This window comes from Cyanistes caeruleus, chromosome 9 (assembly GCF_971803275.1).
Source record: "Cyanistes caeruleus chromosome 9, bCyaCae1.hap1.1, whole genome shotgun sequence".
NCBI classification, from domain to species: Eukaryota; Metazoa; Chordata; class Aves; order Passeriformes; family Paridae; genus Cyanistes; species Cyanistes caeruleus.
This window is the reverse complement of record NC_141709.1, coordinates 15,011,751-15,300,108: the sequence shown is the minus strand read 5'-3', so window position 1 is coordinate 15,300,108 and position 288,358 is coordinate 15,011,751. Positions and strand designations below refer to the sequence as shown.

The 288,358-nt window shown below is 36.7% G+C and overlaps 1 protein-coding gene and 2 long non-coding RNA genes across 4 annotated transcripts; 2 read left to right on the top strand and 1 right to left on the bottom strand.

Moving 5' to 3' along the window:
* The first annotated feature begins 87,864 nt into the window (after nucleotides 1-87,864).
* Nucleotides 87,865-94,323, top strand: LOC111932463 (uncharacterized). The gene is made up of 4 exons (XR_015273678.1): nucleotides 87,865-88,092; nucleotides 89,353-89,543; nucleotides 91,787-91,870; nucleotides 92,638-94,323. It is a non-coding gene; the product is annotated as an uncharacterized LOC111932463 (long non-coding RNA).
* An 11,140-nt stretch (nucleotides 94,324-105,463) lies between these two features.
* LOC111932464 (uncharacterized) lies at nucleotides 105,464-111,049 on the top strand. Its single transcript, XR_002866169.2, has 3 exons — nucleotides 105,464-105,538; nucleotides 109,810-109,864; nucleotides 110,898-111,049. It is a non-coding gene; the product is annotated as an uncharacterized LOC111932464 (long non-coding RNA).
* Nucleotides 111,050-117,668: 6,619 nt separating this feature from the next.
* COL11A1 (collagen type XI alpha 1 chain) lies at nucleotides 117,669-251,153 on the bottom strand. 2 transcript variants are annotated; one of them, XM_086901516.1, is made up of 68 exons: nucleotides 250,486-251,021; nucleotides 234,898-235,065; nucleotides 230,715-230,928; nucleotides 228,117-228,279; nucleotides 215,579-215,707; nucleotides 204,866-204,982; nucleotides 204,450-204,596; nucleotides 204,158-204,253; nucleotides 201,746-201,991; nucleotides 199,107-199,169; nucleotides 198,520-198,561; nucleotides 198,110-198,172; nucleotides 196,478-196,552; nucleotides 195,099-195,182; nucleotides 194,876-194,932; nucleotides 192,398-192,451; nucleotides 190,986-191,039; nucleotides 190,817-190,870; nucleotides 190,175-190,228; nucleotides 186,803-186,856; nucleotides 186,643-186,687; nucleotides 185,258-185,311; nucleotides 185,125-185,169; nucleotides 184,639-184,692; nucleotides 184,130-184,174; nucleotides 182,940-182,993; nucleotides 180,829-180,873; nucleotides 179,246-179,299; nucleotides 179,098-179,142; nucleotides 174,894-174,947; nucleotides 173,907-174,014; nucleotides 171,264-171,317; nucleotides 168,586-168,639; nucleotides 166,448-166,492; nucleotides 166,273-166,326; nucleotides 166,141-166,185; nucleotides 162,974-163,027; nucleotides 162,076-162,129; nucleotides 157,901-157,954; nucleotides 156,839-156,946; nucleotides 155,983-156,072; nucleotides 155,645-155,698; nucleotides 150,202-150,309; nucleotides 149,610-149,717; nucleotides 148,489-148,542; nucleotides 144,926-144,979; nucleotides 144,252-144,359; nucleotides 143,696-143,749; nucleotides 142,731-142,784; nucleotides 142,578-142,631; nucleotides 136,189-136,242; nucleotides 135,609-135,716; nucleotides 135,373-135,426; nucleotides 135,027-135,080; nucleotides 134,470-134,523; nucleotides 129,371-129,424; nucleotides 128,894-129,001; nucleotides 128,759-128,812; nucleotides 127,685-127,738; nucleotides 126,530-126,637; nucleotides 125,870-125,923; nucleotides 125,746-125,781; nucleotides 125,588-125,641; nucleotides 124,531-124,780; nucleotides 122,813-122,925; nucleotides 121,964-122,032; nucleotides 121,070-121,303; nucleotides 117,669-119,413 (listed from the first exon to the last, which is right to left on the bottom strand). In XM_086901516.1, exons 1-68 carry the CDS (start codon nucleotides 250,598-250,600, stop codon nucleotides 119,267-119,269), a joined length of 5,571 nt encoding a protein of 1,856 aa, XP_086757642.1. In that variant the 5' UTR covers nucleotides 250,601-251,021; the 3' UTR covers nucleotides 117,669-119,266. The 2 variants fall into 2 exon arrangements, with proteins under 2 accessions (XP_086757642.1, XP_086757643.1); XM_086901517.1 differs by lacking the exon at nucleotides 204,450-204,596 and having other exon boundaries at nucleotides 250,486-251,153.
* Between the last annotated feature and the right edge of the window lie 37,205 nt (nucleotides 251,154-288,358).

Sequence of the window (288,358 nt, the reverse complement as noted above, 5' to 3'; positions counted from 1 at the left end):
GCAATGTATATCCATTAGAGACATGAAACTTTGGCATAAGGTTCAGGGAGTTAACTGCAGGTTGCTGTGACTGCCTCCTGCTGCAGAAAGTGACTGTGCAATTCAGATTGACCCAAAATTATTGTCAGGGGAGAATAGTGACCATTACTGATTGATACCCAGATTCCTGAGTTTGACTGATGTTCTAAGCAGGACAGAGAACCTTTTTGGAGCTGAAAGTCTGGGTTCTTGTGGCAAGCCATGCTGTGTCTCTGAAAGGCATCGTATATATTACATAGTTGTGTTCTTCTTCAGGAATCAAGCCAATTAACTTGGTCAGAACTGTCAGGGAATGAGAGAAAGAGCTGCCATAAGTTATGGGGAAAATATTAAATTCTTACAGATTACATAACATTTATCTGAGGGAAGGAGTTAAAGGCACTTGTGGTGCAGGAGAAACTGCTTGCATAAATAAAGCTCCAAAAGAGTTAAAGAGACATTCAGCTCTCTCCTAGCTGGTCCTAGTTCCAGGAACTGTATGGACAATTTATTTGCTTGAGACCATGACTACAAAGATTTTGTTTATATGTTTTTGCCCAGCTGTGGTCTGTGACTTGCGCAGTAGTCACTACTACTACTAGTAGTAGTAGTTGTACATGAAAAATGGATAAACAGTGTCCAAATTAAAAATAAGTCTAAATATCTCTACATTATTTACATCCAGTGCAAACTGACACTGAAATCAAATATACTTGTTAAATTTCGATACTCTCAAATTGACCAAAGCCACTCAGATTTCAAAATCATTTGAAAAAAGATCAGACAGAATTGTGTGTAGTGTCATTACATGTCTTTTAAATGTATGAAGGTAAACTTTTTTTCTCCTAGATTTAGGAGTTATGTGTAATCAGTGTGTTAGCAAACATAACTGGACTTTACCTTGAGCTCAAATTGACTCATTTATGAATGGCTGCATTCCTTCCTTCTGTATATCAGATCACAGTGCAGTGTTTTAGGAAATGGAGTCAGGAGCTGTCAGCAGCATTACCCTTGCTTGGTTTACTGCAGTGTGATGCTGAACTAGGAATAATATTTCCAGTTTTTATATACTCCTAAGACTTCCACTTTCTTCAGTCATGGAACTGTAGCCATGACAGTCTGTGTATCAGGTAGAAGTTTTATGAAGGGAAATACAAAAAGAAAAATTAATTTTTGGCCCTAGTAGTAATGCTGCAAAAACAGAACAATCTTTGCAGTGTTTAAGATTTTTTTCATGTCACTGGAAATTGGGAGTTAGGTTGATTAGAAATTAATAGGCTACAGTTGAACTTAGAATAAAATAGTATGAGGCTTTTAGGTACCTTGCTCTTGAATTATTTTGATTAAGGGAATCTCTTAGCCATCAGTACTAAATTATCTTTGATCTGAGTGTCTAATGTGGTTAATGATTGCTTACAGAGGCCAATTAATTAATATGGACCTTTCAGTTCTTTCTAGGAGGTAGACAGTTCTCCTCTTGCTCTCTGTTGTAGCACAGGTTGATTGCCCACACATGGTTCAGTCATCAGATAGAGTTTTATAATGACTTTTTAGTTAATATCTGTATAGCAGGACAAGTGTTAGGTCTGTGGTGTCTTGTGAATAGCATCATATACCTGTTTTTTAGCTGGGTCAGTCACTGCAGCACATAAACAAAAATAGCCACCACAGTTGAATTATTCTGTTTGTTTTTCTCTAAGACAGGAACTGTGGTGGATGATTGCATTGTCATACTTCACTCACTTGGCTATGGAATGTGATGGATAGATTCATAGGTACACTGCAGCTATAAACTGAGGAAGGAAAGTCTTGCCAGCTCTGAAGATGTCTGTAAAGTAGTAGCGCCCCTGGTAATAGTCATGGATGTTTGCAAGGCTCTAGAGCAGCCACTGGCCAGTACTAGCTTCATACACAGGAATCTTTCCAGGGACTTGAAAGTGGCAGGTTCTCTGAATTAATTTTAAAATAGGAATCTGAACTTTATTTTGTTTCCCATAAAACTCATGATTTATTTCATAATTTATATTAAAGCATGTACTTAGGTGCTTTTCTCTCTGATTGTGTGCATGAGAGCAGAATTCTAAATTTCAGGAATTACAAGAACCTCAGGCATCTCACTTCTTGAGTATGTCATAGAATTGTGGGGTAGTTTGGGTTTAAAGGGACCTTAAAGATCACCTAGTTCCAACCCCCTGCCATGGGCAGTGACATGTTCCACTAGACCAGGCCACTCAAATCCTTGGCCTTGAACACTGCCACAGATGGGGCATCCACAACTTCTCTGGATGACCTATTACAGTGCCTCACCATCCCCACTGTGAGGGATTTCTTCCTAATATGTAATGGAAATCTGCCTTTTTTCAGGTTGAAGCAATTCCAGGTCATGTGATCTGGTTTCTAAGCCATTTAATTTCTTAATCACTTGGCTGATTAGGATGACAAGGACACTGTCAAAGTAACCCTGGTTTTGTCATTTCTGTTTCTTTAAAAAAATAAAGAATTAAAAAAAAGGGGAATTTCTAAATATTGCTCTTTTTACTAGGTATATTCCATATGGATATAAAAATATGGTTTTCTAGCTGACCAAACCATAATAATAATTTAAAAAAAGCCCTTACTGGAAGAAGAGCAGAGGAGAAAATGCAGTATCCAAAATGGTGTACACTCAGGTTAATTGCTTGTTGTGACACTTGTCAAGATTTTATATTTCAATCTCAAAGTTTTATTAGGGATAAATGTAGCAAGTTAGTAGAAAAATACTAGATCCATAAATCATTTACATTCTTATTTTAGTGAATCCATCTGGGAGAAACAGATACATGCTAATATATTTAGAAAGCAAGCTGGATAAAAAATACCATCTTCAGGGTACAACTGAAAATACTGTGCTAAATACAGATTATTATTACAGAACAGAATGGTTGCATAAACAGTAAATTGTGGGTTTATGTAGGTGAGATATTATGTATTAAACTCCCCACTTTTCTAACTATAGTTTTAATCTTATGCCACATTGATTTTTCACCAGCAGAGCTGAAGTCAAGCTTGGTGGTTTTGGTGATGTCTGGTTATGCCAGCAGAAGTTTTACTTTGACTGGAAAGTTGGGCACTGTTTATGTACTGAAGTTACCTTGAGGTGATTTACTGTGTGCCTGTTAATGTGATGATGAAAGCCAACATGCAAATTTGCAAGCAGTCATTGAATGATAAAGAAATAAAGCCAGGAATAAGTACTGATTGCTTTTGTTCAAAGTTGTGTTTTTCTAATTTATTTTTTTTTTTAATATAACACTTGTAATCTCTGTTTAGGGAAGATTATAAGTACACCATCTGTGTGTTAGCTTTTCCAAATAGTTTTTTTTAACAGGTATGTAAAAAGTCACATCTTGAAGAAATATTTGAAGAATAGAAGAAGAATTTGAAGAATGGAATTTGAAGAAGAATGGTAAATCCAAGCAGTGCATTTGATACAGCAAATGCAAATATACTTGGCTGTGAGGGGGAAGCAGAACTCTTGATTTAGAAAAAGAATCCAAATTTGGACTCTTAAGATGGGAAAGGGCCATAAAGTTGTAGTGTAGAAGAGAAATTTTAATTTAAAAAAGAATTTTTCAGGTAAATGAAAGAGTTATTATAATTTGATATTTTTCTATGTAAATAGTGACTTTAATACAAATGGTATGCATTTAATTAAATGTGCTTTTGAATAAAACTGTACACAGTTTATTAATAAAAAATCATATTATGCTAATTTGTATCTGCTAGGTATTCACTATTTCTCATGCATATATTAACTATTAATTTAGAACTTTAAGAATACTGAATTTCAGTGTTTAAACAATGACAACCTATTACAGGAATTAAAGGTTACACCTAGCAATTTTAATCTTGTTCCAGCAAGATGTATGGAAGTATTTTGTGGTACTGATATTGAATTGCTAATGATTTCCAGAGCTCCTTTATTCTTTTAAACAATTAAGTATACAAAAGGTAGTTTTGATGATGGGGTATGATTCATTATAATTTAAGAAGTTACTGTTTCTCTGCTCTCTGAATTTCTTTGCTTTGTGGAACTTGTGTTGAGGGTTTTCCCCCCAGCTTCTCAGCTCCTGTGGGATGCCAGTGTTGTAACTTAAGGAAAGTTCTTGCACTTCCTCACAATTGGCTTCAATAGCTCTGGTATGGAACATTTTCACTGCAGGGTTTCTCTGAATTATTATCAAAGTAGAAAAGAGACACTGTGTCGTTAAGTTGAAAGTCTGAAAAATATTAGATTCCTTAAGATTACCTTTTAAGAGCAGAATTCATGCTAGTCAAACAGTTAATTTAAAGCAGATGAACAATGATGAATAATTACATTTTCTGTGAAGCTCTTGGTTGGTGTAAGGTGTATCCAGCAAGGCAAAAAACCAAAAAACCCTCAGTAAGACTGGAAGAAGCAATTATGAAGCTAACAAGACTGGTTAGTTGAAACAGTGCTTGCAGGTACTTGAAGTCTTTCAGGATTTGGCTGCACATAGCCAAAATTAAAGAAATGTCTGAACCTAAATAATATCTTAGGCCCAACTGTGTCATGACCATAAGGGAAGTGATCAGTTATACTTAAGGTTTGTTAGACCCCAGTAGAACTACAGTGAAGAGTGAGCTGCAATTGATTGTAGACCAGAAGGCTGTAGTGACAAAGATGCATTCAAAATGGATTTTTTTAAAATTGCAGTGTAAATTCTTCCTAAAAAAAGGAAAACTCTGACCATAATTCCTAAATCACTTCTAAAATTCTTAAAATTCAAGCTTTCCTGTTCTAATACACTGGACATATTATAGAAAGTTGTGTTTTTTGAGAGTCATTACATCTCCAGTTGTTTTATTTAATTGGTGGAAAAAAGTGATATTAACTGACCACTCATTCAGCTTTTAAACACAACATAAAGTTGCCATAACAGCTTTTAAAGCCATTAGAATTGTTTAAGTTTAGTCAGGAATATAAAGGATTTTGAAACTTTTGATGCACTTCCTATGAATTGTACATGCAGTAGTTTATAAGTTCCATGGATGCTTCAGACTTGCCTGTGAAATTTTTAATTTTCTAATTATTGCTGTTTACACTTGTCTGGCTGTTTACAAAATTTTGGATTCTCATTTATTTATTCCTTCTGCTGCAACTTCGTGTAGGTATTAAATGGTGTGTTTCAGTAGGAATAGATAGAAGCACACCACAACCTCTACTATAAATTGAAAACTTTAGCATGTGTGCAGCATTCACACAATGACATCCCAGAAGGGGAGAAATAACCTTTCCCTTAATTCCCTAAATTTAGGAAGAATTGAATGGATCTGGTAGTCTTAAGAGTACAGCCTGTACATATGTGTATGTATTTTGTACAAATCAAATAATCTTTGATTACAATACATGTAAGGAGGCTAAATGCAACTTTAGGACATTGATTATTTTACCTTTGTAAAATAATATTTTGTATTGACTATTTGCTACCTTAGTGGTAATCCTTATATGAGAGATTTTTTTCTCTTGATGTCTGAGCAGTGCTTGAAATTTAGAAGTTGAATATACTAAATGAAAACTTAAGATGATGCCTTAATATGCTAATGGTAGAGAAGCATCAGCACCAGCACAAAATACAGATCATAGCTGGAAAAAAACTTGAGGCTTTGTGGGTATTTTCCATGTTTCATCATGCTAAAAGAAGAAACTTTTTTAGTCTAAGCCTAGTCTCATGTATGTGACATGCCTCAGAGTTGTTGCCTGAGACCTTTGTAAGATTAATTACTATAAGATGAAGTCTGGTGATGCTTCCAATAAACTGGACTATGACAGAGGCCATATGGAGACAGCATCTTTACAAATGTACCATAAATCTTAGTTTGTCACATGCTGCATGAAGGAAAAAAAGCTTATTATAAGAAGTAATTTTAACAGAATGGTTAACCTTTATTAGGAGCATATAAGAGTAAATCGATTTACTAAGAGTTCATAGAAAATGTTTTCTTGTCTCTGTGGATACTAGCTTTAAGATTTGTCTGGGAGAGTTAAACTAATAAATAATATAAAAGTAAATGTAAGTGCATCCTCTTCATGGTTTTCAGAGTGTTTGGAATTGATCAGCGTTCTGTTCAAATAAGGACAGTGAATTGTTCAATTTAGGGTTATTTTGTGCATTGCACATCTGTGACTTGAATTTCACTTGAAATTACTTGACAGTATCGCTCAGTGAAGATACTGAAGATGTCCTTGTTATCTACTTCTAGAAAGGTCTGGGGGCATTTTGAGACACCAGTAATCCTAAATTCTTGCATTAAGATTAATTCTGTTGCCTACACTTTTAAGACCATCAGAAAGTACAGTAGTTGAAAGTGGTGTGTAGAACTGGACTCTTTTCAGAGCTACAAATAAAGTTAAGGCCTTGATACTTGTTACTTTTTATTTCTGGTAGAAAACATGATAGTTTCTCTACATTGATCTAAATCATCTGAAGTTATATGAATAAATGGTTGTGTGTCAACTTTTGACTAAAACATAATGGACAGACATGTTCACACCAGAGCTTAAAGATCCTCTATTGTTCCAGATGAACATAGTCCATAACAGAAAAAAAACCCCCACAATTGCTAATTAGAAATAGATGTGTATATTTCTGGAATCTGACACAAAACACCATCAGCTGAACTTCTCTTTGTAAATCCTTTCCAATAGAAATAATTTACAGTTTTTATTTAGAAGGAAATGGGCCATGGCTCTGTTTGTATCTGCAGTCTGCATTACTTTTGTTCCCTTGTAAATGAATGCTGACAGAACTTAGCCAAAATGGTAAATGCTGGCCAATACTGTTTAGACTAACAGTATAAATTAGAGCTCAAAAGCTCTCAGCATCCACAAGACATGTAATTAACTACTCAGCAGCCTCCTACCACCACTTACTCAGTTTTTACATACCACTAGTGACAAAGGTAATTGCCATGGCTCTTTTATTGGAACATGTGCACAGGAGCCCTTCCCAGTGTGGTTGCCCAGGGTGTTGCAGGTACTCTTACTGGGGTAGATGCTGGTAGCTCCTGATGACTAAAGAGAGGAGGCACTGCCACACCATGGGATGAGCAAACACTGAAGTGTGCAGGGTTTTTCTCAGCTTTCAGCCCAAACTGCTGGGACAGACACAATGTGGGTGAGGCATTTTTCCAACGAGCAAAGTGACTGCTGGGATGAAGGAAACGCTTTGATGACAAAGTGAAAGGAGAATGGAGAGGTAGAGTGGCAGTGAATTGAATATATTGCAGAGAAAGAGAGAAAAGGAGCTCTGAACAACCACTTACAAAACATGGGGAGACAGAACCAAGGCATAATCCTAGAGACTCTCGGAGTGTCTGCTGCTGTTGTTGGGCTGTTTCTGCACCTGCTGTTTTCAAATTACCTTTACTTCTCCAATAGGATGAGCTTCTAGTGTCCCTGAAGCAAAGGAAGGATTTTCCTTCCTCTTTTGGCTTTTTATTCCACTCAGAATTTTTCATATTAAAACCAAATTAATGATAAATTACTGGATGAAATTTTACTCTGCATTTTATCAGTATCAATCAGATGTTACTGACTTCAACTTGCCTTTCCGTTTTTTTGGGGTGTTTTTTCCTGTGTGAATGTATCCAGACTAAATTTTCTAAACAAAGTTTAGCCCAGTTGGTTCTTAAGAGTAGAGCTTTGAATTGTTTTCTGGGGATACAATAAATTCCTGTGTTTGTGCTACCAGTTACATTATGGATAAAATTACCACAGATGGGCCTCCAAATGAGATGTCAAAAAGTGGTGTGATGTGATTTTAATGACAGAAAATAGCAGAATGTGAAAAACCATGTACAATCTTTAATCAGTTTATCTCTTATTTTAACTGCCACAGTCTGGAATTCAGTAAAACAAAACTGAATAATTTCGTGGGCACCAGACACAATGGTAAGTTTATTTTTACTTTCTATAATGTAGTGAACATATTAAGTACCTCACATAGCAATAGAAAATATTAAAAGAGGACAATTATCATAATACTCAGGTAACGATCAGAATACATGCCATTATCTGAACTATTCACATTTTGTATAAATTCATGATCAGCTTCAGAGGAAAAGTTGCAGTTCACAAGGAGGAACTGTGAAATGGTTCATCAGAGAGATGGGGAAAGTACACTGACCCCTCCCATTGTTAAAGTTCAGTAAAAGATGTGTTTATAGTTTAACAGGAAAGGGGAAACACATGGACAGAACACTCTGAGCATTCAGCCAGTGTAGTCTGGCTGACAAACACAGAACTACTACCAGACAGGCACCAGACCAAACTTGGAGGAAAGGCATTTTATCATCTTTATATTATTATTTACCCACTTCTTCTTTCCTACTTCTGAAAGGCAGAGGAGTAGCAAAGATGATATATTGTCCTGTGCAGGAATTAGAGGTGGCAGATGTGCGGTATTTTGTGAACCATTGTCTAGACTGGCTAGAAAGTCAAGGGAAATAATCTAATTTTTGTCCTGCATAAACCCCTTTTTTTGCTTGTTTCATATTAATCACTGGATATTTCAAAAGGTAACAGGAATGCCAGATGAGTTAACCTTCATTGCTCAGATGATGTATCAAGTTTCAGGAGCAAAGAATTGGCCTCTTTTCTGCTCCATTAGCTCCACTGGTATCACAAGGACAGTGTAATTATTTACTCGGCTCAGTGGGAAAGATCGGCTGTATTCCATTTAGCGCTTCCTCTGCTTCATATCTGTAAGCAACGGGAACCTATCATTAGGAATACTTTAACATTGTAAATATACTAGACAGGCATGAGACTGCCCAGAGACTAACAATGCAGTATCTAGTAATTTTTCATGGATTCAAATTTTTTTTTTTCCATACTGAGACTGCTCCTTGGTAAGCCCCTACTATTGTATGTTGCAGAGCATTTCATTGCAGAGCTATAAGTACTAACTGTTGGATCCAATCTTTAAGTTTAATGATGAAAGATTTGTACAGCTTGTTTGCATCTTCCTTGTCACCCCTCAGTTGTGCAGCACCCCCTATCTAGTCAATCATTAAAAATACATTTGGGATCTTCATGGTACCTTCAAGGTGATGAAATGGAAGATGCTGTAAAATATTTTTACTTGTATGCAAAATAGGTATTTCATTCAATATGTGAAAAACAGCCTGGTGGGAGAGAGGAAGCAGTTGGAGTTTTTTTACCTTTTTCTTTTTTAAGAAGGAAGCTTTAAAACTTTTTCTGGTTTGTACTCCATGCATTCAGCATTGTGATGGGACTTTACAATCTGAGCAGTCTTTTCTGTTTGGAGCAATGAAAAATGGTGCTTTTCTGTCACTGCTAGGTCATCCATGGTTCCATGCCTCTTTTTACTGAGTGTGTAGTGTTTCCCTTTGTGAGATGTAAGAGAAGCAGGTATAGTCTTATGATTTCAAAATGTGTAATCCATTATGCTGATTTCACATGAAGAAGCTATTTTTGAAACTCTGAATTAGTTTGCTTAAAAGACTTTGCAATGAGCATCGTTGGAATAGCAGAATTTTCAAGTATTTCCTTCCCTTGTTTCTCATATTCCCACAGGCTACACCCTTTTGAGGCCATTTACATCCCTGTAATATTTTGAATATTCCTCTTTTGCATATTTTCTCTGAAACTGGAATGTGGTAGCACTCTATTTTTGCCTTTTAAATTTTGTACTATTGTTTGTTATTGTTTAGGTAATGAGAAGATGTAGTCCATCCTTCTTAGCTCAATGGTATTTACATATTTTATAGAAAATGCATCTTCTCTATAAGAAATTTTTCTACAGTTGCATAAAAAATTACTGGGATATGATGTTTCTACTCCAAGAAAATGGAAGTGGTACCAGGTGATACTGGGAAGAATAAATGGAGGGAGCATGGATATGTAAGAGGATACTGAAATAACTTAAAACTGTGAAACTGTACTTTACATTGTAAGAGAAAACAAATGTTCATCATGAAAAGTTTGGTAGTAGGTTCCTAAATAGCATTGCATAGAGATGTTAACAGATGCACATGACAGAATTGTATTCAAACCCCATCTCAGTTTCTTCAGACTGTACTGTGTTTGAAAGAAGAACAAGCTCTGTTTGCTTGGAGAGAGAGAGGAGAGAGAGAGAGAGAGAGAGAAGGGTGGGTCAGCCTTCTCATATTAAAGGAGGACGAGAATTTTGGCAGTGGAAAGGCAGTGTGTAGCACTAGAGCTAGGAGGAAGATCAGGAACATGAGTTGGCTTTAGATAATTGACAGCCCAGGATTGTATTTTCCAAGGAATGTCTGCATTTTAAAGACCCCAAATGGTCAACCCTGGAAACGAATGATTTCAAGTCAAGCTACTTAGTATGCAAACCAGGCTTCTTCTTACCTCTCTCTTACACATTTGGTACCATACTAACTGTCCATCTGTTTCTTTCACAAGTCCCTGATAATTATTGTGCTTTTCTTGCTTTCCTTGGATGACATTTTAAGGTTTGGGATTTTCTTCCACTACAGGCTATCAGCTAGAAAAGAGTAAACTGTCCGGAAGACTGGGTGGGGCCACTAGCTCTCACCTGCTGAACACTTGAAGCCAATGTTATTTTTTACCACTTTGAAGCAGCGTGAATATCTTATTTCTTCCATTGTGCTCTTTCCTATTGATTTTCACCATAGCAGCCTCGCTAGATTTAACTCCTGGCAGCCAGATGAATTTATATCAGACTGATAGCCTGTGTAGCATCAGCCATCTATAGAAGCAATGCATAACTGCTTCATTCTCCACAGGAGATACCTGTGATACTCTTATATGAAAGAAATGTGAGAAATATGTAAACATACTGGTTTTATACAAATGGTGTTCAGTAATGTAAAACACTTGTAATTTTGCACCATACTGTTTTTGCATTAAATGAGTTTTTATTAAATTCTGTTATTAAACTAAGCACATCCTTGACAGTATTTCATTACTGTAGCTTAATTAATACTTGTAGAAGGTGCTTTTATAAAGAAGAAGCATTTAAATGCAAATGCAGTTCTTCAGACAAATGTCCTTTCTTGTGTTTGGACAGTGAAACAAAGCACTGATTCACTGCAAGGCTGTCATTTTGCACAGTTAAGTCTGCGCAACATAAATCTAAAGAACAAAAGCAAATAAGTAATTTCCTCATTATGGATGGGACCAAGCTTAGCACTATAACCTGCAGGGTCTGTAATGTATAATGGGGTATGGCTGTGTCACATGCTGATTTAACTCAGTAACTAAATACTGATTTAACTCAGCAGAAAACAAGCGCTATGATAAACCTTGTGATGTGAATACATTGACCTGTTTTCACTTCTGTTGCTGTTCACTGCACATTGATTTTTGCTAACTGATCCTGTTTATATTACTTCATCTTTGTATATATTCGTATATAGCCTTCATTGCTGGGATATGGGAGTGATTAAAACATGAATTCCTGGGTATTTCAGTAAACTGTAATGCAAATTTTGTGACTGTTACACAGTGCTTCTCTTCTGCTTTTAGAGAGTCACTCTGATAATTTAGGTTTCATGCTTAGCCCTCCATTAAATATAAATTGTTAATGGAACCTTTTAGGGTTTATAAAATGTATCTGAAGCTTATTCATGCATTACTTTTTCAGTATTTGCACTGAGCTTGAGTGGATTTAGGGAAATCATTTTCACCATGAGGACAGTTAAACAATGAAGCGGTTTGCTCAGAGAAGCTCTACTGTCTCCATGCTTGGGGATTTTCAAGACCAGACAGGATAAAGCCCCAGTCAACCTGGTTTGGTCTAATAACTGGTCATATTTGGTTTCTAGCATTAATGTGTGCAAATTAAAATTCCAAATGTCTTAGAGAAATCCTGGTCTATTAAATATCTGTCTGTGCTGTGTTGATACCCATTGACTATAATTTCTTGAGACTGGGATAACATTTTAAAGTGGTTGGATAGCCTATGATTACAAAGTGACTTAAGTCATCTGTGTGCACAGAGATGAGCAGCAAGTGAGAAATCAACATGAAGTGATTGCAAAATGCCATTGCTACTTTATTATGTAATAGTTGTGTTCTCACAGTAAAGTAGCTCATGCCCAATGGTGGTAGTTTGACTACAGACTATGACAACGTCACATGTCAAGACAGAAGAGCCACTGTTCAGCTGAATTACAAGCATATAAATGAAATGCATGGATATCTGTGAGGTATGATTATGGGTCATTTGCTGGAGAACCACAACATATGTTTGTATCATGGTACTCATGATCACGCTGTATAATTACTGCATACTCTATCTGGTGTCCCACAGCCAGTGGGCTTCATCTCTGCCAGTGTGTATTCCAGCTGCTGTGACATCCCTCAGCCTAGATCTCTCTGTAATAATTTTTATTTGCCATAGGCCAGGAGGATCTTCCTCCTTTGCAATTTTTTGTATCTGTCAAGATATATCATTGGTTGCTCTTCCTGAAATAAAACCAGAAAATCAAGCAAAAGATGACGAGAGCCTGCAATTTTAAAAAAAGAGCAGAATGTGACAGATTTATTCTTAAATCTCCAGAATTTTTGTTTTGTGAGAAGATGTGTTTCCTAAGTTCTATGAAACACAGGTAATAAAGATTAAAGACCGTGAGCCACTGTCATGTCAGTACTTTTGACTTGGTTCTTTTTCTGTCCCAGGGCATTCATGTCAGACTGTGTTGAGAGGAAGAATTCTTGTTTTCAGAAAACCAATGCCCGTTCTCCTGCCAAATACTGCCTTTGATATGAAAAACACTTTCTTTGTGCTTTCCCTTCTTCCAAGTAACAATGCTTTTCTCCTGACACAGGGTTTTTAAGCATGTTTTTTGTGCATGAAATTTTTTTTATTTTTTTTTTTTTCCCTTGGTGTGTCTACCTGGGCAGAAAACTTGTTGCTTCTGAGAATACCCTTATGTCAAATTTAAATAGAATATTGTAATGTAAATTACATTAATTATTATTAATATATTTCTATTTCATTTGTATGCAATCTTATCAACTGGATTTCTACCCAATTAGGAAAGGAAACCTGTTAAAAAGGGATTCTATTTATTGTTCTTTCTGTTATTACCCATTTTTTATGTTTCTATCTTCCTGAGGAAATGTAATATTACATTATTACCATTCTGTGTTTGCTTTGTCCTTTGTTAATCATATGCTCCTCAGTTTCAATAGCATGAGCGCACAAGTATGATCCATAAAAGAGGGGAAGCTTCATCCAAATCTGAGTGAAAAATAATAGGTCTGAATATGGTTTCAGTTTTGGAAATCTATTTTCCTACGGTCAGATTTCAGAAAATTCAGCAGTTTATAGGAGCAGATTGCTTATTTCTTCATTCTTTTGGTAGTTTGGCTGAGGTCAGAAATCGTGTGTACAATCTGAGCATGATTACAGATCAGACTAAGTGCTGCTGTACTGAAATAGTAACAACTTGTGATATACATGGTGTGAAAATTCTTTCTCTTGTATCCTTTTACAACTGCAGTTGATTTTTCTCCAGTGTAGTATGCAGGCTTAAATTTCAGGAGTATGCAGTCTATTTCCATATTTATTGGAAAAAAAGCTAGTAAACTGAATCCTTGAAAATCTTTCTGCAAGCATACATGAGAACTGCAACACTAACCTTTCCTTAGACCAGCAGCTCCACTTGCATGAATGAAAAGCTTGTATTGGTCTCTGAATTGTGAAAATTTTCACCTTGAAAATCTGTCTTTTATAATGAAACAAAATAAAAACTGAATTCTGTTACTAAGTTACAGATGTGGGACCATATGGCAATGCACTGAAAGGTCTATGAGAGATTAATTGTAATATAGTTTTCCAAGTCCAGTTTGACCTATCTTCTAGTACTAAGTCACTCAAGATGTAGGTATTGTCCTGGTGTTGTAATTAGGATGGCTTAGACTACATTAACCTCACCAGTTGTGACAATTCCTTTTTCTTCCCCCTCCTGTTCTTGCTTTCTTTTAGAAGCATCAGTTTAAAAGAATCAGTTTGATTCTTCAGTAGAATCTTTTCATTGGCTAAGCTGGATTGGAAGAAAAATCAAAAGGACAATTTTCATTTTGTCACCTGTCATGTAATAGAGTTGTTTATAATAGTTGTATATAAATGTTTATACACACACATGCCTGCACACACAGATTTACCAAATTCAAGAAACTGTAGCTATTAAATATTGAGTTGATTTCAAAGCCTTCAAGTGACAAAACAGAAGGCTAATTCTTCTACTGAATACTACTGCTTGACTCTTATCAGTGAACAGAGTGCGGCTGTTTTTCATCAAAACTATTTCTAAAAAATCTCTTTTATATTATTCTCAATAGTCAGAATGAATAATAACACATTCAGAAATCTGGAATTCCAAATTATACCTGCTTTGCATACACATAACCATGTAGTCCTTATGAAACAGGTAAGTCATTTGAACCCACAGATGGATAAGCCCCTTAGTTTATTTATAATAATATATATTATTATTATTTTATATATTTATAATTGTTTATAAATGGTAAAACCCAATCTGTGTCCACGTGTTTACTTAATAAATTAATTAATATATACTTAATCACTTAAGCAATTAAGTAATTCCTTAATTATTTAATGTAATTTACTTAATTTCTGATAAAAGGGAATCTTTAAGGTTTGATCAAGTGCTTGCCAGAGAACCAGAGAGAAATTAACAAATATTTCTTGTCTTGTAATTGACAGACCCCTCTGTCTGTCAGTCTGTCATTTGTAGTTTTCTATTCATGCACCTAAACTCATATTCACTTTATTCAGGTACTTATGTTTGGGAACAAAAATATTGAAAGATATCTTGAAATAGAAAATTTTTAGGAGAATCAGCAAAGTTGAAAAGCATTCCTATGTTTGAGAGGAATGTCCATAGAATTTATTGTTTGGGCTCACCATCCAAGTAATTTTATTCAGTTCCAGCACTTGTTTTACAAATGTTCTGAAAACCAGTGTTTGAGACTCTCAGGCAAAAGACAAGCTATTTATTTAATTTGTCAGGTCTGGCATAAATCATAACCCTGTTGCACTTGATGTTGTACAAACAGAGTTAATAAATGATCCTTGCCCCAGGTGCTTAGGAATTAAGTCTAAGACATAAGATGGTGTGTAGGTATGACAAATAGAAGAGGAAAGAAACCAAATAAATAGTGCCAGTTTGGAAGATAGGTTACCTCCTGGCATGTCAGCATCAAGGGTTTTGTAGACTTCCCAGAAAGGCCAGGTTTACATAAAGGATTTAAAGGATAGGGGGAGGAGACTATCTTTACAGTATTTATAGAGAAATCCTTGCAATCATGAGAGGGAATATGGAAGAAAAGCTGGAAGTGGCTTGTATGGAAGATAAATAGACAAATAAGCTTTTTATACAATTTTAGGACATAACATTTCTCTTCTGATTGAGGGTAAGGTGCAGCTTGCTTTATTGGCATTTTCCTCTAGATTTAGGACATAACTAGGAAAAAAGTAGGTGGAGGTGTTAAGATACTCTGGAATTGCTAAGGGAGATTCCAAAGACTGTTACTCTTCTTCCTTCCTTATTTGACTGACAGCCCTGAAGGCTCAGTGTTAGAGCACTCTGGACTTCCCTTCAAATATTTCACTTCAAATTGCATGAGCAAAGAGTGGTCTATTGAGAGTTTCCTAGTCCTGATATCAAGATGAGTTTGGGTAATTACTTTAATGAGTAAACAGATAGATATATGTGTATATATATATATATCTTGAGAGGAACGTACATAAAGAGAGGATGCTGAGTATCCCATAACAATGTAATAAATGACTTCCTCATACCAATAATAAAAAGCAAACTGGCAGAGCATCTAAAAATGCAGAAGTAAAAATAATTTTAGTTCATCATTTAGAGGAAATTATCCATTGAGAAGACTGGTAGACTGCCAGTGCCTCAGCCTTCATACCCAAGTGCATGGGAAGAATAGAGAGGCAATTAATGAAAGGATTTTTTTTTTGGTAAGATAAAAAGTTTTTTTAACGGTTCTACAGAAATCGTAGTAATTGAAGAACAGCACTTATTCCAAGCAGAAATCTGAATATATGGGTAGTTTGTGCAAGCCCTCGCATTTGTACTGTAGAATGAACAAAAAAATAATTAACCACATTTATTTACCGAGTAACTGAAAGCAGCAAAAGCTTTTAGCTCTGAGAAAGTACTATTATGAAAGCTATATAAGGCAACAGGATTAAAAGAACTAACTGAAATCATCCTGATTCAGCAAAGCTGGCTGAAGTACTTATATGTTCCATGTCAAGCAATCTTTCTATCAGAATGTGATCAGACTGAGCTAAATGTGCATAATCCTTCAGCAGCTTGCAGCCACCATAACCTATAAGGAAGAACAAAAATGCTGAGGAGTGTCTGTGGAAAAGAGAAGTTACAGTGTACTTTTGAGTCAGTATACAGCTATTGGTGACAGTTCAACAGGCTGGAAAAGGTAGATTATCTCAAGGAAGAGCATGGCAAAAAACTTCTTGATTAAAATTGCAAACATCACATAACACTGCTCTAAAGATGTAGCATGGTTATATCTGAATACTGTTGGTTTCTGTTATTTAACATAGGTCTGGTGTAACTGTTATTTTCAGTGGCTGTACCAATGTCATTCTTTATAAACATGGACAAATACATGATGGAAACTACAGTTTGTCTCATCCTCTGGAAGAGGATAATTTTCTTCTGATAATTGTGTAAGGCTTCCTTGAAAGTCCAGTGTGGATGGGCTTTTTGTGTGTGTGCTGGTCTTTCTGGTTTTATTTCTTTGGGGTTTTTTTGGTTTTGGTTTTTTTTGGTTTCTTTTTGGTTTTTTTTTTAAATTTTTCTTTTTCTTTCTATTGAAACAAACCACACAAGCTGTAGTAATTGTTTGTTCAATACTGTGGTTCTGGGATAAAACATACAGTATAATAATCAGACCAATTTTTTTGTGTAATTGTAACTGACAGATGTCTGAGGCTCACAGTCATTTTAGCTTGACATTTGCAATTATTGCAGCAGTATTGATGGAAGAGGATTAAGGAGCTCTCAGATGCCAAACCTCATTATTTCAACTTTATGTAGAGCTGTCAAGTCCTAATAATTCTGCAGGGATTTAGCCTTTACAGCGTTAAAAGGCATCCAAAAGGTTTTCATAACAATCTTAAAACTATTATGGACCATCAAAATGTAAATGATCATAGTTTAATGAATATCTAATGACTGTATTTTTTAACTTTCACTTAGTAATTTTAAAATTATGTCCTATTTTCTAAGTGGCATAGTGGTCAACAGTAATATCCCTTAAATAAGTCCTAAAAATGTATTTTTCCTGGCATCTTAGAATTGTGATTCATGAGAGTGCATAGTCTAGTCCAATGAAAATATATCCAATGTGCAATAAAATGGATTGGATAGTTTTTCTTTTCATCTGACATCTTCATGTCAACAATCTGCAGTCTGGTCTTTCAAGTCTTTTCAAAGGGAGATAATTCATAAAGAGCTTCTGTGCTTTATTTTTAAGACACTTCCATGAAAAATGAGTCATACTCAGTACATTGCTGAACTCTTTTGTAGTATTGTAGGATACTGTAAAATGAAATGATTCCATGGAGAATTGATTTTAGTCTATACCCTCTTCTTTTGGAGATTCTGAATATTGTAAAATGCTATTTTTTAAATCTTAGTGTGCTCAGGAAGCTAACTCAGGCTTAAAATCTCAGATGAAAGAAACATGTTCTTTGTATTAGACATAGCTATTTCTCTTTAATGACTTTTTTTCCTGACACCCTCTGCTAAGGCAGATACTGGATTGTCCCTTGAAGATGACCCTTTATATCTTCTGGCAGACCTTTTACCACAAAGACTTTTTCATGCTGAAGATTCTATTCCTTTAGTAGTTTGAAATTTCACAAGAAGTTTACATGAAACTTTGCACTTTCACCAGCACAGTTATTTCATCTTTATGGATGAAAGAAGCTGATGTTTTTGGAGATAATGAACGGGAACTGAAAATGTATCCAGAGACAAAGTAGGCTCTTACGGAATTCCGGTGTGTTCCACTCAGCTATATTTATCTGTTGAAGCCTAGATTAACTGTATTCCATTTTTCTAATTGGATTCAGCAATGTTGCTTTAATTCCACATTTGTAACAATGAATTATATCATTCCAACAGAGGTGAAAAATATGGCAGTGAGAGGCCACTGTATATCTGTCTGACTGAAATGGACCAAGGTTTAACTGCTGTGATAATGTGTTTGTTCAAGAATAGCGACAGTTCTATAGGCTTTCCAGTCTTCCTAGAGCTCTTCTGGAGGAAAAAATACCCATAAAATGTAAGCAGACTTCTGTTCACTTTCTCAAAGTTGTTTTTGGTTTCCAGCCACAGCTGGTAATAATTTCATAGTCTGATAAAGATGCTGAAATAAAATTTATGTTTATCCATTGGTTTACATATGTTGAATAAACATATTCATACTTCTGACAGTCTTTGGCTCTCTCAGGATGGAAGCTGTTGCTTTATCGTGACCAGGTTTTCATTGCCCTTTCCTCGTTGCAATTAGGCATGGATTAGAGGCCACTGTAAGAGCCCTTTTGAACTCCAGCTTTCTGCACTGATCCTTTCCAAGGATTACCCAAACCTTTCAAGGTAAGTGCTGGAATATATCCAGTGAATTTTAACACTAGTTTACTTTTGAATGAAACCGTCGGTCTCAGTGATAAAGTAGCTGCTCACTTTGTGAGCAACAGACCTCCACAGGAGACAATAAAGTCATGGAATATCTTGAGTTGGAAGAGATTCCTAAGGATCATCAAATCCAACTTCCTACTACATTAAAATCAACCATATGACTCAGAGTATCACTGAGATGCTCTTTGGTTTCTGACAGGCTTAGGACTGTGACCACTTCCTGAGGGAGCCTGTTCCATTGACTGATCACCCTCTTGGTGGTAATTTTTATTAGAATATATAAAAATTACATTATTAAAGAAAATGCTTGTTTTTTTTCAGTATAGTGAAAAGCCTGAGATTGGTGGGTAATAACACTTCCAAATCCTACCTATCACTTTTGGATTTTGAGAAAAATGTAGAAACATAGGTCTGTTTCTTCTTCAGAATGCCATAGGACTGTGAGAGTAAACCATGATATCAGTAAACCTAAAGAATCCTTTGTGAGACACAAGACTCAAAAAGAGAAATAAGAATAGCTGAAACAAACAGAAATGAATTTATAAGTAAGGCAAAATGAAAAAAAAACCCTATAAAATCCTTTGCCCAAATCCTAAGCCCTATTCATTTTTTTATTCTGATTTACATTGTTACAATTCCAGTGAAAATTGATCTACAACAAATAAAAAACCACAAGGTATATTGAGGTGCAGACAGCAAAATGGTAAGAGGAAAATTTTGTGCAATTGAAAATGATGAATAAATCTCTCTTTCTATCTAACTGTGATAGCACTCTAGGAAATTATGTGGCCTTAGGGAAACTGTTATTTGGCCAGAAGGGTTAGAACTCTGCTAAAGTCATAGAAGTGCAGTGGGCATGCTTGATGGAGGGAGCTACATAGCATCACTGACATGGAAATCATGCTACATATCACTGACATATGAAATTTTGACCTGGCAAAAGTGTTAATCAGATCCCGGGCTGCAGTACTTGCTTATTGCATGTTGTTTGTCTAATTTTTCGTAATGATCAGTTTTTATCTGTTAGTCATAAAGACATGATAGCTTTTTGTGTATTCTTCCTTGACAGCTCAAAAACCATCAAGAATTTGGCTCTTGGTTTGACTTTGTGTTTGCTGTGAATGATTACTGTGTATCTTACGCTCACTCTTTTATCCCACTTCAATTTGTAGTTAGCTAGTTTGCCTGGAGCCCAGTAATTTGTTGCTATGACTGTTGGATGCTATCCCATGCTCGTGTCTTTAATGAGCTCAATGGTTTGTTTTGAGCTTCTGCATCTGGTAAAGATAATAAGGATGACATCTCTGTTAGTCACAACCCTGCCTGCAGTGAAGGGCACACTGAGTTTTGGGCTTAAAATAGATTTTTCTTCTATAGTGTGTGTGCTCAAGCCTACAATAATTACTGAACAAAATGTTCTTAGACATTTGCCTGAATAGCATCAATCAATGGCACTGTTTATGAAGGAGAAAGCTATTTCTGAGACATAAAGAGGCTATGCATATAAGCTGGCATTTACTTTTCTGTAGTTCCAAAATCTAGACCTGACATTTTGTTTCCATTGTCATTTAATCAATAGCTACACTTTGATCAGACAGCTAAAACTCTGTGTGTGTTCCTTACCTACAAAACAACAGATGGGGAGGGCAAATCCCTTTTGTCCTGAAACAATAGACCATTAGCTCTTCATCACAGCAATAGCCATATTGGGGTGGTTTTAATGGAAGCTCACATAGTTCATCTGTGCAACAGGAAACTGCCAGAAACAGGAATAAAATCCAAGGAGAATCTTCACATAGTGAGTGACCTGAAGAGGTGGGGATTTTTTTATGCAGAGAATAGGGATTGTCTTGGTTTATTAAAATGGGCTTTGTCTCTCTTTTGTAGAAATTCTCCAAGACTAATTTAGCCTCTTGTTCTGCAAGTTGTTCTTTTCAGGAATCCTCCTTGTAACAGGCAGAGCCTTATACCAGGTAGCTTCTATCAAGATTCATGTCTGAACCTCTTCCTTTGAAAGATGCACATTAAGAATATATCTTTTGGGGCCAGCTGTTTCAGCTATTAGTAGTCACAGTGGGGAATTATCAGATATCAATATTTCTTTAGAAATACTGTAAATTGGTCTTAAATGCTATAGATGATGTAATATCTGGTGTCTGGCAGTTCTCCATAGATTAGCAAGTCATGAAGTCCTATGGTCATGTGAACAGGGTGGATGAGTAATTAGAGCACAGTCACACAAATGTTGCTTTGGAGTGACAGGTTGGGGCTGGCTGCTGATCTGAAAGAAGTGCCACGGGGCACACTCTCAGTCAGCTGCAAATGCAATTAGCATTAGCTGAGTACTGCGACTTGTCCAGGCGTGTAAGCCATTACTTAACAAAATATTGTTTCTGATATGCAAGTTATTAAAGAAAGACAAGGGAGTAGCTATGTTTTAGCCATAGGGTACAATTAGCTTTTTGGGAAATGGCAAAGTTTGGAGAAAACATCAGATAAAACACAATCAGGACAGCATAAAAAGTATTTTTAAGTTGGGGAAGAATGAAAAAAGAAGAAACATAACATTTCCAGACCTTTCCTCCTCATGTGATGACCACTGAGGCACATGTGGGTTTGAAGAAAGGAAGAGAGTTTCATGATTTCTTCTATCAGGTGAAGGAAGTCACCAAAAGTCACCAAAGCCTCATGGCTGTGTTGAATAAATTACTGCCAGTGGCTCACAAAGGCATCGTAGTTGATTGCCCTAGACCTTACACATCTGATTTTTTTCTTTCCACTTGAAAACCAAAGCAAAAATGGACATATGTAAATGTAGATATATGTAAATATAGATATAATGATATATCTATATATAGATGATATATAATGATATATCATATAAACATATGTAAATATAGATATAATGTAATATGTAAAAACTGTAGAAGCTGGGTCTCTAAGTGAATTTTTAGTGGGTCTTCTTTAAAAAACACAGTGGTTTTTAAAGGAGCAGTAGTCTTTTATATACCAGCAATTTCTGAAGAATCTTGCACCACAGACATAAACTGTGAAAAATTATACAAATAAGTATACCAAGAAATCCAGTAATAGCATTTAAAATCAAATATGTAGCTTTAGAGTGCTTAGAAGATACTGATCTAGATCTGAAAATGTGTATTCATATTTGTTTTGGTTTACTACTGCTGAAGTAAGATATGTAGCCTGTAAACAGTTATTGTTATAGAAAGACAAATCAATGTCCTATTGACAGGAATTGACAAGGAATAGTTTCATTGCCTCATTTTAAAGAATGAAATCTTGTCTAGTAACTTGAAAAGGTAATTATTTGAAAGCAGTATCTTTCTGAATTGGGGTATAATGAAGGAAAAATGATTTCTCAGTTCGAGGTGCAATTTGAATTTCAGATACTGTTGACTTCTAAACGTAAAACTACCTCTATGTGCAGTGACATTGCTGTTGCCACACCTAAGATGTGCACAGGGTCTAGGCCATGCGTGTCCACTAGGTTTTTATATCTGGATCACATTCAGAGAGAGAGACAGACACATCTATGAATCTGGCCATGTTTTGCTGCTGAATGCTTTGTGGAAATGGTGATGGTATTAGAGTTCTGAGCTAGTGGAGAAGGGGATGAATGAAAACCATGGTATTTCATGGTGCAGAGTTACAACACAAAGGGAATAAGTACAACTTCATCCTTTCTAAAATCAAATAGAATTTAAAAAAAAAAAAATCAAGAGAAATAGTGTGTATTCTTCTGTTATGTTTTGGGTGAAAAATCTAAGCTGTTATGAGAAGTGGGAATAAAAAAGTAGCTTCTTGTCTCATATTGCTATTTTTTATTACATTTGTATTGACTTAAGATTTGAAAATTATCAAAATAAGCCCCACTTCTCTTTTGACATTTAGTTTAGAATACTAAATTCTTACAGATTTTTTTGTGGCAGGTATTTTGCTGGGTGATGGGCTGCTGAATAAGATCTTTCTTTCCAAGAATTTTAAAGATTTATGGGCAGTCTTCATGAACACTCTCCTTTCTCCATTGTTCTCTTAACTTCTGCACCAAAATTGATACCTGTAATTTCAATCTGTATATGTAATTGCTACAATACCAGTTAGGGATGCATCCAAGAGGGAAAGCATCTGTACAGTTTTCAGATCTGAGCAGCTTGTGCTTATTTTCCTTTCCTAACCCAAAATCTTGTAGGGCTTGAAGGGAAAATTAAGTTTGGTAAGCACTGAAGTGAATCTGCAGTTGGACAGGACCTGTTAAGTCTCTGCACAGACTATATTAATTTAATTCTAAAAAACAGTGACACCATAGAATGTTGGAATTTCTCAGTGTTTCCTTATTTATTTGGGCAAGAAGACACAGAGAATATATAAGAAATACCTTTTCCTTATCCCATAATTTTTCCTTAGAGCAGTTTCAAGGATATTTCCCTTAAAAAAGGTAGAGGTAAATATCTACAAATATTAGTGCTTTGAAAGACATATCTTTCCAGATGAATAAATTACATTAAACAATATAATTAATATGTCACTATATGAAGCTCTTGTAATTCTATAAAAATATTAATGTCTCAAAGTGAAAATTGGCAGCTTCTCTAGTGTTCCCATAGAAACCAATGGGATGTCATAGAAGGAAACAATTGTAGTTTTGCATTGGTATGTATTTCCAAGTTATATATACATATATATATATATAATTTTTTTAAAAAAAATTTTTTTAAAGTGGGTGCAAACTTTAAAGTTCTGGCTGAAGTCCTGCTATCAGCCATGGCTGAATTTACAGCAGGTCTAAGGCCAGCATGTCAGGATACCTGGAGAGACAGTGCATGGATTTAATATCGTTTGCCAGTGGGAATTCCTGGGGCTCAAAGTAATAATGTCTTCTACATTAATGTGCAGTGAAGTGAGTGTAGCATTAATCTTCATAGAAAGTTCAGTTCTCTTGAGAATGTGGAAGGATAATATAAACCATGGTAATAGGAGATAGGAGCCAGGTAACGTGGGGTTACTTTTATGTAATTTCAATCTGATTAAAGAAAGTTAGAATTTTCTCTCTGCCATTTGCCAGAAGCATGGCAAGATAGCAGATAGGAACTGTCTCAATAATGAGAATATGTGTATGTGACCATACATCTTACTTGAAATTTAAAGATACAATTAATAGAAATAATTATTTCTATGTTACTGTAGCATCATCATTTATGCCATTGTTCCTTAGAAACTGGATATTATAAATACCCTCTTTTTCAGAGGCTGTATTTCTGCTATGAGAAATGTGCCTTAGTCTGAATCATAATTCATGATTTACCAGCCAAGAATAAATTCTTTTCTATATTATCAGTATTTACTAATGTAGCTAGAATTTGTTTGATTGTGTAAGGGGAAAGGGATAGAAAGCTGGGTGACTGCAAATGGGCTGACTTGGTAGTACAGAAGTGTACAAATGAAAATGTACCACTGTGGTTTGTTTTTTGCCTTTATAAACAGAAAAATCTTTGTATTTGCAAAAGTAGTTAATTGTTGCTCCTTTAAAGAAATGAAGTGTGGCTTCGTAACTTTCTCTTTTCTTGCTGTCAGTGAATCTCATCAATTGATTTTAAGCAAGACTTCAGGATCAGAGAGATGTAGGGTAAGAAGAAGCAGAGCCCATGACAGTCATTGAACTTGATGTTGCAATGGAGGGGGTGTGTGGGAGAGAAAATGTGCCAAAATATAAGAGGAGATTTGATAAAGAGGTCAGAGTTAGCAGGAAGATAGACTGGTGATCTGATAGGAGAGCTGTGCCCTGCATTCTTTATGAAATGTTGTGCAGGAACAGCAAGGGCTTTTTTTCACATGTGTCAGAAAAAGATTTCTGTCCCTATGGCTAATCCACGTGACAGCCTCAGCTCACACTTTCTGTCAAGGTCAGCTCCCCAAATACTTGGACAAAGCAATACTCCCGGGATGTAGGAGGAGTAAGATGACAGGGGGATGCTAAAGTTCATGTGTATTCACTGAATTGTACCTAAACCAGCATGACCTTACCATGCCCTGCCACTCAGCTGCTGTCTCTGTGCACATCAGGCATTTCAATTTACTTGCTCTGCTGAAGCCAAAGCACAATTTTCCACACCCAAGTTTTCTTATATGTCCTTTGTTGTTTTAGAACTAATCGCTGGATCAAATCCATTCATTTTTGTAGCTGAGAAGACTGGACTAGAGTTGTGGTTTTCTTAGTGCAGCAGAAATCTCAATGACATTGGGGGAATAGGCCTAGAAAATACCTCAGTTTACAAATGAGAAAGGACACAGAATTTCTGAGGTTTAATTTATGGATGTTCATACAACACTTCAAAATTTCTGGATATATGTATCACTCTGCAAGAAGTACAGTGCAGCCTCCTCTTACTGTACACAGGGGCAACCCAGACTCTTGCCAAAGGTCCTTGAAATCAGTAAAGCCAGTCAGCTGAATGCAGTTTTGGTGGGAGAGTATTTTAATTATCCCAGATGACAATGAACAAATTTTAGATAGGTACATGTTGTAATACAGTATCTAGATAGAGACATACCTATTTTAGTGTTACTACGTTCCTTTAGTGTTCACCTCTTGGTTTTTTCCCAGGCATGTAAGATTTTATGAGTAATTTCTTTTATTATCTGCCTGATCAGTGGTATCTGCTCCAAAAAATTATTAGGCTTCCTTATCTTCTCATGCATGGAACACAAATGCCTTTTATACATAGTAAGATACATTGAATGGTGTGACAATTAAAGCCCTTGTACTTTTTTTATGCTTGAAGTTTGTAGTCCAAAGACACTCATAGATCAAGGAAACTTAAACTCAGGTTGGGACAAAATTACAATAGCCTCTATAACCAATAGGTTGTAGGAACTTCTGCCTTCCAGATGCCTTCGGAAGGTGAGGGAGGCTTTGCTTAGCATTAGAGAGTTTTTTCACATACACAACTAATGGACATAAATATTAGAAATCTTAGGCTACTGCAGTTTCAAATATCTGCACTGAAGTGAAATGGTCAACACAAATTCCCTGAATTCTCTAAGCTGGCCATTGCTCTTTCCATCTGGACCTCAGACAAATGGGACAGTATCCACTGCTGAGTTCCTCTCAGGGCTTTCCTACTGTTCTGTGCTGATGTAGTGAGGGAGCAAGAGGGCAGCTTTGATGTGCTGATGAGAATTGTGGCCAGGTTTCTCCTTTATGTGGGGTGTGGGCTCTGATATTCAAAGACAGAACACCATCTTTGCATCCATTACTCATGACAAAGTCAAGCAGGAATGTTGTGGGTGTGAATGTTTCCGCTGGCAGTGCCAGCAATGGAAAGCTAAAACAAAAACATCAGTACCTGGGTCAGATATCTACTTTTCAGAATATATAGTCATCACCTCTTCCTAAAAAATAGTAGTACCTTAAGAAATGCAAGTCACCTGAATGAGACCTTAAGAAAAAAACCCCACAAATCATGCTGCTTTAGTGATATATATATATATGTATTGTATTCCACATATGTGTACATATGTATAAGCATGTCTTAACTGTCACAATAATTTCAGATGTATATTCAAAACTAAAATAGTACTTCCTGTGCCTTTTCTCTGTTCTTTGGAGAATACTGTGTTACACAAAAGGACTGCAAGGATTGATTTTTAAATACCTGGAATGTAGACAGCAGAGATTTAATAATTACAGCTAATTAGTTCAACAGATACCCAAGGGCCATGCTTCATGCATGTATGCTGTGAGGTTGTGGGTGTTTAAAGAGAAAGGAAACAGGTAGACTGACCTGCAAATTAATTATGAAAGGAATTAAAATAGAGCTGTATTTAGGACATCAGAATTATATAAGGCTGAGTTTTTCATTAAAGTCTGAACCTTCTATAGCTTCTGTCTTCAGTTGCTTAGAATTTCATTTTAATGTACAATATTAATTAATATAAATTGCTTTTTAAATTATTTTTTCAAAGAACTTCTCATTAAAATAAATTCTGACAATTCAAGTGTTCTACAAGGAGTCCACCATAAATTCAAAAGGGCCTTTCCTGTATTACACATGATGGGCTTCACTTCGTTTAGTTATTTATAGCTGATACAGTAGTGATACATTGACTTTAATCTTGAAGTGATTAATATGTGATAAGGTATAGAAACCAAGTTAATAAAAAAGTATAATGAAATATGAATTCTGCCTTTCTGAGATAAGTTAAGTACAGAATTCAGACCTGCATTTTCTCTTGAGCCAGTCAAGTAAATGATACTTGTAGAGCAAGAGTGTTCTCTTACAGTATGAGTGTTCTTTGTGGGTTTCTGTCTTGCTCTACACAGCAGTGAGTTTCTAGAGTGCAGTTTGTAGAATACAGTGTTGGGATTTTTTTCCCTGATACAATTTTTTCTAAATGGTGAAGTGCTAAGCATCCCCCTTTTTTACTGCTTTTCTTCACAGTTACTTGTTTCTCTACTGAAACATTTTATTTAATTTTTAGATTGATTCTCTCTGCCCCACCCCCCCCGCCCCCAATTTATCTTGGTCATTACATCTTTCTGTATAGTGCTGAAATTCAATCTTATATTCAATGAATCAAATAAAAATCATTGCTAGAAGCAAATGATCATGCAGACATATTAATTGTTTGAGCTAATAACATTTCTTTCCACAAAGCCATGATTTAATGGTACAGTAACAGAAAAACTATTCAATGCTCTTGAAAAACACTCAAGGAAATTTTATATGTCAGCTTGAGAATACTCTTGCCTAGAGATTATAATGCACAGACATTAGAAATAGGGTTTGTGGTTTTTGTCCCTTTTTTTTTTCTGAAAGGTGTGAAAGAGGAACAATTACCTGACTAAATGCAGGCTGGAGCTGGGAATTGTAGTTATGGGGAGAAAAAAATCCTAAATTAAAATACAGATAAAATGGAAAGTAAGATGATTGATGATAATTCAATTAAATATAAGCTATAGAATATGCTGTTGTACTACTAAAAGTTAATGTACATATGAATAGAATTGAATACATTTTTGTCTGGTTCTAGGGTTCCACTGAATTTTCTTCCAAAGGTCTGAGATACATCCTGAAATAGGAAAACACTTTAGGGAAACACCAATTAAGTGTATTCAAATGCTTCCAGAAATTTAGAAAGCATTTGCAGTTTATGTGCTCACATAAGACAACAGCTACAGGAGAAAACAAAGATGTTTTATTATTTTATTTTTACTGAGCATGCAGTATTTTTGTCTGTCTTTGGAGCAGAATTTAGTACTGGTAATACTAGTAATTTAGTATATGGTGAGCAAAACTTCAGTTACCATTCAGAATCCCTTTGATGTGTGGAGACTGAAAAGGGAGAGCCTGAGAAGATGCTGGAAGAATAAGAAAAAGCTTAGTCATGCTTTCAGAAAGTTAATTGTAAGCAAAACTGGTAAAATTCTGGTGTGAGTCACTCTGAAGTCAGGGTGATTTGGCATGGTATAAAGCATTGACTGAAAAATGCATTTAACACATGCTTTAGTAGTATGAGAAATTATGGCCTAAATTGTGCAGCATTACTGGGAGAATATAACTAGAGAAGATTAAAAGAGGTCCGGGAACACAACCCAGCACTAAAGTTTCCCAAAGTTTGAAAATCAATTTCATTGCTTTATCATGAATCATTAGTTTCCATCAAGTCAGACTTGCATGCAAGGTAATAGAAAAGCTGAAAATCATTTTGGGACAAAGAGAATTTTTTTTTTTTTTAATGTATTTTATGATCTTTCTTTTGTATTTCAACCTCTTGTCTTTCTGTAGCTATAATGAAGGGAAATCCATACTGCAGACTTGTGATTCTAACTGCTTTTTGTTTTCTATTGAATTTTGTTTTAGGCACAACAAAGCTGCTGGATGAAAGTGTCATAGTCATAAAACAGAAGAGTGGGTTAGCAAATGGAGAGGTTATTTTTCAAAATAAAAGTAGAAATGGAGAAAAACTATGTTGATTACTCTTATCCTTCCTTGCAACAAGGTCTCACAGTACTTCATACTGTTTAATTAACATTATTCATACATTAGCAATTCCCTTCTTTGTTATTGGTTAGAAATTTTTTCTACTTCACTGGGGGCATGTATAAATAAAAATAAAATTAAAATAAAATAAAAACATTTTGGCATCTTCAGATGAAGATTCTTGCCCTTTTACTGTAAAAATAGTAATATATTTTTTTAAAGGCAATGTTAATTCATTGTTTCAAATTTTTATGGAGCCTCCTAGGAAATGCATGTTCATGTAGAGGACCTTAGTGTTTCTATCTATAAGGGAGTTGGGCACTGCTTGTACTTAAATAGTTGTTTAGAAAACTAGATTGATTTGCTATTTAAAAGGGAAAGATCTTCTGGTTTTTATTTCAGTCTCACAGGACATATGAGATTATTCTGGAAAAAAGTTGTTTTCGTTATCTGTGCAGTGGAGGTGGGTCAATATTCCTTTACAGCTCTTGTGGGATGTAACATGGTTAAATTCAGGAGTGAGTTTATCAGTAAGGACAAGGGCTGTGATGAGGAAGTGGCTGTGTGCCTGTTCAGCCCTGAAGCCAGATGACAGCTGGTTCCCCTTCTCAAGTACAAGTTGGTTTCTCCACTCCTTATATTTGCTTCAGTGAAATCTAGACCAGCTTGTGATTTATGGAGACATTCTGATCCATTTCTGATTCCATCACTGAGGTTTCCCTGCAGACCCATTGTGAGTTAAGCATTCAAAGTCTGAGTGCTGCTGAATCCTGATGAGATGAATCTTCACACTGTAAATATTTCTTTGCCCCACTGTGTAACAATAACAAATCTTGATCTCTTTAATGGTAGCAATTTTTTGTTTATGGAAAGTTATTTACTACTTACTGTTTTTATATTCAGTGTAATTGACGTGAAGGAACTTTGTGTATGTACCCTGAGATTATTCAGGCTAATGGTTTATAGATAATTTAAGCATTAGCTTTGTAGCTTAAACAACAAATTATTCCATGTGATCTGTGTAGTGCAGTTTTAGGCAAATACAGTATTTCAAATTCTTTGCATGAATTATTTTTCTTACGTTTTCTTTTGTCACTTTAATGCCAATCCTATTTATGTATGTTATTCTACAATAGCTGCTAGTGTATTTAAATATTTTATTCATTTCATGCTATTATTATCCTGGCATGGAATGATTAGTATTTTATATGTCTTTGAAAAAGAATACGCAGCATCTTCCAGTCTTTGGTGTTTCTTTGTATAAATAATAAAAAAGAAAATAGCTATATATATATATATATATATATATATATATTGTTTGTAAGAGAATGCAGATTGTGTTTGTACTCTGTTATCACTTTATTTTTCTCTTGTTAATCATGCTGAGCTTAAACTTCCTATTTATTGACCTAAGCAGATGAAATAAGTGCATTTAGAATTAGGTTGTACTTGAAATACAATTGCAATATATAAAGTTTATTAACTTTTAGCAGCTGTATACCTCTCTGAGCTTCAGCCATCCCTCAATAGTCAAAGCAAGTTTATCTTCAGTTGTTCCTTTTTGGACAGTTGTTGTTTTCTGAGGTGAAATAGATTGCTCTTGGTATCACAAGTGTCATTTTATGTGTCTGTGATGTTGTCAAAAAGAAAAATCTGTAATCTATAATGTTGACATGATAAAATTGCAACAAAGCCTGCTTTAATAGCATAGTTACCTAACATTTGTTGTTACAAGTGCAACAATGCACCACGACAGGGTGTGATTAAAAACATTGATCAATCCCAGTTCTCACTTCCTGCTGTGGACAGTCATGGGAATTTACTGGAACACCTCATGTTTCTTATTTCTGATTTTTCTAGAGGGAAACTGTGCCATGAAAAAATTGGTCAGTGTAACTGTATTTACAAAAATTACCGTGAAATCTATTAGAATTGATGGCTAAAGACAAAAAAAGATAATTTTCTATATAATTTTTGCTCTTCTTACATCACTTCCAATACACAAGTGCTTAGAAAAACAATCTATTTGATTAACACAATTTTCACAATCCAGGGCCATTTTCTTCCATATTAGGAAAAAGAACATATACATTAAAAAATTACATAAAATTTACTGAAGGTACTGTGTTTGTAACAGAAATGTTCCTCTTTTTTTATTTATTCCACTTTTTCCTTGTTCTGTCCACTCCCTATTGCCTGCCAAAAGGGATTAATTCTATTGCCCATGTCTGCACATGAATCAGACTGGGCTCTGCTTTACTCTGAAGTCTATTGTGCTGTGCAGAGTGACGTTCAGATAACTCTAAGTAATTGCATGAAATATTTTAACAATACACACTGTAGTAATTCATTTTTACAAAGCAGTGCATTAATTATGGTTGGATAGTTGCTGACACTGCAATACTTTGAGAGAAAATTGATTTGTTTATTGATGTCCCTTTCATCTGTACATTGCTCTTACTTTATATGCCTTCCTCCTTTGCTAGTGAATGTGTAAACAGTCCCAGTTTAAGCTGATGCATTCATTCTGAGGCCAAAAAAGAGGCTGAGAGAAATTCAGTGGCAGGAGAGAGATTGAACTGGAAGCTTTTGAGCCCTATCCATGACCTACCATGCATTCTTTTTAATTTCCTAAAATGCTTCAAATAGGATAGGGAAACTTATAATTTTAAATGTTTGGATCTTACAATCTATTTTCTGTGATAGCTTTTTTTCAAGATTGCTCTCTGTATTTCTTTATCTCCTGTCCCAGGATAGGTGCAGAGTGATTTTGCCTTGAGATGGAAGGTTGGTAACAAGTCTTTACGTGTCCTGGATGTAGGGGGCAAGAATCACTGTGGCTTGATGAAGAAGACTGCTTTAATATGAAGGAAAAAAAAAAGTAGTGCCAACAGAGATGTGTGGGAGCACCATATGAGCCCTGCAAAGTGATGCTGTGACTCTGGCATTGATCTCAGTGACTAAAGCAGTTCTGTTGTCCTGGATTTTAAGGGGGAATTCAGATATCCTGCCTCTGCCTGTGTTATCTCTGTAGAGCAGTGTTTTGGTCTATGACAATAGTGGATTTCACTCTTAGATATCGAGATGCTTTCGTGTACTCTGAGGTTTAAACTGGTGCAGGGCATTGTAGCTTGAGAAATTATGCATTATTATTTCTATTAGGTTCAGCAAAATACTTGATAAGAGATTTGCTCCAGAGAATATCTCCATGGCTGCTGCTTCTTTCTTTTAAGCTGAAGAAGCCATGCCATGGAGAAAAAAAGAACCTTTTGTCAAAAGATAAAAAAGCTGGTGATGTCTGTGCTTGGTCAAACATCACTAGGTTAAATTTGTAATTATCAATTAATTGGTTCTCTATATAGGCCAGCTGTCAAACAAGTGACTACCAAGTTCTAGGAGTGAAAGTGTGCTTATATTAATTGATTAGAAACAAAGACATTAATCCATTTGTTACTCTTGATCATTACTCTTATTATTACTCTGACCTCTAAATATTCCTGTGGATGAATACTTTTTCTTTTTGCCTCACTGTTCATAGAACAACATCAGCTTACCCACTTCCTCATTAAATATGTTTTGATCATACACAGTGATGACAAGAAAAAAATTGTTGTCTTTAGGAGGAATAGGAAAAATGATACCACTATTTAATCATCCAGCTGAAATACCATCATCCAAGGACTCCGAAATTTAGTCTCTGGACTCCCCAGATATGTACTCCCCAGATCCATTTGGTATTAGATTTGTGAAGAAATACACTGTTTTGCTGAAGTTCTTGCTTCCCTGGAGCAGAAGCTGACACCTAGGTTTACAGATTACACTGAGTGTAGCGAGTTAATGATTTTTTATTTTTGTCTAAGTGCCGTTTCTGAAAACAAAGCTGTATTGCAGGGCTCTTGAATAGTCATTTTCTCCCATACTGTGCTGTTCTGCATTACACTTTCCACCTTCTTCTGCCACTTTCCAGGGCAAACTTTACAGATGCTGCATGGTTTGTTGCTTCTATTTTTTTAGAGGAATACCTGGTGGGATGCTGCTGAGAGCACTATAAGATGTAGCAAGGGATCTGATATGTCATGAATCATGTTATTACTAGGAGCTGGTAGCTTCTGAGCTTTTCTTTCCTCTGCCTTTTCTTAGAGAGAAAAGTGAATAAACTTCATGAAAGATGTGCTTAATTTCCTCCTGGTATTTTCCATGAGGGATCTTGGAGATTGTTTCATTCCTTTTGGAATTCTGGTTGAGCATATGGAAGCCCTTCATAAAACTTGTGGTATGCTTCCTTTAATTTATTTAGGATTATGAACTTTTCTTTCTGCCTTAATGAGGTTTAACAAGGAAAATCAAAATCAGCTGACTTACAAAAGGGAGGACTTTCCACCCATATGAATATTAAAAGTGATAGTCACCATTTAAAAAGATCCACTTTTCTTGAAAAAGCTTTTTTTCTCTCTCTCATATTAAAATGACACTTATGAATGCTAACACCAGAAACGTCTAGAAGATTAAAAAAGTAGCTCACCTGAAACAAAAGCAAGCATAGATGTGATCTGCAGAGCTTTTAGTACCGGATGACCCCTGGCTATGGACTGTATCTCTAAAAGGAAGGGTTTCTGTGGGGCAGCAAAGCGTTTGTGTTTAGATTAGAGTAAGAGCCCACTGTGTTGTACAAGAGATCTCATTTTTCTTGCTCTTATTTCTACTGCTGTTTCTCCTGTCTGACAGCATGTCACTTGCATTCATTCTGTGATTGAGCTGGTTGTGATTGACCATGTATAAGTGGTTTGGTTTTTGTGTTTTGTTTGGGCTTTTTTCCCTGCACAGCTTTATTTTACTTTTTTTTGCTTTCATATAGTTACCAGTGCTACAAGTAGGGTGGGGAAAAGGAAGCATGTTTCTGACAAGGCCATTGGCCTTGTTTTTATTTGATGGCACTCATAGCTAAAATCAGATCTGTCACTGATGTCAGCACTTAAAGCTGCCTGGGTTTCTTCACCACTGTTTTCATCCTCAGAATTGTAAATCAATACCCTTTGATCTAAACATAAAAGCCTGGGAGGCTTATGTTGAGGATATCTTCCCTTGTGTCTTGCTTCATTCAGTTCAGCTGCTAAATCTGGTCTAAGGAAATCAAAAGCGATACTGAATTGACATTTAATAGCTCTCCTCAAGACTGCCAGAAAGTAATTTCTCAGAAAGTTTGAAGTTTGAAACAAACTTTGCATTTTACTGGTTTATTATTAGCACTCTACTTAGCATATGCAAGTAGGTTTTTCAAAGCAGCAGATAACATCTGAACTAGGAACTATAAATGCTTCTGCTTTAATTAAATTGAATTTTCTGAGGAATATTCAAAGGAATATGGAAGAGGAAGAATTCCTGTTGGGGAATTCTGAGGAACAGATGTGCTTTGTCAACTGGACCAGTTTGACCATATGGAGTAAACTGCAACTAAACTAAAACACAGTTGCCTCCAATTTCTGCAAAAATGAATTTTTAATTTTTTCAGTGTCTTGTTAGTTCACTTCTACAGACGAGTACTCAATGGTGTCTCTTTTAGTTCATATAGCACAGTAGGAATTAGTGGTTTTTTCCAAGGTGCCAGGAATCCTAATGTCTATTTATCAGCTGCTACAAATCTGTGCTTTCTTTTAATTGATTCTGTAAGGCAGTAATGAAGTTTTTATTCTGAAGTTTGCAACACATTGGGAAACTAAAATGCTGGGGAACATTAGATGGCTGTTTTTGTAGAGTATAAAGTAAAAAGCAGTGTCTCTGCCAGTTGGACTAACCTGAGAAGACTTCCTGTAAAAGCCAAGCTTTTTCCTGTGTAACTTCTGTAATAAGGGTGGGGACTTACATCATTATCTAACTCATGCCTTCAGCATTGGAGCAGTACGCGCTGTTATGTCTGGGAACTCAGCCCCCTGGACTGAAGAAAACCTTATTTCTGTTTGTTTACTGTTTAGGGGCAGCTCACCCATCACAAATGGTTTATTTGTGATGCTTTCCAAATATTTTCAGCTGGGAAAGCTTTGATATGGCTTGCAGTAGAAATATTTTATCCTGAGGTATGTGGATATATGGGAAAAATGTTACTCCCACAAAAACCTTCACACAAAAAGAAACCTGGCATGACTAATGAAGCCTGTTGTTTACTCAGGAATTATCTCAGTATAGCTGAAAGCTGATTTTGACCTACTATTTTATGCTTTTAGATTTTTATTTATTAAAAAAACCTTATACCTCTTAGATGTGACATAGCTTCCTTTTTGCTTGTTCAGGTAGAATTTAAGTACAACTAGAGTTATCATTGATGGGCAAAACTTTTCATGGAGAAAAGTCAATGAAATTATGCTGGGAAAAACAAGATTGAAATTTAATGAACAACTGTTACAAACACATGTCTTATTCAAGTTCTACAGCACTTAATATCTGACATCTGCTGCAAACCAGTAATTAATGAATCTTCATAGAAATGTGATTTTAAAGCACTGAACTACCTGGGGTGGGGGGTGGGGGGGAAATGTTTTGGTTAATTGCACCTTTGCAATTGGATTTACTAAAAAGCATGACAATTTAACATACATATAGAAATGGTGAGGTTTTCTGCTCTAAAAAATGGTGTTGAAGTGATTTCCCATTTAAATGCAAAAATTATCATATATTTCTGAGATAACCTAAGTTTTGTAAACTCAATAGCATCAGGAACTAAAAACACTCCAAATCATTACGCCCGAAATTGTCAGTCCAGTTTTCAGCTATCACTCACAACTAGTGTTCTAAAAGGTCCTAATAAAGATTTTCCTGATTTTTATTTTATTAACTTCTAAATATATGTAAAATAAGCAAAAAGTGTATTTTAGATATTCTCTGTATTTTATTTTGCAATGGGTATTTGGAACTGAAGCACCCAAATTGAGAAAATCTTGGCCTAAAACTCAACAGGTGTTCCTTGGCCTTCAAGGAAAGGTGTGTTGCCCTAGTAAGAAATGTGTAATGAGCCGTCACCACTCTTTTATTTTTAGTGTTTTTAAAAATATTTTTTGTAGGAAAAATGCTTTGAGAACTACAGGGAGAAGGAAAAAATGCAGAAATAAATACATTCTCTTTCCAAATTGTATGTGTGTTTCACAGGATTTTGTTGCAATAAAAAATTTCTTCCTTGCTTCTTCCTGTTTCCAAAGGAATGGTGACATTCTCTTTGATTTTAATCTTAGCAGTGATGTGAGCACTGAGTGTTTCTAGCAGTTGAGTTCTCTCTGTGACAGGTCTGTGGATTAAACCAGTCAATAAAGCAGGGAGGTGAGTTAGTTGACTTTTCATGAATGCAATTTAAAAATACAATGGTTTTCAAAATGTCATTTCCTGATTAGTGCCGAGCTTTATTAACATTACTGTGGTGTGGCCTCAGTGTTTCTGCTGAATGGAAATATATCTGGACTTGTTAAAATGACAACTGTTTTATTGCAACTTAGTAAGTATGTGTATTGCAAAAAATGCCATGTGTTGCATGGCAGAAGTGAAAATGTAAATATAGGTGGTACTAAATACAATAAGAATGAGAACAGGAAGGATACCTGTGTAATAGTTCCTATCACAGAACTAAGATATTGGAGGTAAACATGATAACCTGTGTTCAGCTTAGCAGATCAATAACAATATCCTTAGCTGACGCTTTCATAAAGCTCAGGTGTCAGTGATTGTCACAGCTTTCATATCAACTTGACTAAATTACCATAACTTTTATATTTTATTTTTATATTGTTTATCAGTGTTCATAACTCAGCTGAAGCTACAATAGTATTTCCTTTGGTAATGTATTTCTGGTAATTACATTTCTATGTTTATATCAAAATGCCTAAAATGAATTTTAGTAATTTTCAATTTATTTCTACTCTTCTGGAACCTAATAATGAAAATTAAAGTTTTGTCCTGCATGTTAAATATATGAGGCATAGATACAGGACAGGAGCTGCTATTTCTTTCAGGTATTTTTAACTGGAGTTGCTGTGGCATCATTCTGCTGGAGTTGTACAGAAGTCAGTATCTTCAGCCATTTTCAATGTCAGGGATGCTGAATTCTTTAAATTGATGGCAGTGAACACCTGAAGTATTGCCACAGAAGTTGATTGCTATTCGCTGTTGGATCAGGAGTCTAGAGAACATTTTGAACAGTTTTGATTTATAGTGAAATTTGCAATCTATTTTCTGAATTGTCATCATTCCAGAATGAAAGTGATACTTTGATGTCTCATGTTATTCATCATCACACAATGTGGGAAAACTAACTATATATACTGATAAGAGTGAGATACATGGGGGAACCTGTGCAGGGCCTAAATATTCTACATTGAAATGTCTCATTGTTTCTTTGCTTAATAACACACACTTTTCCCTTGCTACTACCTTCACATGGATTTCCTATATCACTTCCATGACAGAGGAGAATATGATGGAATCTTGTTTTATCTGTGAGATCAATATTTTTGTCCTCTTTTATCAGTCTGAAGTAACAAACAATACAAGAACAGGGAGTTTAAAGGCTTTGTTGTCTCCTTTCAGTACATTAACACAGGACTTCACATTACTTTATGAGTTTGTCAGCTAGTTTACTCTTCTTATCAGCAGGGCATCTAGTCAGAACTAAGTTCTTGGGACAATCTCTGAGATTTTAAGTTGCTCTAGGTGCTACTCCAGCCCTCTGAGGTGGAGGGGTCACAACCAGAATGTGTCATTGCCCAGAGGGAGCTCTCAGCACTGCTTGTGATGGGAACATTCAGAGCTGCCTGATTGCTTGATGCCTGATATTGGATGAGATTAAATTTACCTGAGGAGGTCAAGTGAAGTCTTCAGTAACTTGTTGTTTATAAGTGCTTTTTATACCTGAAAATTATTTTCAGCCATGAAATATACTTAAGTAGACACTTCAGGTGTGTGTCTGTCTGTCTATCTATCTATCTATCTATCTATCTATCTATCTATCTATCTATCTATTATCTATCTATCTATCTATCTATCTATCTATCTATCTATTATCTATCTATCTATCTATCTATCTATCTATCTATCTATCTATCTATCTATCTTTATTTTACTGGTGTACTTTGAAATTCCAGAAATTCATCAGAGATTTATTTGTTGGGACCAATTATATATCCTGACATGTTAATCAGTATTGCTGTTGTATTTGTAAGACCATATTTTCTTCAATATCAGTGCCTAACTGTCCCTTCCCACCAACATAATTCTCATGGTTTTCCACTTCTTTGTGTAATTTAGTGGAGTTAGTGCAGTTTGTGAAGCCTTTTTATGGCTATAGGGATGTTCAAATAACAGGAAAAGTTTATAAGTCTTATGATCCCAACTCTAAAGCAAGGCCTGTTTGTCAGTGGAAATAAATAATAAGAGTTTTCCAGCTTTCCTAAGGGAGGAATAGTTTTTCAAAAATTTGAAAAAGAAGATTTTATTGGGAATTTTTTTTTGAGAGGTTAATAGTTAAATATGTTTGGATGCTTGAGGGATAGCTTTTATCCATATTGGATACTGTGTTATGTGGAAGGTGGTACATTGTGTGCTTTAGTGGGTGGGAGATTAATTTTAAACTCTTTTCTAATTGATCTGTCATTTTTCCTGTTTGAATTTTAAATGTTATTGAAAGGAAAATAAATAAATAAATAGCTATATATTTTCTCCTGAGGAATTAAAAAGGTGGTTTTTGGACTTTTTAGCTCACCTAAAACTGCAGTAGCTATGCATCTATGGATGGTTGAATAATAGCAATGACAACTAACCTGAAGTTTTCTGAAGAATATATTTTACATGGTAGCTTTTCAAGCTGCAAGATGAGATCTAATATATAATCTTTATGCATATCACCACACAAACACATGATGCATGTGTTTGTATAAGCTCAGAGACATTAAACTATTCAGAAATACTTTAATAAGACTGATTTTTTTCAGGTTTTATGTGAGCAAAGCCACACTGTCTGAAACAGCAAAATCTGAAAGTCTCACAGACTTTTAGAGAGAAGCCCTTTCCTCTTCCCCCCATCAGTTTCTTTCCTGGGGATATACAGTAGTCTGTCCATGACATGGAGAAGCTGCATCTTCCCAGTAATGACAGCATCCCTGATGGCTTCTTACCTCAGAATCTGATACTTGTAAACACAGTTCTGTCTTTTCCTGAATGAAATTTTCAAATCTTTGTTCAGGCACAGTCTTCTTATATCTGATGACATTTCCATTTTCCCATAAGTGAAGTGGAAGTTTTAATATGATTTTTCCTATTGTCAGAGATATTTTATTATTATTTTTAATATTTATGCTTTTTGCTGAAACAGATTTGGTTCTGTGTGAAGAAATAACTGCATAAGTTCAAAAAAGAGCCCTAGTCCTGCTTACAACACAGAAATCCAGTGCTGCCAGCGATGGTCTGACAGTGGATATGAGAGTGGGAATTACTAGTGCTGAAATGTTCAATGGGGTAAATAGAGCATTGCAAATCTCAAGGGCTTCTGAAATAGAGAATATGCAAGGATGATTTTGAGAATATGTATTACATTGCTGCTTCCTCTCACACCATCTACCAAACATCTCTTTCCTCTCTTCAGTTTCTAAAAATCAATTTTATGTGACTGCCTCCAGTTTGAAATTAGTATGACATAATCTTGTACAGGAAAAATCTCTCTTCATGGAAAAGGCCCAAATGGGAAATCTAATGATAGCATATTCCCCAAGGAAAGCTGCCACCTTAGACAGTGTCCCTGTAGGAGGGAAAGTGAACAGCTGCAATATATCCTGTATAAAATGTGTGTGTGCATGTGTATGGTGACATGACACAATACTTTGTGACAGCTCATTTTATTCTGGGTTCTTCACATGACAGATGAAATGATTTCTGTAATTATTCTTAGGTATAAAACCCAAAGTCAGTTCTGTTAATACTTGGACTGTTTGGCATAAAATACATTTAGGTATCTCATTGGAGCATCCCTCTGGAAAAAAAGCTCTGGAAATCAGAAGTGATTGAGTGGATGAGCTGCAACTGTATTGCTTCTAGGCCCAGTAAAAAGGCAAGTATAAGGGTCTGATTTTCATTTCAAGTGTTTCATTTGAGGTGAAGTTTCATCCCAAGGCTTACATAACTAGACTAGCTTTTCTTGTAGTTGAATTAGCTCTTGTTTTACTTCTAAGTGAAATTAAGATCATTACATTTTTATTCCAAGGAGTAGGAAAAGTTTAAATATATTCTTGCTTTAGAATAAAAATGTACATTAGCCATAACTACTTGCCACTGCAAGCTTTTACCACTACTTAGGATTAGAAATAGATCAGTTATATAATTTGACATACTTCTGGGGAAATTATTGTACATGTATCTCTGCCTTATTTTAAAATAATTGATAGGTTTGTAATTTAAAGTGAATGTAGAATATTTTAAAAATACATACTACAATCAATAAACTAAGTAAGAAAAATCTATGTAGTCTCCTAAAGATTGAAGAGGATTTGTTGTGTCTGTATTTGTTGTATAGCAATAATACAATTCTTATCATTCATTTAGAGAAAATACTCTTGAACTTTGGTGAAAATTCTTTTCTCTTTCTGAACAGTCAGTGTGACAGTCATACGTTTTGAGGTTTCCAGCTGGCTGGTTTGCTTTCATTCAGGATTGAAGTCAGTTGCTGTGTTTCCAGTATTACTGAGAGACTGAGCCTTTTCAATGATATATAGGGTCTACAGAATAACAGTTTTGTAACTTATATTCTTAAGATAGAGGGAATATATTCAGAAAAAATTCACTTAAATCATCTCTCAAAGGTGCCAGCACAGCTAGTGGCTTTATTTCTCAGGAAAGCACAGAGAGATGGAAAGGCATGAGGGGAGCTTTTATCGATTGCTTTCTGGGAAAATTATTCTATGAGTTACTTTTGCAAAAAATGTGATTTGCCTGGGGTATAGCAGGAATAGTATGAAAAGCTCTGGGAGAAACAGTTCCCTGATTGATTTTTTTCAGTATGAAATGATGGTGTTCTCTCAGAACCAGAACTATATCAGCTCCACAAATATCACTAGAGGTGGGTATGACTTCATGTGCTTGATAATGCTACAGGTAACTTTTGAAAGATCTGCTGGAAGGAAAAAATGGAAATTGGGAAGAACAGAGAATTTTACTTCTCAATGAACTGTTCATGTAACAACAAAGAAGGCAAATAATTAATTGTGGGATGTACTGACTTACAAGGCTACTTTCTTTCCCATATCTGTGCTGAAAGCCTTGAAAATATACTAGTGCAGGTTATGATACTTTTAACCTGTACTGTAATGTTTACTGTTTTAAGACCTGACACCAAAAACATCATCCTTAAAATTGAAACTGGGGCTTTTACAACCCTGTCAGTTTTTTCACATCAAATTCTATGTATATGGCTGCCAAACTGTGATTCAGATATAGGCCCATCTCCCACAGGTGAAACCAGCTTAAAAATTAAAAAAAAATCTCAATTTAGACATTATATTATTTTATGAATTTGTGTAATATTTACCATTTTGCAGTATTATAGAAATCTGATAAGTGAATTGAAGTTGAAATTGAAATTTATATAAATATTTGTGGAAAACTAGTCTTTTATAATTAGGGAAGAAAAGCAATATTCAAGAATAAAAAGCACAAAAAGAAAAAAAGAACTTGGTGTCCCTGCATGTGAAGGTCTAAAGTCTGAGGAAATTGGATGTCACTCAGTTGCTATCAGTCCTCATTGATCACTGTCACCCTGCAGAAGAAGAGTTAATTTTTTCTGAGTTGCAGAGCCTTACTGTACAGCCACACACTGACATCATTTCACATTGGCATTAATGTACAATATTTGTAAAACAATCTTGTTGCTGGAAAACATTGCTTGGGTAGTCAAAGTGATGGAGTCACGTTCTGAATTTAATTTTGATACACAGTATTGTTTCTTAGAGCAATTGCAGGCTGTGTATGTATTTTTGTGCTCAAAAATCAAGAGTGTATTGTAACTCACCTCACAAGAGGTGACTTGCTTTGTCCTCCTCCAGACTAAGAAGAGACCCATAAAATCTGAAGTTCACAAAGACAGCAACCAACAAACGAGCAGAATTATAGATGAAGAATTGTTCTGTGGTGAGTAAACTGAAGCTTTCATACTTTGGGCTTCTTGAGTGAAGATTCTGTGGCACATGCCTCATAAAAGTAGAAATGACAAAGTATCAGTAATAGATTGAAACCTCAAGGAATTGTTCTTGCAAACAATAAATATAAAATAAAAAATAAAATGTTTATTACTGCTTCACTACTTTAGCTAAAGTATTCCATTCTACTGCAGACCTTTATTTTTCTTCTAGTTTGATGAATATTCTCACATTTTACTGTTATTTTTTGACATCTGATACTATATATTGTAGTTTCCTCCAACAATTTCTGTAGCTGTTACCAATTAAGCACTTTTGATTGGTAAAAAATCTAATCCTTAACAAGCTTGTATGTGAACATCCCATCGGTGCTTTAGTTGCAGTTAAGTGCTGTGGAGTGGCACTTCAGGCAGTGACTGTGTAAGGACCTCTCTGTTTTCATCTGGTCACAGTCAGCAGACAGATAAAGCCCATTTTGGCCAAGTTGCATCAGTTCTCACTGGAGACTGCAATGTTGCTCCGTGAGGATGCTCCTTGGTGCAGCCCCTGGCCAAACAGCCGAGAGAGAATGGCAGCAGGCAGACCAGGATTCTTCCCACAGGGCTGAGCCCTTGAATGCAAAACACCTCCTGAGCTGGGTGCAGGGGTTCCAACACTGCTCCTTTCTCTCCTGATATGCACAGCCTTCACTTTTCTGGAAAGCAAAGCCCAAGTATCTGTAAGTGATTGTGAAAATACTGAGCTTCTTTCCTGTGAATTTACTCTTTTCGGGGCACTGGCTGCACAGAGGAATAAATAAAAAAGGAACTAAAATTTAGGAACTTTTTTTCCCAAATTATCTCTTACATGGTTTTACTGAGGCCTTGAGTTTGTTTAGTGGAATAAATGGTGGAATAAATTAATATTCTGAAAGTGATTTGGCATGCAGATACCACATTTTATAGCTGAGAAATTATTTTAAGGATCTCTTGATAGTTACAGAGAGAAAACCCCACAAATTCTAGTGAGATTTCCACGTTTAAATCCTTCTGAGCCAATACACTGGTCAGTAGCAAGAAGAAGATGGCTGGAAAAACTGTTGCCCAAGTGAAGAAATTTTCCTAATTCTCCTTCAAAATGAGGCAAGGCTGGATCTGCAGTGGTTTTCTAGAACATACAGAACTTGTCTTAATGGATTAGCCACACTCTTTTGTGTGGCTTTTCTCCCTTGTAATTGTGCAGGAAAATGTGTTTGCTATGCAGAAGCATTGAGTGACTGCCTCATCCTCTAGGGAAAAACAAAAAGACTTTACAGCAAAGTAGATTTTGCTCCTTAGTAGTTGTAATGAACCACAGAGAGCTTGTCAGTAAAAATGATGTATGTGTATATACATATATATATGTATATATGACATGCACGTCTTTGTTGTTGTGTATGTATAATATTTATATTTGCAATATGTATGTATATGTTTAGTAAATGCATGCGTATTTAAATGTATTTATAGCTATATATGCACATATGTGAAAAAGGAATCAGGAAGTGGTCTTTAAGCTCTGTGGAAGAAATAGAAGATAGTGCTATAACTTCCAATATATGTCTCATGGGAAGTATCACTTAGCATGATACTTTTTGGCTGGTAATGATTCTTTTCACTGTTTGCTCACTTCTTAAAGCAAATGTAAGACTGCTGTTAGAGCTATTACATCCTTTAGATCTATAACTTTCTTTCCTCTGTTCTTTATTTTCTGCCCAAAGTTTATTGCCCCATCCAAAAAGCCTTTAGCTGGTACTTCCTGAATGCATTTGCACTCAGTTCAAAGGATTTTGTATTTCTCTGGCAATGGTGCCTAAAATGAAGAGCTCCAACACACCTTGTGATTGAGCACACTGCCAGCATAACAGATGGATGTGATTGCTGGCAGCCAAGAAGCCTTATGAAATATCGGTGTCAAATGGTTAGAGACAGAATTTTTAAATCAAAAATACATGTTAGATGCTCTGGGTTTATGCACATGGTGGAGCATAGTCTAATTGGGTTGACTGAGTTATTTTAAATTTTAAACTATAATTTTTTAGTGTATCATTTGAGTGTTAGTTGCATAACTTTCAGCTGTTATATTTCTGTGACTTCAAGAGTTATATTTACTTTGCCCTAAAAAGAATTGTGTTAGGAATAAGTTCAAAGATTAATACCTGTGCTGACTTCTTAGACCACGTTGTGTGTGATGTGATATGGTATCAGTATCATGTAATATATCCTGATCCCTTGCACAAATCTAGATCATGTGGAATTTATTGCAGACATTAATTTTCTTTTCTCTTTTAATATCACATACTGCTGCATTTTCATGTTGTATTCTTTTATTTTAGCTAACTTAATTATGCTGAGGTAGGGTGACATTTTTGAGATAAAACTGACCTACTACTTTTTTCTCTCCTTTTCTGTTCCACATGGAGAGAAAATATTTACAGGTAGAAAGCAGGGTAGGTATTTAGGAGATCCCACTGGATGCTTGTTTGTATTCCTTAGTTCATAATTACCTTGGAAATGAACCAATTAAATAATGTTAAACCATACTGATTTTTATTAGGGTTTTGTGACCAAAAATCAAGTAAGTGCTTTAAGACAATTACCCTAAATAAAAAACAGTAGGCTTCCTTTTTGGAAAATTATTTGGTTATCCTGTTGAGTATGAAAGGCATATTCAAAATAATTGAGATCCTCTAGTTTGTTACACTGCTCAGCATAATCCCATAAAACCAAGTTCCTGCCTTATTTGTTAACATGTTATCATGTATTTCTGTTAATTTAATTGCAAGAGAGCTTTCTGTATCAGAAGGTGACAGGTGTGATGGTATGTGGAAGCTTTAATTTATCGTAACATAGTGTTGACATCCAGATAAGTGAAATAGGGAATATTTTCATGAAGAAATAGAAACAAGGTGTTCTGAAAAGAAGATTCACAGCTTATAAAATCACTGTAATGTGATAAATTAGTGCATTAAATCTACTCCCATAAATCAATTTTAAGCTAAACACAGTTCTATTTCATATTTAAAATTAATGTCTGAGGATATTTTTTTAAAAATGAGATAGTTTCATTTCAGCAACTATCAGTATTATCCTCTGAAATCCAAAGCACTATTAAAGAGATAGGCAAGCCAGTAGATAGCAGGTTGGAGAGTAATTTAAAAACACCAAGTTCCATATTCTTATCAAAAATGTGCTGAAATGACAATAGAGAATGTCATGAGGAATTTAATGGAATTTCCTTCATCTTAAGGTTAAGAAGGTTTCTGAGTTTGCATTTATTCTGGTTCTCAAGTATACTTAGGATGCCTGGAAATGAGACATCACAAGCGCTTAAGACTACATGAATATAAAGTACAAAGAGAGGTAGAATAATTTATAATGCAGGGTTGATGTTTCTGATTTTAAAACACCATCATGTCAACCCCATTTTTTTCTCCATCACATTAAAAAGAAAAGACATATATTACTCCACAAGAGAGCTTTACTTTAATTCAGGTTTCATATTATGCTTTGCTTATTCTGCAGCTACCTAGATATTTTCATACCAGATATGATAATGAAATTATATACTGGATGAAAGTGTATAGTCAGCATTTTAAAAAATAATTAATTTTATAGTCATCCAAAGTGGCAGATTCTAAGATGACAGTAGAAAAACTTCACCAATGTCCATGTGGTCATGTATATTTGTAAGATTCTTGCCTATTCTGTAAAGTAAGTCCAAATTTAGGATGTTTTTATATTAGACTTGAACCATAAAACCCCCACATAATTTTTAGTCATGTGTTTGTTACTAGAGGCTCAGCCTGTTCCTCTTCTTCAAATATATAGAGAACTAGAGTTTGGTGTGGGAACAGGAGAGATCACCCTCATACTGAGAAAGTGGTGACAATATGTATCAGTGTACACATCTATACCCTAAGGATGTGGGGAGGGCCATTACTAGGAGGAAAATTCACCCTCTGTGTTTCCAGGGCTGACTCCCACTTATAAGCTTAGGCACTTGCACTGAGAGCTATGATAAGGTATTGAATAGTTCCAAAAGCCAGGCCAGCCTGTGACTGCAAATCTCAGCAACAGTATGCCTGCTGATGGAATTGTAAGCATCTTCCAGGAAGTCAAGGAAAGGCTCTCAGGCTTGTTCCTTGGAAAATGCCTTCAAAGGAGTTTTTGCAGTGAAACACCTCTACTGCATTTCAGCTCTCACTCTTTTCAGAGCAAGACAGGCCAATGTACACACTATTTTCAGATCTACTGTGCCAGCATATGCTCCCTCTCTTACTGAAATAGTTTTATTTGACTTCTAGAAAAGCAGCAGAACACAGCAGGTTGAAATGGTGCTCTTTTTGGAAGTGGTGGAACAGTATGTCAGTGTTCTGTGTGATGCTGTCTCTCAAATGAAAGTAAAGAGAGAGGTTAATTTTTCCCATCTCCCATAATAAAACACTCTTTGCTTAAGTTAGAAAATAATTTAGATTAGTTTATGAATTTTCTACACTGCTTTTAGGGGCAGGGTCAAAATGTTTTAATTCTAGTTGATATGTTGAAGCTGCATCAGCAGAGATTGAAATGCTGAGATGCATCTTTAATTCATGGTACTGACTGATGAAATGAAGTAAGGAAGTGGTGGTGTAAAGCAGTGCAGGGCAGTGCATGGGACTTGGATATAATTCAGAGTGAGCTACAGAATCCAAAGGTGCTGCCAGGCTCAGCAAAGGACTGATGCTGACAGGTAGCCCCAGCACTTAGGTCAGTGACTTCAGTGGCTGAGTGAGACACAGTAATGGGAAGAAGAGATTCAGGGTATTGCTACAGTTCCAAAAGTGCTGGTAATGGCTAATTTTTTATTTCTAGAAAGAGTGTCTGGTGTAGATTTAATGTATAAACATTATATATATAATGTATGTATGTATGTATGTATATGTATATGTATATGTATAAATAATAACACATGAACTGCAAATACAAATGAGATAGAATAAGGTGTAAATTCAGAAAGAGGCTGTTAACACTAATCTAAGACCTGAATCTGGCTAGCAGCACTTGAAACAGCCTTTTAGGTTGAGGTGGGGAAGTATCACTAAACTGGGGATAAGTGATTAGAGTTGGATTTTTGTCAAGGTTCAGGGAGCAGGTTCATTGAGTTGGAGAAAAGTTTACCTAAAAAAGGCTTGGTATTGATAGTGAGGGGCCATTGTCTGGGGCTGGGGACTTGTGCAGGGGGAGGATGACATGTCCAACTTGCCCAGGTTGATCACTGGTGACAGCACTGGCTACAGACTGCTGATGAGGCTGCTTATGGGTGTTGGACACAAGATACTGCACTTCCTTTGGCAGTCATTTGTCAAGGTGATGAATAGCTATCTTGCACGGGGCTGTGTATTCTTTGTGCAATGAAGATATGACTGCTCAGACATACACACCACGAATAGCTGCTGTTTTGGTAGTTACAGAAATTAAACACATTCAGTTGTGATTCCCTACATGTAATATTTAAGTCAACTCTTTTTTTAATCTGTAGGTTTGTAAAAAGAAAATAAGGCAAAAGGCTGTTGAGCTGGGTGCTGCTACAAAAAGGAGATTGTGAAAGTAAAGAAAATTTCAAGAAACCAGAGGAAATAGAAATCAGAGATGGCTGGGTTTACTCCTTCCTATTTGAAACCATTTGCTTTTTAGGGCTCAGATTTTATAAATCATATTAGCATCTGCATAACCTTTATCACCATAACAGTCCCTTTGATTTCAGTGTATTTACATGGGGAAAGTTAGAGATGTGAAAGAATCTGCAAAAAATAAAATGAAGGTAGGCATGGTGGTAATATATTTATACTCTTACATCCAGCTGTACTCCAATGCTGCGTGTCAAAATCCTAATGAAATAACACACAGAACACCATGGTAGTGATAAGCATTCTAATTCTTAAGTTTCCCACTGGGATTTAAATTAGAATCTGATTTGCAGACATCAAGGCTACATTCTGAAGGCAAGTCAAGTCTTGTTGTAATTGCACAGGCTCTGATTTGTTTTCTAAACCACCTGTTTCTATGGTTGTGCTTATTTTAGGAAATAAAGCTTATGTTGGATGGGAAGTGATCTGAAATCTTATAAAATATCCTCTGTATTTGTAAGCATTTAAGACAAAGACAAATTAACCATTTTGAAAAACACAAGTACAGCAGGAATAGAAATGTAATGTATAGATTGGACAGGGCTTTGTCATTGGAAATCTATCACATATTTAGGTGAGTTTTCCTGTAACCAGCTACTTTTATACACCAGTATTTCAATGATTACTGCATGCTTTTTTTTCAGCAAAGGCTGTATCTTCCCATCTGGCCATTGCTTCACTTCCACCTTCCATCAGTGGAAGCTCTGCCCTATGTTCCAAATCTACTCTGCTTTAGCATTTACCAAAAGCTTGGCAGTGGTGGTGGTTCAGCAAGAGAGATCACTGCTTGGCTCTCTAGTATAATCATAGCACTTTTGTGTTTTTCTGTGGTCCCTTTCTCTCAGCCTTTCTCATTTCCATTGAGACTTATTCCTAAAATAGAAAGTCACTGTGATGTGGGGTGTTATAAACATCCACTTTTAGATGTAGTGAGAGGCACATCAGCTGCTTGGGTGGACAAAGGTGAGTTCATGCCTTGCAGGGAGGTACCAGATCACCAGAAGCCTTCTGTCTGAGAGCTGGTTGGAGACACTGTTCACACTGGGGAGCTTCACAGTGCTTGGCTTCTGAAGCCCTGAACTCTCTATGGCACTCCAAGAGCTAATGCAATCCAGAACACTTGATCCCTACCTGTTCAAGGTCTCCATCTCCTTCCCTCTTAAACCTATGTTCTGATTGCCAGGGAGAATAAGTCTGTACATCAAGGTCAGACTGAAGTCATGTCCTTCGCATTGGGAGCAGCCCCCAGTGGGAATCTGCAGGTCAATTTCTAAATGTTCCTGTCTTTGTTGGTAAGGGTTAAATATCACTCTTCACCCTCTTGGGATTGATAGAAGAACTGACTTTGTCCCAAGGGAACCAAGTTTTCCTGTCTTTATGTGGTGATGATGATAGTTCAATAACTAACTATGATATGAGAAGTCCAGGGTAATTTTTCAGTTTTGACCAAAGCTGTTCATCTTCCTGGCATGTGTTTCTTGAGGATGCCTTAACCATTATGATGGGATAGAGAAAAAGAAGCAAGGGAGAGGGTGAGGGAATTGTTTAAATCTGTTGAAATTTTTCCCCAAATAGTGATACATACCTCTAGTGGTACAGTGAAAAATTAGAGGAACCAAACCCAGGAAATTAACATTTTAGAAATGTTTCTAAGCATGTCTAATCCTTTCAGATCCCTTGAAACAGCTTTATGAAAATGAATTCAAAGTAGGAACAGCTTATGAAAATTAATTTAAGCTAGGCATATACGTGAAAAGCTGCTGAGCAGTGCTACTGAAACTGAGTTACATTCAGGTATTCAGGTCTTTGGAGACCTGTACAGTGAGCAGCTGATGTTTCTTTCTGGTATGAGCAACTTCAGTGTTAAGTAAAACTCCAATAGAGAGTTTAGGGTAATTTGGGAACTGGGCTCTGGGTTTTCATGCAAACATTTCCTTGATTGCTTTTCTTAAACCTTACCCCATTTTTTTTCACATATTATCTTCTAATGAAGTGTGTCCTATGACTCAAATTTGAAGACTACTCCAAATAAAATAATAATTGAAAAAATATTATAGCAATATCACTGCCAGTAAGGTCAGTGGGATACACACTCTTCTAGATAGTATTGTAATTTTCACTATAGTTTTATTCATAATACTGTGAAATCTATGAGAGCTCTGTTTTTTAGCTTCATTGGGTAGTAAACCTCAGCCTAGATCCTCTACCTCAGCTGTAGTAAAGATATCTGAATCCAAATAATTCCTGCAGTTGCAGTTATGTATTGAGCATTTTTGTGTTGTTACTTCTGAGTTATTGCATCTTTATTTGAAAGAGAACAGAGACTTTTAAAACATACAGTTAAGCTAATTAAAAATAATGCAGAGTTGTCCTACCACATTGATTTTGAGTATGAAAACAAAGTATGCTGATTTGCACTGAATAACTGATAAGAAAGTGTCAATAACACACACATCCCCACTCATTTTTAATGCTTAAAGCTAAGACTTAAACTGTAGCTTTTCTCTTGAAGATCTCCTGGAGAATGTTTGCTGAGGAAATTAAATTCTTGCCTTCTCCTAAGGGCCCCTCTCTTTTATCAGTATGGGGAAGAGTTTTGGGGGCTAATTTATGCCTCCACTCTTCACTTGTGAAATATTTTATCTCAACTGGATTGGTCAGAACTGATGCCCAGGTTAAGTTAGACCAATTAAACACCAAAACATGAGTCTGTCAGATTATACTTTCCTCTAATTTGTGTAATTTCATTGTGTGGGATTAACACTGATAATTCTGTTTTATAGTGTTTCATTATGGTAAAATGTGATCTTTCTAAACACATCTAAAAGACATGCATGTGCATTCTAGTCTAATTAAAAACAACAGTTCTTCTCAGTAGGAAGTATTCCTATTGAAGATCAAACTATTTTGCTACTTTTTATGAGTGCTTCTATGAAACATTGAGTTCAGCAGGGTGTATATACTTGGAACCTTTGAATTTTCAATGTGATTCATGATATATTGTATATGTCATAGGTTGGTAATATGGTAATATTTCTCAGGGTTCTGTTTAGATGCTTCCATTGAGTGATGTGAATTGATATCTAATTCCAGCTCTTGATAACATTGTTCAGTCATTATTCAGTGCTGTGAGATGTGGAGAAGCTGATTTATTCAAAGGAGAAGCCTGTGGGATTAAGCATGTGTTAAGCAGAGTTTAAGTCTTATGCTGGGCTGCAGCATGTGAGTGGATGTCATATTGAATGAATGTAATAATTAAAAAATAAACCTTTTTCATGCTCATAAGTCTTTAGTCAAATCTCACTAACTTGGAATTTATTAAGACTGGCTTTGAGGGAACTTTTTCAGAAGATTGAGAGTTGGTGAACAGACAAATATTTCATAACGTATTGAAAAAACTCTTAGTTTGGAGAGCTGCAATAATTATAGCAGGAATTTGGTTTTATATAGTTCAGGAAAGTCAGTCTTTGGAATCATATTAGTATATACCAATTTTTTTGATAATTCCATCTGTATTTTGTAAGTTTAATGCTGTTAGAAAACAAATTCTATTCTTATTGGAAGTGTGGCACCATGTGTGAGACTTTAAAGTGAATTCATATCCATGTGATCATGTGGGACAGAGCAGGAGGGGATCAGAGAATGGCACCAGCTCTGAGAGAGCCAGAGGGAGGCTGTGAGCCTGTTTGCAGCAGCCAGGTGAACAGAACACAGCTGCAATGTGCTACATGCATCACCCTCCTTCTTATCGCTTCCTTTGGGCTTTCTTATCTTCTGGAGCACCTGTGCTTTAAACACAGGCTCCTGCCAGTCTGTTTGCCTCTCGCTCTACTGATTCAAGGCACCTCCTAGCAGTACTTTGCTAGTCATTAGGATGAATCCCCATGGATGTAACTGGGAGTCAGATAAAGAGTGTGAGCCTGGAAGGTGAAGCTGACATTGGCTTAAGTTTCCTCCAATTTTGCATAGCAAACTGCGGCAAATAAAGGAAGTGTTTTAAGCACCCCTCCAGCCATTTTCATCTCTGTGCCCATATTACCACAGTACCTGTGCCCCAGCCAGGGACCAGTCCTCACATCTGGGGATGCACTCAGTGCTCCTCACTGAGAGACTTCAGTGTGGCCTCGAGGGAATGAACTGAGAAAGTCACAGCTTCAGTTCTCACTAGTTTAATGAGGTTAGTGATAGACTTTGAAAGAGATCACTTGATTTCTTGGAATTACAGAATTCCTCATAAGGAATTATTATTATAAGGAATTATCCTCCTTCTGTCTCTCCTAAATTATGGTGATCAAACAGCCCAGAGCTGACCAGGAAATCAACTTACAAAAGCTTTTGTTTAGGGCAAAATAAAGTGAGCAATTTAGAGTATACACTTGATTTATATCTAGGTAATGTTACTTCTTATTCCTACATTACTTAGGTTCATGATTTTTGTTGCTGCATGTCCAGTACAGCAAATGTAAAGTTTCTAAATTTTTTTTTTTTTAAAAAAGCTGATGAGGTGATGAAATTTGGTAAAGTTATAAAGTATGGGATAAAACAAGACCCAAACAAGTTCTTAAATTAGGTTTTTCTCTCTTTCTCCCCATTTTACATTAAAATAAATATATATTAGAAGAAATAAAGCACACCTGGGTGGTTTAAGTTATTTGCATTCCCCTGAATACTTCGTATTCAACTATTCCACCATATTCATATAGCACTGCAACCTACGAGTTGAAAATGCTTTCCGTGTGTAGGAAGTCATACACTAGCCTATTAAAAACATAAACCTGTGAAAACTGGGACATCTCAGCTATTTGGAAGTTTGAAACATGTGCAAATATTACTCTAGGTCTCCCTGCTTGCCTGTGGGCAATTTGTTGAAGTTGCACATAGTTGATTGTCTAGTTTGTTCAAGTGAGTTGTCTCTCTGTGGAGATGAAAAACTGCTAGCACCAGATTTATAATTTGAATGCTCACAAAAATATTGTAAACATGTATTTTCCACTGCATTTACCCACCACTTAGGGGGAAGAAGTGAAATCCTGAGTTAAAGTAATTCTAAAAATCTTACTCAAATAATTTCTAATACTAATTTAAACTTTATTGAACTGCTATTCCTGTCCACAGGGTGAATGGCTACCAAAGTGTATAGAGGTCGTGCAAGAAGAATTCAATTATCAGTGCATCTCTGTCTTACACTCTTACCTAAGGATACATTCCTTCATCATTTGCCCATTGTTAAAACAAAATGCCAGGCTGAATGCATCTGTGGTTTTCACTGGTACTGCCTTCTAGCAGTAAATGGCAAATGCCTGTTGGCTACATTACAACTGCAGTCCCACACACTTCATGAATATTCATTAAAAGAACAAGATTATTCATTGCAAGTAAACATAGAAAAGAGGTAAACAATATAAAAATCAAAACACACAAGTGAAATTTCAGTGCTGTTGCCAACACAACCACCATGGAAACTTTGTTACTGTATTTTTAAAATATTCATCATTGTTTCCTTTTCTGTTAAAATAGTCTTGTTTTCTAAAGGCACAATTTTTAGGAGATATAAAGCACTTGGCTGGGAGACCATTTGGGGATGAGGGAGAACAGTTGAAGGTTATTTATAGTGAACTTTTAGAATACTTTTCCACTAGAAACAATTCCCAGTGAAGTAAAGACATTTAAGTGGAGTATGGTTTGTATGGTTTGTGTTCTTTTTTTGTTTGGTTGGGTTTTTTGTTTGTTTTTTTCTTTTTATTATATTCTCTTGGTAGTTCTCTCTTAGAAGGTACCATCCAACTGATCTGTTTGATTTCATGTAAAGAGTAGCAAAAATACCAGAATGCCACTATGTGTATTTCCAGAAAGGACAGAGTAGAAACACAAAGAGGTATTGTGTATTTGAAGAATTAGATTGCATGCTGTTTTTCTGGTGTATCTTTCTAAACTGGTTACATTTCTAGCTTTGGATTTCCCCAAGGGACAAATTACTTAACTACAGAATTTCCCTTTTGCTCTGTCATCCCTCACAAGGCAGTAGATGTGTGGGTCAGACATAATTGTTTTCTGATTTATGATTTATGGCTCACATTAACTGGCTCTTCAAATGCCTTTTTTTAAATACTCTGTAGAAGAGCAAGAGTCCTTATTAGGTAAACATTTTTTACAAAAAGGTGAAACAATTTGGTTATATTTTTGAGCTTCTTGTTATTCTCTTCTTTGAGTCCCCTGCTGTTCTTTTATGCCTGCCTAAAATCATGATAAAATATAGCAGTTAATATTAGTATTTCGGCAGGTACTGTGGCTGCTACCTCAACAGCTACAAATGTACCAATCTCTGAAGGGTTTAAAAGCTGTGCTGAAATGCAATTAATCCTGCAGTGTTTTGTTGTATTTTTATCATCACAGATTAAAGTCAAGGGGGAAAAAATCTATTAGGAAAAGGAACCTGAGCTATTTCAGAGGAGGAGGGCCCAGCTCTCCTGTGGCATTGACCCCATTTTGATTACACCTGGCCAGCACACACCAGGAAAGCTGAGACAGTCCATCAACTCTGTTCTGTAGAATTGAGGCTGACTTTAATACTTTATAGCATTTAATTCCCCTAACTGCTAAAGAGAGGAAATTCACTGAATTGAAGTTATGGTTGAAGCCTTAGCTGTATGTTCAATTTGTTCAGGACAAGAAAGTTGGCTGAATGGGATTCTATATTAATTGTTTAGGTTTTGGGCATGTGGGGCATTTCAGTAGCAACTCGGTTTAGTGGAAATCCAGCTCTTTCTTCCTTCCCATTTATAAGCTTTGAGAACATAAGCCACGCTTTTATTCTGTTTTATGAACAAAAAGGGTGTTAATCCATGGCTTATGCTGCTCATCTCTACCCTAGTACACCTCAGCAGTGAAGTGGCAAGTGGTTGCTTGATAATAAACAGATTATTGGACAAGGTTTGGGGGACTTGGGTGCAGTGGGGTGTTTTTTTTTCCCTTAATCAACTTTTAAGAAACATACAGGATCAAAGGCAAGCTTTTTCTAACTAATCAATCCCATGATCCATTTGAAATTTAACTGTTGGGAGTGTTTGTGTATTTTATAAAAAATTAGGGTGGGCATGTTTTGAAGCCTACTTTTTTTTTTCTTATCTGTATTAATCTTTGTACATTCACCAGCTCCTAATATGTGATATGCTAATTTGTAGCTAATTCTAAGTGGATCTTCATATCTCTTCCTAGTAGTGTAAACAAGATGATTCAATTTTGGTTTTGTCTGTCTCTTACCTAACCTCTACCATTTGTTCTACTGTTTTGAAGTACTTATTTTTCTCTGTGACATTCAAGAAGAAAAGATAGATCTTCCCATGCTTCACTGCACAGCTCTTAGGTTTATCTTCATATTTTTGATGGACTGTTACTATATTTTATTGATCCATACTTCATGGTTGCCATTAAGCATACCTGGAACTGGAATACTCTGTCCTCTAAAATAGAAAGTTTAGTTTTAAAAGTATTTTTCCAGTCCATTTACAGAAGTGGAGTTTCTTAATATAAGTATGTTCTTTTTTATTTTTAGTGAAAATTAAATTTTTAGTGTAGCAGTGGATGCTATAGGTTTTGTTTTTTTCAGCAGAGTCTGTCATTAGAGAATAGTTAAATAGTATTTTTCTGGCTGACAGTGATTGCAAGAAAAATTGAGATATTCACAAAATCTTGCAGCGGTGTTAACTTAAATTTTGATTCTGATCAAAACATCTAAATACTGGTATCATTACAGATTTTCACACTCCGAAGAGCTAATCATGCTACCCTCTGTAACTGAGCATATACTGGGCACTGACTGTGAATGACTGTGCCAAAGTGTAATTAGAACACCAGCTGAGCTGCAGAACTGCAGGAATTTCTCTTTCAAGTGGGAAAGGGATTCCATTTCTTCAGTAATTTTCCTGCAAGCCACAGCACTTGAAAGGTTTTCTTAATTTGCTGCTATGTCACCACTGCTATGTTTTAGAAGAGCTTAGGAACAATTTTTTAAACAACTTGAGTGCAGAATCCATCTCTCACTTTTCTATATATCCACCTCTGCATATTGCTGGGGTTTTTAGTTTGTTCAGAGTATTTGCAAGACATCATATAAGCATTTCTTGCTTCCTTTTCAAAATCTGAGCCTTAATGATTGTAATTTATTTGCAATTGCAGTCCTAAGCCATTGCCATGGTTTAAGCTGAAGGCTTGGCATTGTAGATTGTTTCCTCTTCAGAAATCTCTTTCCTTTGCACTGATCTTCTGGAACAAGATAAAGTAAAGCAATATATCTTATTTTGTGTCAATCACCACAATTCCATTCTTGAAATAAATTGCTCTCGTTGACCTTAGGTTCATGTCTTTCTCTTCATGGCTTGTCTTTTTTAATGTTCATTCTCAAGCATAACTAAAAAAATAACTGGAAGAAATGGAAGTAAACATGGAGTGAGATACTATAGCTATGTGATGATTTCTGATGCAGTTTTCATCATGCTAATAGCAATTATTCATGTCAAATCATGTGATGCATAGTTAGCTTCATTCTCACTATTAATAAAGGGCTCTGTTTTGCAAATTATTCTGAGCAATTAACAATAGGGTTTTTTTTTTTAATTGAAATGAAGAAAAATCATTACTCTAATGTTCTCTGCAGATAATTAATTTATGTGAAACAATGTCACTAGTTTCAAGTTTTTTTGTAAGTGGAGTTAAAGGCAAAATTAATATTCATCTCTATTAAAACACTCAGATGGACAAATTGCTGTAGAACTGCTATTCTTCTAAAATGGAAATAAGTATGTCTACTTTTGTAAGTGGTTAGTAGTCATTTTAATACTGAAAGACTTTAATTTAGTATGGAAATTCACTCTAATGTTGTTAAAACAGCACTATGAGTTCGTCATATGTAACAAACATTTCCTCACACAGTTCTCAATAGCGTGGGTATTTCTACTCTGTATCATGACAGTGGTTTAAAGGAGCACATCAGGATTGATGCTTCACATCCCTCTGAAATGACAAGCCAAAGAATTAATACAAAGTCTGGCAAGCTGTCTCTATGGTTGGTACAGATGCTAAAGAGAATTCCACCAATTTTTTTTTGTAGATACATAGAAATAGTAGCAAGAGTTTTGTCTGAGGTTTATCTGGATGTCTTTATTATCAATTATAGAAATAAATGCACAATAAAAATCTTCTCATTATGAAATAATTTTCTCTATATATGTGCTTTTTACAAAATATGTCTACCATGACAATGGTGTAAAGTACATATGCTTTGGTGAACACTGTGGAAGAGTACAGAGTATTGGTTTGGTATGGGGAGGTTTGTAAAGAGTTGTATCATCACCCTTAACTGGCCAAGAATATTCCAAGAGAGGAGTTTATTCCTCACCACTAGTGTTTAGTAGCTATTCATCTGTTTTGAGGAATGGCAGCTGAAAGTAGAAATATCAGGGGATGTAATAGAAGGGTCTGCCTTTCTAAGCTGCTAGGGAAATATCCTTCCATTTTCTTTGGGAGTAGTACTTATATGGTTTTAAAAGTTTGGAGTGAAGGCATCAAAATAGTGTGTGTTTTTGAGGGCAATGGCTGTGCTAGAGCAGTTAGGAGAGCTCTACCTCCTGTGCACTCTGTCTGACAGGGAGAGCCCAACACTGGAGATGCTGCAGGGGTAGTGGAGGCTGCAGCTGCATGGCGACTAAAATGTGACTTAATTCCAGATAAGTCCGGTGTAAGGCCTTGGTCTAACCCTGTATGTGTGCAGGATTAAAAAATCCAAAGTGCTCTTCATGAAAGCGTTCTGATTTGTCTGCCTGTCTTTAAATTTTCTCTGTATCTCCTCTGTTTCCCCTGCCCCCACCAAGCTTTATTGCTTACATTGTTCATTCTGTACATCAAATATTAAAGGTATAGCCTGAGATAAATAAGATCATTCATGCTCTTTGTGTTGGCTTGGGATCCATAGCCAGATAAAGAATACTATTCTGAGAACTTTGTTGCCGTCAGTTGAAGCTGCTGTGTTCAGCAGGGCCTTGATTGCTATGTGTAAGGTGGAGCCTTTTTGATTTGGGAGCCAGAAAATACCACCCCAATTTCAGCTCCAGCTAAAACAAGAAAAATCCCTGTTTTGAAGAAATAGAAAAGGAGAAGAGCAGAAAGGAAAACTGAATAGCTGGTGCCTGTACATTGCAAGCATTTTAAAAAGCAAGTGAATACTATGGAAATTGTGCTAACTCTCACATCATCTGATGAGATGATTTAGGTTTATTCTAACCACAGTGAAGAAATTGAAAAATTAAGATGACAAATTAAAACAGGTTGGTTGTTCTTTAATGAAAGAAGTATGCTTAGATCAAAGTGAAAACTGAAAAGGGAAGCTAAAAGGTTAGCCATACATTAATAATTCAACATTCCTTGAGATTACTTTCATCATAGTAATTTTAAAAAGTGCTTTAGTCTGTGTCTTCATGTTCATCACTGAATCGGTGTGGAGTCTTTAAGTTGTGATATAGATCGTCAAATAGGCAAAATATAGCATTTTGGTTAGCTTGGACCTTCTGCTGCCTGTGGGAGGCAGTTTATGAAAAATTCCAGGGCTTCAGAAAGATCTCCAGGACTTCCAGGAGACACTGCTTGTCAGAGGGTTAGCTAAGGAAGATACAAGTATTCTGCCTAGAAGTGATCCTTGGAAAGGGGAGTGAGGTGAAGGGAGCAGCAGAAGAACTTAAGAACAGAGAGCAACCTCAGGACTAACTGCAATTCATTTTTTTTCCTCATTTATTTCTGGTATCCTACTGGTGGTATGATGCATACAACAAAATAAATTAACAGTGTTTGTATGATAACAAAGGTGTCTGTATTTTGAAAATCTACCTTACATTCTTGGATTATTGAGGAATGCTGCATGTTTTCATAGGACAGTGGCTGTGTGTGTGTACACAGTGCATGATATAATGTATAGACCTTTAATATGCAAATGTCAGGTGTCACTTTAAATTATGTTCATATGCTAAAATGTATCCATAACAAAAAAATTGTACCTTTTTCTTGCTATAATTAGTTATTGGATATTTAGTGTTGATTTTTACTATGCACTTTCACTTTGGTTTTGTGCATAAACCAAAAATAATTAGAATATGTATCTGTGCTTGCATGCCCAAATGTCAATTTTGGTTCAATGAAGAGTTGTCCATATGTTAGGTAGCTGGCCATAGCAGTCCCTGCAGTTTAAAATATTTAATGAATCTGTTTTCCCATCATTAAACTTACTGTGAACACATAGGCAAGACTGAAGTTGGGGGTTTTTTTGAATTTGCTGGTTTGGTTTGGTGTGGTTTGCTGATTTTTTTGGCCCAAGTTAGTAAGGGTTTTTTAAGTTGTTACATTGAAAATCACATGACCATTTCCAACTCTAAAATTTAAATGGGAATAGCAAAGAGCCAGGCAAACGAGATTTACAAACATCTAACCAGGGGAAAAACTTTCACATCCAGCCTTGGGAGAATTCAACACAAGTCTTTGGTTTTTTACAAGCATGGTTTTAATTTTGGCCTGGATTATTCGTGTGCTTGCATTTTATGTTCCAGTAAGAATGGCTTTCATTAAGTTTAGGATGCTTTTAAGTGTTTCCTCAGGGTTTGTTTGAATTATCATGTTTTAAGACTTTTTTTGTGACAAGGTAATTTATTTGACCACTATGTTTTCAGCAGGTATGTTGTACTTCTACAAATACACTCACTGCAAACATGGAAGGCTGCAGGCTTGGAAGTAAAATTCTGAGAGAGAATAAAAATGCAAAAGGCAGAAATACTTCACTCTGAAGTATTATTAAATGGGATGTCAGTCATATTTGTGGAGTGCTAGCAGAGAGACCTTGACAATGATTTATGAACTTTCACATAATTGTCATTGCTGGGGACTCCTTTTTCCCTCTGCTCAATGCAGCTCTTTAGTTTTTTTCATCCCAGCTAGGATTCCTCCTCTGAATCTGGTTTGGTGAGTCATTGCATATTGTGTTTCAATAAGAGAAATGGTGTGCTAAAGAAGAAAGAAAGATAATTCTAAGAAAGACACCCAAAGAATTTGAAAACAAAATTTTTTTAATCAAAATTCATTCCAGTTTTGCAATAAGAAGAAACAAGAGTAGCTCGGAAATAAATGCTCTGCTTATATTTGTGTTTGAAGATGAAAATAATAAATATTAATTTTGGACCATATAGTTGATGATCAACAAGATGACTGACTTCTTAATTGTCTACCTTTAGAATAAGGTATTGCAGATCCCAAGGCTTTTATTAGTTTATTTTCTCCTTTTTCACTAGGACAGATATTTTTATGTTGGTTTATGTAGATATTTTGCTTTGAATTATGAGATAATTTAATCTTAAGAGTAGGTCAAAGGATAGTCCATAAGCTACTCAATTTGCCAGTAGAAATACAGCCTTCATGTTCTCTCCTTCCAGTGGCACAACACAAGGTCTCAGTTACCCTTGCTGGTTATTTAACATTCTTTTTCCACTATCCCAGCCCTCCCAACAGGGATAACTTGCGTGGAAACACTTAATTCTTATAATCTTGGCAGTGTACAGCATTTCAGTGTGCAGGCTCCTCCTTCAGCACCTCTGCATTTGAAACAGCAGGCGTGCAGCACATGCTCCAGAGAGCTCCTGCTTTGCAATTATCTGGGCAATCCTCGGCTCTGCCTCACTAGTCACTGCTGTGACACAGAACTGACACTGGACAGGTTTTCCCAGTTCTCCCTTGCTTTTATGCTGTGGTCAATTTCTAGTGGCTTTTAACCTTTTTCTTAGCTCCTGTAAATTTATTTTGTCCTAAATATACTAAAATAGGTAATACATAATCTATTTGAGTCAATGTATTAAATCCTAGAAAGAAATCTTTTAAGGACTCTATAAACAACTCAGATGTTTTTTTTTTTTTAATGTATACTAATGTAATCTACCTTTCCATTTAATGCCTAGCCCACTTCAAATCATTAATACTTCCCAGTTACTCTGTGTTTGAGGTCTCTAACGTGTATTTCTTTTTCAGCTTTGGCAGAAATTTTGCAAAAGGGTTGCAATCGTTTGCAGTGGGTACTATGCTGAATCATCACAGAAGCATTCCAATGTGCTTGAATATGCAACATATACAAGGTCCTGGTGGGATTTGTAAATTATTGCTGTAGAGCAACTGTGAGATGCAGGACAAGTGGTAGAAAAAGTAAGGCAAAGACCAGGATAATTGGGAGAAAATGGGTGCTATGGATATCTCAATACTACTTTCTGCCATGTCCCCTGTATTTATAAGCTCTCCAAATGCTTTGCAGATCACATGAGGGAATGTGTGTGCAAATATCTACCTTGCCACTACTGCCCATTACTGCTGGCATCCCTGTGAGGCAGATAAAATGTGTTTAATTAAGGTAGTGATCCTCAGCCATTGCAGCCCAGGTATGCCAGGTGGTATGTGCCAGATGGCATAGCTCTGGTGAGGGCTTCCAAATACCCAGCTCTGAAAGATGAGGGAAACATCAGTGACAGAATGATACAGTGTCACTGAGCACATACTCCCAATACTGTTTGTATTGCTTTGGTATGGATCTTATCAGAGAATTTGTAAAAGCCAATTTGTTTTCCTCGTATTTCATACAGAAGTGGAATCTCCTGTATGGTGTAAATAAGAGGCCATGCAGCTTCAAGCATAGAACTAGCCTTACTGCCTTCACTACATTAAAATTACACACAGGTTCAATTACCTCAGTCATTTAGGGCTTTTGATTAACCACCAGTGAAACATTTCCAACACTTATGTACTTTGCTAGGCTACGTAGAGTGTTAGCACAGATGAAGACAAGACACCAAGGTTCACAAAAAGGACTAATAGATCATTAGACTCTTTAGAAAGTAATAATTGCTTTAAGTGGTAAGCCTAAAAGCTTAATTGTCCTTGGATGTTCTGATCAATATTGCCAAAACCAACTGTTTCTTCAGGTTGATTAACTGTAATGCCACAGCCAAGGTTGTTAGTGCAAAATTGAAACAAATATTATTCTACACACAAAAGAAGAGAAAGATAGAAAAATAGAGAATTCCTGAAAACAATTTTTTTCCTTAAGTTTAGGGAAAAATACTGTTAATTCTCATCACAATCAAATTCTTACCAGCTTTAAAAATGGGTAACTAACAGTAAAGATGATAGATGGAGTGGATAGATATTTAAAAAAAACAATTGAAGGGAGGAGAGAAAGTGAATTGAGGAGGCGTGTGTTTGTATCCAAACAGACTGTGCCTAGGGGTTTTCATGCCATATCTTTTTCTTTTATGGCATTGAGTAGCTTTTCTGCAGAAGTGAGATCTTCGTCTGAGCAGTCTGGTACTTGAGCTGAGCTTTCAATATCTGCCATTCTTAGCATGGAGACCTTAGCTAAATGTGTAAATTCCTCCAGTATTTGTTAGTGGGACCTATTTAGCCATCATTTTCTTTCTACCATTTGACATGCAAGTCACAGTCCCTTGTTGTTCTTAAGTTCCAATTTAATTATTTTATAATGTCTGCACCAAATGCATGCCCAGTCAACCCTAAAAGCATAACATAATACTAACCATTAAAATTAAACTGCTTTTCTCTTTTGGCTTCTCGAATTCCTGCAGACACTTGAAGTTTCAAACTACATTAATTATGCTTTGGGTATTTATTTGGGTATTTTGCTACATTAATTGCAGCAGAGTTGCCCATTTTTATGATGTTACTTGAGGTCTCTCAATATTGAAGGTCCCTCACTTAAGCTTTCCCAGATAATTTAACTGATGTTGGATTAGAATATCAGTGTCTCTTTTGTTTTCTTTTTTCTTCTTCAGAATTGGTCAGAAATAATTTGGTTATGCTAGAGAGTGATTTTGGTCATTATTAATGACCCCAAAACATTTTCCCCACAAAGAGATTGACAGTCTTTTTGCAATGTGAATCAGGTGATATTATCTTCATTAATTCATCTTCCATTTTTATTCTTGTGGAGTTCACTGTACACCTTTAGAGACATCTCTAGTGCAATTGTTAGTATAGTGGACTAGATTGCAATGAGAAGAGGTCAGTTCAACATCTGTCTTTTCCTATTTTACCTACACAGTAATGCACACCGTTCTGCTACTTTATAAATCTCTGGAGCACAATATAAACCAGTATTTAATGACTTGGAACCTGCTGTTTCAACTGATACTCTGACAAGCTCCTAGCCTCCTGTAGCTTATGCAAGATTGGTTGTTGTTTATTTCAGAGTGCATGATTTAACCAAAACATTTTTAATCACAAACTCCAGGGTGTAACTAGTGGATACAGCAATTTCTTGAATGGGAGACTCACCAGAGTTTAACCTGTCCCACTAAAGTGTTCCTCAGTGTTTTATTAATTTCTGCTTTCAGCTTCTCTTAGGCTTCACTAGTTTTCTGGGAGGCATATCTCTTTCTGTGACATTTATCAATGTTTTACAATAACAAATGTGTGACATGCATCAGAAAAAGTGATTGATTTTTTAACTGAAGTCATTATGCATGTCCTATACTCCAACAGGTTACAAGTAGCAGGCAGTGCGAGGTTGCCATGAACATCAATATATCAGAGTTGGGTCTTGGTTGCCTAAGTCTAATCACAGCTATCTCATGTCAACTATAGGAAATTACTCTGCTTTTACTGAGATCTGAATGTTGTGGCTCTTTCTTTCAGTGCAGGGTGTCCTTGAGTAAGTGTGTGCTTTTTTGTTATTGCAGGGTTAGCAAGAGGGAAAACTACTTTTGGTTAATGTGATTAAAAAAAAAAATCAGTCTCACTTTTCAGTAAAGCAGGGCATGGGCTATATGTAAGATTCTTAAATATTCTGAGCTTACTTTGTTCCATACATTCTGGAACATATTTAAATCAGTGAAAAGTTCTGCTTAAGAAGAGATTTTGCAGTCGTTTTAGTAGAGAAGATTCTGGGTTTGGGGCTTTTTACAGTCATTGAAAGTTAAAGTAACAGTTAAAATTAATACATTAAATAAACATGGTTAAAGCATTGTGTCTGGATTTATACATTAAACTAATTAGTATATCAATTAAAAATTGATTGATTTATTTTTTAATTGTGGGGTACTTAAAGAAAATGCCCTGCAATTCAAAAAAATAAGACACATTTGTCTTTTCCTAGTAATTTACCAGTTAGGTACCTTCTCTTTGAATATTGTTTCTTCAATAAATTTCAATACAAGTGGATTGCTTTAGAAATACAAATCCATGTTCCCCCTCAGAGCACTTTTCTGTGGAAATGAAATGTTTGCTTCTATTCTAGTAAGCCTGTGACTGCTAAAACCATTCATGGATTTGGATTTCTCACCTGACCAAACTAAGACTGCCTGGAAAATGGGACAGCATCTGTAGGTGCCTTGCAAAGCCTGTCTTTGGAAACTTGAGTTAAAATTAGTCTCTCCATGCCTGATGTTCTAAAACCAGGAGGGCAGGAATAACAAGCATATGAGTTATAGTATGTTTTCTTTTTAAATTATAAAACTCAAGGCCAGAGTAATTCTGCTTTCCTTGTCCTTTTTTTGAGGGAATTTTTTGGTCATTCATACTCTAACAAAGAAGACCAGACATTCTGATTTGCAATACTGTGGGTTGCAATTCTATAATCAAGGTAAAAAAGATAACCTTGTTTTGTAGACTCAGGATATATGGGATTATAATACAATTATTTATGTTTGTTTTTCTGATCAAATCTTTCTTCTAATCTACTTTTTGAACCTGATAAGAAGCTGATGTGAGATTTTTAATGTTATTTATTATAACAACTAGTTGAAAATTGAAATATAATTTGAGTTTGTTGCCACTTGTAATCTGTTCAGGAACCTGTAACAAGAGTTTTAACACTTGGTGATGGCTCTGGTCTAGCTGAGCTCTCACAGAATACTACTAATATTAGAATGAACAATGACATTAGCAGAAAATATATTACTCTTTAATTGCAGTATATTGGAACTTACCACAAGTGCCCAAATGTACAGTACCACAGCTTTATTTTTTTCTTAAGTTTTATGAAAAATCCAGTAATATTAATAATGTATTATTCCAATATACTTGGAATCTTAGGAAAATAAATTTATTTTCCTTATGTCCTACAATGCTACATTAAAAAACCCCTCCAACTTTCAAGAACTGTTCAAAGACTTGAAAAAAAAAATTGTTCCAATAAGAAGTGATGTAACTGTTACATTGATCGTGTGAACAAGTGATGTCAGAAAAATATCCTCTCATAAGTCACTGTTAAATATATAAATATATAGTTCTGTTCTCTCCATTAACCTGTAAGCTCAAGGTAAATAGTATCTGTTTCAGTAAATATGCCCCTCTTTATTGTATTTTACATTCCAGATGGGTTTCAGCCAGGTCGATGTTGAGGAAATAGTTCTACCAGGTAGTGAGGCAGATTAAACCTTTTTTCTGGATTCCAAAAATAGGAGTTTTGGTTGCCATTCTGGTCAAACTAAATTACCCTAGATCCAGAGAGTCTATTGATTTTTTTCATTATTCACACTTGAGAGTTTCAGCACTTATTGCAGTGAATTTTGAAGTGCAATCCCAAAGGACTGAAAATTTGCAGGTTTTGCCTCTAATTTTACTGTAACCATAAAAAAATGCAAGACAGTGCAAAACCTAGGCATTGAAAAATCCTAAATAATTTCTGTTTCTTATGTACTATGGCTGTAATTGTGTCTTGGCAGCTCTTGTATGACCAGCCATTTTTGTTTTGGAACAGCCATGGTGAGTCTCCAGACACGGTGATTTTCCAAACCAGCTGAGCTCTCCTCTGAAAATACCTGTCACTGCTCCCCAGTGCAAGGATCTACAATACTGCACAACCTCCACCACCAAATCCTGTCCCAAGACTTGCTTTGAATTGCAGTCTCACTTTCTGGAGCTGTTCTCTGATAACCCAGCTTCCAAATAACAAGGTCTGTGGGAGACTTATTATTCCATTTTGCTCCTCTGGTAATCCAAACAATAAAATTACCTTCCAAATTGGACAGTTATAAAAATCATCTTAGAAATCTCCTTGGGCTACATATTACACCAAAACATGCTGATGAATTTTAAAATGTACTTTGGTGTTTTTCCAGTTTTTGGTTTTTCACATAGAATTTTGGAAATTCTATGTGCATGTTCCTATTTCTTGTAGTTTTTCTTTGACACAAAAAACATTGACATTTTCAGACTGTTTATCATGAAAATGCATTATGAATATTGTCCTTGATGTCCTTTCTGGCTGATCCAAGTTTGTTTTTTCTGCAGATTATCTGATTTTCTTGCAGCTGTGAAACATACACTAAACCTGCTCATTCAGTGAAAAAGCCAGAGAATTGCATTTCCTTGTCAGGTTGCATTGCTTCAATCTGTGCAGCGCATTTTCTTTCATTCCTTTAACCCTTGCTGAGTCAAGTTCATCATGGTTTTTTTTTTTATGCAGCTCATCTTCAGGAATTAATTCACTTCCTTTTCCATTGGCAAGGGAGAAGACTTATGCAAACCCCACTGAGATTGTGGTCAGGTGATGGCATTTAATTTCAGCAGTGGCAGCAGGTATGTTCTTCAGTCTTTGTAGGATCTCTAAGATTGCACAGTAGGTTTCTATTTGCCATGCCTTTATTAATTTCTATTCTGTTACAGAAAGCTCCCTCGTTTTCCTCACAGAATGTATGATGGTGGTGTTGGACTGGGGAGCCTGGCATTGGAGGAAAGGTTTTTCAAGGGGAATGATTAGATATTTTCTTTACAATCTGAGCTACTTATGGATGGGCTGGAGTCATAGTATCACTTTTTATGGATTTTTATGGATAGGATCATGGAATCATTTTGTTTGGAAAAGTCCCTTAAGATCATGGATTCCAACCATTAACTTATGCTACCAAGTCCACCAAGACTTTGCAACACTTGTGCAATATCTCTGCTAGGACTGTGATCTGATCTTTACAGATAGCTCAGAGTATCTGGCTTATGCACACTGTGAATGTGGGAGACACTCTTAATAGCTGAGTTCATATTAAGCAGAAGAAGGTTTTCATTGGTTTGAGATAAATATTTTGTGTTGAAGCTACACTCACTGGTGGAGGCCTAGAATGTCAAATTTATGCACCAGATGTATTACTGAATCTGTACCACTAGCATCTGAAAAGCTGCAGTTTCAAGGGGAATAGGGAAAGTGTAAATAAGCAAGTAAACAAAATACTCAAAATACCTTTTCTTTAAAAAATAAATTGCCCAAAACACCATTATTTTCCTTTTATTTTCCAACTCCCTACAGGGCCCTTCTGAATGCCACCAGTCAAGTTCTGTTTTCTCTATATGTTAAAAGTGAGAAAAGCTTATGTTCTGCAAACAAACCATATAACTAAAAATAGCATGTTTTGCTTTTGTTTGCTTGCTTTTTTCACCTTCTAGTGCAAAATGCCTGAGATTTCCTTAAATCAGCAAGTAGAGGGCTGTGTCTCAAAGACTCTAGGGCTTGCAAATTAACAGATGCATCTCTGCAAGAAATCCTTATGCATACAGGGCTGTATTTAACATGATCTTGTCATTTAAATCAAGATTACACAAGGAAATTCAGAGAATTGTTTAAGCATCTCTTAAACTTTTTCTAAGTCCTTTGGTCTTTGTGGTATTTTATGTTCAGATGTTCTGATAAATGTCAAATTAGGAAAACATTCGCTTAGAGAGAAGAAAGAGATTCTCATGATTGAGCACATTAACAAAAGTGTGATAAAGTTGTTGATATATAGAGTGAAAATTCAATGACATTCTCTTGAGGCACTAATTCTGATTAGCCATCATTTGCAACTACTGGGTCTCCACTATATTGATTATTTTAGTCATGTGCTTATGATAACCAGGAGTGCTCAGAGTGGGACTGAAATTCCAGTTCTCTCTGGAAAAATAATAGAGCTGAGGATTGAAAATTACAAATGGGATGATTGGAAAATTTCAGGAGAACTAAAGAAAACATTTTAACTTAAGTATGTATTATTAAAATATTCCTCTGATTATGCTCAGATTTAAGTGTAGGATTATGTGTGTTGAAAATCCAGGGCCTGGAAATCACATATTTAAAACTCAACTCTTAGCCAAAATGATGTTATTTACTATTCATTCTGGAGTATTGAAATAAACACAGGCAAAGGAACAGGGGAAAGCAGCTATATCACCTTCTTATCTGAAATATATACATTACTGTGTAACTAAATTAATCATTATAAATGCTATGGGGTTTGCTTATCATCAGCATTTTTAGTATCCCTCTTCATTGGTACCCATTAAGTTTTTTGGGGCTTTTTTGAGATCAAGTGTCTAATGATGATTAATGATAATCACACTGCCATATTTTAGATGCCTAGCTGAATCTGAAGTGTTGGTTCCCCTGAAATCAGAGGACAATGCTGAATACACAAAGAAAAATTCAAGTTCAGTTGTCCTAGGAGAGACAGCAATTATTTCTTTAATGGCATATATAGATGTATCCCCCACATTACTCTTTACTCAATTCTTTTTCATTTTTGGGTTCTAGCCACAGATTTTCCAAGGGACTCAAGGCATGAAGCCCAGATAACTATCTGGGGTGTCTTATAATGCTGTAGGTTTTTGTGAGGAAGATAATAAATAATTGTATTTTTAACACATATTTGTTGCAAGCATTACTTAATCTTCTTTAAAAAGGTAATTTTCTTTTTGCTTACATTCTTTTACTTACATTTTTGCTATATGTTCCTGAGCAAATTTTACTGGAGGCTGCTTTTACACCATAGAGCATATTTACTAACATTCTGATTAAGGACATTTAAATTAAATGCTCTCTTCTTTATTACATTATTTTAATTGAATGTTATTACAATTTATACAAATTTGTATAAATTAGTTGTATAAATTATTATAAATTAAGGGATTTACATGTCTTTGAATTATGGAAATCCCTTAATTTCACCTTAAAGTTGTCACATATCCTATTTTTGCCACTGTCTTAATAAAAATATTCTGGAGTTTTTAATTTGCTCATTTAATATACATTAATCATCCCAGCTAATGAGCATAATTTCTTTCACACAGAAGATTCATTAAAACTTAAAAATTAATTGCTCATGACCTGGAATGATACTGTGTCTCAGCTGTCAAAATGAACACTATGGTTTTCAAACCATAATTTCTTTTTTGTAACCTGTATAAGATCAGCTGCTATTGATTGAAACAGGCTGGTGCTGCCAACTATCTTACACTGAGTGCAACAGCAGAGGAGTAGCAGGAAAATCATTAGGCCCCAGCAATCAAACACACAAGGGTACAAATTTACACCACTGTCTCTTAAAACACAGTTAATTTGTTCATGTTTTCCTAAGAGCAATTAGCAGCAGGCAGGAGTTGTAATGAAATAAGCTGGTGTTTCCCACAGGGACTATTTATAATGAGCATTACTGAGTAGCAACAACTTCGAAGTGTTTACGTTAAAACATGATTAATAACAAAGCTGTTAAGCTACACGTTAGGTAAAATGAAGACCCAAATCAAGGGATATTTCTAATGAAGTAATCAGATCCATTGGCATTTTCCCTGCCTAAGTATATTTTTGCAGAGAAGAGAGGTGGAATTTACCTCTCTTAAATTTTTTTTTGTGCAAAAGCAACAGAATTCAAGTCACTTCTTGCACAACGACGTAGTTGTTTTCAACAATCTAATAGTTAGTAAAGTGGGTGTTGAAATGTTTAGAAATTTCCATTAGTGTCTATGAGTTGCTTGGAGCTGTACAAATGAGCTTTTAAAGGAATTAATTAACTTTCTGTTAGGGTTAAACAGGACATTAAACATGCTAGTGGAAATCAATTTTGGGAGTTTAAAAACTGCCAAAAGTTTAATAACCAGATTCTTAATTTCCTTATGACTATCAAATCAAACATTTCTTTCTTTTTTTTTTTAAAAAAAGAAGGAGCTCTTTAGGTGAAATAATTATCCAAAACATGAGACATGTTTTTGAGAAATTTCTGCTAGAAAGTAAGATTTTTAAAGAACCTAAGTCGTTTAGAACCAAAACCACCACTTGAAATCAAGGAGATTCATGCTTCTAAGGAATGTAAGTACTTACAGAAATCTATGGAATGATGAAATAGATCCCTGGATTTTTCAAAATGTCATATCATTGTTCTACAAGACACTTGCATGTTCTGTGAATTGTAGTGTGATGTAATTTCGTACTTATTGGTGTCATTGAACTCAACTGGTATTTGACTCAGCTTGCTTTAAAATACTGCTGCAATTAAAATTCTGGGTAGTGTTTCAGTAACCTCGATGAGTGTCAGCCTTTTGACTGAGGGGCCTTGATGCTTTGGCACAGCCCTTGCCTTGCTGTTCACAGCACGGGGCCTTTAATCTGATTCACTGTGGCAAGTTTGGAAATCAGAAGCAGTTGTGCTTATAGTTCCTGACTGAGTAAACTAAATCTGCTCTTTTGATTGCACTTGTCTTACTGCAGTCCCTTAAAAGTGGGACATATTAAATAAAAAAATGTACTGCCTTCATTACAAACCCCCCTCCCAAATCAACATAATCAAAGAGTAATCAACACTTAAATATGGCGTCTTTCCAAATCAGAATTACCTCCCTTATTTTGGATTCACAATTTTTTGTTTATGGAGTGCTTAAGCATTTATGTGAGAAAAATCAGTTTAATGTAATTTGGAGTTGTTTCTGTTGAATTTGTTAGGCATTCACTTGTGTTTAGGACAGGAGTTCTACCAGGGGCTCTTATTCCTTGAGGAGACCAAGAAAGGCAGCAGAAATGGGAAGTGCAAGTGAAGGAGCACCTCTGCTCTGCACTGCCTTACACCACCATGGAAAGAATTTGGCCAGGATGCAAAACTACACTGCAGTAATGTAGACACACTAATGTGAGTGCTAATGCATGAATGGTCCCGTGGACAAACTGCCACTGATTTCTATTGAGCTTAAAATTTACTACAGTAAATTCTGGTGGTGCTTTTATTTTTTGCTGAAGTTGCTGTGGTTTCTATGCTACTTCAGATAATTAGGACAAAGAAAAGCTAAATGTATAAAAAGCCATGAGATCATTTATATTTATAAAGTTTATTGATTCTAATACTGGGCCAAAGATTTTGTGAGCTGATCTTTTCATAGAAAAAAAGAACATAATATTTGTGTTGGCGGACAAGACCCTAAGTTTTGGCTTTCTTTGGGGAAGATGGATGGTTCCCTCTACTAGGACAGGTTAGGTGAAGAAGAGGCCTGAAGTCATTAGGGGATTTAGTCTATTAATTAACCCTTCAGATTTAGAAAGGTTACAAGTATCTATTGAAATGACTCATATGAAGCTCTGCTTCATTAAATATCCTGCATTTTCCTCTGATGATGATAATTACCCACAGTAGTCAAATTCCTTCTCAAGCCTTTGGTAAGATAAATATACCAATTTCTTTGTAAGGTGCTTTAAAAACAATATTCTTGTTGAGGCTACCTTCTTTCTAATCTTCTCTCTTTTCTAGTAATTGTTTTGCTAAAGCAATTGTAAGGGAGATTTTGCTCTTTCCAAATAAATCCAGCTTAATAATTGCTGTTCTCTAGCCTTGAGTTAATCATTAATTCCAAAGCTATTACAATGCTGCTATAAAAGCACCATTATGCATTTTTATCATACAAGCCAATTATTGATGTAAACATTTGTACCTACAGGATAAGCTTATAAATTGGGAAAATATAGAATGATTTTGTGAATAGAAGAAAATATCCTAAATATGAAGGGAAGCTTCATGGAGGGATTTTTAAATCTTTTTTTTTAAACACAGTGAATCCAAAAATGCATTCCATTTTGGTTTATGCCCTGGTGAATATAGCACCAAAGAATTCACACTGCTTCTTTCTGGGTCTAGTCCATAGGTTTTGTTTGAAAGGACATAAGGAAAAGCTGGTTTCCTATACAAACAAGTACAGCAGTAGATTTAGTAGAGGACTGAGTGTTGTGAGATAAACACGTACCTGATGTGATGGACTCAGTAATACAGTACTCTTTCTACATTCCCAAAGTGTTGGCATGCCACACTCTGCAAAACTTTCTTTCCAGCATGGAAGGATAACACCATGCCAGGGAGTTTCAGAAAGCACAAGTCTCTGTGAGCTTAAGGACTGTTCCAGCTGCAGGAATGCAGTGAGATACTTGCCATAAAATTAGAACAAACAAAAAAATAATTCCACAACACTTCCATGGAGTATATTCTATATTAGAAATAAAGAACAATCCTGGAGAGCTTGGATGAAAGGGTGGACATTAAGATTTCTAAATCTAGTAAATCTTTTAAATCAGCCATTATAATCAACCAATGCCAATGTAATTAAGTATAAAGACTGCAAATCATACATTAATTCTTCTTTTTAATTTTCAGCATCACTTCATAAAAAAAATCCCAACTACCTCTCAGCACATCTGTTGATATATTATAAATTTGCTATTTATAAAATTTTGGAAAAGTACTTGCCTCTGATTACCCCATTTTCATTATATACATATTCAGATGTATAATTATAGCTATTCAAATGCAGTGTGTATAGCACAATGTTAAACACAAGACAGGTTTCAATTAGAAATACAGACACTGTGGGGTTTCTACTTCTTATTTCTATTGCCTATTTTTAGGTATTTATACTTTATATTTAAGTATTTATTTCTAGGTATCTTTTACTGAATTGTTGTATATTCAGTATTATTTCCCCCCAATTCTGTATATACATAGTCTTCTATGTCTGACTAGAGGAAATCTATGTTTCTTCTGCCACCTTAAATTATTTTTTTCCTGTTACTCTATCTATTTGTAAAGATTTATCTTTTTTCTTTTCCTTTTTTTCTGAAACCATATGATTTTCTGCAATATTTATTATCTTAAGAAGCAATCTTTATCCTCTGTTCATTTTTGTTAAGGTAGCTTTCATTTTGATATTGATGCTGTGACCAGTAATGTTCTGCAGTGTATTTGGCATAAATGAGCAAGCTTCTTCTTAATAGTTCACAAATACCTTATTCCTTAAATACCCCAGTGAATTATGGTTAAAGACATGGATTAAACCACAAAATATTTCAACAGCCCATATTGCATTCTGGTTAGTTTGGTTTGTTGTCATCCAAGTGGAAATGAAGGACTGCAGTTGTGCTGTGTACACTCAAAAATTATAGCAGAACAAAACTCTTCTAATGGACTATATCTGCATTTGAAATACGGAGTTCATATTTGAAATATGGAAATGTGGAGTTCCAGCTTTCTTATTCCCTCGATAAACATCGTGTGCAGAGAGCTTTTCCCACTGAACTTGAGTGAGTTAAGCTTTGTTGCCAATCTCTCTGTAGAGGACTGGCACTCAGGTTGCTGACAGAGGAACCCTGCAGATTTCTCGGGGGCATTTCTGCATCACTTCAGCTTCAGCTATTATCAGCTTTTTAAAGTTCTCCTTGAAGATGGGCTGTAGCAGTTTGAAAGGCAAACAATTCTGGTAACAACACCTAGAAGACAGAAGGAGAAGTATTACAGTCAAGTTCTTGGTGATACAATTGAAATATCTTGGTGATATAACTGAAATAATTACTTGCAGGTCAGTGAAAAATCCTGTGAGTTTGTGTGTTGTTAATTGAGTGTGTCTTCAGGGATAGTCCTGCCACAGCATAATGAAGAGCACAGCCTCAGCTATTCTTTCTGATGAGAAACTTTGATAACAACACAGAAAAGTGATGGAATTTGGAAAAAAATATCTTTTAAATATGTTGGTATCTGTGGTCAAGCTATGGGCAAATGACAGGGTCTGATTGTAAGTGGGACTCCTTTGTGCACAAAATATAGTTCACTGGTCATCTCTTAGGAAATTTGAAATTCTTTTGAAATGGCTGCTTAAAATGCCAATTTAACTTTCTCTATTTACAATTTTTTTAAAAAATTTTTACATTTCTATAATCCTGTCAAATCCATTTAAAATTCTCATTTTATGATATTACCTCAATTTCATCAAAATACGTGTTTATGAATAACATAGTAATGTCCTGGTATGGATAATTTAAATTCTCTGACAGTCTTTACTGTATTATTATACAGATTTTCCATAGTTCCAGATTACCAATCACAGTAGAGACGATTATACATGAGAAAAGTTATTTCTAGCTAAACAAATGAGCTTTATCTTACAAATTACTAAATTACTAGGGAGCCATTATGCATGATTAACCCTGAGTTTTGGTTACAAACTTCAGTGTTGGTTAGAATCATGTCAAACTGAAGTTAACAACAACTGAAGTAAACCTAGTAAAGTGTAATCAAAACTAGTAAAGTGTAATATTAGTCTAGGTGTGGCTAATACAGTTGCATATCTTAGATAATGCAGTTTAATAATTGCTCTTTCTTACAGTCAGTTCTACTGTAGGAAATCCATGTTGTGATCTGAAAACCAGATACAACTCCGAGCATTCCTGCTCTTTTCAGGCCAGAATTATTCACAAACATACACCTTCCATGAAAAGGAAAGAGTTCTTTTGTTTTCTCTCTTTGAAATCCAGTTCCCTTACAATCTAGTTGAAAATCAGGACTTCCCCTCTTACTCCTGTCCAACCCACCCTAAATTTGACTATCATTTGTTAGCTGCCTGCAGTTTTGATGACACAGAGGTGGTAGCTCTATTCTGCCTTCCCTTGAACCATGCAAAAGATCTTCCCTCACTACACAGAATGAGGATGAGCAGAACCTGCTGAAGCTGCAGAGAATTTGGACAGGAAAATTTGGAGGAAAGAGGTTGGAGAGGAAAGCCCAGTTGCAAGTAATAGGTGAGAAGGGGTTTAACTGAGTGGGTAAGGAAGATTGAAACTGGGTGGAAGCATGAAGAGCAGCAACAGAAAAGCAGTTTTTAATGGTGAAATAGAACTGGAGCTATGGCTACCATAGCTGTTTATTTTCCTGAAGCTAGAATAGAGCTGAAGATTGTGAGATTTTTAACATGTCTGTTGTTAGCAAATTGCTGGGAAGCTCAGTGATTGTCCTGTGGAACTGGTTTGCATCTAAGTTATGGAAAATATGAGATACCATAGCTGTAGAAAACTGCAGGAGAAAACCATGAGGGACTCAAAGATTTCAGCACTTATTGTCTGGCTATATATTGTGCTGTCATCCCAGGCATTTTATAATCCTATAAACACTTCAGTTCCCAAGAAAGTACTATTCTCCTTTAAAAAAATGTGTCAGTTGCACATAAAGCCCCTGAACTTGTTATTCTGTGTAGTATGTTTTTTGTCACAATGTTACCAAGTTTCCCTTTTGAGAGGAGGAAAACAGAATAAAACTTATTCAGGGAGATGGGAACCATCTGTGCCTGTTCCGAAGAACACCAAGGGGATTTCATCACTTTTTAGTTTTTTAATCAATGACAGATTGTGCTAAGTCAGGCACCCAATAATTTAAGAATTGCCAGTTTTTGATTCATAGAGCTTTCTGAAAATTGACTGAGTGAATATCTGGTGTCCCACATTATTTTTGAAAACAAGTTCAATGTATCTTTCCAAAGCAAACCATATGGATGTTTTAGCTGATCAGATACAAATGAAAAATAAACATTTGAGCAGCACATTTTAAAGGCAGTCTGCACCAATTAAGATGGAAATAATTATTGCTAATTACTAGACCTGAACAGGAATGGAATTTTATTTTGGAGAAGAAAATGTTTTCTGCAGCTTTCCAAAACAGAATAAAACAATGCATTTTACAGAATGAAATAAACCCTACAAATACTCAAAGTCTTTCAGCTTGATATGCTAAAAGAATTCCACTTTGTTTTTAACTTTTAAAAAAAATGTCCACTATGCTATTCATATTTACAAATGTATTTATTTTCAGGATATTATTATTTTTCTTATTTGCTATACTTATATTGAAAGTAACTTTTTTTTTTTACATTTTCAAGAAGTTAGCTTAGGTGACTAGCACAAGGATTTTTCCTTTCTTCTTCCCCAGTTCCTTTTTTGGAATGAAACATTGCCGACACACCCTACCAAATGTTTTCTGTTTGTCAAAACTCCCACAAACTCTTGGAATTTGCTGATAAGTTTGACTTCTTTCATATGCATAAGCAGTTCAGAGTTTTAGTAATGCAGATAAAATACCCAGTAAGTTTGCTTTGCTGTATGTTCTACTTTAGTGAACAACAGTGTAAAACAGGCTTTCTTTAATGTATGCAACAAAATTTAGGAACACTTAGCTTAGTGGATTTCTGTTATTCCAGCTTTTAAATTTTTATTCTACTAAAGCAAATTTAAATTTGACTAATGAGAAGAAAGTTTAAAATTAAATTAATATTTTCAAAATACAAGGTCTGCTTTCAAGCAGCACAGTGCTGCTTTTAAAAATAAATAAGAAAAAGAAGCAGAAGCAAAATTGTGTACAGTAAAAATTCTATGTAAGAATAAAGAAGAATGGCAGACAAGAATGAATAATGTAAGTCTTAACCAACTGGCTCCTCAAAAGAATTATCTTACTAGAAAAACATTGTCTAGCAACACATGGAGGGCAGAGCTTCCCTTCTGGGTCATGGATACCATGGGAACATTTGAGTCATCACTTGGAAGTTTGCTCCAGTAGAGGTATTGCAGCTCTAGGTCTCTGTGCTAAAAGTGTTTACTCTGGGAAGTGTCCTGCTGCTCATAGTCTTTCTAGTGTCCTTTACCCTGTAGTAACTGGGCTGCTGCACGTTTTTCCTCTGTGGAGATGCATTCTCAGTATTTCGGAATGTGTTATTAAGTTATCATCTTCCCAAGATATAATGTTACTCATTAGTGTATTCTAACAGCAAAGGCTGTCTCATTGGCTCTGAAGTACTATGGAAGATCCAAATGCAAGAGAAAATCTCCATGAACATAAGCAGTAAAAATACTTTACTCTTAGGAAGTGCTTTTATCACTTGGTCCCACAGTTTGTATCTAAATGTTTGCATGTCTGTCTTGTGGTTGGGTATTTTGGAGAATAAAAGGACAAAGCAATTGCTCAGCATCAAACAGCACAGCTCAGAGGAACCTCCTGAATTTGTGACTTAAAGCTGAGATAAAGTATGCTATTTTGTGTCTGATGCAACCCACCATAATTAGGTTCATAAAAGGAATGAATAGTGAATCCAGCTGATGAGAGAGGAAGCCAAATTTTTGTAGCAAATATGATGCAAATTGTGATGTTTTCATACCTTTTTTTCCCCCATCTGTTCATGTTGGTTATATCTGTCCTTCCCATATGTGGCTGTAATAAGAAAAGGAATAACTTTGGCCCTCCTCTTAGAAAGATTATTGTTTCAGTAATATACATAATGATTTGGTGTGAAAAGATGTGCTGGAATTACCACAAGAAGGTATTTTTCTCCTAAGTTCTTATGTTCTACATCATAGAGAGGCCAAGTCATTATACATTTAGATTAGATTATTTTCTGGAGTTAAAGCACCTTTCAGTTTTCCAGGTTAAATTTCTCCTAGGTAATAAACATTAGTTGTTATTGCCACATTGTTCTAGCTTCCGTAGCTGTCTTTTTCCTTCTTCCTGGTTGAGCCTTCCAGCAGAAACCCAGAGCTCCTTTGATCTTCCTTTGCTAGGCTCCCTTTGAGCAAGCTCTCTGTCCTCTCCACCTGTAATAAACACATTAATTCTGGTAATGCTAGCAGCCTTCCAATTCACTTGTTTCAGTCTGAGTTCAAATTGAGCATGGATTACCATAATTGTGGTAGTACACTTAATCACTGCACTTATTCAAGATGCTGCAGCTGTGTTTGCTTTCCCTGAAGATTCCAATTGTTCCGTACAATTCTAGCAAGAAAACATCTTTTCAGACTCCACTAGTTTTAATATTAGTCAGGGAACTTCTTATGGGAATTTTAGTCTACAGAAGTGTATAGTATTTGGAGTTGCTTAAGGCGGTTCTGAGATTCTTGCTTACAGATATATTTGAAGACAATTGAAAGCCACGGCTGCGTCTCAAACACTGCAGGGTTTGGTTTCCAGTACTGAAGCTTATTTTTTCAATAGAAGATACCTAAAAATTCTGCTACCAGAGTACAAATGAGAAAACAAGCATTCATATTCTAAGTGAATGTTGAGATGGAAGTGAAAGCCAAGTGAAATCCTCTCCTTTTCATGCATCATGACCTTTCATAAATATTCTGTAAGCTCAGACCCTAAGCTCCACTGTAGAAATTCATTTTGCAGTGAGGTGGCATAACTATAATTAAGGACAGAAATGACTCTGCAATTTGTAATCCAGTTCTGGTCTTCAGTGGGTATGAATTACCAGAAGTCATGAACTTCATTGGAGCTGTTCTTATTTATTCTTGGTACCTGACACACAGTTCATAAGCCTGCCAATACTTGTTGAGGGAAAAGAAAACTTGGATCACTTTCTTCCTGGCTCTTAAGGCTAATGCAATTTAAAAATGTATTGTTTTCTATTCAAGTAAGGAAATGAGACTGGGAATACAAAGCAGAGAATGAAACAGCTGAGTTGGAAGGTGACATTTAAACAAGATCATTTGTTGTAGTGTTTTGTATTTGTAAATTATCACATACTGTGATCTAAGGTAGATGGCTAAAGTTCTGATTGTAGGATAAACTCTGTACTGCTATTGTCAGGGTAATTATCTGCCAACAAGGTGCTGCAACATACAATATCCCCACTGTTACTGTCTGAAATAGGTGCCATTTGTGTTCTTCCATTTTTGGTTTTTTTTTTTCTTTTTTTTGTAACCACTGATTTCACTGTCTTTCAGTTGAATTTTTGTCTTACTGTTTTAGCACAGCTGCATTTCACAAGGTTCAAGCAATCTCATAACATCTTAGTTATGCTGTATATTTGAAAGACTATATGCTGTGAAGAGATTATCCCCTAAAAACAGATTTATGACTCTATAGAAAAAATTCAAAGATGACAGTTGTTGGATGATAGCAGCTTGTACAACCTGTGTTATAAAACCAGAGCCACTGTGTGATAAATTGATACCAGGTCATCCTTTTTCCCTGTGAACAGGTCTCACTCCTTAGGTTTCCATTCAGTTGACATGGGGTCAATACCCATGCTACCTCCTTTTTCCCAAGTCCCTGTGAGCCTGAATCCTTTGTTCCTGGGTGGCAGCAGCAACCATCTGTAAAAGCCAGAATTTGGGGTGTTTTCTGTGACCTGTGTTACCTACATAGAAACTCACTCTAAATGCCTTGCTTGCCCTGGTCCTTGCATGCATCTGCTGAATCCTTTACATAAGTTTATTATGCTCAAAACATTTTAGGCTGTGCTATTTTTTCTAAGATTATAACAGCTCTTTCCAAACAATGAAAACAAGGCTTAATGAAATTTTGATTTTTCTCTTAGGATACTTAGTAATATTATGAGTAAAAATATCTATTATAGAGAAATATTTCAGCGATCTGTGTGAAAGAGCTAAAATAGAGTGTGACCTAAAGTGCAATTTTAGCTAAAGAACAGGCTATAAAGGTAGAGCAAATCCATCTTGGAATGACTGCAGTCTCTGATACTTGATCGTGCATGAAAAGATGATTGATCTTCTGCTGTTAAAAGAGAGTATGCTGGGAAGGCCTGTATAAAAAAAGTCAATGGCAGCAAAAAGCAGGGACATAAGGGAAGCTGGAATAGCTGCTCGATCCATAATAATGTCATGTATTTGATGTAACTGCCTGACTTGGAAGAGCAGGATTATAATGAAGAGGTTATACATAAAAGAGGTAGATAATATTCCATTAGCTTTAAAAGAAAATTGAAAAATTAGATTGGAGGCCGTGTTTCCAAATTATTACCTACAAGCAAAAAGTCACAGACAAATGCTCATGCAAGTCCACCTCAACCCCTTAGCTGTGGCATGCTTACAGCTCTCAGGAAATGGGGATGCAAACACACCTCTACTTAAAAAGATTATGAGGGGAAAAAAAAAGAAAAGAGGAAGGTGTAAAATTATAAACTTCGGAGGAATAATTAGCCACAAAGATATCTATGATAAAAGCAAGTGTGATGTAAGAATAGATGAAGTTAGGCATTTCTAGGAATGTGGGTGCTTTGTTATAAAGACTCAACATTAAAAAAGAAAAACTTGAGAATAACATTGGCAAAAAAAAAAAAAAAAAGAAAAAGGACACTTCCTGGTAACAATTTCAGCCTGCAGATGAAAAATCTTAATGTGTGACAACTTATGGCAGAAGAATATCCTTGGACCTTGCTGGAAAAGTAATCAAGATGTTTCTAGGGATTTTGACTTTTATTCCTTACATGCTGGGTGTTAAACCTAGAGAGCAGAAACAGTGCTTTCTTAGGGAAGTTTTGTATCCTGAAGAAGCTCATATGTGTGGCTCTCTTGGCTTTTGACAGATGTTGAATGAACTGAATGGGTTACACTGCTTGTCTCAAGGAATATAGCTCAGTCACACCACAATAAAGCAAAGTGACACCATACTGAAAAAAACCAAAAAGCAAACCTATCTTTTTTTTTCAAAATACCTGTGTGCCCTGAAATTGCCCCATGATCAGTGCCTCTCCAGAGCCTGAGTCAGAAGGCTGGAGCATTAGCCTTCATTTTTCATACAAAGGCAAGTGCTGATCTGTGCATGGACCCAGTGCAAGGCCAGCTGCCACCAGACTCTTCTGACCTGCAGACCTGGTCTGGGAACTACAGGAGCCAGTTCCAGAAAAAAAGTGCATGATTTTTCTGAGCTTGACTTCCCTTTTTGACTTGATTGGAGCTGAAAACCTCAGCTTAAAAACATTCTGCAAAAGGATCCGATTCTTCCTTTTTGTTTCTACCAACTCTTTAAAATATGAGAAGTCACTAATTCTCTTGCAGCACATTACATAACTGAAGTTGTGGAATATCCTCTAGAGAAATTCAAACCCATCTGGGCAGAACCCAGAGGAACATGCTCATTAAAATTCACTATTGGGTAGTTTTATTAAATGACCAAGATTTTTAAGGTAACGATCAACTGGTGTGAGATATGTTTTCTCATAATTTTCATATTTAAGATAGTAAATATAAAATGTGTGGGATCTCACAAATGTAAATTTCAGACTTTACATACACGAATATATGGGAGACTTAAAATAAATAATATTAAATCTAATATTTTCCTTGCTCACTTACTGTGGTTAGCTGTGAATTGAAGACCTGTGTATCTATTTATGGATTAACAGATTAGTGTTGTGTATTCAAGACCCAGCAGCATCTCTTAGACCCCAGCTCCACAGTGTTATAAAAAACACATTCTCAGGAAATGATGAACTTTTGCATTACAGAAGCATTCTTCTTAGGGATTTTCACAAGGTTTTATTTCAAGGGACTGAAGGCAATATTAGAGAAAATGGATTTCCACTGAGTCATGATGACACAATTACAACTTTGCTCCTGAAAAAGAGAGACCCGAGTGATATCAGGAATTTGCACAAGGCCCATTTCTCTGCTCACCATAAGTATGTTTTTGGACATTTAGCAATGCTTATGAAAGCTGTAATTTGCTGGGCATTTCTCTTTGCTGTATTACATTTCCACTTCTGATACTTGGTTTTAATAGAAGGGTTTCTGCAATACTATACATTTGTTTTGATATTTATTTGATTATGTCAGATCAGGAGAAATGATTCATTACATTAATAATACAAAACTTTCCAGAACTTGTGTTTAAAGGGAAAGGTACATTGAAATGAAATCCAGTTAATATCAATGTTTGAGACTGAAAAATCCACTAAAATTGCAAGTGCCATGTCAAAAGTGCAAAACCAAACTATATTTATTTCTCTGTTTTACAGAGTTCTCATGTCAGCATGTACAGGGTTAATGTGAACATTAATCTCCTAAGATTTTTGTTCCTTAGGCTCCCCCTTGTTGAATGAAAACCCTAGATGGATATGTCTGCAAGAAGAGAGGTGATGCTGTAGAGTAGTGGAATAATTTCAGGACTGAGAAGACAAAACCTGCACTTTGCACAGTTGTGGTGGAAGTCACCAGGCAGTGAAGGAGAACAAAGAATCTTCCTTTTGTGAGAACATTGGAATGTTAACAAGAGCTGTGGCTTCTACAGTGGCAAGAAAATAGATTATAGAATTTTTTTTTCGGGGGGAGGTGAAACCCCAAACAAACACTCAAAACAAAAGAAAACCTTTTGTGATTCCCTAGAATTTTATACTTTTCTCATGCTACTTACCACAAATTACGTACAGTGGGGCAAGCCTGTAAAAACAGCATTTGGTTCACAAGCTGGAGGCAAAGTGCTTAAGATCTAAGGGCAATGAAGTACAAAATAATTGGGTGTTATAAAGAAATTTGAGAAGCAGGAGGAGAATGGAAACTAAGAAAATCAACATTTTCCTTATAATGACAGAAGTCTGATGAGTAATAGTTTTTCTGTGGCAGAATTTATCATCTTAGTTTGATTCAAGACACCCTTCAGTCTTACAAGGGTTATCTGACCTAGATTCTTGCCTTCTTAGGAAACCTTTGTCTCTTTATTGCGAAGTCTTGTAGCTGAGAGCAAAGTCTTGCCTTCTGGGTTGAGTATTCTGTCCACATTTACTTGATGTTTTAAAGAATTATTCTACATTTCGGGAAATAATGGGAGATTTTTTGAAAATTAATTACAATATTGGGGATTCAGTGTAAATAACTTGATGCAGGATGTAGAGTTTTATGGACGTATTACTGTTGAGACAGAGAGGAGGAAAAAATGGAGTTAAGAAAATGTGGGGACTGTTGGCAACAGAAATGCAGGCTCAATTTCTTTGCTAATAAGGTAAGAAGAAAGGTAAAGACTAGGCGTTCCTTTCATTAAGTACAAAAGTGTCAAGGCTACTGGTCATTTAGTGACCCTTCACCATCTCCTTGTAAGGCTAAATTATTCTAATATAAGTGTTATACTGGTAGGCATGTCAGGAAGGGAAAGTGGACAATCTGTGGTAAGGTAACTGAAAGGAGAGCTCTCCAGTTTATCCATTGTTATCCAAGCCTTACTGTACCTTCCACTCTGCTCTCTGAGGTGGCTCATCACCACATAGACCTTCCAGCTGGTAAGGGAAGTGAAAAAGGCAGATCTATCTTCTCTGATATATAATTTTTTGGGCAAGGTTTGTAAGGAGTCACAATGTCATTTCATAGGTGAAGCTTCTGAAGGGTTTGTTTTAAATAATAAACCTTCAGCAGACGAGCATTCCTTTGTGTGTTGCAGTGGCAGGTCTGAAAACTCCTGTGACATTTCCAGCTAGGTGAATTGCTAGTCAAGTGTTCCTCTCTCCCTGTAGGTTTTGGCTTTTATTTACCCTTAGGCCATTAAGCTACAACAGCTCTATAATCCAAATTTCAGGAGAAGCATTTTATATAACCATACAATCATCTGATCAACCCCACGCTGAAGGACAACTTCTAAAAAATTTTAAAATATTAATAATGCAAATAATTTTGATAAATTACTGCAAGTTTCCTATTTGCATTAGGTTCAGATAGAAAAGGAAAATAAAAAAAGTCAAAGACAAGGTTGCAAACAGATCATAAGAGACTGAAATTAATTAAATATATTAATTCATTGCCTATAACTTAGAACAGAAGTGATCATAGGGAGAGCAGCATGTGACAGCATCATGAGAGTACTGCAGAAAGAAACAGTGTGGATATGCATGTGTGTGTGTGTACTTAATGTCTAGAACTCCTCAGCCAGTTCTGCAAGTAATTCCAATAATGAAATACACATTCTGACACATAAACATGGCTTTAAACTCTTGACAGGCTTTGCTGATGTTGCACAAGAAATGTGTTTGCTGAATGCATGACCATCATCTGAGAACATTACAATGTCTGGGCACAAGGATGTGTCACCATTGATCATGTTCTAGCTGCACTGGTTTTGAAAAGTAAAAAATGCTTTCTGATTATTTTGCCTTAACTGTCTTGAAGAATGTTGGGTAAGTTGCACAATCATTTTCATTTATTCTTCAGGCACTGTTGTAGATCCATCCTTAAATTAGGCTGTTCTAGGATAGGCCAACAATAAATCTTGTAGCCTTGCTGATGTTGCAATTAACAGGTCAGCCATTGGCAAGGAAATGCATGTAGATTAGACCCCTGAAATAGTAAATGAGGATGGTGGATACTTCAAGTGACATATTAATGAATTACTTACTTAACATGAATACAATAACCCATACATTTCTCAGTGTTGGAAAAAGTACATTATATTCAGCAATTAATCATTATTCTTCAAAATCTAATGAGCCCTTAGGAAAAAGACACTGGAGTAAACATCATAAGATGGCTAAAAATGCTTAGAGTGAGTGTTCATTATTACTTTTTGAGCAAACTGAAATATAACTTGTCCTTAACATCTTTCTGCAGTGGGAGAGAAATGAGCTTGCCTGACAATTTACCATTGTAAAAAAAGGAAAATGGAAAAAAATGAACTTATATTAAAGAAATATAAATGAATGTAGGGAGGAACTGGAATTTTAAGACTTGGTTCTGTACTCCTCTGCATTCCAAGCCCATAGTGTAGTTATGTAATATTAAGCAATGTATTTTCAGTATAATCACAAGAACAACAAAAGCAAATATTTAAATACAAATAGAGTTGTAAGTGTTCTCAATAACACTATCTGCAGGTGTACCTAGGAGCTATATTATTTCTGCTCAGATCTGAGCAAAGCAGATAAAACTACTCCAAAGAGTAGTGATAAGCACAAGACATAGGAAGAATGATTAAAAAAAGAAGTGAAAATCCATATAACAAAGAATGTAAGAATGGTTATGTTGTTCCTGTTAATGGATTGAACCATATGAAGTGGCAATTGTTAACTGATACCTATGCAATTCATTTATGATTCTATGTTTAGCTCATGTTACTGCTTTTGGAAACATATCAACCTATCTGCCTTAGTTGTTTTGTTTGGATTTTAAAAAAAACATTTGTGAGAACTATTACTCAATAGCAATGGAAGAAATACAGAATTTAATTTGATTTTCCTGATTGTAAAGCAATACATTTCTTTAAAATGGTTCAGCTTTGAAGATGCTCCCAGAGTTTCAGCCTGTTTGCTCTCTGAACTGAAATAATGATACCAAGCAAATGAAATGGGGCAGTTTTCCTGTTTCCTACAGTGGTAGAATTTTACAGTGCCTGAATTCTACCCTCAGAGGGAAAGGCAGAGACAATTTGAGTGAAGTTTATTAAAATCCATGAGGATATTTCTGTATCTGCGCTTTAATGTCATTTTCAGTGCCTTTATTTCAGCTTTTATGCAGAATCTTGGTTTTGCCCTTAAGCCATCACAGACAGGGAATTGAGGAGTCAACTTTCATTATTTTTCTCCAGTGCTTCAAAACCACAGTGTTCAAAATACACAGAAATATTCACCAATAATCTTTTTTTTCTTTTTTTTTTTTTTTTTTTTTTTTTTTTTTTTGTTGTCTAAAACATGAATGAGAAGGGTGACCTAGTAGTGATGAACATCTTTATTACTTTCAACACTTGCTTTGGGAGTCTTCCATGTGGCGTTTCCTCTTTTTTCCATGTCCCAGCAGACATTACAATTTTTTTTACAATTCATGTGTGGTAGCCCTTGCCCCCACATACTATTCCAGAAGTCTGATACAGAATTCTTAGATCAAAAATATAAATTTTACAATTTTTCAAATGCAACAGTAACCAGTTCTAAACTAACACCAGGCCACCCATTAAAATGACATAAAAATACAGTCAGGATACAAAGTAACATTGCCTGAAGGAGCAATAGCATGTGATTGATTGTGCAGATGCAGAGTTGGATAGACAGAATAGAATGGACGATTTCAGTTGCAAGGGACATACAATGATCAGCTGCTCCAGCTGCCTTAAATAATTTTGTTTTCCAAGTATTGCAGTGATGCTGGGAAAAAAGAGAAATTACTATAAAACAAAGAAAAAAAAATCACAGAATGCTGTTGCTGGGCTTGCTCATGAAGGTCAGAAAATTAAATGCCCTCTTTCAAAGCAAAAAATGCACACTGTACTTTCCATATGTGCAATCTGTTTAAGGGTGACTGTGCTACTCCCTTTGGAATTAGAAGGCAGTGTTATTTACATGATTATTAAATTATTTGGCTTTTCATTCTACCTGTTTTATATCATAATTAGGGCCATATCTAATGGCAGCAGGATGAGTCTGCAAGCCCAGTTGTGCCAGATATGCAGAACTGAGCGCTGCATGGGAAGTGTAATTGCTGAGCCCTTTATAGAGCATTCACTGCTTGACTCCAAACTGGGAAGGGCTGCTGCAAGCAAATTTGAAACCAAGAGTAGAATTGAAAACAGTGTAGACAAGTAGGAAATATAAAAAAAACCCACCAAAAACCCAAAACCTAAAAAACGGAAGGCAGTTCTGTGAAGCCAAGTACAAAGTATCGTGCTTTTTACAATACTGGTAATCAACTGCAGAGTAGAAGGTGGGGTATGGCTGGCTTAGGAGCACTTTAATTGAATCTGCTATTCTGCTGTTAAGAAGAGGAAGGAAAGCAAAGTGTAAAGGGTATAGAATAGTTTGTACTGTTTTTAACATAAGCTTAACTGAAGTTCCAATATTATCTTCAGGTGCATGTACTAGACTGCAATTTAAAGATGAGAAGTTTACTTTGGAGAAGGGAAATAGGAAGGAGCAGGTTACAAGACAAGTGATTTGAGAAACAGTTGCAAGCCTCAGGTTGTTTTGTTTAGGCAAGCTAGTATATAGCTGCTGCACTGAAACCATCAGAATTATTTCCTGTCAGCTGACCCGTGAAACCCACGGGTCATGAGATGGCTCATATCTTGCCTCTCTTGTAAGAGCCCTTGTTTTTAACTTCAACTGGTTTTATGCACTTCCCTTCACAGCTGAGCCAGGAAAGAACAGCTGAGTTATCCAAGGTGGCTTGGTGGGTGGCATAAACACATGAGCTGAGATAAATTTAGTTTTTGGGTTTTTTTAATAGATCATCACTGAGAACAGTCTTCAAATGTTAAAGATTACTGCAAAGAGGAGGAGACTACATGGATTCCCATATTCATTGTGTGTAAGAGAAAAGTATGGCAACTACAGCATGAACATTTTAGATATTAGTTTCCCAGCTATAACAATTGTTAACACTGCAGGGCATTTCCTAGGGAGGCAGTGTAGTCCCCATCAGTTGAGATGGTGAAGAATGCACTAGGCAAATATCTATCAAGAACTGCTTAGGTGTAGTTGAGCTTGTCACGAGGACTTTTTCTGAAGTCTTCAATGAAAAGAGCTCAATTTTTCTTGCTTGCCTGTTCTCACACACATAAAAACCTCAGAAAGTAATAACAACACCCTCTCCTCCCCCCAAAAAAGCCCCAAACCTAAATCAGGTTTAGATTTTTACTATTACTTCTGATTACTTCTAATTGTTTTGTATCAGTGAAACTGAAAACTTAAGCGATAAAATTTCTACAATAAAAATTAATATGTATGTCCCAAGCCAGAAAATGGCTACTGGCATATGATTACATATGGATTTTTTAAAATTAAATGCTCTGACAATAAAGGCCAGATGCATGTTATCCCAACTTTTATTGCTTCAAGCTGGCTTTATTAAAAGCTCCAAAGAGTTTCTGAAGTAACAGAATTGCTCTGCTTTGCTTGTAAAAACTAAGTTTAACTCTCTGATACATACAGAGTAGTGTCAAAGAGCCTCCTGAAAATTTAGCTTCTGACAATTTTTCTGTTGATTGTTTTTTGCAATGACTTTTTGAAAAAAAAAACCCCACACTTAATTTCCTTCCTATTTTTTTTTACCAGAATAACTTTAAAAAAGATGTTCAGTCAGTCAGTGGTGTATTCTGGCAAAAGACAGCTGGGTAAAATTATAGCAGATAATGAGAAACTTACATTTATCATACTGACTGATTTTTCAAAACATTCAACTACATCAAAATGTAAATACTATCAATCTTTGCCTGATATATAAATCTTCCTGAGAACACACCCTACCAGAGCAGTTTCAGCTGGAATCTGCAAATTTCTCTCTCCTACCACCTGAATGCTTCTATTGCCATGACAACTAACATGTTCTAACTCTGGTCAAGGTTGCAGGGGAAAAAACAATGTTTTGTAACCAGCTGATGTGCTTCAAAAATTACGCAAAGGGATTTTTTTTCCAGCTGGTTAATGGTGCATATTCAGTACATAATTTTTAGCAATGCTGCTAATTATTTAAAGAATGGATTAAAGATATGTCAGAATGAGTAATTATGTATGTAATTTTGTAGGGTTTTTTATGAGACAGATTTCCTTTGGAATAACCTGTGTCTGGTTAGGAAGACTAAGGTGGAAAGAAATGGCTCCATCCCACTCAAGATGACACATGCAGCTCAAAAAAGTGAGAACTTTGAGCTGGTTGGAAGTCAAGGTAGGCAACAGGCAACTAATTTAGCATATCAAAACTTTCAGCCCCAGAAGCATCAAGGCCTGGAACATACAGTTGTTCAAGTGATTTGCATGCAGAAAAAATGGTGTTTTCATGCAACTGGGTGAAAAACCTACCACTTAACCTGTTTTTAAAAGAAGGATGTTTAGATATCCTTTCTAAGAAATGAAATTCCTACTGACTAGGCTGAAGAGCCTATTTTGAGTTAAATATTAAAACTGAACATGAAGGCCCGCCTGATGGTCAGGCTGTTAATCTATTGATCACGGTAAGGTATGTTTCTAATTTAGGAATGCTGCTCCTTTCTCAGAAAAGAGCCCTGACAGCTTAGGCCCTATCTTGTATTTCAGTGTGGATTCCACTAGATGACTGAAGTCATAACGATTGTTGTGGGCTGGGTCTCAGACCTTGATCTGCCATTGGCACTGAGAGGAATCTAGGGTTCCTTTCAAGTATGTAGAAAATTAAGTCCTTGGTTTCTTCTGTATAACAAGTTGTGAAGAAGATTAGCAATTAAAACTAGAACTATAGAGTTGTTTGCCTTTGAGGATACAAAGATTCAGTGAAAAAAAATACTAGGTTCTTCATAAGTCTTGACCTTTTGAGAGGCGAGAGAGAAAATCCTGCAAAATGTTAGATGGAAAGGCTTACCATTTCCTAAAAAAAGCCTTGGTATGTTCTCATCTCTCTCAAAACCCCTACTCTCTGTGAAGCAGAATGCTTAGGAATAATTTTCATTTTTATTTGCAGTTAAGAAGCTAAAGGACTGAGGAGGATGGGATGGCAAATGAATTGTCTGTCTCATTAACAGAAATTCTTGGGGTTGGCAGAGCTTTCAGGGTCCACAGGAGAAGAGCAGTGAAACATAAATTGTAACAAGCCTGAAATCTCATGTGACCTACTATTGAACCAGAACGAGGGAGACTGCAGACAAGATGTATAGAATCTGAAATCTGCACCATCTGAATTTGTCACCCAAATTAACTGCCTGTGTGTCTTTGGACTCTCAGAAAAAGAAATTATTACAGCTTTTAGATTTAAATCACAGCTGCTTAAAACACCATGACCTTGCAAGGGAAAGGAAGGTAATGTTTGTAACCCAAGCAATAGAAATACAAGTTAGTGGTGACTTGTGTCTTGCAAAGGCACACAGACCTTTCCTGGCGGGGGCTTGTGTACACTGTGGTGCCCCTGACCAGTGTCAGGCCACGTCCTGAAGTTCTCTGTCAATTCTCTCTACAGCTGAACCACAACCTCCCTTGAGGTGGGGAGAATGGATGAGAAATAGAAGACTGTGTCTTTAAATGGAATTCAAGACAAGGGGAAGAAACAGAGGGAATCCACTGTGTTGGAAATATACTTTCTTCAATTACCTGCTTTCAAATGAAAGGAAAATGTAGATTGCTTAACCTGAAAAGGTGGCTGAACAACAGGTCAGTAGGTTCAAACCAAAGATATAACAATGAGATAGTTGCCAAAGGAAGTGATTATATACAGAAGTATGACAAACTCCAAAATCAGTGACAAATGTTTTCAGAGGGTAAAAGAATAGAGAATGTTTCTAATAAGAAATGCAAAGATTATTGTATGTCTAAACTAAATATTACAGTCTAGCTATTTAACAACTTTCTAGAATTAATTGGTGATGGATGAAGGGTCCAAATCATCTTGCCTGCTTTTCTGAGCCAAATAAGGTTTAGTTGGAGTCAAAAAGATTCACACAGCCACTCTTTTCTAGAAACTGAGAAGCATACTCTAACATGAAAATGAAGAAATCAGAATCATTAAGTTTAGCATGTAGTCTAAAAATTAGTATTTGTCACAAAATGTATATTTAAATCCAGAAGAAGGAAATTAGTCATTTTATAACATGAATAAAAGGAAAACTTGTTCTAATGAAGCTGTGGGAGTTGAACTCATGCTATGGCAGGAGATGGATTGAGCAGAACCCCACTGCTCTGGAAGTGGCAGAATACAATACTTGAAGCAAAGGAGCATTGTCTTGAGAAGAGATGCTGAGGGCTGACTCAGAAGCATATTTTTGCCAAGAAAGCCAATTTCCAGTCCTTTTGTGCTTTGAGTACTAGCAACTCTATTATTGATTTGCAAGGAGAGGACACTGACTAACAAGTTGTATCTGACAAAATTTCTTTGAGAGGTATTAAAGTACACTCAAAGTGGTTTTGCTCTAGTCCTACTTCAGATTTTAGTTGTTATATATAGAAACTGGAGAAATGGGAGGAATGAAAGTCTTCCAGGAACATGTGTGCTCGAATCTTTTTTGCATATTGAACTGTATTTTTACTAATTTGAATTTAATTTTTGCAAGTATTAGTTAACTTTTAGTTTCAATGAATTATTAGTTATAAGGGGAAACTTCTTATTTTGCTGGTGAGAACCAGTCGCAATAATCAAAACAAACATGTTCTGGGGAGGGATGGGGAAGGAACTTTCATCAGACTTTGGTCTTGGTAGCAAAAATTTAACAGGTAACAAAATCCCACAGAAGCCAGACAGTATTACACCAAGTCCACCAATTATTAATTTTGTAAAAATTGGTGTAATCTTACTCTGGTATATTAATGTAGTAGCTGGTTTTTACAGTAAAGTAATTACAATATTTCAGTAAAAGGTAAAGCAGAAGAAGGAATTTATAACAATAGCAGTAGTTGCAAGTTGTCTATATAAACCTTAATAAAGCCAATCCTGGTAGCTGAGAATGTTCTGAATTAGCTTTATCTCAGTTTCCCAAACTGCAAAAGAAAAGGAGAAAAAGCTGATGTAATGCCTAGTGAAGTACCATGTGAAATGAAGCAAAATGTGAGACAAGATACTGAAAAATAGTGCATCTGTCTTGTAATACATCCTACAAACCAAATGTCCTGGAATATTCATCATCTGGTGTTGCATTTCAGGCTTTTCAATTTCTGTGGACAACATGGGAACTCAAATTATGGCTCTACTTTTTCAAAGCCCTGTGAAATTCAAAAAACTGGGAGAGGAAACAAATATCTTTGAAACAAAACGATGGATTTGAGACTTCCTCTTTTTGATGGATGTGACTTACTGGCAATGGTGAAAGATGCAAAAGATCTTGTCTTTGCACAGTCCAAGTCTTGTTTTTTGCTTTCCTGGGTACACAAATTTCTATGGCTGTTTAAAACCAGGAATGCAAATGTGGGCTTTTCTTGCAGGAGTGATGGAGGATTGGACAGTTGCAGGACCAAATTTGTTAGGGAATTGGAATAAGCTACAGAATGAGAAAATTTCTGCTCTATATTGGTGGTGCTTGTGCAAACATTCACTTCCACACTTTTCCTGGAAGGACTTTTGTGAGGTGGTTGGGAATATAGTACTCAGTGTAGCCTGTCTTTCACTTATTCCCCTGAAGGATGAGCCAAGCTGCAAAGTGCCTCTGAGCCTCTCATCATTCTCTTATGACTTCTCACTCTGCAGGCCAAGCCAGACAAGGATGCAGCTCCTTTGTTTTTTCATTTGGGGAAATCTTAGTGCCAGGTCTGTAAGTGGCAAGGGGCTATGGAACTGTGACTGCTGTTGTCCAGAATGCCTTGCAGCATCTATGACTGAACTTTTGTATCAAATTAGAGCATATTTTATCCTTAACAAAGGTTTATTGCTAGAAAAAGTAATTGGTTCATTTTTTAATGACTTGAAGGTCACCTGGAGAAATCTTTACACACTTCCAATGTTCTCTGAAGGGACATTTTGGATCAGAAGAAAATGGAGATCTAATCTGATGGTAACTTGTTTGTTCCTTGGGTTCATTATTTGGTGTTTTCTGATATTAACTGTAACCTACTCTAGTAAGAGAAATCACCATCACTTATTCCAGTGGCAATGGTTTGATGGAAAATGTGACTGCAATATCGTTCTGTATGAAAGACAAACTGTGAGTGTTTGATCAGTGTACAAAGAAGAAGAAAATATATATGAGGCAATAAAAACATAGGAGCTAGAGCTAAAAGTTAAACATGGAGAATGAGGCATAATTGTGTCAGGTAAACACTTCTTCCTCATCATCTTTTTTTGCTCACTGGTGAGGCTTGTTCACTATCTAGTCCTGCATGTTGGAATTGAGCATCAATTTTGCAAACTAAGTAATGAATCCATCAGTAGTATTTCTCTTTACAATAGGTAATTTACTGTGTGATTGAAACAAAAAAATACAAGAAAGTGTAGGAAATAAAAACATAGAAACCTGAATAAAAGCTTGATCTGAATTATATTGGATATTCCTACCAAATGCAGAAAATTAGGGACTAGACCCAGATGCTAACCTGAATAGATTTTGAATTCACTGATTTGAACAACAGAGCTCTGATGTGAAAGAAGTGACTCTGTCAACATGATATATATCAGGCTGCAGAGCCTATACATTGAGGTGAAATTCAATGCTATTCTTCAAAGAGTTGCAGCTCATAACTCACACCCATGGAATGGCCCATGGCACAATTTTGAAAGCCCCAAGGAGCTATCTAAATGAGTTCAATCTGTCTTTGCCTACAGGCCAGCAGCACTGCAAGTTCTCTGCAGCTCTACCTGCAACAGTCCTGTTTTTGAAGTCCTGCCAGACTTAGCTCTCAGCTATCTGCAGTAGAGTTAAGAAATATATAAATCAGGGTGGAACTTGGTGTGTAGATTCTAAAATGCAGATGATATTTTTTTCCCTTTTGAATAATTTGGGATCCAGTTTTGAAGAACTGTCATGAAATTAGAACTATTAAAATGGCTGAAAGATATTGAATTCTGAGAGACCCTGTATATATGGAAAATAATGGTTCAGAACAATATCAGAGCTATAAAATTGTATTAAGTCACTTGGGTAATGAAGGGTTAAAACTCCAGCGTGTAGACTTGCAAATTGTACTGGTTTTGGTGATGCCATGTCAATTCACACCACCTGAAAAATTTGCTTTAGAGTGTTGAATAAAAGATAATCATAATCCATTTGAATAGGTGATTTTTTTCTTTCTAAGAAAAAATATTTAAAAATTGTTTTATATGCTAGCTATTCTAAAACTTTTACTTCTGGATAATCTTTCACTATTCATCTGAATTCTTGCAAATAAACTCATTTCTGACTTTTGATTGGGAACTTCAGAACTATAATTTAAGTACCTTGTTAGAAAAGTTGCATCAAAAATATAATCACAAAAGCAAAGCCTAGGGTATGTCCCTATGTTAGAATCAACTGACTTTATAGCTGGCATAATTTCTGCAGAAAACAAATGTGTGTTTTATTTGCAGTAGGTCAAATGTGAAGTCAAGCAATGAAATATGTATTATTTTTACCAAAAAAATATTTTAAAAGGTTTCTTAGGAGCTTCCACTGTGAGCACTCCTGTATTAGTGCCATTCAAAACAATAAGGAAAAGTAAGACAAAACCTAAGGACTAGTGAAGCACAGCTAAGGTTAGAGAGAACTTGGCAAGGAAAGGAAGTCAGGCTTCCAAACTGCCGGGTTCAGCCTCAGTTTGCAATGTAAACCTGCCTGTTCATCCTTTCAGCACTCATGGAACTGAGCTGATTGGCACACAGTGTTTTCTGGATGGTTTTGATGAAGCAGCGCAGTCTCCCGAGACAGACATTCCCTCTCCCACTGAAGATAAGCTCTCTACTTTTCCTCAGAAGTTGAGGCAGAGTTTTATGCTTACTTGGCAATGTAAAAATAGCACTGCTGAATACGCTTTTAACTCTTAAATCTGCTTCAAACTATTTTTTTTCTTTTTTATCCATAACATTAACACTGCTGTGGAGTGCTAGTCTGAAAATTCTGCAACTCTAGGAAGAGAAAGGGATCACCATGAGAGACTTTGGTCCTAATGACCTGTGAGCTGTACAACCCAGCAGGGACTTGCTGAGCATCTCTTTCCCAGGTGGTCAAGACAGACAAAACCTTCTGATAAGAGGCTTTCTGTGGTGTGATACAGGCAGCATGGGCTTAGCAAATTGGACTGTAAGCAACATGCTAGCTAAAATATCCATTAATTTGAGAAACACTTACTGGATGAAAAATTAAATTTAAAATTTTTGAAAAAATTCTTAATTCTAATTTTTTAAGCCTTTTTTTTTTGACAGCAGAGAGGTTATCTGTCTCTGGAATGTTAGTTCTAAAATGTTGTAATTTCTGGTAAGAGCTGTGAGGATCTAGGAAAGAAGAATCAATATTTAAAATAAAGTATCATTCAGGACTAAGCAATATATTTTCTTGTACATATATTTTTTCCTACAAAAACTTGTCGCTCATTTAAAAAGGTAGTTCTTAAACACCTAGCACTTGAGTAGCCCTATGGACAACAGGAGGTTGAGGAATGTATGGGTAAAGCAGCTTTTGCAGACTTCTTTTTGCTGCTCAAACAATCAAATCGCTTTTTGTATGAGCAATTACTAAATACTGTGTGAATGTGTCTTGAGGTAATGTAGTATTGTGTCCTCCCAATGTTTGTAGAAAATAATCAGATCAAAGATTATCTCAAAGATTATCTCAGTTAGTTCTGTGGTGTAAGCCCTAAGTATGGCAATTAGGAAGTAGTGCACATCTGGTATCTTATGATAATAGATCATCTGAAATGAAAATTACGTGACAGTTTTATACAATGCATAGTTCCAAACCCACAGAACTCTTAAAAGACAACATTCATGGGAATAAGTGGTGGGTGGAAAGAGATTGATTAGAACCACCTGCTGTTTACTGTGAGCTGTTACAGGTGATTATTATATAAGAAAAAAAAACCCCAAAACACTTATTTCAATAAAATTAAGGATAAAAAATTACATCTGATGTCACTAGAAAGGAATATAAGAGCTGTTAAAAATTATAAGATCAAGCCTCTGAAAGCTGCAAAGTATTTAGTACATAGCAAGGTAGGGCAGAATATTAAATAGCTGCAAATATGGAAAAATAAAATATGAGCAAACAGTACTACTTTTTATCATCACTAAGTAGCTTTAGGCATAAATAGTTCCCTTGAAATCATCGAGAATTTTTTTTTCTGTGCAAAAGGAATAAAGTTTTTTAAATAAGAAGAAAAACCACTAAAAATTTAATAAGCACCCTGTGAGAATTGTGGTAATTATTGAAGCCCTGCAAGGTCATTATTGGTAATTGAAACCTGATCACTTTTAAAACCCAACATGCCCAAGCGATTGCAAGATGTTATACACTCTTTAAAACATTCCTTGAGGGAGCATGAAACAAAAAGAGGAATTCAATAATTTTAAAACAGCAATATATTTTTTAAACTTGTTTAGTAGAAGTTTAATTGGAAGTCATAGATTGAAAATAAATTATATGAGAAGGTGGAGATTTCTTTGGAACTGAGCAACGGAGAGGTGATCTCAGGTTACATTTTCAAAGCTGTGTAAATGAGTTACAGGCATGGGCACATCAACTTCCATCATTAGGAAACAGCCATGGAGAAAACATGGGGCAACAATGTTATGTCAGTCCCAGAAGTGATTTAAGCCTTTTAGACTGTACTTTCAGAGGTATTTTCCATGAAATAAATGTGGGAGTTTCTTTGGAGAGTCTGTTGACATTCAGCAGAACTTACACACTTGAATACACAGAAATGGTACTGGGAGGTGAAGATGTTTAGCAGAAAAAAAATGGAATAGATTATTTTGTAAATACAATGACTGCAGATGAGGAAAAAAGATAATGCAGAAGTGGAAGTTCTGAGGCCTTTTTATCTGTTAACTAGAAAAAAGAATTAATAACAGTACAGTGAACATAATATTCATATGTGCAAACTGGGTGACAGAAGAAATAGACAAATCCAGTAATATCTTGAGTAATTTAACTTTTCTAGTTCCTTTATGCCAGTCAGTTATTCTGTTGTGTTCCCCAAGCATCCAAGCTGAAGATTGTCTGGGTTTGAAAAATTGATTTCTCTGTACTTTATCAAGCTTTCAGATCTCTTTGATGACAGCTTCTTAGATCAGTCAGTCAGACTCCCATGACTGTCTAAAAAAAGATGGCAGCTGGATTATTTTCAGACAAAACCAATGCTGCCAAATGCCTTTCAGTGACTCTCTCACTAATTTGTCATAGTTTTTATTTCTATGTAAAGAAATGCCACCTTATATACCACCTTAATTTCCTTTTTTGGGTGCTTGGGTATGTCCTATACACAAGGTATTCAGCTGCTATGTGAAAATGTATTACCATCAGCAAAGTAAAAAATATCATTCATAAATGCTAAATGTTTTCCTTAAATCAGGAGGTATCTAGAGTATACATGAATAAAGTTTTTTTTATTTTTCAAGAATTAGAATGAAAAAATCTCTGAAGATGATTGAATAACAGTACTGTGTTACAGGTTCGGCTAAAATAAAAGAAAAAGTTTTAAAAACCCCAAAAAACCTATGAAAATTGCCTTAGTGAAAGCAATTCTTTATACATGTCAATACATATCAAATAAAAATTAAATTATATTTTAAATTTTTCTCCTTAGAACAGTGCTGATTTGAGAAAAATTCTGATTTGAGGGGGGAGAAAATAAAACCTCAGTGGGTTATTGTTGCCAAAGCCAGAGAAAATTTTTGCTCAGAAAAGTGTTATTACCTGTACAGGCCTTGTGAGCTTTTAGACAGACTTGTGCAGTCATGTTCCCACCTGTCCTGAGACACTGGCATCTGGGAATCTATTTCAATATTTATAACCCTTTCTTCATTCTGACTGGTTCCAAGCAAGGGAAATGCTGTTTCACACCTGTGTGCTTGTTGTAGAGCTGACTCCACACAAGCAGCAAGGGACGTCCAGCAGACCCGTGGGATTACAGATTTCAGGAGGAATACCATTCCAAGCAGATCTTCAGGAGTTACAGGAGCTTTAAAGTGCTGCTGGTGGTCTGCACTTTGTGTTCTTGGCACTTGGCACTTTCTGGCCTGTTGTGTTCCTGGAGTCAGGCATTTCCAGCTCACTGCAGGAATGCTGCCAGCTCTTAGTGAGCACTTCCATCAGAATGCAGCTGCTGCTCAGCACTTGGGGCTCCTCTATTGTCCAGCTGGGTATGTTATGACTTTTTTATCCTCCCCTGTGTAACTGTGTTTGCTTAGATGGCCTCACCTTGCTGGGTTTCCCTGACAGAACTCAGGGACGTGACAAAGATCCTAGTCACTGTCATTATTGTTTCTGAGAAAACTTTAAAGCTAAGTTTCAATATCTGATCACAGGAATACAGGACAGATGATCCACATATTGAATAATGTTAGAAAGAAAGAATTGTTAGTGAAAATGAAGTTATTTAATTTCTGTATGGTGTTATGTAGCTTTTCAAAATCAACAACACTGTGAAAAACATTGCAATATCTTGATGAGTGATAATGGCAATTCTAGATTTTTCAACAGTTTTGAAAAAAAAGGAAATATAATTTGCTTATTACTTGTATGGGAAGTGTCTGAAGGCATCAACATTGAGAATTGTCTCTTCACTTCCCATAGTGAAAGTAAGATGTGGCCCTAGCCCAAGAGAAGGGAAGAAAAGGAATCACTTTTCCATTTGACAGAACAAAAAATGTATAGCAAGAAAAAGAAATAAAAAAATTACTTTGGATATGATATCTTAGACAGTGTCTCCTTTCCTTTTTTAGGTAGTGCCCCTTGTCAAGCTCAGAACTCTCCCTTTTGTTGAGATAGATGTCAGTCCTCAAAGTCCTGCACATACTCCCTCTCGGATCACACATGGGAAGAATATCTTTGCTGATGGAAACCCTGCATTTGTGAATTGAGTTGTGCTTCTCACTGAAGTCTGTTTCCTGTTGTGCTGTTAGATAGAAATGCAGTTTGATGTGACAGCTCCCAATCCCTGTTGTATGTGGTCATTAAAGATCCCATTATCTATTTACTAAAACCTAAGCCATACCTTCTATTGTACGGAATCTTCAGCTGGATTCCCTTCTTTTATAATACATTTCTTGTTGGTATAGTAGACATCATATGAACTGAAGTGAAAAGAAAAGAAAAAAAAGCTGATTTATGACCTATCTTCTTCTAGTGAAAGACTGAAAGGTTATTCCCTAGGAAATGTTGAGGTAATTTGTTACCTTGTTTTATGAGTGTGCTGTTAAATAGCTGATATGTTTCCAATGAGAGGTGGCTGCAGTGGTGAAGTTAAATCAATTGCTTTGGTGAAATAATCCCCAGAGCTTGGTAACTGATTGCATTTTACTTTAGGTTTGCACAGACTTTTGATGTTCTTCAGGACCAAAAGCAATACAGAATTAGAAGGTTGCTTTTATTTATTAATGAGGATTTTTTAGCACTGAGTATAACTGAATGCAAAGTAGAAGCTGAGATATAGAGAAATGCAAACAAATGAAGATTCTGTCTTCTCTCTCTCTCTCTCCTTTCATTTCTTTTTCTCCTTTTCCTTTGGCAATAACAGTCCATTCTCTTGGTTCAGGAAATTTCAAAAATTAAGGCAAGTGAGTGCAGGATTAAGTGATTAACTAGATAAAGATAAATCAAATCAATCATCTCTATTACAGCTTTCTTTTTAGGTGATGCTTGGGTTAGGTATAGCCCAGCCCTAAAGACATCATGTGATGGAGAAAAATAATTAATATTAGCTGAGTAAAATCAGTACTAGGGGAGGATTAATAAAGTCTGTGTATCTACCTTCAGACCTCATCTCTGAGCCAGGATTAGTTTAAACATTGCATATTAGCACTTCTACATACTCGAGAACAACAGTATCAGGTATTTTGAGACACTATAGTAGCAGAACCAGTTGTTTTAATTTATCTTTTGACTTTGCTAATTTTTTTTTTTCTGCAGAGGAGCTCAGATGAGTTTCTACATTTCTTAAACATGGTTTGGCATTCTGCAGAGTATCAGAACATGACGAAGTCCATTTGTTGCTGATGTTTCCTTTGTTTTGCTTACAAACATGAGACAGCAGCGTTAAAACTACTTTGTCTTTAATAATTAACTTGGGCAGCCTAATCAGCAAACCTCTTCCAGATGACTGCTGCTACTACTTTGTATTGCAGTGTTTTAGAGCCTAGAAATTGCTGGCAAGTTTATAAATTTGTCCAAATTCTGCAGTCTCCCCAAAGGGCAGCTGAGGTAAGCATCAACACCAGAGAAACAATGCAGAGGGGCACACACAAAGCCTTTGCTTTAATTTGCTGTCCAGCATTTCAGGTCAATATATCCTAATGCAGAGTGTGAAATTTTCAAGGAAATAAAACTTGATTTTTCAGGCATTTCCTGGTTGCTTGACATCAAATACACTTTTTTTTCTTTTCATTCTTACTAAATCATTCATACCTTGCATGTCTGTTAATTGTGTAGTAACTGTATTCACCATAGCTTTACTCTTCTCCAGGGTTGCTTAGCTTCAAGAGGCAATTGTTAAATAAAAAATACTAACAAGGTATTATGACAAACCTATCTACAAGAATTCCTTTGCTGATGGTATAAGAACAATTAGAAAAGCTCAGATGAGCAGCTCTGCATTGTTTCTTGGTTTACGTACAAGAAGGACTACACATTCATATGAGACCCAGAATCGGTATTGAACAGCTGTAAGATAATCACTAGAGACTCAAACTTCAGCAACAAGACCCCCTAAGGTCAGAAACGTCCTTACATTTTGTTTTTAAAAGGAGAATATTCATTAGATGCACTTTCTCACTGGACATCTGAAAGAGGGAATATAGTATTCCAAATAAATTAAGTGTGGAAGAAATTAAGAGTTGAAATGTATCTTTCCTCTTCTTTTTGAGGAGAAAAATATAAATACTAAATAGTTTCTTAATCTCACAAATACCTACTTTTCAATATAAGAGAAATTTCCAGATCAGATGGAAGCTTCAAGATCAGAATAGGATGATTAGAATGATAATACCATACTTAACATCAAGCTTTATTTTAACTTCTGAAATTATGACCCACTACAGAGTGAACAAATTTAAGATCAAGAGCTTTAAGTAGATCTGGCCACAGCTGCTTCTGAGGATATATTCTGAGGTGGTGACATTTTGTAAATGCCTTTAAGACATGTAAATGACTGTGCCAGCTACAAGATGGTTCATAAATGGTCCCAGACAGGAGGTCTGTAGCACCAGTGAGCAGATCCACCATATGTTGATGAGGTGAGCAGCCAAATGGAAATTTGGAAGGCATGAATTAAAAATAGGTGGGTAGTGTTATATGAAGAGAAGGATTTAAAGCTAAAGCAGGGAGGTGGGGGAGAGGGGATGAATAGGGCAGTAAAAAGAGAAGATATTAATATTGCTTATGGGCAAGTGGAGCAGATGGTCACTTGGGAATTGATATAGGCACTGAATTTGAGTCTGGTTAATGTAAGTCTCGTATTTTTTTTGTTTCGTAGTGAAATCACCATGATTCAAACATCATTACCTCTGAGGTTTAAGTCTAAAAATAGGGGAAAATCCCTATGTAAGAGCAATGTTATTGCTACAGGTATGATGTTTTTGATATTAACCGGTACACAAGATGAACCATAAATCTCCAGATTTTAAAATTATGAACAGTTGTAGCATGAACCAATTCTTCCCTGACTGAAGCTGAGTTGTTTGAATTTGCTGAATCTGGAACTGTAGTGGAATCAAGATCTATTTATTCATTAAAAAAGTAGAACAATCTTTTAAGGTGGCCAGACATGTACTTATGAAGAAGGGAAGCTGGGTTTCATGCTGGGTTTTCTCTTTAGCTTGTCTACAATGAAATGTGCTCTCAGGATGATAGAATAAGGTATCCATTTCTTGCCTGTTGGGAATACACTGATCCAAGTATTGGAGAGGAATTTAATATATTTATTTATATTTATTATATAATTTTTTTTACCTGCAGAACAGGCAGCCTATCCAACCAGTTACAAACCCTGCTATCATTAAATGCTAAGTTGAATACATGAGTATAAACAGTGCTGAACAGGGAAAATAAAAGAAAATTTCTTGTTACAGTTTGAAATCTTGAAGGTGAAATTTTGGTAAGGAAAATCTTACATGATTTTAAAAAAGTATTTTGAAGTGATAGTACTTAACAGATCTCTATTGTATGAAATTAAAATGTTTCTTTTTGAAATGCAGATGACAGATAATATGGGTAACTTTTAGTAAATACTTTATCTGTCCACAGATTCTTGCTGTGATAGAGTAAATATATCTTATTCCCGTTAGGATGACTTGAAAGGAAAAAAAGGTATGGGTCCCTTCTTATCTTCCATTTAGTGTGTACAGCTACTTAATTACTTAATTAGTGTGAAAGCCTTTAATTACAGTGTGGCTTTGAGGAATGCTTATGTTTCCTTATTTGAGGCTTTGCTCTTTTTGCAAGAATTTAAATATTTGGCTTTATTTCTATGTTTAGGGGCTTTACCATATTTAACCTTCTTGCTAAAATCCTATGATCTCTTTTCTTGGGTAGCTTCAGTAACTGCAGTAGGAGAACTTCTGCTTGGAAAGGTCTTCTGGGAGTTACTGACTCCAGGCCCCCACTGGAGGTGGTGCTGTAATTAGAGCTTGGTCCAGCCAGTCCTGGCCTTGTTTTGCTGAGTCTCAAATGGCTCTGAGGTGTTCTTGCTGAACAGCCTGACCTGTGAGCAGCATTACCTTTCCTGAGAAGGTAACCCAAAAAAGTGGGTTTTTTGATGTCTATGTGACTCCAACATGTTTTTTTGATTATCACTCTCATATTAATCTTGAGCTTTTGGAGCAAAAGAAAGCCTTTTGCAGCTTAAATTTCTATCCTGTTATCCTGTTATCAAGAGCTGACAAAATCCGTCTGTGGTTTGTTGTTTTTTGGTTTTTTTCCATTGAATCTTGCAGTATCATCAGGGAAGAAAAAGTTAGTTACTTCTAAGAATTCTGTTCTTTTTTACAGACCACAAACTTTTTTTAAGGAGTAAACAAAGGAAAAAAGGAAAAGATTTTCAGGCTCCTTAATAAATGAAAATAAACTTTTGTTTCCTTACAGAAAAGGAACACTCCTAGTGAAAACTTGTGCTTTGGGGTTTTGAATAATAAGTGCAATAACTGGCCATCAAAAATAACTTACAAATTTGTCTGATTATCTATTTATAATTTTATAATATAAGTTGAAAATAGTAAGGCAGAAATCCCAGTGTAGTGGATAATCTGGTACCAATGAGCTCTTTGAAATCATTTTACATCTTCAAAGCGCAGTACACTTCCTAAAGCTCACGGCACCTCATGGCTGCAGGATTCTTAGGGGAGCTAATTACTGCTGGCCTAAGGACACCTCCCCAGCACGTGCTCTTCCCAAGGCTTGCTTATGTACTCAACAAAATCTGTACCTGCAATGAATGCAAGTCTGCTAGGGCCTAACCATGACTTCAGACAACCACCCCTTACCTGCCCTCACAAAACGGGAATCTCAGTGACATTTATGGCTTTTGAAAGTACCCTGGGTTAAAAATAATTTTATTTGTTAGTGTACTGGCCATCTGAAGCTGTAATTTAAGAGTATGGTGGGGTTTTTTTACAATTTTTCAATCATTCTATGCCCACAAAGATAAATTAGGAGAATATTCTAGTCAAGACTTTTTTAAAATACAGTATTAGAAATGAAATGGACTTCAAAAAGTGGTGGCAAAACACTTGTGTGTTGTTTTGCAGTTCAGTTATAGAGTCTGTGTCCAGAATTTTCTGTATCTGATTTACCTTTTTGTCGAAACTGAGACCTCCTATGATCTGAAACCCACTAGGACCTGGGATCTCCTATGACCTTCCCACACAGAGAACAAAAAGCCATTAATCTGTAATTTATGTCACCTCTCTGTCCTCCAGGAGACATTGTAAATAGTTGATCTCACTTCATTATGAATACTCCAGTCTGAGGGATGAGGATGCTATTCGTGCAAGCAGCCTGGAAACTTGGGTTTTTTAAAAAAACAAAGAGAATTTTGAGAACAGGTACATTGCAATGTGATTCCCTGTATCTTATTTTCTGTTGTTGTTGGAGAGTTCCTATTTATAACAAACAAATTCTTTTTGACAGTTGAAACAGACTGAGAAATAGAGGTCTGGATAATACATTGATCTAGGCTGTCAAGCTGAGGGTTGATTTGAAGGTCAGTCAATACATATTCTTTCCCCACATATTCATAAAATGATGACTATAATGATATATGTGTATTCTAATTTGGGAAGAACAAAAAAGGGTTTTCAGATTTCTGACTATATTCTTGTACTAATATATGAAAGTAGGTGTTTCCTTTTAATTGATACAGTTTTGTACATCATTGTCCTTGTACTGTTAGTCATCAGAGTCAGGCCCTTTTTTGCCTTAAGTGTAAAAACTGACAGAATCAGAGCAAGCTGTCCTGCATGAACTTGTTCCTGATTTGGTGAGATTTCAAGGGGAGTGGGATGTCACATCAATGGTTTTCCTCTCTCCTCAGAGAGCAGAGCAGGCCAAAATCCTGAGGAGGTGCAGCTGCAGTGGCAGTACTGGGGTTAGCTATTGTAACACACACAGGTCAGGGAATTTGACAAGACAGGTTCATACAAATATACACACTAAAAAATACATCACTTCAACAATTATCAGTTTATTCAACAATTATCAGTTTAGCAGATTAGATTTGATTTACATAGTCCCAGTGTGGGCTTAAAATAGCAAATAATACATGGGAATACATTTCTGGAAAAATGGTGTAGAAGGGAAGGCCAGAAAGAGAGCTGAGAAGCTCTTCAAAGAGAAAGCTTCTTCCAAAGCTAGAGTCATAAAAAAAAGTTAGGAAAAAGACATGTTAGCATCAGAAATATAGATTATAAGAGTTTAGTTAGCACACAAGGATGTAGATAATTTACTGGACTGCGGCTTACTCACAAAATTACAGTTTGTGGTGGCTGTAGCTGGGGTTGGTCTCCCTTGCTGGTGGGAAGTGATTTGACCCTGCTGATGGATTGAGACATTCTGAGTTTGGATAACATCACTCTTGCTTCTCTTAGCTCTGTATCCACACTCATTATGTGACTGCTATATCAGTGAGAGGTGAGTGATTTCTTCTGACCTACCTGCTGCATCTGCATGTTCACTGAAGTTCACTTTGAGCATCTTAATTCCCCCATGGCTAATGTGGAAGGAGAATAAGTACGCAAAGGAGTACATATAGGAACCCATCCTTAATGAAGAAGTTTCTTATCCTGCAGACATTTTTACTTTTAATTTCAGAGAAAATGAAAATTGCAAGTGTTTCTGAAAGACATCTGCATCTAATCTGATCTCATCAGGTGCTGCTGCACAGTGGCAAATCATTTTGCTTCTAAAAAAGCACTAGACTTATAAGCTGTGCACAGTCCCCATGAGTTCATTTCATGCAAGAGCTGGGGACCAAACCTGAGATACTGGTAAAAGTTAATTCTTTGGTGAAGCGAGGAGTACTCAGTCAAATGAATGTATTTCCTTGAGTGTGCATTTTAAAACTTATGAAGGTCAGTACTGTAAAAGGCAAAGCCATCCTCTCCCATCTGTACATTTTGTCCTCAGGAATTACATTTCTTTTTCTACCAAATATTGGAGGCCAAGGACTCATAGTAAAAGACTGTTATGTCAAAAGTAATGATGGAAATGTTGAGCATAATGAGTGCTGGAGACAAAATTAACGTAGGGACTTTGTACAGCTGTATGGGATTTATCTGGTCTGGAATCCTGAATCCTCCATGATCATCACAAGCTGATTCAGAGGATAAACCAGCAGCAGGTATTTATATGAGACAGTGTCTTCAAGGAAAGCTTTACTTTTTAAGCACAGTAGTTAGAGATTGTAGCTGAGCTTCACATGGTATTTAAAGAGTCTTGCATCTTTCTAAGATCTCGGTATCTTGAACATCTGCTAGATATTCAAAAGTGATTCAGATGAGGTCTCTAAGGAGGAAAAGTAGCAAAGGTTTGTAAATATGATCAGATCCTACAATAATAAATGAACATCAGTGCCAGCACTAGTGAGAAAAACAGAAGATGTTGAAATGAACTAGAAAATTTTTAGGCCTATTAGTCTCTCTGCCAAATGAACTTTTGAGCTTTAATACACAAGCTTTTAGGATGCTCATGCAGTTAACTCTCTATGTTTTATAATGCTTGCCTTGTCAGTAAAAGATAATGATTTCACTGAAATACAACAACTTTAGTGAAAATATCTGCTATTTCTTGATTTCTTAACAATTCTGATTTTTTTCTGATTTTCAATCTCATTGCAAGAATTACAAGTGAAGGAGGACTCCTATACATCTGCTTCAGGAATTTTTTATCTGCAATGGCATATTTATTTTCCATCTGAGTGTTTGCTTAAATTGCATTTCATCCCTCATTTATATTTCTCATCTACAGGGTAACGTTGTGCACACTGATGCAGTTTCTCTTGCTGTCATCCACGTGACTCTTTGTGACTTCATTTGACACTGTATTAAGGTAAACCACAATCTTGTTAATGGCAATAAGCACCAAGGTGGTTGAGTGCTCCTTTGAATGAAGACAAATGAAGGTAGGGAAATGTAATGACTATGCACACTGTGAAGTAAAAGGGCTGTCTTAATGGACTAAAATCAACTTATGTGGATAAAATGGCTTGACTAACAGTTGAGATTAACTTGACTGATTCAGCCAACACCTTGCTTAAGGTATCTTAGTATTACCATATCACTAAGCTCTAAATCATAACAGGTTCCCTGAGTGATACCTCTGGTAGCACTCATGTCTGTAAAACCTAAATTTTACTCCTGGGTAGGTACTTAGTCTAATTTATTTCACTACCTAATGCTTATTGCAGAGAATATATTTGGACATAACATTTGTTCTCAAAGTTTTTGAAACAAAAACCCCCTCAGCTACCAGAAATGTCCTATAAGAACAGATGGCACAAAGAGAGTGGCCAGTTCAGGGAATTTTCAATGAAACTGGCTCTGAAATCACACTAAGCTTTTCTCTATTCTAATATTTATGCATTGCTTAAACTATCAGCTGCTAGATGGCACAGTATATTTCCAGTTCCAATAGGCAATCATACAAACACTATATTATACATGCAGGAAAAACAGATGATAATGATTTAATTTTGGTTCATGGAGCTGTAGAACTCAACATAGTGTTACACCATATCTGCAAAAAAGGTTGGTTTTCCAGAACTTGCTAAGACAGTTAAATTGGTATGAATACTGGTAGAAAACAAACTTTAATATTTGAAAGATGGTTGAAATAAAAATACTTTAAATCCAATGCAGGATTAAAAAAAAAGCCCAAACAAACAGTTGGGAGTTCTTCTTCAATCTTTATTTTGTACTTTTGTTTCTAACATACAAAAACATCACTGTCTTTCAATTTCCAAAGGGTTTTATTTTTTATTGTATCATTACTTTATTTGTCTTGTGGCAAGTAACATCCCTGGCAACAGATCAATGTATGTATATGGACAATTTTTTCCAGTAGTTTTATTTAAAAGTTTTGATAGGGTGAAGTGTAGATGTAGCATGTAGTATTCTTCCTATCCCAGGAAAGATGGAGCACTCATTTGCCAAGAATTCTCTGGAGAAAGAGAATTTTGTCATGTCTTTTATTTTTGAGAGTGAATTGAACTCATGGTTCAGTCATGGATTCAACCAAAGAACAGACATTAAGGAAACCCTGATGTCTTTTGGTTGGTTTTGATGCAGTATTGGCACAGAGAAGATAATGAGATGGGAACACAATGCCCTAAGGCAACTTGGGCTTTGGGTGACTTGTAGCCAGTCTCTCACTCCAGTGGTGCAGCTGACTCTGTGGAGAGTCAAAGCAATGGCTACACCTGGGCTGTGCTGAGCTTCTGATACTGTCCACTACAACCTTCTCATGTGCAAACCATGGAAACAAACTCCAGGTAAGTGCCATGACATTACATTCAGAGTCTTAGTGATAAAGTAACTGCCACATTATTTCCAACTTTGCTAAGTATTCCCCTGTTCCTGACTCCAAGCAAGAAGCTGCTTTACTCAGAGAATAAATATCAGAGGCCATAACTATGAATGCTGCTTTGTTGTTTACACTTGGAGTGATTTTTTTCCCTGCTACCACAGTCTTTGAAATTATATTTTCCTTAATTTACTTTCAGATTCATAAATAAAACAGGCAAAGGGAGGGACTGCCATCTGATTCTCCTGTGATGCACAGTACTCTTTGCTGTGCTGAACATGTCTGAAATGCTGTCCTACTGTTCTGCAACTTACCTTTTTTTTTAGCAGACTTTCTTCTCCAAAATCTTATGTCAATAATGAGAGAGCAACACAGTAAATAAGTAGGTACTTGACTAGAAAGTGCAGCTACTGATCTGCCTGCTAGGGATGATTTTACATTTCCCAGCATGCATCCTTTAGAAAGTTATTGAGGGGGATTTGGACTTCCAGGCCACTGCAGTATAATCACTGAACACTTATTTGCTGGAGGCAATCACCATTATTATGGCCCTTATTCCACATCTTTTGAAGGCACTGAAGGATTGATATTGATTTTTGAGTAGCATTTATAAGGGGCCTGTGCATTTGAGAGTAACTGGACCATATCATTAGATTACCTAGGGGATTTTCCATCAAATATATTTCTAAAGGTAACACTAGTAGAAGAACTCTTAACCTCTGAATCAGAAGATGGATGTATAAGAGACATTAGAATTTTAAAGGAAAGAACTTCAAGAACAGCTGCTAAATGACTGTTTGAAGTTATGGATCACAAGCTAACTCTTGATTTATGAAGGCAGCATAGTAACAGTTTTCTAATTAATTGATCTGATTGTTCTCAAGAGTGTTTCAGTCTTAATATTTGCAGAAGTCAGTGATTAGGAAAAACTATTTCTTGGCATCAAAACAAAAGGAACCCTAAGAATAGTAAAAGACTATAAGAGGTGCTTGGCCACACTCATTGCACCAGTGGCAGCTGATAATGTAGCATGTGGGTCGTGGCCAGTGGACTGACTCCCACAACCTTCTCCTGTGACATGGTCCCTCTTCTGCTCTATCAGTATTTTAGGTATTCCCAGCTCTGCTCTGGAGCTCCCTGGCTCTGACAACACTGGGCACTCAGGAGCAGTGGCTACAGGTGCAATGTGACCCCAGCCCATGAGCAAAGCTGCAGCTGGGGCTGCCAGTGTGACCCTGTCCCCCGTGTGGTCTGAGATACAATGGTTTGTGTTAGGCTTTAGATCAACACATCTGAAACAGTTGCAGAAATCCCGGAATTTTGTAACAGGATTTTAGAGTCAGGTCAGATTAAGATAACTGAGATTTAGGTGAGATTACAGTAAATTTCACTTATAGTTAGCTGAGAGATAGCACCTCAGCCAGAGAATCTGCCACTATTTTTTAAGAAAAAAAAAGATTTCACACCCAAGTTACAAATAAAACTTTAACAGCTTAACTTGGAAACAATATCTTTTCTTAGAAGAGAGTACATATTACCAGGGTTTTACACTCAGAATCAAGCAAAAGCATGAGGAAAGTAGTCTTCAGCTTTCAGATTTTTCTTTCTTACTACAGGCTGGTAATTATCTTGGCCACCATCTTAACTAGCAAATTTGCCCACAGTTCTGCCTTCTACTAACAAAATGCCTATGAATAACTTGTCCAAATTTGAGAAATTTTTTAAGAAATAAGAAATATGAGCTTGAGAAAGCCAGCATATTTTTGCATTTATTAGACTGAATATGTCCTTTGAAAGGACACAGTGTTTTCCCAAAAGTTTGGCTTTAAGAAGTCAAAAGGATTTTGAAAACATTTGCCTAAACCACAAAACTTTGCATGTGTTTCCCTTGTAAATAAAGGATAATGTAATGCAAAAGAATCTTATTTAAACTTTGCGTACAAATATGCATGAATGCCAATTAGATTCAATTTTCCTGACTTAATTTGAATTAACTGATGGGTCTTTTGACACAAGCTGTACTAATTGTTGCTTATTTGGGTGCACTATATCAGTGAGCATGGCAATCAAAAGCTCAGCCAGATGTTCATATTTTCTTTGATTGCCCACAGCCTTGGGTTTGAAGAAAAGTCAATCAGCAAAATTATTCTTCTTAGCATCTGTCAAGGTACTGATCACATTACCATAATGGCAGTCAGAAAAGCAGAATGGCTCTGATTCCCTTTCACTTAACCTGGTGTCAGCCTTCAGCTCTCTGCAGTCTTGGTTTGATACCATCACAAAACATGGAAATTTTGTGAAGTTAGTCCAAGTGTATTTATCAGTGGTTGAGTTCACCACTAAAGAGTGAATGTATTTTTATCTTCATATAAACTTATATTTATGTGAGTAACTTCTATAAAAGTATATTTTGTATATTTTATATTGGCATATATTTACAATGTCTTATTGACTGAAGGGATAGTTTTTTTTTCAAATGTCACATAAAAGCTTTAGAGAAGTTGAAAAACTAAATGTGTTCCACCTATATACAGGAAATCTAAGCCTACTGAAACAGTTTCTTTTGATATGCATTAAAATTTTTGGGCTCCTGTAAGATACATAATTTATATTTACAGCTCAAACAATTTTTTTCAATTAATTAGTATTTTCATGAAAGCATTAGGGAAAAAATAATTTTAGTGGGTTTGGTCTTTTCCAAGTATTCTAAAAGCATCTGCCAGAGAGAGAATTTGCATTTGTTTTCAGATGGGATACAGATCAAGACTGTCTTAACCTTTCCCTCCTTTCATCCCTAGGTGTTTAAAGTGTGTCTTTGCATTTCTTGCATAACTGGATCCTATCTCATTAAGGGTAAGATTTTTTTTTTTGCAGTCCCCATAGGAGCAGTGCCTAGCAAGAGAGAGTGCATAGTTTGCACCTTTGCTAATTTAAGAATTTACCATGGCCTAGAGTTCTACCCTGCTCAGGAGTGTTTTAACTTGCAATTCCAACCTGCCTACCTGGCAGCTGAGTATTTTGAGCAAGATTTATCATTCCATTTGTTTCTGTAGGATACCTTCAGCCTAAGACAATTCACAGCTAAGGATAACCATGGGAAGAGAAACTAGCCTAAACTACAACTTTAATTTCCTGCTTGTCTATGTGTAAGATTGGTGCGGGTCTCTCACTTTGTTGTACATGTTGCATAGAAACTTTCTAAAGCTCTGAATGTAGAAGAATCCTTGCCATGGTCCCTGGAGGTGATGGACTGTGGACAAAAGAATTCTTTATTTTCGACTGTTAATCTTTAAAATTCTGTTTCATATTTCATCAAATTTCTGAAACCAGACCTGTCAACAGTAGCAAAACTCTGCTGCTTCTCCCTATTGAGTAGTGAAACTTTTGTTCCTTGTTTACAGACTTTATTGTACGTCACATCAAAAAGATGAATTTAACCTGACAGAGGAAGATGAAAGGGATGTGACAGGGAAAGATTCTGAAAATATTATTATGGGTGATGAGCTCCAGCAGCAATTAATTCAGGAAGTTTACTGAAGGAAGCTCCCACGCTCAGCCACTAAACTCTTAATGTGGCTTAGCTCTCAATCAAAGCTTTCAGAGAAAGATATTGCATGAAGGAGGAGCTACTGTATCTGCCACAAAGCTGCTTAATATGACTCATGTCTCAATGGAAGTATTTGAAGCATAAAAACTCTTTAGATGGTTCTTCAAAACCAGTGGCACACATCCCTAGCTCATTTATAGAGTTGATTAAATATTTGCATGCCTGCTGTTCGAATATTCACAGCTACTCAGGTTTTCAGCCCATTCTACCACAGAAACACCTGGGTAAAGAAAACAAACTCTTTTTGTTCCTTCATTCTAAAAAGACCTCTCACCTCAGGTTGTGGACATCAGCCTCTGGAGAGAAGAGAGTGGTGCTAACTCCTGGGAAGTGCTTTGCACGGCATGACAGGGAGAAAGGTCAGAGTGCCATCGCCCTTGAGCATCATGGGCAGGGATTTGGAGCATCTGCACAGGTTTGGAGGAGGGGGGGTCAAGGTTTGTATTTGGTGGGGTTCCAGATTTTGTTGGTGTTTTTTTTTTTACTTTAATTATGCCTTTGAAGAGGTAACAACTAAATGAGAATCCACCTCTTCCACACGTATAAAACCCTGTGGGTGCTGCAAGTGGTACATTTTTAATATGAAGCTTTTAGAAGAAATGAGAATTAAGGGGAGGAAAATTCCCAACATTATCTCTTTGTTGGGTTTCAGCTAGGGGTAAGTGGAGGTACATCTCATTTGACACACACATAGGCTCAAAATTATCTTGTGGGCTTTGGAACCACCTGACAGAGCACAGCTTCCCCTCAGGCCAGGCTCCCAGGCCCTGAGTGGTCACCCAGGGGCTGCTGCTGAGAGCGCCCAACCCAGGCCTCTGCAGGCAGTTTTGGTCAGAACAAACATCTAAAAACATCCTTAAAGCCACCTCTTAAAGAAGGGCTTTTGAGTATTTCCTGGAGTATTAAACTTTAAGTATCACCTTGAGTGCAGTTTTGGGTGCCATAATAGAAGAAAGATTTAAACCTATTGGAGACCTACCAAGACAGTGAAGGGCTTTGAGGGGAAGCCATCTCTGGAGCAGCTGAGGTCACTTGGCTTGGTAAGAGTGGAGTAGACACAGGTGAGACCTCAGGGCAGTCCACAGCTTCCTCACAGGCAGAAATGGAGGATCTCTCTCTGGTGACCAGTAGTGGGACTCAGGTAACTCATGTGAAGCTGAGAAGAGGCTCAGGTTGGATATTAGACAAAGGTTTTTCCCCCTGTGGCTGTTTGGGTACTGGAACAGGCTCCCCAGGGCAGTGGTCACAGCACCAAGCCTGGCAGAGTTCAAGAAGTGTTTGGACAATGCTCTCAGGCACATGGTGAGTCTTGGTGATGGGCCTGTGCAGGGCCAGGAGCTGGACTTCGATAATCCTTGTGAGTCCTCCTGAACTCAGGGTACTCTATGATTTTATGATCCCTCAGCTGTACTTGGCCATCTTCCTCTGTAACTTGTCACACATACATTGTTTGCAGGCTCTGGGCTTCATCCTTTTCTGGTTTTTGCTGAGTTGTTACAGCCCTGATCTCTGTGTGTAGGAGTCACCCTGCATTTATTTACAGAGATCTGGAGGCACACATCAAGCTCTGTCTTCCTTCCCTGTGTTGATGCAGAAAAGGGCAGAATGCTATCTGGCTATCAAAAACATTCCAGTGTTGAAAGAGAGCCCTTAATTACTTTGTGCTTTTGCTTCCTCTGAGTTATGTGTCTGATTAGAGTTAAATGTTATCATTTCATACACCATCACAGCTGAGATCCACTTGGGTAACATGCATCCAAATTTGCTGTATATCTATATGATGTATTTATTGTTCTGCATGTTAAGAGGGTATTGACTAACTGTACTTGCATATGTTTCAGCCCTTAGTTAGCTTTCAAATTTGTGATTTTGCTTTCATCTTAGTTTTATAGTAGATAATTCTAACCTTCTCATTAAGTTTAATGAGTAATCACATTGGCTTACTGCTGTTTCTACATGGTACACTTGTGCATACAGTCATCAGAAAGATTATGCAAAACATGAGAAATGAATGCACATGTGCAAAACTGCATAATGCATTGAAATAGTCAAGAATAATTTAATCAGGAACATTTTCAGGTATCTTCAGTTCATGTTGACTGTCCATTTTAAAATTCTTTATCATTTATTTCAAAAATATTTTCATGGAAAAATGTGATGCTAGTTCAAATGTGGTTCCTCAAGATATTGTGTATTTTGTTTGAGGTTAATATGTTCAAAACATGAAATAGGTTAATTTTAAAGTGTGGAGAGAGAGGTTTCAAAGGGTCAGTAGTGTGAGCAGATCTCCCCATTGTTTTTATCTGTCTTTCCTTTCAGAGACAGTCTTCAGTGCTGCCTGGTCTGTATGCTTCTCTGTGGTAGGGAAAGGACACAGAAATTGCCTGTTCCTAATCTGGATAGTCCAGACAGGCTTTATATTTTATGGGTCTGGCAGCATGTTAGTGTGAGTGTATATTGATTTCTGAGCCTGCTCACCCTCCTCTGCCATCCATTCTCTCTTCACTTTAAAAGTTAAGCATTTCATTCCCCCTTTCAGACCTCCTGTGCTCTCCAGTGCCCCAGCAAAATGTGGGCTCTCCACAAGAATTGAGACCCTGCAGAGTGTGAGGAGTGTTTGAGAGAGGGGAGGGAGGCACAGGGATGTGGCTGCAGGCAGGGCTGTTTCCCACAGAGGCCTGCAATCTTTTCTACTCTTGTGTTTTTTATAAACCAGTTTTGCTGCTGCCTCCTAACTATGGGGCCATTTCACCCAGCCTTTGCATGGACTGTGAGGAACAGACCTGAGCCCTGCAGTACCAGTGATCACATGGGATGCTCCCAGACTGCCCAGAGATTTTTCACCCTCCTGCCTGATGTTGAGGGAAGCAAGTTCTCCTAACATTCTTTTCCCATGTATTTCCCCATTTATTTCCTCTTTTTCCCCCTTCTACATTTTCATCCTTTCTGTTATACATTGAGAATTATTTTACTTTGCCTTTCTTTTCTAGAGATGCCTTTATTTCAGTTAGTATTGTACTCAGATCTTATCTCCCAGCACATGAGAAAACAATTTTGGTGAGGGTCCCAGTGGACTTCCTCCTATCAATCAAATACTTTCAACGAGTTTGGATAAAAACATCTCATTATTTCAAGTGGAAACATCACAATTAAAAAAGGGGGAGAAGTTGGATGGTGAAATGTTCTTTGTTCTTTTCAGAATTTGGAGTGCTGTGGTAAGTTTTCACAAATTAGAATTCCATTTTTGGCTCTTTCTGACAGTAAACAGCTTTGATCTTAATATCTGTGCACTGAACAACTCTGCAGGCTTAGAGCAAAGTGGATATTTCTAAAATCCTTCTGAGAAATGACAAAGGGATAAGCGATCCCTATATATCCAAATCAGAAAGTTACTGAATAGTGAATGTTAGGAAGATTATCTATTTATGTATTCTCCAGAGCCTGAGCCCTGACATTGTGCTATTTTATTTTGTGAGCTAATCTGGGCACCAGGACCACAAAGCATAGCTACTTTCTCACCTGAACTGCCATTGAGATGATATTGTAACAAAAAAAGGCACAGGCTCAAGAGACTGTAAGGATAGAATATAAAACCTTACATTTTTAAAAATTATTTATTTATTTATATTTAACAGAATAGCTTTTATGTCAATAAAAACAACCTTCTAAATCTGTCCACTTCTCATTCCACTTAATATACTTTCCTGCTGTAATGAGGTGGACCTGCTCTAGAAGTCATGCAGCTCCATGATATACCCTGGCTGACTTGTGTGGGCTTTCTGATTAACATCCTGGGTAAACTAACAAACAAGAAATCAATATTTCCCTTTCAGAAACAACAGTTATAGTGTAATGTTTTTATTTTATTAGTCACAATCTGAGTCTCTTAATTTAGTTATTTTTAATTGAAAAACTCAGCTTTATGGCTCTGCTGTAGCTATGTTTACTTTTTACTTGTGCTGGGGAACTTCAGAGCTGGCAGGCTGGGTCTCTGCAATCCTCGACTCACTGCCTTGCACGGCTGCAGCCCATGGGGGTCTGAGGCCATATGCAAGAACTCTGGCTATGAAATATTTCAGGTGAGAGGGGAGCTCAGTGTGAGGCTCCTGTGTTCATTCCTGTTTATCAAGATGACCTTGGGGCTCTGGGCAGCTTTGTCCAGTCCTCTGAACTCAGAAAGGTTCTTTTAATTAACCATTGAAAACACAACAGAAGATCCAGTTTAGAGAACTTCTGGGGCTAGAAGAGAATTAATTTGGTTTCCATCCAGCACTTTATTGGATGGACTGAATTTTTAATTTTCATACACATTTTAATCACAGTGCAAGCTGGAACTCTTTCATGCTTCAGCAAGATTTAGCTACATTGCCTTTTTGATGTTAAAAAAAAATAATTTCTTAGATTATAATAGCAAGCATAGGAGGCACTTAGATCCCAGTCCCACTGCTGAGTTTTTAACAACTCTTGTCTGTCTTCGTGAAATTAGGTGTTTTGATGGAGATCAGTTCCTCCACCCTTGAGATATTGGAGACAAAGTCAAGGTCTGCCAAAGCTCCCTGGACAACCTAGACAAAACACGTCCATTGTGGGCTTTGCCTGCATCCTCTCTCATTAGAACACAGCCTTCATTCACACAGCCGAGAAAGAAACGCCGCCAGTTTTGGCTAGAACAGTGTGTATGAATATCTGTAAGCTTGCAGCCTTCCTCACCGTATTAATCTTCAATGTTCTTATTGAAAACAAAATATATAAATAGCTTTAGAGCCATCTACTCCTTGGCAATAATCTTGGCATTGCTTTTCACTGAACTAACAATGAGTCGCTGATAATTTATGTGCTCTCAAAAGGAACACAAATAAGACACGTTTCCAGGTAAATATAATAGACATGACATTTAATATCCTGTCTTTGTAATTTTCAATTTTTTTTGGTGCATCTACAATAAAAGATGTTCTTTCACAGAAAAATGAGTGTGCTTGCAATAGAGAATAGTGGCTACTAAAGCCTCTCCGTCCAGCCATTAGCATTTGAAGATTAATTTTAAAATTAACAAAGCTGTTCCCAAGGGGAAGAATCTTAAGGAGCTCACTGTCCTTATTTTTTGTAGCTTTTTGTGTTGCAAGGTGACTGTTGATGTTAGCCATAATGGCTCTCACTTGGACTGGAAAAAAATATCTTCATTACATTTTATGAAGTCTTCCAAGAGCTGTGCCAGCCATGGTCAGTTGATATTACCCTATCCTGGGTGAGAGAGAGAGAGATACAGAGGCAAAGAAGCTCTGCTCATGCACACAGAACAGTTTCTGCCAGTCAAGTCAAGTAAATCTCTTGTATGTCCATGTGATTTAGGACAGAAGGCTGCCTCAGTCTGGAGTATCTTTGGGCTTGGTTTGCCATCTGCTGAGTTACTTCATTTCCATGTGACACAACCACAGTCTGTGTTTGCAGTGTTTCTTTCCATCTTCATGGAAGAAACCATGGCTTTCTGTTTAGAGGGGCTTGAAGCAAACTTTCAAAACAAATTGCCATTTTGCTTCAGATAGGGTGAACCCTCAAGATCTCAAGATCCCAGAAAATCCAAGTTCTGTTTCTAGAGTAAAATCCAGATGTCTTGTAACAATTTCAGTCTTTTTGTGATTGCACGTCTTTAATTTAGAGTATGAAGAATATTGATCATTGTTTTATTTTGAGCTTGGTTGAGTAAGGAATTTGACTTGCATGGTTTTGGAGGTTTGATTTGTTTCTATTTTACAATACTGTATCATGAATCTGAGGTTTTATGTTTTCATGGCTATTAGGATTTGACTATAGAATCCGAAGCTTTATTCATAGCAAGACCAACATATGAGTTTTGATGTGAAATTTCTTTCTGTTCTGAAGTGCCCTTCTGGTTTGTTCATTTGGGTTTTAAGCACTGCTAATAGGAGACTTCTTTCAAGGGAAAAACAAGAGCATAATTCTTGCTCGAAGGAAGAATATATAATGGATTTTTTTCACCCTTTAATCTGAAAGCATGAGAGAACAAGAACAGCAGATTGAAAAAAAGAACAGACAAAGAGGAGTTAGGTAACAAGCAATGATGAGATCCTTTCATGACAAGGATAAATAGTAAGGTAAGTGGTTAAGACCTAAGGAAGGTTAAAGGATAAACCAGATGGGTCCTTGCTGAAAAGTGTAGAAGACTCAAGTTCATTTCCTCTCTTGTGATGTTGCCAACACAAACCTTGGCAAGATGCTTGGACTAATTCTGGAAAAGATCTCGTTTCATTTGGCTGCTTGAATACATCACTGCATTCTTAGAAACAACATTCTGCTGCAGACTAATCCTGACTGCCAAACCGCAACCATCTTTATTTTTTACCCTAAAACACTCACCTGAGGAAGTTTGTTTTTTTTAGATAGTCTTGAACAGGTGAGTTCCTGACTTAACCCAGCCCCCCTGAGCGGGAGAAAGTGGCTGCTTCATTGCCAAACTTATTGCAGTTGCCCTCACATCTTATTTAGACATAGCCAGAGTTCATAAAGAACAGGTAGCAGATTGAAAAGAGAGAAGGTTTTTTAGAGAAGGGGCATATGTTATGTCGTTGGAACCATCACTGGTTCCACAGTTTAAATCAAGGTGCTGGACATTTTGTGTTCCATTATTTTCTAAATCTTGGACTTGTTCTTGTCTTCCATTTCCTATTAATAAATAGGGTCATTTGCCTACCCCATGGAGTCCTACAAGGATAAGGATTGAGGAATGGACAGTCACTGTAGGTTGTGAGTGGCTGGGGGAGGGGCACCAGGCTCCTCTCTTGTGTTTGATGGCATTATCTGGACTGATGGAACTATAAATCCATACCAATGAGGTGTGAACTTATCCCTGCTGCCTACTGCCAGTGGCCAGATCAGCACCCTGTCTGTCAACACTTCCCAGTGCTGTTGCCCAGTGCTTGCCAGGATATGTAGTAACATTCCTTTTTTTTGAGCCTGGACTGTCTGGAAGCAGAATGAAGTTACAGTAATGGCAGTGGGTGATTTTGGACATTGAAATAAGAGAATGACCAATCCAGATAAACAAGACTTGATTTTATTAATAAAATTTGTATTTCCCTCTTTGAGGTGACAGTTACAAACTTTGGTTCAAAAATAAAAGAAAATATGAACAGCAAGAAGATGACTTTTGGAATCTCACTTTTACATGTATAAACGTGCATAAGAAAATACCAGTTGGAAACGAGCCAGCAGAAACTAGTACTATTTAATTTAACAATTTATAAGAAATAGAAACAAACATTTCTTTTCAAGTCTTACATATATTATGAAAAATAATTACAAAAGGATTTGTGTTGTAAAGCTAAAATGTAATTTCTACTTCCAACTACCTGAATAAAATGTTCAGAGGGAAGGCCAAACCAACATGTTTTTTGGTGAGCTTTGAATAGTGAAATGTAAGGTTTGGGTCAAAGACAGCTCTTTAGGAAGCAGTCCCTCATCTGTTGCTTAGCAACTGTGTAGAATCACATGACCTAGACATATTGCATCCCTGGCCTTCAGGTGGTGACAGGAAGAAAAGTAATTCATATTAATGGGACGGGCAAATATCGTATAGACTATTCTGTGAAACTGTTAGTAGCCAGTTCAGGAAGAAAACATCCATCATTGCTTACACAAACATCTAAGTAAACACTTAAAAAATCCATAAATAACTGTTTCAAATCCAGTTTTTATACTTATGTAGCCCAAATAAGCACAGTGGAAACAAATCCAGATGAGTTAAAAAAAAAAAAATAGCTATATGACTAATTTATTTCACAGATTTTTAACAGTTCTCTTACACAGAAGTTTGGTTTTTTCTTACATATTTTCCCCACCCAAAAATATAAATTTGTTTATTTTAGGTATATACAGTTATCTTATGAAATTATGGAATTAGAATAGAAAATAAAAAGTCTGAGGTATAGCACCATGGAACACAGCACCTTTGAAAGTGCTTTCATTTCATTATCTAAATTCATTGTCACAAAGTGATATCAGCAGAAAAGAGTTGTTTGAGTGTGCTGCTCGAGATCTTCCAGTTTTGCCACCTTAATTTTACTGGCGACTTCAAATAACAAAGCTCTTCAACAACAATATATACAAAGGGATTTTATTATTAATCAGAAATGGAATTGGCTTCACTGGCAATTACAGTTTTATTTTTTCAGAATACATACACAGTATTGACAATGTAGTTTGTAATTGTAAAATAAAAGCCAGATGCAATTCAGAGACACATGCAAGTTTTGGAAGTGGACAGAGAAATCACAGTATAGTATTGTACATAGAATAATTACAGTTTATATTAAACACTTTCTAAACACCTCTTTGTTGCATTTAATGGAAGGAGCACCATTGTCGTTGGTTTTTTTACAGCACCAAAGGAATCCAAAGGGGGTGTTCCTGAAGTGAGCCCTATGTTGTCTGTCTGTGCCACAGCATCTTTGCAAAATAAGTTTAAGTCATGTGATTCTGGCCCTACAAGGGCAACAATTACTTTCTAGATAAGACATACATACACAGCAAGACATTTTCTATGCCATCCTTATTCAAAACTTGCATGTGGCATGAAGTGGGTTGGTAGCACCAAAGTGCAACATTTGTGTTGATCTGATTTTGTCTTAAGCTTAACCGAGGAAGCAGACAGGACCGACCTCAAATCCAAACTTCTGGTTCTGATCACCAAAGTCATTGATCATCACATCAACTATGGGCACTTGGTCTATCTTGGGCGTGTTGATTTCCAGCACCGTCTTTGCATAGCCCTTTCTTGACTGTTCAAAAAAGAAGAAAAAAACCCAAACTGTTATAGATCTGAGCATTTAACATGTGCTGTAGTTTAATCATAGAATTTTAAAATTATTGACCTGTTATACACCAGGTATTGCAAACCCCAAATCTTGTGTTTTCTTATGATTTCATTTTAAAAATCTGACATGGGATGTTCTGATTTTAGATGGAGAATGGCCCACAGATTTTAACTTACTAAAGTAGGCCTACAAATGAGAAATAATCAAAGATAGCTCAGGCTTCTTAGACAATTCTCAGTTCATGTCTGTACTATTTAGTAAACAATAATATTCTCAGAGCAGCGCACATCTTCCCTGTGAAAAAATTCACTAATTAGTTCTGAAAGACAGAAGATCCACTTCTAAGAAGAAATACTGTAACTGCCTCACAAAATATTAGAGCAGCTGTTTGGACAGCGAAGAAAGTAGTATTCTGACAGAACTGCCAACTGCTGCACTTAGAAGCCAGCTTTGAAGGCACACCCTTGCTGCCTGAAGCAGGCTCTCTAGCTCCTGTATGTATCACTCAGCCCAGTCATCATGTCACTTATCAGCACTGCACTTCCTTTAAAAGGTCTCTCATATCTGCTGAGACCCCTTTCAGCTGTTCCAGGGTCTCAGAGGTCAGATGAGCATCCAAGCTGACAGATCAGAGTGTTCTCAGTTTAGTGACAGTTGCAACTTTCAGCTCTCTCTGAAGTTCTACATTTACCCTCTGTGGATACTAAAAGGGAAGTGAAAATGCAAGGCACATAGAAAGGCTGACATGAAGCAGTTGTGTATCAGCCTCACTGCTGAGGGGAGGTGCTTTGCACCTCCTGAGCTGCTGAGGTGTATCCTGGCACTTTCAGGTCTCTCATTCTGTATCTCTGACTTCTCAGAAACTGCCTTCTAAATGCTACTATATCAAACCCCAAAATAATCATTGAGGCTTCAACTGTCACTTGTTCTCTCCATGTCTTTGTTTCAAAGTGTTAAATAGAGCCTTCCATTTCTGAGAAATGGTAACAGTTGCTGTGCCCACACAGACCCTGAAAGAGGAGTGCTCTGATGCTTGGACACCTCTGGGGATTTTTAGCTAAAGGAGAATTCTGAAAAGTAAAATCCACAAATTTCACCTGTCTTTGAATACACAAAACAAGAAAAGGAAATACAAAGTCACATATCAAACTATTAAATTAATTCACTATGTTTGGGTTCATACATAGGACTTAGGAGATACATGTTTTTGCTGCATTCAATAAATATTCTATTTGTGTATACCTTGACTTTCAGTATAAATATATTCTGCTTATAGGCTGCCTCCTCTCATTATCTTTTTTGCTTCTGCTCTTCCCTTATACTGTGCTCATATATAGTAGCAGATAGCCTGCTTTCAGCACAGTGGTGCTGACAGCCTGCATCCATTGCAAGTTTGTTCAGTTTCTGCTGCTTGGTTGTGGTTATTTCTTTTTTGGTACACAGGTGAAAACTGAATATGACACTAGTGTATTGTGGTTAAAAATCTACTAAAAAATCAGTATATGACAAGTAAAGTGTTTACAAAGCTTTCCTCAGAAGAAAGCTGTGAAAAAATAGATTTGTTTGATTTCTACTTTAAATGACAGGTTGGTTTTGTAGACTCTTTGAAGCTCTACTTACTGCACAGCCGTCATGGAGAGCTTTGATGTAAGGATTGTTGTCATAAGACATTTCTTCATCATTGGATCCTAAGAACCTTAGTGCTTTGTCATAGCTGTCAGAGGGTGCGTCGTGCCAGGCTACAGACTGGTGACAGTTGTAAGTGAAATTTTGTCTGGCAGAGGCACTCAGTAGTTTAAGGAATGTCATTTGGACCATGTTAATGGAATTGCCTTCAACATCCAAATAGGAAAGCTGGAAAATATGAAAAGTTAGATGAATATTTATCTGTTTTCTTTGGTACAAAGCAAACTAAAATTATTGTTGACAAAAGACAACCAAATAACTGCCCTTAATAAAAATATCAACCAACACATAACATTTTATGAAGTTTTAAAGGTTAATACAGCTATGACTCAGTAAATAGATTTTCATGATGCAGCAGGACATTTAGGATGAAGAATTACATATTTCAGCTTTTTTCACCTGGGATAGACAGAGTTACTCCTACCTTCTAGTGTAAAACAGCAGAATCTGTTTGGTAATCTGTTTTTAGTTAATCATAAAGTTAGTTAGCCTGCAGCCTCACCTCTGCATACTCAGTATATTTCCAATTACCTAGACTGGGGGGGTGATCTGTGCTCCAGCTGCTTTCCTAAGGTTTGGTGGTGAGGTGTGTCTGCCAGAGGCCAGATCCTCACCACCAGCTGTGCAGGTGACCACTGGGATCACTGTGGGACAATACAAATCAGGCTTCTGCTGTCCAGGAGCAAGAGGCCATGTAGCTGCTGTAATATTTAGGGCAAAAAGACTGGATGTCTTTATGTAAATATTTATAAAATTCCATGTGATCTGCTGACCACTGAAAACATGTGCCTGATTTATGAATACAGTTATATTGCAGTGACAACTTACAAGTTTGCCTCGCTTAAATTCACTAAACCAAGATCCTGGGTTCTCCTTTGGCCACGATGAAATTCTAACCTGTGTGGTCAAACAGCAGAGATAGAAGTATTTGAAACATATGTTAACAGATATGAAGGTTTTACATTACTTTGGACAAATATAAAACCAGATAATAAAGAATGGTTCTTCCTGAAATCTCAGCCACTTTAAAGGTCTAAAATAGAATGTTTTTCTTATAGAGAATGCCTTCAAACTGGTGACTTCAAATAGACTCCAAGAGATAGTCTTTGGGGGAGACGGTTGTAATATGTTAAGTCAGGTAAACTGCTGGTATAAATTGTAGCTGTGAAGCATCTAAATGTTTTCACCAGTGTTGATACTATTAGATCCCTGTCATTTGGGCAAGATTTCAGAAAGCCTTCCTCTACACCATATGCCCCAACAGATATAATCTATAACAGTGAGTAAGGACAGTGTTAATATAGTCTTTTACATCTACTTTGCATAGGAATAAATGAATAGATATAAATGAACCCACAAGAGAAACAAAGGAAGGTTTAGCTTTTAGGTGAGAAACACTAGATCATGTACTGTAAGTGGCTGTTCAGCTGTGTTACATTCTGAAATGTAGTGAAATGTTAGCAAGCAGGTGCATAGATTCTCTATCTGAAGTTTAAAATGTTATTTGTTAACTCTATGTACCGTTTTACTGCTCCATTCAGATATATGCAAATGTAAATGTAATTAAAAAGACAGATACATGAAAATGTGGCAATGTAATTATCCTGTTTAGTTCAACATTGTAACAGCACAGTAGGAACTGTCAAGTGCCAACTGAAAACACAGATTGGTACTTACTCCTTCAGATTTCTTATCTGGGTAGATGCAAGTTTCCCCACCTGCTGTGAAATTGCAGTATACTTTGAAGGAGTCTCCAGAACAGCCCTGGTTAGGATCAATCCAATATTCCCCTAAGACAAATGAGAAAATATTTGCCTTATTCAGTAGGAATGGTATTCAGAAGAACCGGGCTTTACCGCTACCTAATGGTTCTCCAAAGCCTGTAGGAAAGTTATTTTATCTCAATGGTTTAGGTCAGGGAGAAAAATCTGGAGGGATTTGCATCCTTATCTGGATGTAAAAATTGTCTGCATGGGGCTTGGTTGGGGTTGCAGCTGGCACAAGCAGCACTGAGAGGGATCCACCTCAAGCAAAGGCCTTTTTACTGCTGGGTTATGAAGCTGCACCACCAGTGAAGGCTGGGCATGAAAAGAGCTGCAGCCCACCCAAGGTCCATTCAAAGTCAGGGCTTTTTAAAACCTGCTGTTCTAATTAGAATGATGATTTCTCTGATGAGGGTTCTTATCTTCAGATGTTTCACAAACAGGGCAGAAAACTACAGTTCTAATCCAGTTTCAAACAAATAATGGAGGTTTCAAAGAGAAATGACAAAACCTTTCACCAGTTCTGTCTTCTGAATAGAGGGCACAGACAAAATATTTATGGAGTGTAACAATTCTGTTGATTTAGGCTGCATATTGAAAACAGTCTTTCCTTTCTGTAAGTCTTATCCCTGGAGAATTTTGAATTTTAATGAACACATTTGCTTTTATTTTAACCAACATAAGATTATTTTTATATGAAGACAGCTCTAAAGAGGAAGCAAATACTGGTAAATGAAGAAGGTGAATGTGTTTATGAACACATTCCTTATTATGGAGGGTGCTGAATTGTAAAATTGTAAAATATGTACTTTTCATATAGCACATACACTGCTTAACTACTCCTCAAGGCAACCATCTGTTCTTATCTATCTAGACTGAAAGCAATAAAATATTATTAAACTGTCAAAATCTATTTTTCCTCCCATTTAAAAGCAGAAAAGTATTGCTTTGAATTGGGAAAAATATGCATTGCAATTGAAGAAATTATGAAAGGATGAAAATTTAGTGAAGGCTGGATTTCATTTAAACATTTTCAGAGGGGTAAAATTATTTAGAAGAAAAAAAAGAAAACAAAAACTAATAATAAAATCAAGATAGTTCTTAGGAACATTGGGTCTCTTCATATTACTTTGCATTTTATTATACTACTTCTTGGTAGCATTAAACAGTATCAAAGAAACTTCCCTGCCTCTTTGGCAGCTGATCTAGAAAAAAACAGTGCTGATGCAGTAGAGAAAATTACTGCTAAAAGACTAGTAAACTTTTTGAGAATCATTATTGAACATGGATCTCATATAATACCAATGCTGTTTCATATTGTTACACTAAACTCTTTCATCACACTAATGTTTCGATAGTCCTGGAAATGTGATGCTCATCTTTCAAAACAATAACTATTTTTTATTCATCATTTTAAAAGGTTTTAACTCAAAAACCAGATCAGGTTATGTATTTAAAGAACTTTGACTCTTACCAAGAGAATATGTCTCATATTTTTAAGCTTTTATGCCTGTAAAAATGGCTGCAGTGAGACTGTATTTGTTGAGCAGCTGCATGAGCCATCCAAGAGGGCTTTAATGCTGCCCAAGAGCCTGGCACACACAGGTGTGTGCCTGTGCAATATGAGCTCACCGTCGGGGAAGTCTGGGTGGCAGAGCTGCAGATCTTTGCAGGTCCGGGCCGGGTTGTTCTGAGTGCCCATTGGAAACTTCATGTGCTCAATATCTTGCTTCAGTGAATTCAGGGAGCCAAAGATCTCCTCCATGCCATCCGAATAATCCAGAATATTATCACCAGCATCAGATTGCATATAGTCAGGAGATCTTCTCGTCTTCTTGGGTGACTGAATTGGCAGTGGCTGGATTACCTCACCTGGAGGGCCCTAAGTGCAAAACAACATATCTAATTATATATATATCTTTCTGTAGTTTTTCAGCAGAGAAAAAACACAGAATGTGGCTTGGAGATGCTTTGAATAGGCTTTCTTCTAGGTATTCATTTCTTTATTTCACCTGTTTTCCTTTAGATTCATACCTATGGGCTTTGATATACTTGGGGAAAAAAAAAAAAAAGAAAGGCCAAAGCATTGTTGTGCTCTAAACTCTTCTCACTACATTGCTTTTTGGGGAAGAGTGTGCTGCCCTCACACAAGTGACACGCAGAAATGATTCACAGTTGCCTCTGTATCCCTGTTAATTCCCTCAAGCACAGATATATTCTATGAAAATTGAAAACTCTGGATGTTTCCTATAATAAAAGTGGAAAATTCCACTTGGGGTCTAGGAAACAATATTTAATTTCAAGAAATTGAAACCCTTCACTCAGATTTGGACTCTTCATTTTAGTTTGTTATGATATAAAAATATATGGAAACAGAAGAATATCATCAGGGGAAACCAGTAGAATTCTGCTTTCTGTGCTTCAGTGTAACATAATAATCATTGCATGAGGGGCTTCTTTGTTTGGGGGGGGTTTATAGGGATTTTTTTGGGTGTTTTTGTTTTTTTAATTTATTTAAGTTTCTTCTGGCTCTTTCAGTGAAGATATGTATTTCTGTGCCTGGTGGATCTGTGTTTCCTGAAAAATAAGTTTTCAATCATTCATATTTTAGCTCCCAAGTGGTGTTTTCTATTCATGTCAAAATGGGTTCATCATGTCAGTGTAATACAAGATAAGAATTCTTACTTACTGGGGGACCAGGTGGACCAGGTAAGCCACTGTCACCCTTCTGACCAGCAGGACCCTACAGAGCAAGGAAAGAAGTGTTGACCATGCTACACAACATTTAAAAATAACACACACAAAATCTAAGGAAAAGAGGAAAATGTATAGAGGAGAGTTACTCACACTGGATCCTTTGGAACCTTTGGGACCCTGGGGACCCTGTGGGCAAGAACATATAACTCTGGTTGGGTGTGTTGCACACAGCTTGGGGGTGGTTAGAACAGGAGGGCTGGATGAAATTACTTACAGGTAATCCAGGAGGACCAGGTGGTCCAAGTGGACCAGCAGGACCAGAAATTCCCTAAAAAAGAATAAGAGAATAAGCACAGAACTAAAGTATTCTATGTACTGGACTGTGTTAAAAAATCATATCTTTATCTAAGTGTGGTGAGTTTTGAGTTAGGCCACTTGCTAGAGGCTAAAATAGTTGACTGATTTAATATATTGTCTGACAATCTGAGTTGCTCATAGTTGTTCTGACACAGTGCAGTGATTTGTCACAGCTGTGTTCCTCTTCAGATTGGCTTGCAAACCTCTCATTTTACATAGTGCCCTAAAAACATGGCTTAGTAACTAGAAAAGAGGGAGCTGCTTTGGGTAATGCAATTAGTAAATATGATGAGATTGCTGCTGCTACTTTTATCTTGTTGCTAACTTGTTCTGTGTGCATGTTGGGGAGTATGCATTTCCTTCATTTTCTCAAACACTCTATAATATTTTAAGATGTTTAATTTTGCTGTGTTTGTACAATGCCTAAGAAAGTTCTAACCTCTTGCAGGAGTCTCTGGGTGTTAAATGCTTATAACAACTTTATGTCTTTCAAAAGGAAGCCTGGAAAATACATATATATATACACACTCCATGCTTGCATGGAACATGAATGGAAACACAAGTATGTTGTACTCACTGCATCACCCTTGGCTCCAGGAGATCCCTGTGGGCCAGGAAGACCCCTATCACCCTTTTCACCCTGTTCTCCTGGAGGTCCAATCAGGCCAATCAAACCAGGATGTCCCTAAACAAGATTCAAGAAAATATAGTTACCATACATTAAAGTAAATGTGTTGTACACATAAATTATACCTTTCACATGTTACCACTGTTGCTTGTCAACAATCAACCTGCAAACAAGTTATTCTAAAAACCTATTCATTATATTTATTATAACATATTTATTATATTTATTATAACATATTTATTATATGATTATTTAATATTTATGTATGTAATATGTATTTAACATATTTGTTATTTTAAAAGCATATTTATTATATATATTCTAAAAGCATATGGTTAGATGGTCTTTCAAATTTTCAGATTACTTACAAGTTGTGACTGCATATTCAGTGAAAGATCTAAGCACAAGGCAGCCCTTACTGAAAGCAGTACAGAAATCACAGTACCCTGGGCACAAATTTCATACCAATTTTCACATGTAGCTGCTATTAGCATCTCACAGAGCTCCACATGTGATATGGCTGCATAAACAGCTTATCCAAGGAGATAAACAAAACCTGCAGTTCACAAGGCACTGTCATATTCATGGCACTTTCTCTACAGTTTTTCTCTGATACACAGGCAATCAATATATTGTTGGGACTCCATAGGAAAATGCTATCCCAGATGTCTCAATCCATTATTCCAAAGGAAAGTATTACAGCTTTTAAATATTTATTATTTAATAAATATTATTTAAAATATTTAAAATAATAAAAATATTTATTATTATTCCATTCTTTTAAATAAAAATCGCCAATACTCATTATTTCTACTTGCTTTGTTCTTGTAAATCTGGCAGTTGTCTTTACATCAATATCTCCAGGATTTTCACTGCAAGGATCACATGGTCAATAGATTACCACACAGGCAGTAATCTTTCTCTTTCTAGGTGTTTCCAGGATATCAAATATTAAAACTTCATGATGACTATTAAGGCTGTGGGAAGCTGTTTGATAGGCGTGGTGCAATGCCTTGCTGATACAAACCCTACTGCTTCTTTCTGCTAATTTTATACAGATTTTAGACCAGACTGACAAAGCCTCAACCAATTAGCAAAGCATACCTTCTCTCCTTTGGAACCTGGGTCTCCTTTCAGTCCAGGCAAGCCAGGTGGGCCCTATGTAAATCAAGGGAAGTAATGTTAAAATGAGTTGTAACATCCCACTCAGATCATGTTTTCTAGAAACGTTATTAAAGGCAGTTCAAATCAAACTACACATTCAGTGGTTGATGGTTGTGATTGATGTGATTTAGAGCTCGAGATGAAGTATGTTTAAAAAATCATAATGATGCTACAGTGGTATTTCCTTTATAATTATAAATCTATAAAGGGTTGTATGACTAGAAATCTATGAAGCAGAGGGTGAACTAAATGTGAGAAATATTTAGATTTTATAAGAATGGCTGATTTTGTGTAATTTGTACAAAGTGAGGTAAAAAATGCAGGCCATGCCTGTACAATAGATATGAATTTTTCAGAGTCTGTTAATCTCACACTGCCTGTGTCCATGAGGAGTAGAGCCACTACACTGTGTCTGTCTCCTCACCACTGCTCTCCTGGTGGCAGTGGACAACTTCTGATATGAATAGGTGTGATAAGAGACCTTTTCCACCTGGCACATATTCAAAAATGCCATAACATTTCATGTACAAAATATTATTCAGTGCTTAGGGTTTCCATCTCCACTTCAGGATATCACTAGATGCAAAAGCCTAGGCAAATACATAATTCATGAATGAAATGTGAAATTTTTAAGCTTCTGGAATGCAGAATCAGACTTTTCACCTGCAGTGTGTTGTGCTCTACTGCAAATCAGGCTTCATACTCTCCTGATAGCAGTCTCCTGTGGAGGATGGGAGGGGAAGGAGGGAAACCTAACTCAGAAGCATAACAACTTTATTTTCTTAAAATCCAAAATTAAGTTGCAGCAATGCATTGAAAAATTCTTGTTGAGCTGACAGGAAGTCTGTGCATTTGTAAGCATGTAGTTAATATATTTTGAATGAAATACTAGTTCATTAATATACTCAGCTCCAGATTTTAACATAATATTTAAGCTCTCAAATGTTAGAAGAGATATCTCTGGTGATGTTTTTGGAGGCTTCTGTGACTGACATGTGGGAAAAGGAAGCTCACCAGAGGTCCAGGAGGGCCATCCTGACCTGGTGCTCCAGGCATACCTTGTTCTCCCTAGAAAAAACAAAAAGCTGGTTTTACCAGAGTATAAACAGGAAATGCAACATTTAAACTATTATGTACACTGTTACTTACCACAGGGCCAGGAATGCCCCGGAGACCCTCTGGGCCAGGTTTTCCTGCAGGGCCCTGTGGACCGACTGGCCCTGTTTTTCCAGGAGCCCCTTCTGCACCAGGTTCACCCTGGAAAGAACAGAGCAGGTCAGAGAGGGGGGATAATCAGTTTGGCACTGGAGGGATGTACAAGAGGGAAAGTACTTTTTAAAAGCCAGAGTTCTGCACAGGACAATTTCCTGAGTGCAATGGCTCTGGCTCCATAGAGAGATGTGGGGCCAGCAGAGCAGGTTCCCCTGGCTTGTTACAGGTGAGCTGTGTTGGGCCTGCACTGCTGGGTCCACTCCATTACATATTGCTACCAATTCTGGGTCTGAATTTGGATTTTGCAGATTATTACTTTAAAAAGTTCTACACTCAGTGCATCATAAGCAATTTACTTTTAATTTATAAACAGTTTATATTTCTATGCTTCAAAAAAAATCTTTAGTGTATTACCTTTGCACCTTTTTCACCTTGTCTGCCTTCAGCACCTGTAGCCCCAGGAGGTCCCTGTAAAATATGGACACTTAGCTCATAATGTCAGGTTTTTTCAAATATAACTGGTGGAAAAAATTCTGAAAGTGCAATTCCCTCTATATTAATAAGTAGAAAATGCTTAAAAAATAGCATTAAATTTCTTTTTTTGACATTTTATTCACAGGATAAAAAACACCAAACAGCCCTATACAATTTTCTGGGTTTTTAGAATGTCTAAAAGATGATGAGGTTCAAACCAAAGAATTAGCTTGGGGAAAAAAAATAAAAAGCAAAACAGGATATAAAAGAAAAAAGGCAATACAAATTTATATGAACAATAACAATTAATTTTAAACTTGCTTTGCATTGACTTCTATCTATTCACTGTAGTTTATCCACTCTTTCCAGAAAGGCTTCTCTTTCTGCAGCATGGCAAATACTTTATTCTCTAAGTCAGGGATGGGCTCAGTAAGGGGCCTGATTACATTTGGACATCCAAAAATTGACATATTGTCTGCTAAATATGAAAGTGAAAAATAAAAAGACATTTTTCTTCTCCAAAACATCAAGGGCTGGTTTTTAGGTCAGGTAATTAATATTCATAGTTTCAGTTATGAACAGTAGCAGTGTCTAGAATTTAATGTACTCTTCTGCAAATGGTTCTCTTATATGCTTAGTTTAGAAAAGATGCACTCAAGATAATGGACCAACTGTTCTCCTACAAGGTTAATTTTCAGCCTGGGAAATGTCTTTATTACAAGTAGCTATTTCTTGCCAACCAATGAGAAGCTTAAAGGAAAATTAAAGAAGAGTGACCATGCTCAAATGCTGTGATTTTGTGAATCTATATAAGACTCATCTGTTCATTAATGCAACATGCAGATTGTTACGTAGAAACTAAAAAAGAAGTTCTGAAGACCAGCAACTAGAAAAATTAAATCACTTCCATTTATTTACTGTTTTTTGCTTAACAACATACAGAAAAACAATTCTGGCTCCCTAAAGGTAAAGCACCAGAACATGATTTCAGTTTTACAAATATGAACTGTACTTCCAGTCAAACATCTGCCTGTTTGCTTTGTGAGCTCAGGGCTTTGGATCAGTGTTTGACCTAAAGCCATATTTTATATGAGAGTTGAATTTAGCCCAGATTTTTTTATAGCCTGACATATTTCACTGTCCACTGTTACTGGCACATACCTTGAGCAACTCCTCTGGTTTTAATTCCAGGAAATTTATATTCATTTTATAGCTATTTACATAGAAGTATATTAAGATCATTTGCTTCTGAAATTAAGCTTTCTCCAGGGTGACACTGAACATCTGCAGCACTGCATGAACCTTTTGGCCAACAGAGATACCTCAGAATTTACATCAAAAATAATGCCAAATGAATTGAATTGCCCACAGAGGACTTTGACTATTTGCTGTGGGTATCAATAGCTTTTTTCTTTGGTATTTTTAAGAGCTTTAAGGTGTAAAGGACTTAGTTTTAGTTCTTCAAAATACAGAGAAGCTTAAAAGCCAAATGCTGTCTCTTTAAAACAGGAAGAATATTTTAAATCGCTGCTGTTCCAATAATAATTAATTATGTCTGATGCATGTACCCCTTTGTGGAGTTGTAATTTGTTGGGTGGATCAGAGTTTGCAATGATAACAAGAAAGATCAACATGTACATAAATAAACTCAGAAACATTTTAGAAACATGACTTCTTTTCTTACATGAATTAATTTACATGTCCATTGTCCTTACTGCTTGAAAATTCCTTTCCCTGAAGCTCCCATATGGATTATAACCCACCCTATCTAAGAAACCAAAAAGGGTTGAATGTGGCAGTCTGTACTTGAGAAATATGGTCCCTGCATAATCTAGAAATGCAGCTGCAGCATGGATTAATTAGCAGGGCTAAACCCACTGTGATGGCGAAAATACAAATACAATGACTGACGAGTGCTGGGCAGGGAGTGCTCATTTTAGCCAGTGCCAAGGCTGCCCCAGGCACAGAGCTGCTGCAGGAGCCACTGGCCTGGCACTGCTGGGCTTCTGCAGAGACAAACTGCTCATTATTATTTATCTTACCTTCCTACACTGCTGTTGGTAGAGGCTGGGAAATTTTAACTGACAGAAAGGAACTCTTACAGAGTATTTTACATTAGTGCACGATTCTCCCCTCATCCCCAGCTACCATGCTGATTTTTATGAACACTGCACTGTAATTTTGGACATGCTGCTTGACACATTTTATGAACCAAGAAGACAAAAGAAATCATGCAGAAACAAACTTGTTCTCAATTTTTGTTACGTGAACCTATTGAATATTTTTCTCTGTTCTTCCGTGTTTCATTAAAATAATTTAAATTGCTGTTTATAGCTGTCTGTCATCTGGCTTAAAACACGACTTCCAACACAGAAAACCATTACCACATTTCATTGGCCTGCTGAGATAGGAACCTGGAGTATTGTTAGGTATTCTGTGCATTTGCAATCAAGAGAGAAAATCAGTTTAATTTTTAAGTGGTGAGTACATCCTGCTGAGGCAGCACCATGCTGTACCCAAAATGGAAAAAAATCTCCTTCATAGAAACACTTTATTTTTTCCAAAGTTATTCAATATTGTGTTTAAAGGCAACAAATCAAATAAACTTCTGCTTTGCAAAATTGCTGGCTTTGCTTCAGTGTAGACATCTCCTTTTAATGGAAGAAGATGGTATGGCCTCCAGTTGAGAACAAAAATATATCTTATTCTTGAGCTTTAAATTCTAACACCTTTTGGTTGGTGTGTGGAGGTTTATGTGTATGTGATGTGGACATCTGGTTGTCACTCCTGGGGAAAGCAGCCCAGCAGCAGATCCCAAAGCTCAAGTGCCTGGCACACTGAAGGGCTGGCAGGAACACAGGCAAGGAGGGCTGTCTGTGCTGATCTGTATTGACTGCATATTGATCTGAAGGAAAAATACTCTCTGATGGTGTCTTTTCCTCTTTTTAGCATTTTTCAGATGGAACTCAATGAATTCAATCTAGACTACTGTATGGCAAACCAAAAAGAAGTCCCAAAAGTAAGAGCAAGGGACTAAGTTTCAGGAAAATAATAATAACAACATAACTGTAGCGGGGTTCAGTCTGTATCTCTGTTTCTAGAGAAGCAGCCACAACTACTGCCATTACTTGCAGCTAAATTACACTGATGTATAAAACCTTCTGAGCATGCATTTTTCTGCTCTGTTGCATACACAGATCATTTAAGAAGTCAGAATATGTAAAATAATAATTACTATTTAATGAAAATTTTAAAAAAATCACTTTAAAATACTTTATCAATTAGTATGTCACAAAAGTCACCCTTTGTAGATTATGGTTTTGGCTTTTAAATTTCTTAGATACAAAGGAAAAACTATTTATGTCCATGTCTTTCACTAGAATTTGCTTCTCAGGGAGAGCTGGAGAAACTTTGTAATTCTGTAACTAAACAGAGATTGCTCAAAACTCTTATATCTGGTAATAAACATGATTTCAGGAGACCGGGCAGTAAAACTGAGGTCAGGACAGTTACAAAATAGAATGGAAGAGGGGAATGAAAATGAATAATAAAATAAATAAGGATCCTACTGTTGAGGATTTCAAGAGCCTTTGACTAAAAGTATGAATTCTCAGCTCTGCCAGCTCATTATTTTAGATACACAAACAAAAAAATGGAATATTGCTTTCTAGTAGTATGGCCAGAGTTGCACCTCACCAACAGCAATATTACTGCTGAAACTGTGTCCTTCTCAATCCAAATTAAAAGATTCTTGTTAGGGCTTTTTCTTGAAATTGATTCTACCATAAAGTGATGAAAACTAATGAAAAGCATCTTTTCCAGCTAAATATGAACCTTTCAGTCTTTCACTGTTTCTTTCTAGTGTAACATCAATATAATATATATTCTCTACAAGTTCGAAACATTCTGGTAGTCAAGTAATGTAGAATCTGATTCTACAAAATGTTTTATTCAAAATTCAGAAAGGAACTACATTGCAATATTTAGCCATGCATTTTTCCTAGATTGGGAATGTGTCAAATCACAATTTCCCATTTGACCATACAGATAACCTGGAATTTGTGCTTCAAAATTGTTTTTTTTTTTTGTCTAGGTGCATATAGAATATAGCCCATCTGGGAGGAGTAAGCTATTGCCTTTCTGTATAATAAAGCAGGAAGATTTAATTTGATGTCAAGCAAACATACTAATTGCTAATATTCAATCGAACCATATTTCAGTTCTAATAAGGTTGCTAATGCTACCATAATCATTTAGAACATTATAAATACTTTGCATGTTGGTGGAGCAAATAGATCACTGTGTAAAATAAATAAAACTAATTAGGCATGTCAGTTCACTCAAGCCCATTAAATCAAGCAATTTAACATATTTTGTTAAATAATTCTCAGCTTACGTTTAATAATGACACTTCTGTTTTTTAAAGTGTAAAAACTGCATCTAATTGCTCTCTGGAGCAGACCTAAGGGTTGATGCATCTACTACAGTTCTGTGACTGCAACATTATTTACTGGGTTTGATTAACTATATTTGTAAAGCCTGTGAACCTTCAAAGGCTTTAGAAATAATGGAATAGCTTCATAAATTACAGGAATGTCTGCCTGTTAGCTCTGTATGCAGAGGGGATGACACACTTTTTCACAATAGCTGCATTGAAATTATTTTATTTCTGAGACTAAAGACACCACAAGACACATTCTTCCTGCTCTCTGATAGCAGATATGTGCCTAAAGATGATGTCTGCTATTACTGTCCTACTAACTTCTGTCAGCAGACACTGAATTCTTGAGTGAAAAGAAGAAGCACCTTTATAGGTAAACAATAAATTCTTCCCTATGTATTTTTGTTCTTATATTCCATGTTAGCCATGTTAAAGAGCTTTCTCTGCTGTTTCTATTTTTTCATTTCTCATTACACTACTTTAAAGAAATGACAAATGTCATATATGAGTGTCCCAGCATAGAACAAGTAGCTGGAATTCGCTAGGACACAGTGTCTCAGAAAGAGGAGTGTACAAGAGAACATGAGATATTCCTTACTCTTTTCCCAGGAGGACCAGGTGGGCCAGCTTCACCTGAAGGACCTGGTGGACCCTGCAACAGAAAATTAAAAACTCAGCAGTAATAAAGGATGAAGTTAAGGATCTTTATTAAATACACAGATATCTGCCATGTGTTAGCCTCTTTCAGTGGACAGAATCTAGAAACAGAACTTTGATGCTTATATGGGTATTGGTCAGATACTGCTTAAGATCTTGGCATAATTTCATAAGTTCAGCTAATGAAGATTATTTGGCTGCAGCATTTCTTATGCTCAGAGCTGCTCTATTTTTAGTGCTCCTCAGCAGCTCCAGCACAAATCCTTTAACACATCACTACTTCTAAAAGAAACTGAGCTCTTGCTTGTGTTACTGTAATATGGGCAGTTCTACCTCTGCAAGGAAATAAATAGTGGTTTTTCAGTATAATAGAAAAAACATCTACTCTGAAAATATTTTTAAGAGTGTGACTGCATAGAAACCACTGATTTGGCTAAAGATACTTTCTTATCATCAGAGAGATCATGCAGGTGAAATAAAATGAGAGAAAAATCTTACAGGTTGACCAGGATCACCATCTTCACCCTTCTCTCCACCAACACCATCCTGACCCTACAGAATTCAAGGAAAATAAACAAAATTAAAAATTCAGCTAATTTAAGTCACTGACTTTCATACATGTATATAAGAGCACTACTTTTCTACAGAGCATTTTCCCAAAACATTATTTTTCAAAACTTTTAAAAGATTTCTAAATGTTTTTAAAGCCTTGAGAAATGAGTGAACAGAAAAGCAAAAGATCTTACAGGCAAGAGCTTGTGCCCAGACAAGAAAGAGACAGGGTCAACTAGAATTAAGTGCAAATTAAGACTTGGACCTAAAACTGTTTTTAAGGTATACTTACAGCTGGACCAGGTTCCCCAGGGGGACCAGGATCACCAGGAAAACCAACTGGGCCCTAGATCAGGAAAAAAAGCAAGGAATGTGTCGTCCATTGCTAAGCAGGTAGCACTTATCACAAATCATGTATGAAGCATATAATGAACGTAGTGCAGTTGTAGAAAATGCTATGGTTCTGTATTCACACAACTTCAGCAATGCCTCACAGTGGTTTGGGTTAGAATTATGAAGCTCACTTACTGGGTTACCCTTAGGCCCATCATCACCTGGAGGTCCTTTAGCACCTGGTGGTCCGGCTGCTCCAGGCGGACCAGCTTCACCTTTTTCTCCCCTTTCACCTTTGGGACCCTGTGGAAAACACATGAACACAAAAATGCCATCTGGAAATGGAAGGGCCAAAAAAAGGGATCACAATGGCAAACTAATTTTTTCCAGACAAGGCCCATGTCTGTCACTCCTCAGTAAATACTGGCATGTGAGTGGGAAATTAGGACCTCTCAGGTCAAGTGCCAAATTCTGTACCCAGTTTGTGTCAGTGAACTGTTTCCAGAAAGAAAAAGATGCAAGTCAGAGTGAATACTTATGGAAGGAAAAATAGGTATTCTTTTGGGAAATCTCCATCCTCTGTTAGTACAAGATGTGGCTAATATTATAAGGAAACAAATGTCATGTTGCAGGTATAAGTTCTTCACTGAAAATTCAAAGAAAACATGCACAAGGGCACAAGTGATCTGAGGAAATTCTTACCAAAGCAAGCACTGTCAGATACCTCAGTTCACCACAATAAATGTTAATGATAAGACAACAACATAATACTCACAGCTGTTCCAGATTCTCCAGGAGGTCCAGGGTTACCAGCTTCTCCAGGCTCACCCTACAGATGCATAAGAATAAAATTATTAGTCATTAGGGAGAATATTTCTATGAACTTACTTCTGTTACTACATATTCTTCCCATGCTTATTTATATAAACAGCATATAGGAACTGGTTTTTATTTGGTCTGCCTAGAGGGGGTTGAGTTATGTACATGGTTTTGCAGAACTGGAGTTAGAAATTTGAGAGATAATACATCAAATAAATGTTTTCTTGAGCCAGGGAGACTAAACTTCCCTTTGGGCTTTGGGAGATGTTCCCCTTTATTATCCCATATACTGCAAATTTCTTCTTTGTGATTATTGCTATAGCTACTGTTAGAAGAAGAAAAAAATTATATAAAGACCTAAGGATGAACTACTAGCATCAGTTAGAAAAACTTTCTCCACAGGCTTCAGAGGTGTGTGTCACATATTTACCACTGATGGAATTTATTTTGTAAAGCAGCTGGCTTTCAGATGATACTGTGTGAAAAGAAAATCTGTTCAAGTCAAAGATTGTGCACTACTAAGTGAACATTTAAGATAACTCAGTCTCCTTCTGAGCTAATACACAGTATTATCTCAAGGACTGTGTTTTCAATTCTTCATTTTAAAGTTTAGTTATGACCAATTATTTTCTAGCTTAGTGGTCTGATGCATAAACTTTTATAGAATACTCTTCTGTTAATATAATGTTTAGTTATTAGCATCACAGAGACACAAATCATGGAAGGGTAACAGAATATGTGATTGTTATGGAGTGCTTAGATGAGAAACACATACTCCTATCCCAAAGGATTTTTCAATCCAACTGCTAATGGGAGGAATTTTTCCCCCAAAATATATTCTTTTCCAAGCCAAATGAATGTTGCCAGTAATTACATCTATGAACAAGAATAGTTCAGTGCTGGAAATGCATTTGACCCAATCATTTACTGCATTCACAGAATTGGAATAAATTTGTGTGTCCTTCCTAACCTGTGTGATCTGCATGCCCCTCTTCATTATACAACAATTCAATTAATTCATGCATGTCTGTCATTTTCATGTGGTCAGTATAAAACTATAAATCACAAAATACAATTTTAAAACAAAGCTTATGGTGTAGATACTGAACTTTTTTTCAGTGAAGATCATAGCAGCATGACAACCTCACAGGGACCAGAATTTGGCCCAGTGCAAATATTTCATGAGATTAAAGGAAAATATTTCAGTACCCCTCAATTGAATTCCAGACTAGGAAAATTAACAGATAACCAGTATTTTAGGAGTAATATTAAAATGTCCTTCAAAAAGAGCACTATTAAAGGGTAAGTACACCTTTAGAAACTCAGGTATGTTTTATTAGATATACTTAAATTTATAGGAACCTCAAAAATTAATGATCCCTTTTAGTGTCTAATATTAATTTTCTTTTGTGATGTAGCATTCATTTTAAAACAAAACAAAATCTATAGTGGATGCTTCAGATCAATAAGCAGTAAGTATGTTTTCTAGGAGAATTCATACTCTTCATTTCCTTATTCCCTGCACAGCATTTCCTGAGTTTGCAGCCCCATTACCATTGGGATTTTGTCCATGCCTACTATCAATCGATTGAGATTTTTGTAGCAACAGAGAATGAAGTCTGCAATCAGCAAAAATATGTTATTCAAGTCAGTAACCATACTATAGCCACAGAGTGCTCTATATAGAGCATTTCCAAAGGTGAGCCCATGGCAGGACAAAACAGAGCAGTGACATAAGAGCACTGATTGTGCCCAGTCTTTGCTGGCAGGCCCTTGTGCAGCGTAATCCCCTTGGCAGCTTCTCAGAGGGAGAGTTCTTTTTCTGCCTTTCTGCCTAATGATACTGTAATTTATAATGATCCACGTTAGATTTATCATATGATTCTTACCCTTCCTGTGGACAAACACACCTTCATTCTATCATGCCACACTGCCTCTGACCTGCACTTGGGAGCACTGGGGGTGCCTGCTCCAGCACACTTGGAGATGCTGGTCTGTGCACAGCAGCTGCCCAGCAAGCAGCAGTGTGGAAAACTGAGAAATTGGAAGGACTAGAAAATGTCAAGATGTTCCCTTAAAGGGCATTTGTGAAAGATAAGACCAGTTAAAGTTTCATCTCACATTAATATTTCTATATCATTGCTCTACTAAAAAATGTGCCTCTTCCATGTATGCAGTCCTTGTTTTATCTGACAGTGATTTTTATATTCTAAGTATTAGGTACTATGAAATGCTGTATTTGGTTTAGATAGCTGTTAAATGAGTTAAACAGTATTTTGATAGAGAAGATTGTAGCTGATATATATTTACAGAGTGCATATTTATAGCTACTAAAACCTGTGTAATCTATAGTTGTTGTTGGCTCTTGTCTTTCTTTTCATTTTTAGTAGCAATGGCATTAATTCAGAGGCTGATGCACCTTCTCCACGAGAAATATTTCGTGTTCTATTGGGAAACAGATTTTATAACCTAATAATAAATTTATTCCATCTTTGGAGATTTTTCTTTCTTTTGTTAGCAGTTCAGATCTTTTAAAAGTTACTGTGGTCTTTCTTAGGCAAAGCCTTCCTCTGACAGAATTTCAAAAAGGAAAGACAGACATCTTAAATTACAAAGGATCATGTCATTTTGCAGACATGCTTAATTCTGAAAACCTCCTTGGATTAAGCAAGGAAAATGGTTTCTACCAAGCTAGGCAAAGTAGTTTAGAAGTTAAAATGTAAAAAAACATTATTAAAAAGTTCTAAGGTTTAAAAAAATATTGTTTTCCTTATGATCAGTTCTAGAGAGCTGTCCATACAAAGCACAGAAATAGTGGATGGAAGGCTGCCACCTTTTGGTTAAATTCTGGGATGTGGTGTTTCATTTTATAACAATGAGAGGAAGCTTTGCAACTGACTGTGTTTTGAAAATTTAGTTTTGCTCCTTTTTGCCATTCTCACAAAAAACAAGAAAAAAACCCAAACAAACAAAAGAGAAATTGCAACTTTAGAAGAGACTCCCCTTTGCATAGGTCTGCATATGTGTTATATTTAATGGCTCTATGGATAACTAAATTTAATTGAGAGAAATTCTAAAGGCTGTGTTTTCTGGGAGGGCTCTTGTTTACAAGCATGTTGGAAAGATGGAGAAGGATGAGAAAAAATCACAGTCAGTAGGTCATGTAAAGTTATTAAAAGTAATTTGTTAGGATGGGTATTCAGGTAGCCTAAACTGTCACAGACACACCTTGATTAGGTATCTTAGCAATGTCTACACATATGTGTATGGAGAAATGATATGCATGCATAAAATTGTCTGTGAACACTTATCAAACATGTTTCTAAACTTAGAGCCAGGATACTCAATTGATTTTGTTCTCTCACTTCCATCTGCAGTACAAATCAATGATTAAGCATGAGAACTATTGAACTCACTTGTTTACTGTGTGGGACTCCTTATTAGTGTTCTACTTTGGAAAGTTTTTAGAACAATATAATAGGAAGAAATTTAAATCCAGATGAGTGTAGTGTTTTTCTAACACCAGAATTTTTCACGCAGGAAACCAGCTCTGAGAGGCTACAGAACAAATGCTTAGGTTCTGCAGATGCTGAGTTTGCACTGCTCTCTAACTCTGATGGTTTATAATGTGCTGTGGAAGGGAGAAGGGGCAGAAGAACAGCACAGTGCTCACTGTGATTGTGATTAATATTATCACAAATTAGTTATCACAAATTAATCTAAATTAGAAAGGCAAATTTATTTCAGTAGGTTTTGTAGAAGTGTGGGGTTAACGTTACTCAATCTCTTTCCCCCGTGTTGTAAATTCTTATGTACATTCTAAGGCACAGGTTAGAGAAGTCATGAGCAACTTCCTGGCTACTTAGAATATCTGCATGTTAGACCTTTGATATCAAATTAGAGATAAGTGTATGTAGGTGTAGGTACATTTTGATTTTCCATTTCTTAATTAAAAGCAGAAGAAAGTGACTGCTCTTGGTGTGGCAGCTGGATTTAAGTGGTTCTGCTGAGTGTCAGACTCCAGGCCCTTGGTGGAGGCTACAGCATTAATAATGCAGGGCTACAGGAGCATTTGCAGTGCTGATGCCTTTGAGCATTCAGGCCCTTGTGTGCAGAGCAGGGGAAACAAGAAGCTAGTTAAAAATGCATGGCACTAAGTGTGACAAAATTTGTGTATCTCTGCCAGAAGATAAGGGGGCTTTGAAACCCCTATATCAATGAAAAAATATCTCCTGGTCAAACCATTAAAGTATGCAAGTGAGCAAACCTGATTCTCTCCTCAACAGTGACAGGGATGATGCCAAAATGTTTTTCCACATTCTTCACTGACTGCACTGAATTATCTGCAGTATGGTGTGCCTTTCCTGAAAGGGGTGCAGAGGCCAAAGCATGCTGACATAATAAGGAAAACACTGGGGGAAAAATGTGTGGGAAGAAAAGAAAAAGGCAAAATGCATGTTTTGTTTAAAAGCATGACCTGTCCTCCCATTGCAGCAGCTCCCCCTGACAAAACAACTCTTGATGATATCTCAGCTTGAAATCTCATTAAATGGAACTGAAATTAAGGAAGATATCCTAACAAGGAAAATACCCTGGCATGTACTAACACTTGAGGAGGTGGAGGAGGGAGGAAAGTAATTACAATTAATATAAACTTCCAAAATAATATACTTGGAAGCTTCTCTTTGTGAATGAAGAGACATGGAATATAAGCTAGGAAAATAAAAAGCAAGGAAATAAAAAATGACAACCAAGTGATAAACAGTCTGAACTTCACATTCTTGAATTAAATTTCATGGCCTAATCATCACAAACAGTGATTCTAAATCACACAGATGAGTTGCAGGGAGAAGCAAAGGAGGAAGGAGTTCAATATAAGGGAATGTGTTTAGAAAATGGCAGGAATATAATTTGATCATGAAATGCTGAAAAATAAAGAGGTGACTGAAACCAATGGCAAAATTCCCAACAAGTTCAACAGGCCACAGTCTTACACAAGGTGGGTTTTTTTAAAGCACTGAATATAATTGGGTGCTACCCCGAATGTTCTCATAACTAACATTTTTCTCAGTATTAGTCACAGGAAAATTTTTTCTTCCTACAATACCCATTATTTTCTATATTCCACCGACACATAGACTCTCTTTTCCCAGCAACTTTTTATTTCTCTCAAATCTTAGATTGTGTCACGTTTTTGGTACTCCTCCCAGAGAGAAAACTACAAATCCTGCAGTCCTTCACGATGCTAAGTTCTTTTTTAAAGTAGACTGGATGAACAATGTCATGAACTTGGGACATTAGAAGGAATAGCCTTGTTAATAATACAGTCAAACAGGAGGGCATAGTGTTTTGAATGTCTTGTACAATTTTTGGGAAAAAAGATTGAAAACACCAGAATGCTGCTCCTGAGAGGTGAGCTGATACTCAGAACCACATCCTGAGAAAGAAGCACTGCAGTGAGGCACTGCCAGCTTGACACAATGACATCTGCATGGGCTCACTACCCTCTGCTCTCAATGGACAAGGGAGACAAAGCAGGACATTTCTCCATCAAACCAAATACTATGTTACATTGTTCTAGGACGCTCTTCGCCACATCCTAGAGCACTAGCAAGAGATTCAGTTGATGGGCATGTAGAAAAAAAATACATGAAACACCTGAAGATTCTTTTAAAAGACTATTTTAGTTAGAAAAAGGGAAATCTTGCTTCATGTTCTGAAAAGTTATGGAAAGCTTTCTGAAAAACTACCAATACTGAGATTCTTGAATATATGTGATACTCTGTGGCAAATATTAAAAACTCGAGAACAATCTACATAGTTTCTTAATAAGCAATTTATAAAGAATACATTTCTATTTTGTTTCCTCCAATTTATGCTCCATTCAGAATCTTCTTTTCCATTCCAAAATGCAGGAAAAAAATAATGTTAAATCTGTAACGTTACAGCAAAAGGATTTTAGGCTTACATAGGTGATGTGGTCAAGGTCATGTAGCTTGATAAAATAAACATGAACAAGCATTTTAAGACTCTCTTTTGAACTTTTTTCTTTCTCAGCACTATATAATAGTTTACTCTGTTGCTTCAAATAAATCACAGAATAAAAGCCCTTATGTTCCTGCATTCCTCGTCTTTCCTTTAAGAGCTAGGAAGATACAATCTGGCATGTTCCTTGGGTAAAATATGAAAATAACAAATCCCAAACAAACTCACTTCATATCCTGGAAGAATATTTTCTGAATAGGGAACTGAAAACAGCAATGAAAATAATTTTAATGAATGAATGTCATGTAGCATTCCTATTCCAATGTTTTCTCTTTCTATGAAGTTTCCATCCACACTCACCTTTTCACCAACACCTCCAACAGAGCCAATTGAGCCTGGGGGGCCTTGGGGACCCTACAGTGATAAAAGATATTTGTTATTCCAAGTATCATTATCCAAAAGAGAGTGCTTATTACTCAATTAGCAAGACAGAAAAAATAGGTGTATTCTTACATCAGCTCCATTAGGACCCTGGGGACCTCTTGGACCTGGTGGGCCAGGTGGACCCTGTATCAAAGAGACAATGTGATATGACCAAATCATAGAACAGATATAATACAGTCACCCTCATGAAGAATTTCTGGCCAATGAAAAAGAATGTACTCTATCTGTAGAGGGCTTTTAATCTTTGCCATGCAGCAGGGCCAGCCTGCTGCCTGCTGGGTGAGTTCACAAGGTGACAGGATACCCAGGCTGTGTCACACAGTACCTGAGCTGGACATGACCCAATGCTTAGGAGCCCCTGAGGACTGGTTCCTCCCCTACAGGCTCTCTGCATGCCCACCCCACTGACAGAGACCCTGGACCAGCTCAAGTGTCTGTGACAGCCCTGGGGCAGAACTGCACCGTGGTGCCCACAGATGGGCAGGAGTGAAGCATCCAGACCTGGCACAAGGTGCTGGGGGTGCATGTAGAGTAGAGAGCTTGCATGGCAGTCAGGAACAGCCCACAAGGCATTCTGTCAGCAGGAGAAACAGCTGGAAAATGCATCACCCAGGGAAAGTAAACAGAGCCAGAGTGTTTACCATCTTCTGGCCTGCAGGTACCTGACACTGTACGTTAACAACAATGGCCAGAACTTGAGGAAGGCAGCTCCAGACTCTCTGGTGCAGTGGTACCTACTTTTCCTCTTTCTTTCCTGAACCTGATTGTCATTGTCCTGTCTCAGGCACACAAAGCATCTGCTTTGCTATCTCTATTTCAGTATTTTCTCATGTCACGTAAATCTTTGCATTAATAATTATAGATGTGGGAAAGCAAAGCAAGTCCCAGAGAGAGCTTATGTTACAAAAATGTTTCATACTTGGTCTCCAAGTTCAGGAGTAGTATCTTATCAAATGGTGAGCTATAGAGAAAATGCAATAATATATGGAGAATATTTATGTCCTTCAGAGTGACCAGTGGGGAAGAAGTCTTACCATTGGGCCCACATCACCATTTTCACCTTTTTCACCTGGTGGGCCAGGCAGACCCTAAAAAACACAGAGAAGAATACTGTAAGTAGCATCCCTGGAATATTTACTTATAAATCAATATGAAACAATGTAAATCAGATCTCCACATCAAACATTTGAACTTGGGAGGGGGCAGGATGGTGTAATAAGAAGAAAAAGATCTATTTGCACTAACATGGAAAGAAAGGGAAGGGAGTTTTTCATATTACAGTAAATGTATAGGTAATCCTAGGATGGTTAAACTAGGTGACACAATAAATCTGGGGGAAAAAGACCCCAAAAAATGCATACAGAAAGGTTAAACTGCGTGATTTCAAATCACTGCCAGGATTATCCAGAGCTCAGGTGGGTGTCTGGATAATTTATGCTGTGAGATATATATATATATATATATGTAAAGTCCTGCTGCATAAAATATCTGTATGCTATAATTTATTTAATAGAAGACAGTAGTAATTTACTTTCTGACACAGAAATCAGTGTTCTTACAGATGTAAAGTAAAATAATAAAGGAATTTACCTGTAAGCCAATAGGGCCTGGGGGCCCAGGGAAGCCTCGAGGACCTTCATCACCTTTTTGGCCAAACATCCCTTGCTGACCTCTTGGGCCTGGCTCTCCATCACCTCCCTGTTTGGAAACAATGAGGAGGAAAACTATCACAGCTCTGATAATAACAACAGGAAAAACTCCGTGACTGGAAATGGCTGGAAAACAACTACAAAAGGTCTCAGAATCACACCAGGTGTCTTTACAAATGCATGTTCACCATCTTGGCTGAATGAAATCTGTTACACAAACAGAATACCAGCACATGCTCTGGTTTAATATAGGCCAGTTAGTGCTGCATATCTCACAAAATTTTCCCCTGAATTCCCCCTCTTGAGACATTCTTTTAACTGCATCTGTACTGAGCTGCCAAACACACCACCAAGCAAGTTCACTGAAAGGATGGCCCCCATTCACTATTTACAGTATTTAATTTTTAATAATTTTTTCAAAATATTGCCCTGCAGTAAATCTGCCACACAGTAACACCCATGCAGGCTTGTTTACAATAAAGAACTGCACGTAAGTGGGCAGGGACAGAACTGTTAGTGGCATTTGGAAATGTATTCCTGAGGAAGGAGCAAACAAAGAAGTCAGTATCAGCTGAGTTATGCAAGGTTGGGGCTGGCTCTGCACAAGCTACTTACAGCTATACCCGGGGCTCCTACGGGACCCTGCAGACCTGGTGGACCCGGAGGACCCTGCAACAAACACATCCAAAAGGACAAGTCAGTGATTGTGACATCTGCAATGAGACTAAGAGCAAGCACAGACATGAGAGAAAACCCGACCTGCACGATCACAATCTATTCAGCACTTCCATGTTTCTCCATAAAGGATGTAGCACCATTCACAAGTTCTTTCCATTCAGGACAAACTATTTATCTCTCAAAAACTCAGATTTTTCACATCTATAATAGACAATGCTGGCATTTGTTAGAGGCTCATTTTTAATGAATAGATAGAATAGTTTCAGAATAGATTTCCATGCAAAAACGAATCAAAATGAATTTTTTTTTACAATTAAAAATATCATAACTGAGATTTATGCAGGATATCCCTCAACCTTTAAAGCACCATCTAAAAATCTATCTTTAATTCAAATGCTTATTATTTGGAGTAGCTTTTATGAAACTGCTAATTATTTTTGCAATGGCACAAAGCTTATTTTGACCTCCAGGAGACATGAAAAAGTGCAAGTTCTTGCTGAGCACTGGGAATCACATTCTCTTTGATATTGAGTCTCTTTTCAATTGAATGGCAAAAAAACCCACCAGTCTCTGAGAGGAACATATTTTTTTCATTCTCCCTGCAGAATAATAACTAAGTAATATTGCACATAATTAGAAGTCAGTCATGCAGATGTGATATAATGAAGCTATCAGAGTACAGGAATGCAAGATAGTACTTTATGATGAGGTTCAAATGATGTGGTAGTTTGGATCGTTTTTGCAACACTAGAGGAAGTAGACTGATAGACAGTGACACTAAGAAGGCACAAAACAGGCACTAACCTGGCCTTGGCTAATTCTAGTCTATTTCAGATGCCAAGTTGCCTGCAATTTCTAGGCTTCCAGCTCTGGTTTAGAACTGAATAATGCTGGGACTTACAGACTTTGTTAGGGCTAAAATTAGATTATTGTGCCCTTTATAAGGGGAATTAAATAAAGGGACTTCTTAAGTTTTGTAGTTTATTTCTTTATTTCTCTGGATTTTATATATATTTTGGAGCATTTTATTTTCTAGGGAGCATGAAGCATCAAGTTCTGTACTTCTTCCCTTTTACAGTTTTATTTTTGTCCCATACCTGATGGCAATACATAAAACAAAGCTTTCTAGCCTCTGTGATGACATATCTAAATGAAAGGACTCCAAGGAATGCTCCAGCTGACTGGCAAGTGTTACCATGAGAAAGGGATTTGGCATGCATGGATTTTTCTACACTCTTTGAGATGCTTCACTGTACTTCTTCATTTTATAGGCTCTGGAATGAGGCCTATCCATTTTTAAACTCATTTAAAAACCCATTTTAATATAAAGCACAGTTGGAATGTACTCTGCAATTGATTAATGAGGAGTTATTTGGACACATGGCCAGATTCTTTTTTTCCATTGCTCAGGAGGGCAAATGAAGAAAGACTGATCAGAATCATGAGAGAATCTTCAGTTAATTAAGGCAGCTGTGATAACTGTGGAGGTTTTGAAGTTCAAGAGAGGACAGCACACCACCAACAAAATTGTGCTGTCTTAGCTAGAACACACCAGCATAGTTAGGCACAGTATTTTCAAACCCACAAAAATAAATCTTTGTTAGTTTCAATGGGAATTGAAGATTTTTCCAGCTCTTCTTAAACAGGAAAGATGAATCAGTTCTTTGATCAAGATTTTTTTTTTTTTATCAGGATCCTTGCTGTGATCAGGCTCTAAATGCCCACCAAGGCCTTTTGTGGTGGTTTGAGATTGTAAATATCTGTTCTTTATGTCCTGTGTTTTCAGAACTGGGTACTTCCTCTTCAGAACCTTTCAGAGGTGACCAACAAGCCCCTTCTCCTTGCCCCAGTAGGCATCTGCCAGCATGTAGAAGGGAAAGCAGATTTAAAATAAACACATTCTGAAATTGTCAGGGTTGAACGACTGCAATTGAGGGCAAATAGATTCAAGACAGGTGACTCCAACTGGAGTTACATTCACTTCAGCTAAGGACTCAACATTGAATCCTGTATTTCTAGAAAAATGTGTAGCATTCTCAAGTGCATTAAACCTTGAGACTGGGAGTCCAGAATACATTCTCAAATGATAATTCTGCAGACACTTTATTTGTAAAGCAGGTCTTCTGGAACAGGCCCAAATGCATCAGTACTCACTATGGGAACAGTGGTCACAGCCTAATGCTCAGCATAACTAGCTATGCTCAAATTATCTGAAACAGAAGAGTGCAGTTTGTGTTTTCTTCCTGAATTTCTCTGATGCAAAGCATCTCTAAAGAAGAGGCATGGCAAAGGGGAAAACAGGATGTGCCTGTGATCACATGCAAAGCATGAAGTGGAATTGGATCAGAGGTTGGAACTAGTTGATCCTGAAGCTCATTTCCAGCCCAAGCCATTCTGTGATTCTGTGATTCTACGACCTGTGATTTTCTTGAGTATGTACATACCCTCCCATAAACACCCTAATATGTATTATTGATAATATGATAATATGATATTATGTCAGCCATAAATTTGGTGTAATTTTTAATAGTAATATACTGTTCTGTAACTTGTTAATGTCAAAAATCACACTGTTTTCAAGATAAATATACTTAGCCATGAATACCCCTGTGATGAGTTTGGAGCTTTGCTAATTGTGAATAGTGTCGAAATATAACAATAAAAGGGAACATTCTGCCATTACTTCTCAATTTTAAGGAAATGTATTCAGTAAAGTACCACTTTATCTTGAAATTGAACAGAAGTGAAAACATACTATTTTGAATTTTTGGGAAAGAAACCACAATCAAACAGAAATAAATAAACGTTTGTTTTATTCCTTCTAGCTTCAAATTTCACAGTGAAAAAGTTTAATTTTATGTGTCTGGCCTAAATAAAAATCAGAAGTGTTTGAACTTCAGAATTAATTTTTGAAGACAGAAAAATGTCAAATAAAAGTAGTAGGAACCGGATTAGTCCTAGGTTCACTAATAGGCCTAATGATAATATATGAAAACTTGCATTAGCCATTTCATCTGCCATCAGTTAATTGTGCTCCCCAAGAATTAGATAACCTCTAAAAAATGAAAAACTACATTAGTAGATTCCTCTAGTGTGTCTCCATAGTTTCCATCCTCATGGCTAAGAAGCCAAGGCTGGGTTTGTTCACCCAGTGCAGTCAGTGAAGTTCAGCACAGAAAGGGAACGTATGGGAATGCTTGGTTTCTCCAGACCAAATGCAGAATGGAGGAATTTCACTGATACAGGAAAGGTGCTTAAGAATGTAGTTTACATTTTGTAGTGATTCTGTAGTCTCTAGGAATATGAGCAATACTGAATACATGTTGGGATTTGTAAGTACAAACCTCTAGTGTTGCATTAAAATAACATTATTTTGAAGGAACATTTTAAGTGTCTTTGTTTCTGCTCATTTATGTAGCAAGGCTACCTGCATACTTCATGCATGAACACCTTTTATTTATAAAGAATAGATGTAATGCACAAAGGATTTTGCTACTCACGTTGTCTCCTTTGTCACCTTTACTTCCTTTCTGACCTGGTTCACCAATTTCACCCTGTAATTGAAATTAAAAGTTAAACTTGTTTAAAATGGTCTCCTTCACACTTAGCTGAAGTCAGTATCACAGTATCTCTAAATGTTCCCTTTGATATGAATATTCTATGTTTTATGCTGCTGCTTCAAGCCTAAAGGGAGCAATTCTGCAGTGATCAGTAGTATGACATATTAATCCAGATATTGATTTTTGAATTGAAAAGGGCAACAAGACCGGGCTTTGAAGTATAATGCAACTAAATACAGGAAATTGAGTTGCTCATGCTGCCTTCAATATGAACTTATAATCAAAGTACCCTGATTTACAGACTCATATAACTGTTTATGATGGAACAACTGCTTCTCACTGGAGTGTACAGTATTTCAAACCCTCAAAATTATTCAAATCACCAAGAAACCACATTAGAAAATAATGTTTTCTTTATACAATAAAAAATCACAATTAAATTAAATCACAGAAAATACTGTCTATGGGATAAAAAACACTCATGCATCACAAAAATGAATGTTGAAATCTTTACCTTTACCCTGTGCTAAGTAACTGAGAAGTGCTGGGTCAAGCAACCACACCAGATGATCCTGAAAGATGTGGTATGCTAAATTCTGCCAGAAGTCGACAGAATATCTCTACTGTGAACATAGTTATTTTGACACCCTCAACCCATCAGCACAACTTCTGGTGGTTCTGAATCCCCCTGTATGTTACTGAAGCCATTTCATCTTACTCATTCAGTAGACCAAGTTTCTAAAATAGGCAAAAATCAATTTTGGCATCATTTCCTTATTTTGCCACACTTCCATCCTTGTTTCTTTGCCAGGATAAATGTTATTCTACTATTTCTTTAACACAAATCCCAATGTCCCATGGCATCTGTCCCTCAGACATTTGCTTATAGAAGAGGTTTTTAGGTATTTTTTGCAGTAGGCAGAGGGAATCTGGGGGAGGCAGGGAAAAGATTTGTTGCTCCATCACCTTATATATTGTGATGAAAGCTACAGAGAACTGTACTGACATCTTCTCCTGATGCACTTCTCCCAGGTGCATTAATACCAATTATAATGATTCACCTTGTCACCATCTTCTCCAGGAGAACCACTAGGACCAGCAGGACCAGGAAGTCCTACAGGGCCCTGTATTCCATCACGTCCAGCTGGACCTTGGGGACCTTTTTCACCCTAGTTTTGAAGAAAATGAAGCAATCCACGTTATCACAGGAGAGTAATGAAAACTTCAGTACAGGGAGTCATAGTACCAATACAAAATTAATAAAACTCACCCCCCCTCCAAAAAAAACCTCCAAGAAAACAGAAGACACCACAACAGAAAGCAAACTATCGAGGGAAGAGAGTATATATGAGAATTCTATGAGGTAATAATAGAAGCTGAGGTCAAATACACTTGTACTCTAATGCAGAGTGGCTGGGTACAAAGTTTTAATGAAAGATTGATTTATAGCCACTCCTTGCTGTGGCACTAACAGGTTTAACCCTTCCTGGTCTTAGAGAGCACAATAAGAAATGCTTTATACGTATTTGTAACTCTAAAATGAGTAGGTTGGATATTCTGAGGATACATATTGAACAGGCAAACAGCAGAGTGGTTACAAGCAGCATTCTGGAATGAAAAGTGTGTGCTGGCTGAGTTTTGTGAGTTACTCACAGGAGCGCCCTTCTCTCCGGCGGGGCCGGGGGGTCCCTGGGGGCCAGGGCGGCCGGGCAGCCCGATGGGACCAGCAGTGCCCGCGGCTCCACGCTCTCCTGGCGAGCCCTGCAGGGAGAAACCGGCATGAGGGAATTCTGAGACAGCCCTGGTGATGCTGGTGGTTCTCACGAGGCAAGTCAACAGAGAAGCTGTTTAGCAGTGCGAGTTCTGCTGGCTGAAGTTGTGCATCCATCGTGTGTGCAAGTAAAGGAAAAAGGCTGCAAGGACCCACTTGAAGTTCATTCTCAATACAGTTCATATAACACTAATTCTATTTTTTGTAAATACCACTTTCTGTACTTGTTCATCATAATGAGAGTGTCCTTAAAAACAGCCTGTTTTCAAGAACTTATTTCCCTCCATGTTTTCAAAATATATTAACACACTACTTTGATAAAATAATATTCACCACATCAAAATACAGAACTAAGCAACACCACAACCAAAACTAATGGTAAAGTTTTGTGCTGTTCATTGCTGTGATGATCACATTTCTGCATTTCAATTCACCTCTGTAAAAATCCATTGAAGTATAGTGACTATTTTAGAGCGTTCTACAGACGAGGTTTTTTGTGTACAGGCATCTTTAGATAAGCACAGAAAAAGCGAAAAATAGAATATTAAAAATTAAATGTTTTTTGTCTTTAAATAATTTTAAATTTTTGCATTAAGAGAGTACTGTTAAATGTTTGTTTGCTGTACAAAAATATTTCCACAACTTTTCAATTTTAGATAGTTTGCCACACTTCAAGATAGTTTGCAACACTTCAAAGTTATGATTGGTAATTTCACTTCTCCAGTTGATACACTAGAAGTGGAATGATACATCACAGAATTGAAAAGTAGTAGGTGGAGTACCCCGAGCCTCTAAATAGCCTTTTTTTCATGTTTCAGCAAGATAAAATTTGCTGTCTTTTAGATACTGGAATTTTAAGATGCTTTCACTTATGAGCACCCTATTTTTTTTTTTTTTCATTTTTACTCATGACAAACTTGTCCTGGACTGATCTCATCAGCATAACTGGTACTAATATCATAATAAGGTGCTTTTCCCTCCACATAAATGTGACAGAAAAGAGTGATGAATGGTTTCTCAAAGTATTTTAGCAAGTTATTTCAGTAAGTTCTAAATCTGCATGAGTGTTTAAACGAAGTATTTTTATGGAAATCATAGATGACATTTTCCTTCCAGGTGTTGGGGCTTAAGTCTGGGTGGTTGCCAAAGTTTCTGTCCTATTTCTGTTATTTTAGTTCCCAAGGCTTCAGTGAATTCAACAAGAAAAAGTCATTACCCTACAGCCATACTACCATGGTCTCTGATCTTGTCAGTTCTCATAAGCTAAACAATTTTAGGTCATCTCATCAGGAGGATGTAAGAATAGAGAGGAAAAAGCCCAGATACTCATAGATCTTTCCTGTGTCAGACAGCAGACACTAACAGAGGACATAACTTCCAGTAGCTCTTTTTAATCAGCCAACTTTTCACATTTATCTTTGCATTTCACATGAGTTATGAAGAGGGACTACATCTTCTATTTTCAAGGAACTTTCTCTGAGAGAATGCCTCTGAGCACAGCAGAACATATTAAATGATAGTCCCAAATTAGAAAAGCATTTAAAGCAGCTTCTTAAGTCTGTTCTCTCTTTCTGTGTTTGTTTATTTTGTTTTGTTTGGTTTTTTTCCTGGTCACTCTGTCCCGCTATAAAACATGCTCCTTATGTTATGAAACTTGTTAACGTTTGGTCTTGTGATACTCACATCCTGGAATCTTTTTATTAATTTGTTTGGGTTTGGATTTTTTTAACTTTTCTACAGAAAGGAAGTGTCATATTTTGTCTTGTATTGCTGCTAAAAATTCATTAGCAACCTTGGTTTTATCTCACTTGCTGTGAGGGGATATGCAATGACAGCTATTGTGTACACTGCATGTAGTAGCAATACCTTTTACTGAGGGTTAACAAATGCTCAACAAGTGAACATGACTGTAAACTGTTGTCAGATAGATGAAGATAGCTCTAGATAGTTCAGTACTGATAATTGGGTAGCCTACAGCTGGCTTATTCTGAGTCTAATTTGAGCATCCTATTCCTAAATGAGCAAATGAAAAATGACTGCTTGACATTCCAAAAGCTTTGTCTCATCAGCATTCAGCATTCCACACGGTAGTAGGAGAAGGGAAAAAAACAAACAGAAGCAACAAAGAAGGCAGATAAAAGAGAACTGTTAAAAAAAACTCAGCCCCCCAAAATAACAAAAAATCAACCACAACCACCCCCCCAAAATAAACACCACACCATGAAAATATACCCCCCTCAATCCTGCAGAACCCCCTCTTGCTCTGACATGCATTCATGCATCACTTTCTTTTGTTCAAATCCCTCTAAACAGAGTAATTGGCATGCACAGTATTTGGAGCAGTCATTTGTTTGGTATGCTTGCAGATGTATGCACCAGCCAAATAAAGCTTATAATTGACTATATATGCTAGTTAGAAACAATTGGTATTGGCAGGGAATCGCAGGAAAGTCAGCCAGTGGCATGGATTCTTTTCCTATTATAAATGGCAAACGAAGACTCTACTACAATTACACTTCTGTGTGTACCCACTCTTGGCTAAAAATAGATGGGAAAATATTTTCGGACTATTTGATGCTCATGGTCTGCTGTGAGCTTCTGTGAAAAAAAGCAATCAATTGTGGTTTAATTGTGGTGCTTGAAGGTTCACAGAAACCCAGAATTAAGGGCACCTACACACCTTTATTTCACTGAATACTGTTTCGAGATAACAAGTTAGTAATTAAAGACGAAACAGATAAAAATCCTACTGAGGACTATTGGAATACTTTCAGGGCAACTTGGTCCTGTTTGTACCTCAAGTGGCCTGCTTGCACTACAATGGACTCAAAATATATTTTAAAAAATTGAAAATTTTGCCCTTCAAACTCTCTTTCAATGCCTGCTACCACGACATGTATTTCTTAAAGACAGGAAAAACTATATGCAAAAAATTCTCAGCCTCCTAAGGGTTTCTTTCTATGACTATTTACCTTAGCAGGAAGGGTGGCCCCAACAGGAACAGTTTTATGAACTGAAGTCCTCAGTAGTGTGCTCCTGACACCCATACTCTGTGTGTTTCTGGACTATAATTAATGATGATTGCAGTCTGGCACTGAACTCCCATTAGCTGGGGAGCATTAATGGTGCTCCTGGATTTTCTCTACCAATTTAGTTTCACATGAAAGGAATACTATTCATGAGCTCTAAGAGAGCTCCGTGATTTGAACCAAAGTCTGGCAAATGGGGATAATTGAGACATCCTCCTCAAAAAAGCTCTGATGTTTTCAACTAAAACACTAACTTATACACACCCTGTAAAATTAGAAAAACATGGACCATCTGAATTTCAATTCAAACATATGCATTTCAGAATACAGACAACTATCACTAAATCAGGTGTGCTTTTGCCTCACATCTTGTGTCATGTGTCTTTCTGAGGACCCATGACATGACAGCTCCTGTGTGGACAATGCTGGCTAGCCAAGGGGGCTGTGTCACACATCAGCTTTGCCTGTGCTGGCTGCTCTGTACGTGCTCAGAAGGGCTCTGGGTCACTGCACCTGAAGCATCTGCTTGAGAGGTCAGTCCAGCCTTAGGGGCTTCTTCAACAAAGATCTAGACATGACCTTTAGATTGAAGAGACTATTCTGGTCTATGCTTTCTTGGCTTTGATTTAACCTTTCTTTTAACATTTCAGGTTCTTCAGATGGGTAAGATGAGATCCCTTTTGACTCTCCCTACTAGCTTCCATTCCATTCCATTCCATTCCATTCCATTCCATTCCATTCCATTCCATTCCATTCCATTCCATTCCATTCCATTCCATTCCATTCCATTCTTTGTTTTGGTGCTTTTTGGGAACATATATATACTGCACAGTGTTAAGAACTGTAAATTCAGGTTATTGGCATTAAGAATTCAATCATTCATTTTAAGAATTCAAGTCCCATATATTACTTGTACTGTACCATGTGTGGCTTTTTATCCTTGTTTAATGAATTCTAATCTGAATATGAATTGCATGGACATAAGAGAGCTTTGTTGAAGCACATAGAAATTCAGCTCCTCCATTACTTTTTTTTTTCCTAACATGAATAGCTGTGATGATTGATGCTTTTCTTTTTTAACCTCAATTGCACTGAATAAAAGAAACAAGTTGACAAGACTGTCAAAATCAACACAATTCACACAATTTGGGAATAACTCTACCATGTTTTGAATGCCAGTGCATCCTTGCAGAACTTCTTTGCATAAAGCATGACAACAGAGAATGGGTAACTTGAAGAATACTTTACTACTGAGCTTAAAATGCCAAGAAGGAAAATTCCTGCATGAGATGATTTTATACAGTTGTACAAAGGCAATGTAGGAGTGCTGGGTTTGCATGGCAAGGGTTTGGTAGCAGGGGACTACAGGGCTGACTTCTGGGAGAAGATGCCACTTTTCTCCATGTACAGTGGAGCTGACATCAGCTCCCAGATGGGCCTGTGTGCTGAACCCCTAAGTGAGAGGGCTCCACACCAGAGCAGCCTGCTCCTGAAGGACTGCACCTGGGGGAACCCAGGCTGGAGCAGCTCGTGAAGAGCTCACGCTGGAGGAGTTTGTGGAGGACTGCCTCGCAGCCAAGGAACCCCACACTGGAGCAGGGGAAGAGTGTGAGGAGTCCTGCCCACGAGGAGGAAGGAGTGGAAATGTGTGATGAACTGAGGGCCATTCCCTGCTCTCCTGCACTGCTTGGGGGAAGAATAAAGAAAAAATCAGAAGCTCAGCCTGAGAGGAAGGGAGGGTGGGGAGAAGGTGTTTTCAGACTTTGTTTCTGTTTTTCCTTATCTATCCTACTCTGATTTGATTGAAAGTAAGTTAAACTCATTTTCCTGTCTGTTTTGCCCATGATATTGGTTGATCAACCATGGTGGTTGATTTCCATGTCCTGATCTTGACTCACAAGCCTTTCAGTGCATCCTGTCTTCTCCTGTCCAGCTGAGGAGGGCAGGGACAGAGCAGCTTGGTGGGCACCTGACATCCAGCCAAGGCAAGCCCACCACAACAGCATGAGTTCACCAGTCACTATCCATGGATTTTTCCTCTGTGGAAAACCTCTCTCATCTCAAAACCAATCTGTATAAGTGACAAGTATTGAGTGGCAAGTAAATGTCAAAACTAAATCTAGTGGCAGAAGGCTTCATAATCCCTGTATGTTTATTAGTATGAATACTTAGTAGAGGTCTGATCTGTCTGCTGCTTTACAGTCTGCATTAATGAAAACACCACAGCATCTAAAGAAGAAAAAAATTTCTTAGGTAATATTGTTTATATTTCCATAAAATTATTATGTTTACTTACCATTGGGCCAGGTGGACCCTGTGGACCTTCCCCTCCTTTCAGACCAGCCGGACCCTAAAAAATGAAAAGGAAAAAACAGCTTGTCTACTAAACTGATTCAAGACTGATTTTGCAACACATATAATAGGAAACGTGTAGAGATCCAAAGAAAAAAAACCAGAATAAATTCCTTTCTTCTTATCTAGCCAATTATATTTGACAATGTTGGATTCTTGATGTCTATTCCCTTATTGCATTTATTTTAAGCACAGTAGAAGACTTCATGAAATAAAGGAGTTAATACATTGTTTCTTTTATTTAGAAATATCATGGCAATTGCTCTAGTGCTTATATCATACCTGACCACCTGGAAGGCCTCTCTCCCCAGGGAAACCCCGAAGACCTGCTGGTCCATCCTTACCAGGAATGCCTTGAGGGCCTGGATCACCCTGGGAAACGTATTAAATTTTGATTAAAAAATATGCTTAAAAATTAGGTGCACAGTGAGTGATGAAAATTAACTACCAGACCCTAGTTAGAGTAATGAAAACAAAGAATGTGTCCCCAGCTATTCACCCACTAATTCTTTCAGCAATACAATAGTCTGGGGTTAAATTCATAATGAACTTTGACAAAATACAGTACCAGTTATGGAATACAAATAATGAAAAACATAACAAGCCAAAAAAGCATATTTAAAGATACATTCAATAAAAAAAATTTGATACCCACTTATAATCAAAAATTGATTAGAATTACATAGTAACTAGATAAGTAATATTTTTCTTGTTCCCCAATGGTAGCCAAAAATTAAGCAAGGAGCTACATTCATTCAGTGAAATTCTGCCTTTTATTCACTACTACACATCTGACTTTAAATGCCAATGTGCAATTTCCTACCTGGGTGTGAATATGTCATTACTTAAGTATGTCCATATTGAATACATAGTATATGCAAGCAATTTTTAAAAAAGTTTTTATTACAAAAATATTTATTTTTGGCTCAAGAGAATTCTCATTATTTCAATGGAAGCAGACACAGCTCTAAAATTGGAATCTTCCAGTCTTCCAAGTCCTTCTGGCTGAAACCTGCCAATCATGATTTTACGCTGTACGTTCTGATTTTCTTCTGTGTGTCTACATGATGATTTGAAATGTCACACTGTCAGCAGTTTATCTGTCCCTTCCTGTTTGTTCCCCAAAGCCACAGCCTACCTTAGCACCTTCTTTTCCTGCAGCACCTGGGAGGCCTTGTTCACCTGGGGGACCAGGAGGACCTGGATGGCCTCTTTCACCAATTGGTCCAGTCTCACCCGTAGGACCCTAAGCACAGAAGTACAGCTTTAGTCGTCTGAAGTAATCGAACATCTTGTGGGGTGTGGGAGGAAGTGGAGAGGAGCAGATTCTCAATATCCCACTGTTATGTTTCCAGAGTTTTGCCATTGGTTAGCGTACATTCCTCACCTTCCCTCCAGGCAAGGCTGACTTACAAAATATCTTTGTCCTATAAAATAAATCTTGCATTGCATTTTGCCTGCAGACACGTCTGTGAAGCTTCCAAAGAGTGAAATCCTGACCTTGTTCCTTAAGCACTGAAGCTTTAAAACACAGCGTGTATGGGAGAAGGTTACAAAAAGGACATGGAAGAGAAATCCATGTGCTATTCTCGTCTTGAAACACTTCTGTACTGTTGTTTTTCTGAATAATAAGAACTCTAAGAAAGGAGAGTTGAAAGATCTCTCTTTAGATTCCCTATCAGGAAAGTTCCACTGAGGGAATTAGCTAAAAAAGCTCTAAATGCTTGATTAAGTTGTAAATTAATAAAGTTAAATCAAATAAAATTTTGATAATTTATATCTCCACAATAAAAAAGTTACTGATAATTTTTCTCTGACAAGAAATTCACACATTGCATTGTTCTTTCTAAAATGTTTAATGGTAGAGAAATCTGTCTCCTTGACTTCTGTAAACCACCAATTTCATAATCACATAAAAAACCCCTGAAACAACAATAAACCAACAAAAAAACCAAACTAAAACATAAAACAAAGTGTAAAGGTAACCCAAATATTTTCATATCTTTGTGGAATAAGTGATGATTACTGAGTATTGCTTTCTATTATTGTTATGCAACTTCTGTTACAGATGTTAATATAATCATTTTATTAACTTTCGATTAAAAAGGTCCTTTTAATACAGTAAAAGCAACTGCCTTATCCATAATGCAACCATTAAATGTTGGTCTCATGAAGTCAACTATGAAATGAAATTGTGTACCTGAGGGCCAACAACACCACCAGGACCAGGAGGACCAGTTTTTCCTTGAAAACCCTGTGAAATAATTATAGAATATTACATTTCTCTTTACAAGTTATAGAAGAGCAAAACTCATATGTGTGCTGAAGACGTGAATGAGAAATTCCACGTCATACATTTCTTCTCTTTGGGAAATAAAAAAGAGAAATCATTTTTGTCTCTATATGCTTAGAAGTGAAATGCTGATTAATCTCCCTTCTATCTGTCAGTTCCCATCTCTCTGAGGTGGTGCAGCAGTAAAAATTGCAGTCAGTTTCGTAGATCTCTCTAGGAGAACTTGATTAGATGAGTTTGAATGCATAAGTGATGCAGCTAAAAGACAGTTGAAAATACATTTTTACATATGTATATTATGAATCATAAAGCCTGACATAAAATTGCTTTCTAAAGAAAGACACAGATAGAGGATTTATTTGGAAGGGCATTAAAGTGGAGGCGAGACAAAAAGAAAATGAAAAGAAATAAAGATCCAGGGAAGGTGAAGGTTATATAGAAATGGTAGAAAAGGCAACATGAGTTCCATAAAAAGAATGAAGATAATGAGAAATCAATGTAATGTCAAAAACAGAATAGAAAGGAAATACTTTTGAGGCAATTTTTTAGAACATAGGCAAATTTGACAGAATTTTCATTTTCTACTCAGTGCCCCCAGATTTCAGGCCAAAACGAGTCAATAAACTGTATGAGAATGTCACTTTCCAATAGCACTGTTTAATGCATCTTGGAGTTATGCTAAATTATTTCTTTCAAATATTGGAAGAGTGTTAGACAGTGCATTCCTGCTGGGTCACATTAGGGTCCTACACAATACTGCCTGCCTAACAGCCCGTGTCTGCCCCCTGCTCTGCTCACCAGTGAAAAGGGGTCATCTGGCCCAAATTTTTTCAAATATTGGGCCCTACTCAGCTTTCCTCTGGACACAGTCTGACTGATACTCCATCATTTCCTGTTGGAGTTTTCTGCCTCAGTCTGATTCTGTACTGGCTGGCACCCAGATGTTACCAGGGTTCAGCCTGGCCCATAACTCAGGTGCTCTCTCAGACCTCTGAAATGATCTGGATTAAAAAAAAAAACAACAACAAAAAAACCCCAAAAGTACCCCTTTGTTCTAATGACAGAAAATCAGAACTGCTCCAGGTGGAATAATTCCCATGTCCCTTCCTTTACACAATCAAAGCTTCTGCTGTAAGCCTGTTGTCAGGAAAGACAAAGAATGTTGAGCATCACCCATTTGCAGGAAGCTCCTTGAGAAGACCTGCTAGTCCTGATTTTGCAGAGTGCATTGATACTTTGTGTGCATTGTGGATGCTAATGATGGGTTCACTGCCCTGCTTCCTGTCTTCTGATGCAAGCTTATCTATTCTTACAGATCCAGATTTTTAAAAGATGGAAAAAGCAAAGGAGATTTCAGTGACAACTACTCAAGAAGACCTGAACCTTCCATGGCTCCATCTAAAATATTTAACTATAAAAGAATTACACTAATTACACTAAATTAAAAAAATAATTACACTAAATAAAAAAAATTACACTAAATTTCACTAATGTCTCGTGTATTTTCAACTGCCTATTTATTTCAACCTTCTATATTTTTTTTGTTATTTTCTGTGAAAGACAATTTCATGAAATGATTTACTGTAGCAAGAAGGTCCTCAATTAATTCTAATAGATGACACAGGTAGTATATTTCTGTTTTATCTTTTCACAAGCATGAAAGACCAAATTCTTCCACAACAGCAGACAATCTAGTAATTTTCACTGTTGATGCCTCCTGCCAAACTGAGATTGACATCACTGAAATTTATACTCACTTCTAAGGACAAACTGGCATAATATTGGTTTTCAGTATAAAGCTTATTCCTACATTTATATTCTAAATTATTTATCAAGGTATTACTGTTCCTATGTCTACAATTTCAACAAACAATGTCAGTTCTTCAAAGTCTGCATGTCTTACTAGGGGGAAGAAGCTGCAGCCTCTTCTCCACCAATAGTTACCTCGGTTGCTGCCAACTTGTGCTTATTATTCCATAAGCAAACTGCAGAGTGCAACCTGGGAATCTGTCTCTCTAATTTGTTAAGCTTGTCTATGTCTCTTATCCTAATTCCCTAATTGCCAAAATGCCCATATGCACCAATGAGCTTTATAATAAGATACATGCATAAATAAGAAACAGAATTCTTAATACCCTTATCTACCACTGAGTGCAATGAAAGTTTTCTATTTATACATTTTTTTAAAAACTTGAAGTGGTTATCTTCATCAGGAAAAGAAAGTCAACAAGACTACTGATTGATTTAGAACCATCTGATTTTCTACAAAAACACATATATGAGAACCCATGGGGGAAAAATATTTTAAACACAGTTTTGGCCCAATTTTACAAACACACAGGGCAGAAAACAGCTCTAATGAAAAGCTGCATTTGCTCCTAAGTTATTCAGGCTTTTTTATCTGTACAACCCTACTAAAGCAAAAGTGAGAAAAAATTAGAGAACCATAGTGCTGAGTGAATCCTGAGGGACCTGGTTCAAATTTCACACAGTAGCAGAGACCACAATTTCATTGTATTTTGAATATTTTGTTACAAGTCTTATCACGTAATCAGAACGGTTGAGGTGGGAAGGGACCTCTAGCGTCATTTTGTCCGACTGCTCTGCTGAAGCAGGGCTGCTGAGAGCTGGTTGCTCAGGAATACATCCAGATGGCTTTTGAATACCTCAGATGGAGCCTCTGCAGCCTCTCTGGGTACTCTGTGACAGTGCTTGGTCACCCTCACACAGAGAAAGCATTTCCTGATGTTCAGTTGGGACCTCCTGTGTTTCAATTTATGCCCATTGCCTCTTGTCACTGGGCACCACAGAAAAGAGCCTGGCTCCATCTTCTTCACAGCTCCCTTCAGGCATTTCTGTGCTTGGGTAAGACCTGAGCCTTCTCCAGGCTGAGCAGTAGGGCTCCATCAGTCTTTACCCACAGCAGACATGCTCCAGTCCCCTTTCCAGTCCCCTTTCTCTCTGTCCTGAGGAGCCCAGAGCTGCTCCTGGCCCCAGCAGGGCTGGACAGAAGGAAGAGATCCCCCTGCTGCAGCACAGGGTGCTCTCTGATTTCTTTGCTGTACTGGCACATTACTGGCTCACGTTCAAAGCAGTAAAATCAAAGGGAAAATTGTAACTTTTTAACAGCATACTAAAGAACAAGTTTGAGCTTCCTCTATTGTAAACAGTGATTACAATTGATCCTTATGGTACATAACATAGTCTTTGCATCATTGCAAAGGGAAAGAACAAAGCAGGAGTCAATCATGTTTCACACACAAAAAGCCACTATCATTGCAAAGCATTACAGTGTCACAATGCTACAATACTAGCAGAAGAAAATGGAGATTTTCAGAGGGATGTGTTACTCAAGTTCGGTGCTCCTCCTTCCAGCAGTGGAAGTGACTCAGCAGTCACTAACAGATTTCCAGTGAAGCTGGAGCCTACATTCTACCTGCTGAGAAAATTCCTCAATAAATTGATTTATGGCTTTCTCTAGCTCTGAAAATTCCAAGTGAGAATTTTTATTTTATAATGGAATATGAGTAACATTCTGACACTACAGAAATAGCATGGTTTTTAAAGATAATTTAATTAGAAGTATAACATAGTATTTTTTTCATTTTGATGACAGAATTTATTTACTTTGATTCCTGGCAGAGTTACATAGTTCCAAAATTTTATTTTATTTTAAAAGTTTCAATCATTCCTGATCCTACTTTCCAAAGGTCTTGGCTTTTCAGTTTTCTAGCTGTTTATCAATAAGAATTTTTTTTATATTACTATTATTGGTACATGACATTCAGTGAGAAAACTACTGTATAGTAATTGTCTGAAAAATCTTAATTTAAATCTTAATTTAAATTATTCTATTGAATATTTAATCTCATTCTGGTATTACTAACTGTACATAGCAAAGAATAACCTCACACTTATATCATGGGAGTAAAATAAAGCTTTCTCATTCCCCATTTACAAGGAAAGTACAGTTACATAACTTTTTGGTGCCAGCCCCTTTCCCTTTTCCCTGTTGTCTTTATTTCTTTGGTTTTGATCACATAATCATAACCTTTAGGATGACACTAGGTACATTTACTTACAGTTTCACCCCGCTGTCCTGGGTGCCCAGGCAAGCCATCTTTTCCAGGTGGACCCTGAAATTATAAAACACATAAATCAAGCAATTTCTTCGCCATCTCCAAAAAAACTGTGCATTCAGCTGTCAGAATCTCTGCTTTCTGTTTATTTCTAGACTAGTAGACTAGTCTTTGGTAAATTTTAACTGCATTGTTTAGCTAGGATTTTAAGAGTATTTTAACCTTGTGTCCTTCCTATTGTGTCTTAACAATTGCTTGGAGAATGACTGTTGTCACCTGCAAACCTGTTCAAAATAGATTTCTCAAAATTCAGAAATCATGGAAAGTCCCTATACTTCCATTTTTCTTTTGTTAATGACTCAACACAAATCTCAGCATTACAGAAGGAACTGATGAAATTTCAGGTTTTGGAATTGGAAATATAAGTAACAAATGCACGGGAGAAAAAGGTTACAGGTGGTTTGTTTCTTTTGTACTGCACAGGAGCAGAGGCCCACCAGAAGAGCACCTAAACTGGTTCAGGGGGCAGCTCAAAGGTGCTATTTCTTCTATATGTTTCTGCTACTAATGACTGCCTCCTCCCTCTTCATTTTTCCTCAGTGAATCAGCCATTTAAAGAAAATATGCAGCAGCAAAGTAGCATTTTGTCTGAAGTCAGTGTGTCACGTGGTCACTGGCAGGACATAGCAGACGTGCAGTTTGGTGCATTACTCTCAGTCTTAACAGCTGCACCGGTGACTAAGTTAAATATGTGACTGCAAACCCTTAAGGCTCAACAAGAATATTTGTAATCTATACATAAACCATCCCTTCACATAAATTTTCAGCTATTCACTTCAGAGGCAGTCCACAAAAATCAGCACTCCTGTTGTTGCCCATACTTAAGAAAAGAGATACTCACTGGAGGTCCCTTCGGTCCAGGGAATCCAACAGGCCCCTGAGGCCCTTGCGGTCCCTGGATTAAAGGCAACCAAACGAGAAAAGTTTTACTCAAGCTGGATTGAAAAGTTTGTTTCAATTATAAAATATAGGAACCCTGCAGGTAAGGTCTGGATTTAAGCATAAAGCCTCAGCCACACTGTCATAAATATTGGCAGCAACAATTCACATGCACAGACACTGGAGGGATTTCCTGAAAGCAATGGTGCTTGTGTAGGAATGCAGTAAAAAAATGAGGAAAACTACTTACATCAGCTATGTTTGCATCTTACCCCTAAAACAGTGCATGATAAAGTAGAAGCCAACTGTGAGCTAGAAGCACTGTTCTTCCATGTTGCATAAACCAGAGGATTTAAATAATAGTTTGGTCATCTTTTTAACTTTCATTCAAACGTTCGTCTTTGGCAATTCCTAAACCCTGATAATATTTCAAACCAGTACAATGGTACAAAATTCCAAATAGAACAAACTATTTTCCCAGATATTCCAAACTATTAATCCCAGAGGTAGCTGGGATTAAATACAGCATTTTTGCTATTATGAAATATAGTTTAAAAATCCTATATTATATGAAAATTTTATTTTTATAGTTTTGTTTATATACAGATATATGGAGAGAGAAAATTTTCATGCAGCATGGTTTTACAAATTAAGCTAAAGATGATCAACAGAGTGCATTGTGTGCACGTGCATGTATGTTCACATGTAAATATCTATACACATAGATATTTACACTAAATACTAGCTTACATGACTTTTTCTGAAGTTGTTATCAAAAAAAAACCCCAGAGAACAGCTTTTAAAATTTACTGTTCACATGCTGAAAGGTACAATGTCAGCTTACAAAAATCTTTTTTGCTCTTTAGTTTATAGTGTACTAAGAGAAATCTTAAGAGTCTTATTAATTTTCCATGGTTCCACAGCTGAGTTATGTACCCATGTCATATGTGCAAGGCTTTATCATATTCTGTTTGGTGTATGATGTATGGGTTTGCTATGACATTAGCAGAAATGTTGATTTGGTGCAAAAGACTTGAAGCAGGAGGCCACAGCTCCCAAATTATTCTACCCTTTTGCTCCTCAGAGTTCCATAAGCCTCATTGTTAGAGCCCAGGCTTGCAGAGCACAGCTGCCTCCAGTAGTGGGCAAAGCAGGGCACAAATGTAGCTGGGGAGAGGATCCCTTGTGCCCAGCCTGAGAGAATTCCATCTGAAATGAATATTATTCCAGGGCAGACTTATATTATACTGAACTACTAAAATTGGATCAATTAAGAAGTGCTAGGCAAAGAGAGAAGTCTTTGTGATCGTACTGCCTGAGCCATAATTGATTTCTTTTTTCCAAGAAGAGATATAAGTCTGTTTCTGAAACCTTCATAACACAAATATGCTCCATATGAGGGTTTGGGTTGTTTCTCAATATGCCATGTCTATGAACAAATTAACTTTCCTCATTTGTTTCTGGGTATAACATAAAGCTTAAAAAAAAAAAAAGAAAATAAAAGGTGGCACTTTATAGAGGAAAACTAATAAAATTGACTCAGCTAAAAAATACCTGAATTAAATTGGTCAGTCTCAGAAACTGGGTTATAGGAACACAACTCAAAGTTTTACATTTAAATGCACCTTCTTTCTCAGTCATCTCCCCTGTTCTCATGCTTTGAGGCTTTCTAAGGAAGAAATGTTACATTGTTCTTTTCATTCACAGTATGGCTTGCATGTTTCAGGTCAGTGGATTTCAGGTCAGTTTCAGGACTGATGGATTACGTGGTAAAAAGCACCAGAATACTAACAGCGTGCTATCAAAATTACATTTTCATTTTTTTTATTAAATTTCATGTTAACAGTAGCTACACAGGATAGATAATTTATTATTTTCATGTTTGGTAGCTGAAATAGTCTCAGAGGAGTAGAGACGACAGTTTTATTTTTTGGCTGACACTCATCCCTCTTGGGAAGCAAATAGATACCTCACACTTATGTTACACAAATGATGAGAGACATGGTGCTCTATGATTCTTCATCTCTGCTTTTATCAGTTTCTCTCCAGGGATGCCCTTATCTTGGATTGATCTGCTCATTGTTTTAGTACCCCCACAATTTCTCTTCCTTGCAAACTCTTGGAGCTGTCAGCAATCTCCTCTTCCACAAAGATCTGCTATTCCCTTTCTGCTTGGCTGCCTCTGATCCTCCTCTGAGTAAAGCCACCTACATTTCCTTTGTTGGTCTATGCCTCATTCTCTCCATCCCACATCCTAGCTAGTGCCAAAAAAAGTGACATTATGGAGTGATGCACAAAAAATGCACAAGTAGCTCCCTCCTGAGGAATAGCACTCTTTCAGAACACTGGGACCTTGCCATGGATACTGGGAGATCTTTAGGCTTCCTATATGAAAAAGATAAGTTTAATGAAATATGACTACAAAAGAAAAGTTTAAGCCTGGAAAAAATATTTTGGCAGAAAGCTCATCCACTTAAACTGACTTGGTTTTCAAGTGCTGCTATACAAATACGATTTATTAATACTCCTTTTTCTTTACAGCGCTGTACAATGAGCTGCATAGTGGATTTGTGTATTGATTGCTATGATAATAGCAAGCAGAAAATTTTGTTTTAGAGAGAACAATAGGATTTCTGAAGCATTTTCTGAATTTTCTGAAGAAAATATGTTGAAGGGAATTCTTAGCTGATCAGAAAAAAAAACTCAGCTGCTTCAGAAAAGGAATCTTCTGGATGTGTCTTGAGTGTTTGCTGATCCAATGAACAGGAAGTAAACTGCAGTAAGTGAGGAATTCTGAAGAACCTAAGCTGTGAGTACACCTGTAATTCACAGGGATGTACACAAAGCACATGGATGGAACACAAAGTGTGTATGTACTCTCTGTGACCTCTATGTACATAACTGAGATGCAGCTGGAAAAAGCTTTCAGAAAATTTCAGCCATCCCATTCATAATTTTGTGAAAAGCATCACTGAGCATCACTGAACTGAGGTTTTGTTAGTTCTGGTTACTCTGGTCAAAGTAGCACAGAGATATGAGAGGGAGAACTGAAGACAAAACAACCCTCCCACCCTCAAACCACACTCTCATATAGTGGGAAAAACATGTACAAAGATGGCTTTCACAAACCCTTTCGCCTGGTGGGCCAGGAGGACCATCATTGCCTGAAGTGCCCTGGAAAGGAAAGAGTATGTTCAAGGATTTACATTTATTTAAAATAAACAGCCTGTAGCCAATCTATACAGTGTGCTTGACAATTACCTTTGGACCTGGTTTACCAGTGGGACCCCTGGGACCTCTTGAGCCTCTTGGACCCTGTCAATTTGACACAGATACACTTGATAATAAATACTGGATATCATAATCTAATAAAAGTAATTCTTCACAGTATAGTGGAGGCAATTTACACAAGCTTCTATGCTGCAAAAGAACTTACTGTTGGTCCTCGCTGTCCTCTGGGGCCTGGTTTGCCATGCAATCCCTGGAAAGAAAAGTTCACAGAAATCATCTTAGCAGGAACTCTGTTTGTGTGATAGTTTTTTTTTACTGAAGTGTAGGCAGAGAGCAACTCCCTTAAGTTTAAATGTTATTTTACTTTTAACTATCTACTTTGCATTTCAATTTACAGAATCATGGTCCTTGATAAAATTGGTTATCTTTCTGAGTTCACTGAGACTTGTGGCTAAGTGCACTAAATTTGCCTGAGAGTCAGACTCTTTCAGAGGCATTAGACCATTTTAAACTACATTAAAGCAGTATTGAAGGTGGCAGAGCCCCTCTGCAGTACTCTAAAGGACTAGGCATCGTGAACAGCCTTAAAAACAAAGTTCCCAGGTTCCTGTGGACAGCTCCACAGGTTAATATAGAAAAGAAAGGGCAAGCCTCTTTTCATTTATAACAGAAATGGGCACTGTAATATCTACCAAAATTATGCATACTCAACAGAGATACTTGGCAGAATACCAATACTTAATTTTTTGCTTTAATGTATGTCCTAATCATGCTCAATGTGATTTTTTTCTTTAGGCTCTGCACTGCAATTTCTGTGCTTTGTAATGCAAAGTATCTTAAAATTCAAGAAAGTATTCTTCAGGTAGAGAAAGGAAATTGATGGTACTTTCTCATCTCTGAGGTAAACAAGCCAGCAACAAAAAAATCATCAGAGATGTTTTAGCACAAAGCTGCCTTTTTTATTGGAAACCAATTAAATGCATTCACCTGTTTTCTTGACAGGTTTTTTTTTTTCCTTTTCTTTTTTTTTACTGTTGGTTTTATTTCACTTAGCAGAATAAAATTTATGTATTGTTTTTGAAATGCTACTCAGACTGTGATCTGCTCAAGGACAGGGACTGTCTTTCCTAATACCTGTATGTGTGGTAGCATAAAACACCATGATAACCCTCTAGGCAAGATTAACAATAATATCTGATTGTCACTACAAAACCTACAGTTATGGGCTCATTGATGATCAGCATAATATTTCAGCGGTTTGATGCTATTAATTAGTTAATACCCTAGCTGAACTTAAAGCTTTATGAAGGCCTGAAAACAAATAAATATTTTCATAATTTTTAGCCTCCTGTTTGATCCTATCATTTTGCTTTTTTTTCAATCTGCTGCCTTTATTAGCAGTTCCCTCATTTCTTCACAACACAGATGAACTGAGCATTGTTTTGTTGCTTGTGCCTGTACATAACAACACAGCTAAAATAATACAAGAACAACTTAGACTGTACATAAGTAATGAGAATGCTATTGAATTTCATATATTTCCCCTTAAAATAATGAATTTCTGTTTTAAGAATAATAATCTATATTGCCTATTTGACTTGATGTTGCTATCAGCTATGAATTCTGAGTCAAATCTTAATTTCACCATCTTTCTAACATACCCTGCTATAGTCAATTGAGTTTTAGAGACAACAGCACACTGACCTTCTTTCTCACTTACTTTTAATTGCTATAGTTTAAAAGAACATGCATAACACATTTCCCCTCACCTGCTTCAAGCAAAGAAAGCAGAAGGTGTAATTTTACTTGTTTAAAATATATGTAATAGTACATGTTCTTCATTTGTCTGGTATATTTTGCCTTTTTGAAACTAAGCCTAAAAAAAAAAACCCTTTGTGGCAAGTCAGAATATTAATGAAATACAAGTTGAATTTCCTTGAGGGTAAATTGTAGCAGGATAATTCATGGGATACAGGAAAATAGTTCTTGCCAACTCACTCAGCTATATTGTCTTCAAAAAACCCCAAATCCTTCAGCAAAGGTGGTTTTTAGTCTCTTTTTCAAATTATATAATTATGGCAGTATGTGCAGCAAGAAAGTGTCCAAGTTCTTGTATTTAGTATGTTATAGATTATATTTAGATTAATACCTTAAAGACTTGTAAATAATTCACCAGTATGTCCTGTTTTACTTAAAGATAAAGGTCCATCTTGAATGTGAAAAGCCTGTTTTTATCATTCTTTAGATAGTAACAAGTTACTATTAAACCTAGGTTTCAGTCTTTTCCCCTAGTGCTGAATTTTAGAAGTTAATTAACTGTTATGCAAGAATGAAATATCATACCCTTGCACCTTTCTCTCCATTGGCACCTGGAAATCCTGGGAAACCAGTTGAGCCCTATGCAAGAAACCAGTGCAAATGTCAGAGGGTATCAAGAGCAAAACAGTGCTAGAGCCATAATTTAATGGACACATAAAACACAACTCCAAACTCATGTACATTGTACATGTCAAACTTGCAACTGTGACAGCTGTAAATAAACTTAGGAAAACTGTAAATAAACTTACCATAATGCCTCAAGTCCAGAAAGCATTAAAAAAAAATCAATGCATAAAATGGACATTATTTGTCATCTTATTAGACAATAAAATATTCATTAAATCTGCACCTTTTTTTTTTTGAAGTAGGAAAGTAATAATAAATAACAGTCCTCTAGAAATAAATGTATCATAATGAAGACAAACAAACAAGGCCTTGTTGCCTCACAGTAAGATAACTCTTTAAAAAAATAATTACAAAAAATGGCACGGATTTGCCACATCCTCTATTCACTTTACTGAGCTGTAAATTAATTACTTCTTTATTCACTATAATGGACAGTTTCATTTAATTGATCCATGCAACTCTTACATAAGCAGAATTTATGAGATTATCTGACTTGAAACTGCTCTCAGCACTATTCCTCCTCCTTTTTTCTCCCCTTTCCTTCTGCCCATTCCAGTGGGAACAGTATTATTTTCTTCTTTGCTTCTGGCATAGCGGTTTGGTGGGACAGCAGACTTTTTACCTTCCTAACTTTCATAAGGAACTTGGGATCAAGGAGGTGATAATCATGATAAGATACACTTTAAACTGACTGGTGATGAAAATTAAGAGAGTTTTTTGTTTGGTCAGCCACTAAAATTTTCTGGCCAGAGTCCCTGCTGTCACAATGCATCTATGTCAGTGCAGCTTGCTGTTAGCATTTAGGGCCAAATAAAATGCATATAACAAAGCCCTAAAATATAATTTCTTGGTGCTCTTTGAAATGAACATTTTTTCATTTTTTATTTCTCTTGTTCTTACTCCTGTTTTTCCTCTAATGAACCTGGTTTTACATAATCATTCCAATTATCCATAAAAGACTTAGAGGCAGTACAACTTCACTAACACAGATTCTAATGAAACCCTTACTGATATTGACTGGTGGCAGAAAAGTAATATTTTTCTTCCTTCCCTTTCCTTTTATATTCATTTTCCTTTCACTTCCATTCTTACTTCTTAATTCTTCCCTAGTTATAACTTTATATAAGAATAAAACTAAAAATTCTAGTCTGTGGAGCCCAAGCACATTACAATTAAAAGGATGGAAAAAAGCCAGACCAAACAATGGGGCACTAGTAGTCATGGCTTGGTTGTAAATACCTTCATGTACAGTAGTTTTTGCAGCTGTGCTAATCAAGGGGACTGGATTGGAGAGAAAAAAAATGTACTGAAAATTATCAGATAATGGGAGAACTCTAAAAACAATTCTCAGAAAAAACCTTAATGAAAACAAGCATCAACAAGAAGAATGATGTCAGCTTTCTTGAAAATACTAGGACAAGATTTCTTATTTGTTTTACATAGCTAATACATTTTTGTGCTGCTTTTTTCTCACTCATGTTTATTTGAACTGGCCTGTGACTCAGTTTCCAGTGAGTTATCCATCGTAGATGTCATTAATCTTTCTTGGAAATTTAAGCAACAAATTAGAAGAGCAATAGTGAATGCAGCTTGAGAACTTTTTTCAATTTTAACGTGATAAAAATGTAATGCAATGAAGTTCTTGGTCAAGTCTTTGTTTAAAAAAGAAGAAATCAACTTTTATTTGAAATATGACATAATTTTTGTTCTTCAAACTGAATAATGTAAAACTCTTATCTTAGATTTTTCACAACACACTTCTAAAGGAGAACAATGAGACTAAGATCTCAGATATTTTGAGTTAAGAAACTGAAGCCAAAACCCCTGTGCCTTTCAAGGTGAATAGTTTTCATGAGTACCTTTAGCAGTTTTAATATTTTTAACTGATGCAGTGTTTAGTGAATAAGCATTCTTCAGGTAGCCCATTCACTTGACTAAAAAGGGTCAAAGTATAGGGCAGAATCAGAAAAGCCCTTTGCCAGTCAGGAAGTTGTATTTCATCCAAAACCCCCCATAATTTCAAATGGAAATAGAAATAAATCCAAAGTAGAGCAGAACTGAGGATTTTACTGCAGGTTGATTGTTCAGGTGTGTAGGAGTGGTAAGGGATTCTTTTACTTGTGGTGTTTACCTAGGTGGGTCTTCTTTGGGAGGGGCTGGAGCTACAATGTCTCCCTAATGGTCTCCCCTACACAGTGTCTGTGGAACTTTACTTTCATTCCATCTTTTTTCTTTCTATCTCAGAAAAGAGATCCTTCAGTTAATTTAACCTGCCCATTTCCTAAAGATGTGTTAGGATTAACTTGATAGAAACTTGTTTCATAAAAATGTTTTAAACCAGAAGTCCCTGTGTGGTTTTCTATTGCAATTCAAATATGTAAAGTAGCTGAAGAGCCTGACCTAGGGGATCCCACATTGTAGAAGATTTTACTTCAGAATATGACTGTCAACAAAGAAAATGGGAAAATTTTCCTTTTCTTTGATGTCCACACCCTGCTTCCCCAAAGACAGAAATGAAGTAAGTGCCATTGTGACCAGTGTCAAAACACTCAACATACAGCTCATTTACAGCTCACCTTTGGACCTTGTCTTCCTGGATATCCTGGCAGTCCTGGTACACCAAGCTTACCCTGCAATGAGAAGGCACTGTTAAATTTTACTGTATCTTCCTTTGAGGTTCAGCAAGCTTCCATACAAATAATTTTATCCACAACACAGAGTGATTATACTCCATGGAATATAATATTAAATTAAATCAATTTCTCAATTTTATAATTAATCACCAGTGGGCTTAGTGCTCCAAATGTAAACAGAAATCCCACTCCAATGATTGAATCCAGAGAAACCAGAAAGGTTTTTTTTCTTCCATGAAGTGCTGTGCAGTTCTACGTGGTTGAGATCATTAAACAATAATTATTCTCTAAAAAATAAGGTTGTTAATAGGTTTAAGTGAGAAGAAATTATTTTTAATTAATGCTGTGTGATGGCTGACTTTCATGAATAGGCATTTGAAGAACCAATTCTTTTCTTGAGTAGTTCTAAACTGAGACTATGATAAATAATACCCCAATGGTTACTTGCTGACAATGGATTTGTCAACAACCATTACCAACTTGCTATGTTCAGAACAGACTGATCAGCACTGACATCAGCTATTCCCAGAAATGAAATACAGTACCCTACTCCATTGAGCTGCTCTCTCTAGACCTCTAGAGGATGAGTGATGGCCTGCCACTTTCAAAGGCAAGGGAAAGCAGTTCCAGACTCTGAAAGATGGGAACTTTGGGGAAGAATTTCTCTATGTTCTAGAATATCAAGTTCAGGAGAAGATCTCAATGGAAAAGATGATTGCAAAGTATCATATGGTACTCTGCAGCAACCATTGATAATATAAAATAGGAAGGACAGACTTGCATAGGGAAGGAAATTTTCCCAAAAATGTCTATTGGTAAAAAACCCCACCTAAATAAATAAACATGTTGAGCATTATCATATTCATGTGTGTCTGGTGAGACATTATTGAGAACAATTTTTACATTTAAGAAACTACTTATAATGCTGAATATTTATAACCCTGAAACAAGCCACATGCATTGCAATGATCTAAATGTTTTGCAGAATGACAGCACATCAAACTCTTGCCAGATTCAGTGGAAGTTTTGCCCCTGATTTTTTGATTCAGCAAGCCCAGTTGCAAGAGTGAATACAGATTTTTTTTTTTTATTATGAGCTCATTTCTGATATGTTCCTAATTTTTTTGGCACCCTACTTGAAATTTCATTAACCAAGCAAATCCAGCTTAAGACCTACTTGGGAAACAGGGTTTTCTTAGAATGGAATCAGATGAACACAGAAAATAAGAACTACTACAGTACTTTATGAAAGTACTTTCCTTACAAGAATATTACTTTCATTACAAGAATAGTACCTTTGCATTAAGTAAATCATAGGAATGACAAGGGAACAAGATATTTATATCTGTTCTTACAGATTTTCCAAATATTGTGGGAAGATCTAAAAGCTCACAATGACTATTCCAGTGTTTGCACTTCAAGACCAGCAGGTCTTTAAGGACCAACACCAAAGAATTCCTGTCTGACCATTCCATTCTGGCCAAGTATCCACAGAATATCCACAGAGCCTTCCAGTGGGCAAGGAAAGCTGGAAATATTTGTAGAAAAGGGAAAACTGTGTGTCTAAACTTCCAAGCTACTAGAGTTATCAACACCAACTTTTTTTGCAAAATCTGATATTTAGGGCTTCAGATTCTTGTATACTGTGAGAGTCCCAAATACGTCACAGTGAAGAAGAAATGGTTGAAAACCTATATTCATAGTGAGTAATTTGAATAAGAAGAAATAGAAATAACTCAAATTTGAATTTAAAAACTACCAAGTATTAAAAAAAAGGATTGTTTTGTTTGATTTGGTTTATGCACCCTCCATCCTATGGGAGAACTAGAATCAATGTTACAGTTCACCAAAAAATTTGAAGGGAAATATTTTCATCAGTATCTTCTCACTTAAGTGATAAATATTTACTTTTATATGTATATAGCATATACATTTTTGAACCATCATTTTTATGTTATTTTATATTATCATATTTCTCCAGTTATTTATATTACCACTGCTGAAATCACCCTTCCTTTCTGACAGTACCCACACACACATTTCTCAGCCTCCTTTCCATCCTGTATACCAAACTCAAATGGTTTTTGTTGAAGCCAGGATTCTACAGAGATTTTTACTTTGTGCTTGATCTCTCTTTTTTCACCATCCTTTTATCAGTCCCCCCTCTTAACCCCTTTTCCTTTTGCCAACCCTATTCTGGATTCTTATTCAGGAGATGTTTTCCATTTAAAAAAAAAATTCCAAGTCACCATTTGTTGTAATATGACTCAATATCAATTCACTCTTCAGCAACACCTTTATCCTCCTTAGTGCCCAGCTATTTTATTTGTATTGAGTTTTCCACAGCTGGCATGCACTGCATGTAATTTGGGATAAGAATGGAGCTGCCTTATGTTCTGGTGGAGTACTACCATGTCTCTTTGTATACTTACAAGATAAGGATTCCCAGTCCTTGATCAAAAGGGAACTCCAGTGCTCTGTTGCAGACTTTGCAGATCTGAGGGCTTGTTTCTGAGTGATGGAGATTACAGATTCCATCTATGCTATGAGGCAATGGCATGCTTATGTTGATTTCTGGCTACTGACCTTTTCCCCAGCTGGACCAGCAGCACCTGGGTCCCCAGATGGACCAGCTCGACCTTTTGGACCTTCTGGGCCATCTTCTCCTCGTGGACCTGGCTGACCAATTTCTCCCTAAAATACAACAATGGCCTTCATGCATATATTGGGAAGATTACCTACAATTGCTTGAAAATATATTTTCAATAAATCTAAACAGAGAATAGAATCATACAATAGTTTGTGTTAGAAGGAACCTTTAAAGGTCATCCAGGCTTCCTGCAGTGCACAGGGACATCTCCAAATAGATCAGGTTGTTGTAAGCCCTGTCCAGTTTCCTATTAGAAAAATATCACTACTTATGTTCATTGCATAAATGCAAATATATAAAAATTAGGCATATCACTTTCAGAGTGATATTAGGAATATCACTTTCAGAGTGGTCTTGCCTGAAGACAGCTGCATTTGGAAAGGGTATTCTTATTTCCCCTTTACTCAATTTTTGAGAAGGCACCCTGGCAGTCCATAGAAAGAAAATTGTCTTTATCTAAGTACTTATGTGGCTACCATCTTCAGTTATTTATGTATACAGACTACAGACACAGGCCAGGAGCTGCTTATGAAAAGTGTGGAAAGGAAGTAATTGCTCATTGGGCTAAATAAACAGCAATTTGGCAGAGATGTGCAAAATGTTGGGCTGGAATGGAAATATCTTTATCCTAGATAGGTAATTTTCCTCAGGCAAATACTGTAAATCTTGGAATCTGGAAAAGGACATTCTCTAAGAAGAAGCTTAGTGAAAAGGATATTCAAGACTGACATTCTCTTCCTCCTTGTGATTGTGCCATTTTTGATTCACAAAAATTATATCTCTGGATCAAATTTGTGCATGCACAGGGAATAGAAATATTTTAAATACTAGCCTATATTTTATTTATGGTTTATTTGTTCACTTCAGTGATCCTTCCAAAACAATAACATTTAAGAATATATGGGCTATGAATAAATGCTTACCCGGTCACCTTTAAGACCCATGTCACCTTTAAATCCTGGAAAACCATCTTCACCCTAAGAAAGGCAGAAATGCATGTAAAGACTTAGTAACATAGAGGAACTTTTTTTTCCTGGAAAAAAGGTAAGAAAATAATTTCATAACAGATTAAAGTAACCTGCTTAGGTTAAGTGGGGACTTCAGACACCAGAAAATCTAATCTGGCTACTACTGCTTTATAAAAAATACATCAGGGCACTACACAAAATGAATTTTTAGTTTGGAAATTCTTAATACCAGTTGTTCAAAAATCTATTTAAAGGTAGAAACAATATCATTATTCTGTTTCAATATGAATTGTCATGAAAAGTCCTTTCTTAACTACTATTTTGGATTATTATTCTTTTAATAGTCATGCATTAAATGACATTTAAAAATTGGTGACAAATAAATCAGCGTTATTGTTTTGATAGCGGAACTTCCCTCTTAAGTAGTTTTTATTTTAATCTAGTGCTTTAATAGAATCATGAAAGGAATCAAAAAGTTGACTGCTTGTAACATTTTAATAAACTGACACAAAACCCAAACATAATGTTTATAACTTAAAAGGAGTGATCTCTATACAGCAGTTTGATATGCTCAGCCCTGCCCACTCTCATTGGCTGAAGTGATTGAAAGAAAGTAGAAACAAAATAAACATTAAGACTGAATCCAAATGGGTGCACATTATTGCTATTTCTAATAAAATTATTTATTTACTGTCTAGCAAATTCTGGCAGGGAATCTACTCCTAGCAATTTAACTGGTCTCCATGTTGAAATACGAGCACGGTTTCATTTACACGTGTATGAGTTAGCTCAGATACAGGCAGAAATCTCCAGATGTGTTCAGCAGAGTTGTTTATCTCTTGCCCCAGCATGAACTGATCAGCTTCTGGCTCTCTCTTTCTGAAGTTTAATAGGTCCAAGTGCCAAGTCCTGTGATTTGGCCACAACAACCCCTGCAGTGCTACAGGCTGGGGATGGTGTGGCTGGACAGTGCCCAGGCAGAAAGGGACCTGGGGGTGCAGGTGACAGCAGCTGGACATGAGCCAGCAGTGTGCCCTGGGGGCCAAGAAGGCCAAGGGCATCCTGGCCTGGATCAGGAATAGTGTGGCCAGCAGGAGCAGGGAGGTCATTCTGCCCCTGTACTCAGCACTGGTGAGGCCACACCTGAGTGCTGTGTCCAGTTCTGGGCCCTCAGTTTGGGAAGGACGTTGAGACGCTTGAGCGCATCCAGAGAGGGCAACGAGGCTGGTGAGAGGTTTGGAACACAAACCCTGTGAGGAATGGCTGAGGGAGCTGGGGTTGTTTAGCCTGGAGAAAAGGAGACTCAGAGGTGACCTCATCACTCTCTACACCTCCCTGAAAGGTGGCTGTGGTCAGGTGGGGGATGGTCTCTTTCTCCAGGCAGCAGCTGACAGAACCAGAGGACACAGTCTTAATCTGCACCAAGGGAAATACAGGTTGGATATTAGGAAATGTTTTTTACAGAAAGGGTGATAAAGTACTGGAATGGTCTGCCCAGGGAGGTGGTGGAGTCACCATCCCTGGATGTGTTTAAAAACAGACTGGATGTGGCACTTGGTGCAATGGTTTAGTTGAGGTTAGGGCTGGGTGGGACTCAATGATCTTGAAGGTCTCTTCCAAGCCTGTGATTCTGTGTGATTCATCATAAAACTACTGTTCCAAAATCCAGGCAACAAATACTCCATTTTCATCTGATACTTAGTTGTAACATGGCAGCAAAGATCTTTGAGATGAATAATAACATAGTAAAACATTTTATTATGATGCTATGAGATTTTTATATGCTAAAGTAAAGGAATACTGCTGACTTCAAATCTGAATAATATTTGGACTGCCAATAAAACCAGGAGAGAGTGACAATATGCTCCACACTGAATAAAAAAACAAACCAAAAAGAAGCAAGAAAGCTTTGTATTTGTCCTCATGTTCAAAAAGAAGTTTGCTTTTTGTACTCCTGGGCCCACGAAAGTTTTGTCTTCTCTCTGATCACCAAGTGAGATAGACTGCAGAGCTAAAGCCATTTTTAATTTGGAAGTAGTCACAGAGTATGCAACAATAACCCTAAGTAAGTAGATCTGCTAGTGGTAAACAACTCAAAATAGGCAAGCAGGCATTAAAAAACAAACAAACAAACACAATAAAACAAACCCCTAGAAAACCAACACCCCAAACACAAAAACAAAAAACCCAAACCAAACAAAAACAATCCAAACCAAACCAAAAAACCCCAAACAAAACAAAACAAAACAACCCAAAACAAATCAAACAAGCAAATACCGTTTTTCAATAACGTGTAAAAAAAAAAAAACCAAAAGAGGTGACACTATAATTCATTGAAAAAAATTTACTAAAAACCAGTCTAAAAGCAGTTTTCCCATGCTTTCTATATGATGAAACGAAGTTTTATGTGGTCATCTTATATTGCATAAATTAACATTTTAAGGTGGCTTTTCTTAAAATTTAGAAAGAAATTAAAAAGGCAGTGTGAAGACTACATCACAAAAGCTTCACTTGTAAAAGTTGCTGAGTTATGGCCAGCAATATGGACTGTAATAATTACATGAGAACCCTTAGCAAGGACTGACCATGTGCAAACACTGACCAAATGGCTGCCAAATGAACTGAATCTCTTCTTCAGCTTTCACAGTGAGGTTCCAGCTGTTGAGATCTACGAGAGGCTGATTTCAGTCTGTGTAGGAGGAGAGAGCTGGATGCTCTATTTCCTCCTCTGCTGGTAACAAGAAATAAAATAGCTAAAGAGTTCTAGTCACATGTACTGGTCAGTACAGAGATAGGTCTCCTCTGATATCCCTGGACCACTCCAGATCTGTGGGGCTTCCCTGAAGGATAAGGTTATTTATTTCATTCTCTTGCAGTGCTATTCCCCATGTAATGGCAGCTGGATAATTACAGTAAAAAAGGCCTGTGAACACACCCTTAAAGCACTGAGAGAACAATTAAATAGTTTTGTGTGACCTTTGGAGGTATTCAGTAGAATTCACTGTCTTACTGCAACTGTGAGATCAGTTTTAGGAACACAGAAGTATTGTAGACATTGTGATAATCAGTATTCACTGATACACACATATATATATACACACAGATATGAAATGTGTTTATATACAAATCCTGTATTTTGTCCAAGCAGGATATTAACTATCCAATAAGGCACAAGAAAAAACTGGGGTTTTGAACTGTCCAGTCTCCATGGATGTTAAACACACTTTTTCAGCTTACATTTAATGAGCAACTTTAAAATGAGCATGCAGTCTAGACAAACTGTGATTTAGGAAGGCTTGAAAATATACAGCAGCTCTTGGCATCTGAGCCAAGTTCTGAATCCAGGCTTTTTGGCAAGACTAAGTCTCCTGCTTTAGAAATATCTATAAATATCTATATACATATATATATATATCTATATATATATATATACACACATATATACATATATATTATCCAGCAGAGCCACAAGAGTGGATTTGCCTGTGTGGTCAGGAGATGACCAATGGTGTCTGTTGTGTCTCTTATTTTGAGTGCTGAAGGAAGTGTGACTTTAAACCAACATTGGCTGCAGTTTCAGCCACCACAGACCATCAGGAGTCAGCCCAGATCACAGTGGTTGGTGTTTGCTCTAGGAAGAGCTTTACACACAGAATTAATGGTATCAGGGGAAATAAGAGCTTTCTTCACATTTTATATATATGGATCTGAGTGGGGCTGTCCATCACTTCAGCAAAGCCAAAGATCTAGGACAAAATGCCTTGAGTCTAGAGCCCACTGTACATAAAAAATACAGATCTATCTTAGGGCTCTATCAAAAGAGATTAAAAACAGTATTGTCACCACAAATCTCTCTGATGTACAAGCCTCTCAATACCCACTAATAAGGGAGGGGATGTCTAATTCTCTACTCAAGGCCGCTTTAGAGAGTAGTTACCTAAACCCGTGCAAAGAGGATTGAAAACTGTTCTGTTAACTGAAGGTTTTATATTCACTTTGTACCAGTATAAATAACCACAAAGGTCGCTGATTTAGGCACTGGGCTGGGTATGTCTTTAGAGAAAGGCAAAAATAAATTCACTGCTGTGACATAAAGCACACTGCAGTAAAGGAGACAGAAGAGTAAAAAGGGAAAAGAATTAACTGAAGTCAAATTTACCTTTTCACCTTTGGATCCCTTGAGTCCACGTACACCATCAGCACCCTAAAGGAAGATTACAAAAGGCGTGAGAGGAGCAATCCAGTGAGATTCAAATCGAGTGAGATTCAAAAGGTGTGAGAGGAGGGATCCAGTAACTCAATCTTACCTTTACACCACGAGGACCTGGATATCCAATTGGACCCTGAGGACCTGGAGGCCCCTAAAAGATATTGAAGCAAAGAACCTTTGTTTGTACAGTTTTTGATTAGTAAGCAGTTCTCTTCAGAATCTAATCCTTATTCTTTCACTATAATGTATGAGACAGCAAAATAACTGGGCTGCATGCCACTAAGAAAAGCTAAGGCATTAAAAAGCACCATTCAATGTTCACTATAAATTATTAATAGAATTGTGAACTTGTATTAACTTGCTTGGGAAGCATCTATCCATAATATAAATTATCTGAAACAATGGTAATTATAAAAAGGAACAAACAAACAAACAAAAATATGCCAGTGAGAAAACAGTGGTGTTTTATTGGAGAAAATTTATAGGATAATTATGATGATGACACAAGTCAAAAATAGAAACCAAAATAATGGGAATAATAAAAACCATGGTCTTAAAAAGAAAGAACAAAAAAGACATCCCAAGCCTGGAAAGCTAAAAGGCTCATGGTGTTATCAATATTGACCGGTGCCTGGATTCTTTTAGTGACATTTTGCTGAGTATTTTAAGGATGCTCAACCTGGATCTATGCAATCTGATGGCAGGGCCTAAAGAAACTGAGTTCTGTGAAGAGTGGAAGCCTGGAAATGTGATACCTCTGTCCAAGGCTGAGCTGCTCTGCTGATTCTCCCATGTCTGAGATTGACAGATAACAAAATCTTTTACTAATGGTGACACTGATAGGGTCTTTTTCCTCTCTCCAATGTGTCTTTTCACAAAACTTTCAGACTGTTAACATCTCTGAGAAACTGAACTTTCTATCAAATTTGGCTGAAATTGATCAGTAAATTCAAAAGACAGAAGAACTGGCAGATGGCCACATGTCTGGACTTTCAAAACATTAATGCTGTGTGTAAACTTTATTTTCTTAAGAAATCAGGATAAAATTTACAAGTCTTCTACAAATAATAACATTTTTGACAAATATAATATGCTGATGTCAGTGGTGCTGTACTTTCTGAAATGTCCTGTTAATTCACTCATCCTGTAATCCAGAATACAGCCTTTAGTGCTGCCATTGAAAGCTGAAACTGATTTGAGGTTCTATAAAGGGTAAGCAGAACACTTTAAAGAGCTCCAAGGCCCTTTCAGGGTTTCATAAGGTAAAAAAAAAATACACTGACATTGAGCTGAAGATGACTTAAAATTGCACAGTGTCTGCATATATTTTAATACCTTCAAAAAAAAGTAGGCTCCAAAGAACACTTGTGAGTACTCCATAAAACAGAATTGAAAACTCAATATCTGCAAGTAGTTTGCATGAAGTGCGTGCAGCTTTTCATTGCCACTCTGCCAACTCCAAGAAGAGGTTTGATTTAAAAGAGTAATCTTTATATTATTTAAAATTTCTAATATTTTTATATATATGTTTGTCTGAGAAAATATGCTTTGAATGTGTCATGGGTTTTTTATTGTCTTCCTAAATAGTTCTTGTAAGCAATAAAGGTGTCATAAAGATTAAAAAGTACCAAAATTTTTCTTGAAATTTATGTAAAAAAATGGAAAAGTTCTAAAACTCACCAATGCCCCTTTATCTCCAGACTGACCCTCTTTTCCAGGGTGACCCTGTTTAAGAGAAATGTATCTGATTTGAAAAGCAATAATTTTTAAGGAGAGACTTTTTTATAAAACCACAATTATTTAAACATTTGAATTTCAGGTCATTAATCACATATCTTCTATATTAGAATGGACACACAAAATTTTGAGGAAAGGTTTTACTTTCAATACCAATTTCATTTACATAACAAAGGAAAAACTGGACAATAGTTACATTCATGTCAATATTTTCAGGAATATGCTGACCAGTCCTTCAGTTTAGTTAATGTTTCAGCAGTAAGAGGCTTTTAATGTGAGAGACTCTCACCTTTGATTTTGAAACAAGAGTAATTTATTTTGTAGCACAAAGAAATTCCTAGAAATATTTTTAAATTACAGAATTTATCAAAAGATTCAATAGAAGGCTGATTTAGTTTCAATGTTCTATGACTTTATTCTAAACTGTGGCTTGCTTTTTAAACAAAGTAAATTCACATTTTAGCATCACTGATGCTAATATTATAGCACTCAAAACATTAGCCAAGACACTGTTTTTCTTTCTTACAAAATTTGCACTTAAACTGCAAAACTTAAGGACAATTTAATGAAGCTAAAGATGAACAGATAATTGTGACTAGGCTGCAGGAAGGCAGCTGTGAGTGGGACACAGCTGGCATACTGTTCCAAATTGACCTGGGAAATACTCCATTCCATATGATGTCATACTCAGTAATAAAAGCTCAGGGAAAGGAGGAGGAAGGAGGACATTCAGAACCATCTTCCCAGCAAGTGGCTGGCCAGCTGCCTGCAGATTGGCAGGAGTGAATGAACCCCTTATTTCACTTTGCCTGTGTGCATAGCTTTGTTCCACTTATTAAGCTGTTGTTACCTCAGCCCAGGAGTTTTCTTGCCTTTGCCCTTGTGATTCTGTCCCTGCCCTGCTGCGGGAGGAGTGAGCCAGTGAGCGAGTGCTTGGCTGCTGAGTGCCATCAACACCCCACAGCAGGGCTGTGGGTCAGGGACAGACCTGTGCTCACACCTGATTATCTCTTACAGCATTTCCCCCTGCTTTGAAAGATGCAGGTGACAAATAATGCTTGTGTTTGGAAATGAACATTGTTTCCAGTATACAGGAAAGGATAAGGGGAAATTTTCAAATGTTTAGACAGTCATTCAAGATACAGACACTCAGCTGGACTATACTTGTACACTTAACATTTCCCATTAAATTGGTACTTTGGCAGATAAAAGGGTAGATTGTGAGAACCCTGGGAACAGTTCTGTATTTGCAATATATTTGCAATGACCTTGTTAAGCCTTGCTAAAAGTCAGGTTTAAGAAATGCCGATTTCACCTAAAAGAAAAATTATAAGGGACAATTGCATGGGGAGGATAGATGAGGTCTCAGAAAGAATATTGTCTAATGGCTCTTAGTGGCATAAAAAATTTACATTTCTGCTGCAAGAAAACAAGTGTATGGGCATGCCATTATGGACAATGATTCCATTTAAGCTGAATGCCTAAGCTATGCTGCTTAGAGTGATTACACTCTCTGTTCACAGGAGCAATTGCAGCCTCAGAGTGAAGCTGAATCCCTTGGAAATCACAAAGTTTGCCTTAGGTGTGTCCCAATCTAGACAATGCAAGAAGCACCTCAAACACATGCTATGTACCAGGAAGCTGAGAAAGATGTGGTCTGTTCCATGTTTCCTCAGAGAACAAGTGGTGAGCATTTTTACAGGTGATTTGCTCTGCCAGACTGACATGGTAGGATACAGTGGAACAGTATCTGGCCCTTTGTGCATTAGTAGGTTATTTACACATCCCTGAAGATGTTGCAGAGGCATTTCCTCATCTGGGACCACATTTTAAAAACCCACAGATGATTTTAGCAGCTGCTTCAAAAATGTAATTCTCAGTTTTAACAGCTCAAGTGATATAGGGATTTTAGACAGATTTTATAATGCTGTTGCCAACTAGGACCACCATTGGTTTTCCTGTCCATTTTGCTTTTTTAGCACAGGTATCCAGAAGTATTTATCACTTAGTAAAAGTAGTTAAACATTCAAAGGATTAAATATTTCTTTACTTACAGGAGGGCCATCAGAACCGGGAAGGCCAGGGAGGCCAGGCTTGCCCTGTGGTCCCTAAATGCAGTAAGAGACACACATCTTAAAAACAATAGCAAACACGTCCAACACATGTGACCCTAAGAGCTAAGGATATAAAATTCAGTCATACCTAAATCCCTTGAAATGGATATCGTGGATATGCTAAAAATAAAACTAAAACCAGAATGACACTTTCATACCATCTGTAAGTACAAGGCCAGTTCTTAAAATCTAGCCTACAAAAATGATCCATAATTTTCAATTAGATGCTTGCCTGAGAACAGGCTTCAGGAATTACCCTGTGAAAGTACACACATATAACACAAGGTGGGGAACAGTTCTCCAGTGTACAAAATGAAGTACTATTTAGAATTTCAGGAATAAGAGGATTCACCAATGAAAGTTATCAACAAGCACAAGAGGCAAAGAGCGCAGGGTACAGTACTCAGTGCTCATAGCTGAAGGGCCTGGTGTGCCTTTTAAAAGCCTGGGAAATGCAGGTATCATGGAACTTGTCAGTTTTGCTAGAATAATACTGAATCACACTGACAGGTACAAAATATTGATTTTTCCACAAGAATAAACAGTGAAGAGAAGAAAAATCTAAGAATGAATTGAGCAGGAATTCAGCAAAAAGGGGAGAAAAATAAAATTAGCATAAAATTAAATAGTGGTATTTTTTAAATGAATAAAAGGTTTCAAGCCACAAGAACACATGCAAACAGATGAGGAAAAAGCCACCAAAGAACACTACAGTATGCCAATTACTCTGCAGATTTATGTCATAACACAATCCTTGAAAAAAGAAAAGAATCAGACTTGAATAGGTAAAACTTGGTTACAAAAAGAGATTAAGAAAAATAATTTTTGCAGCTTGCTGTGAAATTAAGTAATATACAAGTACAAATTGTTTAATATTGTAGACAGTATTGTATCTGAAGGTATTGACAGAAAATTAATCCAAAATAAAGGCAGGAGGTTTGCTTGTGAAAAAGTGTATATGAGAGGAAAGCCATTAGGTATTCATTGGTTATTCATTTACTTAATGATTTCAGGAAGATCTAATATTTAAATTTAGCTTACTATTCCACAAAAGATAGAAAAGCCCTCAAGCTCATAAACAAGGTGGCACAGAACTGACTGTGAAATAACAAAATAATGCTGTAACTTACTTTTTCACCAGGAGGTCCAATAGGACCTTGAGGACCAGGAAGCCCCTGTCAGAAAGAAACCAGTGTGAGAAACCAGGGAGAACAATGTACATACATTCACCCTGCTAAAGGTGCCTCATTAATCTGTTTAAACACACAGGCAAATAGAAGTGGCTTTTTTTTTTTCCCTTACAAGTTAGATCAGGAGTTTTGTGCTAGCCTTTTGCACAAGCCACTGCTCTGGCAGTAAGTCTGTAACAAGATCCTATTCAGAACCCTCCTCCAGGTGTGGCCATTCCTGCTGCATTCCAGGAACACTGAATGAGTCATTTTTCTCCTGAATGAAAAATCCCTCTGAAATCTTACTTGAAAACTCTGCTCCCACTGCCCTCGGCACATTTGCAGCATTATTTATAAAATCCTTGAAGCTTTATCGGTTTTGCACATGAAAAGCTAAGGTTTTAGTAATTTCCATTTATTAAATATTTGCTGCACATTAAATCATATTTCTTGAGTTCTTTTACACTTACTTGTGGGCCTGGAATTCCTTGCTGACCAGGAGGTCCTGGTTCCCCTTGAGGACCCTACCATGTAAAAAAATAGTAGGACATTAGGTTTGCATTTCTGCAGTACAGATCTTCATTGTCAGGACTAAAAGGAGTACAAACTCATCTTTGTTTCTCTCTCTTTAAAGTCTACCAGCAACTTTCTCTCCAGTATGAATTTTTTTCATGCTAATAAATACCATGACCTTTTCTTTAATAGAGAATAACAGCCCACACATAGGACCTAAGCACTGGAGTCCATGGTGCTAAGGGAGTCTGAAAGAAAGCATGGTCAGGCCTTTTGGCTGAAAAGTAAGAAACAGAAGCCTTGTCTTTTCCATATAAAATCATAATGAATCCAAATAGCTGACATAAAAGTTCAATTAAATGGAAGGGATGGCATAGTTGCAGGGATGAGAGAATGTGGAAAGCATTCTTAGAATCTTTTTTATTCCCAGTTTATTTACTCACCATGTTTCCCTTTGGGCCTGAAGGTCCATCAATACCTGCAATGCCCTACAACAAACAACATAACAAGAGCCATTTTCAGTGAGCTTCCTTTTTTCCTTCTGGAAACTGCAGATACTCGACAGCTCATACGTACAGGTTGTCCAGGGGGCCCCGGTGTTCCTCTGGGGCCCAGCAATCCCCGGGGGCCCTGCAAGAGAAGAAACCCTTATTGACACGTGCATGGTTATTTCTGAACAGAGATGCCTGTGAGCAGGACTGGCCAAAGAATGGAATGAGGAATAGGAAGTATGAAGGGAAGGCAGCACGGGTGTTTAGGAAGTAAGAAAGGAAGGAAGAAAGGGAAAAATTCACTGCTAATAGATTTTCCTCAAGGGCAATATATTTCTGAATAGGATGTCAGTGGAAGGGCAAGCTGTGATTTAGGCCCTGTATGGTCACTTCAGAGAAAGGTGGGAGATTGATATTTATATTTATATTTCCTGGTGCAGAACACTGGCACAGCATCTTCCATTAAAATTCCAGCTGTGTCTTGGCCTGAAGGTCTGACCTGAACAGTAACATACATATTTGTATTCCTTTCTTTTGAAAACATGGTTTCTTTATACTACTATTCTAAGTACAAGGGGGTGTTCTTATCTCTAGCAAGGATCCAGTAAGTAATTAAAAATTGCTATTAATTTTATTACAATAAATACAATACACTCTGGAAACAAAAAATTAGATTATTTGCACTTATCTCTAAAAACTTACACAAAAGACCAATGGCTATTCTCATAAACAAGGTGAAAAATATTTTGGTCTGTAACATAATCTTTTGGTACTAGTTTTCGTTATTGTGTCATCATTCATGCTCTGCTGCTAAAGTAGGCAGAGCTGAGTCTCGAGTCTCCTCGTGTATGATCCAGTCACAAATCACTGACTGTAGCAGCTTCTTTGTGCTTTGTGAGTAGGCAGCAGTAGATCAGAAATTTAGGGTAAAATTCCCCTTTGTGAGGCTTGATTTCTTGCCTGCAATGCAGAACTCTGTTCTGCAGTGACAGCACCTGCAGAATTCCAACTGACAGGGGTGGAAATTCTGTATGTGAAGCAAGTGTAAAATGCACAATGAAGCATGCATGAGAAAAGAGGAGAACCCAGGCTCTGCTTTCTAATAAGTAGATATTTAGGTAACACTTTAAAAGCAACAGGGGCATGGCTGTATTCTGATGTATCAAGGATGGCAGTGACTGATTTTACACAATTGGATAAGAAATAGCATTTGTGATTCTGGGAGTTGTATATACTTAGCTGGATATACCCTTGACTTAATTCTAATCCTGTATTAGATTACAGTGGTGTTTCAACCCTAACAAAACTGTCCATTTGATTGCTTTTCAGCCAGAAACAGTATTCTCTATATACAAACACATGAAATAGTTTTTATACCTGTAACTCAGAACAGTTCAATAGAATGGAAAAATATCTGAATGTGACTTTATTTTTGTAACAGAAACAGAAGAATAAGAAAGAATTGCTTACAGCTTCACCTGGGAGACCTCTTGGTCCAACTTCCCCATCTTCTCCCTGTTTTTGTGCAAAAGGAAAACAAGTCTTAGAAAAAAACCCCACATTTATTGTGACCTTATTCTCATTATATGAGGATTCACTCTAGGTTTTTCCTGTGTGAACAGCAACTTACTCTTGATCCATCTTCACCAGGTAGGCCAGGAGGTCCCTGTGGGCCACGGTCTCCCTGTAGGATAAGGAAAGTAATTAAAATAACAGCTGGAAACTTTCTGCTGCTGGAAACAATAATGGATGAGAAGGGAAATGAAAACAGATATGTCAGCTGAAGTTTGATGTGTCAAAACATGTCTTGACACAGTGATACAAATCTGCAAGTTATAGTACTCAGTAAAATCTTTCATTACCTTAGTATAAGAACAGATGAGCATTTTTGAAATAATGAATAATTTTTGTTTGTACAATTTCATTCTGTAACAAGAGTTGGGCTTGGTGATGCTTGTGGGTCTCTTCCAATTTAGAATATTCTGTGATTCTGTGACTGTGTTTTTTGGCCCCAGAACATACACAAGCTATGTCTACAAAAGGTAGTGTTACCCACATTTTCCTTTGTCTCATCACCATCCTCCCTCTCCCCACACAATGTATTACTGCAGTAAAATAAGATGTGTACATGGGGCAGAAGTTAAGAAACCAGTTGCAGGGCCCAGGAATATACAGAGACTTACTGAACACCTTTTAGAACCACACACCCTGGCACCAGCTACTGAGAGCCTTGGGACTGGTTTGTCTGAGGCTTTGGAAGGCAGCCAGACTTACACACTTCCCCTCAGAGGCTGGGGCTTTTTAGGTCTATATATGCAGAACCTCAGTAGATTCTGGACCATACTCTTAGGATTTATTTTTCTTTCCCAGTTCCTAAAGAGAACTTGTGTGCTACAGAGCTGAAACACCACTGACGAACCTCCTTCTGGGCAGCGGGCTCTGAGACTGTGACTTCCTTCTGGCATTGGACAACACCCAACTATTCATGCTGTTTGCTTTAATTTTATCAGTGTCTCCAAGGAGCCTGACCACTGCTGGGGATTCTGGTGGAGATATATGGAGTCACTGTTCAGTGGCTCTGTTCTTTACACTTCCTTACACTTCCAAACTTTCCTAGAGAATTTTAAGTAACCCTCATTACCCAGAGCACATCCCCCATTACTAGGGATGCTAGGATTTTATTCTACTGTCTTTCTGTCCTCCCCCAGCATGGAAGAGAAAGTGAAATTTTATAAAATGCTCTCTAATACCTTCAAGGTTAGCTCATACAGCAATTCTTGTATTTTGCTAGGTTCTGCAACTACTCTATGTTAACTGCAGGTAGAGAATGTGTTTTTCAACATGTTAGATCACACTTGTGAAAGATGACATATGAGAGGCATGGTCTTTCCTCTGGCTTCTCATTAATATCCAGGTGAAGACTGACTTAAGCTTTCAAATACTGAAATAGTTCATACCCTTAAGGGCTACCTTTCTTTTCTTGCATTCACATGGTAGTTAGATATAGATTGCATTCAGTGTCCTGGTATTGTCATTAGTAAGAATAGAACTTCCTACCATTATCAGCATTCTCAGTTTTTCAGCTCTATTTCTTCCCATCAAATGTTCTCTTAAAGCCTGAATTTCTTTTTCCTTGGACCTATTTTAAAAGTATAATGTGTCTTGCTTTTATACTGAAGAAGAGTTGTGCATCTGGTAAATCTAAATAAGAAAAGTTCAAAGTCACAGATAATGGTGTTAAAAGAAATATGACTTTGTGTGATGTGATCTGCTCTACACTGGAAGCCCAAGAATCTCATTCACTAACTCCTGTCTGAAAACTTGTTTTTGACAGAGACATAACCCAGGAGAGACATTCAGTTTGCTACTCATATGTCAATATGACTAATTCTAGAATCAGTACTGAAACTTCTAAAGTTATGGGTTTTCAGTATAACTCCAACAGAAGCATTTCACTTGTCTTGCTGTGCTTATTATTGCAAGCTGAAGAGAACTGAACATTTGCATTATATGTTGTCACTTTATAAAACTCTTGAGAGCTATAACTATCTTACATCTGGCTTTGAACTGAGCTGCTTTCACCAGGACAATAGTGCACACTTTCACAGAAGATTTCTGTGAAAACACAACAGTGTAGTAATTTTACTACACTCTTGAAAAAATATGAAAATAAGTCATTATTTTCATTACTATTTTGAAAATTTAAACCCAAGTTTTTTTTTTTCTAATATTTTGGGGTAGGGAGGGAAGGTGTGTGTCAATTTTTTATTTTGGGATGGAAATATGGAAAAAAATTTAATATTTGAAAAAAAAAAAAAAAGTCTTTATGACTTGGAAGGTACCACAGACAGGTCTAATATTCCAGGCTGAAAAGCAGACACACACTGCCTGACCCAGGGCAAATTTCTGCTCAGCCCTCTGAGTGCAGGTGGCAAGTGCTTAATGCCGAGCCCCCTCTGCTGTTGGCCTGCTGAGCACACTGGGCTTCCCTTATGGGATGGCACTGACTGCTTTACACTCTTTACCTAAGCAGGGATGATGAAAGAAGAGTAAAAAAATTCTTGATGACAGTAGAAATTCTTTACCCATTGTAAAAGGAACTCAAAAGAGTATCCTCAGATGCTATTAAGAAGATCATTAGGGTCTGGTAGCCGACACAGCCGAGCTTTTCTAGGAAGTTCAACTGTGCTTAGCCACTGAAGGGTGAGGGTGAGGTAATAATTCCTTGGTCACTGAGCTTTAGCACATTTGGAAAAGGTTTTGCTGACATTCCCATTCACTGTTTCTTTCATGGTGCACTGCACTTACCAGGACAACAGAAAAGGAGGGACACTCAGCAGGATGCTAGCACCTACATAAGTGCTATAAACTGAAGCAGAAATCCCTGGCTGTGATTATTTCTTCACTTTGTAGGGAAAGATGAAGTCTCATTCCATGGATTTGTATGACAAAAGGAACAAGTATTTTAGTTGTTTTAAATATCTCTAAAAATTTTCCTAATTTATCTGACTTGACTGTGACCTTTCTTTAAGCTGCAGTTGTTGGAATAAGCCTCACTAAACAATTCATTTTGTAATTGACATATTCATATCCATTTTTTTGAGCAATCTTCTATGCAAGTTAAAATTTGGCATACTCCTGATACAGAATCTTCATGCTGATTTCCTTTCCCTATTACTCTTTCCTTTAGAGCAATGACTTAAAATCCAACAGGCAAATTCCTGAACTAAGAAAAATTAGAGCAAAACCTAGCTGAAGATGCGTTCTAAATTCTGCAAATATATTTAAACTATAAATTGATATATTTTTTGTCAATTGATATTACTCAAAAGTTTCACAAGGAACACATTGCCTGATAGTACAGCTATTATTTGTAGAGTGAAAAGGTGACATACTGTTTTCACTTTCTCCTCAGTTTTAGTGCTATTCTTAAAGAAAAGTGAATTATTTCTGGGACTCTATTAGTTTGGTGTGGTATAAATGTACATATTTTTCTTCTTACCCGGTTACCTTTGTCACCAGGGAGACCAGGAAGACCATCAAATCCTCTGTCACCCTAGGAAAGAAATCACAGCTTTAGTAAATGACTTTTAAATTGTCTGAATAAATAGTGCCTACCCCCTAAAAATTAATTTCTACCCTTGGATTGCATGTACACTTTTTTTACTGAATGAAACACATGGGAATGAGAATAGAATATAGATCAAATATAGAATTTGGTTCTACAAATTGTAGCAAGAGAAGATGCCACAGCTTTTACTCTGTGCTGTAGTTATGCTATTTATAAAAATAATTTTCACATTGAAATGAAAAGTTTGATTCTAGCTGCACTTTGCAGTTGCAAAACTGACTTTACTATTACTGATACTCTGTACCTAGAAGCTAACTCAGAGAGAGAGGAATCATGCCCCAAGATTCAAGTTTCTTCAAAGTCTGACTGCTAGGAATTACCATTAATTACCATATTTTAAATGGATGATTCATTCTCAGTTCTTGCATCTGACCCAGCTATCTGAAACCTCAGTATTTTCACTTGAGAGAAAAATTTTGGGTTGGCCTGGATGGAAGAACAGTGGAACCTACATAAATTCTCTCTAGCCCATTCCAAGGCTGAACTAAAGCCTCAGGTCTCATTATTATTTACCTTTGCACCAGGTTCTCCTGGCATTCCTCTGGCACCATCAGCTCCAGGACGTCCCTACAAAAACCCAAAGGGGTAAACATTTGAAAATGCAACGGAATCAATTAATATTTAAATATATTTAAATAGAAAGCTGTTTATCCAGAGCAGAACTGATCTATATGCCACCTACCCTTTTGCCAGCTTTTCCACTTGGACCGGGGGCACCTTGGACACCACGAGGACCCTGAATTTAAAGAGGGTAATACTTAGAATTCTATTAATGTCAGCAAAAAGCCAGAAAAAATCTCACCTCAAGAACAAGGCAAGATTTTTTTTCTACACAAAGCTTCATTTTCCCTAGAAGATGGATTCTGGTTTCCAGATACCCATTAGTTTTGAAAGTGCATGGGCATCCAAACTGGCCTTAGCACTATGAATCTTAACACCAGTTTTCATGAGATGGCACAATACATGACATAGGTCATCCTTTTAACATGTAAGTTTCTTACATTCTTTTTAAGCCTTTAAAGATCACAGTCCTGTAGCTTGAAAAACCTTCTTCCTCTCATGCCAAAATTATTTTATTCCCATTATAAATATTTCTGAAAACATGGGTTTAACTAGAGAGATACCAAACTACCCCAGACTGAAAAAACATTACACTTTCCAAACACATGTAACTTTCACTGACAACTGTGTGGGTGTAACTGTGAGAGCTTTCTCAGCCCCCATCCAAATGCATTTTCAGGTGAAAAAAGCAGTGATAAGGACAAGCCATCCAAAAATATTGTGCAGGAAAAGAAAAAACAATTAAAAATGTTAGTAAACAAATTGAAAGACTTTACAACTGTTCAGAATGCTTTTTTATCTTCTTTTTTATTGTTTCATTTTTCTACTGCAAGTATCCATGTGCAGTTTTAAGACAGGCACTTAGTAATTTATCAAATCCATGATACTACTTGAGATCTGGCAAAACCATTGTTCTGGATACTTCCATCATATTTCATGATTTCTTTCACAATCTCCTTATTGTTTTTAGGTTTGAACTGAAAGATTTCCATGTGTTTCAGTGCTCTTCGACATCACTGTGGAGAATTTTATAGAATAGTAGGCTGAGAAGCAAAACATGCACTGCTTCCTAAAGATTTATAATGAATTCATGGACCATTTTCTATGCCACATTTTGAAAACAGACTGTTTAATTACCAACCAAATTCAACCTCCCTCATCTTATGAGATCTGGTAAGTTCAGAACCCAAGGTCATCCAGTTGCAGACTAACATATCATTACTGAACAGAGAAAAGAGCCTGAAGTGACAATATTAAAACAGGTTTTCAACTGATGGCACTCTACATGTGATAATTGCTCTTTGTTATACAAAGATTGTTACTTTCATATCTCAGAATGAACTATCAAGCTATTGATTTTACATACAATTTTAATATTGATTAAGCTACTGAAGTTGTAAGATAGTATAATGAATGATATTGTTCTTAAATTGCATGCAGGAAGCATAGCATTGATTCACTTCTTCTAATTGATATGAATAAATTTTCTTAAAGATAAAACATGCTTAAGCATAATAGGGAATAATACTGTACCTGGGGACCTGGTTCACCACTTTCACCTTTAGCACCTGCTGCCCCAGGTCCACCCTTGATGAAAAAAAACCAACACATATAATTTAAGTATACAAAAGCCTCTTTAAATGAATAACTTACTTTCTATACATAAGTATATTTCCATACATGAATTACAGGGAGAAATAACAAATAATCCTCTATTCACCAGGAGGTGTGAATTCACCATTTGTGTCTACATATTCATCTACCTTGATTTATCATTGTCTAAACATAGGGCAGAAATATTTCTCTTACCAAAGAAAACTCCCATGGATTTGAATGTAAAATGTAACTCCTTTTTCTATATTAGTATTTGAGAGCTAAGTGTGAACACAGTAAGAACATAAGTAGTGCAATCAGAAGTGCATCCACTGTAGGGAATAAGACAGAGCTGAAAGTCACCTCTTTTTACCTTCATTTCTGTGTTGTACAGAAAATAACACTCTCAGTTCAATCCAAAGATCACTGCAGTCAATGAAAAATACCCTGTCTAATCTTGTAATGAACTTCAGTGATGATTTAATTAAGTCCTTTGTGCACCTGGCCCTGAAGAAGTGGAGAATCTATATAACTATATCTCTTTATTATTATGAGATGAAGATACAAAATTTAAGAGTAAATTTTAATCATAAACAGACCAAAACCAGATATTCATTCATACTGTACATGAAATCAGAGGCAGAACTAATGAAAGTAAGTTAGAGGTCTCACAAAATCAGACAAAATAAACCAAAAAAATCTTGGCAAGCACACATAGAATCCAGTCTCAGAGAAAGAGGAGTTTGTTACTCTGTGGAAAAGAATAGTTGCATTTTTGACCTTTGAAACAAGTTGTGTGTGACCCAAAGTATGTATTTAATATGAAAAAAAATGTTGCAGACCTTGGGAAATTGATAATATTCTACTTTAACGTTGGAAGGAAGAAGTAATCTAATGGCTTGGCTTAATGCTGAGTCTCACATCCTGGAGTAGAAAGATCCCTGCCAACCTTGCAGATATTAATTCAAGCCTTAAGCAAACTAAAAATCAGATCCCAAACTGGTACTGAGAGTGGTGAGAAGACTGGTTTGATAGGTGGTGACTCTATCTTGGGGTTTCTCTGATGTAACCTCTGCTTTTAATTAATAAAATTGATAACATTTACTATCTGTAGGCAGAAATGTATTTTCTGTGCTATGTAAACCAAGCATGGGAACACCAGACTCAACTAATGCTAGACTGCTAGACTGGGGCTTTGACACTATGTTTAAGATTTTTAGTAACTAATATGCTACAAATGTATCTTTTCGGAAACTAATTAATTCAACAAAGTAAATTTCATATAAAAAGTTTTCTTTTTTCATTCTTAAAAGAAGCTGTGTAGAAAAACAATTTACAGACCAAGAAACTTGCTTTTGAAACTGTAGGCAGAAAATGTTTCTAGATCAAAGAGTTGGATTTCTAGAGCCTCCTGGTGGTTTAGAAGGAAAACAACCATTAATATTATTAATTTGTTGAACTTTGCATACAGGCATTCATGAAGGTTTTTAAAACACAAAAGCACAAGTATGAAGGCAAGTTATACTTCTGCTAAAGTGTAAACTGTCAGTCTCATATCAGCCTTGGCAAAGTCCTCCTTGCTCACAGCAGTTCCAGAGTTTTGTCTGTAGACTGAATGCTATCCTGCAGGTCTCGAATTAAATCAATTTCTGGAAATAGTGTATGGGTTTGTTATATAGACCAAATATATTTGACTCTTTTTAACTATTGCATATCTAATTGTGATGAATCAGGAGTCTGTAAACCAGAGTCTCTGCTTGGTATCTGGTATTTACTTTGGAAGAATTACTCTAGAAAAGAATTGCTCTTGTACAGATCTGCTTAAAAATACAAATGTACACACTCGATAAAAATAGTAAGATATTTTAACATCCACAGGGCCGTTTCCAGATCATTTGGTGTTAGCAGTTGAGTCAAATTCAGGATTGGAATAAAAAAGGGTAATTATTTTTGAAATCTGTGGCTCTTAATTGCTTATAGGAATGCCTCTTATAATCTTTTCTGATTTAGCTTAAATACTGAGCAAATGTGATTCTGCAAACTCTCCCTTTACTATCTCTTTCTGTAGAGTTTCATATTTACTACAACAACTTGTATTAGTAGTATTACAAGTAGTAATACTTGTATTAGGAGATGATTGACTGTAGAGGTATATTTATGTAAAACTATTCACTAGTTTTGTAAGTCCAGTAGTGTGCTCTGTCTGAATACCACAAAACCTACAATAAAAACTCATTTAGTATTTATGTTGCATTGCAGACCTTGAATAAGCATACACACTATAGCGATAATTATGCAATATTAATTTCAAAGAAGTACAAAATAGGTACAAATACAGAGGGGTAGGCAGGGCCAGAATGAGATCCATGGGCTACATGACCATGCTCTCAAACCTGTGCCCCTGTTTTATCTACTTACCACAGGACCTGGTCTTCCAGTGAGTCCCATAGGACCAGGTGGACCTCTCATAGCAATCTGAGAAGACAAACAAACAGACCACCAGGTGTCAAGAAAAAGCTGCCAGCCAGCATACATATTCTATACTAACAGAGTTTTAGAATGTGCTAGCAAATAGCCCCCATCTTTGACTTCACATCCTGCAGGATATAAAACAAATTAGCTTTTGGCTCCTTGTGCTCACCCTAGCTTGCTGAAGAATTGCTTGTGCTTGAGCTTCCTGAGCTGAGATTGTTGGGCCCTTCTCACCATCTCCACCGAAGCGGAACTGCAAGTACCCAAACAAGAAAAGGATTTAGAATTTGTCAAATCTAAATCATACCTGTTACTTGCTGCAATGGTGCCAATCAAAGTCACAAGGTCACAGTCTCTAGTCCACTCTACTAACTGCAGAAGATGGCTGCATGGAGGCCACTGCATCCAACATGAGTATGAAGTCATTGGTGATTGTAACTGAAGTCTAAATGTAATCCCTAATGAGAAAATATTTTCCTGATTTCATAGGATTTTGTTTTTTGTTTGTTCACTTGTTTATTTAAAAAGAGGCCAAAATAGATTTTACTTGCCTGTAAAATTTCAATAAAAATATGTACCAAAATTAATTCATTGGCAGCTACTCATATTAAAAATGTAATTTAATTGAAGGCAGACGCAAATTTGAAAAATGTTTGGTATCTAAAATAAAATAGTTTTGTGTAATTTCTGACAATTTCAAAATAAATTACAGAAATTTAGGCACTTGTTCCTGTGCTCCTGTACTGTTATTGCTAATAAAACTGCTGGTAGAAGCTTTGCAATGTTGCAGAAATGCTAGGCTGCAACAAGAAGCACAGCTTTCCAAAGGTGGGACATAGGCACACTGGGTATCAGGGCCATAAGTCTTGCACTGCCCACAACAGTTTGTCCAGTTTGCTTCTGCACAGAGTTGACACAGATCTTTTTCATCCATACACACACTTAGGAATAATTAATTCCAAGCACACAGTGCTTTTCGTACCCCAGCTCTGCAAGATACTTTAACAGCTTTGGGCTTGTTCCTCCACCTGCTAAAACAGATGGTGTTTTGCTTTGACTCCAGTGGGAGCAGAGCTGGCTATGTGCATATATTTCTATTCAAAGGATGCACTGACTCTTCAAAGATCTGACTGAAGTCCGATTTGAATCATGGAATACTTAAAAATCTCCATGTCAATGAGACTTGAAAGCACACAGGCCTGCTGGGAGTACAGGCCCTCTGTACAACAGCAAACTCGTTGTTTCTGACATATAGTAGAAAAATATAGTTACTGTTAAAAATATAAGGTGGTTTTCAGTGTCTGTAATTCACTTGTGTAGGTTCCAATCTGTCAGCCATGCAGGAGCTAAAGCATTTAAAGGCATTTTTGAGGAAAAAAAAAAAATATGCGCCATATATATGAATTTCAAATGCTTACACCATAAAAGAACTTCTGTATCATTCTCTCATTCCACAGATAAAATCAGATGAAGAAAGAAAATACCTATACATTTTTTGAAAGACACTTCCAGTATTTGCAGGCTGCTTACCCTGTAACCACAACTTACCGGCAACATTAACATGGTACCTGGGGGACCTGCTAAACCATCAGCACCAGGAAGACCAGGGCGACCAGGTGGACCCTAAGAGATCAAGGACATGAGAGAAAAAAGGTGACAACAAAAAGACAGTAACGTAAGAGAAACCTTTTGAGTCACTTACATAAATTTATACTCATACAAAGTCTTGGAAAAGACCTTAAAGATTTAGTTTCAACTTCCCTGCCATGGGCAGGAACATGTTTCACTAGACCAGGTAGCTCAAAGCCCCAACCAACCCTGCCTTGAACACTTCCAGGGATGGTGCAGCCATCTGGGCAACCTATTACAGGGCCTCACCACTCAGCATAAGGAATTTCTCCCCAGTATCCAACCTAAACCTGCTCTCTTTCCATTAAAAAAACTTCCCCTTTGTCCTGTCACTATGGGCCCTTGTAAAAAGTCTCTCTCCACCTCTCTTGCAGCCTTCCCCCACAGCTCAGCCTGTTGTCACAGAAGAGGCACACAGGAGTGGCAGAGGGGCAGAACCTCCTCACTTGCTGCTCACGCCTCTTTCATGCAGCCAGGATACGGTTGGCTGCAAGTGCATGTTACTGGGTCATGTCAAGCTTCTTGTCCACCAACACCCCCAAGTCCTTCTCTGCAGGGCTGCTCTCAATCCATTCTCCTCCCAGCCTAATTGCTGCAATTATATATTTGTGTCGTGTCTGGTCCATGACAGGCACATGACGTGCTTTGTCAAGAATTTCCTTATGATGAATTAAGTAAGCAGCCAGTTACAAAACTAAGTACTGTCAGTAGTTATTCCATTAACTAGGTGTTAAAATTCCCATTTTACTAGTTCAAATTCTAGAATATTTAATTAATCTACAGGACAGAAATATGAAAGTGTGGATGCTGACTTATATTAGCAACGTAAAGTATTGTTTGGATATTAATATTACCTCATTATATAGAGATAGCATCCTTTCAACATCTTGTATATATAAATACAACATGAGCATGCTGAATTAATGAGTAAACTAGCACCCATAAAACACAGGAAAGTTTTTTAGTAACTTATTTCATCAAATATTTAGGCTGTTTCAAAATTGTGTTTGTGGTGGCAGTAAGAAAAGGCTTACGAAAACATGAAGACTAAAATAATAGATTGTAACTAGTTTCATGACTGGATAGGTTTCTTAGGTCATAAATTATTTAATATGGCAAATAAATTCTTCCAGGATCATCTAAATATTATCCATCACTTTCAATATTCCCATGTGATTTGATTCTGAAAGCTTGTTTTCTCTATATTTGTACATATTGTAGCTGAGGCCCTACTGATTTTTAAAAAATTAATTCAAATCCATGTGAAATGTTTGCATCTGTTACTTTAGTATATTTCAAACCACACCAAAACAGAAAAAATACAAACAAAGCAGAGATTAAGACTCTTCCTGTATTTACAGCACATATTTCTACTGCTAAGAAAATGTTTGTCCATATTCTCAGCTGATTTGTTTAGCTGGATGAATCAGCCTCAATTCCACTGAAGTTTCTAACCTCTGGATCTATTTCAGATCAGGATCTAACTCACCCTTGAAACAATTATTGCAAGCTACCCCATGAATGCATGGGATAATCTGTTTGTTGACTTACCCTTTCACCAGGGTCACCTGGAGGACCAACAGGACCTTGTAGACCTGGGGGACCTGTAAGACCCTATAGAAAATGAATGACATAATTATGCTGAATGCTTACAGACTGTTGAACTATTTTTTCTCTGGAAATTTACACATATTTGGATAAAATAATATATAAAGCAGCATATTGTTTTTGCTTGCAAAGATTTATAGTCAACAATCAAAGCTTAGATTGTCATGTGCCCTCAGCTTGTAGCCTGCTGTCACTGAAAACACGAGATGACCCTTTTCTATACCCTTCTATAAGTGTTAAGTCTGAAATACACTTGGGAAATATAATAAGACCAATATTGTGTTAACTCATGAATAGAAAAGGACAGTGGATGAACCAAATGCAATAAAGGAAATTGTGATTTATCTACTTACAGCAGGTCCTCTTGGTCCCGGTGGTCCTTCAATGAGCATACCCTAGGGGCAGATGAAACACAACATTACATTTATTATTTTGTAGAAAAACAATCTTTCCATCTGAACTACTAAAGTTAAAATTTCTTAGAGTTTTGATAAACTTTTCCAGGAATCTTCTCTGTACAGTTACTAGAATGAGAATCTGAATTGTTGCATGGCATTGAAAGTGAGGCAGACTTCCTTGCACTTGCTGAAACCTGTAGTGATGGTGTTACCTGTGCCTAAGCTGAACGTTATCTGGGGGGATCTAAGATGTAGTTAATAGATGGCCTGCAGATCAGATCAATAGACTGTTTTCCTCTGCACAAGTTTCTCTTTTTTTTTTAAAAGGAACATGTGGTTAGTCCTTCATGTAACCAAAGGAACAGGCCACTGTTGTAATCAGTTTACACCATCCACATTACAGGGACTGTCTCAGAGATCATGGATAATGTGGATGCTGTCATCCTGTCATGAACAACAATGTTTGATCATGATTAAATTCAGCTAACAGTGAATATATGTTATACAGTGCTACAGGAAAACTCCCTGACATCTGTACTTACAGGTTCAATCACAGCTGGTTCTCCCTTTTGGCCTTTTTCTCCATAAGCCCCATGTCCTGTCACCTGGCCAGTAAAAACAACCCCAAAAACAAAAATAAGTAGAAGGTCTAAGGACCTGGTACAATAAAGAATTGCAGCAATCTGTAACTGAAAGCTAAAGCTGGAATTGGTCTGTACTGTTAAAAATACATCACAGTTAGAGGCCATATAAATCAAAAATACTTAATACATGAGAAATGGAAAGAGCAAAAACTGTATGCCTGCTCTCTCCGTTATTGGATACTGTCAATTCATACTTTTGAATGAGATGTGCATCCCATGAGTATTTATCCCATGCTTTACATTTGAACTTTGAAATTAGAATCTAAAATTTCTGTGTGCAAGTCACTACATTGGGGGTTTTTTTTCTTATTTGATTGGAAATATTCTTGGCAATTGACAATGATTCTTCATGGCTTTATGAATTAACCAGCCTAAATAAAGATGGAAAGAAAGATCCCTTGGTCCAATGTGGACAGTACCTTTCAAGTTCCTAATTTCATTCATTAGACATCCACAGGATGTAAAGTAACCTGAGAAGGGTCTGTGATTTTATGGCATAAATAAGAAAGGAGGTAAGTGGCACTGTGGACACCAAAGAATAGCTCACGGATAACCAATGATGCCTTGTCACTACCTGAATTAGCATCAACTGCCAAATTCTTTGAGGACCAGCTCTGTGGGAAGTTTTGGGTTCAGGATTAAGGTAAAAGAAGTACCTAAAATAGTGTGTCAATAGCACAAACTAATGGAAGACATGGATTCAAGTTTCAAACAAGGGAAAAGGAACTATTTTTTTTAAAACATGAGATAATGTGTTTTTCTTCAGAAGTACCTCTCTTGATCGCTAACATATCCCCTAGAAATTAACTTCTGACCAGTTTAAAATTTAAAATGCTTATTTTTTTATTTATTTTTTTAATTTCAGTAGAGTGATTCAACATTTACTCTAAAACAGCTGGGGATTAGTAACAATAGTAAGGATATTACTATATGAAATATTTTGGAATGGAAGAACAGAGATTCACAGACTGTGAATTGATTGCACTGATTTATAAATGTTCAGATCTCACTAGTAATGATGTTCATAAACCTATTGGTAATTTATAAAAATCAAGTAGAAAGAGGAATAGACAACCGTGTTTTATTAGATTAACATAAATTACTTGTAAAAAAATGACATCAGGGTCTCCATCTTTGAAAATATTTCCCCTTTTTGAAAGTTCCCAAATACTGGCTACTTTCCATCTTGATTTTTTTACCATAAAGACATCCACATGTCAAAGGAAAATGACATATTTCTGGTTCAGCAGATGAGAACTGTAATAAAGCTTGCACAGACCAGAGCCTGTGTTCTAATTCAAGATTCCTGACTCCTTCAGCTTTGTATCAAGGCATTTGAAGTTGAAATTTACACCAGGGGATAGAGTCTACACAGTCATTTGCTTAATGCAGGCACAAATGGTGCCTTATGGGCTCTGTGCTTCACAGATTATCTGACCTCTTCTGTGTCATTCTGCAACAGGGTCCCCATCTGGGCTAGAAGGAAAAGGGTACACTTGTATCACATTGCACAGATAAGGATCATTAAAAAGTACAATGACCCCAAAAGGGTTTAGAAAGGAGCAGTAAATGAAATACAGAAGGATGGGTTTCAAGGTTGGCAGAGAAAAGCAACCTCACAGCATTTGCTGTTATTTCTTGGATCCTTTGTAAACTGAAGTTTTGTCTTTGTGAGGAGAAAATAAAGATAAGACTGAGCAAATAGTGCAAACAAAATTCTCCTTTTCTACTATATTGAGGGTCTTCCTAATTAAAAAATCCAAATGGAATTTGTTGGTCCTTCCAGTCTTAGCCATACATAGTTTTCTTTGCAGCTTCCACAGTTGGTCAACTGGTAAACAAGGATCTTGGCACAACTAAAGGAAAGTTAAAGCCTTGGGCTGTTTAGCCCATGATTAAGTCAGAGGGAAAGAAAGCTGTAAAACTCAGAATGAAGAGCATGATTCAGAGGATCCACCATGTCATCCTATCCTTCTTTATATATACTGAGCTGTTAAATCATTTCTGCAAGACCATAAACCTGCCACCATTGACTAAGCTTATTCTCATGAAAGGGTTCAGGCCTTAACCTTCCCAGTCATGAATTTTCTTCTTGGAAAGCAGCAAAAGCCACAGGTTTCTAGACACCTATGTGCATTTCAATTTCTTAAGGTAATAATAAAAAAATATGAATTACAGCACTTGGACCTGCATTAGAACTCATGTTCTTTCCAGCTTTAGCTCTAGTTTAGAAAGATTTTTAAACTGTTCATTTATAATTTATTTTTTCAATTCCACCTCCTCTTTCCTTTCCCTCCCATCTTCCACCCTCCCTTACTCCCTTCAATAAACAAGACAAAAAATCTTACATGATAAAAATAAAAAGTTCAAGATTACTAAAACAAGAGGACGGCCTTGATCCAAATGTTATCAGAAATCAGAATGTATCTAATATGTACAAGGAGCTCTGGATCAGGGTCTGTGCAGTTCTGAGACTGTGTAAGTATAAAAGAATTGCTAAATTAGATTAATCTGCATTATGCCTCCAGTCAACTTACGCTTGTTTCTGTGATATCGGTCTCTGCAGGAACACCTGGACCAAACTCCTCATTAGTGGAATCAGTTGGTTTCTCTTCATATTCTTTATATTCATAAAAATCATATTCTCCTAAATCTCCATCTACCAGCAGATCAGATTCACTGAGGTCTACTCCTCTGCTTCCATATTCAGTTGCCTCATTTTTTTTATCATAATCCTCTGCAGTTATGTATTCTTCAGCAAATACTTCTTCAACAGGATTTTGCTATTCGTACCAGTAGCAAAGATTTGGGAATAGGAGGAATATGTGGGTTATTGTTAGTAAAGCAATGTAAGCATACGCTCATCCACCATGATGACTTGTCAAAAGAAGAAAGAACAGTAGAACTACAGCATATTGTCTTTTAATTAGAGTCTGAAGGAATGGAAGCTCAGCCTTTCAGAGTAATTAAAAGATCTTTGTATAAAGAAGTACAAAGAAGTAATGTTTTCATATGCTTTGGTTTTTTTATCCAAAACCACTGAATTCAATATATCCAGTATTATGTGTACTGCTTGTGTAATGTTACTTTAGTGCCAAATATAGCTGAATTTCGCTGCTTGGTTTCACTCTTACAAGTATTCATGAATGAACATATGCAATGAGCAGTGAATAGGTTCAGATCTTTTTACAATAGCAATGTGGAGGAGGTGCAAGCATCACTTCAGTTAAGCCCACCCTTTTTCATTATTTTCTGTCTATAAATACCAATGCTGAGCTAAACTTCTTTGCTCTTGTTACTGATTTTGAAGTTTATTTATCAGTAAAAGTCATGATTCACGTGTGTCTTGGTAATTTACATATTTTTTTGTCTGAGTCAAAGTTCCACCAGTACAATTCAGATTAATTTTAAGATTTCTGAAATCTAAGCTTTCATCTTAAAGTATGTAAGCTGTCAAACCAAGCAAACCACTTAAAAGCACTAAAGCAGTTTAAAAGAATGCTATATTTGAGATGTACAAAACTATTTGTGAAATAAAGGAGGATTGCTTTATTCTATTACAGAGGTATTTTGATAATTTTGCATACAGGATAATTTTGAAAGAAATTGAAGTTCAGATATTGCTAATATAAAATGATCAGACAATATGAAGTAGTATGATTTTGAAAATCTTCAGAAGCTAATCAACATCCAGTGTAATTTAAAAATCTTGACCTAATAATGACATTGAAACATTGCAATTAAAATAGAAGGCCAGATTCTGATTTAACACTTGCCTAATTCCATTAGTTACAGGAGTATGACTTCTACATTACAGCTGGAATAAACACACAACAGAAACAATTCTAAGCCAAATTTTACCTTTATGAAGAAATGCTCTCACCAAGGAGAGCATTTAGCACTTTGATTCTACTTCATTACAGCTCTACTATTGTACAATCAGCTTAAAATTGCCCAGGAAACTGAATTATTTAGATATATCTGTTGATCAACTTGTGACTAGAAAACATGAGACTGAACACAAGAATGCTTTACAGCAAAATGAGTAAAACATACCTTAATTCACCTTCACCTTACAAGATATATAGGAAGAAAACCATAGAAAAAATGAAGTCTTTTTCTCTTTTCAAATGGTCAGGGGATAGGGGGAGTTTTGTACATCTTTTAAGCAACAATCTTTATTTTGAAAGGAAAAGGCAAAAGAAAAATGAGAACAATATTTCTTAAAATCTGCCATCATTTTTCTGTACACTAGTGTTAATTAATATGCAAACATATTAATCAACACTGGCTTAGGTGCAGTGATTTTAACAAAATAATGTTTAGACCTGTTATTGTGGCTTTATAGAAATGCATTTTCCAACTGAAGTCAAAATAATAATTTTATCTTTTCTGACAGCTCAAATTATAATGTTTCTTTTGAGTAGAACAAGTGAAAGTCAAATAATTTGGTTTTGTTAGCTGAAGAACTGTGAAAATGAAACAATGGCTTCTGACTCAACTTCCATATGCTGCTATGGTGGAAGCCATTCTTTGTCTTGTGTTAGGCTCTTTTTTGTGCTGCACCTTAAAAATTACAGGAAAAATCAGAGACTCCTCTTTTTAGATCAGGAGGACTATGTCTAATATCTATCCTAGTTCATGCCAGACATAGCTCCATTCACATCAACACTGAAAGCAGCAACACTACATTCCCACACCATATATCACGGAATTATTTCCAGAATCACGAACTCCGCAGGCTGAAGATTGGGCAGATCTGTACAGAATTAATGGGAGTTCTGCCCAAGACAATAGTTTCTGATATTGGTTGAGAAAGCATAAAATCACATTAAGTGCTGATAGAGTTTGTATCTTTTACATAGAAATCGATCCTTTTAAAATGCATTTGTACTTTTTTAATGAATGACACCTGGTGGGACAAGGATTTTCTTTAGAGTTCTTATTACCTCATTTGCTTCAGTAGTTCTCGAGGGAGCTTCTGTCTGGGGCCCATAGTCATTTTCAGCTATGCTATAATCTTGAAATCCATCAATAACGTTGGCCTAGTATAAAAATAAAATACATTATTAAAAAAAAAAAAATCCTGTATGAAAAATTCAACAGGTATTGCTGTTATTCAGGTTATGGTATTAGCCAGATGTATTCATCTAGTGGGGTTAGGTAAATTTTTTTCTTATTATCAAAGATCTTCCAGTCTTGGTCTGGGAAAGATCTTGATTAATTCTTGGCTACCTTTACCCCTAGTTTGCCTTTTGCTGCTGCTTGATAACTTTTCTTCTTCTTGGATGCATATTTTTCAGATTTTTTTGTTGTGGCCTTTTGAGGTTTGTCCTTTGAGCTAGCGGCCACTGTCCTCTTCTTCTTTTTGACCATGGCTTTCTTTTTCTGCAAACGTTATGAAAGATGGAATGGGAAAACATAAATAAAATGAAGAGAAAATTGAGAAAGGGTGAATGAAAGAAGGGTAACCAAATGCAAGATGAATGCTGTCAGCTGTGAGACCTTCCATCTCTAACTGAAAGCAAGGGTTACAGCTACAAAGTAAAGAAATGAGTGAGAGGATAGAATTAAGCTCATATAAAAGACACAAACTGACAAACCATGTGGTAGGGGACAGCTGGACACCACACAACAAACAGATCAGATTCTGTTACCTCTGTTTGTGCTACTGTCTCTTCGAACAGTGGGAGTCCCTCTGTTACAGAATCAGTTTCTTTATAATCTGCATCCCCATACTCATAGTCATATTCGATAAAATCTTCTGGTGTGTACTACATTGCAAATGGAAAAATATCAGGCATTCCCATGTTAGTGGTAGCAAACTAGATTAGCAATACTGGAAAGTCTCTTCACCTTTACTTAGGAATAAAGTTTAACAAAATTAATGCAGTATGAACAATTCAATGTAATTATTCATTTGGGGAGAAAACCTGACAACTTATTTCTTTCAAAGCACAGTACAAAAGTAGTAAAAAAAGTAAGTAGTAATGCCAGGAAAAAAACCCTCTCTTTTATTGGACTACAAAGAAGAACCAAGTATAATTTGGACTACTGTGAGCACCAACAGATCTTTGTGAAACCATGTATTTATTTAATCTTTAAATTTCAAATAATATATTTTACCTGTATTTTTTTTCAGGTGACCAGAAGAGCAGAGATGCCAATATCTGACATCAGTAATTTCAGATAGAGGAAAGAGGCCACAGCTCACAAGTAAACATGGCTATCATCCTCTTGTTTGATGTTGTGTTTGAAAGCCAGGGCAGCTCCATAGTATAAATTTCCTGAGCAAATGCCTCAACGCTGTAATTTCATTTCAGATTCAGCTTCTGTAAATTGCTCCATAGCTCTGTTTCTATAATTTTTATCAAATGAAGATTTGGCACACAAATTTTACAAGAGAAAGTAGCTTTAGAATTGGCTTGTGTACTGTTGTGAGCACAATCTAGGGAGCCAGGAACTCCTGAGCTGTACTCTTGACTGTGCCAAGAAGATCCCGGTCTCCATATTATCTGCAGCAAGTACAGCTCATCAGAACTGAGAAGAAAGGGCACCTTCAAAATACCTTTCCACTCCTAAAATGCTTGAAGCTACAAGAACTGGTTGGTCTGGTAAATTAAAGCAGTCTCCTGGCTGCTACCAGTTCTCTTTATGTACCCAGGAAGGTGAAAGAAGGCAGAATTGTGGCCAAAGTGTTTGCTTTCCCTTTAGGAAGAAATATTCAAATGTGCCTCACGTGAACTTGTCCCTTCTGAAATCTCTCTCCTATTACAAATCAGCACCATTGTTTGTAAAATGAAGACAACATCTGTTTGTTTCATTATGTTGATGAGAGAGAGAATTAGTACACTTCACTTCCAATCCAGTCTGAGGATTCATAGAAGTCATCATTATCAGAAAGAGATGGACATGTTAGAAGAAATTACAGATTAAAATAGATCTCCACATTCCAAACTATATTCTACCATGTGACCAAAACACTGGTTTAACTGTTCCCTCTGGCAGTGTTTTTTGATACAAATTTTTACTTGTGATTTTAATGCACAGAAGTTGATTTCCTCAGCAAGTATAAGACTAATGATGAAAGACACTTAATCACTTTTAAAAAATCCTTTTACATGGGTTTCTATTACTCTACTCCTGTGACTCCTCAGAGGCTTACTATGATCAACAGCTTTTCCGAAAAAGAAGACAGTTGTTTTTCAGAAGGCAGATGCTTTTTGCTCAATTGTCCTTTGTTTATTTCTACCTTTGCACATATAAGCTGATTAGTCATGAGATTTGATAAACCTTTAAAAAGGATGTAACACACTTTTGGTATTCACTCAAAACTATATTGCACATTAATAAGTAACTTCAAACTACGTTTAAATAACAAAATATCATTTTATCTTTGTGAAGTATATGGGCATTTTACACCTGCCTCATGCAACATAAGCAATGCTTTGATTTCATCAGTGGTATCTTTTCTATTACCAATTAAATTTGACACTACTTATACTTTTCAAAACCAGCAGCATTTTAGACTTAACCATGTGAGTCTAAAGTAAGTCACATGGATATTCTTTCCATGTTCAGCAAATTAAGGTTCAGTCCTAACCCCAGTGAAGCCAATGAAACATGTTTGACCTATAACTGGTATTGCTGAAGAGCATCATGTGCAGCAATGATACATTTACAAGTCTGTCAAGGTATAAATGCATATATATGTAATGTATAATTTTCTGGCTTTTGGTGCAGTTCTGGAAATGCAACTCAGTACAGCTGGTCTCTAAAGAAGTGTACCACTGCCAGCCAAAAAAGAAAATGCGATTACAGACTTCTAGGAGACCACAACCAGCCACAGAAAGGAAGTAAAGGAAGAACCACATGGAAATAAATAGACTTTTAAAAATAGTTACAGAATAGCACTGAAATTGCAGTATATATTTGGAAATTATAAAAATGTCTGCAAATGATTTGCTTATCTTCTCTGGAGAAGTCTACACAAACAAGGTTTATCTACAAGGCAAAAAAAAAATTATTCAGTGGAATACACCTCTCTAAATTGAGTTATTCCACCCTAACAGTGGTAACCAGTTCCATCCTTTTAAATGCTTCCTCAGCCAAACAACATGAATCAAACACTCTGCTATGCAATTTTTACTGGAACCCAAGCAAGTGACACTACCTAGGTTAAATAATAGCCAATATCTTAAGAGGCAAGTGGAGTAACTTTTTTGAGAGAATTACCATGTCATTAGCCAGATTTAAGTTTAATATGCTGTTATGAGTTTGTTTTATTAACTAACAGACACAGATTTCTCTTCAGTAAGCATTGCAAACCTATTCTGAAACTGGAAGCATTCATTCCATAAGTCACTTTGACCAACTGACAGTTAAAATATAACTGTGATGCTCAGTATTATAACTGCTTTGAAAATCTCAGAAAATTTGGCTTTTCTCAAGGTAAGCTGTGCTGAATTTTGCCAACCACATGACTAATAAAATTGCAACACAGTGGGTTACAAGTAGTTTTTTCAGAGGCCATAAACTAAACAGAAATGTAGACTGGGGGAAAAAAAAAAGGAAGGAAAAATATCTATGCCAAGTTAGTATTAAAAAAGAACGTAGTGAATAAGCTGATATTTATGCTGAGGCCTAGTTCATAAAGTCAGAAATTTATGAATGAGAACTAGAAAACATACAAAAAAGCACAATCATGTGGACAGATCGATTGTATCATGCATAATTACACAGAAAATACTTTTGGGTATAGTGCTTCACTCATTTCTGTTAAAGAAAGAGAAACTTTCCTTATATGCAAAATGTGATCACAAATACAAGAGTGTATTTTGGTTGCACCACTATGCAGGCACACAGAAGGAAATAACAGGGATGGATGAGCAGGGGGGAAGCTGGAGTCAGATTACTGCCAAGCAGGTGAAGATCTTGTACTTTAAGAGCACAGTATCAGAGGGGTATCACGAAAATTTTTGTGACTTACAAACTAGGACATGTGGCAACAACGCCAAAACCATCTTCAAGTAGTTTTGAAATCACAGTACTTTGTAGTCCCAACGATACAAGGAGGACAAGTGAAAATATGGAATAGCCTAAATATTCTACAAGGTGAACTTCATTCTTAGCAGTCCCTCCTTTCCCTAGATTTTTTTTTTTGTCTGAAAGACTAGCAACCCTCATCTTTCACAGCAGCCTATAAACAGAGAATATGTTTTATACTGAACTCCAGGGGTCCTGCTGCAAAGAGTTAAATATAGATGCAAAATCTTCCAGGTGTATTTCCTGAGGCACAATCTGTCCAGATGGAGGAATGCATCTCTACACCTCTAGCTGATGTAAAGATGCACTTTAGAAATATGATTTACTCACAGAATGATTTTACCAATTCAACCTGATGAAGGCTGTTCCCTGTTTTTAATAGGAGACAACAGGACTAGTGAAGGACTAGTCAGGTAAATGAAAACTAAATATACAAACAGCAGGGACAGATTTAATGGCTTTAGTCACCTGCTGTGGAGCTGGCAACTCATACTTACCCTGCCATTAACAGTTAAGGCTGGGCATGTGGCACAAACCCCTTCTTTTTCTGGAGCTACACAACCAAAATGTCACCTTTATCAGATGACCAGAGACAGAGGTATGATCCACTCAGTTTGACCTCAACAAACCTTGAGAAAAATTCCTTTACATTTTGCATATGCAAAAACCAGGCCCTGCTGTGAGTTCACAGAAGTTAGGGAGCTCACAGAAATCTATCATAGTTGTAATACTAATCAAGGAAAGATAATAAGTAGACTCTTGAATATATAGGAGAAAGGATCTAGAATTTCAAAATAAATATTAGGTTAAACTTGGCGAGGGATTTCAGCTAAGAGATGTCAGGTGACACATACTTCAGATGTGATGCAATTTTCTTCCTCTTGCTTTTCTTTCTTCTCTAGTAAGACCACCAATAGTTACTAAACAGCCATTCTTGTAATGAATATTGCATATGACTATTTTCTTACAAATGAAAGGAAGAATGAAACCTGCTGCTTTTTGATGGGACAAAATGTTTCCATTATGACCTCATGCTTTCTTTACCAGAGTGATTATATTACACTACCAGATCATCATGCAATTCCAATTTAAAGAGATGAACTGTTTTCTTCATCAGATGAATTTTAGAAGCAGAGGATCAGCAGCATGCAAGGCCTATTTGAATTGGAAAATAACTTAAATATACTGAAGGAAACCTTACTTTGGAAACCGATTCTTCTGCTATCCGTACTCTAAAAACCTAACTTCACATTTCAAAATGTAGAATTTCTCAATTTTTGGTTTACAATTCCAAATTAAAATAATTAATAAACTAAATCCTAAACCAGAGAACAGTCTTAAGCTAAATTTTACCATTTCCTAAAGACTATGCTAAATCATGAGCAAGCTAAAGTGGCAAAGATGACTTTGAAATATCCTAGGCTCACTAACACTTTACAAAATGCAATAAAATAAAGGATGCCAAGCAAAATGAGTGTTTTAAAAATCAGCTGCAGCAATATAAACAAATAAATGGTAAAACACATCAATCTTAGGGCAGAAGTTAAAAGATTTAAAGGATGGCCTCTTCTACCATATAGTCCTTTTATTGTTCATAAAAGTGGTACAAGGAGATAAAAGGAGATAAGAACATTATCTTCAGTTTCCAAAAACATCCTATTTCAAAAGGAGAATAAGTCTCTTAAGGTTCTTTATTATGTTACTTCCTTATATAAAATGTCTATATCTCTATGCATAGAAAAAGAAAGCTGGGAAGATCAGTACTTTTAATATCTGGTAAATTAGCTAATTGCAGTTCTAAAGATAACAATAAACATAAAATTAAACATAAAAATAGTATTTCTTTATTTTTCAGAAACCTAGTCTTTCTGATCAGTCAAACACCCAAAAGGACACTAAATTAACATGTTCTGAAAGGATGCTTGAAGCCTCCAAGTCAACATATTTGGGGGCCACTTGCACTTTTAATTTACCAAATTAATTTCATTAAAGGAAAACATTTCATGTCTCCAAATAATCCATTAGTTTGGGATAGATCCAAAATAAATGAAGCTGAGTTCCTTTAGGGAGCTATTTCTTCAGCAGAAGTCAGACTGTGTGATTCACTGGGTTACAGAACAATCCTCCAAGAGAAGATTTGAAAGCCTGATTGCTTGTTCCTTTGAAAACTAGACCTGATGATACTCCAGAAAATATACTGCCCAGCATCAAGGATGATGAAGACTGGCTAGGTCTGTCACTGCTCTAATCTCTGAGAGCTGGCCAAGCATATGTGATTGAACTGGAAAAGAATTTAATACATTTCTATTTAGAGTAAAAAGGGATTTGAAAACGAGACAAACACCAGAATGTTCACAAGGTATTTATAAGAAAAGCATAGGTGTGTATCTTTAAGAAAGACAATGCTGATAATTTCAAAAAAGAATTTCAAACCCATATGGGAGCCTTAAAACCAAGTCATACATTCAATGTGAAGAAAACCCAAAGATTCCTCAACTTCTAGGCACCTTTTTTGTAGTGCCAGATGCTGAGTTCATAACTCTGACCTTCACAAGCTACAGAGATTCATACCTGGCTAGTCACAAGCAAGAGCAAGAAAGACCGATGCACACTTCAATTAAAACATGTCTTGAAGATGGAAATAAGTTACAATAAATAACAGAGTAAAGTGTGTGGATATTAGTATTAACTAATTAATTAGTATTAACTGCTTTCCTGTTTTCAGAGTGAATGACCCTTGGGTCTGATGAACGAATCCCAGCGGAATAGAAGTATTCTGTATAGGGAGGTTTCTGACATGCACCTATCCCATCAGCTGAGCCTGAACTGCTCACACAGAGCCCACAGCCCTGGCCAGCAGCCAAGTGCAACACATCCTGCAGAGCCTGAACATAAAAGGTAGGTAGTTAGAGGCTGCCCAGTTAAATAATTCTTGTTTAGACATATAACACAGTCACTTGGGTCCAGAAAGGAACTGACTGAATTAAAATGGAAATATAAAGACCTAATCAGGTCCAAAGCTTATATCTTATATTAATATCAGATATTAATTATAATTTTCATTATTAATTATGATCAGCTATTATTAAGCTTATATCAGGTCACCCCTTATAGGAAGGGAGAAGCAATGATGCAGGAGTTGACCTTGCTGAGAGAGAAGAATGGCATGGGGGATCAGGACAGCACAGCTGGGTAAGCCTGCAGACAAGGGTAGAATTTAAGATATGTCCCCCCTTTCTAGGCTGACTAGTTCTCTGTCTTTATTCACAGCTTGCTATTTTTGTGAATCCCACTGTGAGATACTTGATTCTTCCTGAATTGTGTTTTGGGTAAACTTGGAATTTGATTCAGTCATGAAGAGATCCTGTAAGTAAAAAGTAGGCACTGAAATCCTCTCGGATCATCCTAATTGCCATTTGAATGAGATGTAAAAGAAAAAGAAAATGCAACAAGAAAAAGGAAATCTCAGTGCAGCACTTAAGGTATCATTAATAAAAACAATTTGATTACAAATTAGTGTCCAGTAAATTTACATATGGGAGTACAGTGAAGGCCTTAAGGCCTTGAGAAAAACACTTTAAAAAGCAAATATTTCATTTCTGATGTTGCAGTGATGTGACATGCACTCTGAGGCTCATTTAATGGAAACTTACCACAACATATTCCATAATTTTTCTGATTTTATGGTTGGCAATTATTTTTAGTCTAGATGAAATCTTAGACCCTTCCCACAACAAACACATAGACAATTCCACCAGCTGAATTGGAAAGAGGGCATAGGGTGGAAATAAATTCAGAAAATGACTCATTTAAATCGACACTGCCTATTGAAAGGAAATGCCCCCAGACCTAAAATTCTGGATATTTTATTATTTGCTTCTTTGGAGACAGAAGCACTGCCTAGAGCAATAAGGATTACATTCAGCTAAACAAAGTACTTATGCCCTTAAACCAGTATCTTTTTATCTAAATCCTTCTCTCTAGATGCCTCTTTAGTGGTCTAAAAATAATCCAGCTTTTCAGACTGAATGCCTTCCTAGGCTGTGAGCTTGCCAGGAGTCTACAAAAGTGTGCAATTTCAAGAGAAATCCTATTCATCTTTCTAAATGCAACTTCACAAATACAATTTTCTATTTTACTGATGAAAAGTCAACCACTTCCTTTGGGTTTTGTAATCAGTGCTGGAAACACCCATTAATAGGCTCTGAAATCACATAATTTATCTTTAAGCCAAGTATCAGTTTCTTACTCTGGACTGCAATAATTCAAAGGCTCAGAGACATAAGGCCAAAAGGGACTATTAGACCACCTTGGCTAACTCTTGTGTACATGCAGACTTCAGAACTTCCTACAGTCACTCTGTAACTCAGTCAACTAAAGCATGAATAACATTTCCCCAAACTTTCAGAAAGGTATCTACCCTTGCCTTGAAGATATCTAGAGATTCACCATTTTCATAATTTGTTCCTTCTTTCCTAAAATTTTTAGTAGATATTTTCCTAACTGAAATTATCTATCTTTCTTCTTGCCCCACCCCATTTGTCTGCACTCAGTATTTTGTTTTTGTTCTGGACCTTTGCATACAGTAAATGAGCCACATATGTGATGATGCAGTCCATGTTTCAAGTGACAGCATACAGAGGTAATATTGATCTGTATTCTTACTTCTTTATTTACAAACCAAGACATGCACTGTATTATTTTGGGAAAAACTCTTTCCCTTCCTTAACAACCAGAATATTTTGAGGCTAATGATCAACAAATATTTTCAGCTTCTGCTGGTTTAATCCAGACTCTGAAGACACGATCCTGCCTAGCCTTTTGCCCAGTTTTCTCTCTTCCCTCTTCCTACCACAAGAGTTTGTGTGAAAACATTGAAGATCAAACCATGAAACCAATCAAGCTGAACAATAATCTTTCCCTGTTGGCCTTCAGCATGATTAGCATCCCAGATGGGGACAATCTGCTGCAGATGAAAGGTTCTGTTACCAAATGCACGCAGACTGTTATTGCAGTGTTCTGAGTTCTTCATGTTTGCCCTGCAGTTATTTCTTTGGCTTGTATGTGTGTAACATTGTCTTGTGTTACCATCACTGTTTACTGCTCTGCAGTATCATGACTGTCAAATTTTAATGCCATCCATTTTAGACACATTATATTTCTAGCACAATTACTAAGAAACTCTGCTATAAATTTAATTCAGTGACAGCTCGTTGTTATAGTAATTTCTGAAATAAGGCACCCAGATTCTGATCTATTAGTCAGGTACTTTGCCATACAATACCTTTTTTTTTAAGTTAAAATATCATATGTTGACAAGTCAGAAGCTTTGCAAAGGTCTAAGTCTATAAATTCTATCAGATACCACTAATCAATGTTGTAATCTCCTCAAAACATGTAATCAAGCATTTTAAAACGATCATTATCCTTATAGACTAGATGCAAATATATTTTTATCTTTTAACATCTTAGTCTTGCAATTACAGTTTACAAAAACAGCACTGCTATCTTCTATGACTTCTTTCAGTACCTAAATAAAGCTTGTTTCATTTATTTCCTTAAAATAAATTATCTGTGTGATTTGACAGGCTGCTTCTCAAAAGATGACGAAGTAGTCTGCCTCAACAAGCTGGTTTTTTACTATTTAGCAGACAATTCTGTAATTCTACAAATTGAGTCATTTATTCTATTGCATATTTATCACATTGGTAGCATTGCTGATGCAGTTTTTTTAGATCACTATTACACATTGAAGACATCTATTGACTTCACTGGGAATATTTATGTAAAGTGACACATAAACTCATGAAGCTCAACAAGGAAATTGTGTCTTAGGTCAGAAAGCTAAACAAAATAATCCAATCACCACTCTCAGCAAAAAATGAAATAAATAGAAATAGCAGTTCTCCATTTGATTAATCAATATGTGATTTTCCATTTGTTTTCAAATTCTTTTTAATATGTTACACTACAAATTAAGATCTTTGGTTTTACTATTTTCTCAGTAGGTACTCCCACAAATTCTGAGTGCTACCATGAGGGAAGAATAGGCCTTTAAAAAGCACATTAAAAACCACTAAACCCAAGAGCAATCAAATAGCAGCAAAGCCCAAGAAAGTTCCCAAATTTTCTTTCAAACTTAATTATGAAAAAAAAAAAAAATAGATCTTGCTATCCTTTTTTTTGTCTTTGCATAAATTAACAGCAATATGCTTTCAATCTGTTCTGGTTTGGAATATGGAGATCCAGGTATGCAGTCACACAGACATCAGATCCTCTGGGATCCTCCTGAAAAGCCCAGACCCCACACTCTGTAATGCAGGGTGAAGTCCTCTCCCTGTGTGTAGGTGATTTGACACATCTTGAACGACACCTCAGATGGAATGGATTGGGAGGGAGTCCCTCTGAAGAAGTTCTGCGCCCTATGGGCCTTTGTCTCCTGCTGACATACTTTTCAGTCAGAATAAATGGTAACAACAAATAAAATTACCATGTGTTTAGGAAAAGTTCAGTCCCAAAAAAGACTCAGAGCAGACATCTATTCAGCAACTTTTAATGCAGATCTCTAGAGCAAGCAGTAGCAATAACCAATCTGATCACAGATGGTGTGCATACCAGCTGTCCAGGGACAAGTTCAGTTATGACTTGGTACATTTTGGAAAAGTTTTTCCCTTTACACTCTTCAATGCAAGTATTTAGAATGTGTACAACAATACATAAAGTGCTCAGAGGTCTAATCTGAGGAACTAACTTGACCTGGGTGACTCAGTTTGTGACTGTGAGAACTGTCTACAGTGACTAATGGTTTCTCTAAATATATTTCATGTTTCTGGGAAAAAAATCTGTTCTGTTTTGTCCATGTGGGTTTACCTCCTATGACTGGAACTGGCTGAAATACTTTTGTGTGCACATGCATTTGTGCATGCAGCTCATTAAAACACAAGGCACTTTCAACAGAAGTTTACAATTGTGGGATACTCAAAGCTCCCACGTCTTTTAAATGTGGCATTTGTTGATATCCAGCATTAGTACAATTATAAACCTACACAGGAAGAATAAATATGCACAAGTAGACAAACTCATACTGCTATAAGTTTTTAAAATAATTATAGTTTAACTTCATTGAGAATGCTGCTTGTTCAAATGCCACCAGAGTGATAGGCTCTTTCAAATGCTTGACATGAATGAATGGACAGCAAAAATGAATGCACTCCTGCAACCTGATTTCTTCACCTCTAGAACAATGCATGCCATTTAAGTGTTCCTTTTCTCCAGCACAACCACTAATGTGCAATAAATCCAGTAATATATGACTGATTACTCACCTCATCAACTCGAGGATCTTGAGCCTGAGCAGCATTGGGCACTGGGGAGTCACAGTCTGGGCTATAATGCTCACAATAGTCAAATGCAGCTCTGGGATCAGCTATAATCAACAGCTGCTGGATCTCACCCTGCAGAAAAGCACATGCAGATTAAATAACGAAACCAAAGGTAGTCTACAGTTCATCAGGAGTACAGAGTTCACATTCAGAAACAGAAAAAGGCACATAATACTTAGATATTTCCATCTGTGGTTATAAATAACATACCCACTTAATTTCTGCTGCTTTTATAGAAAACAACTATTGTTCACATGGCAAAGCAATGCAAATTAATACCAAATGGACTAGGTGAAAAATTCTGGCTTAAAATCATGTCTGGTTTTGGAAGGAGAGAGTGGGAAGGTGTAAGTTCTGATCTGTGATTTTCATGCTGTTTGTTTACTTCTTCACTGGGAATCAGTCTAAATTCCTAAGATTTAATTCAGAGCACTTCCTATTACCAGCATGCAGCTCAGCATGCAAGTGATCAACAGTATAACTCTGAGTTTGCATCACATATGCATTCTCAGAGAAGATAATGAAATAAATTTAAGTAAAATAGTCTGTACCAGAGAGAGTTTATTTGAATAAAATGTAATTAAGTGAGCACTGCGTAAATACACACTACAGAATGTGTTGAAAAAATATAACTTAAAAAAAATGCTGGTTTTACCTCAATTTCCATATGTCATGCATAAAAACAAGATAACAGAAAGAGACCCACTATTCTGGATAATAAAAATGGCTCTGCTGAGATCCCCTACAGAGACCTTATATGTTTATCATTTTCCACAGAAAGCTGTCTGGTATGCAGTGTATTTCTTAACATAGTGGTACTATTTAAGCAGCATTAGGTTAATTCCTGCCAACATTTCCACTGTAAATTTTCTCATCCAGGAGCTTCTTATGCTCACATAATAATAAGTTTGTTGGAAATTGGCACACATTCTTGGTCAAAACCCATTAATTTCAATCTCTCACTCCTTCCCTACAAGGGGCTGATTTTTAAGATTTATATACTTCTAGAATGGTTGTATTTTGGTTTTACCCAAAATAGGGGCAAATGAATACCTTTGTTAGTATACCTGTGCCTGTCTTGTCTTTAAAGACAAGATATAATTGATGAAAATCTACAGCTGGGAAAATTCACAATTCTCTCAGTAGTTCCAGAATCACTTTACATCTATCATAACAGTAACCTTTCACAAATTAATGTAACTGAATAGAATATTTTGAAGAAGTAGTATAAAGATGTATAAAGAATATTTTAAAATAGTAAATAATAATTGCAACATTCCTTCCTTTCAAAATGAAAAAACAGAGACATAAGCAAAATTTCCTCAAAATGAAAGAAAAAAAAAGCAAACAATAATCTGCAATTTTACTATTTCTATAACTCTTTCACTAATTTTTCAGTCATAAGTTAGGAAATAGTTTCATAGCACATAATGGCTATATGTTACAAATCTGGTTTTTACAGTACTCATAGCTCACTTCATTTTTATAGACTCATGTGTGTCTCAGATTAATTTAGATTTAGAATAAATTTTTTTAAGCTTCCAAAAATACTACATATGCAGCAGTTTGTTTCTCTGTCAGCAGTTCTGGACTGTCTCCTTGATTTTCCTTAATTCACTAATGCTTCCTGATTTGGATGTTTTAACAAACCTACTAGAAAAATTCCCCTTTTGATTCCTTCCATGACTCCCTCAAGAGCTGGAGTGCTTTGAGACGTCTTGTACAGTCACTGTCAGCCTGGGCTATGCATCCCCCATCTCCAGCAAAATGTTTCCAAAGTGCTCTGCCCTTTCTCTTTCACCAACCACATTAAAACCAAGTGAGGCAGAGGAAAAAATGAGAGAGAATAGGCAACTGTAAGACAAAAGAGGTAAGTGACCCTTTTGGGCTACCTAGAGGTGGATGTGTGGAGCCTCTGTCCTCATCCTGCTGAGTTCAAGTCATGGTCTTACTCCTTGGCCCTGAGCATTCCTGGCTGTCTGAGGTGCCTGGACAGATGTCTGTGTCCGCAGAGTGCCAGCCAGCGGGAGCCGTGCCCAAGCGGCTCCTGAAACTACTGTTTAGTCGGGGAGCCTAAGAGAACACAGGTCCAGGAATACAGCCAGTACTCTGGAGCTTTCTGCTGGCCTTGAATGCCATGGAATTTTGGCACTGAGCTCTGTTGGACTGTGTGCTTGCAAGAAGCACTCAGTATGTTGTTACCACTTGGCTTAAATGTTCCTAAATTGTTTAAAGCTGTTCCTGATCCATTGACTGTATTTCTCAGCCCCGCCTGTCTGCCTGTCAAGGCTCCACATAGATAGAGACCCTCAGAAATCCTGTGCAGACTACATAATTTTTTACAGAATACATAAATTGCTACTGGCTATTCATTTGCCAGGAGATTACTGAAGAACCGATTGATTTTACATTTGGAACCCCAAATATTAATTTCCCTCATTTTCCTTCAAGACGTGCTATAAAAATATTTTCAGTAAATTATTCATCTTCCTTTCCGTTTTTGGTTTTAATTTTCTGTCTTTGCTAATTAAATTGTTTCTCTGAGTATTTTGTTCTGTGAAGTATTGGCTGTACTGTAAGAATAGTCCAAGAGCTGTCCTTTCAGATCAGGTCAATCATACCAGCTCATGAAGTTTCACACGCATTACTGCAGATTTCATTACTGTGTTAATGAATTTAGGTTACCATTCTAAGGTATTTGTTATTATATCTACAATTTCTCTTTGAAAATTTTTCACAGAATTGCTTCAGTCTTCACAAACACATTCTTTGATTTTAACTGCTTGACTTTATGAGACCAAAATAGAATTTTATAAAGTTCCTTGCAAATAAACTACAAATAATCTGGTCATATTTCATGACCTGGAGTCATAAATGAGGATCGTAAAGATCTACCTGCACAAGTCCTGAGAACATTGAATTATGGGTTATTAAGAATTCTAATAGCTGACCTGTAAAAAAATTCTGAGGTATCTAAACATATATCCTTATGTCATATCATTTTTCTTATATGAAAATTTCAAGAAAAAAGGAACTCTCATGGTGGAGAGCAATGAAAGTAAGAGCAAAAATAGAGGAGGAGAAAGAAAAATTGATTAAAAGGTACAAAACCATTTGAGCATCCTTAAAGTACTCCAAAAAGTGCATAGAGAAAAAAAGGAAGTACAAAAGGCTACTGTGTCTATAGAGTAGCTCTTCCTTCTCTATGAAAATTTCGTGACCACATTTGTTGGCAAAGACTGCTCAGGCAGTTTTGAAGTTGGGAGATACCTATATGCTAGATATCTAACATGTTCTAGAAGTGAAGCCTTCCATGTCTCTGCTGAGCCAGTCTCCCACCATGCTCTGGTGTCAGAGGCAAGTGTGATGACAGCAGAAGGCAGCCTCACCTACCTGCTGAGGTATCAGGTATACACTGCCACTCTTTCATATCAACACTTGCAACATGCTGCATGCTTAACTTGCCCCAAAAAGCTCTAAAAGCCTAGTTCACCTTTGAGAATCATAACCTACTGCCTTGTAACAATCTCTTTTTATCTGAGATAACACTTAAAACAATGTATTTTAAACAATGGTTTGTCAGATACATAATGTAACTTGCTAATTAGGGATAAGAAAAATGAGAGCTACATCTCAGTTGCCTAGAGGTAATGGAGAACCTCAATATCCAGCAAGGTGTTCTATCAAACATTAACCATACAAGTATTTTGGAAGTAATGGGGACCAATTTTAAATCTTAATATTTAGTTTGGATCCTAAATTCTTTGTAGAAAAAGGCATTAATTTGTTGTCAAAGCAACATATAACTCACAATGACAATGCACAGTTCAAGAATTCATTGCAATATGGAATAAAAATAGTTAAAGTCTAATGAACATTTTCATTCCTCTCTATTTCAGGGATATGTTCATAATTAAAATCAGATACTTCTGAATCAGCCTCATGGTTATATGATAAAAGCTGCCTGAGAATCATAAAATATCTTGTTCACCAATCATGCCTAGTGTGAAAACATGTTACAGAAAGATTCCTTCTAAGAGGTACTCCACCAAATAAGTTATTCTTTGCAGAATCCTCCAAGAGTACTAACAGGAGCAGTTTTGATTGGGGAACTATTCTTCTTTGTTGCATGCCAGAGCAAATGTGGAGAACCAGGCTAGAGAGCTCGAAGGAGAAAATTCTCAAATCAGTAGAACTCCTGCCTGCTAGAAGAACTGCACACACATCCACTCACATCGACTGTTCTGCTACAAGGAACAGCCCAGCTAAGCTTTAGTGTGTGCAGAATTCACTCATTGAAAATTCCTCTGTGAATCTCACAGACATTCCACAGTGACATCCTGGAATAAGAAAATTTATGTGTATGTACACTTCCAGGACTTACTGAAAAACTCAGAGCAGTCATGCACAAGGTGGGGTATCTGCACTGGAAAAATAGCTTTGATATGAAAACAGTGCAACACTAGAGAAGTGCAGTGTTGAACAACAATAAATGGAAATGGAGAACAAATTTGCAGGAAAGCAGTAAACTAACAAGTTCTCTTTCCAATTCTGGCTAATTCTTCATGTAATTATTGCTTTAGTTTCCATCATGGCAATAATGGTTACATTTGATTCCAAATTTTGGGAGTCCTCCTTAGGTTCCACAGTAGAAATAGGAACAAAGAAAATTTCCAGTTAGATATGGTGTCAGATTTTCTCAATGGTGTAAATCATCAATGACTAGTAAGGAACTAATTATTTTATTGTTATATTAATAAATGCTAATGGCTGCTTATTACCTTAATTGACTTCATAAAAAGTTTTATATATTATCTGTCTTCTTGAAACATTCTCTTCTCATTCCAACTAGGTAATTTTACTAGTGCTTTCTAAATATGGTGCATTAGAGAATTACAACCATAAAGTAGTCCATTTATACTCTACTTATTACCTAAAAGTTCCCATCACTGAAAAAAGACACCTCTACTATCAACTGCCACATTGTTAAAAAGGCAAAAGTATGAATTCATAGAAGGCTGTAAGGGCACTGTGTGAAGAAATCAGTGCAAAAACTAATGTTTCCTTACAGTCTGTAAAATTTTAATGGTCTAGTTGTTCTCTAGCTCTACAAGAAACTCAAACAGTTCAGAGGCAGATTTTGGGATATCTCTTTTACAGGAATCTTAAAAAAAAAATAACCCTATCAGGTGAAAGTTATTTTGTCCAGGGAACAGCAGGTAAGCATTACTTCAGAAGCTCTGCAAGGAAAAAAACCCCAGCAATTACTTAAATGACTAATTTATATATTAAAGGTTCAAAAATACTTTCTACAGGAAGGTGTGACAGTTAGAATTAGAAAAATACATCTTCCTGATTCACACTGTATAAAATTAGTACCTCTTATGTGCTCATAAGGAGAATGAGATTTTAAATATATTTACATAAATGGTGATGCAAACAAAACAAAATCAGTGTTAGGCACTAAATCGACTCAGAAGAACAAAATCAAAATCTTTCATTTTTATATTATGGTTAAAGCCTAAAAATTACAAAGTTAATTTTTCAGTAGATCAGCAGAAAAGAGCACAAATATCCTAACTTGAGTACTTGTGCCGACTTCCTCTAATTAGTTATGTGACAGTACAGCTATAGACTCCAAAGAACAAAAGTCTAGACAGCATGGATATTATTATTATAGAATTTAGAAAAACCTGCTGCAGAATTCATTTAATCTTCCTGCAAAGATTTGAGGGACTGAGGAATTCCTGGAGCTTTTAATATAATATTCCATAACCCAGGCCCACTGTATAATATAGCTGGAGAAAGATATCTAGAGCCTGCCAGACTGATGCACTGTAAAAGCAATATATTGTGGAAGCAGAATACTGTACAGGTCAAAGTTTCCACAGAAATCAATGTCTTCATGATTCTTTGAACACCATGCTTATAGAAGAATAAATTCAGCTTGATTAAGAAATAGGTTGAAATGCCAATTATAATTTTTGACCTTCAAAACATAATTGTTCACAAAGTCAACTGCAATTCTTGGCTGAGAGATTAGATTTTACTACAATGCATTTGCAAGAGCAAGTGTACATAGACACAGGCACGCACGTGTGCCCAAGGACATCCTATTTTCTAGATAAAAGACCTACAAATCTCTTACTTTTACATGTATCTTTGAAATCTTATTTACATCTCTTTAAAAGTGAAATGTATTAGACACAATAATAAATGAGGTGATAATAAATCCTATCTGTTAAATCTTTTGAAGCTGATGCAGCTTGTAGCATTCTTTGATCCCGGGTTGTTAATTTTAAATGTAATTAAAGACAGTTTAGTCAAATGACCATTACTTTGTTTCCTGGGAACATTCCTTGAAAATGAACTTGAATTCCAAGGAATTACCAGAACTTTGCCTTCTTTTCTCTCCCTCCTGCTTCCAAAAATAAGAAAGGGAAACTAGATTTACCTTTGTTCATTGAAAATAAGTTTGGAAATACTATAAAAATTAATAAACACCAGATCACCATTCTTGGAGATAAAAAAGAATAAGTAAAACAAAACAAGCCAAATAGAAAGCTTTTGTAAGAAATCCTGTTTGTTTTTTTTTTAATTGGATGTCTCTGAAATGAAAAAATTGTCTGCTTTGCTTTACATTTATTTTGGTGCTGGTTTTCTTTTTACTTCTCATTGCTCAAATTGGCCACTTACTCTGGTTGAGTAAGTTACTAAGAGTAAGTAAGCAACACTTACTCTGGTAAGTGTTGATACCTAAAAGGCTGATTCCAAGTATTTATGATTTAAGTATTTTTGCCTGGAACATTAGACATTTCTTTTTAGTCTGACAGAGTCAGTGGGTCAGCAGCAATTACAACATTACTACAGCGGGAATAATTTTGGCAGTGTCTCCAGGAGCTGGTGGTGCAGCTCCACGGGCCATGTGAAGCAGAGGATACTGAGGACACCTCTTTCACACTACATGCTGGGGGTGCATTTTGGGCTGGCTGCTCTGTTTTACCTTTGCTGCACAGCAAATCTGAGCAGTCAATAAAGCCCTGCTCATTCTGCTCCAGCCTGCTCTTCCACCCTGGGGCTTCCCATGCTCACAGATGTGTGAGGAACTCAACTGCAGGCTAATCCACACTGCTGCCAGGGCACCCAGTCCATCTCCAGCTGCTCACTCAGCTATTCCTATTCCTTTAAATAGCAATCCCATGCTGTACACAGGTGTTTTATTGCTTTTTTTCATGAGAACAGATTAATGCCCAGTATCAAAATCTAAACCCTTTATTAACAAGTATTACTGCAAGGATTTAATCCATAAACTCTGTGCTGTTAAAGCTTTCACTGGCTTTAAGTGAGAGTCATATGTCACGTTTTGTCTTGTTATATTCATTTACAGCACAGTGTCTAAAAATTATAGTATTGTTCTGAGTTTTGAAGGAAAAATGGTGTCTATAAGGAAATATCTGCATAAGAACTCTGTTAGTTATTAAGTTATTATAAAATACTTATAAAAAACTCGTATTGTTCACACCAACAGTACTAAATGAGGAGTGACAAATCCTTAAAGCTGGCAAAGAATAAAAAGATCTCTATTATTTATAAAACATTTAAGCTACAAACATATTTCAATGAATACAATTCAAAATTCTTTTACTAGGTGCCATGTACCAGCATCTCACTAATTTTTTCCTCTTCTTTTTTTTTTTTTCTTTCTTTGGTTTGCTTTTTGGGAATTCTTTTCTTTGCAGCAAGCACTTACAAACCAGCTGTTCTTGCAATATGTATTGGAAAACACAGAAGACATTAATTTCAAAAGACACATATAGAGGTTTGGGGAATGTTGTGACAGCCTTTCAAAAACAAGCATTTACAAATTAGTCCCACTGATATCAAAAGATTCACTTCAGTGAGCAAGGGCTTAGCAGTGTAAATGAAGGTCTCATAATTTGGCAGTTAATAATAATACAGTTTCTAGACAGCATAATTTTATTATTTCAAGATGCACTCATGGTTTATAATTTGCTTCTCATCATTTGTATGCACCTGATGTTTAGTGCTTGCTGAATTCAGCAGCTGTTTTTTAACATCCTATTGATTTCCATATTAACAAAGCACAATGTCATAAAATCTCAGATTAGCACTTATATTCAGGAATGAGCAACAGGCAACTCCAAACTGGAATTTTTCTCACATAAAACACACAACTGCCCACTAGATTTAGAAAACACTTTGGATAATTTTTTCTCGCATTTACAGCTAAACCAGAATCTTTCTGACAGCACCACTATAAAAACACCTCTTAGCTTTAGCACCAGTAGGTAAACCTACCAAGGAATATTTTGTGTTTTGGATATACAAAACCAGCAAATTTGGCAGTGAGTTATCATGTTCTCAGGACACTAATCAGCCCTCTCCCTCTTTCAGTGATCTACCTGATCTCTGGACACCCAGTATGCTTACTTACTCAGAAATTATTGATGATCATAGGCAAGTTATGTCACGAGGTCATGTCACACCTATTAAAACGTATGCACTTAAAATTTGCCAGTGTGCTATAACATATTCTTGTGTTAGTAACAGTCAGACTGCTGGAAGCAGAATAAAGATAGGACAACTGCCTGGAAAACAGAGGTTAATATTAAGAACAAAAATAAAAGTAAAGGAAATAGTCGAGAATTTAATTTACTTGAATCTTATATTACAAACTTAAAATAACAGAATTAGAAAAAAATAATATCTGAGCCACTGGGATGTAACATTATTTTAAAGTAAATGTGAAATGTTCCTCACAGGAACAGTATTTATTCTGAAGGTTCTAAGTGAATGATCCATGCAAATATGTTAAAGCAATACGACTGAAAGAGTAATTCCTTTTTCAAAAGATACAATCAAATTGTGAGGGGGTCAGAATAATGTAGTGTAATAATACCTGGACTCATTTGTGTACACCTGCTCTCAATGGGAGTGAGTTACCTCAGAGATGCAATAGGGTTTGGTGCACCTGTGCTCTGCTGCAAGCATTGGTTCAAGACCATAAAGAAACAGTATCATCTTCAATTAGTAGGTCATTGAAGTCTAAGAGTACATTATATGTATCTACAGGTTATTATTTCCAAATTTTAAATTTCTGTTCAGTTTGAGGAGACTTAAGAGTGCTCCACTGCTCCTAAGACCAAATAATTGGCTTATTTTGAGTAAAAATATCATTATTACCCAAGATAAGATGACTCCTGTGATGCATGGATACAATATTAATCCTTCTGACACTGAGCAAAAGGGAATTGTTTTTAGGGACTTCCTACATTTAACCTAACAAAGTCTATAAGTGTCATGAAAAGTCTGTAGAAAACAGTTTTAAGTCTTAAACAGTTAAATCTAATGTCATGACTAGATAATTTCTGGAATTTCCTGCACAAAGAATTAGACACATTGTGTTATGTGCGTCCTCAGTGACTGTTGGGGTCTCAAGATACAGCAGGGTTCATAACACAGAAATACTAACAAGGAGACCTGTGAAATCACCAAGTGTTACTCCAAGCTGCCATGAATGAGAAAAACAGAACATTTAACACACAATCACAACACTTTCAAACAGGGATAGATTTCAGGAAATGGCACTAAACTTTAGAAACTGTAGCAGCAGTAACTAAGGGATGGATAAATTCTTGTTAATAAAACAAAAATAATGCTGGTTAGAGAGTAGAAAAGCAGTAGACAAAAGGAACTCGATTATGTTTTGTTTGGCCAGACTTAGGACAGAGGTCACTTGGCTTGCTCACCCTAGAGAAGAGGAGACAGAGGTGAGAGAGACCTCATTGCAATCTGCAACTTCCTTGAGAGGGGAAGAGGAGGGGCAGGCACTGATCTCTGCTCTGGGGTGGCAGTGACAGGACCCAGGGAATGGCCTGAAGTCGTGTCAGGGGAGGTTTAGGTTGGAGATCAGGAAAAGGCTCCTCACCCAGAGGGTGTTTGGGCACTGGGACAGGCTCCCCAGGGCAGTGGACACCTCACCAGCCTGGCAGAGCTCAGGAAGCATCTGGACAATGCTCTCAGGCACAGGGTGTGACTCTTGGGATGGCTTGTGCAGGGCCAGGAGCTGGACTTGAGGATCATTGTGAGTCCCTTCCAACTCAGGCTATTCTGATTCTACAATCCATTAAAAATGTGTATGGCCCAGTATTTTGATTAATCTTTGAGGTACATTCTAATTTCAACATGCACATTTTTACCTACAGATTCAGATAATTGAACATAGATATAAATTATTCCATGGTGGCTGTACAGTAACAAAGAAAGCAGAAACCTATCCCAAAAGCAAGGATTGCAAGCCTCTAATTTAAGTGAGACTTGAGACTAAATCTAAACAATCAACTTCAAGAACAGCCTTACAAGACAGTAGCTGATTTCTCTGAATAAAGAAAGAGAAGTGCACTCAGTTGAGTAAGAAAACCTAATCACTGAAGAAATTCAGAAATGTACAGTGAGGTAGAAATGTTGCTGTTCTCTGTACTGAATCTCAAGATTCAGCCTCTAAACTGACCTTACAGACAGCTGCACAATTTCTTTTGTGAGTCCAAAGCCTCCTTCTCAGTGGGTCTCAGCTGGAATTGAAACACTGACTTGCCATGTCAGTGTACCAGATTGCAGAAAAAAAAATCGGGCAGGAAACCAGCTACCACTACTTTCCTTTTCCCTCCTTCCACAAGTGACAACACCCTCAGAGAAAAGTAATTTTAACTCATTCTAGCAAATTCTGTCAAGTTATATCCCCATTTCCATTTTGACTTTACACAAGCTTGACTTCAAGAAAAATGCAAGGTTATTTTTGAGTTTCTTCAATTAATGTGGTAATTATGATTTAAGAGCTAATTTCAATTTGCTAAATTATGTCTTCATCCAACTTTACTGATTATTTCAACATTTGTTCACCAAAAAATAATTGCATTCTACCACATTCCTTCTAATCTTTTAATGTAAATGAAAAAAAAAAAACCAGCTCCCTTTATGCACATATTATAAAAAATTATTTCCAAACAGGTATGTATGGTCACTTCAGCACCTCTGAAACTGCAGACAGATTTTTTTTAGCTATTTCATTGAGTTAAACAAACCAAACATTAATGTTTAGCTATTGTGCATTTCCCCGCTTGACAACTTTTGAAATGGTTACAAACTTTGCAAGAACAAGCCAGATCCTGCTGCTTTAGCTTCTGTTATAATCTAAAATCACATGGAAAACACTAAAAGAAATAAAAATTGTTTATCTAATTTTATTTTTCTCTGAAATCTTTTTTGCTTATGCATATTCACATTGCACACATTTTTGACAGTTTATTGTCAAACACAAATATTGGGGAAGCTGGTTTCTCACCTAAGAAAGGAATACTAATGAAAACTGAAAGTAATTATCCCATGAGGAGACAAAAAAATCCTTGTCACATCTCAGACAGAGGCAACTGTGGAATTCATCTTCAAACAGAAAATAATGTTCCTCGGATGTGCAAACTGTATGGGGGACTACAGGTGAATTAAGCTGCAAATACCAAACATATCACACTGGTTGATCCACTAAATTACCCCAGAAATTTCCATATTCAAAAGGCACACAATTCATCATGTCCATGGAAAACAAGGATAACAATGCCATAATGATACTCAAAATTCCTATTTTTTCCCCTCTTGATACCTATGCAGCTTCTCAAGTGGATGCTCCACTTAAAGCTAGGATTAAAACTGTGGACATTTATAGAGCACAGAAGTTCTGTAGATGGAATAACAATCTGTAATTTCTTATTTTTCATTTTTAATTTAAATTTAACCATTGCATAACAACGTTAGAAAAGAAACTCAATAGTGTAGGTCTAAGAAGCTTCATAATTAGTCTGTAAAAATAATTATTGACATAAGGATTCTACCCAGAAAGGCCTCATGATTGGCATTTACTTACTTCCTTAAAGGCATTTTACCCTTCCTATATGTACTTCTTGGCCAGTAAATGATGGAAACATATATGTCCTTATTGCCAAAGTATGTTCCATTTACTGGAAAGAGTAATAAGTGGGATAAACACTATAACAGATTCATATTACACAGAAAACTTTCCAGGTCCTTCTCCCCTGCTCTCAAATACTGTTAGCACACACATAGATCTGCAAATGTTTAAGAAAGACAGAAAGACAATGATTCGGTATTGTACTACACAACTTTCCATGATTAATTCTCCCAAATATCTCAGGTATCTCAGTATTAGGCAGAAAGACAAAAAAAGCAACTTTCTTCCAGATACAACAAAAAAGGCAGAAAAATGCACCCAATCTTCCAATACTCTTCCCTGTTTTACTTCTCTTTTATTTCAGCCTATCCTAACAGGTTCTATAAAAGAGTTTCTACATTATACTACCATTTGACCTAAAAGATTTTTCTGGTTTACATTAAGCACCTCACTCAATACAAAATAACTCAATTTCACTTGTTCATTATTGATTTGTACCTCAAAAACTTCTTCATCCAGAATCCTGGTTCCAAAGACAGTGATGCCATTGGTGTCCACAACTGTTTTGTCACTTCTGTCAAGTGGTTTTGTAGTTTTTTTGTTACAGTCAACAATCATTGTAACACTCTTTTTCTCCACACTGATAGCTACTCGATGCCACCTATTAAAAAAAAACCAACAATCTAATTTGTCTGTAATTTATGTTTTTAAAACTAGGTCATTGCGTTCTAATCAAATCAGTTTATAGGAGATGTGCACCAATTAATTCACTGATAAAATTTAAAATGTCTCCTTTTATTTCTTTCTTTCATACACACACAAGTGTACAAAGTGTTTTGACTATTTGCTGTATGCATTCTGTCCCTCAGCACTAAGGAGTCTGATCCGTAGCTTGCTGTGAACCCTCTGTAATGTGAAGCTCAAGCTGACTTTCTCTGTAGCTTTAACCAGAGAACATTACTGAAATCAAATTAGAAGCCAGTGCACAGTACACACTTTAATAGACTGAATGATCTGACATGTGTCTGATTTTCCAAATTATATGTGCAAATATAATTAACCCAGCAGGCTATTTTTTATAATTTAAAATTTACTATTTTTCCTGTGTGATCAACAACTGAAATTTTACCATATTCTTTTGCATATTTGAAGGTAACTCATAGCTATAGATATTTTTCAAATGCATACAACAGTTCCAACACAGATACTTTTCCAGATAAATATATATTCACAAATATTTGGCATATTCCTGCAACAGTAGCCTTGTCTATGTAATACTCAGCAAAAAGTGAATGAAGTGACTCAGACTACTGACAAGTGCCTTTATTTTTAGAGACATTTTAGAATAAAGGTTTTTTTCCAACTCTTCTATGTTCTTTGTGAGACTTTATGAATAATCTTGACAGACTACATTAATTTTGTGAGCCACTCTGCTCTGACAAATGATTAACAACAAAAGCAGACTACTCTGTAATCCAGCATGGAGCAAAACATTGAAGAATCTTAGACAGAACCGGGTAAAAAATGTAAAATATGTCATACTATTGGCTGGTAAGAGGAAGGCAGGAATCAAATTATTTTAGTTGGCATTTGGGGCATTAGAGTTGCCTAAATCACAGAGAAAGCTTAGATGTGTCTGTGTATCAAAAGGAACACCTTGAAGCTAATGGAATCTGACTGCTAAACAGTATCACTGAGCCAGAACTATAATTCCATGTTTTCTCTGGAATGGTGTTAAACACTATCATTATAAAAGCAAACTGGCCATGCATCCTCAGGCACATTATGCTGTTCACACTTCTAAAATATATCTCAGTTTGAGATGAAGATTGTTGTCCTAGATCCTTCATAAAATAGCCGAGTCAGAAGAAAATTGTTGGCTTATCTTTTGAAAGTGTGTAGAAGCTGAAAGCATGAAATCATAGCTCACTGTGTCTAGGATTGACTCCAGTTGATTTAGAAGTTCTATAGTCTCATTGTAGGAAACTGTACCAAACCAAGTTCATTTTTATTTCTTCATTTTTCCCAGTTTATCAACATTTTGGGTGAAATTCTATGTCAAAGCTTTGCTATTTAGGAAAAGTCTATTAAAAAAAAATGCTGTTTTCTTTTTTATCACTCCTTCTTCTAGGGAAATTAATCAAGTCTAGGTTTCATTATATAATTTCATTGTCTGGTAATACTAGGCCAAGTAGAGAATTTCTTTTTTTTCTTCTTTATTGCTTTATAAACATATTTCATTATAGTTCAATTTTTGCCCTTCCTCACTGAGTTGTTTTCTTTTGCTTTAGTATAATTTATTTCTGTGTGTCTCTGAAGACTGTGGCTGCTCCTCTTGGACTGCAGCACAGCAAATAAAAAGCCTTTGAAAGAATGAATGTCCTTTTACAAGCACTAGAATGGCATTCCCAGAGAATGATTGCTTGTCTACAAAGCTACAAAAAACTAACATTACTAATTCCTTTAGTAATGGGTGCTTGAGATTAATTCCTTTACTGGGGGTGCAGTATAAATCATCGCAGCACTTGCGATTAATTGTTTATTATCAGATTAATTAATTTTTTATTATAAGATTAATAAAAGCTTATTCTTTCCTGATGTCCTTATAGATAGGATTTCCTTATACACAGATATCTCACACTATTTTAATTATCAGCTGGTTTGGCTCAGGGTAGAAGAAATCCTATGCTTGTCAACTTGTCTTCATGCTGCTCACCACTTTCAAGCGGACCAGACATTTCTTTTATTGAGACTATTCCTTGAGACTTTTTGAAAACAACTGCTTTGTACATTGCACAAGAAGAAGCTTCATAGGTTTAGTTTGGGTCAGATTAACTTCTATGACTATTTCCTCACCCTCAATTTATAAAAATGGCAGATAAGAAAGGTGGTTTGATTCATTTATAGCTGTATACACCATTTGGAGCTGAAACTGTATCGTGCCTCAAAGCTTCTCTAAGTTTATACTACACCAGTCCAACTAGCTAGAAACTATTTTACTGACTTATTTAAATATTTGAGGAAACTGTTTGTAAACAGATAATCACATATACAGTGGTCTGCAATACGTTTTCCATTTTAAAATTTTACACTTACTTGCCATCAGCGATGTTGACTGTTCTGAAGAGAGGATAGTCTTCTGGGGCAGGTTTTCCATTTTGGTCTTCAAACAGGAAGACAGGGGATCTACCAACTTCAACACCTACTTGCTGAATTCCTTGTTCATTGTAGATAGACAAAAGGAAGGACTGAATACCCTTCTTAGGTTTTACTGTCATTAATATTGAAAAATCTTCTGGGAAACCTCCAACTGTAAACAAAGTGATATATATAGCTATAAATTCAGAAAAGATGAAAGCATTTTTACATTTTTTTCTATAAACACATAGGATCAAGCATAAAAACTGCAGGGTTTTCTGATTCTCAAAAATGAGTGCAGAAAAAATTATATTAGTAATATTTTCTGTCTTTTTTTCCTTTCTGGTCTCACTTTAGTTCCTGAAAGGTATACCTTAATGGTTCATAAAAAATAACTTTAAAATCATACAATGATAAAATGGTTTGGGTTGAAAGGGATCTTAAAACCCATCTTGTGCCTCCTCCTGCCATGGGAGGGGTGCCACACACTAGACCAGGTTGTTCAGGGCCCCATCCAAGCTGGCCTTAAACACTTTCAGGGTTGGAGCATCCACAGCTTCTGTGGGCAACCTGTTCCAGTGCCTGGCCACTCTCTGAGGAAAGAAATTCTCGTAACATCCAGTACTACTCTCTCCTCTCATACTTTAAAACCATTCCCCCTTGTCCTATCACTACCTGCCCATGTAAATAGCCCACACCGCTGTTTTATTGTAAGCCTTTTTAAGGCTTGAAAGGATTAAGAGAACTTAAAGGTTACTGAAGGACCCAACCCCATAATGGGGTATACTCTGAGCCTTCTCTCCTCCAGGCTGAACAAGCCCAGCTCTCTCAGCCTGTGTTTGTAGGAGAGGTGCTCTAAATCCATTGTGAATTCATGTAATAATACAAAGTATGAAGGAACCACAGTAGTTTCACATTCACTGCTTTTTAAATTCATCTTCTGTTCAGCAACCCTCTGATTTAGAAGTGTGCACTACAATTTCACTCAACATAATGAGCACCAGTACTACAGCAAAGCAGACTCCCAGGTACTTCAGTAGTCCTTGATAACAATTTATTTTAGTTCCTCTGTAGCAATATATCTTTGAGTCTTTCTGGAATTATATCCTGTATAACATTAAAAAAAAAAATTTAACCAGTTTTCTTTAATGGGAAATCTAAGCAAAAGCAAAGAATATTACTTTTCACTTATTTCCCGAGGCTTTGTTTTTGAAGAAGAGATTATATATCAAACATTGTTTTCACATTTACCACTAAAAATAAACAAAATTAAAAGTAGATATAGTTTATAAAGGAAGTACAGAAGTACTGCTCCTGTTGAATCTTGTGGTAAATCTGCATTTCACTTGATGCAAAACTCTATTAGCCTTAATAACAAACAAAGTGTAAGACTGAGATTCTAAAATTCAGAATATGCTCTGGATCCATGTGGCTTCAGCAGTAACTTGACATACAAGAAATAGATGAGAATCTAATAATAACATTGGCAATGAATATAACTGCAGATTTGTGTGCAGGAGAGTGGCTAAAATGTTCTTAAACATTTTAATATAATAGTAGAACAAGCTTTAATAAAATAATACCTTGTGGTTTTGGAATGGATTAAAGCATGTAAGAATTCATAAAGCTCTGATTTTGGAATTTCTTCTTCAAATGGGGAAAATATAAGACTGTTTCCAAGACAGGTATTGTTGGAAAACTCCAGAGATTCTACATCTTTCCTTGAAGACAAGTTTTTACTTCTTGAATAATTTGTAAACAAAATGTGTAGAATTTCCCTTGCTCTTTAAATGACATACTACCCTTCTAAACCAGAAACCCCTGGCCCTACATCTTTATTTTGACTGCTGCAATGATACTTTATGTGCTTTCTACCCCTTTCTAACTTTTTTTATGGAAGTTTGTTGAAATACTGTAGTAAAATAAACCATGTTTATACATCTTTTTGACATCTTATTTTGAAGAGATCAAAGCTCAACAGATAGGAAACATTTCATTTATTCTGGTGAGTCATTGGTAAAAGTTTTTCATGACAGGGTAAAGCACATTAAATTAAACTGCATGTTATACCTTCTAATGACATAGCAAATAGATGACAAAAAATGGGAAAGAAAGAAGATGACTGTCAACACAGGCCAAAAAAACTATTAGAAAAGCACTGAGTACCTGCCCTATCTGCACAGTTAATCTGAAAGATATGTTGAAAGTGCTTAAGGCAGGTGATAATAATTCAGCTTGTCTGGGCATGTGCTCTTCAAATCTAGGGGAAAACCTTCATCCTAGGGGAAAAAAGTGAGCTGTTTAGGAAAGGTGACTGAAAATGAGCCATGTAGTCAGCTCAGTAATTTCTATAATCACTGCTATGACATAATATTTCCAAATGTTTTATCTTGAATCTACTTTGTGTAATCAGAAAAAAATTTCCTCCAAATACCTCTTTGACTGAAAAAGTTGGAAAAGAAATTACATTTTAACATTATATATATATATCTATTATATATATATCTTGCATCTAACATATAAAACTAGATGCATATATAGTTCATGGTCATATATCTGGAATAGTCTTCAAAGCCTTCTCAAATACTTTTAAATTTCTTGTTAATTGGAATGTTTCTATTTGCACAGTAACTGTGGATAATAAGAATTGGAGGGAAAAGATCTAGAAAAACATTTTTATGTATCTGGGTTATCATACCTTTATGCTTTTGTAAAAGATAACTAAGTACAACAACAATAAAAGATAACAACAATACCACAAAATTCTAAGCAGTTTACATATTACAATCATATAATGCCTTCTAGTCAGTGAAATCATTCTGGGAAGTTGGTAAATTAAATTAAGTTCTTAAAAGATGGAAAAATTACTGGATATTATAGTTCCTGATGAGTTACAGGAGTTAGATGAAAGCAAGGATGGGACACATTAAAATGTGTATTGTTTAGCTGAAATGATATTTCACAGCTTGATCTTATCTTGGATATCTTCTATAGTCTTTCCACTGCTACAGAGCACTAAGAAAAAGAGACAATCACTCAAATTTCTTTAAGAATAGTCTGAAAAACGAGGGTTGCTTCTGGTGAGGAGAGAGAATGCCTGTTCCACAAGATTGAAAAGGAAGTAATTACCATAATCACTTCCAACAAATTGTTTTGATGCTTTTTTTTTTACTGTAAAGGATAGCAGGACATTTTTCATTCAACTTAGTTAAGAGGATATATTAAAACCTGAGGAACTCTATTAAAAATAATATAAATATTATATCTGTAGTGAATTTTGCTTTGATCTTCTTCCACCAATAAGAAGTGATGAGTTATGGGAACGTGTAAGTTACTCTTCTAATTTGTATGTATTCTGTATGACTTGTTCTAACCCTACATGATGTGTCCAAACAGAAAATTTAAATCTTCAATGGTTTTGAGTTTTAATATTCTTACTATCATGTTCCTCAACAGTTTGAGTCAAGTGACAAGTGATAGCAAAATAATGGAATAAAAGTCTCTCCATAATATCCAAAGAATCTTTCCCAAAGTATGCCTATTTCATTTTAGAGAAATTTGAGAGAAGATGGAGTCACAGCTATCCACAACTAGCCTTGTTTAGTCCCCAAATACCCAGAGAGTCTGAGGTAATTCTTACCAGATGGTACTTCTGGGAATGATTTTACAATGGCCAACCACAATTCATTTCTCCCACTGCAGCACTATTATTATTATTTATTATTATTATTATTATTATTATTATTATTATTATTATTATTATTATTATTATTATTATTTATTTATTTATTTATTTATTTATTTATTATTAACTGCTCTTAAAAGCACCACTGAAACAGGTGGAAAGTTGCCAAAGCCACGGAATTAGGACTCCACAGATAGCATCATGAAAGAGCAGGCAATATGACTTACAAGTCAATTCCAGCAGTGACAGAATTTCACTAAGAGCTTTATAACTGAAGCCAATAAAAACTGAGTTATTTCATGGATAGAGCCCATCCTGCCATCCTGCAGGCCCAACTCTAGGGGTAAGTGAAGTGTTTTGTGCTACTGATGGTGGGCTACACACCATTCTTTAGAGAACATAAAAACATATGCAGCAAGGTAATGTACAAAAGCAGCAGCTTTCTGCCAATCTTACCTGGGTACAGCTGCTTCGTTGGGGCACTCAGCTGGGCAGTTTTTGAAACTCTGTATGCAACATCCGATCCTTTTGAATTCCTTCTGTTTGTGCAAAATCCTGCTGTTCTTGTTACTCCTTCTGGAGAATTGTGAAATTCTAATGCTTTTAGCACATCAACGGGTTCAGCTGACAAAGATAAAAAAAAACAAACAAAAAGAATTATTTGTCTTTGCATCTCTATGGCATGCAGCCTTAAAAACAGCTTTTAATTCTTTTATAAAAGAACTCTAATCAGAGCAGTAGCTGCATCCAATTTTGAATAATTGCACAGTATTCCTACACCATAATATTATTTTAACAGGATTATTAATTTTTACATATGTAAGAGTTCACCCCATCCAATGTGATTTTTATGATCACTTTACTACACACTGAAAATAACGAATTGCAAATGCTGAGGATCTTGCTGGTTGAAACTTCCAATACATGCTTTTAATGAGTGACTTCTGAGAAGCCGAACTCATCTTCAAAGTTTGCACAAAACTTTCAGAAGCATTCAGCTGCTAATAATCTGCTACCACAAAATCATCTCTTGCTAACAACAAAATATATTCTGATTACTGATTCCTGAGACACAAAGGAATAAGGAAGCAGCTAAACTAATTTCACATTCAAGTTAGAGAAAGAAAAATGTACCTGCTGTGCCTGCAAGGACTAAATGGACAGAACTGCAGTCTTTCATTATTTCCATGTTAAAATGCAAATTTATACTTTAGAGACCAAGTACAATAAGATAGCATCTGTGCTCAGATAAATCTAAACTATCTAAAGTTTGAAATCCAGAGCTGTTATTGCACTGATATTGATGCAAATCACAACAAACAAAAAAGCCTGCATATATATGTAAAGCCAACAAAAAACCTTAATATATAGAAGTTCTCCATGGCAAAAGGACAGTACAGAATGGACAAGCACTTCAAGAAAGGCAGTGAGAGAAAACAGCATACTGCATGACTTGTCCTAGGAAAAATTAAGATGCTCATTCTCATATTCCCTACAAATCATGGCTTTTTAAATGTATTTTTTTGAGTGGAAACAGAATTTCAGTAGACTTTTTTTCATTTGGATTATTCCACAGTTTTGGCAAACTCCTAACCAATTAATTTGGGAAGACAAAGTTTTAAATTAATTTCAATGTTAAAGCTGAGAAATGAGCTTGCTAAATTTGACTTCACATCTTTGAACTACACTGTGGCATTAACTACAGCCCATTTGTTGTCTGTTATCATTCATTTTATGTGTCAACAAATATCAACTTAAGGTTCAAAATCCACTGCCTGTGGATATTAAAACAACTATTTGCACAGATATGAACAAAGTTAAGTTTAACTAGCTCATCCTATTCACCTCCTGACACTGTCAAATATGAAAAACTCAACTTCGTGTGGTTAAACATGAGACTGTTTTCTCAGTCAGCCTAGAATGCACATAACTTCTTCTTTCTTAAAATATATTCACAAGAAAATGCTTATGAACTTTTAAAATTTTTCTTTACGTCTTGCAATTTTTCATTTCCTTTCTGCATTGGATCATCATTTTGTTATTAAACAAATATTTATTAATTTATTCAATATTAATTGTATTATTAAACAAATATTCAGTGTTTGTTGCAAGCTAACACACTGGGAATTAATGCTACAGTACACACCAGAATTTACCTAAAATCTACATATACAGCAAATTCAAGAAATTATGTTTAAATATTCTCAAAAGAAAAGTTTCAATAGTGTGAAAACACTGTGGTATAACTTCTCTGTTGAGTAGTGAAAAAATTATTTTAATGGATATAATGTATTTTCTATAGGTGTTCCACACAGTTCTGAAGGAATTGCCACACATACTGACAGAACATTCTGAAGGAACTGCCATACATTTTTTTCTAGTAACCAACAGCTATTTTTTATGTACCTATGTTAATTTGAACCAGTAAAGTCATGTAGAACCAGTCACCAGAAATATTAGTAAAAATTTCAATCCACTGTGTAAGTCAACCACTTCTCCACTTCTACATTCCTTTATCCTTTGCTCTTTTCTATAATTTGTACCAGATTCTTCATTATTTTTTAGAATAATGGTTTTCCTTTGCCTGACTGACTGGGAGACTATTCACCCATAAACAAGATTATTCATTACTCCCTGCTAGTTCTACTGCTAAAAAACTTCCAGACAAGAAACAGACTAATAATAGGACAATTTTCAAACCACAAATTCCAAATAATAAGAACAAACATTCTGCTGATAGTCCACAGTTGACTATTCATTTATTTCCAGGGTGTGATTCACAAAACATAAAATAGGACTAGTCAGTTTAAAATAATTACTAGAAGTGTAATTTTTCATAGAAGCAACAAGTTAGATGCAATGACAATTTATACAGAAATGACAAGTTACACAGAAATGACAATTTACATGAAGTAATTAACACAAAAATGTCTATTTCCAAAGATAACATGCTGACCTATTGAATTCATATAGATGACAAGTAACAGCAACTGCTTCCCTAATTTATATTAAAGAGTTCAGACAGCCATTTTAACCAATGAGTAAAAAGTAAAGAAGTTCTTTAGAAGTCTTATCTAAGAGGAATACCAGACAGAAATGTATTTGAAGCATGAATCCTGCTGTGTCATGGCTGGGACTACCATATAGAGAGGTTTCTGCAGAAAACCCCTCTTTTTGCCCTTAGTGATTTTGTCTTGGGGAATTTCAGGATTTTAGTTATTTATTTATTGTATCAAACCTTCAGTGCTATTACCTTAGTCTTAAAATTCTTGATGAGCTGGCTGTGACTGCTCAGATAACCTGCTCAGTGCCTCTCCAGAAAGCAGCAGATGCAGTAGCCACAGAACACACACATGTAGGAATACAGTCTAAAGGAAGCAGCTCCCAAAAAAGCACAGCTCAGGCCCAAGTGGTTACAGGTCACCTGCTCAAAGTGTAAAATACAATGAGCAGTCCTTGCACAGCCAGCACTGCCTGCTTAGAAGACCAGAGAGAGAGGTAGGAAGGCAACTCGTAGGCAAGGAAGAGCAGTCTGTGGCTTCTCTCTGCCTGTTTCCATAGGTTCTGCAGTGTTCAGTGTCACTGAACAGCTTCTGACAGCTTCTGTTTCTTCTGAAAACCGCCTCTTCTCTAGCATGCTGCTCCCACATGATTTCTGGGAATGGTAAGCAATAACCAGAAGGAGCACCAGTGCTAAGAGCATGCAGTTTGCCTATTTGTGTGGTCCACAAACTAGGATCTCAGCTTGTACTCATATGGGGCAACATTAATATAACCCATATATTGACAGGTCAAGGGTTCTTCAAGAGACCTTCCTTCCAGTGCATAAAACAGCTTGCCTAAATGATTTTACCTTTCCCCAATAGTTTTCTCAAGGAAAGAAAAATGCAGATTAATGCTATATAATGTAATTATTTTATATCCTTCCAGTTTGGCATCAAGATTTCAGATGACAATGAAATAACAAATAAGAATCATGCAAATAACTCTGTTCATCAGTCCTTGGGATGGAACTAATTCTCCTTATGAAACTTGGATATCAACTTTGAAAACTCAACTCTGTTTACCAGGGCAAATTTGACAAAATAAAAGATCCAAATCCGGAAATCAAGTCCCTCATGCAGATGTTCATGGCGATGTTGCACTGCTGCTTAAAGGCTTAAAGGCCACCTCTTGCAGGCAAGCCATACTATGCCAGAAGACAACCCTGTGAAAAAAAGCCTGTGTTCTGCAAGCCTGCAGTCTGCAATCAAAATGCAAATTTCTACTCTGCTACTTTTGCAGGGGATTACAATTGCTGATGACTAAAGTGCAAAGTTCAATGGCGTTATGTCCTTGATTCAAGAGTTCAGAGAGACATGTGCAGCTCTCACTGCCACTTAAAAACTGCACAGCAGTGGCCAAAGCAGAACTGCTAAAAATACTAGAACTTCTGGAAAGGCAAAGGTGAATTCTTCAAAACTCCCCTTTTAAAAATCAGAATTGTGTGAAATGGGAACCTGAGCATTCCAGTGTCTTTCAAGATCATTTGACTCCATCATAAGTTCCTGCATTTTCAAATATAAAGAAGTTAAAACACACAAAGAAAAATTAGTGGGGTCACCTCTCAAGATCCAAAATGACTTGTAACTTCATTATCTAAAACTGTAGAGTCAAATTCTGGTCTTCATTATTGTGGTATAACAAAAGTAGATCCATTCACTCCGTGAGCTTTTCATGTTTACATTGGTATGGATCAGAAAATTTGGTCCAGAGCATTTCATATTAAATATAACTCCAAAGCCATATTCACTTTTCCTTTCCTTTCCCTTTAGCTTTCTTCCATTAGGAAACTTATGAAAAAATAATCATAATATCTCTGCTGGAAATTAAAAAGCTTCACTGAAGCTAAGTAGTTGTAAACTGGATACTAGACCACACTTCTACATCGCCAGGTCAGGAGAGTATCAAACATCAAATACATGAGGGGAGCTTCATGTGTTTTCTGTTTACTTGGAGAGGGAAAAAATGCATGTAAAAATTTACTTCCAATTTTGGTTAGCCTAGATTTCCTCTACAAACAATGATATGTTTATTTTAAAGGCTATGACAACACTTTCTATTCTATTAACTCATAATCCTATATTGTAAAAGTAGAATGCCATTAAAGATTTTAAAAGTCTGTAGAAATCTAGACCACATTATTATCACATAATAACAGTTGAAAATATCATAGCTTTCATTCACTCTACAATATCTAAATTGAAATGGAATCTGTGATATAGCATTATTAATGATACTGATACAACACATATGAATCAAATTCTGCTGCCTTTACATTGCATTACACCTAACAATTACTGTCATTGCTCAGTGTGGTGTCATCTGGAGTTAAGCAGAATCTGGTGAAAACAGCAGATTCATTTCTGACATGCCCTAATGTCACAAATATAAACATTCATTATCCAAGCTCAGAGGATTTGCTTCCTTTACTTAGACTTCTTGACATTTGAGCTGGAATCTATTACACAACATGGCTCTGCGTTTCTCTTGGTCGAAACTGTCCATGGAGGAGGTTCTCAGGTACCATAACAATACAAGTTATGTTAGCAGAAGGAGGGACTGAGAGACTGTAAGGGAGGGCAGAAACTGATGTCCTCTGGACACACAGCCTGTACTCATGACTTCTTCAATGTGCTACATCAAGCCTCCTCCTCTTAAGGATGAACCCAGTTTTCAGTAAAAATGCTTAGCAATTCTGTCTCCCTGTGGAAATGCTTCTTGTAGATAATCACACAACCTTAAGTAAAAGAACAGACATTACAAGAAAGGAACAAGTTGAAACATATGCAAGGAAATTTGCATTGGAATGGACATGTCTGGTTCATTACATTTGGATTTATTTAAAGGTAGACAGTAGTGAAACGAATGGTGCTTAATCCTATCTTCTTAGTTTATAAAATAATGTATCCTGTCTGTAACCAAGATCATGGTGAACTTAGTACCTTAGTAAAAGGCAATAGAATTCCTTGCCTCTGCTTCAGCAGCCACCGTTAAATTTCATTAAATTGTGACAAAGCCTATCTGACCCTTCAAAGGCAAACTACAAACAACCCAAAAAAGATGCATCAATGGTCCATCAATGGTAGATCTAATGGCAGTAATATCATCTTTGGAATTATAGGAGCTGCTATAATTTTAAATAAAGGAGTAAGAGCTATATATATTATCTTTGTAGCTACAATAACCTTTAAAGATTAATTATCTTCACTTATCAGACTTTGCAATATTGAAAATGTTTTGATCTACAATATGGTTTTTACAATGTTTTAGATCAATTTAGTGAGTGATATTACAGTCAGTGTGGGATTTGTAAATGCTAGGCCATTAATACACACTGAAAATAGAGCTGTACTGTTTCACCTAAAGTAGAATGTTCTGTCCTGGATAAGTAGCTAATGTGTATGTGTCAATAAATTGACACTTAAGCATTTGAAAAACCTGATTTTCTGTTTACTAGTATACATATCATCTTCCAATCACAGTATCTTACTAGTAATTTGAGCCTGCTGTAGTCACAAATAAATTGACAAATTCTGTATCATATTATTTTCATTCAAATAAAATGACATGAACACTTTATTACTGGAAATTTGAGAAGAAAAAATTTACCGCATACTTGTGCTTTTTCAGAAATTTTTTTTGACCCACCTAGGCTAGCTGGCTCTCAGTCAGGTTTCTGACCTAGATATAGCTGTATTAAGAAGTGGTTTATGTGTCAATTCCATGAGTGGCTGCAATTCCACACTAGTGTGGATCTCATGTGGTATTTCATGTCAGATCTGAAGAGGTCAAACATTTATAGTGATCTATCCCAGATGTATGCAGTGGTCCTCAGTAGACTTGGAATGCATACAGATTGAAAACTCACTGAATAGAGAACTTCTGAGTTAGTTTGATTACTCCTTAAAAGATAACCATGGAAGTCAGAATGGGCCTATCTAAAGATCCAGCACCTTTCTTCTATTAAACATGGAACATGCTGCAAGCCACTTACAAGCTGCAGTGGGAACGGAGCCCTTTGCAGATAGCGTGTACTAAGCTTGACATCTGTTCTCGTGCTACAAACTGCACGGCAAAGCACTTCTGAACTGCAGATGAAGGTGCTGCTGCCTAAGGACCAGATAGTTCAAGGCAGTTATTGAAGATAGGGTAAAATCATATTGAAGACAGGAAACCATAATCTGCATTTTCAGAGGGAGGGACTTGATCATCACACCTCAACGTGGAACCCTCCAGGACAGTGACTGTGGTAGCAATGTCTGGCTACAAAACTCAGTCCCATAAGAAATTGTCCAGGGGATGACTCTTTTAGACTAAAATATGTTTATTTCTGTCCAACTATATAATAAAGCAAAGAAGTTGAAATCCTATTATATTTAGATTTTCTTCTGTTAACTCCTGGATGTTAGTCTCTTAATATTATGAGAGAGCACAGGTACAATGATCCTTCACTATTTAAAGGCTGTGTTTACCTACATAATTTACAAGATGCTTCAAATCGCCTGCTGAGGGACATACTTTGAATACAAACAATAACATAACTCAAAGGGAAAAAAGGAAAAGAAGTATTCTGTACTTTATGGATACACCTTAGCAAACTGACGGTGCAACTCAGTGTTTGCTATACTGTTAGTACCTATAGTAACTTTGCCTTTCCTTCTTTTTGATAAAGAGTGCTTTTAAACAGTATTATATGTTCTTCTGATATAATAAACAGATAACTTGAGTTCTCATAATTCTTCAGCAATGCACTTTTCTGATTGATGTGAAAGTGAAAATTTATCAGTGTTCACTCCACAAAGAGCCTTTAAGAGTTACAATCAATAGCTTCTAATTAGGGAGATACAACCCTGTAGTAGAAAAGACCTTAAATTTCCTCAGTACAAAGAATTATATGAGAAATTTAGGAAGACTAATGTTTCTAAGTTACTATGATTTTGCTTCATATTTTTCCATGGAAATAGGCTTCATTCTGCCAGTAATCTGTTCCAATGGAACCACTGCAAAAACTAAAACTTAAAGAGCCTTGAAACATTAATCTTCAGTTCTAAATGAAGTGTTTTCTCAAAGTTTAGTCCAGTTTTATGTCACTGTAACAGATCATTTAAAACCCACAAGCTGTGATGGCCTGGTAGGCTAAAATGTGTGTATTTGGTAAGTACTAATAAAGGGACTCCTTATATTTGTGGACAAGATTTTTCAAAAGAGGCTACTTCTAGTTGGATTTCTAGGTATATATTTAAGGACCTAATTAGAAGGTATTGACTGCACCACAGGTTTTTTTAAACTATGCTACCTATTAAAGACAAAATAACCTATTGTTGTTCAGTTTATTTACTTTTCTTAAAACTTTGAATCTTTACAACTCTAAGAGCTTATTCTAAGGACATTCCATGTATTCTGTAAGTGAGTAAAGATAAATAAACACTACTATGATGTAAGTTTCTAACTGACACTCGTTAAATGGTCCAAGACCTAATGAATGTAAGAGGTCTTCACCTCTTTTTTACCAGCAACATTAGAATCTGGATTTGACAAACTGATAGTTTGTTGACTTGTAGGATACAAAACAAGACTCATCAATTACTAGAAAAATATGCTATTTCTAATGTGGTAAGGTTCTTATTTTTAAGAACAGGTTTCTGTTCTTATTTTTACTCTTGGACACTTTTACCTATAGTGGGAAGTTATATTAGATATCCTTTAAAAACAGAAATACATATTATTTTCTACACTTATTATTTTACTGTGCTCTTCATCTGTTAGGTACTAATACAGAACATCCAAAAGCAGGAATTGAAAAGTATGTTATGCCAAACTGCTTCACTGAGCTTTGCAGTACTTAAAAAGGACTCTATTGCCTTCCCACTGCAGGCTCTAGCCTCTGTATCCCAAGAAATGACTCCCTGCACTTCAGCCATAGGTGTCTAAGCACCAGAAAAGGATCAGGCACTCCAGTCCTCACCATTTCCTACTGGCCAGCTCTGGGCAGAGCTGCCCTTCTCACAGGCTTTTGGGCTTGGCAGTCTGAGCACTTCCTGCCTCCCAACTCTGCTGAGAGCCCGGCCCTGTAATAGAAGAACTGCTCTGGGAACCAGCATCAAAGCACTGGTTCTGCAGTGTCCTTTGGGAAGGTTCCAGCACTTTTCAGAGATGGACTTCATAGAGCTGGATAAAATGAGCTCTCTGTTTTATGGGCTGCAAAAGTGAGTTACAGAGCATCTTCAAGGTACAAAAATGAAACCAATTGAGTTGCCTAATTACATAGTGCTCCTGAAAATTAAGCTGGTTTTTTTTCCCAGGAATCTGAATATAAATCTATGAGATTAACTGAATATATGTTGAATATATATACTTCTAGGAACATACTTCAAGGTTGTTTTACCTGTTAAGAATTTTCCTACATGAATTTTCTAGATGAATTATGTAATTGGAATCTTGACTGGTGACATTTTTAGGAATAGGTGTTATTGCAGTGCATTCATATTTAATGCTTACAAGAACTAGAGATTATCCAGATGCATACAGGAATGCTTTAAATAGCCTAGGACTGACTATTTCACCAACAGAGGCTTCTGTGAAACTGCTCAGAACTGGCTATTTCTGTTTCCACACCAGTTATTTGGATTTTTTTCACTGACTTCCTATCTGCAAAATCTACTAAATACATTATAGTATTTTAAAGGCTATGCAGACAGTCTAGGCATGTACAGGAGGTAATTTAGATACTCACCAACTACTAACTTTACCTCACTTGAAAGACCAAGCTCTAACACTCATACAGTGTTATCAAAACCCAAAAAACCACCCCAAAAGCCCAAAAATCCTCTCCCTACACTACTTATATCCTATACTGAAACCAGTGGAAAACTTGTATAGGTAAAACAACACATTCAGATTTTTAGCAACATTAGCTAGTAGACTGATTTATATACTGGACATATTAAGAAAAAAAAAATAATTTAATTTTTCATTACATTGCATAATTCTGAAATGTAACCTAGATTTTAAGGCTTTTTATCATAATGTTTTTCACTACAAAATGGGACTTTTGTGTTATTCAGAATCCTCTTGAGACTGGATAGATTGTACTTTTATCACTTGTTTAGCAACATTGACTGCCATCAAGCACTGAAGACCTGATGGTGATTCCATAAAAGGTTTCACTTGCTACCCCCAGAAAATTTGGCTTGTTCATCATCTGTGCAGACCTGTATTGATCCATTATTTTACAATACTTTAACATCTGTCTCCATATTTCTATGAACTTATTCTTATTTTGCACCACAGCAAAACCTTTTAGGACTGTATTCCAAGTGTCCAACTGTATTGAGGCCTCTGCTAAAGATCCAAAAAGTTCTCTTTGTACAGACTGCACACACAGCAGTTTCAGCTGTGAAAATCAGCAAAACAAGTATTACGTTCTTGAGTAGCCTATTTCTATTACCACATAAAAAAGAGACACAGTCTAAAAATGGTCCATGCTACAGGAAGAGACAAGGTGTTCCCTCAGCAATTAAATATGAAAGAAACGGAGTCCGCTTAAAAGTTTTGTCATCAAGGTATTTATTGAGAAAGAATTCAAATAAGAGTTCAAAAATATCTTCCCATAAATGAGAGTTTTCAAAAATGGAACATTTGTACATTTTTCAGCTTTAAGCATAGAATGAAACCAAGGACAAGATTTAGAAATTATGCCATTTAGCATAATCTTATTTAATTTGATAAAAACAACTTATACAACTAAAATATTTCACCATATTTTTCCTGATGTCAAAGGTATCTCTCTTTTGAGAACAATGCAAGGAAATCAGGTTCAATTCTGTATCCTACCAATATTAGCAGGAATTTGTATTAAACAAACACCAAGGCTGCAAAGTCTTGAACTATCTATAAACTGTGAATATTTGATAATCTATCAGATTACTATGATAATTTGAATAACGTAAGGTGCACAGGTAAGGGACAGAGTAGGTAGCACTTAGCCTACTTCAAAAATGTGACTATAATTTGATTTACTACTAAGTTAATTTCTATCATAGACAAAGCTTAGCTGTCAGTGACATTATTTGCAGCAGGATCAGAATCTAAGTTGTTTTTTTATTAATCTTTTATAATACATCTTTCAATTTGGTTTGCAGCAAACACTGCTTCTATAATATGAGCTCTGGCAAATACCTTCTATTTCACACACTGTGTACATTAACACTTGGACTTGCAGTGAAGTCCCAGACCTGAAATTCACAAAGGTTTTTACAGTCCCTTATGTGTGCTAATGTGCTAAAAAAGAATTTAAGTTCTGCCAGATTCTACTGCTATTGTAATAACCGGGTCAACAATTAATCCTTACATTTACAGTCTGTAAACTTGGTATTTAATACTGAGTAGAACAGTTATAAGCCCTTGCAACAGGCATGTGTGTTAACCTAATTCCTTCTAAGCCACTGTTCTCTATTGTGTCCATCCAGAGAGCAAATCTCTATCACTGCATGAGACTTCACATTCTTAGAACATTAGAGATTTCTCCCAAGCTCTGCTTAATTTATTCCCTCCTATTATCAACAAATACTCAGAACAATGATAAATTACCCAATGCTAGGACGATTTCTTCTGAAAAGAAGCAGAACGCTCTACAGAGAAAAGAAAAGCAACTTCTTAATCTTGCTGGCAGATGGAAACCCTACTGTTCACCACTGTACAAAACAAATCCGGGAAAGACATAATTGCTCCAGTGTGTTTTAGGTATAACCTCAGCAGTAATGTCATGGCTCCTTTAGTATGCTGAAACTGTCTCAGAATTAAGGGTTCTCTTTGGGGGACATCAAGTAACTCTGGGCATAACAGTTGTAAAAATGACAACTTTTTTCCTACATTTTATATCTGCTGCAGACACCTTCTTTTACAAACAATTGGCAGCTTTGGGGGTGGGTTGTTTTACATGGGGGTTTTTAGCAATCAGAACAAAAGATAAGACCAGGAAAGTTTTTATAGCAAAGATTTTTTTTTTTCCTATTGTCATTTCTATTATAGGGAAGAGATTATTTCAATCCAAACGCACAGAGTATTTGTGCACCTATACACAGTTAAATTTGTTAAGATATACACAAAACTGAAGCTGAGATATTTTTTTTTTCTGCAGAGGTAGGAAAGAGACAGTTTCCTGCAGCCTGAATAGTCTTTTCCTGTATCCATGTGAGGTCTCCTCCTAAATTCAGTGAAAAGATACACACTCTAGAGAATTAGCAACACATACCAGTCATTTTTTCTGTCTCTGATGTCTTCTGCTGAAGTTGAAATAATTATTTTACCCTAGAAACAATTAGGAAATCGAAATTACATAGCAAAACAGATGTATACATGCAGGTGTCTCTTACATTATTCGAGGAAGATTGGACCATTTCACCTGCTGATCCCTGGGACTCAGAAAAACTTCAGCTAGAATCACTAGCTGCATCTAGTGAAATCACCCTTTGATTATTCATTTTTGTCAACTTTGGGATTAACAATCTGAGAAACACAGATGCAAATTATAACACAAGACAATTTCACTGAAAAACAAAGGAATGCTTATAATGTTAATATTATATTTAAATCTTAAACGTTAATTGATCAGTTAAAATCAAAAGTACATCATAAATTGTGCTTAAAAGAAATTCCTACTTTTCTAGTTTAAAACACATTTTGTACAGGTTTAGACTAGCTGGATACATTCAAGAGCTTTCATTCAACAAACAGATCCATATCTTCCCTACTAAGCAAATACAAATAAGTAGCAGTATTAAGTGTGCATCTACAAAGAAAACTCTCATTTTGCCATCACTAATTGGCCCAGTTCTGCATTCCTTCTGCACCTAGAACTCCCACTGCTTTCCAAGCCTGTGTGTGGGAAGCACAAGGAACCTTTCTATTTCCTAAGATGACAGCAAGATGTATCTATTTATTTTAGAAACAAATCTGCTCATCGCTTACACAGAAGGACCAAAGTTTTCTATATATAGGTTCATAGCCTCATTTTCAGTAAGGCTTCTCAAACCCTTTTTTCACTCAGATTAAGAGCTAGATTTCCATTTGCTTGAAAAAACTTATAAATAATAAAAAGGCTGATTTTTCATTTCTTGCCCATGAAATTTAAATCAGCATCACAATAGTGCATTGATGTCAAGCCCTTACAAAAATTTATAGTGTTGAAGCCATGCCATTTTGACTAAATGAGTTTATTCATTCCAAATGCATTACCAACAGTTTTAGTATTAAAGGTGAGGAAGGGGAAAGGAAATCAAAGGATGTCTTTAAAAACACTGAATTTTGTTTACCTTAGCCAAGTCATAAAGCAAAAACATTTTCTGAAAAGAGCTACTTAAGAGCTAGTGGGTACTGAGCTGACCAAGTATGAGTCACTGCTTCTCCCATGCAGTTGATTCTCACTTCTGTAACTTTTTCTGTCTAAAGAATAACTTAAGAGCCCAAACACTTCTTTGCACACCATTTCTTACAGGTATGAAAGACACCTCATACTTCTCTGTGTTTTGGGTGTTTTTTGTTAAATAAAGAAACTTTAAAAAAAGTCAAGAATTTTAGGAATGTGTTGAGGTTTGTCTACATGGAATGGCTTCTGTTGTCCTTAAAAAGACACTGGAAAGATTAACACTTTATATGAATATACCATGTAATTTTCTTTTCATAGTGATAGTTTATGAAAAGAAAATTGAAGAACAGAAGATTTAAAAGAGTTTAAAAGAGCAACTCATATTTTTCACAGCATTTATATTTTATCCAGCATTTTCATTTAGTCATTTTGTTTACCTGCCATTTATGCTATTTTATTTTATTCCCTGGTATTTTCCCTCTCCAATTTTCAAGTAGGAATCATTATGTCCTATGTTATCTTTTAACTACTTTAAATAAGATTAGAATGCATAACAGATGATTCAGAAATAAGTCTCTTGTACTGTGTTAGAGAAATTAGGTCAACTTCTAGTCTCTCTGTAGTCAATGGAAAAACTCTTACTGACTTCAATAACAGATCAAGCCCTGAACACACAGCTCCCTGTAGTTCCTAAGCAAATAGCATACTGTATCTCAGAAAAGGTCAAGAACTAATTTATTTTCTGAATGCTTCTACGAAGAATAAGAAGCCTGTAGTTCTGTATTTCTGAAATGTCCTTTATTCAGAAGACAAGAAGTCTATCAATATAGCCTTTTAGTTTTGAATAAAGTTACCACTACCAAATTAGTCTACCTAGTGTTGCTGAATACAGTCCAGTGAGTATCAGTTCTGTTGATTTCAGCGTAAATTCTGTTGATTTTTCCTGTGCTTGCTTGGGTTTAGATTTTCTTTCAACTTGTCATTTGCATCCAACCCATTATGTAAACAAGGTCTACATAAACCCTACTTAATTTAGTCAGTTCTACTGTGAAAAGTGGCATAAGAATAGATCGTGCCTTGAAGGATTGTTTTCTTCTTGAAGAAATTTAGTTTCCACTTAGTAACGAGCAGCCGAATCCTTGAAGCTCTGCGTGGTTAATTCACCCTGGTGTAACTCCAGCGAGTCCCTGGAACTGCGAGAGGGATGAAATCTGACCCCTCCAGTCCCTGTCAGAAACGGGGCCAGCAGGGGGCAGGAGCCCTGATTGATCTGACACCGTCAAGGCTGCGCCCAGGTATAAAGGCTTGAATGGAAACTGATCACCTTTCCCTGCTCCCTCTAGGACGCCTGTTGATTCTGGAGTCAGATCGAGAAATACTTCGTTAAAATAATAAATACATTAAAAAATTAAACCTTTCATTTCGGAGAGTTAAGCCCCTTCATTGATGTCAGACCCACAAAAAAATAAGAACCTCAGTCCCAGCCAGACTGGCCTCCAGATGCGCCTGCGGGCTCCGGTGGGAGGGAGGAGGGAAGGGAGGAAGAGGCAGCGTTTTCACCCCCAGTAGGAGATGAGAAGTCTCCCGCCGCCGGAGAGTCCGCACTGCAGCTCGGCGGGCGGCGAGCTCAGCCCAGAAAAGCCAGCTGGGCTGGCGGCGGTGCGGGGAGCGCAGGGAAAGCGCTGCGGACGGGAGGAGTGCGCAGAACGCGAGGGGCGCTGCGGGGGAGGGGGCGGCGATTCCTTTCTGCTGAGGCTGCTGCGCTGCTGCCTGGCTCTTGTTCCCCCTGCAAGTCCCCCGCGGGCCGCACCCTGCCCACCAGGTCCACGGACACCTAAGGGACCACGCCATACCCCGGGGAGGCTGCAGACTTGGGAGGAGGCTGGGGACGGCGCCGCGGCGCTGCCACCGCCCGCGGGGAGCCCAGCCATCCCGGGGCTGAGCCCCCCGAGCCCCCCCGGGCATCTCCGGGCCCGGCACCGCTCGCACCACCTGCGGGGCGCCGCTGCCCCGGGAGCTGCCCTCCGCAGCGGCTGCCAAAGGGCCCCCGTGCAAGTGCATTTTCTCCTCCGCTCGCGCCCTGGAAAACTTTTTGACCACTAAAACCCGTTGCAATAGGAAAAAATAAAAGAGAGGAAAAAGGAGAAAATCAGAGCAGAGAGCCTCCGCCCCCAACTTTCCCTTTCCCCTCCGAGGAGATGGCAGATACTTGACGGTCAATTTCAGTCACAACCTGGTGAACTTCAGCAGTTCAACAAAACAAAGTTGGGACGCACAGTCCACAAAACAAGAGTCCAGTGCTGGAAGAGGGTAAGTGTCTGTTCAACAAGTATTTCTTTCGTTTTCCCACCCCGCCAGTGCATCTCCTTTAGCTCATTAAAAACACATCCGCAGTTTAAGGCTGCCCGAGAGCCGTCCCTCCGCGGTACCTGGGAGGGCCGTCCCAGCCCGCGCTGCCGGGGGCTCCCCGCGGCTCCCCGCGCCCGGAGCCGGCTCCGAGAGCGCTCTCGCCTCCCCAGCACCGCCAGTCGCTCTGACAGGTTTCCTCCGAAACGCGGCCTCAGCCGTGTCCTGGCTCCTTTCCCCGAGGAGGGGAGAGAGGCCACCGGACTCCCGGCTACCCTTTGCTTTCTTACCTCCTCTGACCTCTGCAGCCTGGAGAAGGAAAGCGAAGGTGATGAGCACGGTTACAGCCGAGTCCCAGGGCCACCTTCTCGTTTTCCACTTCGTGGACCATCTCTGCATCTCCATGCTGGGCACCCACAAGTGTGAATTAAACACGGGCGCCTTCAGTTTATACCAGCTCCGTCCTTTCCACTATATTCCCAGAGATGATTTCTCCTATAGAGCCATACGTGATAAACCGAGAGAAGGTTTTCTCTCTCGCCCCGCTCCCGCTCTGCCCGGCCTTGCACAGGCCACTCCGACCCGTCCTCCCCGGTGCCCTGCCTTCACACTGAGGGGAGATGAGGGGCTTTAATCAAAATGCAAAGAGCTCCGCATCCCCCTAAAGGCTTCATCCCGTCAGAGGGCTGGGCGAGCGGCTCCCAGGGCCACCCCTGGAGCCCGACTGACACGCCAGCCGCCGGGCGGAGGCCAATCGCGGGGCTCCCCCGGCCGCCCACAGCACCGCCCTCCGCCTCGGCGGCGGCACACCGGCCGCTCCGCGGGCACCGCCGGCCCCCGCGGCGGCGGAGAGCGGCCCTGCCGAAGGCGCTCGGGGTACGCAGAAGGCGCGGCGGGAGGAGCCGGGGACGGGGCTGGGGTGTCCCGTCCCCGGGTCACCGCCGCCCCCCGCCCGCTCACTCCGCGCCGCGCGGGCCCCCTCGCCCCGAGCATGCGCAGAAGCGGCCGCGGCGCCCCGCGGAGCGAGGACGCGTGGGGGACGGGCGGGGGGCGACTCTGGGGACAAGCGGGGGAGGGGGACGCCGGCGGGGGAGGGAGCGAGACGGGGCAAGATTGAGGAGAGCAGTGTGCGTGAGAGGAGCCGGGGCGCTGAGGTGAAGCGCCTGCGGGGTGCCCCTCGGGACTCCCCGAAACAGCCCGCTGGCCTTGGTGCGGCGGCAGGTCCGGCCCCGGCGGCCCGTTCCTCTTCACACCCCTCCCAGCCACAGCTTGTTCTCACACACCCTTGGGGGACCTCCGGGGGCTTCGCTCTGAGGCGGCTGTAAGAAAGGAGGGAGCGGGGTGGTGAAGGAAAAGCCCGCCACCGAGCGTTGCCCTTGGCCGCCTCACGACACCGTGCAGCCCGGCGGGCCGGGGGTCCGCTCCTGCCGGGAAACCTCCCGCTCGCGCTCCCGTCCTGCCCCACCTGTGCAGCCATCGGTAACACCGACCGGCCCGCAGGCTGAAGCCTCTGGCAGAGCGTACTTGTGCAGCAGGTCCAGCCGAAATCCTCGGTTGAGGTCGGGTTCTGCCCCAGCTTCTCTGGAAAATGAGAGAAAATCACGGTAGCGGAAATGTATATAATTTATTTTAAAAATCTGCCGTCACTAAGATCTTTAATGCCTTACAGCAGTTAATACATAAATGGTTTATCAATAAAATATATGTTTATTTTATGTGTCAAATTACGCTTCAGAAATTTATTATCTTTCATAAAGTATCTTACATTTTGCTGCACTCCATTAATAGTAGCTCTTTCTGTTCTTGGTTTCCTGAAACAGTTGGTATCGTCATTAGATTTGCATCTGAGGGAACTGAGGTACATAGCACGGTTCTATCCATAGGAGTTCCCTTAAGTGCTGTGCATGGGGTGCCATTCAGTGAAGAGATACTCAAGGTTATTCTGGCACTTCAGGTACTTACCCTCAGTACAGCTGTGGAGCACCAGAATGCTGTATGTATCCAACCTTTCTGTACCACAACTTACATATTGGAAAAGACCTTAAAGATCATCAACCATCTAACCCAATGGCACCGTGTGTACCACTCAACCATCTCCCCCCTGATCGTGAGGCTACTCCCAGCTGCTTATGGAATATTTCAGCCTGTCTTAAAATTGTCTGACACCCTAACTACATATAGGTCCCTGAAAGTCAGTACAATTATTGTTGCTCTGCTGGTCTGTGTAGTTCTCAGCCATTTACTAGATGCTTTATAGAACAGACCAGATTAACTTGCTGTTTCATACTCCTTCCTTACAATATCACTAGGTACACCCAATGACAATTTATTATTTTTACTCAATACTTTGTCACGGGAAAATCTCATATGCTATAAAGTTTCAAGTTTCCTCTTCATGCTTATATATCTTTGTCACCAGCATTCTTGCATCTTCCAGCCTGTTATCACACATTGCTTCTCTGTTTTGGGCCTTTCTGTTTACCTGAATGAATACAGCTAAACTCTTCTTTAGTAAAAAGGAAAAAAGTCTGCCTCTGCCCAGGAGAAGAAATGGAAGCATTTCAGATAGTGGTGAAAAAGAACAAGTATTCTCACAGTGCAGAGAATAGTAATTTCACACAGTGAAAATAAATAACCTTTATGGTTATTTAAGTTTAGGGGATGTGGTTCATTTCCCAAACTGTCAGTGGAAACTACTACTGATTTTCATGGTTCTGCATCAATCCAAAGCAGAACAAAGAGGAAAAAATGCTAAATATTAATTCAGGAGAGGTAGCATACTTACATTAATATAAAAATATGTATAATTCTATATGAATTCTGGTACCAGGACCACTTTAATTTAGAGATAGCTCAGTTATTTTTGCATGCCAGCATGTCAAGCCATATAGATATGTAATAAATTGCAATCAGATTCAGCAGTTACAAGAGAAAAGTTACATGTCATTTAGGTTAAGAGACACATTTTGCCACCCATCAAATTATTTATTTAGGAAATACTGACTTGTATTTAATTGATTTACATTTAGCTTATTTTCCTAGTTTTTGTTCATAATCTTCTAAATTGTAATGATGGTGCTCTAATGAAGTGCAGAGTGAAATAATTGCAGCCATGAAATATGTCAAAGAATAGATAATGATTCAGAGCATAGATCAGCTTTGTGAATGCCATAAAATTAAAGATTTTTGTTAGAAAGTTTCAGCTCTTAGATGTAATTTCAGGAGAAATATTTTATTTCTTGAATCTGAAAGAGGGCTAAAATGTGAAATAATATTTTCAGAGAGAAACAGGCAAGAAGTGAATGATGTTATTTATTAAATCATCTGTGATCCACAGTGGTTTGTTCTTTCTGTCGGCTTTTTTGTTCCTCATTACTCTTCAAGACAGTTTTAGTGAAAAGAAAGACTAAGCACTGTGACATTCATTATGTTCTGTCCCTGATACATCAACGTTGGCAGATTAATCCATGTTTAAATATTAGGAATTGCTCTCTTGTATGTGCACAGATGGGTCATTGTTGTATTTTGGGGCAGAGAGGGGGAGGGGCTAGGAACTATGGAGAAGAGAATATGTTTCCTTGGACCACTGTAGGTCACAAGAAATTCACAGCAGCAGCTCTTTCACATTCTTCAGGCTATAGGCACCATAATGAAACAAAACTGTAAATACAGTGTTCTTTGGCTCTCTTACAATCACACTGTGTTTTTCTAACATATTCCTTGACATCACCAAAAGTGATAGATTTCTCTCTCTTATAAAGGGGTTATTTCACTGGGAAAAAACAATGCAATGTAAAGAAGGGTATGCTTTTATTGTTGGTTTACCTGTATCTCAGGGACATTGACTTGACTTTTTTTTTTTTAAATTTTGCACAGATGTTGATGCCCTCTCCAGTTCTATTCACAGCACTTAAGAGAATATTGAAAAATAAATGTCTGCCTTAAAAGTCATCACCCACTGCCTTCTCTGTTGCTTTAATTCTTTTGGTTTAGGTAGGTGGGTATTTTATCATTGTCTCATTTCTGGTGCAGATTATATTTGCTGAGAGTTTTCTGTTACCTGATTATTATTAGGAAGAAAAGTGAGTTATACTGCTTCAGAGAAGTGAACCCTTGTAAAAAAAGTTGTCTCACCAATGGAGGTCAGTGGAATGATCTCTGCTAGGTGAAATACTAATCAGCTCCTTTTTGTAGTTTTAAAGGGGGAGAAATACACAAACACATGCATATACACAAAATAATAGAAGTGTTACTTACCATGATTCTATATTCAAGAAGGGCAATATACCTTTTGCTAATATGAATAGTAGCTTACAGCTTCATTGAACTCCACCAGTTCCATTATCCAAGGTTTTGAAGAATGAAGCCAAGGCTTTCTCTGGCCCTCAGCAATCCTCTTTGTGCTAGGGAATGACTGTGCCCATTGAATTTTTCTTTCAGATTCCCAAGAATTAGGGAGGAAAAAGGATAGTAAAAGAAGTTAAATACAAAACAGTATAGTTCAGTACTCATTATCTCAGGTACCATGAGACTACATTATTATAATATATTATTATTATAATACATAAATATTAGCGCTACTGGGTTTTTTCCTACGGAAAATGTATTGAGAATGACATAACCAAAACTGGAGTGGCAGCTGCACTGTGCAACCTACACAGATCCAAAAGCAGGTCTGGGATGTGGTCAGAAATTGTATGCATATTTGTTGCTGTATGTATATTGAAGGTTGAATTTGTACAGTGTCTGGTGAAAAAATCCTTACAGTTTTAAGTTGAATGTGCACTAATGGGAGTTGCTACCAGAAACACCAATATGAGAGTTTAAAACTTCTAGCCTGTGTAAGGAATTAAGGCAGTATTAAGATTAGAGTTAGGGATTCAAGGGGTTAAATGACATGTCTGCTGTTTGAAAGTCTGCTGAATTGGAAGGGGACTGTAGTTGGTAGGAACTTACATGTTTCTTTATGCAGGGGTTTATCCCATTTTTCAATTATGTGGTTAAAACTGAGTTAAAAATATCAACCATCAGACTTGAATCCTGTTCCTCAGCATCATGAAGATGAGAATAAATTTGTAGAAGCTTATCTCCAATGTTCTTCAAAGATAAAATCAAAGCAAGACAATAACCCATGCTGCTTTTCACTACATGTATGATACCTCACAAATCTTCTAGAATCCTTCTTCCAGAACTTGGTTGACAGAATCCTTCTTCCAGAACTTGGTTGACAGAAGCATGGAATATTGTTAATAATAAGAAAAGGGAGATTTGGCACAGGGGTGAATTGAGGGTTTTCAAGTCTTAAGAAGGCGGATTGTTCCTGCTGACCCCTGGAAATAGTAATTATTTTGATAGAAACCTGTGCCTTGAGCTGTATCAGTCCTGCAAGAACTAGAAAACAACTGCTTAGGAATTGGGTATGACAATTGGGTTTAGACCAAAGGTTTTAGCTAAGAGTCATAATACCTTTCTACAGGTTCCCCCAAAGTTAAGTGGTAGCAATCATTGACTAATGTTGCCATTAACTATGAGGAGCAAACCTTATGTGCTAGTTAATTCAAGTTATAGTTACTATTCTAGTTACAGTGCTGGGGTTTGAGAATTGTAGCTCAAAAATGCTCATAAATGCTGAGTAATGCAATATGTAAGACTGCCAAAGATAAATATCAGGGAGGAATTAATAGAATCTGATGTGTTGTATTGTGATTTCCTGTAGAAACTTGTGCCCTTCCTAAACTACTATATGGAAATTACTTTAATGCTGATATTAGCATTCTAAATTGTCACAATTTCCTCTTCCATTTTGAATCTATGGGAAGGAAGAATATAGGAAGGAGGTAGGCACTAATAGAAGCCAGTGCTTTATACCAACTGACAGAAACCAGTGCATTAGTCTCCTGTAGGCTGGGAAGAAGTCTAGTATAAAAGAGAAGGTTTATGTCTTAGAAACATGACAGATGAATAGGCAAATTCATTTCACCCAAATGCAAAATCTTGTCATCAATCTTTGCACTAACATAGTTGGCAGCCAAAGCTTTCATGGTTTTCTTTCTCACAGGAAATATTATTTACATCAGGTGGAGAAAAAAACTAAGAGTCTGTATTTTGTTTTACAGTGAAAATTCATTATCTAGATCTGATCAAGGCTTCTGCCACATGAGAGGTTATAGTTTTTTACTATTATGTTGTCTGCATCTCTGAGTAATGTTCAGTTTTACAGGGTCTCCTGCAGGGAAGCACAGAAACAGTACCAATGGAAAGCAGAGACCATCTCACATTATAACAATAGGTTGCTATGTATAGATTAGCACTGGACTCTGCACATGCTACAAAGATGAGAATTCGGCAGATACTGTTATAAAGCTTATGTTGTGTTTTCTTCTTTCAGTGTGTGTAGGAATACTTGCTCTAGGAGGGTGTTGTTAGGATTTGAAACAGGTTAAGACTAGGGCTTTGGAAGAGGATGACTAAGTGTAAAGAACATACTTTATGCAGCATCTACGGTGTTTCCAGAAATAAAAATTAGTAAGACTCAGCTCACATGAAGAGAAGCCATTGACTGTAATTGATTCTGTAGTTATTAATAATGTAAGAATTACAATTGGGAAGATTAAGGATTTAGGATTAATGTTTGGGAATTTTTAGATAGAATCTGGTAAATAAAATGGTCCAGGGAATATTTTATGTCCATGAGGTGTCTGGTCTTCTGGATGGAGTTGATGTAAGATTTACTATCCAGAGTCCAATTTACTGTTAGTCTCTGGAAGGTTTTTACAGTCAGGGAAAAAAAACCATTTTTTTTAAAAAAAAACAGCTAGGAACTGATGCTACTTGTTCTTTTTCAGTAATGATTTACTGTCTTTCAGATTAAGATTAGGAAAGTGTCAAGACTCCAGTTTACTATCAATTTTTTATAGATCTGAAGTGTTAGGAAGGCTGCTGTCAACAGTAGGAGAGGTTGAGGTAAGGACTATAATTCATAGGCAACATAGTTTATTGGATTTAGAGATACAAAATGATCTGGTATCATCAAGGTCTAGCATCTTATTTTCAGTGTGCTGTCTTTCTGCCAGGTCTTTATACAGTCTTCATTAAGGCTATGCTTCAGGAGACTGAGTTATTACTGGGGAATACAAAGCAGCTAACTGCTGTCAGTGGCAAATGCCTTGTTTTCAGCAATGGGCATAGTGAAGGTTAGGGATAAGATTGACTTGAAGGTTAGGATGGGAAAAGAATATTTTCAAGATCCATGTTTAAAGCAAGAGTCTTTAAAGCTCAAAGGAATAGGATGTTCATGGAATTATTATTTAAATTCTTTTTGATACTCACGTATCAAAATATATGTGTTATATGTATGCATATAAAATTAGGACTTGGGGTGAAGTTAGAAAGTATCATTTGGAAAATGAAAACTTAAACATATGGGATAATTGTTGGGGATAATGGTTTAATTCTGTGCAGCTCCCTGAACAGCTCTCATGTTTTCCAGATCGTGTATGCTGTAAGTGTTGCAAAACAGGCTACACCTGACATTACAACTTACCAAAGCTTGTACTGATCCACTCTCTTGCCACAACGAAAATGATGTTTAGGATTGGAATTATGTTCAGTGCTTCAGTCAATAAAATTGAAGAGTCTGGTTTTGCCAGACTTTGGGGCTTGCCAATATTATGAGAATCTTTTGTTATAAGTGCTGGTTACGTAGGTAGGTGTTAAAGGTTGGGCTTGAGAATTCTCTGGGAGAGCCTGAACTGTCAGTTGATTTTCATGTTTGCTGTGATTATTGGTCTAGTTATGGTTGTAATTTAGGAATAAGTGGATGAAAAACCCTCCACATGTGGGTTCTCTGTGCATCAAATGGTGAGGAAAAGAAACTGTTATTAACAGAACTTAATGTATTATTTTTAAGGTTTGGTTTTGTGGTTGTTGTTGGTGGTTTTGTTTACATAGTCATAATTGAGATGCTTGGAAATAAAATTAGTTTATTGCTTGCTTCTGACCTGTCTGCAGACAGGATGAGAGCATGTGTTTTGAACTTGAGCTTCCTACTCGTACTTTGATGCTCACCTCCCTGTCACACAGTCACCTTCCTTCATGTGTTCTACTTCCTAACCCTCCTTTTGATCAGCACGCTTCTATATTTTTATATGTGAGGAAAAGTAACTGCATTTACATAAAATCTTGCCGCAATTAAGAAGCACCATTTTTTCATTAACTTTGTTCTTTTCATTGATCAATGTAGTCTGACAAATTTGTAATTCTCTATGAAGTTCCTCCTTTCTTGCTTTATATAGCCTTAATATGCACAAATGTAAGCAGTGTTTTGATGCTGATACAGGTGATCTCTGTCAGGAGCTACCACATATTGACATTTGTGAATGGAATATATTCTGACCAGAATTTTTCTGGAAATGTGCTATGTGTTTGACCTCAGGTTAAAACAGAAAGTAAATAATGTCTGCCTATGAAGTTCATTGGAGAAAAGCAGCAATGACTGTGTTTCCTGGTTTCATTGACTTAGCGGGAACTTAATCATGACAATTTTGTAGAATAATCTGGTCTTCCTACACCTTCCTCCCAGAAAAATATTGCTGAATTAGTGTTTTACAGCATATAAACAGCACATCTCCATCCTGTTCAGCAAGCTGCAGGAAGTATCAAGTATCCTGCAACATTACCAGCTCAGCTTTGTCATTCAGTTCAACTTTTTGGAGGCTTATTGCAGCCAAACTCCCCAAGCTTCCAAGGCTCACCTACTGCTATTATAGGACTGCACTGCGTATCTGATACAGCAACGCACCATTCTTTTCATTTGTATGAACTTCTTTTTGAGATCATAGCCTGTAGTATTCATAATTATATTTCATTCAAGAGAGAATCAAAAAGAGCAATTAGTGTAATGTGCCTTAAGTTTTCTAAAATATAATTCATAAGGGATACAAGAATTTTCCTCATTTAAGACAACTGAAAATGAGACACATATATTTGATGCCATTTCTCAGTTTCTCTTTAGTTTTTACATATTGCTATTACACACCAGAACTGCCAGAAATCTGCATTTTGATTGCCATTTCTGAATTTTTCCAATGGCTGACTAAAACTCAAGTCTCTAGTTTTGTAACACAACACTTACAAATATTTGTTCCCAAGTGTTTTTCGGGGGTTTTGGGGTTTGGTTTTTTTGGGGTTTTTTTGGGGTGTTTTTTGGTTTTTGTTTTTGTTTTTTTTACATTTTATCTGAAACTTCTTTTTGCAGGAGAGTTAAAAGGGGACAGTGTGGGCAGGCTCAGTTACTCACATTGGCAACTGTTTATCATATTATCAAAGAGAGTGTTCCTGTTTAGTTCTGCTTTAATCAGTGTTGTTCTTGAAAGCAGTGGGCCTATATCTACATACCACAGTCCATTTTTAATTATGACCTGGGACAAATTAGGAACACAGATGTTTAAGAATAAAAAGCCTCTTAGAGTCCCTCTTCTGCATTGTTTTGTGGCGTTGTTTTGTGTTGGGGGAGCACTGGTGGCCTATCTAATACACAAGGAGGCAGTGCAGGCACAGACTAATGGTCTGCATGTGTCACACACTTGTAACATGTTTATTAGATTTTGGCAACATTAATGCTGTCACCCTCAGAGTTCCTTTTAAAAGGAAGAAATTAAGACATGGAGAGAGTTAAGAAGGTGAATTTATGTCCAGCCATGATAGTTCTGTACTTCTTCCTATGCGCAGAAACCTCATAACCTATCACTTGTTAAAGCACTGTGATGTAGAAGAAAAGTTTATCCTGTTCTATAAGAACACAGAGAGAACAAAGGCAACATTTCAGGGAGGCCTTGTGCCTCAGGAGGCTCCATTTCATACCTGCCCAGTTTTGAGAAGATGAGGGCCAAAACATAAAATACATCTAACTAATAATAAAAGAAAAAATACATTTGTAGTCCATAATTTAATAATATAAAAGTCCCATTTTATTTAACTTATTCCTCACAAAAATGGCGCACCCTCTCATAAAGTCTTAGAGGTTGCCAGTTGATGACTGCTTTGGAATATGAGTGCTCTTGGACTTAAAAAATTTCTCATTATCCACCTCAGATCATAAAATAATGGTCATTTTAGTAGTCCAAGAGGATGAAAACTGAATCACATGCATTAGCATGCCATGCAATATGTCTTCTCTAGTCCAAATTCCAGTTTTATCCCAGAAAATAAAGAAACCCCTTTGAGGAAAGTGGTTGAGTTACATGTAGCGACTTTAAAATCTAGGCATGGAAAAGCTTTTAATTTGAGTTTGTGACATTTAATTGTCTAAGATTTGAAAACCCTGTTTAGGGCTGACCATTCCCTTTTGAAATGGGAAGCAGCCTTCAGTACACAGTTCCTACAAAGTCTTTGGGACTAGTCTCAGGAGCCCAGTGTGTTAACAGCAGTTCCCAGAAGGCTTTGAGTAGTTCATGTCACGGGGGATAGTGAAACAAGGATTGCACTAAAACACAAATTGTCTTAAGCCTCCTGTCCATGGGCATAGATTTCTGCAGAGCACAAAATTCCTCTCAGAGAGGTGGTATGTTTACATGTTGTTTGGGAATTTGTATGGATTTGAAAAGGCAAGTCAAGAAAATACTATTTTGATCATTGTTTAAGGTAAAAGAATGTGAATATTTTCATCTGATATTAGGACAAACAGGAGAATATAGCAGCTCTGTGAGAATCACAAAAGAATCAGTAAATGTGCAGAATGAGCAGAAATCTTTGCATACACCTTTTCCTATCTGATGTTACTTTGAAATTGTCATACACCTTTTTTCTCTATAATGTGTGTTAGACTAAATAATCAATATGTTGATTTCTACTTCATTCACTTTTAGTAGTTTTCATTTCCCTCTTAACATTTTAAAAACATATTTAACAGGTGCTCACAATGCTTCAGGAATTGTCTTGCAGTCAGTTATAAGCTATCTCAGCTGCCCATATTCTACTCTTTTTTCCAGGAAGTGAATATTTTCTAGTCAAGATCATGAAAATTAAAAACTTGATCAGAAAAATATTAAGTTTTTCTTTCAACATGTATCTTCAAAGCATCAGTGGGTGTCCAACCCTGCTGTCTGCCAGGCACATTGCCCAAACTATAAAATAATTAGATTCATTTGTAGTCAGTCTGAACTGAAGTAAAAAGTAATGAGTTCTACTACCGATGGTTGAGGAGGATGAAAAGGTACAAAATATAAAACTCTGGATTAAAATGTATCTTAATTTACTTGTATCTTAATGAAATGCTATAAAATAGGCAGTAAAAAAGATAGGAATATGGAAGTTCACATTTGGATTCTTAGATAAAGAAATCCAAATTCCATTAAATTGCTTTTTCCACCACTCCATTATTTTAATACTCATGCGATCAGACACTCAAGATTTAAGGGTATTAATTATCAAACTATCATATCAGTAAATAAATGTTGTACTACATAACAATCTTCAGTGATGCTGATAAGTCCCAGATTCATATATTTCAGTATTAAATTTGTTCTGGTTATTTTTACATAGATTGTGAGAATGTAAGTATTTTGCTTATTTACATAATGACAGTTATAGAGGTATAATGAAAAACATTTTGATGAATTTATACATAATGACTTGAGATAAGATTGCTAAACCAAAATATCATTCAGAAAAAAAATCTGAGCATTCTACAAGGTAGTACTGTGAAAAGACTATAAAATCAGTTGCAGAATTTCTGAAATGCAGTGGGCAAAATGTCAAGGTTGAAATAGGCCTATTTGTTTGTGGTGCTGTGAGACATTAAAACCAGAGCTCACCTGTCTGTTACAGGTGCAGTGCTGGTGCAGATTCCCAGTGTTTGGAGAAAGTAAGGCTTCAATATATTTATAGCCTCTACAGTGTATATTTTCAGCTTGTGAAGAAAGATAAGAGGCAATGTTTATTTTATACTACAGATTAACTTATTGTATCCAGTATAGTTCCAGGTGATGACTGAAGTAATTTTCCAAAATTTATTATATGGTTTAGTCTTCTAACTCTCTACCAAGTTATAATCAGATATGAGAGCAAGACTGAGAAATGGAGAGGAAAAAAACTACTCCAAGTATTGGCTATTATATATATGATACCCTGCTATCATCCCTAGATTGCTCAGAATCCCTTAGTCCTCCTAAAGATAGACCTTAAGGATCATCACATTTGCAGACAATAGCCTTTTCAAAGCTGGGCTTTGTTATGCCAGTAGGATTTTATACATCTGTTTTTATTTTTAGGTATGGAAAAGGCTGAAAATTCATTCCAGATGAAATATAGCAATCTTGTATTTTAGTTTCCCCTAGATAAAAACATCCAGCCTATCTATTTCTGTTCTTTATTTATTCTCACATCTGCAAGCCAGCTATGATTATGATCCTTCTAGTATTTTGGCAGGTGCCTAATTTTTAAGCATATAAATATATCTGTGTAATTCATTGGGGTTTATATTTCCTGTGTTGTTTTTCTCCCCAGGACTAGTTCCAACTACTACAAGGTAGCTGGACAGTTCTAAAATCAGTGTATGTAACTGGGGGGTTTATATAGGAAAAGTAAAATCAATATATATTTCCTGGGCATTTGTATGGGGCTAAGACAAATATAAACCAAGATGATGTTACCGTCATTGTGAGTTGGAGAAATGTTAGAGGAAAAAATCAAAAAGGATTATTAGTCCTCTGTATATACTCTTCTGTTGGACCCCAGATGATTATGGTACTGAAAAAACCTGGAAAGACCCATGGGAAGCAGGAATGAAAAAGGCTCATTTGCAGTGTGCTGCTCTTTGGGAAAGAAAAAAGACTAAATAAAAATGAGCATTCAGTGTCCACCATTCAGTGATGCCTGTGCTGCTAACAGCAAGGGGAAGAGACTGATGAAGTGGTGATGCTAAAACTCAGAAGAACAATTCCAGATAGTATCTGGGATAAGCTACAATCTTTCAGTTTTCCGGTTTGATAATCCCTTAAATTCCTACAAACCTGTGCTAAATAGCACCAAATTGAATAGGTCAGAATTTCCCACATTTTAAGATACTGAGACAAAATTCTTCATTAATATATTAACAAGCAGAGCTATGGTCTTCAGTGGGCTCGTGGCAGATAGCTAGAGCCCCGAAATTGGCCCGTTTGCCTTTGGAGCCTAAAGTGAGTGTTTTGTGAATGACAGTGTAGCAAGAAAGATGCATTTTGACAGGAGTGAGAATAATGAACAGGCAGGTGAAAATACCTGGGCATGTTATGCTTCGTGGCAAACTTCACGAAGAAGCTTCAGGAGAGCTGCTGCGTTCAGAGTTGCCTGTGGGTCTGTCACTTTGTTCGTCTGTCAGGGTTCATTTATCAGAACTGCTTTGTCTCCAAGGCTTGTATCCCTGATGGCTTACCTTAGCCTGTAAGGAATTTATGTGTTATCTTCTTTGAATATGTCTCAAATTCCCACTCTGGAGCTGTTTCTTTATTATAAAAAGGAACGGCAAAGTCACGATAGCTCGTTGTCCTGTTGTTTAGAAATGCAGCTTGTGTTACTGAAACTCACTAGACTTACTGTTTTCGAGAAAAAAAAATAATTAAAAGTACCCATTAAATGATCCTACAAAATGAAGCTGCTAATTTATTTTACTTACCCTTACACTATTAGTCATATTGTGAAATTTAATCTCAAACTGAATTGAAAGGAGGAACGCAAATCATGTTTTAAGAGTTGTGGTGGTGGAGAGAGAGTAGCACACCATCACAGTGGATATTCATAAAATTTCAAACACCTACATTGATCAAACAATAAAAAATGGAATGAAAAAATGCAGAGCTTGATTTCAAACATGTCAAACTAGTACAATCTACTAACTTTGAAACCTGACCACAAGTTTGCATTACCCACTTTTTCTGTTTAATTTCCAGCTGTGGGAGCCACAGGAATGGGCTGCAGGCATGGGAATGTTGCTGCTGTCCCTTCAACAGGGAGTTTCCCTGTTCCTGACTTCCCCTCCCCAAAGGAAAAATGGTCTGGCTTGTAAAACAGTGGCTTCTTTCTATGCAGAAGACAGCAACACAAAATGCAGCAATTATTTTTTGAAAAATTTCCCTCAAAAATAGATGTTCACTGCTTTGCTTCCTCTCTTTTTAGGACTCTCACTTTAAAAACTGTGTTCATCTTCATTTTATTAAAAATGCTGATTTTATTTAATCAAATTAAAACTGTGTATTCTGAGGGTCATGATTTGGTAGATAACTCAGATCCAATATTTTTAATAATTTGTTTAAAGAAAAGTTGTTAAACATCAAGAGTTACTAAAAATTGAAGACCACAACAGTCTTTCATAGGTCTATGTCAAACCTATGTTTGGGGAGCTTACAAAACCACCATAACAAACCAGCAAAATGTCTAATACCAGTAAAGGCCACTTCATGGGAAAAGATGACCTGCCTCAGAAAACAAACCCTCCCTGCTCTTCCCTCACCAATAAATTGGCCTGAAACAGAAACATGATCCTTTATCCATCCAGCAAATATCTGAGCATGAAATTAAAAATCTCATTTTAAGTGAAAAGAACAGAGATCAGTGAGCTCTTGATCAAGTACACACATTAAATAAAACCCTTGTGGAGCTCCTAAGGATTCTCTGCTGTTGTGGTACTGCCAAGAAGCACAACCAGGAGGCCTGGGTGATACAGAACATCCTGCTGTACTGTGAGAGTAAGAAAATAAAATTTATCAGTAAGATATTTTTTTAAACTAACAACTGAGCACTGTATTCCATTGATGGTGTGATGAAAGGTGTATTGTGTCACTTGTTTGATCACAGCTTATTGTGCACTACACTTTATGAAAAGATGAAATTAGGCCTGATGAGGGATTTGTTCAGTTCAGGTGAACTTTTTCAAAGGGAAGGGATGTTTGGGCTTCCCTGGAATTAGCTTCTGAGTTTTACTGGCCATGCTTATCTGGCAGAGCTTTCACATCTCAGTACAAGCAGCTGGGAAGTTTGCAGAGGACCTGGGAAATACTTATGGGGCAGGGAGCAGAAATATAGCTACATATAAAGGGAGAAGGAAAGCTACCTTAGGCTTTAAAAGGGATTGCTGAACGTTTAGTAATCCAAGGCTTGAAAACTGCTGAACCTGGATTTGGATTTACAGGTACCAGGGACAGAGAATAAATTGTTTAAGAATTGTTGTCTAAACCTGCATTTTTCAACAGATCTGCATTATGTCTACTTGAAAAGCAACCTCACTCCAGTTTGGGTTCTACTAAAACCTAGCTTAGGAATGGAAACCCTTTAACCACTTCTGAACTGCTGATCCTAAGCAGGGTGCAAATAATTCTGCCTTAAAGTCCTGGCTTGCTTCCTGCCCTGTTGCACAGGGTTATAAAAGAAGTGTCCTCTAAAGCAGATACACTGATTCCTGTGAAGCTAAGCTGGGTCTATCTCTCTGTCTGGCTTTTAGCATGTGGCTGTTGGTGTTCCTATGGTGAGTCTGAGTCAGGATAAACTCCAGTTATCACCCATCTTTCATTATTTCATTTGCATTTGATTTTTCAGCCAGCTTCTCACAACATGGCTGAAACACTTCAAACATTTGAGCAGTCCCAGCTGGTTTTTTTTCCTTTCTTTATATGAACTGCCATAAAAATCTACCTTTATGTATTCTCTGTGCTAGCTATGGAGCTTCATCTCACAGTTAAGGTAACCTGAAGACCAAAAGCATGACTTTTTATTCATGTTGAGTTTATTTGAGATAGTCTATTAGACGAAAAGAAACAAGGAGTGAGAGCTAGGAGTAGGAGAACAATATAATTAAAAAGAGGAAATTCTCTGAGTTAGAAAGTCCTGAGATGCCAGAATTTAAAGCCCAAAATTCCTATGTAAAATAAAACAGATCATGTTGATTTAAAAAACAACCAGTAAATAGCATTTCTTGGTTATATTTTTTCTCTTCCAAGTCTGTAAAATTAGACTCATCATACTAAGGCAATCTATTTTGCAATCACAGGAATTTTAAAGTATTATTCAATTTAAGTGTGTTAAGTTGAGGAAAATGCCTGAAAATACTATACATTTGTTCTAAAAGAAAATCAAGCTGTATGGTTTATCATGAAGTTTTCATCACTCCTTATTATGCTGTAACTTGATGCTAATTCCTGCTGTGGTAAATCCTGTAGACTTCCCTTCCACTTTGTGTATTTTGCTATCTACTGTGGAACAAGTATTTGGAAATCAGCAGCAAGGAAGATGGCTAATGACAAGCTTGAGTTCTCAAATATAAATATCTTTGTAAGAGAACTTTAATTCAGGCCATGCACAGTATAATCTCATCCTGAGCCACTTTTATTTACATGGTTGTTTAAATAAACTTATGTGCATTTAAGTCATTAATAAGTGATATCAGAAGCACATGATTTGGTCTTCATTAGCTGAAATTATGCTGTTCATTTGTTCACAGTAAATCTAAGAAAGTCAATGCACCAGAAGTATAGAGGGTTTTTTTGCTTATATTCTTACCACAGTAGATTATTATAAGCATATTATGAAATTTTATGTTCCTTGCTAATCAATCTAAATTACTAGGAACCCAACAGGTGCAAAAACAGATCCTTATTTACTCTTTCAGTATCGTGTTACTCAACAGCAGACTTAAGAGGTAAGTTAATTCTGCGTGTTTATACTCCATATTTTCCCTTGTGTTTTCTGAATATTTGCTGGACATTTAACTCCTTTAGATCACTGCTCTTTTACATTGGCCAGGGTAGTAGCAAAAGTTATGAAAGCTCATCATAATTTTTAAGAATCTTAAATCTACTTTATCACAATGAGGACACAAAACAAACATCTCAATGATACGTTAAGGTTATCATAATTTTCCCCAATATTATGAACAAAGAAAAGATTTGGTGAGATAATGGAAGTTGTTCCTGGGGTGATTTTGTTTATTTTTGGTTGTGTTGTTTTTCCTGTTTCTCACTTGAAAAATAGTTTGTGACAGAGGAATGGAAAAGCAAATAACATCTACCTAAGCAATATTTAGGTGCTGTTTCCAATTCAAAGGGTTTTTGATGTAGAGCATCATTTAGATTTCCTAGTATCAGTTTCCCTTTTGTCTAGCCCTCTTCAGTTAGTGTCAATGAATGCACATCAGAATACACAAAACAACTCATCCAGAGGGCTTTCCCAGTATTTTGGAACTTTGACATTTTGCTGTCATCTTTGTAGGGAAGAAAGTGGTGGGGAACACTAGGATTTGAAATATACAGGTGAAGAATCTGTAGCAAACCATATAGCCATAGGCTGATAGTGTGAATATTCGCTAAGCTGGAATAGTATGAGTTTATCTCTATGGGTGTTTGTGGTTATAGGATAAAAAATTAGTAGATTCTTGCCTTTGGTAGTGGTGAATGCAAATCAGACTGGGTAGTGATCTCACCAGGTTTTCATTCAAAGCAGAGAGGATTCTAAACTTGTATTTTAGAAAATGCCAAATAACTGAATTTAGAAATGGGTAAAATCAAGATTGTAGATTGTTGGAAAACCTCCGTAACAAAATGGCCAAATTATTTCCTCCCTTTTCTAAATATTAACTGGATTTCTTTTTCAGGAATATTTCTGCCACTTGTACAGTATGTAAATTGAGTCAGTACCTGCATTCCTTTAACTTCTTGCCTGGTCTTTCTATTCACTTGTGGAAGATTTGAAGACTGACTTAGAGTGTGAATTTCTAAACAGTGAAGCAAGCACAAATCTCCCTTGGCAGTGCATAAAATGCTAGGCACAAATGTGTTTGTCAGTAAAAGTTTCCCTTGCTGCCAGGTAGGCATCCCTCTAACCCCAGTTAAGTGATCAGTATCTCTGGGTAAAGCTTCCCAGCCCTTCCTGATGGTGTCAAGGACATGAAAGCATGGTACTGCAAAAGCATTTTGAATTAAAAAAATACAACTTCCTGTTTTCCATTGTTTTTCTGTTCCTGAGTAATATTCTTAAATAATTATTATAAACCACAAATTTCAGGCTATAAGGCAGTATGCATCAAGCACAGTGTTATTTCATCTTCAAGGTAATGATTTCACCAAAGTTATTTTTGTGGAACACACTGGCTGAAATTTGAATATACTTTGTATAAACTGTCCTCACGCTGACTTGTACTTCCACATTCAACTAGTTATATATATACCGGGGATGGTTGTATATTTAAATTGGAAATTACCTTAAAATAATAATAATGACCTGAAAAGGAAAACCTGGATTGAATAATGTAGTTTAGTCCATGAAAGAAGATTAAAATGGCAATGGGAGTAGGAAAATGCTGGTAACTGACAAAAGGAATTAAGAATGGGTCATAGAGTATGACCCATTTACCATCAAGAAAGAAGGAAAATGCATGATGAGTTGTTTGAGAATGGGGGGGACCAGTCATTTTGTGGGAGCTAGTGTGATAGTAGGTGTTTCTTCTGGATGATTAGAAATGTATTTTTCTGGCACAATTGTGTTTAAAAAATATTTTATTTGATTTTCTTTTATATTTTTTTTGGTGTAGGATAGTAAACAGGCAGCCACATCATACTGAGGTACAAGGACAAAATAACATGGAAGCCTTGGTAAACACATTATCAAACCTACACATGGTTGATTCATTTCAGAGTTTGTTGCTGGGCTAAACACAGGGTCTCCAACTTCTGAAACAAAAGTTCTGTTATGAAGCAAAAGAAACAGCTCCCTGAGCTCAAGCCAGCTGAGTTTGTTATATTCAGTCCAGACTGCTTTACAACCAATAATTTTTCTAGTTTATGTACAGTACCCTGCTATTTCCAGGGGGATGATTTTATTTGACTGTCCATTCACCTAGGATACAAGTTTAACTTAAACTTGATGGTGCCAAATATGGCAAGTTGATCTTATACTGCTTTGATATCCCATTTTGCAAAGCCAAAGCAAGCATTACCAAGCTCTACAATTGTGGCTTACCACATTTACCATTAAATGCAGCATTTAAAAACTTACTGTGGCATATCAAAGGCATGTGATCATTGAGATGCACAAGACCAAAATTACAGTGACAGAATCATATCATTATATACGGTTTCCTGCATTTTTTTATGCTGTCATGAAACACAAAATGGATGCTTAAAAACAGATCAAGCAAGAAAAACAATAAAGTAATAGGAAAGCATTCCTACACTTGTAAGGTTAAGAAATGTGTAAAACAGCAAGAAGATTAAGTCTATTGTAAATTTATCAGGCCACATCTCAGATGAGTCCAGTTCTTTCTGCAACTGAAAGATTGTTCCAGAAGTCAATCCTTTGATATCAAAAAGAGCCTTGTAATTTGCTGGCTACATCTATCTATGCTAGTTTATCACATACTAGCATAAATAGTACTTTTTACTTTTCTTGGTATATTGAAGATAAATTATCATATTCTTCATTAGCATCAGCTTTGGTAGACTGAATCAGGCAGTATTTGTAGTCATCCATTGTAAAAAAAGTTCTTAGTTTCTCTGCTACCTTTATGCATCCATTTCATTTTGAATGTGTCTTTTGAAAGAAATGCTTAGGGTCTTTGGGTAAAAGACTAACATGAAATATTTCTCTCCTATTGTTTGGTAATAAATACTGAGTTTTTTCTTCTATTTTTTTTTGTCTTTATGCAAATTTCATGCTGTAATGCAAATCTTGAATACATTTTTGCCCTCAGCAGAGATTTTTATTGATTGAAGAAGTATACTAAAGTTTGCAGCTTGGACATGTTTTATTCTTCTGGACCTTTCAGGCATGAAGAAAGCTGTGCAACAAATCCCAGAAATATTCTGTATTTAATAAGATTTACTCTCTATTTGCACTATTCTTCACAAATATATGGATGATAAAATTCTAATGCCATTAGGCTTATGCACCAGCTTTATTAAAATGCAGAAATTAATTAAAATGTGAAGAAAAACCCCCAAACTTCCAGAAGACCCACATGTCTGGATAAAATAATGAAGTACAGCTAAAGACCTTGCTTTAGGCTTAAATCCCATTCATTATTTTCACTAGGAAGTATCTTTCAAAAAAAGTTTTAGGATTTTTAGCCAAATTCTTGATATAAGGATGCTTGATTTATTTTGTGAAGAAAAATATTATAATGATCAGTTCTATTTGCAGTGATTATTTACAGGTGCAGTATGGAGATATTTGTTAGATATCTTTTAAGTCTGAATATGAGAACACTGAGTGGTTGGTACTTTAGAGAAGGGAAACCCCTTCATCCATGTTATTCCCAAGCTAGCCCAGCTGACAGTTTGAGACAGGAGAGAAATCTTGTGCAAAGACAGTAAAAAAATGGCTGAGAGTAAAAATCTATTTAATGGTTCTGTCACTGCTATTGTATGCTGCAGACTTTGAATCATGGGCTGAATCCATCAGGCTAGATTGGATAAATTTATTCCTAAAAGATTGTTTTCAACATCAAAGACTAATTATTTTTAGTTTTTAGCTTTTTCCACACTATTCTTCAATATTTATATTCCTAACATAAATAATAATAATTCCTAATATAAAATAATTTATATTCCTAACATAAATAATAAGACATAAACAGGATGAACTACAGAGTGAATGTGACACAGTGATATTTGAAGATGAAATATTTTTGATTTATCACAAAGTATGTATGTCTTAAGAATAGTGTGTTATTTCCTCTTTTGCTATGTTGACTCATCTTAGTCAAATACCACAAGACGGGCTTTCTGTAAAGTGTCACATGAATTTAAAACGTTGGCACATGGGTTTGAAGAATCTACAAGAATAATTTCTATAAGAATTGATTTTTAAATATAGATTGCTTATTATGTAAAGGAGAAGCAACTACTATAGAAAACTAGAGGAGGGAAAACCTATTCAAGTAAAAGAAATTTCTAGAGATGGACATGGGGAAAAAAAGGAAAGATAGAGGACTGATACAGAACAAGAAACGAAACATTTTGGACAAAATTTTTTTTCCTGAGATACTACACTTCACTTTAATGTCTTTTTTTGTATCTTTAGTGTCAGTACTGATGCAAAATAAATATCCTGTGCACCTTTCAATGAGTGAAAGAGATGATTGCTTTTGCAGCCAACCTTTTTGAACAGAAAAGATTCTAATTTCTCAATTGTTTTTGAGCCAGCTGCTGTTTGTACAATAGCAATTTGACATAACTACTGTGTGATTCATGTTTAACTTAGGCTCCTCTTGCTTCTTTCTTAAATGTAGAGGATTTCTGTGGGGTTTTAAAAGTAGATTTAAAAGTGAAAATGCTATTTTTTCAGTATGTCTTCAGTTTGCCTTTTTTTTCTGTGTGTATGTGAATAGCTACAACTTCTTTAGTGTTTGTGCCAGCTCTTCTTGAATTACTGAGCTACCTTAATATAAACCAAGGCTTTATCACCTCAACAAGGCAATTTCTCTTGGTCCTAAAAATCCCAAAACACAGCAAAAGGTGTAGGTTCTACTGGCACTAACCTGTTACAGATAACTTCCTTTGTCCTTGGAGAAGTGGAGCAATGTACTACAGCTAGAACCATAGGTGGGAAGAACTGAGCTGGATGAGTGACAAGTCACTTCAAATACTCCCAGTGTTAAAATAAATTAGTTATTTCATTTAATAATCAAATAATTTCATGAAATATTAGAAAGTGACCTGAGTTATTTCAATCCTCTGATTTACAGGTGTGGGATTAGTGTCATCATGCAAATGGTTTTTTTTGCATCAAATCACATCATTGATCGTGATCTTGAAAAATAGAAAAATTCTATTAAAAAAAAAAAAAGTCTGCCATTTGTTTTTGTTTCCACATTAAAGCTTAAACAATCTCAGGTATTCTAAAAGTGAGCTTGATGCAGGCAGTCATCTTGTTCCCTTAAGGAGCTATAGTATAAAATGCAATATTTTCTAATTTCTTGCCTGCATTATTTTTTTCTGCTGCTTTTTTTCTGGTAAATGATCATGGCTCTTGTGAGTCTAAATGTCTTCTCTGCAAGGCTTTCATTCCTCAATTGTTCATATTATCCTGTCTCTTGTAGCTGTGCATTCAAAGGAAGAGAGCCCTTGCTGCAATGAAGCCTTCACTGAAGATACTCTGGGATTCTGTTTCTCTTGCTTTCATATTTGGTGGAGCTTCAGTAAAAGGGACATGTAAAACACTACACTGCCTTTTTGTTCAGTAAATACATTGTGTTATTCATTAGTGGAGTTTGTTAAACCTGTGAATTTGGAAAACATTTTTAGTGATGCTTGCCTTTCCTACTTGCCTGTACGTATGTGCTATACATCTGAGCTCTCTCTGGGGTTTGTTACTACTGTATTTGCGTCACCTAATTTAAAACAGACTTTCTGCTGTTTTCAGCTGTAATGGGTTTGTGGCTAAGTACGTGAAATAGAATTGACTGCACAAAATGTGAAATTCTGATGCTAGACATTCCGGCTTGGTCTCTACAGACAGGAATGTGCATTTGTCTGGGCAAGCATTATAGTCCTAGGGGTGCTTAGCTATTTTAGTGACAGCCTGAATATGTTGAAGTTGTTTGATTAAAAAAAAAAAAAGTTTTTTAAATAAAGAAGAGACTGCCTCAGCACAGCCTCAGCATTTTTGCAGTGTAAATCTCATGCAATACAACTGTGGAAAAATTAGTGAAAGAGACTGAAAGAAGAATAAAATTTCTTATGCATATGAAGTGTGAATATTAAGTAAGCTGTAAAAACTAAGAGGAATGTTTACTAGCAGGGGTAAGTCCTACTGAAAGAATCTGATGCTCCTACTTATCATCTATTTATTATACTGAACTGTATCTGCAAAGGAATGCAAATGTACTAAGTACACAAATCCCCTAAAAGTCTTCAAATTTTAAAGCATGAGATGGCCTATCCCTTCTCCAGTCCTCTCTTTTGGAGAAAGCAGATACTTCACGTTACTCTAATAGTGATAAGCACAAGTCACTAGTGCTGCCACAAGTGTTTCATAACCAGAGAACAAGTTGTTAAACTGAAATTGTCCCTGTGGGGAAGAAATAATATCTCCAGCAAGGTTAGGAGAGAATGAAGAATGAGGGAGGAGAGACTACTTCTCTTGGATTGGAGAGAGTGAAGGAGTTTGAACTCCTTTATGACAGAAACTTCTCAGGGTGATGTGACTACTGAGAGTTCAAGTACTTGGGTTTTTTTTTTTTATTTCAGAATTTTATTTCAAATTTCAGAATACAGACAATACCTTCCCTTCAGCCAGCTGCTAGGAGCCACCTCTTCCCTCTGCCTGAAGCAGTTTCAGGCTGTCCTGTTATGGCTTTGCATTCTGGAGGTGCCTATAAAGCCTTCAGTCATTATTCCCAGGGACAGGAGCAATCGAGTCTGCCCCTCTGATGGACAAACAGATGTAGCATGACCACATTGTCCTCCAATAGAAAATCAATTGAAAAATAATTTGTTCCTTATTCCTGGCCCAGGCAGTGCCAGGGATCTATTGCCAATTCTCCTGCTTTTCTCCAGGAGCCTGGCTATCTGAATTGGTAGGACTCCTCTTAGCAACTCCCAGGTCCCTAGCAGGATTCTTTTTTAGAGGCCACCTGCTGCTCTTCTGGTGGCTTCAATTAACTCCTGGAGCAGGGTGCACAGTGTGGGAGATAACAGGCCACAGGCTGACACAGCAGAAATAATGATTTTCTGACAGTTTCTGTAATGTCACTTTTATGTATTGGACTCTTGTAGCATGAATGGCTCATCATCTGTTTTAACCAGTTCCTAAAATTAATGGAATGAAATGAAAATAGAATAGCATATGGATGTGTTTTTATCATTTGCAAAAAACTAATTTCCAAAGTAATGTGTCAGTGAATAAGGAGATTTATTTTATTACGAACTGAAATGAAAATACTAAGAGAAAACAGAGCTCATGTTTATATTGTATTATACAGTGAGGCACGAGGCTCCTGAAAGACAAGAAACTGATTGCTTGATCTGGTAATTCTCATTTTTTCCCATTCCGAAACTCTGTCTTCTCTGAGGACCTTTCTTGTGTCTGCTCAGGAACTAGAGATGATTTCCTGGGTATTGAGGAAGTGTACAGTAGCCAGAGGCAGAACAACTTAAAGACTTAAAATTTAAGTCCTATATGATCATTGGGAAAACTGTATCATGCAAATTCCTTTTCTAGTATCTTTGGAAAGCAGTCAGATGCTTTTTTTTTTATTTTTTTTTTATTCATATACTGTTGTGTAAAATGGAAAGCACAAGTAAAGTGCCAGATACATGATCATTCTAACCCTTTATTCTGTCTCAGAGTGGCCAAGAGTGGAAGCTCAGAGGTGTATAACATCTCTCAGTGTACTGTCCCAGTTTAAAAGAATTTGCTATTGAAGACATTTCCTCTTCAGAACATCTCTACTGTCATGTTTGAAAGCTGCTCACAGACCTATTTATACTAATTTCCTTAATTATATTTGAATCTTTATATTTGTATTCAAAATATTGAAGTTATAAGTGCTACCGTTTCAAGATTCAATATGTGAAAAAATATTTCCTATCTTAACTTTAAATCTACTGAATGATTACTTCTTTGTGTGAATAGCAGTTTTCTTGAATGATAACAAACACTGAGAAATAATTTCTGACCATTCTCTTTATTATAATGTTGAATTTTTACATCTAGTGCAACTTATATCAAAGCTGAAGTTTCTTGATCATTTAAATTTTTCCTTGTTCAGAAAACATTACATACTTCTGTTTGAACTGGTTACATAGTGTGATACTGAAGCATCTTTCTGTGAAAGGTGATCACTCGTAGCAGTTCTGATGTGTTTGCTAGAGCTCTTGTCAACGTTGAATGATTGTTTATCTCTTTTCTTTTAATTTTTGTCTTTTTGTCAGCATCTGAGCTTTATTTTTCAATATTTAATATTATATTTAATATTTTTACTGAGCTTTAGTTTTCAATATTTCAGAAATTCAGAAATTTGAAAATGAAATAAATTTCAGAAAATTATCCAGCGTAATTCTAAGATGTTACACACATATTTAAAGTAATACACACAGCCTGAGAAACACAGGTCTCTTTACCAAGGCCAAAATATTCTGCCATCTTGACACAGTGAAATCACACTGGAGCTCTGTGTGTAGCAGGGGAGGGTTGGTATTTGACACAGTGGAGCTCTGACAAGTCACAGTTCTTGTGAGCACTGTAGAATTTGGACTGCAAAGAGAAACTGTGTTTTCCTAGTTGAACAGTTTGGAACAGCCCATACTGACTGCAGATTTGCTGTGACTGCTTTCTAGTTTTGATTAGCCACAGCCATCATAGTACTGGTGTAATATGCATTTAAGAAATGTAACATTCTTGCCAGGTTATCTAAAGCATTTCAGTCTATATAACAGACTTTTTATATGCTTTGTATGCATATACTATTGAGAAAGCAGTTTGGAAACTTTCTCTCAAAACATCTATAATGAACTGATACACACTTTGAAACCCTGTTTTCAAGAGCTTGTTAAGTGTTGCTATGTTAAAATATGATATTTCAACTTTTTTTTTGTTATCATGCATTGATGTAAATGAATGTAGAAAATTTTCAGAAAAAATTAAGATGTAAGTGAATGTTCATGAACACATACCTCAAAAACTGCATCAAAGCCTAATCATTTTATGCATGCATGCTGGTCTCTTGGTGTCAGTAACAAAAAAAATATGTATTATTCTAATCCCTAATACTTAGTAGCCTATTTTATATTCTAGCCTATTTTATATTCTAGCCTATTTTATGATCTAACTGCTAATTCCTAAATTACAAACTCCAGAATAATTGTCCTCTTATTCAAGCCAAAGTTACTATATTTTACCAGTAAGTTTCTAACCACATTTTCCTCTGTGTTGCACAAAAATAAGGCGTTTTTGTAAGGCTACATATTTAGAGAAAATGCTACAAAATTGCCCCTGTATTAATAGAATCCAGAGCATTCCTTGGTGGTGGCTCAGCACATTACCATGTGAGTTGCATGCCCTTGAAAAGGCATAATTTGATCTTAACAGTTTTCCTGAATTCTCTGGTAGTTGCAGAGAACAAGTGACCACAGTTCAGCTGCTCAAGCTGAAAGCTGAGATTGGAACCACAGTGGTGCTGACTTATATGTTTCTGAATCTCAACAAGAGAAGTAAATTTTTTTTTTTGCAACAAAGTCTTTCTGATTCTAGTGAAAAGCTGGAAAACTGCTGGAAAATAGCAAAGTGGTCCAAGATGGGTGGATTTTTTTATTTTTTTTTTATGAGAAGCTTCTTCAGTCTGTCAGCTTCTATAGTTATCTGTGTGAGGTAAAAGGCTGGGTCATGTGCTAGAGCTAATAGGGAAGTCTGGTAAACACTAGGAAAGGCAACATTAGTACTATTGGGCCTATAAAAATTATACATCAAAAAAAATATTATCAATATTGTTCAGATTTGTTTTAGCACACTTTATTTCCATTGCTAGAGATAAATCTTTATTACCAAGGAAAAAAGTGGTACTAACTTATGTGATATCTAAGGAATCAATTTGCCCCAAACCCAAAATATTTAATAGAAGATTGGAAAGCCTAAAATAAAGTAAATAAATACTTCATATCAGCTGCTTTTAAGAGAGGGAATGGGGTTCAGAGGCCAGATGCTGATCTTGGCTCCAGTAGGGTAAATCCAGAATGGCCACCTGGGAAAACAGGAGAATTGCAGAAGACTCATGAATAAAACTAAAATTTGGCCATTAGAAACTTTATTTCTAATCTTATCCTGCTAAGTTTGTTTTGTGTTTCTTATATCCAAACAGTGGTAAATTCTACTTGTAGTTCTTGCTGCAAATTTTTCCTTAGGTTAATTTTTTTTCCTTGACTTGGCTTTGACTTGTCCAGCAGCATAAGGGTGGCCTGCTATTAGGTCTTGATTGTGTTTTATTTAAGTAAGGATGGCTTTTGGATTAGTGAGATGATGTGAAGTGGTATTATTAATGGACATTGACCAGTAACAAAACAGAGCTGCTTAGGCAGATCTCCAGTTGGCAAAGTGAGGCACAAGTTGGAAGCCAGCCTGGAGCAGAGGAGGAGGGAGTCTCAGCAGGGCACAGCACACAAGACGTCTCTGGCAAACACACACAAGGAACAGCTGAGGGGATCTGACAGACAAGCAGAGATGGCAGATAGTGGATCTCCCACAGGGATAAACAGAATGCCAAACAGATAAACATGGTTTATATCTTACCTGCGGTATAGCTAAGAAATGTGCCATAATTAGACTGGATGCTTAATAACTTATTTTTTAACTTATTATTTGCTTCATAACTTTATATCACAAAACTTGCTTATCAAGACAGTCTTAGGAATTTATCTCATAAAAAGGATAACATTAGGTCAAAAAAAAAAAAAATTGCTTATATACAATGAGAAGTTGCATAGCATGTATAGTATAGGTTATAATAATATCACTAGTTAATCTACTGTTCAAAAGTTATTTAAATCAGAGATTTATTTTTTAATTCAGTAGTTAAATTCAACCTAATCTTTATCTTTGAGATAATAAGGCCTTCTGAGAAATGAATTAATTTGTTTAGTTTTGTTGGTGGTTTTGTTCTTATTCATTTGGATTTTTTTAATTTAGAACTTTACAGTTCATACTGATTATTTTCTGGAAGTTTGCTCCAATTTTCTTTTCTTATGTTTCTGTGCTGACTGGTCCATCACCCCCAATCCAGGTCTTGCACTCATGTGAGCACACACACAGATACATGAACACAGCAAGATCTGCCAGGCGAGCAGTCTTTGAAATGGCAGAATTTAACTTGTAATTTATTTCTCCAGGCGTTTCAATATGCTGACACCACCACCCACAGAGGAGATGAGTAAGCATGGGTGGTACATGAGAGAGAGACCGAGGCTCAGGTTATCAGAGGAATGTGTGCAGGGGACAGGGCCTGGTGTGCAGGAATTTTTTTGTGCATGGAGAGAGGTGGAAGCAGAGCTCTAGAGCCATCTGACAAAGGCTAGTGCCTTGTGAGGTTTCTCTGGTATTGCCATGGTGCCATGGATGGCCATGTCCCTCTTATGCAATGACCCTCTTATGATTTCTTCATAATATATTTGTAAGGTGCCCCCGCCCGGAGAGACAAAGACTCGGTTTCAGATAAGCATTGTTAAAGTGAAACATGTGGCTTTAAAGCCCAGCAAGAGAGAATTCCATCCTCTGGCTCAGGGGATGTGTCCTGTGAGCCTGGGAAGAAATTCCACCCTGGAGCCTCTTGGAGTGGCAGCCCAGGGGTTCTGATTGGGTTTGAGCCCCTGCTCCCTTGCTCTGTCCCTGTTAATCCTCGCCCTTAAACCCCACCCTGGTCCTGTCCCACAGAACCCATCACCCTGCCTCTGTTTGGGGCTCTCTGTCTCTGGATCTGAGTTAGTTCCTGTGCTGAATAAATGGTTTCCTGGGCAGAAGCCTGTCTCATTGGTGTCCCATGTGGGTCACTGGTAACTGGACAGGATCCTGCAGCCCCAGAATGCTACTTTTATTGGCAAAGTCACTGGTAAAAGCAGTGCCAAGGATCAATATCCAGCCACGCTGGTGAGCATCTGGAATGCCTCCTCCTCCCCTCCTTCTCTGACCTTGGCGGGGGTCACAGGGCTGTTTGCCACACTTTTCACTGCTCACCACCTTTGTGGCATTTTCCCCTTAAATACTCTGTCAGAGAGGCACCAGCAGCTTCCCCAAGGGCTCAGCCTGTCTGGCTGTGGGGTGCTGTGGAGCCAGCCGGGCCTCCCCTCATGGCAGCCACCCTCAGACTGCTGGTACAAATGTGACCTTGCAACTTCCCTAGGAGCATTTTTAATTCCTGCCCATAAAATCCTCCTGCGAACTAAACAGAACTTGCAGGTATCAATGGAGAAGGGAATAGATGAGGTGGACAATTTGTTTCTTTCTGGTGTGTTTTGGATGAACAGCACCAAGTCTGGGAGAACAACAGGTGTGAATAACTTTCAGCAAGTTTCCAGCCCCTAACTGAATATAAACCAAAATCGGCAGCCTGGGTTTTTTCCTGCCTTTTATATATTTATGATTTGATTCATTAACAAAACTGGAGACCTACCCCAAGCTGCCTGGCAGACCCAGGAGGGTGGTGGGGAGGACAGAGAGGTGACACTGATGGCTGGCAAAGAGGGCAGCAGTGGAGCTGGGCAGAGGAATCCCTCTGTTGGGACTGCCTAAAACCCCTCAGGAACAGTGGGGACAGCTGTGCCAGCTTCCCACAGCCCTGCCAGCTGAGAGGGGGACACTGGGACTGCCTGAACCCCTCAGGAACAGTGGGGACAGCTGTGCCAGCTTCCCACAGCCCTGCCAGCTGAGAGAGGGACAGTGCTGGGCAGCCATGCCTGTGGTTAGGCCTGGGCTAACAACACTCTGCACTTGTGTCGCCTTCCCTCTTTGTATTTTTGGACAGTTCTTAATTGCAACTTGTAAACTGATTGAAGAATTAATGATGAAGATATGGTAGTATGAATTACATTCAGGTATGCATGATAAGCTATTTAGTGGAGCAAACTGTTTTCTTTGGAGTGTACTCCACAGCAAAAGAAACTTTAAAAATATACCCCAAGTTTGTAAACCCCCTCTTTCCGTGCCTACTATAACTAAAATATTTGTGTCAGATGTGATGGATGCTGGTTATATACTTTTTCTTCTAGTTCTTGTCACTGTTTGCATAAATTAATGTGACAGAAGAAAGAATGGAGCAGAGGCAAAGGAATGTCACTAGCATGCTGCTCTGTCATCCATCCACTGGTTTTATTACTTGCTGCCTTTGGTTTTATTTCTTTTTTCATAGTAATAGAGACAGAGGTCTGTGAGGGGGATGAGGATGCTTATGCTGTGAAGTAGATGTAGATTTCTTATGAATTCTGGAATGCAAATTTGGCATTTTGCTTGGTCAAGGATTATCTTAGTCTGGTTTTAATTTTGTGAACATATACATTGACATACAGAAGGCAAGTAGTGGTCAATGCCAGATGCTTCAGAATTAACTGGGAAAAGCTGCCTCATGCTTCTAATTACATCTTAAATAAAGCAGATATGTTGGAAAAGGGGCTTCTACCTAAGAACTGAACTAAACCTTTGGGACACAGGGAAGACGATGGTGAGGTTATTGTTGATTTTAATGTTGCTTACAAGTGAAAGTCTAGAAAGACAAAAGTCGAACTAACAGGCTTGTGCAAAGGTAGATAAAAAAAGAAAGAAGGAAATGGGAAGGTAAATCAGCAAATTATATGCTTATGTACATATCTGCTCGACTCATTCTGAGTAATACAATCCGTGAGTATTAAGTGAAGCCAAAATGAGAGCTTTGTGGATACGTTCCTGGAAGTTACAGTATGTGCAGGACTCAAAACCTGACATGGGAAGTTGAGATAAGGTCACTAAGAAGGAGCTAATGTGAAACCAGAATTTGGAGTACCCATGATAACTTTGTATTTTGTGGAATCTGTGTTTTACTGGTGGTACCTTTGAGTGAACTGTCTAGCATGTACTCACATCTTTTGGATGTGAGTACACACGGTTTTCACATTAAATCACAAAGAATTGGGATGTCTTCTGGACACTACAAAATATGAGGGAATTTGACTACTTGCCCAAAGTGGTTTTATTTGAAGTCTAAGGCTCTAATGCAGTTATCAATGGGATATACGTTAAATACAGAGAACAGAAAAAAAATATTCAAAAGTATCCATCTAACAGGCTAAGTCCCATTTTAACATTTTGGAAATACCTGATTAAGGCATCTACATTCTGTAAGCCCTTTGAATACTTTGCTACTGGGGCCTTTTTTAAAATATTTAGTGGAGCTCATGATGAATTCAGAATGCAAAAAATATTGATTCATAAGCATAAAATACCTATGAGTATATTACTGTATATTTTTATTTGTTTCATATTATCATTCTGTATGTTACAGTCAGCTGAAGGATTATTTTTCCTCTCACAGCCTCTGGCATACAGTCGATATTCAGCTAATTATTGGCATGTGTTCTTGAAATGGTTGCTCAGAAGATGGCCTGTAGACTAAACAAAATCTGTGGAATCTGTTGCACTACTTAAACAAACCAAACAACCAGTACTTAAAAAGGCAACAGGTAACACTATAGTAAGAAGTTATCTCTGCCTTATTTCTTACTTGTCTGAGAGGAGAAATTGTTGAGTGCATTGTGTATGGGCCACATAATCCTTGATCCCAAATTTCGGAGTTAATCCAGAAAAAAATCAGGCCTATCAAAAATTAATTACTCCTGAGGTTCAAGACAGGTCCTAGAGCTTGCTCTGAGGGAAGCTTTATGTAATTTTGGGGAAAAACTATGCAGCCATGTGTGACTGTATGTAGTCACCTTTTTTTGCATGTCTAGTCTTATTATTCCGTAAATTAGGAAATAAGATCTTACATTTTTCCCCCTTCTTCAGTATTTAGGGAATTTCTTTCCTTCTTTCACAGCTATGTACTTTTTTCATTCCCTCATTTATACTTGCACCTTTTGTAGATCTGAAAAGTTTTGATCCAAGTCTGTATTTTGCCCAGTTTTTGCCTTGTGATAAGTCTGTAACTGCCTTACAAATACTCAGAAATACTATTTAGAAAATTTCAGAAAATACTCTGAAAATACTTTTCTTTTACTCCTTTTGTTTACCCATTTTTTACCAGGTGACTGCCAACTGGCTGTTGACTCCCCTTGCAATGTCCAGCTAATTTAAATGCCGGAGATGACACAGAGATGAGGACTAAGTAGAGGTCTAAGTAGACCCCTACTCCAGCATAACACCTGTGTCCATTCCAGATTCCTGGAAAGCCACGCTCACTGCAGCTGCAGGTAAGGGATGTGAAGGTGTGTAATTTGGTAGCTGTAGCACTGTGGTCCTTACAGCTTACTTCACCACACCCACTGGCAAGGTCACCTCTGTCTCGTTCACAAGGAAGTAAAATTTTATGTTACATTATAGATTATTTATTTAAATTATAAATTATATATATCATTTTATTTTATACTACATATGTGAAATATATTTACTTACTTCTAACAAAGGAACATTATACCAGCTGTATATTGGACATCTATGGAGTGAACTCTGGGTGAAAGGAACATTTAAAAAGGCCAGGGAGGAAGTGGTGGCTCTTCTTCCCTCTGGGGTGTTTGGAGATTTCACAAAATAAGATTCCACTTAGTTAATTTTTTTTAATTAATGATTAAATATGAAGTATATGGACTTTCATTATCTGTGCACTGCTCTTCAGTGGGGCATTACTGTAGAAGAGTGAAAGTTTGGGAGCATGTATAGGAAAATCACTAGGTTTGTGGGGTTTTTTTTACCTTCTAATATTGTTTTGAATAAAACATTTGGGTCCCATATATATGTTTAAAATTCACTTTTTTTCAGGGAACACCATGCTCGATGTCTTTTTCAGATGTAAGGAGGTATTGGAGTTGGAATAGGTTAAAAATAGTCCTTCCACTTTTGGGGAAAGGAGATCCAGGATTCTGGAATTTTGGTTTAAAAAAATAATCTTTCCAAACCCAATCGGAGTGCTAATAGACCTGTTAATACTTATTATGAAAAGCTCCATTTTCACTAATATCAGACCTTAGTTTCACACAAAAAACCTCAAGGTAGCCTGTGTTTATGGAAAATCTTAAAGTACCGCAAAAGTAAACTCTGTGTGTGTGTATGAAAAGTAATAGATAGAAAAATGTCCTCCTTATTCATTTCAAAGTTGCCACGTAGTTACAGCTGTAGCTTGATCTCTTATTTAAATTGTAGGTGTCAGTATCCCACTGCAGGATAGGAGAGCTGGAAGTTGATTGTGGTGAGAGTGGTGTCTGGAGGCACAACTGAATTTTATCCTTTGATAAAATACTTTAGTCAAAGAGATAGCAACTGGTCCAATCTCTCTATATTTAGAATAGCTGGGGGTTTAAACTACTCAAGAATATGGATGAATGCATATTGATCAATATATATTTGTATTCTAAATTAATTTTGAAAGTATATTTTAACTCAGCTGTTACACAAGGCCTAAATAAAAATAGTCTGATTTATCTCCTTTTTCTGAGAAAAAAATGTAAGGGAGTGGACTGGCTATATGTTCATTACTCACTTCTCAGCATTCCAGCATCTCGTTCTCTTAGTAAAGTTTAGGATGTGGTGCTTAGCTTTTACCTCCCACAGAAAGAATTACATAAGTTTATGTGTTTCATAAGTTATGATTACATAAGTTTTATGATTTGATCTTCCTCTTAGTTTGGAAAATCTGTGATATCAGTAGAATATTGTCTATATTGAATATAGGCTACTTTATTTTACCTACATATTTCATACAGTTAATTAGATCATCGCATAATGGTTTATATTGACCTCATTCTAATTTGTTCAAGCTTTTTCATGTTGCTTACTAGAATATCCACTGGGACATATTTTTTAAAATAGTGTACTTTCTAGGATCAATGTAATTGGTTTCTTCTAAAAAATTAAGGGCTTTTTTCCTGGTAAATAAAGCTGGGACTTCCTCCCCTGAACTGCAGATGTATTCCATATACAAAATCTGATTAAGTTAAACAAAGAATTAGTTGATTGCTTGTTTATAATCTTGAATTTCACATGGATCCAGTATTTAAGTTTGAATACTACACACCACTTTTCCTTAGAAATGGTAATTCTTCCTTGCTCCACCATCAAATATTTTTCTGAAAGATTGTCCTGCTGCATCTGCTATTTCTGATGTATGCCTTCCTCAGAAACTACCTTTTAAACCTCAAATTGTCAAATTTAGGAAAAAATGTAAAAAAAATTCCAACTGGAGTCTGAATTTATTCGCTAATTATGAAGTCTCACTTTGTCCCAGTAAAAGATGGATGGATGTGTGTAGAAAATGAAATGGAAGTATGCTGTAGACCTTCTCTAAATATCTGTATGAGAACAAAAAAATAAATGTAATCCAGAAAGTATTTCTGTCAAGAACCAATAGCATATAATTAGCAGCCAACGTGTAGAAGAGGTTTTCCTTGATATATATCTAGCAGCAAAGTACTGACTTCTGTCTGGAAATTCCATTTTATTATGTAATACATTTTGGAGCAAATCAGCAGCTATGGAGCCAAGACACAAGTGCTACAAGAAATGGAATTTTCATTACTGCAAAACCACTGCTGTATCTTTCAACTGCTTTAAATAAATCACTGAAAGAAAAATGTATGAACAAAATCTGGTACTTAAAAACCAATCCCCACAGCTGCTGCATGGCTGTATCAAGCATTTCTAAGAAGTGTGGTTACCTTACTATAACAAACACCAAGCTTTAGAAAGTTTTAGAAAGACTAAGCATATGACCTAATTGTTCTTAATTTTTCTCTTTAGAACATGATTAGAGATTTAAGAATTCCAGGAAGAAACGAAGATTATTTAGTTCCTTTACATATATCCCCATGTCCTCATGATTCATACCTGTGAGAACCCAGGTGAATCCCTACATTCCTCTTTAGAATTGCCTTATACTGTGCTTGGACCAAGTAAAGCCAGTGACAAAATCTTATCAGGGCTTAACTCTGAGTTTGGTGGAGGTTTTTGCTTTTTATTTCTTTTTTTCTCCCCTTTATTAATGAGTATATTTGTCCTTAAAGATGGCAGACAATAAAATTTTTGTGTATTTTATGAAGTGCTTAATTTTACCTTTACAGATTCTACTTTTTGAGATTGTGGAAAGATGAGAATTCAGAGACAAAGCAGAAATTATCTCTATAGTTAAGATTATAGGTGCACACTGGTTATAGAATATTCAGGCTGTGCAGGTACATGGGCAGCAGGTGTGAAATATGTTAATCAGGCAAAAAAATTGTGTAAGTGTCAGGCAAACTCAGCCCTTCTGAAACTCAAAACTTCTGATAAGCCACAGATGCACGCACAGGAACCTTACCATCAGCATCTTCAATAATCAAGCAGAAGTTTCAGATGTGAGATTTGGAAAGCAGCTGGATTTTGTTTCAAAATTCTCTGGTTGTGCAGTATAAAAGCTTAGATTTAAAAATTCCTGGACTGCCAATTTCATGCCTGATTCTGACTGGAAGTTCAAGTGCATCTTTCTGGTAGTGTTTAAGGGTTCCATAATCCAGTTGGGGGGTAGTTGTATGATATACCAATCAGTACCCAAATAAGCTTGACAAATACTGAGAGAAATAAATATATTTAATATGAGAGAGAATCTCATTGCTCCTAGATTGCTGTAGTAACAATGACTAATAAAAGAATTTAAAGCAGTTTTGTTTTTTTGAAACATTATACTTGCAAAACCCAGGAAAGTTTAATATGATTCTTATTGCAGAACAAACCTGGTCATACTTACCTGCTGAAGCACCTATTTATGAATAATTCTTCAAGTATTTGGAGGGTTTTTTTGCAAAAATGTGGTGATGGGCCTAGTAAAACTACTTTATTAGCACTGTTTTTGACACATCTCTTGATTATCAATGTTAGTTCCCCTGAAGACAAGTTTAAGAATATAGACTTTTTTTTGGTAACATCTCCAAAATAAGAAAATCAAATGAAGTTCATAAAGAGCCCAATAATAGTTAAATACTGGAATATTCTGTCCAGGGTGGTAGTGGGATCTCAGGCTCTAGTCAAGGCTCAACTGCACAAGGCCTTGAGCAACCTGATCTAATTAGTCCTCTTTTGAGTGGGTTTGACTAAATGATCTCTGGAGGCCCTTTCCAAACTAAATTATGCTATTATCCTAGACTTAAGGGAATACAGACTTAAAAGTGGAGTAATTCACTGTTGTTGCTGAGTTATATTTCAAGCAGGGGGTAAATCAGCAATTACTACAAAACCATTGTAGTGTGCTGAGGCACTGTGAGTTCATTTGATTCTGTCTTAAATTGATGAAACCCTACTTAGGTGTGAGTTGCAAGTCACATTTTCTGAAGAAGTAGCTGTTTAGTAGCTTTGGTTGTTGTTCAGGAGAATACTTCCATACCTATGTATGTGTCTGTGTTTACATTATCTAGGGCTTGCACACCATTGAGTACAATCTCATTTTATGTAGTATTAAGTAAGGCCTGGGAAGCCTAGAGCACTGAAGTTTGTCCCAAGGAAGGAAAACTGTGCGTTCTGAACATACCACACAATCTTTTTGTCAATGTCATTAGCTGTACAGCTTGAAAGTTCCCCTGCTGCAGACTGAAAATGAACTACCTGGTCTTAATTTTTATATGAAGCGCAGCTTACTCCCTTGTTTGTTCTGCATATTTTAGAGTGCTTCACTGTACCTTTCTTTAGTCTGCTCTTTAGAGAATAAATCCAGTTCTTTCAAATGTTCTGCACACGTGAAAAACTCTCACATTTTATCCATTCCTGATTCTCCCCACACATTTCACATGAAGTGGGATCCCCAGAGTGTGGTACAAACTTCTGGAGAAGATTTTACTCATGCTCTGTAGGATGGAAGAATTTAATTTTGTATTGTGTCAGGCATCCCTTGCTGTACCCCAGGCAGGATATGCTGCCTTAAAATAAAACTTTCTAAAACTGTTTGGTTTAGGTTAAATACCTGATTTTTTAATGTAATTGCTGTTCTGAATGCCTCTCAGCTAAGTTCAAGTTTCTGCTTATCTACATGTAGCACTTCACTCATTTATGTGTAAATGCAGTTTGTAGCTGTTTTATAAGATTACTCTCTGTTAATTTCCAAGGCATAGAAAACTGTTTTTTTCAGCTGTGCGTGATAAAAATGCATTGTATGTGCATTCAGAGCTATAACAATAATGTCAGCTCTAATTCCCAAGGCAGCTCGGGTATTAGAGCTGGTTTTGAATGCCACCAGGGAAGTACTTGCTCTCCTGGCAGCTGATTAAAATTTCAGTCAAATCAGAACGAATTATGTCTGCGACAGAGAATTGGCATAATGTAGTGGTGTGTGTTACCTTAAAATACCTCTTGATGAGAAAGGATCTGTCTACAAATAGATGAACAATTTCACTGAACTTGGGTTAAAAATCATATTTTAGTTAAAAAAAATGCAAATATGAGTGAGTCAGCTGTAGGATTTGGGTTTGACTGTTTTTGCTCTGAGGTAACCAGACTCTCATCTGCTAATTTGCTCTCATTTAGACCTGCATTCAGTATACAATGAAATAAATGAAGATTTTTTTTCCTTTGCTTTAAATGAACTGAATGAAGTCATCAGAAAGAAACATTTATTTTGGTATTCTAGCTACTTTATCTGGTTTTTCCCTCTAAAAACCTGGTCTAGTGGAAGGTGTCTCTACCCATGGCAGGTGGATTGGAACAAGGTGATCTTTAAGATTTCGTCCAATCCAAACTGTTTTATGATTCTATAAAATTACTAGAGAGGGTTTTTAGCAGTAAAACCCCACTTTGAAAGTGAGACTTGCTTAGGCTCAGAGAAGCCCAGACATTCAAATAAAAGACTATAAAAAGCCTACTTGAAGCCTTGAGCATTTCTCTAAAGACTGTTAATCTGAAAGTTGTCACGTTTCTTCTGATTAACTTTTGGGCAGAGAATCCAGAGTTTGTTTCTTTTAATGATGCAAGAGAAAAAACTAAAATAGCTATGCTTGCAAAGACTTCACTTTGATGGAATGCCAAGAGTCATTGTAATTTATAGTTTGAATTAAAGATTGCTGGTTTCCCAAAACAATGTACTGTGTCCCAGATGGACATTATTATCAGGTCCTTATTAGTAAATGGCCTCACACTAAGTGCTCACATTCTCTTTTTAGTGGTGTTTGTAAGTAGTCTTACAATGTGGAATAGCATTTCATAACAGTAATGTGACAAAATTGTTATCTTATTATATATTGTAGCAACTTTATGAGTTTAAAATAGAGTTGAAAAAAACAGTATAGGTGGAATAATCAAAGAAATAATTTCCTTTCTGATGGCAACTAATGTCAATAGTTCTGTTTGTTTTCCTATTTATAGTACCAAGTTGAAGGGAAGTCTTTCAATCTACTGTGTAATCAGTACATATTTTCAACTTTTTTTCCCTGACCTACTATCCAGTTCTTAGAGGGAGAAAGAAAATGAGTGGAAGACCTAAGAGTACAAAGTTCCAAATCTGCAGCAGGAAAGTAAAATAAA

Excerpts from the sequence above, each read along its gene's own strand:
- COL11A1 (XM_086901516.1), bottom strand. The coding sequence starts at position 250,600 with ATGGAGATGCAGAGATGGTCCACGAAGTGGAAAACGAGAAGGTGGCCC. Across the intron at positions 186,857-190,174 it reads CTGGTGACAAAGGTAACCGG|GGAGACCGTGGCCCACAGGG; the intron begins GTAAGAAGAAAA and ends CTTATCCTACAG. Across the intron at positions 162,130-162,973 it reads CTGGACCGAAGGGACCTCCA|GGTCCACCTGGAAAAGATGG; the intron begins GTGAGTATCTCT and ends TTATAATTTCAG.